This window comes from Thamnophis sirtalis, unplaced genomic scaffold (genome assembly GCF_051295495.1).
Source record: "Thamnophis sirtalis isolate CommonGarterSnake01/CBP01778 unplaced genomic scaffold, rThaSir2_p1.2 scaffold_2, whole genome shotgun sequence".
Lineage (NCBI taxonomy): Eukaryota > Metazoa > Chordata > Lepidosauria > Squamata > Natricidae > Thamnophis > Thamnophis sirtalis.
The window spans coordinates 67,891,567-68,101,889 of record NW_028261382.1 but is presented as its reverse complement, the minus strand read 5'-3'; the positions used below and the strand labels follow the sequence as shown (position 1 = coordinate 68,101,889).

At 46.0% G+C, this 210,323-nt stretch overlaps 4 protein-coding genes and 1 pseudogene across 19 annotated transcripts; 3 read left to right on the top strand and 2 right to left on the bottom strand.

Moving 5' to 3' along the window:
* Positions 1-16,577: 16,577 nt before the first annotated feature.
* LOC106552074 (lactotransferrin) lies at positions 16,578-50,940 on the bottom strand. The gene is made up of 16 exons (XM_087705905.1): positions 49,472-50,940; positions 47,565-47,728; positions 45,658-45,757; positions 43,789-43,965; positions 31,086-31,248; positions 30,927-30,991; positions 29,754-29,911; positions 27,797-28,216; positions 26,071-26,161; positions 25,486-25,539; positions 24,553-24,735; positions 22,946-23,096; positions 22,710-22,792; positions 21,751-21,935; positions 19,842-20,016; positions 16,578-18,776 (listed from the first exon to the last, which is right to left on the bottom strand). Exons 1-16 carry the CDS (start codon positions 49,530-49,532, stop codon positions 18,724-18,726), a joined length of 2,283 nt encoding a protein of 760 aa, XP_087562031.1. The 5' UTR covers positions 49,533-50,940; the 3' UTR covers positions 16,578-18,723.
* Positions 50,941-51,273: 333 nt separating this feature from the next.
* PISD (phosphatidylserine decarboxylase) lies at positions 51,274-120,850 on the top strand. Of its 5 annotated transcripts, XM_087705903.1 has the most exons (8): positions 51,274-51,488; positions 57,232-57,311; positions 78,813-78,988; positions 116,590-116,826; positions 117,083-117,221; positions 118,258-118,404; positions 119,951-120,111; positions 120,501-120,850. In XM_087705903.1, the coding sequence occupies exons 1-8, from the start codon at positions 51,442-51,444 to the stop codon at positions 120,723-120,725; spliced, it is 1,212 nt and encodes a 403-aa protein (XP_087562029.1). In that variant the 5' UTR covers positions 51,274-51,441; the 3' UTR covers positions 120,726-120,850. The 5 variants fall into 5 exon arrangements, with proteins under 5 accessions (XP_087562029.1, XP_087562030.1, XP_013923789.1 ...); XM_087705904.1 differs by lacking the exons at positions 51,274-51,488; positions 57,232-57,311 and adding an exon at positions 100,655-100,820 and having other exon boundaries at positions 78,866-78,988; XM_014068314.2 differs by lacking the exons at positions 51,274-51,488; positions 57,232-57,311; positions 78,813-78,988 and adding exons at positions 92,478-94,022; positions 100,655-100,820 and having other exon boundaries at positions 120,501-120,849.
* SFI1 (SFI1 centrin binding protein) lies at positions 108,797-164,322 on the bottom strand. 8 transcript variants are annotated; one of them, XM_087705897.1, is made up of 33 exons: positions 164,091-164,317; positions 163,809-163,867; positions 161,927-162,091; positions 155,711-155,782; positions 154,233-154,343; positions 152,236-152,330; positions 149,957-150,074; positions 148,908-149,010; positions 148,618-148,774; positions 147,692-147,841; positions 146,736-146,806; positions 146,293-146,385; positions 145,348-145,445; positions 144,568-144,634; positions 143,257-143,387; positions 141,762-141,843; positions 141,236-141,414; positions 140,211-140,286; positions 139,741-139,836; positions 138,846-138,922; positions 138,572-138,674; positions 136,908-137,004; positions 135,385-135,545; positions 135,055-135,129; positions 134,777-134,851; positions 131,501-131,677; positions 131,087-131,316; positions 130,049-130,141; positions 128,981-129,221; positions 128,646-128,772; positions 125,146-125,245; positions 124,165-124,264; positions 122,158-122,688 (listed from the first exon to the last, which is right to left on the bottom strand). In XM_087705897.1, the coding sequence occupies exons 2-33, from the start codon at positions 163,829-163,831 to the stop codon at positions 122,581-122,583; spliced, it is 3,651 nt and encodes a 1,216-aa protein (XP_087562023.1). In that variant the 5' UTR covers positions 163,832-163,867; positions 164,091-164,317; the 3' UTR covers positions 122,158-122,580. The 8 variants fall into 8 exon arrangements, 6 of the variants coding, with proteins under 6 accessions (XP_087562024.1, XP_087562023.1, XP_087562022.1 ...); XM_087705898.1 differs by lacking the exon at positions 122,158-122,688 and adding an exon at positions 108,797-109,148 and having other exon boundaries at positions 163,809-164,320; XM_087705896.1 differs by having other exon boundaries at positions 163,809-164,317.
* A 253-nt stretch (positions 164,323-164,575) lies between these two features.
* On the top strand, positions 164,576-191,365 carry EIF4ENIF1 (eukaryotic translation initiation factor 4E nuclear import factor 1). 5 transcript variants are annotated; one of them, XM_014055678.2, is made up of 19 exons: positions 164,580-164,997; positions 166,185-166,290; positions 167,723-167,796; positions 170,191-170,318; positions 170,626-170,912; positions 171,569-171,770; positions 172,685-172,854; positions 176,655-176,790; positions 177,019-177,198; positions 179,459-179,685; positions 184,960-185,031; positions 185,457-185,652; positions 186,267-186,355; positions 187,225-187,364; positions 187,564-187,654; positions 187,958-188,087; positions 188,665-189,009; positions 189,626-189,790; positions 189,908-191,365. In XM_014055678.2, exons 2-19 carry the CDS (start codon positions 166,192-166,194, stop codon positions 190,135-190,137), a joined length of 2,961 nt encoding a protein of 986 aa, XP_013911153.2. In that variant the 5' UTR covers positions 164,580-164,997; positions 166,185-166,191; the 3' UTR covers positions 190,138-191,365. The 5 variants fall into 5 exon arrangements, with proteins under 5 accessions (XP_087562021.1, XP_013911153.2, XP_013911154.2 ...); XM_014055675.2 differs by having other exon boundaries at positions 164,581-164,819; positions 172,679-172,854; XM_014055674.2 differs by having other exon boundaries at positions 164,582-164,997; positions 172,679-172,854.
* A 1,525-nt stretch (positions 191,366-192,890) lies between these two features.
* Positions 192,891-194,039, top strand: LOC148048905 (uncharacterized; annotated as a pseudogene).
* The last annotated feature ends 16,284 nt before the right edge of the window (positions 194,040-210,323 follow it).

Genomic DNA, 210,323 nt, shown 5'->3' with positions numbered 1-210,323 from the left:
GGGATTTGACCTTGGTTCTCAGGGCCCTAACAGCTGCCCCCTTTGAGCCTCTCCATTCCATCAGCCTCCGCTTATTGACACTCAAGACAGCTTTCCTGGTGGCCATAACATCGGCCAGGAGGGTGTCGGAGCTAGCAGCCCTTTCTGTTCGTGCGGATCTTTGCATCTTCCACCCGAACAAGGTAGTGCTTCGTTTGGATCCGACCTTTCTTCCAAAGATAAACTCATTGTTTCACAGAACTCAAGAACTTGTCCTGCCGGACTTTTGTCCTCACCCGTCTCATCCGCAGGAACGCCAGTGGCACCATCTGGATGTTCGCAGAGCTCTTCGTCGCTATGTGAAGCGCACTGCGTCGTTCCGAAGATCGGAGGCTCTATTTGTCTCCTTCCAGCCGTCTTCAATGGGACAGAAGGTGTCCTCCCACACCATCGGCCGATGGTTGAAAGCTTGCATTGCATTGGCGTATGACACCCACTCCAGACCGGTTCCAAGACGAATCACTCCTCATTCCACCAGGAGTGCGGCCACCACAGCGGCCTGGGCGACGCAAGCGTCTGTAGAAGAGATTTGCAGGGCGGCCACCTGGGCGTCCCCCTCACCTTTTATTCGCCACTACAAGATTGATGTCTTTGCCTCGGCTGAGGCGTCCTTTGGGCGGAGAGTGTTGCAAAGGGTCCTTCCATCTGCGGAGGAGCCTGACCAGCCTAGCTCCCGCCCTGGGACTTAATTGCTTTGGCATATCCCATGATTGGATTCCCGGAGCAGCACACAGGAGAATGACCGTTGTCTTACCTGAACGGTCCTTCTATGGGTGCTGCGTAGGGAATCCAAACCCGCCCGCAGTTTCGGCTGGTCAGGGCTCCGTTTTGATCGTGACTCTGTGACTTGTTGCTGACTGGACTTGACTATGTAGTGCCGGATGACTTGCGGCTTGATTGATGATTGACATAATTCTCCTTCGGTGGACTTTGTAAAGAACTGAAGGGAAACGGAAGTCCAGTCAGAGGAGGCGTGACTTTGAAATTTGCATACTCAGTCTCAAGGCTAGAAGGCTAAGTTAACCCCATGATTGGATTCCCTACGCAGCACACATAGAAGGACCGTTCAGGTAAGACAACGGTCAATTGTGAAAAAGTACAATATTCTAGGCTCAAAGTGTCCCACTCTAATCAGCTAATTAAGCCATAACACCTGCAAAGGGTTCCTGAGTCTTTAAATGGTCTCTCAGTCTGGATCAATAGAAATCAATCATGGAAAAGACTGCTGACCTGACAGTTGTGCAGAAAACCATCATTGACACCCTCCATAAGGAAGGAAAGCCTCAAAAGGTAATTGCAAAAGAAGTTGGATGTTCCCAAAGTTCTGCATCAAAGCACATTAACAGAAAGTGATGTGGAAGGGAAAAGTGTGGAAGAAAAAAGTGCACAAGCAGCAGGGATGACCACAGCCTGGAGAGGATTGTCAGGAAAAGGCCATTCAAAAGCGTTAGGGACTTTCACAAGGAGTGGACCTGGCTATCACACACAGACGGATCCTGGACTTGGGCTTCAAATGTCGTGTTCCTCTTGTCAAGCCACTCCTGAACAACAAATGTCAGAAGCGTCTTACCTGAGCTAAAGAAAAACAGACCTGGTCTGTTGCTCAGTGGTCCAAAGTCCTCTTTTCTAATGAGAGCAACTTTTGCATCTCATTTGGAAACCAAGGACCCAGAGTATGGAGGAAGAATGGAGAGGCACACACTGCAAGATGCTTGAAGTCCAGTGTGAAGTTTCCACAGTCTGTTGATTTGGGGAACCATGTCATCTGCTGGTGTTGGTCCACTGTGCGTCTCCGAGGTGGGGTGTGGGAGGAGTCAATGGGTATTGTTACGGCCCAATTGCCTGGACACTGAGGTAAATCTGAGGACATTCCCTCCTGGTGACTTTCCAGATTAACCTCAGTCTTCGGCCTAATGGGAGCTATTCAGTGACTCCGGATTTTTTATTTTTTTATTTTACTTTTGCGATTTTTCATTTTTGCCTTAATTTTACATTCGTCGTACATCCTGCCTCCTCCTGCTGTGCTCCCTTTTCCTGCCGAAGCGCGAGCTACACTCGTCGCTGCCTTGCGGGCCCCGAGCCACCAGCACCTAGTGGAGGGGGAGTCATCCAGACCTCGAGCGCCGCAGCCATTTTAAATGGCAAGGAGAAACGGCTCCAAGAGGACTGCAGAGCATCGAGGCGAGGGAAGGAGCGGTTCCGCTGGAATCTCCCCAGGCGATCGGACCGTGTGATCGGTGGTCGCCATTTTGAACACGTGGGCGCATGCGCAAGGCGTAGAGGCATACTGCTATCAGTCGCCGCATTGCCTCAGCACCGAGCAGCAGCAGAAGAAGGAGTCTTCGGGCCTAAACTCCGCCGGTTATCTGGGGAGAGCCAAATCGGTGCCCAGGTCTCTTTCGGCCCGCGGATCAGCGGGTAGCGAAGAGGATTGCGGAACTGAAGGAGCGCCGGATCCGCAACTACAGAGAGACCTCATCATTGAGAGAGGAGGTAGAGAAAGTGAGCAAACACCTAACCGTGAGTACTGCGATGGCGGAGGCCACCAGGAGCAAGGGAGTGGCTGCCCCAGGCTCACCAGGGGGTTCAGACCTAGGCGAGGGAACCTCTTGGGAGGTAGGCCCTGGGTCCAGGGGGAGATCGCTTCCCAGGAAGTACTCCTCTAAGTCATCCAGGAGGGAGAGGCCTAGGCAGGAGGCCCCCCTCACTAGAGCGGCTGGCAGGACTAGGGATACCATCAGCCCCTCTCCAGCCAGATCGCGTTCCCCCCGCAGGCCCTCTCCCCTAGCTGAGGAACCTGGCACTCCAGGCCCAGGGAGAAATTCTAGGGAGGGTAGCCCTTTGTCTCCTCCCTTATCACCTTCCCACTCTCCTAGGGCGAGAGGGGATCCCTTTGGACGCAGGGCAGAGCCCCCCAGGCAACGTTTGCCCCCCCCATCCCCTGGCTTCAGACACGGCAGGGAGCCCCCTAGCCTCTCCCCTGCCTATCCAGAGCTCCCTGAGAGTTTCCAGGCTGTGTTAGCCAAGGCCAATGCGGATGGCATTGCCTCAGGCATGCAGCACCAATTCCAGGGAGCCAGGCACCGGTCTACTCGTGTGGCCCCACGAGAGCACAATGTCCAACCTGAGGCCTTAGCCTCCAGGGACACCAGGGCCTCTTCAGCCTCCACTGCCAGTGAGGGCTCAGAGTCTGAAGGGGAGGAGCAGAAGGATTTGGGGTTCTCAGAGGATGAGGATGCTTCAGTCCCAGAGTCACCTACCATCACAGGGTTATTTCTTCCTGCCCTATTCAGTTCCTTGCTGCGCAAGGCCAAAGCCACTGCAGACCTGGACCCCCCACCGACTGAAAATCAGAGCTCAGCTACTCCTAGCACTAGTGGGGGGAAGAGGAAGCAGGGCCCCTTCCACAGGCCCCAGGTAGAGAAGGAGGAGATTCCCACACCAGACCTCTTCTTGGAGGTCCTTAAGTCCTAGTGGTCCAAGCCAGGTTCTTTCCCCACCCCAGGGAGTAATGATCACAGGTTTTATAACCTCAATGCCGCTTTCTCCCAAGACTTGCAGGTCCCTCCCATGGATGCCACAGTAGCAGCCTTAGCTTCCGCCTCTACCATGGTAACAGGAGATATCTCCAACTGCCTGAAAGCAGAGGACAGGAGAGCGGAGCTGGTCATGCGAAAGACCTTCCAGGCTGTTTCATGGGCAATCAAGGTGGCTGCAGCCGCCTCTTTCTTCAAAAGGTCCACCCTTTTATGGCTGGAGCAGATCCGGGACAGGACACCAGCATCAGACATGAGGCTGCAGCAGGACATCATCAAGCTGATGGCGGCTACCCAGTTCTCCATAGTGAGGGAGGAGGATTATCCAGAATGGGTTGACCTTGTCCTCTCATGATTGGATGAGTCAAATAAGCTCTTTGGGCAATGCCCCCTGGCCACCAGTTATTCCTCAGTTATTGACTCATCTACTCACTGGAAGGTCACCATTCTGGATCTCCAGTAATTTACAAAGGATTAAGGAAAATAAGCATGGACCTGGCGAATCTTGCCTCCCTACATCGCGCACAGCCTCCTGCAAGGACTGGACTGCTCATTGCAGAGGCATTAGCCAAGGGCGGGGGAGGCAGGCAAAGGCCAAAAGGAGGCATATCTCCATCAAGGGGGTTAAAGAGGCAGGCGGTGGATCAATCCCCCCCCTCCAAGCCTACCTCCAAGATGAATCACAGAGGCAGCTGCCACAAGGCCTGCCGCAGGAAGAACCCCCCCCCCCAACCTGAGGAAAGATTACTACTCTGGCAGGGCGGCAGAAAGGAACCCCTCCCTCCAGGGGAGGATTCCCTTCGGCTTTGTCATCCAGTGTTCCAGCAACCTTGCTATCACGATTTATGCAAGCCCTATTCTGTCCTTTCTGATTGCCTGAGTAGCAGGAGAATCCCAGAGGCTTCTCCTTTAAGAACACTTCCCCGTTAAGGAAGAGAAAGAGGGTGGGGGAGAAGGCTCTCAGCTATCGGCAGTTAACAGCAGGACACCACGGGAGAGCAGCAGCTCTTAGTAGCACAAGCTGTTTTTTGGTTTTTTGTTGCTAAGTCCTGAGGGCAGGGCTATGGAATTTGCCCCGCAGAGCCATTTAGGAAGAAGGGGGAGGAGAGGCCCCACATGGCCCAAGATGGCAGCCCCCTGTAGCTGGGAGGACACAAGCAGGAATCAAGTCCTTGCTGCTAAAGTCTGCAGCTCCACTGGAGGGACAGAAGAGCCTCCAATCAGGTTAGAGATTACCCCTGAAGGCCTTCCAAGGGTGGGGGCAACTAGGCAAAGAGCAAAATACAATGCAATACAATACAATAGCAGAGTTGGTAGGGACCGTAGAGGTCTTCTAGCCCAACCCCCTGCCAGTCAGGAAATCTTATACCATTTCAGACAAATGGCTATCCAACATCTTAAAGACTCCAGTGTTGGGGCATTCACAACTTCTGGAGGCAAGTTGTTCCACTGATTAATTGTTCTGTCAGGAAATTTCTCCTCAGTTCTAGGTTGCTTCTCTCCTTGATTAGTTTCCACCCATTGCTTCTTGTTCTACACTCAGGTGCCTTGGAGAATAGTTGGACTGCCTCTTCTTTGTGGCAACTGAGATATTGGAACACTGCTATCACGTCTCCCCTAGTCCTTCCTTTCATTAAACTAGACATACCCAGTTCCTGCAACCGTTCTTCATAGGCTTTAGCCTCCAGTCCCCTGATCCTCTTTGTTGCTCTTCTTTGCACTATTTCTAGAGCAGTGATGGGCAACCTTTTTGGCGTGGTGTGTCAAAAATCGGCAAAAAATCGAGCATAACTCGCGTTGTGTGTCACTTCGACAAAAACATAATTTTGCGCAATTTATAGTTTAAACTACAAAAATATATAATTGCAATATAATTGTATTTAATAAACCAAAAACAAATTATTTAACATACCTGTTTAGTAACTTCTTTGTTCATCAGTCGATTTCGTATGTTGCCCTTGACATTATTGAACTTGTTTGGGGTGCCGTGAACCAGGGCTGTGGAGTTGGCTGCCGTGAACTGAGATAAGTGAGGGGGAGGGCGAATTCTTTAACTAACCTGCCTATTAGTGACTTTTTTGTTGCTGAATTTCATTGGCTAAATCTTCAATTGAAGGTTGGTATTTTGTACACTTCAGGCCCAAGAAAGCGCTACTAACCTCATCTGTCAATCTGTTTCTTTTGTTGGTTTTGATATTATTTAATGCTGAGAATAAGGTCTCACAAAAGTACGTAGAAGGAAAAATTGTGAGTAAAGCTGTTGCTATATTTGTCAGGGTGCTAAAAGTATTTGGTAGTCTGTTCCAGGCACTCCAAATTTCCTGTTCGTAGTGGCATTCATCTTTATTCTCCAAGCGGCCCCTTTCCAGATTCTCAAGCTTTGACCTCAAGTCGACAAACACCTGAGCCCAGATGCTGTCTTGAAATTCTGCAAGCTGCATCTCCAAATCATCTATTTGCATCCACTGGAAACCATTTAATTCCAAACTATTGTAGACTACTACATCAGGATACTTAATTATTTTCATGGTCTGTTCTAGGCTTCTAAATTGACTAAATCTATCAGTTTATCCTCGTCGAGGATAAAAATAAGAGGAAGGTGAGGGCTTCCAGTTTGGCGTCACGCCAGTGCGAGCTGCCGACAGATCCTCTGCTCGGTTCGCCCGGCCTTTTGCGTGAGCGTGGCCCTAGCAGGCAAGGTCTTTTCGAGGTATGAGGACCAGTGGAGAGGGGAAGCATCGGAGCAGTGGAGGGAGAAAGGCGATCCCCCCCATGAAGCAAGAGGCTCCCTCAGATCGAGTGCAAAGGAGGTCGGCTGATTAATGGCCGACCAGAAGACGTGACTGCCAGCCTTTAATAAGGAAGGGAAAGACAACTGCGGGAAACATATCGGATTGTGGAAGACGGTAAACAAAAGACCTTGATTTAAGAGACTAAATTTGAAGAAACTAAATAATCTGAGCATGGATACGTAAGTGGGTGCATTGAGTTGAAGCGGCGAATAAAGACTGACAGGGAAATATTTAAGAGAGCTGATCGGCAGATCGGACAGAGAAGGACTGAGTTTTTGAATATTTAAGTTTGGAGGATTAACAGTGGGTGAGACGGTGAAGAGAAAGAAAGACGGTGGATTTGCCCTCCTCGTGGAAAAAAAGGGGAAGAAGATTTTCGAGTCATGAGGGTTTGAATTATCTTTAAAACTCTGGTGAGGTGGATGCCGAGACATACTGATAGAGACAACAGAGAGGCGACATCTTGAAAGCGAAAACTGAGCAGTGGGGGGAAAAAAGTGATCTCTCTCCCTGCCTCTTTCTTTATCTCACTGGCAACAAGAAGTGATTGATGGGTGAGCTTTGAAACGACTATCTTGAGCTCTGACCTCTCCCATCTTTTGACTCTCCACATTGAAATGTACTCTCCCTCCATAGTGGACTCCTCTTAGATACTATAGAACTGTTCTACTGTATAGTACTGCTCTAATTTAACTATCTTTTTTTCTTGGGTGTTCATCATAGTGGATCAATTAGATCAATGGATTAATAACTGATTACTCTCTGGTAGATCAAATTTCAACTTATTGCTTGATTAATTGTTGAACAATATATTGAGATTTGGGTAACTGATATACTATTAACACTATTGACTAGATATTTAACTTATTGATTAATTAATTAAGTATAAGTTATTTAAAAAGATTATAGATTAACGTAATAGAATTGTATAAATACTTTAGCAGCAATTAAAAGGTACTGGAACTACAGATCAAAGGGGGATAGCTGAATTAAATTAACACTAATGGCAACAAGAATAGCAACCTTAACTAAAGGAAGCAAAAAACAAACGTTTCTATCCACTCCGGTGAGGGAAAAGTCGCCTGAGGGCAGGCTGACAGAAGATAAGACAGCCTCAACCTCACAAGGCCAGGAGGTAACAATGGACTCTCTACAGGAAGCAATTTTGGAGATGAATGAAAACATCACCAAAGGCCTGGAAGGAGTAAAAAACGAAATGAGTGAAGTCAAAAACAATATGGGGAGGAATGAAGAGCGAGTAGAGGCTATCCAAGCAGCTTTGTCAAGAAATGAACAGGAAATAAAAGAAGTTAAGGGGAGAACGGAAATAACAGAAAAAAGAATAGATAAGACAGAGGACAGACTGGAATCCATAAATAAAAATCTGGAGGAGGTTATCATCCACCTAGAATTAGAGAGATCAGCGTTTTATTTGAGACTACAAAATGTAGAAGAAGCGAGAGATGAAAATCTACGGGAACTGATTGCAGAAATCTTGGGACTAGTATTTGACAGACCCAAAAACGAGATCATTAATGAATTGGACGAAGTTTATAGAATTAACACAAGTTTCGCGAGACGTCATCGACTCCCAAGGGAGATCCATGTGAGGGTTCTAAGAAGACAATTGAGAGAGGATATCTTAAACACAATAAGAGGGGATTCATTAACATATAAAGGCAAAGAAGTTTTTAGTTTAGTTTTTAGTTTTCCCTTTATTTGTATGCCGCCCTTTTCCCTGGGGGACTCAGGGCGGCTCACAGTTCAAAAAAGGGGGGGGGGGGAAAGACAAACAATATTCCAACATGGAGACAATACAACATATTAAAAGAGAGCACAACAGTCACACAATTCGGGTGGGGTTAGAATCCTAATCCCAGGCCAGCCGGGACAGCCAGATCTTTAAAGCGGCGCGGAAGGACTGGAGGGTGGTGAGGGTCCGAATCTCCACGGGGAGTTTGTTCCAGAGGGTCGGAGCAGCCACCGAGAAGGCTCTCCTCCGGGTAGTTGCCAGTCTGCACTGGCTGGAAGATGGAATTCGGAGGAGGCCTAATCGATGCGATCGTATCGGTCTAGTGGAGGTAATTGGCAGTAGGCGGTCTCTCAAGTACCCAGGCCCACTACCATGAAGGGCTTTGTAGGTGATAAGTAGCACCTTGAAGCGCACCCGGAGATCAACAGGCAGCCAGTGCAGCTCGCGGAGGATAGGTGTTACGTGGGTGAAGCGAGGTGCATCCACAATCGCTCGCGCGGCCGCATTCTGGACTAGCTGAAGTCGCCGAATGCTCTTCAAGGGCAGCCCCATGTAGAGCACATTGCAGTATTCCAGCCTAGAGGTCACAAGGGCCCGAGTGACTGTTGTGAGGGCCTCCCGGTTCAGGTAGGGACGCAACTGGTGTACCAGGCGAACCTGGGCAAATGCCCCCCTGGTCACAGCTGACAAATGATGTTCGAAGGTCAGCTGTGGGTCCAGGAGGACTCCCAAGTTGCGAACCCTGTCTGAGGGGCGTAAAATTTGACCCCCCCAGCCTGAGAAATTCTTATTCTGAAGCAGATCCCCCAGAGAGTTAGAGAGAAAAGAAGAAAATATAACTTCCTCTCTTCACAATCAAATAGACATAGAATCCCGTTTCGATGGCTCCTTCCGGAAGGAATGCTAGTAACATGGAGGGAAAAGAAATACCGGATAGATACTTTGGAGAAATCTCAAGAATTTCAGGAACTCTTAACTGCAGAGGAAGAGAGGTTTAGTAAAGAAGGAACCTCACGAAGAGGACAAGAAGACATTATAACTGAATCCCAACTGGAGGAGCGAGAGATGAGAGAGGTCAGAGAACGAGAGAGATATGGCAGAGAAGAATCAAGATCAAGGTCGCCAATTGAGACAAGATCTAAAGGTGCCCTCAAAGCAAACAACATGTAAAGAATTTGAGGAATGGGAAATGAATATACTATCAGCAAATATAAATGGTGTTAACATTAAAAAGAAAACGTGTACTGTTGGACTTATTAAAACAAAAGTTAGATGTAATCTGTCTTCAGGAAACCCACATAAAAGAGAAATACAATAATCTGTTGAAATGCCCAAAATTAGGAAAAGTATTTTGTTTGTCAGCACAAACTAGAAAAAGAGGAATTGTGATGTATATAAAAGAATGGTTAAACCCAAAATTAAAATATGTAGATAAAGAGGGTAGAATATTAATGGTGGAGATAACGAATGGTGGGGAAAAAATCTTACTAGTTGGAATTTATGCCCCAAACCAAAAACAAGAAAGATTTTATGTAAATTTACATAAGAGGATAAATGAAATAAATTGGCAAAATATATGTATTTTAGGGGACTTTAACGCAGTAGTAGACAGTAAAATTGACTATAAGGGTACACACAAGAAAAGCACCAGAAGGAAATTACCGACCGCCTATACAAATATGGTGAAGGAATTAGACCTCTATGATGTCTGGCGAACAATGAATGATAAGATACAACAGTACACATTCTACTCTCAACCACATAATTCTTGGTCATGTATTGATATGGTTTGGTCAAACCCGGTACTACTTATGGATACAGTAAATTTTGAAATATTAACAAACAAGTGGGCCGACCATCATCCAGTTCTATGGCAATGGAAAGGAAAGACAAAGATAAAATCTAGGTGGACGTTAAACCAGAACATATTACAAGAGAAACAATGTGTACAATCAATAGAAAAAGAATTGGGATACTTCTTCCAAGAAAACTGTAAAGAGCAGACATCAACACAAAACGTCTGGGATACGAGGAAGGCAGTCGTGAGGGGAACATCAATAGCTTATATAGCAAGAAGAAACAAAATGCATAAAGAAAAACTCAACACATTGAACAAAGAATTGAGAGAGATAGAACTGTTGATTCAGAAAGAGCCAGACAATATCAAATACAGGGAAAAAGGAGATTTAATTAAACATCAAATAAATCTGATTTTTCAAGAGGAAGTAGCACGAAACATTAAGAGAATGAAGCAGAACTACTTTGAACATGCAAATAAAACTGGGAGATGGTTGGCTCACAAAATAAGAAAAGACCATGCAAAAAAAACTATTAAACAACTGAGGGACGAGGAGGGGAATTTGAAACAAGAAATAGGGGAAAAGAAAAAGATCGTACAGAACTACTATAAGAAACTATATGAACCGGATGAAATTAGTGAACAAGACATCAGAAAATACTTAATAGAACAGAAACTTCCAGCCTTGCCGGAGGAGATGAGAGAGATGCTTGATAAGGAAATTTCACAAGAGGAATTGAAAAAGGCCATTCAAAAAAAAAAAAAAAAAAAAAACACCTGGTCCGGATGGGCTTCCGTCGGAAATCTATAAAAAATTCCAAAACACTCCAGAAGACAAACTATTAGAATTATTTAATGAGGCACTACAAAAAGGTAAGGTCCCAAAATCCTGGGGGGAAGCTTTCATTACCCTAATACCAAAAGAAGAGGTGGATAGCAGTAAAATTCAAAACTATAGACCTATATCCTTGCTAAACGTGGATTACAAAATTTTTATATCAATTTTGGCGGAAAGATTAATAATAATATTAAATCAAAACATTCATTCGGACCATAACGGTTTTCTCCCTAAAAGACACATTCGGAATAACACAAGAATAATACTTAACACTCTGGAATTCTATGAAACAAGATCTGAGAAACAATTAGCATTAATTTTTGTCGATGCGCAGAAAGCATTCGATAATTTAGACTGGAATTTTTAATCACACAACTAAAAATGATGAAATTCGGTGACAAATTTATTAAGATTATAGAAACCATATACTCACAGCAATCAGCAAATATTATAATTAATGGAGAATTAACAGAGAGGGTACAAATCGGAAAGGGTGTCAGACAAGGTTGTCCGCTTTCCCCATTATTATTTATTATGTCATTAGAGGTACTCCTAAACCAGATAAGATTAAATCAGGAAATTAGGGGTTTGACCATAAAAAAAGAACAATATAAAACACAGGCCTTCGCAGACGACATGGTCTTTATTGTTGAAGACCCTCTAACCTCAGGACCGAAATTAATGAAGGACATTGAGGACTTTGGGCGTGTGGCCGGATTAAAAATAAATAAGGAAAAAACGAAAATGATTATAAAAAACTTTCCCAAAAAACAGATAGAAGAACTAGAGAAAGCAATGGAAATTAAGGTAACCAAAAAGGTCAAATACTTAGGGATTTGGCTATCTGCGAAATGTTCTTCTATAAAAGAAGATAACTATAATAAATTATTACGAAACATCCAAAAAGATTTAAAAAATTGGTCGAAGCTACAAATATCGTTGATGGGAAGAATCTCAGTAATTAAGATGAATGTCTTGCCAAAAATACTTTATTTATTTCAAACGGCACCTGTCAAATTAGGAGAAAAATTTTATAATGATTTGGATAAAACGGTACGAAACTTTGTGTGGAACGGCAAAAAGCCTAGAATTAAATATAAACATCTTCAAGATAAAAGAACGCAAGGTGGAATGGGCCTACCAGAATGGAAAACATACCACCAAGCAGCAACAACAATGTGGATAAAGGAGTGGGTAATGTTAACCAATAAAAGAATCCTAACTATAGAAGGTTACGACTTGCAATGGGGGTGGCACAATTACTTATGGTGTGAGGGAAACAAAGTCCACAACTACTTTAAAAGACACCATCTAAGAGGGGTACTGATAAATGATTGGCTTGAAATTAGAAGGAAATTCTATATCCAACTACCCAAATGGATATCCCCGACGGAAGCCCTGATATACCCAAATCTGATAAACTTCGACAAAAATGTTATTTATAAACAATTGTTAGACAACCAAAATAGACTAAACTCTGGGGAAAACTTGGCTGAAATGGGAATAAATATTGATTGGTGACCACACTTTCAAATACAAAATAAGTATAAATCAGATCTAGCACAATTTGGCTTTCAGGACAAGGACCAGGAATTGGATAAAATTTTAATAGGACCAGACGAGAAATTAATCTCGAAAATATATAACTGTTTGCTAATTCGAAAAATGGAAACAAAGTGAAAGAAGTTATGGTACCCTGGGCCCAGAATATCAGCCACACAATTGAGTTAGATGACTGGGAAAGGGTATGGGAGTGGAACCTGAAATTAACGAAGTCGACGGCCTACAAAGAAAATGTATATAAAATGTTCTACCGCTGGCATCTTTCTCCGACAAGCCTGGCAAAAATTTCCACAAAATCATCAGCCAAATGCTGGAAATGCAAAATAACACTGGGCACTTACTACCACATGTGGTGGACGTGTCCGGTGGCTAAGACATATTGGAAGCGAATACGAAGGTGGCTAAATGAAATTATGTCAACTAAATTAAACCTCAATCCGGAAATGTTTCTATTAGGGATAATAGATCCAAAAATAATTAAAACTAATCAATATTTACTCATCCATATCTTGACGGCGGCAAGGATCGCATATGCGCAGTGCTGGAAGAAAGAAAATGCCCCCACTAGTACAATGGTTATGAACAAAATTTTAGAAATAGCGGAAATGAATAGATTGACAATGCTGATTAACGAAAAAGAAGACACAGACTTCTACAAAGTCTGGGAGAAATTATACAAATGGTTTGATAAGAAAGACAATGAGAATTAAGATATAAAATGAGATAGCTGATTAACTTAAAATGTCCTGAGCAACAATTTAAATATACAATACAAAAAGACTAAGTGACAAATGAGAGAAGAAATGTATTAGAGGTGAGAATTCACCTACAAGTAATATCAATAGACTACAGTGTTGGAAAAACTTTGATGATCTGATAGGAAAAATCCGTTATAAAAACCTGCATGGAATTAGTAACCTAGTCTTATACTAGGCAAGGTGAGATGAACTATGTGAGATGAACAGTGCCATCTGCACTGTAAATATGTAAAGAGTTTTATTTCTTTTTCTTTTTTTTGTATTTTGTAAATCTTGCCTTTTTTTATAACCTTCAATAAAAAATGTAAAAATAATAATAAGAGGAAGGTCTTTCCCTCCGCGTCCAGACGTGCACACCACTGGGCGGCACCTTACCCCAGGAGAGCCTCCTACCGACCACCGGAGCAGGACACCCAACAACACAGGTACTCTGCTCCCAGATATTCCAGACAGGGGGACAGGCAGTTCTCCAGGGACAGGTATAGGCCCCAGCAGGCCGGCAAGCGGCCCTTTTGAGGGGGGGGGGCGTTCCTTTTGCAGGGGTAAGTGATTCAGGATCGGATCACCCCATCAGCGGTCGCCTCTCTTTCTTCGCAGACCGCTGGGAGGGCATCACCACGGATGCCTGGGACCTCCAAACCATCAGATCGGGACTCCATCTGGAGTTCCGTTCCCAACCCCCCAGTAGATTCCGCACCTTTCCCTCCTCCAAGAACCCAGTCAAGCGTGCCCTCATGCGCAAAGCAATTCTCCACCTTCTGGAGATTAGTGCCATCGAGCAAGTTCCGGAGAGGAAGAAGTGGTCAGGGTTCTACTCTCACCTTTTCCAAGTCCCTAAGAGTTCAGGGGGGTAGAGGGCCATCCTAGATCTCAAACTCTTGAACTCTAGAATTGTCTACCGGAAATTTAAGATGGCTTCCCTCAAGTCCATCTTAGAAGGGGTCAGGCAGGGGGACTTCCTAGCCTCCATTGATCTCACGGAGGCCTATCTCCACATTATGATCGCCCCTGACCACCGCAAATTCCGCAGGTTCTCATACCGGGGTGCTCACTACAGGTACAGAGCCCTTCCCTTTGGGTTGGCCTCTGCCCCCAGAACCTTCACTAAGGTGATGGCCGCGGCTGCGGCCCACCTCCGTTCCTTCCCAGTTTGCCTCCACTGCTACCTTGATGACATCCTTGTGCTAGCCCCCTCGGCTCTCCACGCAGAGAGCAACCTCAGTACCACCATTAGTACCTTGACTTCCCTTGGGTTCTCGATTAACTTCGAGAAGAGCCACCTTGCCCCCTCCACTAGGCTTGAACATCTGGGTACCATCATTGATTCAGTGGAGGGTAAGGTCTTTCTATCCCAGGAGTGCAGGGACAGCATCGTTGAATTGGTTTAGGAGATTCGCAGGCTTTGATCTGTTCCCGTAGCTCTCCTCTCCAGGCTCCTCAGGAAGTTCATATCCTGCATCGGGATCGTCCCCTGGGCTCGCCTTTACACCAGAGACCTGCAGTGGTTCCTCCTCCCTCACCAGAGGAACAGGACAACCGACGCAAGCTTCAAGGTCTTAATGACCCCTCAGGTACTCCTCTCCCTTCGCTGGTGGAGGTCTCCCTCCCTGGCCAAGGGATCTCTTTTCAGGGAACCGGACAGACTGGTCCTCACCATGGATGCAAGTCTGTTTGGCTGGGGGGCTCACCTGCAGTCCCAGTTGGCCCAGGGCTGGTGGACGCCAACATCAACTGGCTGGAGCTCAGACCAATCCACCTAGCCCTTCGCTGGTTCAAACAGACGGTCTCTGGGAATCACATCTTGGTTCTGATGGACAACATGGCAGCAAAAGCCCACATATACAAGCAGGGAGGCACCCACTCTGTGGCTCTAAGCAATGAGACAAAGCACCTGGGGTGCTGGGCGGAGCGAAACCTCCTGTCGATTCGAGCGGAGCACATCTCCAGAGTGGAGAACCAGCAGGCGGACTGGCTCAGCAGGGAGACGGTAGACCACGGGGAGTGGCAACTTCATCCCAGCATCTTCACACAGATCTGCCAGAGGTTCAGCCATCTGATGGTGGACCTCTTCGCCTCTCTGTCGAACGCTCAGGTTCCAAGTTTCATATCGTGGTTCCCAACCCAGGGGGCTGCAGATGGCCGGCAGGCCTTCTGTACGCCTTCCCTCCACTCCCTCTCGTTCTCGGGGTCGTGAGAAAGTTAGTGGTAGAGAGGGCAGAGATCAGCCTTCGGTGGTTCACCGGTTCCCCTCCTGGGACCTGCCCACGGTTCTCCAGGCCCTCCTGGAGCTGCCCTTTGAACCCTTAGGGAGGTTAGCCTTCAACTCCTCACCCTCAAGGTGATCTTCCTCATGGCAATCACCTCTGCCAGAAGGGTGTCCGAGCTTAATGCTCTGTCCTCTAGGGCTGACCTCTGCACCTTTCACAGCAACAGGGTTGTTCTCAGGCTGGACCCGGCCTTCATGCCCAAGGTCAATTCCCCCTTCCACAGGGGTCAGGAGGTCATCCTCCCGGACTTCTGCCCTAATCCTTCCACTGAGAGGGAGAAGTCCTGGCACCTCCTGGATGTGAGAAGGGCTTTGTGCATCTATGTCAAGAGCACAGCCCCCTTCAGACCGTCGGAGGCCCTCTTTGTCTCCTTCCACCCCACTTCCAGGGGCGCCAAAGTCTCTCCTACCACCATCAGCAGGTGGATTAGGTTAGCCATTTCCAAGGCTTACGAGGCCCGAGGGCTGCCCGTCCCACAGGGCATCACAGCTCACTCCACTAGAAGCGCTGCCACTTCAATGGCCTGGGCCACCCAGGCCCCCATCGAGGACATCTGCAGGGCTGCCGCCTGGTCCTCTCCTTCACCCTTCATCAGACATTACCGTCTAGATTCGGATGCCTCGGCATCCTTCGGGAGATGGGTCCTTCAGGGTGTCCTGGACACTCGGGCTACTCAGGCCCAATAATCCCTCCCATGGACATCTAGCTTTGGTATGTCCCATTCAGTGACTCCTCCCACACCCCACCTCGGAGACTGTCAGTTGGTCCTACCTGAGCTGCATGTCTCGAGGGTGGTGTGGGAGCAGTCACTTCCCGTCCTTCAGGCGCCAGCGCTGGGCTTGAGTAGGCACCTCCAGACCATCCAGGGTCCAGGAAGGGAAGCTGCTGTTGTTTCTCTGTCTCTTCCCTTCCAAGTTCTTCTTTCGAATCATCGGTTAATCTGGGGAGTCACCAGGAGGAACAGAGGGAGTGTCCTCAGATTTATCTCAATCTCCAGGCAATTGGGCCGTAACAATACCCATTTAGTGACTCCTCCCACACCACCGAGACATGCAGTTCAAGTAGGAACAACTGACATTCATTAAGTCCAAGGTCAACGCAGCCGTCTATCAGGAGATTTTGGAGCACTTCATGCTTCCTTCCGCAGATGAGTTTTATGGGGATGCTGACTTCATTTTCCAGCAGGACTTGGCACCTGCCCGCACTTCCAAAAGCACCAAAACCTGGTTTAATGACTGTGGGATTACTGTGCTTGATTGGCCAGCAAACTTGCCTGACCTGAACCCCATAGAGAATCTATGGGGCATTGCCAAGAGAAAGATGAGAGACATGAGACTGAACAATGCAGAAGAGCTGAAGGCCGCTATTGAAGCATCCTGGACTTCCATAACACCTCAGCAGTGCCACAGGCTGATAGCTTCCATGCCACGCTGCATTGAGGCAGTAATTGCTGCAAAAGGGGCCCAAACCAAGTACTGAGTACATATGCATGCTTATACTTTTCAGAGGTCCGATATTGTTCTATGTACAATCCTTGTTTTATTGATCGCGTGTAATATTCTAATTTCCTGAGATTGTGGATTTGGGGTTTTCATGAGCTGTAAGCCATAATCATCACAATTATGACAAATCATGGCTTGAACTATCTTGCGTTGCATGTAATGAATCTATCTCATATATTAGTTTCACCTTTTAAGTTGCATTACTGAAATAAATGAACTTTTGCACGATATTCTAATTTTTCGAGTTTCACCTGTATATTTTTCAATTATTTTAATGTAAGCAAAACTGTTAAGTTCACTAAACTATGAGTGCAATCCTGTACATTGTTATGAAGTCTGAAGCCCTAAATTAACTTGAGCTGACATGCAAATGATGTTTCTATTAAAACTACCACCAATTCTGCTTCAGCATAAATGAAAATGTCCCCTGTGGAGGATATTCATGGCTCTGCTTATGAGATTTCTGGCTTTCTGGGAATAGATCCGCTTTAGTGAGTTTATGCATTTCTATGTATTCGTCAATTACGGTTTCTGTCCCACTCTTCATTCCCTTCGTTTGGAAAGACATGTTTGGGGATTTGTGGCTCACAGCCTTAATTCCACCTTTGAATGTTAAGGGATCATGCTGGCAGATTGCTTAGCTTCAAGACTACCTTCATGAGCATTGCTATCAACAGGATAGTTCTCTCTCCTTGTTGTAAAGTACAAGTACCATTTCTGCAAACTTTATTATGGAGCCCATTCACTATTGTAAGCTACCACAGAAATATCACCTCTCTAATACGCCAGGGACCTCTCAGAAAACCTTGGCTGTGCAGTGACCTGGAGATAGCCTTGTTTATTTAGCTGAACTGTTAACACCAGGTGCAGAATCTAGAAAGGGCTGGAAGCAAATGGGGAACTTCACAGAGTTCTTTTTTCAGGTGAGGGGGAACAGCACTATAAAATTAATACCCTGTGCAATTACTGGCTGGGTTATATTACCTTAACTGACCTCAGGAAGGGACACCTCCAAGAAATCCCACTGTTATCAACCGTCCTAGGAAGAAAGCAAAGGCAAGCGGTGCCCAAATGGTTGCTCAGCAGAGGACATGGCCATAATGTCTACCCCTAAAGCATCCTTGGCCTGCCTTGGGCATCGGTAGGAACCTGGACACATAAAGCTGCTAGTCACCTGGCTCGATTTGGAAGTGGGGGGCTCATCACTGATGCATTTGTGTTTAGAGTAGCTGGGCAACAAAAAGCTTCAGTGTGTCTTTGGAGTAAACTTTGGGCTGTTGCTTCAGTCAAGGGAAGGATTAAGAGGAGAGTCCCGGCTCTTCTTACATCCTGCTAAAGCCAGGGAAACAAAACTCCTGGGGTCCCAAGATAGCTTCTTGCCAGGGACTGGGGAAATTGGAGCTGTGCCATTGTCTCAACCAGTTCTTCTTCATTCAGATGGAACTTTGACTCAGAGAAAATGAACAGATCAATGCTGAATGCAGAAGTGATGGGAGGTAACCAGAGAGAGATGCAGATACAAGAGGAGAGTTCCCACATCAGCCTGCCTCCCTTCCTCCCTCCCTCCTCACGAAAGGCAGAAGACAGAGTGGAGCTGAAAAGGTGGCAGGTGCAGCCAAAATCTGGCTGGGATTGTGAATTCTAGAGATGGAGGGTGGGTGAGAGTTAATCCATTGCATGGATGCCTTCCATTGGCTAACATACCAGTAGGATAGATTCAAAGATGGATTTTCCAATAGATGCTGAAGGATAACTTGGATGTTGTATAAGAAAATTGGAAAATTGCCATAAACCAGAATTGGTGACAGAAAAAGCTTGTATAGGTGTCTCTCTCTTCTTTCAGCTGGCAGAGTTGAAGAGAGCTTCTCTGGATAACCTCAAGGCTGTGTGGAAGAGGTACAAGTATCCAGTTCGCAAAAGTCTAGGATACCTGAAAACCAAGAATGGCAGCGTTAAACATCTCCAAGGGAAATGTGCCCACTGTGGCATCCAAGACTGCCCCTAAACGTACACAAGGGCAGAATTCAGGTCCCCCACCAGAATGATTAAGCACCCAGCAGTTTAAGTAGACAGATACATTTGTGCATCATTTAAATTTATCTCAAAATCTCACCTACTTGAAAAAGCATTTTATCAGAGGGCAGAATTCACCTGGCATCTAATTTCAATGCAACCTCAATGCTTTAATTCAGGGCCTGAGATATCTTGGAGCACCAGCCGCACCATTCTCTGTCATGGGATTGGAAGACGGCAGGATCCTGCTGAGGCTATGGGACAGGTGGGCTCTTGACGAGTCCTGTGTGGTAGGAGCTCCAGCCTCAAAAAGCGGGTCAGGAGGAAGGCTCTTTTTCCTATTGCCTCCCACAATAGTATCCTTCAACAAAATTATTCAACCTTACCAGGTATGAACTAGGAGCTGTTAGGGATAGAACAGTTGGTTTCTGATTTTCCTGTCAGTCCTTGGAGGTTTTACATTCACGTCTGGCTCCAATTCCATTTAATCTAAGAACTCAAAGATCCTGTCAAGCTGTGTTTTACTGATAAAGGCAAATGTTTGTAGTTGAGGGTTAAACTGTGGGGTACTTGGTGCTCCCTGAGCTTGGTTGCTTTCTTGCAGATGCTTCATCACCCAAACCAGGTACTATAGCAGAACTCCTCAAGCTGTTTTTTTTTAACCCAGCTACTTTAGGGCTTAAAGCATAGAGTTAAGGTAAATGTTTTTATTTTCTATTTTTATATGGCTACTATAAATAACATAGGTATATAAACACTAGAATTTTGTTTTGGTGTGAATGGCTTTACTTTCTCTGGATGGAGCAAATCAGAGCTGGCTGAGGAATTCTGGGAGCTGAAGTCTTAAAGTTGCCAGGTTTGGAGACTCCTGAATGATTTGATTCTACTGGGCCAAGTCTTTCATTCTACAGGCAAGAGAGACCAGGGGAGTTTGAGAGGAAAGCCCAGCCTGGCCTCCGTCTCCTTCACAAGGACAGGTTACCTGCAGAGGTGCAGCTGAAGACGGATTGGGCAAGCTGAAAGAAAGACTGTCCAAGAATCGACTTGAAGTCCAACTGGCCTGTGAAGACGAGGCCTTGAGTAGCGTCTTTAAAGAGCAGGTCATTTCCTCCATATCTTAGCGACTCAAAGAGCTGAAAACTGTTCTTGCTTGATTCCTGAAAGGAAAGAGCCCAAACTGGAGAGCAGGGACTGCCAGCAAAGCCTGTTGATTGTGGGGGGGAGGCGAACAGGTGGCGTGACCCGACAAATGCGCGCACGACAAAAGCGCACCGACAAAACTGTGGCGAGAAAACCGCGATGTCATAAACGAACCCACAACGCGCTGACAAAACCAGGGCCCCAAAAGCGCGATTTAAGTTAAGGTAAGGGTTCAGGGTTAGGTTTAGGGTTAGGTTCAGAGTTAGGTTTAGGGTTAGGTTTAGGGTTAGGTTTAGGTTTGTTGAAGGCGTGCTTTTGTCGGCACGCTGTTGTTGGCGCGCTTCTGCGCTCATTCGTCGGCACGATTTCGACCTCGCGGTTTTCTCAACGCGGTTTCATTGGCGTGCTTTTGTCGAGCAGGCATTTGTCAGTGAACCACAGATGGGATATTGTCATAGCGGTTTCTGCTGCTTGCTTCACCTTGTATCTTTTGCCAGTTTGACATCAGCAACGGTGGGAGAGGGAGAGATGGGGGGGTTGGGGGTTGGGTTTGAAGCAGAGCCGGCCGTGATTGTGGGGAGCAAAGGAATGTGGAGATGAGAAAGGCAGGAAACAACAGTGGAGGGAGTAAGGGAGGGCAGCCAGGGGAAAAGGAGAAGTTAATTAGCCAACAGATTCTGCCTGTCTCCTCTGTGACCGCTTTGTTCTCAGCAGAGTCCACTCCTGGCAAAAGAAATGAGCCAGGAGTCTTTCTCCTTTGCTAATTAAACTAAGAGCTGGATGACACTAATGTCATACTAGTAACTCATCACACTAATATTGCAACTTGTGTACTCAAATCAGGATGCAAGTGCATAGTCACAACTTCTGCAATGAAATCACTGTGTGTGTGTGTTTGTGTATTGTCATTTCAACATCACTGAATTGTGAGCACTACAAGTAACTCTCGACTTAAAACCATTCGTTTAAGAACAGTTCAAAGTTAACGACAGCACTGAAAAAAGTGAATTTTGATCTGTCTTCAAACTTACAACTGCTGTATCACCCCACAGTCACACGGTTGCAATTTGGGCCTTTGGCAACCAACTTGAGCCAGGGAATCCTGCAGGCACCAGCTCAGCCCACATCAAAGCCTCCACCTCATCGGAAGCGGACTTTCTGGCTCTCCTCCAGTCCGTCACTGTAGCCAGGAACAGACTCCAAAGACTGGCTGCTTCTCATGGGGGTGATGAGAGAGAACTAAAACATACGATGAATGGTTGCAGAAGCTGGGCCTGGCTAGTCTAGTGAAGAGAAGGACCAGGGGAGACAAGAGAGCACTTCCAATATTTGAGGGGCTGCCAGAGAGAGGAAGGGGTCAACCTGTTTTCCAAAGCTCCCGAAGGCCAGACAAGGAATAATGGATGGAAACTTACCAAGGAGAGATTCAATCTCGAAATAAGGAGGGATTTTCTGACTGTGAGAACAATCAACCCATGGAACAGAAGTTGCCTTCAGAAGTTGTGGGAGCTTCATCACTGGAGGCTTTCAAGAAGAGACTGGACTGTCATCTGTCAGAAATGTGTATCTCGCTTGGGGGGTTGGACTATATCACCTACAAGGTCCCTTCCAACTCTGTTAATCTGTATCTATATACCCTGAATTAACTCTGTCCCCAGATGATGCAGTTGATGGAAATTGTTCTCTATGCTAAGCTTCCTGTTCTGATGAATGGTAATCCTGACATGCCTTCAGTCAGCTGTCAAACTTACCTGGGACTTTAATAAGAAATCCTGGACCTTAGTGACAGTCACTGGTCGAGTCACCACAATGCTGGGAGGAACACAGCCCAGGTTGCAGGTCCTCCAAGCTGTTATGGCTGCTCGGCTCCCGTCTGGGCAAAGGAGTTCAAAATCCCCGGGAGAGTAGCCGGTGGCCCATCCTGAGCTAGTCAGATCTGTAAGGAACAAAGTAACCAACTTGATCTATTCAGCATCACAACATTTTCTGGGAATCTCACCAAATAGTGATATGATCATCACTGATTTTCTGAGCACTGAACTTGAAGAGTGAAGGACAGAAAGGGCTCCTCGCCAAAAATCAATCGAGGTGTGAAAAGCAGGTGTGAAAGAAAAGCAGACATGGGGAATCCAGGAAGAACTTCAAACTGCAGAGCAGCTCCATTGAGGGAAATGCCACCCAGAGTCAAAGGCAGATTCTCTCTGTTTCTGCAGCTACTCTTGGTAGGATTCATTCTAAGCTGATGTCTCCCCATCCAACTCGATGCTTGCTGGCTTTGTGCTTGTTGTGCTTGTTGATTTGCAAGTGTTGCATCTTCTTGCGATGACTGTCCCTGGTGCTGTTACTGGCTATATGTCTGGGGGCCCCATAGTAAAAGCCCAGCCCCTCATCTCCTCTTCTTCTTCTTTTCTCTCCTGATAACAGGAATCTCCTGCCTGCTCCAACCTGCATGGCTTCTGCCATAGTGGATTACAATGAGCTCATTGGGAAGGGAGGAGACGGGCTGCAGCTTTCAGCTTCACCCCTGCCTTAATTCTTCCATTTGGGCACCTGTAATTAAGCATTTTGATAGAGCTGGCTGGGGAATTCTGGGAGTTGAAGCTCACAAGTCCTCAAGTTTCCAAGGTTTGACACCCTCGAGGAAATTTAATCTGAAAATTATCATGTGGCAACTTACCAAAATCTGAAAAGATAACACAAAATATCTTACATTCAATGTTCTGAAGTAGGTTATGATGTTCCAAAAGAGCAACATCACCAAAGCTTCTCCCAGTGGGATCACCCAAGAGGCATCTGGAAGATTAAAAAAGTGTGCCGAAGTGTCTCTCCTTGGGCTTGTATCCAAAGGAATTCTGAAAACCCCACACAAAATCACGTCCCAAAGTCAGGAAACCCCTAGCCCTTAAGGCCTGGCCCCATAGTCATATTTTCTCCAGGCTGACTCACCTGAGGGCCCCCAGATTGCCATAGTATCGTTCATGATGATTAGCTGCACACTTAGAGGATCCCTTGACTCTCCCCTCTTGTCCAATGCAGACTTTGCACAGATTTCCATTGGCTCCTGGCATGCAGCCTTTCCAAAAAAAATTCTGGTATGCTTTGAGAGAAGGGAAAAGGATGGTGGTTACTCAGAATTATGCAATGCTGGTTTTCCATTTACTGCACTCTGCACATAGACAAACCAGCCAGCCAGTAAAAAAAATGAACTTGGTTTCTTAGAATATTAGCAGAGGGGACTTTCTCCAGGTGTCTGGTTACAGTGCAAAATCAGGGAGGGTTAGGAGGCAGTCTACAGAAAAACATCATTTGCTACCATTGGGGTAACTGCTCAGCGCCTCCAGGTTTGCAGGCAGCATAACCTCTGCCGAGCAGCAGCTGGAGAACAAGAATGGAGGAACTGGAAGCTCCCCCCACCCCCCGTGTTCATGAACCTTTCAGATGTTGCTGCTGTGCCACTGACTAAATTACAGGGACCAGTGCCTTGCGATCTTTACTGTACAGGTAGTCCTTGCTTAGCAACTGGAGTTAGGACCAACAACTCAGATGCTAAGCACTGTGGTCACTAAGCAGAAAATCATATGAGTGCTCATGTCCTGACTTCCCCTTTAGTCCTTAAGTGAGGTGCTGGGGTTATCAATTTGACTTTCGCTGCTGTTTGTTGCAAACCAATTGCAAAGCACCGAATGGTCATCACATGGCTGCAGGATGTGGCAACAGTTATAAATGGGAGGATTGGTCACAAAGCTATTTTACACCGCTGTAACCTTGAACGGTCACTAAATGAGGTAATCAGTAAATGAACCATACCTGATGACACCTTCCCCCTTGACTGTTCACGAGAAGCATGAGAAAGGCCTGCTAAATTTTATTCCTCCCCTCCCACCCACAACCACTGAGCCAACTATTTTAAAATTTCAGCTCTTGGGCTTGATGGGTTTGACAGGCTGAAAAGGCTCATCTGACTGCTCCCTTTGAGCCTTAGGAACCAGAGTTGTCTGTAAAGTTGTTTTCCCATTAAATCCATAATTGGAAATCCATAATCAGGAACACAGGAAGAGCCTTTGCAAGATCTCCCCAGGTGGTTAAAGATGAAGTACAACACGAGCAAAACAGGCACCCAAGCTTGCAATACTCTTCTTAGGTTATTTTAAAAAGAGACAGGATGGAGGACAGGTCCATTCAGAGCTCCTGGTCCTGAAGACTCAATGGGTGGGACACCCAACCACCACTGCAGGGAAGACAGGTGAAAGAGGAACATCTCCATTTGCTCTTTATAGCCATCCTGGACATCTGTCTGGCCACTGGGAGAAACAAATTGGTGGACTAAGAGGGCTTTGCTGAAATCAAGCAGATCTGTTCATAGGAAGCTCATCCCAAAATCTGTCCTGTTTCTCATGTCCAACTGATGCTGCCACCTTGAGCTCCTGCTGTGCCTATTGTGGGTCATGAATCCTTGGACCCCAATCGTGACACCTTCAAAATATCTTATTCTTCCCCACAACGACGCTCTCTTCTTGACTCAAGCTCTTGGCTAGGCAGAAGGGAAGGCTTACCAGAGGTGAGGTTGCAGGTGCTGCTGCCTTTCTCCAGGGCCCCAGCCGTGAACTGGGAGAGCAGCAGCCACCCACCTGGGCTGTACACGTGGCTGTGGCAGGAGCGCTTTCCCCTCAGGGTGTATCGGCTTATTTGTTGGTTGGCCTTCCTCACCAGGGCTACGGAGTAGAGGGGAGGAAGACCTGCATTGCAAGAAGACACCGTTCCCTTAGTTAAAATAACTTTCATGTTACCTTCATCAACTCCTCAAGGAGTTGATTCTCTGTTTGGGTTTATCTAGTGCGGCCATTTTACACTCCTTAGCACTTACCTGATTTTACTGAAGTGATAAGCGAGGCTATTCACGTATTAGAATAGCGATAGTTTGGTAACTCTAGAAAATGCTTTCCGTTGCAACAACCATCGATGTCGCACAGGGCAGTTTTGCTAGTGGCAGAACTCTCTCAGAAAGAACTGCACTACTTTTCCATATATTCCACATTTACTGCTGTTTATTTTATTTCATTCAGGGAACATAAAGAAAACGTACCTTTGAAATCAGTAACAAGCAGTTAAAAGCAATACTTTAAAAAAAACTAGACTAGGATGTCTTTTAAAACTCCACAAAGTGCAAATGGACATGGATGCCACCATCTCAAGATGAAGAGGCTTTGTGGGAACAGAGACCCTGAGACTGGATCTTACATAGGAACATGTATCTCCTTCAAGGTGGCCTCCCGTGAAGCCTTCCTGGTGGCTCATATAAAGAACTATTTAACAGAGAGCAGATTTCCTGCTGCTGGCCATTAAGTGTCATTTTCCTTAATTCTGAAATACGTTAATCAGCCTCTAGCAAGAGAGCATTAGAGCAGGACAAACCATGTGCCAAAGCACCGCTCGAGGTACAGCACCCACAGCGGGCACTTCCTGTGTTTATGCTCACTCCCACTTACCCCCAACGTGGGTCAACAGGTCCAGTTCCTCCCTTGTGGGAGCACATTCTTCTCCTGTGAGAAGAGACAGAAGGATGAAGAGCCTCTCTCCGGGGCTCATCAGACAAAAGCAGCGGGTTAGAAAACCCACAAAATCACAAGTTTGCTCTCTGGGAGGAAATGGCCTTCTCCCTCACATATGAGAGCCGCACAGTGACAGGGGTGGGATCTTCTGGCCCAGGATTTGAGCAACCTGGCCTCACGGGAGACCTGTCAAGTGCAAAGAAATAGCCTGTGGCTGCATAGTTGTTTTGCATTACAGTTTGCATCCTTTCCAGCCAGCCTCCCCTTGCATGCCTCATCTTTTTAATTCACAAGCATGAAGGGCAGCCCCCCCCAACCCACACAGACGTTAAACTGACACTTTCTTTCTAACTGATGCTTTGAAAGACTAAACATTTTATGCGTCATCCAGATTGTTGTTCCTCAAGAGTTCCCCAGATGCTCCCATGGGCTTTTCCCCTGTCGCCTGGCCCATACTGCTTCAAAGGGCATTCCTGGTGTTTCATTTTTCTACTTATGGTTTCAATGAAAATCAAACCTTACCGTAACACTCTGCAGCCACAGGGGCGAGTGTGCAGGTCTCTGCAAAGTATGCATGGGTGGCATCCAGAGTAACAGCATCTGCCTCGTTTTTCTGCCATGTCAAGAACCACTTGGTTAGCCGCGAGACGCCCAAGCTTTTCAGAGGAAAAACTGCTTTTGCAAGACGTTGGCAAAGGCTGTGGTTCGGACCACAGCCTTTGCTAGCCAGATTCGAGTAGGAAAATAATGGATCTCCCAAAGTGAAATGGGAAGCCAAACTTCATTGCAGAATCTTAGAAAGTCATGTCATTTCTTGGACAGGATTGGTACATTATTTTAAGTCACAGTCTATCTAGGCATATTTAAGTAAACCACAATTGGCTGGGTTCACAAAACATGCAGAACCATAATTCACCGTTCACAAGTCGTAACTGTTGGGACTAATATTATGCAATGCCTCAAACAAATCCCCCAATGGCTTCCTGCAGATGGCCATTTTCCCCTAGCACCGCTTTTTCTGGCTCGCTGAGCTGCCCAAATATGGACTCTGAATAAAGAAGCTGTTTCTGCCATTTTGATGTGGAAGGTACAAGTTGTGTGAGCGATAAAATAAGTTTATCCAGTGAAAAACAAAAAGGGCCTCCAACTTCATTCTTCCCAAACCTCTGCCCGTATGTCTGATGTAGTTCCACCCAGTAGAGCCGAGGTGGCGCAGTGGTTAAATGCAGCACTGCAGGCTACTGCTAGATCAGCAGTTCAGCGGTTCAAATCCCACCGGCTCAGGGTTGACTCAGCCTTCCATCCTTCCGAGGTGGGTAAAATGAGGACCCAGATTGTTGGGGGCAATATGCTGACTCTCTGTAAACCACTTAGAGAGGGCTGAAAGCCCTATGAAGCGGTATATAAGTCTACTGCTATTGCTATTGCTATTGCTGACAGTGCCAGGCATGAATCAAAAGTTTCAGCTTCTCCCTCTGCTCCAAAGTCTCTGCCTGCCTCTGCTTGGCTATCGGGACCAGGTTTCTGCTTGTTAAAATGTAAAATGAAAGTGAACGCGGTGAGCAGGTGCTTATTTTTCCTCCCATCACTCAAAACCCACAATTCATTACACGCCTGCAGGGTCCCGTGAGCCAGTCTCCCAGGCACAGAGGTGGCGTCAGAGTTCCAATCCTATGAATAGGCATCTAGTCTGAGTCGAGGTAACCCTCACATCCCTCCTCCATGCAACTTTGAAGGACCGTCTTTTCCCAGGCATCTCTGCCCAACCCACTAGAGCAGGGAATGTTTGGGGTCCTCTTTCCATTTAGGAGGACCAAGAAGGGCCTTCTCTAGCGTGGCTCCCTCCCTGTTGAACATCATCTCTAAGACAGGATTGGCCCCCAATTTAACACTCTTTGCAAAGCCCTGAAGATGTGGTTCTGATAGTGGACCTGGAGACCACGGGATGATAGGGAGGCCATCAAGTTGCTCATCTGATTATTGTCGCCAGGGGAGTGGTGGGGTTATTGCTTTTTGTATTGGGGTTTTATTCTTTGTAAGCTGCCCAGAATCACTGAGAGTGAGTTGAGCCATATCAATTTTCTTAAATAAATAAACAAAAAAAAGAGGGGTGGGAGAAAGCCATCCAATTTCTTTAGGACATGTTAGGCCATAGTTCTGTTGGGGAACGGCTTGGATCTCTGCCTTCGGCTTCCATTTTAACTCATTTTTCTCACATGAAATTGTGTCTCTTGAAGAAACCACTCACCTTGATGAGCTCAATGCAGCCGATCATGGAGTCTGCTTGGACACAGACCAGGGGTTCAAACCTGACATTCAGAGCCCACTCCTCACATTTATGGAGTTCCAGGTCACTGATACAGCACCAGCGCACCAGGCTGTTGGACAGAGAGCTCCCTGGGGCAGCAGAAAAATGACAATCAGAGGTGGGAGAAGCTGCCTTGCCCAGTTGCCGGGGAATGGAGAATGAGCCTTCCTCACCTTCGTGTCCCAAACCCTGCAGGAGGGTGACATAGTCCAGGCCAAGAATCTGACTGATCTCGGTCTCTTCTCCCAGCAGCTGCAGATTCTGAGTGGCGTCGTGGAACAGCAGGTCCCTCCCTCTGAACGGTGCAGATGTGAAGAGCTCAAATCTGGCCTTTTCTTTTCCTCTGATTCCAAACAGGTGCTAAGAACCAAAGCCAGTGATCACAGGTCCTTGCACCCAGGCAGCAAACGAGCCCTGCCCAGGGCAGGGGATGGGGACACATCTGCCAAGAACCACACCATCTGCAAGCTCCCAGGACTGCCACACAATGCGGACTTAATGGAGGAGCTCACCTGATCGGTGGAATGAAAAGGGGATTTAATTTCACTGGGACAGGTTTCTGGGGTAGACTCATCCTCAGACAGGACATATGCCCAAACACTCTTCTGATGCTCTCAAAACTATGGTTTGTTTTTTTCCTGGCTACAGCTGGGACTTCTGTGTGCTACTAAGTGCTAGGTATTTCAAAAATCTGCTTCCAGGATGTTGGCTCTGGGGATGCTCCAGGAAGAAGCCCAGGAGCGAGGGAATGGTGATCTGCATGTGGGCAGGCAGGAAAGACTTTTGAAAACATCCTCACAGCAGCTGGAGCCTGCCACTGCCAGGCGACCAGTCAACCACAGTTACACCTTCTCTTTTCCTGCCAGTAGGAGAGTACATAGCAAAAGTTGTGTGATGTTCTTGGGGAACGCCATCACAACACCTCACTTGCATAAGAAGCTCCACAGAGCTTTTATTCTGGTTTCCAGTTATAATAACAGGCTAGCTAAATTAGGTCAGGGCATTTATCTGCATTTATGTCCTATTTGCTAAACATTGGAAGGATATGTGCCTCATTTTAGCTTAGTTTATTTTAAGCCGGAATTTCTGTCTAAGAACCGTCTAAAATAAAACTAAGTTGTAATGTATTTCTCCTTCTACCCAGCCATGACAAAGAATCCTTGAGCCCTCCTGCTCTCTGCAAGCTTCTGTCTCCTCAGTTATTTATTATTTATTAAATTTATTTGCTGTTTATCATGCTGTGGGGGTACTCTGGGGGACTTACAAATAAAGACGTGACAAGAAGTGCAAACATAACAGTAGTAAAATATTGAAATAGCAAAATAAACCATGAAATAAACAATGAAAATACGGTAAGCAGATTAAAAGATGGATGGGGGGAAGAAGGGAATGTGTGTGTGTGGGGGGAGTACGGTTTGCTATCAATTTAGTAGTCACCTCCCTGTTCTTAATTTGAATCATGCCTTAACATGCCCCTCCTGAAGAAAGCGCCCTTTCCCCAGGGGGCAGTGAGGCTGCTTGGAGGTATCTGGGATTGCACGAGGAGAAGAATCCTACAAAGCTTGCTAAGGATATAATCCATCCAGGGGTGATGCAATCCAAGAAGAAAGACCCAGCCAACCCTGAGATCTCCTGTAAAACCATTGAGGAAAACACCTGATTACTTGGCAGCCAGGGTAACGAAGAGTCACTTCCACCAGCTAAGCAACAGGAAACAATTTGCATCAAACCCTTGGAGGGGGAGATGATGCAAGCCAGTATTTCAACCTTAGCAACTTGAAGATGCCTGGACCAATGCCCAGAGTTCCCAGCTGGTATGCGAATGGACCTCAGGCACCAGCCCCAAATCAGATCCCTTTGTGAGAATCAGAATCTGCACCTGTTTACCAGCAAATACCTGGATGATCTTGAGAAATTTCTTCGCTGTCTTCTGCAAGTTGTGGCGTGTGACAATTGCGCGGCCCGGTCCGCTGCCCAGGTTGCAAGTAGAGTAGGCCGTCAAAGGCGCAGTGGATCCATCAGGACACAGCAGCTCATACTCTTCCTGTTCCAAGTCTTTGTAAGAGGAAAAAAAGGATTTTGGAAGCTGAAGCCGGAGCCCACAAACCCCCCCCCCTCCATCTCCGCCCCTCCACAGAACAGAAGGACCACAGCTTGCTCAGCTACTATGAGGGCAAATCAACTGGATGGTCCTGGGTGTAGGGAGGAGAAAGTGCCTGGCCTTCTCGACAGACAATGACTTCTGGGGCTCTTGACGTAAATAATATTTATAAATAATGTTTATAAATAATGTTTATAAATAATATTTATAAATAATATTTATAAATAATGTGTCAGCTTCTGCCTTGCTGTTGCTTCAGCTGCCATGAAACGGGAAGGGGGGGCTGGTATTTGGGAGGGGTTAATTGATGTGCTGGAGGAATGTTCTAGGATGTACCAGACGTTGGGATTGCGCATGCGTGTGTGTTTCCCGCCTGCATCAACGGCCTCGACATTCCATCTTCGGCCTGTCTTTTTGAAGTTATCTCACACCTGACACTTGAAGGACTTATGATTGGACTGGAGCTATGATCCTAAGGGGGGGGGGACCGGGCTATTCTATATATCAATTGCTTTCGCGCCTAATTAAGCAGACTTTGCTTCGCTACTGCTCGCTTACCATTTATAATTAGTAAAAGTACTTTTGATTTCCAATCCATGGAGTCTCTTAGTCTTCTTTCCTAATTATGTAATGGAGTGGTGCTGACATAATGTTTATAAATAATGTTTATAAATAATATTTATAAATAATATGTTTACAAGTATTTTTATAAATAATGTTTATAAATAATGTTTATAAATAATGTTTATAAATAATGTTTATAAATAATGTTTATAAATAATGTTTATAAATAATGTTTATAAATAATGTTTATAAATAATGTTTATAAATGTTTATAAATAATGTTTATAAACAAACAAACAAATAAATAAACAATACAATGGAAGAGAGTGAAGTTTGACCTCAACAGTGCAGGGTCCCTTTTAATCAACTGCAAAAGTGAGACACCATCCTGGGCCAAAAGCTTACCTGTCGCACTCATGACTGTGAAGTGATCTAGGAAAGCCACCTCCGCCAGTCCCATCTTCAGGCACCTGCATAGAGGAAAGGGAGGTCAGAGGAGGAGCTGCTCTGCCTGGCTTCTAAGGCCATCCCGAGGAAGCACATGATGAATGGACACAAGAGAACCTGAAGGCGCCCTCTGAGGCATAGAAGGGTTCACGGTGGTTGGTCTCGCAGAAATGGTTCTTGTCCCAGATGTACGACTTCGGCCCTTGGCAGAGAGCACAGAGCTTTGGATAGGTGGCTCCGATGCCAGGGATGCAACTGGCATTGAAATAACCATTGATTGCTGGCAACAGAAGAAGAGCGGAATGAAAAGCAGATATGCATGAAGGGCAAGTCTAGTATGGTGAGAGTCTGTTTTCATGGAGGGCAGCCTGAACTACTGGGGTTTGTGGACTTATTTCAACAAAGTGTACCTAAGGTCACATGTTAAGGACCAGGCTACATAAACAATTTATCCGACTAACTCACTGCGGTGCAATCCATCTTCCCGATGCTATGTTCTCTAAATAGCCCATCTGTTCAAAACCCAGGCTGTGTTACTTCAAAACAGTTTTCTTTATTGTTCCTCATCTACAGACAGAAATGTCGCCAAGTTAAACTAAACTACTTGTATCATTAACGATACATACACTGAGAATGGCCATTTTACTTCTGTTTTAATGGTTGTATAGTTTCTAATTTTTGTTAGCCATCTTGTCAGCCTCTGTTTTGCTGCTTGCTTTCGGCTGCCATTGAAACGGGGAGGGGGGGCATGGTATTTGAGTGGGGGAATTGTTCTGTGCAGGAGTGACTGTAAAAAGGGAGTTGTTCTCACCATCTACTGCACATGCTGCAGAGAGAGGAGTTGCCGCCAAGCCAACTGTCCAGCATACCAACCTGATGATGATTTTTGAAGATGTCTCCCACATGACACCTGTGGGGTGTTCGTATTGGACTATGGGATGGGGTTACCAAGGGGAGGGGGTTGGGTCACTTATTGATATCTATGATTACACATGCTTTTGCCTCAGATCTTGCTTTGCCTAGCTACTATCTACTCATAACCAGTAAAAGTACTCTTAATTCTGCAAAATGGAGTTGAGTGGTTTCTTTCCTGGTTACTGAAGGAAGCAGCCCTGACATTAAGCAAGATCACAGTTTCGCACTCATCCTGGAGCTAATACCTTCCGAGGAGAGCGCAACCAAATCCCAAAAACCCAAAAGTTGTCCCACCAAGGCAGCGATCAAGAAGAGGACATGGGAGCAGCTGCATCCTCATGCCCTTTAGAAATGGAGTGAACCAAACGGCATGCTGCATGTGATGATGGTTTTTTTTTCTTTTTTTTCTTTTTTCCCTTTTTTTTCTTCTAAACCCTAGGTTATTGTGGTGTCTATTAAATATACAACAGAGAGATATGGGATGTGTGTATGGGGGGAAACGTAGTAGGGATGCACCTGTGATCAAATGACATATTGTATGGGATGATGGGGTTTTTCCCCCCCTTTTTTTCCTTTTCCCTTTGTTTTTTTTCTATTGTTATGTGATTATGTTGTCTATGTAATAAAAAATAAAATTATATATATATATTAAAAAAAAGAAATGGAGTGAATGGCTGGTCTGCACTTGGAAGAACAGTCAATTTGTCCCAGATGGACGTGGGGAGTGGGACGGAAAGATAACCCTGAGGAACCTCTGGCTGGGGTTACCACGAGGAGAAAGAGACAACCAGCAGCTGATTGGTGTGAGGCAGATGAGGAGAACCTTATGATGTCCCAGGCGATGAAGCTCTTTGAAGGGGCTTGGGAGAGGCATCAGGCCCGTGAGAGTGGTCTTGAAAGGGAAGCAGATCTCCATGAAACGGAGGAGAGGTATGCAGAGGGCTTGTTTGACCCTAGAGGAGTGGGGGGGGGGCTGAAGGTGGAACTGATCAGGATGACCCAGCTCCGACCCCAGTTGCTGCAGCTAGAAACATTCCAAGAGGGGGAGCCCCCCCCCAGATGCCGGATGGCTAAAGTCCCCCCCTAGGTGTGAAGTTTGGGGGAGAATCAAAGGATCTAGGGTTCTTTATCGTTCAAGTATGGAATTACATGCAAATGTACAGAGACGATTTTCCAAATGAAGCAACCAAGGTAAGAATAATTACTATGGCATTGGAAAATAAGGCAGCTGCATGGATGGTGACCCTGCATAATGCTGATTCCCCCCGTTGAGAGACTATAATAGATTTATGGCCGTCCTGAGGAAGCGCTTTGATGATCCACTCACGGAGCGCAAAGCAAGAATTAAATTTAAAACTCTCACCCAGGGAAAGAGGTCAGTTGCTGAATATATACAAGAATTTCATGAATTATCTGTGTTTATGAGGGGGTGGTCCAAAGAGGCATTGATGGATCATTTCATGGATGGGTTAAATAAAGAGATATACCAGAACTGTGTAAACACCCCCCCCTCCGCAGACTGCAACCCTGGTATGAACTGGCTGCGGATGTGGAGATTGACTTAGCCAGAGATAATTACCAAGAGGATAGTGAAAGTGAAAAAGCTATGCTTACCAACCACCACCACCCCCCGGAACCCTTAAAGGAGGGAAAAGTCTGCAAGCAAATAGCAATAGCAATAGCAATAGCAGTAGACTTATATACCGCTTCATAGGCCTTTCAGGCCTCTCTAAGCGGTTTACAGAGAGTCAGCATATTGCCCCCAACAATCTGGGTCCTCATTTTACCCACCTCGGAAGGATGGAAGGCTGAGTCAACCCTGAGCCGGTGAGATTTGAACCGCTGACCTGCTGATCTAGCAGTAGCCTGCAGTGCTGCTTTTAACCACTGCGCCACCTTGGCTCTTAAATCTAAGCCATTCATCTGTTTCCACTGCGGGAAGGAGGGGCACCAAGCAACAAACTGCCGCACCAAGATGACCCCAAAGCCCCCTCTTCGGGGGGGGGGAGAAAAAGCTAAAGAAACCTCCCGGCAAGAGGAGGGAAACTGTCATGAAGGGGGAGGAACCTAATCTACAGTTCCGCCCTGCCCAGGGGGAAGAGGAATCACCCTCCTCGTCAGAGGAAAGTGAAACTGAATCTGACACCGAACGTCTGGTAAGTTCCCGATCGGGTCCCATGACTATCCCAGTTGAACTTAGGGTGCCCTCTACTGGAGCACAAGAGAAAATGCTGGCTCTTTTAGATTCAGGATGCACACGTTGCATTGTTAGCCCCGAAGTAGTGGAAAAATTGGGCTTGAAACTGAAAACTTTAAAAGTCCCGATTGCTTTTTGCCAGTTGGATGGCTCAATAGCTGGGGGGAGCCCTGCTCATTTTGTAACTAAGCCAATAGACATGTGGATGGGAACTCACCAACAGACAATAAACTTTATTGTGGCTCCAGGAATGGACTGGTCTCTTAGATTAGGCTTGCCCTGGCTACGTAAATGGAACCCACACATCAATTGGAGGAAGGGATGGTTACGCATCCAATCTGCTACACCCCCTGAGGGAGTGGGTGGCTCCCAAATGGAGTAATGCTGACCCCAACCTAGCAGCCAGGGGGCAAGAAAAAATTGAGGGGGAGGAGAAAATCCCAAAAGAGTATTGGGACCTAAAAGATGTTTTCAATGAAAAATCATCTGATAAATTACCCTCACACCGTGCCACTGATTGCAGCATTGATATTCTCCCTGGGGTAAAACTTCCAAAACCTCAGATTTATTCAATGACCCCCAGTAAAATGGATGAGTTAAGAAAGTTTATTGACAAAAATTTGCAAAGGGGATTCATTGAACCTGCTAGACCCCGAGTAGCTGCTCTAGTTTTGTTCAGAAAAAAGAAAGATGCCTCCTTTCGTCTATGTGTTAATTACAAGAACCTGAATGCGGTCTGTGTTCAGAACCTCTATTCATTACCTTTAATGAAAGATATGCTGGCCTAATTGGGTAAAGAAAAGATTTTCACGAAATTAGACCTGCGAGAGGCCTATTACAGAGTCAGAATTAAAGAGGGAGATGAATGGAAAACTGCTTTCAACTGCCCTCTTGGTTGTTTTCAATTCTGAGTACTCCCATTTGGCCTGCAGGGGACACCAGCTGTTTTCATGCAACTAATAAATGAGGTTTTGCATGACCACCTGTACAAAGGCGTGATGGTCTATCTTGATGACATCCTTATTTACACAGAAACACGTGAAGACCATGTGAAATTGGTCCGCTCAGCGCTCAAAAAACTCAGTGCAGTGGAACTGTATGCAAAATTGTCTAAGTGTGAATTTCATCAGGAGAAAATTGACTACCTCGGGTATCGCATCTCCCATGATGGCATCGAGATGGACCCAGCAAAGGTCCAAGCTATCATTGAATGGGTGCCCCCCTGCACCCGCAAACAATGGCAAAGTTTATTGGGATTTGCAAATTTTTATCGTCAATTTATTTCCTCGTTCGCCAGCATTGCCCTCCCTATTACGAACCTCCTAAAATCAAAAGGGGAGGCCAAGCCTAGGCCAGGGAAGCCATTAAATTGGACTATGGAGTGTCAAGCCGCATTTGAAAAACTAAAACGACTGTTTGCGGCTGAACCAGTTTTGAAATACCCAGACATGGATTTGCCATTTGTGGTCCAGGCAGATGCTAGTGATGTTGCAGTGGGGGCAGTATTACTACAAACAAATGCTGAAGGGAAACTGCAACCCTGGGCTTATACCTCTCGGAAGCTGACTGAGACAGAGAGACAATGGGCTATATGGGAAAAGGAGGCTTTTGCAGTCAGCTAGGCTTTGATGACCTGGCAACATTTCCTGGAGGGGGCTAAACACTCTTTTGAGGTATGGACTGATCACAAGAATTTGGAGGTGTTAAAGACCCCTCGAAAGTTATCTCCTAAACAGATGAGATGGGCACAACATTTCAACAGGTTCAATTTCACTTTAAAATATATCCCAGGGGGAAAGAACTTTATGGCGGATGCTCTATCCCGACTCCCACAATACAACAGCTCAAAGCTTAGCGTGGTTCACCCAGCATCCCAGCGAAGAGTCTCGCTGCTCCGGTGGTCACCAGAAGCCAGAACAACTCTAATTTTGAGGTCACAAAGGACCTCATCTTCAAACTCAGAAGGAGCTTGGAGGGATACCTGACTCCCTTGCCCACAATCCGACCGAGTCCTTGGTTGCGGCTTGGAATGTTGCAGCGGCTGAGGCACTACATCAGATTGTGCCTTTGCAGCCTCTCCGCAGCAGTGAATCCAGGAGGGCACCCTAGTTTACCGAGGAACTCGGGGAGATGAAGCACCAAAAGAGATGCCTAGAGCGACGCTGGAGGACTAGCAGCTCTGAATCTGACCGAACACTATTAAGAGCCTTTATTAGGACTTATTTAGTGGTGATACAGGTGGCAAAATGTGCACATTTTTCCGCTCTTATTGCATCCGCGGAATCTCGCCCAACCACCCTATTTAGGGTGACCCACTCCCTCCTGAAAGGTAAGGAAGCGGGGGAACCCCTGAAGAGAAGAGCTGATGAGTTTGTTCAGTTTCTGTTGGATAAAATCACTCAGATTCAGGCAGACCTGGACTCTACTTGGGCAGCACCAGCTGAGATGCCGAGGGAGAGTCTTAGTCAGATTTGCTGGGATGAGTTCGAGTTTGTCACCCCTGAGGAAGTGGACAAGGCCATGGGAGCGATGAGTGCCTCCACCTGCTTACTGGACCCATGCCCCTCCTGGCTGGTCTCGACCAGCAGGGAGGTAACCTGTGGCTGGCTCCCGATGATTACGAACGCATCTTTACAGGAGGGGTCTTTCCCGCAACCGTTAAAAGAAGCGGTGGTAAGGCCCCTCCTTAAGAAGCCTTCTCTGGACCCAGCTATTCTTAAGAACTATCGTCCTATCTCCAACCTTCCTTTTTTGGGAAAGGTTGTCGGGAAGGTGGTGGCGCTTCAACTCCGACGGACCTTGAATGAAGCAGATTATCTAGACTCCTTTCAGTCTGGTTTCAGGCCTGGGTACAGCACAGAAACCGCTTTGGTCGCACTGACCAATGATCTCTGGCGGGCCAGGGATAGAGGACATTCCTCTATCCTAGTGCTTCTTGACCTCTCAGCGGCCTTTGATACCATCGACCATGGTATCCTTCTGCGACGGTTGGAGGAGGTGGGAGTGAGAGGCACCGTTTTACGGTGGTTCTCCTCTTACCTCTCTGACAGGTTGCAGTCGGTGTTGGTCGGGGGACATAGGTCCACCCCTAGGCCCCTTAAATGTGGTGTGCCGCAGGGCTCGGTCTTGTCCCCCCTCCTATTTAACATCTACATGAAGCCGCTGGGCGAGATCATTCGACAGCACGGGGTTAAGTATCATCAGTATGCTGATGATACACAATTGTACCTCTCTGCCCCGTGCCAGCTCAGTGTAGCGGCGGATGTGATGTGCTGATGCCTGGAAGCTGTCAGGATCTGGATGGGGGTGAACAAACTTGTACTCAATCCCGACAAGACTGAGTGGCTGTGGATGTTGCCCCCGAAGGACAGTCCAGACAGTCCATCCTTGATCCTGGGGGGTGAAAACTTACACCCCTCAGAGAGGGCCCGCAATTTGGGAGTCCTCCTGGATTCACAGCTGACACTGGAACACCATTTGTCGGCTGTGACTAGGGGGGCCTTTGCCCAGGTTCGCCTGGTGCATCAATTGCGGCCCTACTTGGATCGGGAGGCACTCCAAATGGTCACTCACGCCCTAGTCACCTCAAGTCTGGATTATTGCAACGCGCTCTACATGGGGCTACCCTTGAAAAGTGTTCGGAGACTGCAACTAGTTCAGAATGCAGCCGCGGGAGTGATATTGGGTGTACCTAGGTACACCCACGTTACACCGATCCTCCGCGAGCTGCACTGGCTACCTATTGGTCTCCGGATGCAATTCAAGGTGTTGGTTATTACCTTTAAAGCCCTACATGGTGTAGGGCCAGCATACCTGCAAGACCGCCTACTGCCACATTCCTCCCAACGGCCGGTGAGATCCCTCCTTCAGATGCCATCAGCCAGACAATGCCGGCTGGCGGCTCCCCGGAGGAGAGCCTTCTCTGTGGCTGCTCCGACCCTTTGGAACGAGCTACCCCCAGAAATCCGGACCTTACCCACTCTTATGGCCTTCAGAAAAGCTGTTAAAACCTGGCTCTTCTGGCAGGCCTGGGGCTGTTGACCTCATTGTTGAGGTCCAGCCCTGATCGTAACAAATGCATGTGTGTTGATTTTAACCTGTTTTTATTTTTTATTTTCAGTTTTTATTATTTCTTTTTTTCTATCGTTGTAAGCCACCCGGAGTCCTCCGGGATTGGGTGGCCTATAAATCAATTAAATAAATAAATAAATAAATAAATAAATAAATAAATAAATAAATAAACAAACAAACAAACAAACAAACAAACAAACAAACTCAAGGAGGGCCTTGAGTCTGATGAATGGTTTAAGCAACATTCAAATGAGTGTACCATGAAAGATGGTCTGCCTTGGATAAGGGCTAAAGTGTATGTTCCTGCTACCATTAGAACTCTGTTCTATGGGCCCATGATTCACACATGGCAAGCCATTTCGGATTTGTGAAAACTCTACCTCTCATTAAAAGGCAATTTTGGTGGCCATCATTGAAGAAGGACATTGAGTCTTATGTGGCCAGTTGCCCCACATGTGCTCCTGCGAAACGGCTGCCAGGTAAACCCCAGGGTCTGCTCCAAGGTGTGGCCCATCCAGAGGCTCCATGGAAGGAAATATCTATGGATTTCATTGTTGAATTACCAGAGAGTCAAGAGAATACTGTGATTTGGGTCGTTACGGACTTGTTTTCCAAACAGGTTCATTTTGTTCCTTGTTCCAAAATCCCGTCGGCTAAATCCTTGGCTAAATTGTTCATTACTCATGTATATCATCTACATGGTGTACCGGACTGCATTATCTCTGATAGGGGGGTTCAATTCACTTCCTTATTTTGGAAAGAATTTTTGAAGTTGATTGGCTCCACCCAGGGGCTAAGCTCCGCCCACCATCCTCAAACTAACGGAGCTTGTGAAAGGACTAATTCTGTTTTGGAAAAGTACCTCCGATGTTTCATTAATTATCAGCAAGTTAATTGGGTTGAGTTGTTACCTCATGCTGAAGTGGCCTACAACAACTTGGTGCACAGCAGCACGGGCTTTACCCCGTTTAAAATAATGTTTGGCCATGATTTTGTACCTATCCCGGAGGTTCCACGAGGAAAGCCACAAGTCCTGTCACTCTCCAAATGAAGTGACCAACTCTGCAAAATCTGGCCTTTGGCATACCGGGCGCTGAATGCTGCTCATCGAGCGCATAAGAAACAGGCCGAGAAGAAGAGAACGAAACCAAGAGAATACAAGGTTGGAGATCGGGTGTTTTTGTCTACCAAATTTCTCCAAACCACCCAAAAGTCTAAGAAACTGGGTCCTAAATATGTCAGTCCGTTTCCTATTGTAAAGATTATTAACCCTGTGTTGGTGCGCCTGGAACTACCTAAGTACCTTAACCGTGTTTACCCAATATTTCATGTCAACCTTTTGAAGCCGGAACACACTTCCCCTCTGCAAGTTCCTCTACCTGCACCACCTGCCCCTCTTCTCATTGAGAGAGAGCAACATTTTGAGATTAAGGAGATTTTGGATTCTAGAAAACATAGAAATCGGATTCAATATCTAGTATCCTGGAAACATTTTTCCCCCTCCCAAGCTGAATGGGTCGAAAGGTCCCACGTGAGGGCTCCTCGACTTTTACATAAATTCTACTCTACCTACCTCGACAAGCCATGACCTGGATTGACTTTGACATTTCCACCTTTTTCTTGTTCCTGTTTTGTGTTGTCTGTCTGTCTGTCTGTTTTTTTTTTCTGCAGGGATGATTTCCTTTCCTGACGGAGGGCTGGATGTCAGGCTGTGTTTTGCTGCTTGCTTTTGGCTGCCATTGAAACGGGGACGGGGGGCATGGTATTTGGGTGGGGGAATTGTTCTGTGCAGGAGTGACTGTAAAAATGGAGTTGTTCTCACCATCTACTGCACATGCTGCAGAGAGAGGAGTTGCCGCCAAGGCCAACTGTCTGGCATACCAACCTGATGATGATTTTTGAAGATGTCTCCCACATGATACCTGTGGGGTGTTTGGATTGGACTATGGGATGGGGTTACCAAGGGGAGGGGGTTGGGTCACTTATTGATATCTATGATTACGCATGCTTTTGCCTCAGATCTTGCTTTGCCTAGCTACTATCTACTCATAACCAGTAAAAGTACTCTTAATTCTGCAAAATGGAGTTGAGTGGTTTCTTTCTTGGTTACTGAGGGAAGCAGCCCTGACACATCTAGAATAATGCATGATTTTTCTGTAGAAACTGAAATTATGAATAAATGAAAAATTTATTTCAGCCGTAAGATAAGAGCATTCACCTAGTAAGGACATCCCGTTCTAGTCCAACAAGCCCAGATCCAATGTACCAGCCAAAGAGAGGCAAAGGCCTGGGTGAGTCCAGGAGTCCCAGATGGGCTCTTCTGGGCAAGTGCAATCCTATCTAGACCTAAAGTCAGTACTGGAGGTGAACCAGATTGGTTGTCTAGAACAGCATCTCCCTGTTGCTGAGATTCAACACGAGGCTGTTTTATCCCATCTCAGCCTTCTAGATACCTGAAAAGGACGTCCCACAGCCCCTCCACCTGGGACAGCAGTGCACATCACAGGGCTTTCTCACCTCAGATTGACAAGGGTTTAGATGTAGAGCTAAGTCAATACAGGTAATCCTAGAGCAGTTCATTTAGTGACTGTTCAAAGTTACAACAGCACTGAAAAAAATGACATGACCATTTTTCACACTTATGATCGTTGCAACATCCCCATGGTCACAGGATCAAAATTTAAAAGTTCAGCAACTGATTCATATTTATGACAGTTGCGATGTTTAGAGGTCATGTGATCGCATTTTGCAACTTGTGTACAAGCAAAGTCTATGAGGAAGCCATTCACTTAACAACCTTTTTAGTAACTTAACAACTACAGTGTTTCACTTAACAACTGTGGAAAAAAAGGTTGTAAAATGGAGCAAAATTTACTTAACAACTGTTTCACCTAGCAACCTACATTTTGGGCTGGATTGTGGTTGCAAGTAGAGGACTACCTGTAGTACTCCACATTGGTGGCACAGTGGTTAAATGCAGCACTGCAGGCTACTTCAGCTGACTGCAGTTCTGCAGTTCGGCTGTTCAAATCTCACCGGCTCAAGGTTGACTCAGCCTTCCATCCTTCCGAGGTGGGTAAAATGAGGACCCGGATTGTTGGGGGCAGTATGCTGACTCTGTAAACCGCTTAGAGAGGGCTGAAAGCCCTATGAAGCGGTATATAAGTCTAACTGAAAATATTCAAATGCGAGCAAAACTAGTCCTTTTTCGACATGATAGATGATTTTGAACTGAGAGATATTTGGCGAGAAAGAAATGCAGAAGACTTTACCTTCTTTTCTGATAGACACCAATCCTTTTCTAGGATTGACTTCATACTAACTACCAATGATTTGCTTTCTAGGGTAAAGAAGACAAAGATATGTTCCAGAGTTTTATCAGATCATAATCCGGTTTGGATGGAGTTGGGAGTTGGGACGCAAGCAAGAAGGTCTTGGAGATTGAATAAAAATTTATTTAGATATGAGAAATATATTAATGAATGTAAACAATTGTTAACAGAATACTTTGTTTTTAATATGAATAAGGGTACATCTATGGAAATAGTATGGGATGCAAGTAAAGCGTATATGAGGAGCTTTGATAAATCTAAATAGATTACATAGACATAAACAGGGGGGAAAGCGAATCGAACTGAAAGATGAAATTAGGAAGAAAAAGCTGGAGTTAATTTTAAAACCAAGATTTTACTCAATCAAAAAAATTATAGACCTATATCATTACTTAATGTAGACCAAAATACTAATGAATAGGTTAATGTTGGTTATCCAGCAATTGAGTCATAATGATCAAACAGGTTTTATTCAAGGGAGACAAATGAGAAGTAATGTAAGACTAATTGTTAATGCACTAGAGTATTTGGGAAAGAATAACCAAATCCCTGCTGCGCTCATATTTCTAGATGCTGAGAAAGCCTTTGATCGAGTTAATTGGCAATTCTTGCTGAAAATATTGCAAAAAATGCAAATAGGATAACACTTCTTACAATCAATCAAAGCAATATATCAGCAACAAACAGCTCAAATTATAGTTAATGGAAGTTTAACAGATTCCTTTCAAATTGAAAAAGGTACAAGGCAGGGTTGTCCCTTGTCCCAATTATTGTTTATCATAACTTTGGAATTATTGTTGAATAAAATACGGAGTTCGGAGGACTTACAGGGAATTAAGATTAGGCAGCAAGAATATAGAGTACGTGCTTTTGCGGATGATTTGGTTATAACATTAACCCAACCGCAGAAATCTAGTAAGGTCTTAATGAACATGATTAATCAATATGGTCAAGTGACAGGATTTAAAATGAATTTAGGGAAAACAAAGATATTACCTACAAATATGAATACTAAACAAAGGGAAGGACTAGAAGGATTGACAGGATGTGAAATAGTTAAAAAGGTCAAATATTTAGGAGTTTATATCTCAACCTCAAATAGGAAGCTATACAAGTATAATTATGAACCACTTTGGCATAGTATACAGACAGAGATGAAAAATGGGAGAAATTACAGTTATCTTTGCTGGGAGGGGGGAGGGAGGGAAGTATATTAGGCTTGAGGAGGGGTGTTGGGTTTTAAAGTAATATGATTGTACATGTATACTGTCTTGTCTTATTTTTTTAAACAAAGATATGTTATGTATATTGAAATGGAATTATAAATACCATCAATACAAAATGGAACTTGCTCAGAAGCTGAAATACACCAAGTGAATGAGAGGAAGAGTGGGAAGCAGAGGAGAGAAGAAAGATAGGAAGAGAGGGATAGGAGAGAGGGCAAGGGGGGGAAGATGAGGAGGATAAGGAGGAGTTGAAAGGGGAGAGAGGAGAAGGAGAAAGGAAGGGGAAGTAGAGTAGAAAAGGATGATGGAGGGAAGAAAGGAGATAGGGAGGGGGAGGAGAGAGGCAGAAGAAAGTGTTGGATAAGGCATAAATATGGTGTATGGAGAGCATAAGAGCCAATAATTGGTTTTTCTTTTTCTTTTTTCGGGAGTTGATGGCAAGATGAATTGATGTAATTATTTAATAACACAACATGATATTGGCTATGTAATAGTATACATGTGATTATATGTTATGAAAATGGAAAATAAAAAGTTTTTATGATAAAAAAAAATAGCGAGGCCTTCTTATGGCATTATGGAATGACCCAGTATGCTCAGGCAATGGTCATTTACAATGGTCAGACACAATTACAATATGCTACTGTATATGATACTATATATCAAGGGTGTCAAACTCAAGGCCCCGCGCGGTGCTTAGATCTGGCCCTCGCTGCCCTGTTAATAGTGAAGGACCAGCCCGCAGTGTTTCTACCAGAGGAAATGGAGCTCGCGAGGGCTGTGTGAGCTGGCAGAGCACTCGGGACACCACAGGCGCCCCCTGACACAAGTGATGTCATGCTGGCCATGCCCCCTGGCCCCCATCAAGGTCAAACACAACCCTAATGCAGCCCTCAATGAAATTGAGTTTAATATGATATATGATATGATTCAGTTATTGTGAGGAGCCCTACATAGTAGAGCATCAAGTTTAAAAATATATGTTTCTATCTTACAGCTCACCGTTCACCTATTAGGATCAAGTACTTATGGAGAGGTAATTCCAGATTCAGACAAAGTGTCAACTCTTGTCCACTCACCTTCGCTGAGGGGCCGGCCTGAGAACCACATCAGATCACTCCTAGCTAAGAGGAAGCCCATGGGAATGTTCCAGCCCGAAGTCCACCTAGCTCCATTATGGCAACTTCGGACTCCTTTGAGCCTTTGGATATCCAGCGTTCCACACTTGGCCACAGCCACTGCAAACACACAGCTACCTAAGATAGGAAAAGTTAAGAGTGGAAACAACATTCACTTGTAGAGAACAAAACTTCCTGTGATGAGGAATCTTTTGCATCAAATATGGTACTTCTGATTGATAAGGAACCTAACCCAAAAGCATTTTGAAACATTCTGTTCTGCAGTATTTTATTTTCTTAGTTTAAATTCAATCCGAAAGAAGTCATTTCAAGTCATGGGATACATCTCCAGCAGAATGACTAATGCCATGGTTTTGTCCAATGAATTTTGTGGACAATATTTGGTGAAAGTATAAGTAAAGTAATACATCTTGACCTTACTGAAATAGTTCTTTATTTACAATGGATGGAGGGATTTAAATATACTTCTCCTTCTGTTAGCTCCAGAGGCCAAACACTCTTTCCTTATACAAGAGTCTCTCTTTCCCAATTCTTCAAAATAAAGCACTGGTACAGCTCTGCTCAATTACCTTCTTAGCTTTCTTCACATTTGCAGAGACTCATAATCTCCATATTTGCTCGGATGAGAGGAAAAGACCTCTGTGGACTTTTAAGCAGAGACGATGGTGTGGCCAAGATCAAGATTCAAGAACCTCTCTGGTTAAAGAGAGGACAAGTAATTACCCACTGGTGCTCCAGATGGCTGCTCCTCATGAAGAGACCACATGACAGTAGTCAACTCATGGATTTGAGTGGCAGGAGATGAGGGAAGCCATTAAGCTCTCAACTGCAGCAGAACATCTGTAGTTACGAGGTTCATCAAGCTGCATTTTCTAAGCACTTTTGGATTATAACTATTTTAAAGTTAAAAGATGTCTTCCCAACCACAAACCTGAAACACTATGTGTTGAGTGATCCTTTATTCCAGAAAGCAGGGAAAAATTAAGCAATACTTTAAGTAAATGGCAAAAAAAAAACCTAGATAGGAATTTAATCCAAGAACATTTGAAACAAACTAAGGGTGATTTATGTAATGGAATTATTAATGGTGGTTAAGAAATGCAAAGTTTTCTTGTTATGAAGATTGGAAGCAAGTTCTTTAAACAATTTTTTTTAGACCTCTTTTTCTTTCTGCACTTTCCATTTTTCTTTTCTCTATTCTTTTCTTTTTTTAATATCAATTTGTCTTATCTATTGCTTTTATTAACATTTATAATCCTTTTTTGAAATAGTTATAGCCCTGGGTATAGCGTCTAGGTCTAAATTTCACTGGCATCAGTGAGCTTTCCTTGTAAGGAGACCTGCCAGGGTGGGGCAGGTGGCCCAAAGCAATTTTCCTCCCTGGCTTCTTTTCTGAAGAAACTCTGCAGCCTGATCTTTTCCTCCAGCACCAGGACTGGTCAGAACATCCAACCCACAATAGCTTTTTGTCCTAGAAATCCCTCCTCTGTCAACAGCCTTGGACTGGGAGATTCCCTGACTTTCTCTGGACCCTGGTCACTGGTTCTGAAACACCTTGAATAAATGGACATACTGGATTACTTCTGTGGATACTTGCCCCCTGTGCCCTGTCCAATGAACTCTTGAGGAACTTAAGACCATGCAACAGAATGCAATCAATGTTGCTCGCTTCTGGCAAGCACCGCCTAAATTAGGCTTTTGTATATTTTACCTTTTATGTTATGTTTGTACATGCCCACACATAAAATCTTAGCAATGATGCTTCAGATACGAATAAAGAAGATTGGCTCTGGGAAGAAGGTAACTGACCTCCCAAATAGATCTCCTTGGCCACCACAGTCAAGCCATAAAGCTTCACAGCAGAGTAAACATCTCCGGCATCCAAGGAAACTGCATCAGCTTTATTGTCCTGGGAGAGATTTAAAGCAACATTTTTAGTTTCTTGTCTCCCAGCTCTTCTGGTCCATCTGGTTGCTTTTAATTACAGAAAAATATCATTTGCATGATGCAATAGTTCAATGTTTCTCAACCTCGGTGGTGTGGACTTCAATACCCAGAATTTCCCAACCACCCAGGCAGTGGATGTCTTGTGCTTGGTGACCAGGGGATGCAGTGAATGATGGCTGTCTTTTCCTCAGGACCGTTTAGCATCAGGAATCCAGGAAAAAAACACCCAGGAAAAAACCACACACACTTTATTTTTTTTAGGTGCTCAATGCTGATTTTTTAAAATCTGAGTATTACATCTCAGATAACAATGTATTGCAATGGTTAACTAGTAGCCAACAATATCTGGACATTAATCTTTTGCAAATGAAGCAGGTACGCTTATTACAGGTAACATGTTTTCCAGTGATCCCACCACTTCACCATTATGGAGTGCTGAGGGAAGGTCTATTTCTTCCATTTTTGACTACCTTGAGCACCTATGTAAATGAAGACTCAATCAACCAGGCCAAAAAAATGGTTAAATCATGGGCTGTTGGTCTGGTTAGATCATGGCAACTGGACCAAAGTTTATTAAACTAAGATGTTTAATTACTTGTTCATTACTTCAGTCCCAATGAAAAATTTATGTTAGGCAGAGAGTCGTTGGAATGCACCAACTTTTGCCGTGATAACTGCAGGGGTTTTCCCCCCAAAATGTATTGTAAAAATTAAAATGTTTAATAAACTTTGGTCCAGTTGCCCTGATTTAACCTTTTTAGAAGCACCTAGGTTACCTAGCTGAGGTTCTTGGAAGATGTTATGCTCACATAGCAAAACACCAGCCTTGAGCACCTGAAAAAGCTGAAGTGCTTGTGCTTCTTTCCTGGATTCTCGATGCCAACAGCCCTGAGGGAAAACCCAGAGGGAGAGACAGCAATCGTTCACTACATCCCAGGGTCACAAAGCACAAGACATCCACCCTGTCATCCCAGCGTAATGAGAGATGCTGTCATGATTAAATAACATGTTCAAAAGGGTGGCATCCTCAACTAAATGAGTTACACCTCAGAGGATCTGTGTCATCTACTCGGTAATTCAGCAGCTCAGGGATGATCTGATAAAGTTGTTTCTCCAAAGAAGTAAATAGTAATTTGTGCTATTCATTCATTCATTTATTTATTTATTTAAATTATTTATTTATTTACAAAGGCAAAATTCTCCTTACTGCTCTTGGGAGCTCTTCTGCTTTTGAAATTATTCTGCCAGTAACACCCCCTCCCCCCCCCCCACAAAAAACCCCAACAACTTGTGTGTTCAGCACATCAGCAGAGCACTCACTCTGCCTCTTCATCCAAGTGTTCAATGAAAATTGTGAAGAATAAAGGACCTGGTCTCATCCTACCAGAATCTTTCCAACGTGATGAGGAACTGTCCTAGAATGGTTTTCACACCAATTTCATATCCCCTTTATTGGTTCTCCTAGCCAGTTGAGGCTTAAATAGTTCACATACAAAGAGAAAGGTGGGTTATAAATGTAATATACATTCCAAATTTAAAAACCGATCAGAATGTCTTGAGATGTACAGATTGTCTCAGTGGCCAAGAGGACCAAGTTTGGCTTCTCTGCCTGAACAGAGGCATCCCAGGCTCACGATTCCAGGTTCCTCCAGGAATATGGGCTTCTTAGTGAGAATGCCCCAATTGCAGTCTGGAGCTCTGCCATGTCCACTGGGCACCAAAAGCTGAACTGGTGACTTCAGTGACTCCTGGAATTTTGAGACACTCACCCGAATTTTGTTGATACAGTCATAAGTGTTGTGGGCTAGGATGCAAGAAACCCTCTTAAAAGGACTGCTGGAGACAGGTGATAAAGCAGACAGAAGCGCTCTGGAGAGCTCAGAGCATTTCTTCTGCTCCAGGGGGGAAAGCGTGCACCAGCGGAGCTTCTTCCCTGCAAGCACATAAAGGTTAAAAACCACCGTCCTTTCAAGCTAAATAGCTTATAGCAACAGACCAACCCAGGTCACCTCCAAATGGCCTAAATGAAAAACCCAGGGTCATGTCCACTTAAGTGTGCTGCACCTTCTTAGTCCTGTCCGCTTTGAGTTGGGGAACCCACAACTGTAGTTAGTCCTATTTGGAAGTCAATAGACCCTTTTCATTCAAAGTCTATTTGTCAGATGACATGTTCTTCATAAGTACTCTCCAACTGTACGAAGCCTAAAATCTTTTACTCAAGAATCAACCCCACTTATGCTTATGCTCTGGGTTATTCAATCACACTCGAGATCTCTCCTTCCATACCCATTCCTCCGCTCTCACTATATTCCTGGCTTATGCCTTCACAATTCTGAAACAAGGGGTGCTCAACACGAGATAAATAGCAGAATGGCTAAGATCCAACTCTATGTCCTTGGAACAATAATAAGACATAGAATAATAGGGCTGGAAGGGTCCTTGGAAGTCTTCTAGTCGTTGGACTGTGGCAGGAGATCAGTGGTGGGTTTCTGCCGGTTCGCACTGGATCGGGAGAACCGGATGGTGAAATTTACAGAACTGGTGAGAGGAGGTTCGACCGGTGGACCCGGAAGTAACTTCTGGAACGCCTGCCCGGGCCCTGTTGCTCCTCGCTCACCCCTGCCCATCCGGAAGCCGCTCCATCGCTCACTCCCCCCACCCGTCCGCACTATCCTAGGCCAATTCAGTGTCAAGTCCCATACCCGGGAGTGGAGGTGGTGAACGGAGCAGCATGGAGAGGTCCAGCGGCACAATCCACCAGACAGCAGTGGCAAGCTCAGGGGTTTTCTCCTGGATTCCTCTCTGTCATGCCTCCTCCGATCTCCCAAAGTTCTTTCCACAGCATGTGGTAGCTTTCTAATTGATTCCCTTCTGTCTTGCCTCCTCCGATCCCCCAAAGTTCTTTCCACAGCGTGATAGCTTTCTACTGGATTCCCGTGTCGTGTCTCCTCCGTTCTCCCAAAGTTGTTTTCCCAGCATGTGATAGCTTTCTACTGGATTCCACTCTGTCATGCCTCTTCCGTTCTCCCAAAGTTCTTTCCCCAGCATGTGATAGCTTTCTACTGGATTCTTCCATCCTGCCTTCTCCGATCTTCCTAATTTCAGCCCTTAATCCTCCAGTTGTCTATTTTTGGGAGGTTTCCCCCTCTCTTCCCCCCCCCCGCAACTTCATAGGAGTCCCAATTTTTTTTGCCACATGGCTTGGGGGTGGTGGTCATGTGACTGAGTGTGCATGAGTGATGTCAAGTTGGCCATACCTGCCCGGTCACATGACTGCCAAACCACACCCACAAAATAGGCCACACCCATAGAATAGGTTCTAAAAAAAATTGAAACCCTCCCCTGAAGGAGATTCTATACCATTCCTGATTTTCTTTGGACTTGATAGGATACATGTGATTACAGAAAGAATAGCAGAATAATGGAAGGGATCCTGGAGGTCCTTCAGTCCAACCCTTCACCTAGCAAGAGACTCCATATCATTTCAGACAAATGGCTGTCCAGTCTCTTCTTAAAAGCCTCCAGTGATGGAGCACCCACAACATCTGGGCTGGATTTTGCTCACTCCATGAGATCCCCTCGACAGAGCTTCAGGGTTGGAGATGGGTCTAATGTTCAAAAATTAGATAGTATGACCAAGGAGAGCAAAAGGAAAATGCCCTTCTATCACCCCTACCTGAGGTCAGATGAGCAACAACAGATAAGACAAGGAAAACAGCCACAAGAAACAACTTCATGACGGCAGAGGCACAAATCGTCTTCCCCTTTCCTCATTCCAAAGATTCCAAAGCAGTGACAGGAATTTGGAAGGGGAGGGGGGAGACAGAAAATGTGTGGTGCAGAAGCCATGTAGGCTGGAAGTGAAAGCGATGGGATGGGCAGGAAAGGAGGCCAATCCTTTACAATGCAAAACCTCAGCCAGGCAAAATAAAGGATTAGAAATCTTTTGCTTAGCTTTTCCAACTCTTCTGGAGTACTTAAAAAGCATGTGCTACATTTAAAAGAAGACACTGCCCAGGATTAGATTTATAGTAGCCTGCTGAGACATCACACACATCAACATTTTGACAAAGACATTGTAGAAGACATTCACAGTAGTGAAAAATCAGGAATCCAATAGCATCTTTTTCAACTATGATGTGTAGATCTGTATCTTCTACTTATTACCATATCAACATTGTTTATTATGAGTCATCAAATTGTTATCAACTCTTTAGCAACCAGAGTTAGATTTTCACCAGGAGAACCTAGGTGACCTCATGGCCACTGTAACCACCAAGCCCATCCTCCTTGCTACCGGTTGTTGTCTTCTTCTTTTTCACCTTTCCCAGCATCAGATCTTTTCCAGAGAGCTGGGTCTTCACATAAGGGATCTAGTCATTTGTTCTTTGAAGGAAAACACTGGATCCATTTTGTATGATGATCCGTCCATTTGTTTTCTTGTCTGTTGTATTCTCAGGAGTCTTCTCGAACATGAAAAGGTTCAATATTCTATTCTTCTTGCTTATTCAAAGTCCATCTTTCACTTTTACATGGTGTCACAGGGAATACCTCAGCATCTGTGATTCTGTAGGTAGAGGCATCTGAACATTTGAATATCTTTTCCAAGACTTTCATAACTGCTTTATGGCATCTTTTGACCCTTGGTTATTTGTCTGATGATGGTGGACCCTAAAAGACAAAAGCTCTCTACCGCTTCAAGATCTCCCTGAACAGCTCCAAGTGTCCACCCCAACTCTAGACCACCACAGGCATTAGGTCTCTGCCCAAATGGCCACCACCAAGATTTTGGCCACCCAGGGCCCGCAGAGGCACTCAATCAGGTCATCTTCTCCAGTGGTGGCCACGGCTTCTCTGGCCAACAAAGAGATCTTCCTTTTTTTCTTTCCTACAGCAGCAAGCCCTGAAGTCTTTGAGTAATTTATAAAAACAATAAAGATGGGATATACGTGCATAAAATAATAAGTAACAAATAAATTGGGTTCCACCAGCATCCCATTTGCAGGTGAATCTCTTATGAAAAAACACTAAAATATATTCAGTGTTTTTTTTCTTTTTAGTGCTATGTGTGGGGTATATGCATAATTTGGTATTTATTTATTTAGTCATGCTTATGTAGTGTATATATTGGAGGCGGAGACCCTTTAAGAGCTTTACGCAATGAAATTTCACTTTAATGTACGCTGATTAGTGTACATTCAAAGTGACAATAAAGTTATTCTAAGTCTAAGTCAAATTATGAAAAAATCCTAATTGATATGGTTATCGATCCGCAGAGGTCCTCACGTATATATTAGATAGTTATAACGATGTCATAAACAATTGTATGTCATAAGTGTGTGTATGTGCGTGTGTATAGCCATAACCATATAAAATATAACTCTCTCTCTCTCTCGCTTTATAGCGACGGGCAGGAACGGGCCACTTCCACAGCGCAGCCCCCCAGGCTGAAGAAGGTGGGCGTTGTGATCCGGCGGAGAGAGGCGTGGCTCCAGCCGCGGCGGCCCTCTTCGGAGCGGCCTACCTCACGGGGCGGGCGTGAGGAGGAGGAGGAGGAGGAGGACGGAGCGCGGCCACCCTGAGGCTCGCACTGTCGTCGTGGTCGGTGGCGGCGCGGGAGAACGCGGGCTCCTCAGCAGCGGCAAGATGGCGGCGGCGGTGGCGAGGGCGGCCCAGCGGGTGGGCGGCAGCAGGTATCGGGGGCTGCTCGGGGCGGAGGGCTCGGCGTGAGGAAGCCCCGCTCCCCGCGGAGCTCTGGGCGCCGGTCGTGAGAAGCCGGCCTTGGGGTGGGAAAAACGGAACCGGCGTCTCGGGCACCTCCGAGGGCGCGTCATGTCGCCAGAGGGGCTGATCTCGCCCGCCTGGCCCCGGGAAGACCCGCGCTTGGCCCTCAGAGAGCCAGGCCGCGTGTGGCGGCGGGTTCTCGTCCGGTGGGGGACTCGCTAGACACCCCCCTCCGGCTCCGGACGGGGCCCTGCCTTTCGACCTCCCCGTGAGGACCGGCAGGCACCTGAGGGACATGCCGGAGCGGAGCGGCGGCCTCGCTTCCTTCCCGGCTCGGGTGGTCCGTACGCGGGATGTTGGGAAGTTCAACCTTGGCGAGATCCGTTCGCCTTGGACTTCAACTCCCAGAATCCTCTTGCCAGCATAACGTCAGGATAGCCGGCTGAAGAATCCTGGGAGTTGAAGTCCACCCGCTTGAAAGTACCCGAGGTTTTTCAAGAAATCGGTCCAGTATCCCCAGGCCTTAAAAGAGCGAAAACTGAACAAAGCTCGATTATTCTTTGTAGCGAGTGGCAGGGATGTCAGAAGAAGGCAGGGGCTCGGTTCCGTGGAGGGGCTCCCCTCTTTTCCGCGGACGCACCTGGCCAAGGTGCCCCTTTATGCAAATGAAGCTTTTTATCAGCTGGTCTTGCCTGTTGGAGAGGTTACCTTGAGACTTGGCAAATGGCCCCTGATTCATTTGTTTCTTTAGTCTTCACAACTCCTGATTTTCTGACTCCTGGCAGAGGGAGGATTGAAAACAAGGCTGGTATTTTGCTGTGCTGAGGATGAAACCCCCTTTTAATTAAATGTCTGGCTTTGCTTGATCCCGTTCTATATATAGGTAGCTGCTGGTCAGTTGCCAAATGTGACTCAGTTTCTCTGAATGAGGTCAAATTCTGTTTTGTTATTTTTGGTGCCTTCAAGTCACTGTTGATTCCTGGCTACTGCTTGAGCTTCTGTAATTCTGGTGGTTTTCTTGGGCAAGTTTTCAGAAGTGGGTTGCCATTGCTTCCTTCCTAGGGCTGAGAGTGAGTGGCTGGCTCAAGGTTACCCAGCTGGCTATCATGTCTAAAGAAGGACTAGAACTGATAGTCTCCCTGTTGCCTGATCGGTGCCTTAATCACTAGGTTAAACTGGCCAATTTCTGATCTATTTTGTATTATATACTCTGTAAGTGTCCTTGTTTAAAAGATGGCAGCTGATATTTTAAAACAATAAAAACCTTTAAAACCACACTAAAATCAAAAGTCTTCAAAAGAAATGAGTTTTTGTAATGTCTAAACACTGGGGTTGGGATAGAGGCAAAGGGAACTTGCCAGACAGCACAGCAGCAGAAGATTCTCTCCCTGAGAAAGAGCTGCTTCTGGAGAGTTGGATCTTCAAAGCAGCATTTCCTGTAGGTTTTCCTGGCTAGACAGACCATTACGGGAGATATGCCTGCTATGCCCTCAGATAATCAGGTTCCTCAGCAGGGAAGGCTTTAACAAGCAATGTTGGCACTTTAAGGGGTACCTGGAAAGTAATTGGCAAATGGGGCAGATCTTTCTGGACGGGCATCATGCAAGCCCCCCTATCTGCTCCATTGGCATCAACCCCCATTTCTGGACTCTCTTTCAAGACAGTTCCATTTGGAGCGCATTGGATTGCGAATGCCTGTTGCCAAATCCAAATAGTTCAGCCATGGTCACATTTGACACAGGTGATGTAACTGTGCAAGTCTTCTGCTGCAACTAAATTCAGCAAGAGCAGAAAGCAAGGAGTGTTCATTTGGGAAGAAGCTATATTGTTTGGATAGAATGCAGCCTCACCTTAAATAAAGTTAATGAACTACTGCCTCGGAGTCTAGTTTTTTGCTGACCAGAAAAACCTCAGTCAAGTGATTCAATTCAATTTAAATGCAATTAAACCTAATTGCAATTTATCTTCATTTATTCACCCATTTCCAAAAAATAGATGTCTTCAAGGATACTCAAGAATCTACAGTTTGGGCCCTATTGGAATTTCATGGCAGAGCTCAAAATTATATCCATTACCAGTTTCATCTGCAATTAGCAATTAGCAATTTAATGGGTTTATATGCCGCCCAATCCCGGGGGACTCAGGGCGGCTTACAAGTACGAATGAAATAAAATAACATACAGGGGGAGGACATAAAACAATACAAACAGTTTAAAAACACAACATACATCCGGTTTAATTGGGGGTTGACCTGATTTGAGTCAGCAACCCCAGGCCTGCCGGAACAGCCAGGTTTTGGTGGCTTTTTGGAAGGCCGCAAGGGTGGGAAGGGTCCGGATCTCTGCTGGTAACTCGTTCCACAGAGCCGGAGCAGCTACAGAAAAGGCTCTCCCCCGAGTGGTCGCCAGCCGGCATTGACCGGCTGACGGCACCCGGAGGAGGCCTAACCTGTGAGTTCTTATTGGACGTTGGGAGGTGTGTAGCAGGAGACGGTCTCTCAGATATCCAGGTCCAGTGCCATCTGGTTTGCTAAATAGCGTGATGGAGCTGTGCAACATGCCAGATGGGTGTAAAAAAGTCTCTGAGAAGTCCAGGAGAACTAAGTTGGACTTTTCATCTCTGATCCAGAGTCTGATATAGGCCAGGCGTAAAGATTTTACCGGTATTATCATTCCCCAGACTAAATCCATTGACATGATAAAGATTTTGAAGAGAGAATTTGAGAGAAATTTGGGCTGGCAGGAAAAATACTGTGTCTAAGGTAGGAATAGTCTGAATTAGAGGAACTGGTGTGTGAATCACCTTTGAACGTCAGTGCCCTGAGTTGTGATTGTACTGGTAGAACAGTCTCTTGGGCAGAGCTCTCTGGAAACCTTGTGCCTCTGATGGATTCATATGGCTAAGTCAAAATATGTGCCACAAATGAGTGAATGCAGACTGATCAGCCCCATGCCACAATCACTCATATCTCTTCTGCCAAAATCTTAGGCTTCTGGAATGTGAACCAGGTTTATAGGCTTTTTGTAAGCTTTAGGTTTGGAAGACATGGACAGTCCAAAACTTTGTTGTAAGGACACCTGTGGCACATGAGAAGAGGGTATTCATTGACCTGCCTTTGTTGTTTTGAGTATGAGAGAAAGGGCTGAAGTATCAATAAAGGAGAATATTTGTAGCTCAGGGTTGACATGAGGTCAGGTCCTTGGCACTCTCTGAACTTGCTTGTTTTCTTGTGGATGCTTCGTAACCCAAACTGGATAACATCAGTGCTAATCACCTACAGAGCCTCTGTGCTTCCCCAACTGGACTACCATTGAAGCTATTTTATTCCAGCATGTTATACTTCTGTTTTAACACACACACAAACATGAATGTTATTGTGTACATATATTATCTGTGGTCCTAATGTGGGTTTTGATCTGGGTGTCCAAGGTGTCCTCTATTGCCTCATCCCCTCCCAGATGAGCAGGGTCGCACGGAGTGGAGGGTCATTCATCAGGACAGGAGGATTAGATATCGTGACATTCTGAACATCTTGTGCTGACAGTTGGTGTGGTGAGATACCAAAAGGGAAAATGACACACACTTCTGGTCATCTTTGCAAGGGAAATCATCTATGTGAATAGGCGACAGGACTTCCTAATAATTTATTGAAAAGCCAAAGCTGATCGGGTTCATGCAATTTGCTAAGTCTTAAAGCAGATTTCACCAAGAACAGTGAAGGCCTTTTGAGGGCTAGGTCAACTCAAACATTCCCATCTGTTGGGGTTCCACTGAGCAGACTCCGTTGCTCCTTCTGACACTAGGATTGGATAATATTATGGTTAGGAGAGTGTAGAGACCAAGTATAAGAATGTGGCAAGGTGGAAGCTCCTATGGCAGCGTTTCTTAACTTGGCTGTCGGGAATTCTGGGAATTGAAGTTCACACATCTTCAAGTTCCAAGATGGAGAAATGCTGCTCTACAGTATACGCATTGGGATTAGAATCAGTTCTTCAACTGTTGCCTGCCCTTCACCCAGTCCTTAGAACAATAGGTTCGGCCTACTTCATGAGAAACATTTTAATCTGAAAAAAATTGGTTTCCCAGAATTGAGGCCAAAATTTACATTGCTAAGTGAAATATTTGTTAAGTGAGTTTGCCCCATTTTACAACTTTTCTTGCCACATTTATTATGTGAATCATTGCTTTTATTAAGTTAGTAACTACATTCCCCACTGACTTCGCTTGTCAGAAAGTCTCAAAAGCTGACCACCTGACCCCAGGACACTGCAACTGTCATAAATATGAACCACTTGCCAAGCAGCTGAATTTTGATCATGTGACCACGAGGATGCTACAGTGGTCATAATGGCGGTTTGCCATAAGTCACTTTTTTCAGTGCCATTGTAACTTGGAATGGTCACTAAATGAATGTAGGTCGAGGACTACTTGTATATGATTAAATGGAGAAAAATGTGACTGCTTGTTTTTATAAACCAGAGTGACAGGTGAGTTGATGTTTTTAGATATAGAGCAATATTCACTTGTATTTTTGGATTACAAAGGAGGTGATTTGCTGTTTGAAAAAGAGACTGCAACTTTCTTGGGAACCAGGATGGTGTAGTGCAGTGGTCTCCAATCTTTCCGGCTTGGAGAACTGGTGGAGGTGGTGATAGCATTGGTGAGGTGCGGATTGGAAGGGATGGTTTTGGGCATGCATGCCACTTTCACTAATACATCTTCCTGTGCATCCTTACCCATCACTTCCACGGCCCAGTTCCAAGTGGACTGTGGCCCGGCACTGGCTGCAGAACGGGTTGGGGAACCCTGGTGTAGTGACTAAATAAGTAGGTCAGGAACAAGGAGATTCCTCCTGCTGATGTTGATTAAATGTATAGGCTGCTGAACTCCCAGTGACTGTTTTTTGTTTTTTTACAAAATTCATCCACAGAGACTCCCTGGTTGAGTTTGGGCTAGTCACAGTGTTTTATATTATATTATATTATATTAATTATATTATATTAATTATATTATATTAATTATATTATATTAATTATATTATATTAATTATATTATATTATATTATATTATATTATATTATATTATATTATATTATATTATATTATATTATATTATTATATTATATTATATTATATTATATTATATTATATTATATTATATTATATTATATTATATTATATTATATTATATTATATTATATTATATTATATTATATTATATTATATTATTATTAATATAATATTATTATTTTATTTATGCAATATATGGTATCTTGAGTGTTTCACCCCTAAAATAGATTGTAATTTCAGAGACTATTTTCTGAATAGTTTATTTGAATTACCTTCCCACAAATTAGAATTGGGCAAAATTACTTCATGTAATTCAGGTTTCAGATGTAATTAGATTTAGGCCAAATTTTAAATTCACTTGATGTTTATATATCTTTGAAATATTTTATTTCCATGTGGCTCTTTTATTTTTTCATAAACATCTCATTGCAGGGAACAATTTTCCTAATATGATAGAATTAATCATAATATAATCAACTGATTTTGGGTGGAATGACGTGGATGATTATAGCTTTAGATAACTTAAACCTCAAAGTTTTAGTTAGTTGATTTAGGGAACGTCAGTACAGTACAATACAAATATTGTATCAATATTTCAAGTACATGTAATTTGATGTGTATCTGATGTTTTTCTATTCAACAGATTTGTCCTGTGGCATGGGAACCTCCCCGTGAAGAAAAGATTATTTTCGAAGCAGCTGGTTTCCCCAGCCTTCTTTGCAGGTAAAGCTCCTTCAAACTTTTCTTTGATCTGGAAAACCTGGAGGATTCAGAGACCATAGCTAGCGCTTGCTAAAAAAAACCCCCATACAATGAAGAAGAAGAAGCTGAAAAGCCCAACCCACCACAACAGAGTCCTTGATGTGGTTGGAAGAACATCCCCACCCCAAAGTTCAGCCCTTTTCCCCATTTACTGACTTGAGTGCCCTCATTATGCTAAGCTATAGTTTGTTTATGCAAGGTTTATCCAGTAAGCCAGAATAACTGGGTTTGCCCAACACAGTAAACAAACCAGGTAATTCACATTATGACTAACTCATTTGACTCATTATTTATATTTGCATGTGCACACACGCATGTGTGATGTATGCAACAGTGAGGCACGTTTAAGGAAAATAGGAACAAGGAAACATTCTCCTTGACTTTACATTCTTGTACATTTATATGTGTACACTTCCAATTTCTCTGAAAATACATGTTTAAATTAACCCCTTTCCACACTTCTTGCTTTTATTATTAGTTGTATCAGACTTCTTTTGTATTAGATATTTAAACCATGGCTACATTTTAAACCTTTCTCCAGTGTGTCTGAAAACAAACCGTCCTTCTTTCATATACTTATTTTGAATTGTTCTGAAGAGAGGATGCCACAGGCGATGTGAGAATGTGTCATGGCCAGACTTAGTTCATCAATCAATAATTCCCCACCCTTGCTTAAAACATCAGGTTCATGATATTTGATCTTGGGCAAGAAAGCAGGTTCCTGTTTTGATTTTCAGCAGGAATACAGGACCTGTTTCCCAAGACCGAGCAGTCTAGAAAGAAGACCGACATGTGTCTGTGGGTAAAGAACCAGTGCCCTGGAACTGGGAGCCAGCAGTGAAGGAAACAGGTGTTCCACTGACTCCCAGGTTCAGTGGCATTGGATTGTGCAGCCAAAAACACACAGCAGCTAGTGCAGCCCCCGAAATAGGTATGGTAGTACATTTTGCAGCAGCTAAAAATTTCCCTCTAGTATCTAAGTGCTGCTTTCATATCAAGTTGTTTCGCTGTTGTTCAGTCGCTAAGTTGTGTCCGACTCTTTATAGCATGCCATCCCCTCCCATCCCCCCCCCATTTTCCACCATCTCCCAATGAACAAAAGTTCACAGTGTTGATGACACTATCTTATCATCTCATCCTCTGCTGTCCCCTTCTCCTTTTGCCCTCCATTGCCCCCAACATTTGGGTCTTTTCCAGGGAGTCCTCTCTTCTCATTTGGTGGCCAAGTATTTAAGCTTCAGCTTCAGGACAGTCAGGGCTGATTTCCTTTAGAATTGACTGATTTGATCTCCTTGTAGTCCAGGGACTCTCCAGGGTCTTCTGCAACACCACAATTACAATTACCACATGTGATGAATTACAGTAATTCAAATGAGGGATGACAGAGCGGTGTCTCTTGACTCCCAACCCTCCCAAGTGGTCCAACAAGATGCACCATCAACAGTGTTGAACGCAGTGGAGAGAACCAGCAGGACAAGTCAGCCAGGAGTTTATATTCCCCACCCAGGCCTCCATCCCAGCTGCCATGGCTCAGACCTCCAATTCTCATACAGCCATCTACCTGGCTCAGTCTCGTGAAAAGGCATGGGAGGTGAAGGAAGGCCTGGTTTTCCTGTACGTTGCTTGGAGAGTCCAAGCATGGGTTAAATTCTGTCTGACTGCTCTGGACTGAATTGAAAGATCTTTAGCCACACCTCCTCTTCCAGCTCCTCAGATTTTTCAATTCAGTTCTAGCCCAATGGACACGTTTTCAGTGGTTCCAGCATATTAACAGAAATTTAACCTTAACTTGGAATTTCCAACCAGAGAATTTTTCCATCCTAGCAAGAAAATAAGGTCTGTTTAAAGTTGCTTTTGATTCCCTGGCTTCTGCTTGTTGCCGGTGCTTGTTCCGGGCTTCTCCGGGCGTGCGCGGCTTCTCCGACTCACTGGGAGACACGAGCTGGCTTGGGAACCGCCGCGTTCGCCTTTCGTATTGGCGCAGTGGTCAGCGGCGAGGGGGCCCAGCTGCTCGCGCTCGTTTCAGTGTTTTGGCGCGACGGTCAGTGGTGCGAGGACCCAGCTGTCGCGCCATTGCCTTTACTAAATGAAGTGTTTGGCCCGATGGCCAGTGGTGCGAGAACCAACTGTTCGCGCCATTGCTTTTACAGTTTTGAATTGTGTGCTTTTTTTCCCCAGCAGTAGTCATCGCGGTGGCCATTTTGAGTGAGGGAAAACTTCCAGCGGCCATTTTGTTTACAATTTTGCCGCGTTTTTCCCTGCACTTTGGAACGAGCCTTGGAGAGTGGTGGCAGCGTGACCTCTCTGTCCCGCAATCCAGCATCCAGTCACCTCCCAGCCCCCCCACTAAATGGCAATTGCTAAACAACAGCGAGGTGTTGGTCCTTGCCTTAGGCCTCCCTCCAGCTGTCCAATTTGCAGGCACTGGGAGGATCGGATCTTGTGCCAGAGATTTCCTCGTGGAGGTGCCCTTAAGACTCATCTCAGCCAGCGGCCTCTCTGCGTCTGATCCAGCAGCTGCAGCTACTCCAACTGTGTTCCATCTGGTGAGTGGTGCCCAGAATACACCTGCTCACAACACAATGGCAGACAACCCCCATCAGGAGGCAATGCAGCCAGGGCCCTCTAGCAGCAGGAGCCTTACCAGGCAGGCTAGCAAAGCAGCCTCAGAGGCCCTCAGCAGACAGAGCCAGGCGGGGCAGGGGGGAGAAAAGATCAAAGTCCCAAGATCCAGTTGCCCCCATGGAGCCAAAGAGCACCAGAGAAACACCCTGAACAAGCCCAGCAACAACCGCTGGCTTCCTGCAGTGGAATTACCAGAGGCCCCACCTCCTACTAGTCAGGACCCACCACGGTCGGATAGTGAGGATGAGGGCCAGGAATTTTCATCAGGTGATTACTCTGAGTCAGCCAACTCCCCTGGACCATCCATGGGCGAGAATGCTGATTTGTTTCAGTGCTCCTTGGAAGCAGAGGATTCTCCTCCAGTTCTATCACTGGCTCCACAACATCCTCTGCCCCACCGGGCCACTGCGCGTAGGCGGCCTGCAGAAGACCAAGGGCCGGCCCTCTGGGAAATGCAGGAGGTTATCACCAAGGCCATATCCCAGAGTATTGCAGAGGGTCTCAAGCAATGTGCCAAGCGACGTTGCAGGGCCAGGTCTTCTTCCTCTAAGGCTGTTCCTTCAGAGGCTCCCCAGGGATCCGCCTCTCTCCATTCCTTGCTGGACAGCGAGATTCAGCTGTAGATGAGGAAATCCTTCCAGAGCAGGAGTTCTCAGGGGACGAGGAAGTGGTCAAAGAGGTTTGTTTAAACATGTTTCATTCAAGACAATCTTGAATAAGGCCAAAACAGCCACCCGTATGGGAGTAACTGCCACCGATCAGCCGACAGGAGACCCGACAGTAGACCCTAGCGAAGGACTCTTTGTGGAACCGGTAGTTCCCCAGGAGATTGTGCCAGTTCCTAAATTATTTTTGAACGTCGTGCAGCGCCAGTAGGTTCAACCGGGCACTCTAGCCACGCCTGGTAGCAATGATAAGCTCTATACGGTGGATGCTTCCCTGGAGGATTTATTAAAATTGCCTCAGGTGAATCCTCCGGTACAAGCCCTTACATCCTCCTCAGTCTTACCTCCTGACCTATTAGAGGGCTTGAAAGCGGAGGATAAGAGATCTGAAAGGGCTTGTCACAAGACCCATCAGGCAGCTGCCTGGGCCATCAAGACAGCCACTTCAGCGTCCTTTATGTCCAGGGCCTCTCTCCTCTGGGTCAGACAGATTTCTGCTAAGCTTTCGGCAGGGCACCAAATTGAGGCAGGAGTTTAATAAGGTTTTAGCGGCAGCAGAATACACTGTGGATGCCACCCTCAACTCTGCCAAGTTCGCTTCCAGGGCTCTGGCTTCTAATGTCACCACCAGGCGGCTCTTGTGGCTTTGTTACTGGAACGCAGACATGAGGTCCAAGTGAAAGATGGCCTCTGCCCTCTTTAAGGGAGGGAAAGTTTTGGGGAAGCCCTAAAACCTGTCCTAGTCAACAACAAAGACAAAAACAAAGTTATGCCATCTGTCACTAAGAAGACAAAGCGCAAAGGTTTTGGTTATTTCAGAAAGCAATCCTTTCATTCCACAGAACCGTCCACTTGCACTGGTCAGTACCACCATCCGTACAATCAGGGACAGGACCAGTCACAGGACCATCAGCCCTTTCGGGACAGGGACAGACAACAACCCTTCTCCAAGCAGCCCTTTCGTGGCAGATCAGGCTCTAAGCCTTTCCGTCGCTATAAGTGACAGCCAGCTGATGGCTCCCATCGGAGGGCACCGGCAACTATTTCAGGCTCGATGGGAGCAAACAACGTCAGACCAATGGGTTCTTCAGACAATCCGTCTGGGTCTGACCCTAGACTTCATTTCCCCTCCCCTCCTGCCACTTTATCTACTGCCCCATTCCCTCTTCCCCAGCCAAGAGATCCCTAATAGAGCAAGAGACCCAACATTTTCAGGAGATAAGGGCAATAGAACCAGTACCAGCAGGTCAAGAAGGGTCAGGTTTTTACTCAATCCTGTTTCTAGTCCCAAAGAACTCAGGAGGGTGGAGGGGGATATTAGATCTAAGAGATTGAATTACCACCTAGCATACAAACGCTTCAAAATGCAGTCTCTCCAATCAATCTTGAACTGCATCAGGCCAGGGGATCTACTAACATCAATAGATCTCAGAGAAGGGTATCTTCACATCCCTGTCTGCAAGGCCCATTGCAGGTCCTGAGATTCTACTATGCAGGAACGCACTATCAATACAGGGCCCTGCCGTTTGGCCTGTCATCGGCCCCCAGAACATTTACAAAGATCCTGGCAGGTGTGGTAGTGTCCCTGATGTCGCGTCCCGTGAGACTTCAAGCATACCTGGATGACATCATCATACAATCGCCGTCCCGCCAGCAAGCAGTCAGAGACCTCCAGATAACCATGAGAGCCCTTCAAGTCCACAGGTTCTCAGTCAACATGGACAAAAGCCACCTCACCCCCACCACCAGGTTGCTGCATCTCGCTGCTATCATAGACACTGTAAGTTGCCAAGTCTTTCTGTCGCAGGAGTGAATCTCCAGCCTCAGACAACTGATTCTTCAGATGAGAGCCTCATGGACCGCGCCCATAATCCTGCTGTCGAAGTTCCTAGGCAAGATGATATCTTGCCTCTGATAGTACCGTGGGCGAGATTGCCCTCACGACAGTTGCAATGGTGCCTTCTACTCCACCAAAGGCCAAGAAGAGCAACTCCCCATCTCTGATCCCAATTCCCTTCAAGGTCCAACAGTCCCTGCGGTGGTGGGATTCACCTGTGCTGGCCAAGGGCAGCCTCTCCTGCGAGCTACATCGCCTAACCATCACTACGGACGCCAGCCTATTTGGATAGGGGCACATCTGGACACTCAGGTCGCCCAGGGCAGGTGGTCCGAAGGCAATATCAAACACAGCATAAATTGGCTAGAATTAAAAGCTAGCGAGCATAGCTCTCCTTCACTTTCAACTGACCATCCAGGGCCAACACGTGATGCTGTTGATGAACAATGTGGCACCAAGGCACATATCAACCGCCGGGGGGCACTCCAAGTCCCTGATGGCGGAGGCGGAACACCTGGGGAAGTGGGCAGAGAAACATCTGGTGTCCCTTCGAGCGGAGCATATTTCCAGGGTGAGCAATATCCAGGCAAATTGGTTGAGCAGGGCCATGATCGATCATTTGGAGTGGCGCCTGCACCCGGACCTCTTCCTCAAGATCACACCGAGGTTGGGCCTTCCCTTTGTCGATCTGTTTGCCACTCCAGAGAATACACACCTCCCTCACTTCTTCTCCAGGTACAAGTCCCCGAGGGCAGAGGGGGTCAACGCTCTGCTTTGCCACTGGCCACCAGGCCTCCTCTACGCCTTCCCACCGCTGCCTCTCCTTCCGAGTGTCATCCGAAAGATCCTCACAGAACAGGCGGGAGTTCTTCTCGTAGCACCATTTTGGCCCAGACGGGCCTGATTTGCCGACCTCATGAGCCTCTCCATCACCAAGCCGTGGAGGATTCCTTCAGAGGAGGTCTTTCTCAGCCAGCGGGCCCTATCACATCCAGAGCCCCAATGGCTGCAATTGGCCATTTGGCACTTGAGAGAGACCTCCTAGAGAGGGATAGGCTCTCCTCAAAGGTCATCTAAACCATCCAGGCAGCGCGTCGACCACCTACTGCCAAAATTTACGAGGCCACCTGGTCAGCCTTCGCAAAATGGTACGTACCTAAGCAGATAAACCCCGCTTCAGCCTCTATTCCACAAGTTTTGGACTTTTTGCAAGAAGGATTGGACTAGGGATTGGTGGCCAACACGTTACATCGCCAAGTTGCGGCACTGTCCACCGTCCTCGCTCCCAGTGACCACCTATCCCTAGCACGTTATTCCTTTTTTTTAAATATAATTTTTATTTTATTTTTGTTACATAGACAACATATACACACAACAAAGGAGAAACAAAAACAAAAAAGAAAGAGAAAAAAAAAAGAAAAAAGAAAAAAAAACCATCATCACATACAGCATGTCGTTTGTTACAGGTGTTTTAACATTTATCATTCTTATACATTTATTATTTCATTTAATAAGTTATAATTTAGTATCATTTCTTATTCCCCTACCTGTGGCAATCCATCCCAAATACATTTCCCCCCCACACACACACACCCCGTATCTCTCTGTTATATATTTAATACACACAACAATAAAAAAAAACCACACACACACAGACAAAAAAGAAAAGAAAAAAAACACAAAAAGGAAAAAAAAACATCATTACATATAGCATGTCGTTTGGTTACAGGTGTTTTAACATCCACATCTTCAAATAATATTTACCATATCAGACTTTTCATCTAGTATAACTGAATACCTCACTTTCATTCTACAATATATATTCAGTTACCATTAGTATTATTTTTTCCCAGAAAATATACTTATGTTCATTATTATCCTTGTACTTCATACTTTCAAACAGAGATCTTATTCCTTCATTTTTCAACAAAACGTCACTACATATATATACCAGTTTTCAATTATTCCCTTATTAAAATTATTTATCAACAACAGAATATCATTATACTACGTTCTTAACGTTATACATTATATCACCAGACCTCTATTGAATATACATAAAATCATTATTATCCTTATCCTTTTTAAAGCAAAAAATTCTAAAATGAATAATTCATTGATATATTAATTTTTCATTGTATCATTATTAGTTTATTTTACAGCATAGTTGTATCATCATTTAACTTCTTCAATTAAAGCATAAGTATATCATTTTTCATTTCCAAGTTTTTTTTCCCCCTAGCCATCGATAAAACAAATCCCATATCTTATAAAATTGCTCAACCTCTTGTTCTCTAATTTCAAGTGTCAATTTACTCATTTCAGCACAATCCATTATTTTTCGGATAACTTCTTCCTGTTTTGGTATTGTTTCATTTTTCCAGTTTTTTGCAAATACAATTCTGGCTGCTGTTAACACATTTACAATCAAATATTTTAAGTCTTTGTTGTAGATTTCTGGTATGATCCCCAATAAAAAGACCTCTGGTTTAAAGTCTATTTGTTTGTGTGTCATTTTCTCCAACCACATGTGGATTTTAGTCCAGTATCTTTTAGCTTCAGTGCAAGTCCACCACATGTGGTAGTATGAACCCGGTATCTGATGACATTTCCAACACTTTTCTGATTTATTCTTGAACATTCTTGCAATTCTAGTTGGGGGTAGATGCCACCTGTAAAACATCTTATACAAGTTTTCTCTATATGCAGTAGACATTGTCATTTTATAATGACCATAATTTCTGCCAATTCTCTAAGTCAATCCCATACCTAAATTTCCCCCCCCAAGCTATCATAGTTTCTTTAACTTGTTCTTGCAATTTAACCTCCAATAAATATCCATATAGGTTTTTAATTACTTTTTCATCAGTACCTGTCATAATTTTGTCTAACTCAGTCATTTTATTGTAGAAACCTTTGGTTTTTCTATCTTCATTCTATCTAGATTGTATCTGTACATATGAATACCAGTTCATTTCTATCCCTTCTTGTTTCAACTCTTGAATAGATTTGAGTTCACCCTCTGCATTCAATAATTCAATATATCTAACTGTTTGTTCCTTTTTATATATTATTGGATATGAAAATGCTTCAATTGTTGATATCCAGACTGGAATTTTTAAGTAGTGTAATCTTTTTACCTTTTCCCAGTTTAATAGCAACGCCTCCCTTATATAATGTCTTCTAAAATAACCATGTGCTTTAGTTCCCTTATACCATAAGAAAGCATGCCATCCCAACAATAAATCATGACCTTCTACATTCAATAATCTAGAGTTTAATGATATCCACTCCTTAATCCACATCAAGTTTGTTGCTTGATAGTATAGCTCCCAATCAGGTAGGCCAAATCCTCCTCTAGATCTAGCATCTTGTAGCAATTTAAGTTTTATTCTAGCTTTTTTCCCTTGCCAAATAAATTTCAGAACTATTTTATTTAAATCTTGAAAAAAATCCTTACCCAATCTGATTGGGACTGTCTGAAACAGGTATAGAATTCTAGGTAAAATGTTCATTTTAATTGTAGAAATTCTTCCCATCATTGATAAGTGCAGATTTTCCCATTTCTTCAAATCAATCGCTATTTGTTGTTTTAGTCTGGTATAGTTGTCCTCCTTAAGAGCGCTACATCTAGGTGATAAGTATATCCCCAAATATTTAACCTTACTTGTAGTTTGAATCTGCAAAGTTTCTGACAGCTCTTCCTTTTGTGTTGCTGGGATATTCTTTGTCATAATCTTTATCTTTGTTTATTTTCAAGCCTGCTACTTTTCCATATTCCTCTATTCTTTCTAGCAGTTTGGGTGCTGTTTCTAGTGGATCTTCAAGGATAAAAACTAGGCCATCTGCAAACGCTTGTAGCTTATACTCTTCTTTCTTAATTTTCATTCCTCTTATTTCTTCTTCTTCTCTGATCTTTCTGTTTAGGACCTCTAATGTTAAGACAAAGAGTAGTGGTGATAATGGGCAACCTTTTCTCGTACCTCTCTTTATTTCAATAGGATCTGTTAATTCTCCATTTACCATTATCTTTGCTGCTTGTTTCTGATATATCATTCGTATAATTTGGGTAAATTTCTTGCCAAAATTCATCTGCTCCAGTTGTAAAAATATAAATTGCCAATTCACATTGTCAAAAGCCTTCTGCGCATCGAGAAACATCCAAGGTCTTCAGCTTCCTGAAGGGAGCTTCCAACTTGCGGCCCCCGGTTATTCATCGATACCCGACCTGGGAGTTGAATGTTGTGCTTCGAGCTGTAGTCGAGGCTCCCTTTGAGCCGATTCATACCTGTGATCTGAAGCACCTAACCTTCAAAACAGTATTCCTGACTGGGATCACCTCTGCACGTAGGATTTCGGAGATGGCGGCCTTGTCAGTGAGGGAGGACTTGTGCGTCATACATCCAGACAGGGTCGTTCTCCGCTTGGATCTTTCCTTTCTTCCAAAGGTCAACTCTTGGTTTCATCAGGGTCAGGAAGTCATCCTTCCAGACTTTTGTCCTCACCCAAGACATCCTACAGAACGCAGATTCGAACCATTTGCAAATACATCAAGCGCACTGCAGCGTTCAGGCAATCGGAATCGCTTTTCATTTCCTTTCAACCTGCTACCATGGGGCGCAAAGTCATCTCCGCCACGATCAGTCAATGGTTGCATGCTTGCATCGCCCTTGCCTATCAGCTCCAGTCTAAACAGGTACCACGACGTATCACGGCCCACTCTACAAGGAGCGCCGCGTCCACAGCAGCCTGGGCGATACAAGAGCCCATAGAAGATATCTGCAGAGCGGCTATGTGGGCTTCATCATCCCAGGCTTACAAATTGGACAAGTTTGGACACACACAAAAAACCATCCTTTGTTACATCTTGTAGAAAGTGTATCGATTGGTTACAAATACATTCCGTGCGTTTCTTCCACAATCCTTACATATACTTCATTCAAATTGAATTGTACATTTTAAATCAAAAAAGAAAATTTATGTATTTTACTGTCCCTGTACCACAATTCTCATTTAATTACAGTTATTTAAACATGTTTTTATCTAGAATCATTTGTATTTAAAGACACAACCACCACTGGCATTCATTTGCAGTTTCAATAAACCTCCAATAACATTACATCTTTATGACATATTCTGAAACAAATTCAATTAAGTAAGATATCTAAGCATTACCCCCCCCCCTATAACACAGCTGTATATATCATTAAATATTATCCATCAACATTTCTTTGTTATTGTAGTTGACTGTTTATCACCCCTCTCGTCTCCTAAAGGCACCCAATACTACTCAGCCCACAGCTACCCTCGACTACGCAAATTTATCCGACCCCGACAGCCAAGCCAAATTTCAACTTTTGCTACAGAACAGATTTTCTCCTCTGTTAGCGGACAACATTGACGAAAACTGGAACTCAACAAAAAACTCCATCATTGATTCACTTAATGAAATCTGCCCAAAAAAACGACGGAAAATAAAACCTTGGATTTCGACTAATACCCTAAATCTTGTCGAACAACGCGCAAAAATAAAGAACATTAACCACAAACTATACCTTTACCTTAACAGGCAAATTAAAAGGCAGCTTAAGGCGGATAAGGAGGCCTGGTGGAACGCAAAAGCCCAAGAAATGGAACTGGCCAGCAAAAACCACGACTCACGCTTACTCTACAGCATCCTGCGAAGCTGCAATGGAAAATTTAAAGCAACGAGCTCAAACCTCAAAGATCATCTCGGAAACCCCATAAAATCACTAATGGGTAAACTGGATAGGTGGAAAGAACACTTTAGCCAATTACTGAATCGCCCCCACCCCACCAGCCTAGACCAACGTCTGATGGAGAATGTGGACTTACAATTACCAAGCGCAATTAACGACCACCCTCCGACAGAGGAGGAAATCCGTGCTGCAATTAAAAGACTTAAGAACCGGAAGGCACCTGGGGTAGACAATATCCCTGCTGAAGCTTTGAAAGCGGGAGGAGAACCAATAGTAAAACAATTGAAATGTATATACTCTGCCATCTGGGACCAAAGAGTCGTGCCTCAAGACTTCAAAGACTCGATTATTGTACCAATCCACAAAAAGGGAGACCCAGCCGATTGCAAAAACTATAGAGGAATAAGTTTGCTATCAACATCCGGCAAGCTCTTAACCTCTATAATCCGATCCAGACTACTGAAAGTCAGAGAAATTAATTGCAGGGAAGAGCAAGCCGGTTTCAGACCAGGAAGAGGTTGCACAGACCAAATATTTACCCTGAACTAGCCGAATCACGCCTGCGTTACAAAAAGGACACTTTTTTAGTATTTGTGGATTTTTCATGCGCCTTCAATAGCATAGATCATTCATCGTTGTGGTGCGCCCTTAAAGCTGAATCAATCCCCTATGCTACACTCAACGTGCTTAAAGCTTTTTACGAAGGTGGAATGAGCCGGACAAAATACCTGGGAAATATGTCCCCACCATTCTCAATAACTACCGGCGTCAAACAAGGCTGTATTATTTCACCAATGCTCTTCAATATAACCATGGATTGGATCCTCAGACAAACTTTTAAAGAGACACCAGGCGTTCAAATCGGGGCTCAGCTGTCTCTCACGGACTTGGTGTATGCTGATGACATCGTCTTCTTTGCTGAAACAGCCCAAACCGCCCAAAATACCCTGGATGCATTACAAGCAAATGCTAACAAGCTCGGCCTGGTGATAAATGGTGCAAAAACCAAATTCATTTTCACGGGCACTCAACCAGCTCAACTGCACCTCGAAGGCAACCCTATCGAAAGAGTAGACACGTTTAAATATTTGGGGTCGTGTAGTGGCTACAAATGACATCAAAAGCCGCATTGGCAATGCTACAGCCGCATTCGCCTCTTTAAGGAAGTGCCTGTGGAGCCAAAATGACGTGACGATTGCGACTAAGATGAGGATATTTAATGCTTCCATCCGCACAATCTTACTGTACGGCTCGGAATCGTGGACTTTACTTAAAAGTGACCTGAACCTATTAGAACGATTCCAGCTAAGATGCCTGCGCAACATTCTGCACATAACTCTACGGGACCGATGGAAAAATGAAACAGTATTGCAGCTGTGTAAAAACCAAACTACAATCGAACTTTACCTAAGAAGACAACGACTTAGATGGTTTGGACACGTTTGCCGTATGGACAATAGCCGATTACCTTACCGATCGATTAACTCGCTGCAACCGGATGGGTGGAAAATCGCACGATATGCCCCAAAGAAAACGTGGATATCCCAAGTGGCTCACGATCTTCAAACACTCCATTTCTCGATAACCGATGCCCAACAAGCCGCCCTAAATCGGAATCAATAGCGTGCTGTAATCCGTGACGTCCTGCCCCTGGCCTTCACAATGCAACGTTCACTGCCTTATGGACGTTGACATTTACGAAGATTAAGTCCAAGTAAGTCCAAGTCCTCTCGTCTCCATAGGCCCACACGAGATTATACCGTTATAACCATCTTTAAACAAAAATTTATTAATAAGATTTATAGGTCTTTTTCCTCAGTACCAAATTGGTTAGTTACGTGTTAACAAGATAGACATTAAAAATCAAAGACAATCTAAGAGATGTTAACATTTCTACTTAATAATCACCAGAGTATACAGTAGCATTTCCTTATTTATATCACATCTCCTCTCTTCTGACTCAAATTATTTATATCTTCATAACAAGATCTAAACAAGAATTTGTAAGATTTGTACATTTTTTCGCCAGATCCCAAATTACAATTTATGTCCTGGTTATTTATCCTAATTAAGGTTATCATTTCACTATTAGTATCATAGTAAATTATATGTTAACGAATAAATATTCAATGATAATCTAGAAAAGTATACAAAGTACTAAGATCTCTACTTGTTAATCATCAATAATTAGCTAGCTTTTTTTTCCCATCAACTAGCATTATTAACCAGTGTCTTTCCAGTAACAAAATGGTCTTTTCTCTCTCGTCAGCTGTTGTGTCAATTCTCTTTTCACGACCTTTCCAGGTTTTAAGGCTTCTCTCCGCACTTTGTAGCTTGAAAGATCTCTCATGTAGATTCGTTGCCCTTGAATTGTTATTGATGTAAGCTTAACTTTGGTTGTCAGACTTATTTCTGGATAGATTTGTCTTATTAACTCCATCTTTTTCGCTCTTTCTCCTGCATCTTGGAATTTGGAATGAAGCACCAAATTATCAAAGTCACTTTTCCAGCTTCCCTTCTTTCCACCTTCACTCACATTTACTCCATTAATAAGTTCATCTAACGTCTTATTTTGGTTTTCTGTATTTTCATTCGCTTTTTTAATTTCTGGGGCTCCAACCCCATCATCTTTTTCTGTGATACCCCACAGTCTGTTCATTTTCTTATCAAATCTCTCAAGTCCTTCTGAGATGTTTTGAAGTCCAGCCAAAATATTTTGGATTATCATGTTTTCTTCAGCTGAGTATTGATCCATTTTTCAGAGTAAAAAAGAGATATAAAGAAAAAGAAAAGGAGGAATTTGATAGTTACTGCCACCCTAGCTTGTCAAAAAAATTTGAAGAATATATCTATATATTTATTTTATTTTAAATCTTAAACACAAGTTCTTTTATGGTTTTCAAAGTAGAAGGGTTTTTATCTTTTTCTTTCCTTTTCCTAATCTTGCCAAAATATTTCCACAAGCACCAGCAGTACACTGATCGTGACCTTGAGTCTTTATCAGGTTTTAAAAACAAGTTCCAAACCCTTCTGCTGCAAAGTCAGTGTAGTCAAATAGGAATGAACAAAGGATATATTGTTTCAACAAAAAAGGAAACTTCAACCTTAGGCTTCCAAGTGGCAGATTCAACTATTTTTATTACTTTATCCTTAAATATCTTTAATTTTGTAACAAGTAGAAGGAGAAGTTTATTAGAATAAAAAAAAAGTTTTAGTTTAAGCCAAAAAAATTAAAATACTAAAAAGAAATAGAGGAAAAAAGATCAGTCCATTCACCTCAAGCAGAGAAACAGGAAACGTTGCAGTCACTTCAATCCACAAAACATCGTTACAAGCAAGAGCAAAAAACTTTCTAAGGCAGTCCAATAGGGATTAAATTCGCCGCTTTGTTCTTACTTAAAGGACTAATTTGACTTTAAAAAAAAGTTTCTTAGGGCAATCTTCTAAAAGTAAAGAAAAAAAAAAGAACCTCACCAGATGGAACACTTTCACTTCTTCTTTCTTTCCGGAGCTGTCTCCGACTATGTCAGCCTGGGGGCTGCCTGTTTGCCGCCGGTTGGAAGCTCTTCCCTTGGGTCGATCAGGGACTTTGCGGTGTCCCTGCGACCAGCAAGGTCTTGTCCTCCCAGTCACCATCTCTTTGGGACGGTTTACGTCCTGCCGGATCGTCCAGGGGCAAAAGTGTCATCTGCGGACTCAGACTGTCAAGGCCGCACGATGTAATGTTGCGACGTTGGCTCCTCCTCTCTTATACAATCTATCTTGACTTGAACTAAGATCAGACTCAATCGAACCACATTTGAACAGTGTTACAGGTCCATGCCTTCATTGAAAAATCTGAAGAGCCGGAAGAGGAGGCATGGCTAAAGATCTTTCAATTCAGTCCAGGGCAGTCAGACAGAATTTAACCCATGCTTGGACTCTCCTCGCAGCGTACAGAAAAGGACCCTTCAGGTAAGCCAATGGTCATTCTCCCATTTCAGACTATTGTGATATCATAACCAAACAATCTGATAAAGGAGGAGCAGTTGTCATTTTCAAATAGGTGGATTTTGTCATTTACACAATCTGACAAAACTTATCTTCCATCTTTCCCTCACAACAACATATAAGTCCACAATCCGACAAAAGAATTTCCTGAAAGCATATAGGTAGACCTCGCTTATCGAGTGCCTGGAGCAGCAACTGTTCAAAGTTACAACGGGCTGAAAAAAATAGCTTTGCAACAAGGATACACATTTACAAACTTTACAGTTTCTTTCAGTAGTTATGGGATTGCCATTAGAACAGGGGTCCCCAACTCCTAGGCTGTGGCCTAGTACAGGGCTATAACCCATTCAGAATTGGGCTGAGGACATGGCTGGTGAGCGCACCCATCTCCATGTGTGTGAACAGCGAGAGAGTGCATACACAAAGCTCCATTTGTGCGGACCCCCCCCCCCCCCGGGCTGGTTCATAAAGCCAGAAAGGTTTGGGACCATTGCATTAGAGTCAGTACATGTTAGTTATTCTCTCCCTGATCCTGTTTTCTCTCCCCCACCCCTACCCCCATTGTGGAGAGATTTCTTAAGCAAGCAATCCCTTTAGACAATCTCTCTTCCTGACTGACTCTTTACTCCCTTCCCTTTATGCTTAAGAGCCAAGGTGGCGCAGTGGTTAAAATGCAGCACTGCAGGCTACTGCTAGATCAGCAGGTCAGCGGTTCAAATCTCACCGGCTCAGGGTTGACTCAGCCTTCCATCCTTCCGAGGTGGGTAAAATGAGGACCCAGATTGTTGGGGGCAATATGCTGACTCTCTGTAAACCGCTTAGAGAGGCCTGAAAGGCCTATGAAGCGGTATATAAGTCTACTGCTATTGCTATTGCTATTGCTATGCTCTCTTATCACCTCGACCCCCAGGGAGAGATCGGAGAGAAAGGGATTACAAAACATAGGGGTCCTCCTTCTTCTTTTCTAATTTCTTCTCCTCCTCCTCTCCACTGGATGTAAATACAAACAGTGTTCCCTTGCTAATTATTCTACCACCAGGTGAACATTCCAAAAGGTGATGGAAAAGGGAAGCATAGTCACTCTCACTTAGTAACGGCATCACTTAGTGGCTAAATTGCCAATCCCAATAGTAGTTGCTAAACTAGGATTACTTGTACAAGACCGTATATATATATGGAAATATCCCAGGGGACTCAATCAGATTAACAGATTAACAGTTGGAAGGGACCTTGTAGGTCATCTAGTCCAACCCCCTGCTCAAGCAGGAGACCCTTCCCCTTTTTCTGACTGATGGCAGTCCAGTCTCTTCTTGAAAGCTTCCAATGATGAAGCTCCACAACCTCTGAAGGCTTGTGTTCCATTGATTGATTGTTCTCACAGGTTGAATCTCTCCTTGATCAGTTTGCATCCATTATTTCTTGTCTGGCCTTTGTGGGTTTGGAAAATAGCCTGACCCTCTCCTCTCTGTGGCCGCCCCTCAAACACTGCTTAGGGGCTTCTATCAGACAATATAGAATCGAGCTGTCTCACTGTCTCCAAGCATTAGCACTATCACAACTGCAGAATCAAATTTCATGGACTTCATATTACCAGCTAGAGAAGACATCCTAAGAAATTCCTAATTTTACCATTTTGGCCACCATGGATTTTGAGGCACTATATAAATGAAGCAAACATGGACCTCAAGGCATCATCCACTGGAGGTGATTGGCCAATAAATTTAAAGAAAAGAAAAAAGCATAATAACTGGTGCCAAAACAGCACTTCTTACCACCAGAAATTATAATTTACCCATATTATTTCATCTTTGGCATTTACATGTACCCACAAATATGTGGCAAAGACATGGGCAAAAATTATGACAGGCTCTCCAGAGCTGGTTCTGCAGTTGGATGGCCACATTTCTTTCCCTCCAGTCATGTGTTTGGCAACTAGCTTTTATTTACTGCCATTTGCAACATCCTGCATCCATGGAACTGCAATTTTTGCCATTTCATGTCAGTTTCTGGCATTTCTGGTGTCCATCAAAAGATCTCTATTGAAGAAAACTGGTTTGCTTAATGATCACATTGGTCACTTAATAATCAATAAAAAACAGTCATAAAATCGTGCATGGCAATGTGTGGACCCTCCTAATGACTGCCAGAATTTACGATCATAATTCCAGGCTCAATTATGGCTGTAATCTGAGGATTACCTGTATGGCAACAGATTTGTGGCTGATTTAGAATGGTTTTCCCCCTCTGAAGCTCCTCCTTTAGTAGTAGTTTTAACCATTCAGTTGTGTCCGACTCTTTGTGACTTTACAGGAAAGTGCTCCCCATGCTACCTTGCCAAGCACAGCTGTTGGATGTTCATCTCTGTATCAGCTTTGATGGCATCAGGCCAGCGAGCTCTTTGCATGGCGCTTCTCCTTGATCCACTAACCAATCCCAGCATTGTTGACTTTTCCCATGAATTTGTTCCTTGACATGGCCAAAGTAAATCAGACACAGTCTTGTGGTTTTGGCTTCTGGTAATGTTTTATAGGATTCAGCACCTCTCTGTGAGTAGTTCTGACTGTCCAATAATTTATACCAGTACCACAGTTCAAAGGCCTCAATTCTTCTTTGATCATCTGTTCTTTGTGTCCAACTCTCACACCTGCACATCATTATAGGGAAGACTATTGTTTTAAGCAGCCTGTTTTTGGTATCTCTATCAATATCTCTGCTTTTCCAGATCTTATTCACGTTAACTATTGCAGTGCAGCCTAAGGTTATCCTGTGTTTCCTTTCAGATGTAGAACTGCCATCGTGAACATTTCTTGATCCAAGGAAGATAAATTCTTGAATTAATTCCATTTCCTCCTTGTTGATTTTAAACATTGCATGTTTATCTGCAGCTGCTGTCATCTTTATTTTCCTGAAGTTGAGAATTAATTCTACTTTTTAACTTTCATCCTTGAGTTTATAGATCATTTTTTTCCCAGGTCTTCCTTATTTTCAGGCAATAGTGTTGTATTATCTGCATACGTCACATTATTTATGGTTCTTCCCCCAATCTTTACTTCAACAATAGGCAGTTCCAGATCTAATTTACCTATGATTACTTCAGCATACAGATTGAACAAAAATGGTGATAAAATTCCTGCCTGTCTATCACCATTTCTCCCACTTGTTTGTTTTCTTTGGTTTCTGGCATGGACGTACTTTCCAGCAATTTCCATGATGTTACCTTGGATCTATTCAATTCTAGTTTTGGTGGTTCTTAACTTCTGTGGCATGCATAGGTGAGATGCTGTTCACATTGAAGCTACACTTTTACTTGATTAATTGATAACATTTTCATCATCTGTACTAATAATCCAGTTCCATAAGGACTTCAAAAACTCCCCCCCTCCCAAATCATCATCATCCTCAGCCTAGACCAGTGGTCGGCAAATTGCGGCTCATGAACCACATGCGGCTCTTTGGCCCCTTGAGTGTGGCTCTTCCACCACCGCTGCGTTACCTCAAGTTCCTTATCTTCTAGCCGTGGCCCCACTCTGCGGAAAACAGGTGCGCGCACGCCCCACGCAATTACAGCCCGGAGCAGGACCAAAGCCCCTCTCTCAACTGGCCCTTCCTCCCTTGGAGGGCTTCGGAGGGAAGCTTCTGCAGAATCCCGGGCGAGTGAGAACAAGCTGCACGCGCGTGCTTATGTTTTCCACGGCGTGGAGCAGCAGCAAGGCTCTGCGTGGCCAGCGATGATTCCGGAGGCCATTCGCGGGGGGCGGGCTCACGTTTCTCGTCTTCCCGGATGGCCTCCAGAGTCATCGCCGGCCACACACAGCCTCGCTGCTGCTGCACGCCATGAAAAACATAGGCCCGCGTGCACAGCCCATACAATTACAGTGTCGGAGACTTCGTAACGGCTGGAACTTGTTCTCACTCGCTCGGGCTTCTGCAGAAGCTTCCCTCCGAAGTCCTCCAAGGGAGGAAGGGCCAGTTGGAAGAGGGGCTTTGGTCCTGCTCTGGGCTGTAATTGCGTGGGGCATGCGCACACTTATATTTTCCATGGCGTGGAGCAGCGGCGAGGCTCTGCGCAGCTGGCGATGACTCCAGAGGCCATCTGGGAAGACGAACGTGAGGGGACCCCGCCCCCCCACGGATGGCCTCCGGAGTCATCACCAGCTGCGCAGAGCCTCGCCGCTGCTCTACGCAGTATTTTGTGGACAGAGACAAATAGACAGACAGACAGGCAGGCAGACAGACAGAGGCACAGAGAGAGAGAGAGACAGAGAGAGGGAGGGAAGAAATCCGAGAGAGACTGACAGACACACAGAGACAGTGAGAGACAGAGTGGGAGGGAGGGAGAGAGAGACAGAGACACAGAGAGAGACACACAGAGTGAGTGATTAGGTGAGTGAGTGAGAGACAGACAGACAGACACGCACAGAATGACAGAGATGATGGGAGTGGGGAGAGAGACAGATAGACAGACAGACACAGAGGGACAGAGAGACAAAGAAAAAGAGAGAAAGAGAAAGTGGGAGAGAGAGATGAAAGAAAGAAAAAGAAGGAAGGAAAGAAAGAAAGAAAGAATGACCACAATTGAGCCCAAAATTTTGGTTGCTAAGCAAGAGCGTTGTTAAGGGAGTTTCACCACATTTTCCAAGTTGGCCATGCCCACCCAGTCATATAACCACCGAGCCACTCCCACAAAACAGGCCACACTTTCTTTTGGCTCTTGAAAGAAATTTCAATCATTGTCCTGTTGATATTTGGCTGTGTTGACGAATGAGTTGGCCGACCTCTGGCCTAGAGCAAAGTACAGAACATCCTTTTCCTTGATGTCCCTCTACAAGTACATCATGTACACATTAGCTCCATCTCACGCAGGAGAACTGCCGAATGCCATGTATACTGAATGCTTCCAGCTTTCGCCCAGCACACACCATCTGTAGCCAAGATCTCCGCCACAAGGACATTTGTTCTGGCCTGCTCGGCAGAGATGGAAGCAGACCTTCAGGAAACTAAACTGCAGAAATCTACAGATGAATCCATGGAGCCCTCTCAGGGAGGGTCTGGTAAGAACAGAGTAAAAGTGTTCAGGCAATCTTAAAAGACCTCAACAAACACAAGGCGCTTTTAAGACAGTTGTAGTGTTTAATTGATCAATCTCACACATAACCTGCTTCTGCATAACCAAGCAATTTTCCCTGTGCTTCCTCCCACCTTCACGCAGTTTAAATCCTACTCCAGACTACTCATTTCACGCATCTGATAGCTTCAGTTGCAGCTCAAGAAAACTGATGCCTTTTAAATAAAAATGGTTACTCAGAAAAAGGACTACTGGATTCCTGATTTTTATTTTTTTTGCCATTGTGGACTAACATGGCTCTCCTCCTACACCATCTCAGTGAGGAAGCGATGGGATATTTATTAGATTTGTGTCTTAGCTGCTTACGGGAATCTGCCTCCTTGTGATGGAGCTGGACTGAGAGCAATGAATGGCTCAGACTGACCCAGGGAGCTTCAGAGGCCCTCAACCAGCTCCATTGTCTTTTGTTACCATTGGCCAATCAGTCAGACTGTGCTTCTCTTCAGCTCAGTCAGTGCATCTCAACTGTGGTCTGGATGCTGAAACAAATTTGCGCTCAACTGTACATTCATCTCCAAATTCTGAAATTCTGATAGCCAGTAGTTCCATAGCAGGCAGTGTCCAGCAGGAGGCAGCAGAACCATAGAAGGTCATTCTGAAGCCTCAGTGAGGGAGATCCGTACCTCCCCTTTGCAAAGAGCAGAAGGCAGATTGGGCTTTTAGGTTAGATATTTGGACGGTTTGCAGTGAATCTGCCCGGGTTGGCAATTTCTGTGGTAGCCAAATTGCACAAAAGATTTAAGGGGCTAAGATTTAAGGGCACCTTAAAGACTAACACATTTACTAGAGATCAGGACTGAGGCACTTGAACCTAGTACCTGTTTTATACCAGTGAATTGATTTTATGCTCAGTCTGCATTCCTTCATTTGTCATTCATTCCTGACGAAGGAGAATGTTTGTAACTCAGGGTTGAAATGAGGGCTCCTTGGTGCTTCTTGAATTTGGTGGTTTTCTTGCAGATGTTTCATTACCAACCTAGGTAACTTCATCATTCGTTACTTTTAAATAAAAAAACTGAACCAGGCAAATTCAATCAGATTTTGGTGTTCCCACTTTAAATCTTGCTAGATCTGGCAACCTCCTGGCCTCTGATAAATTTTAAATATATTTAGATATCCCACACACCATGGACCAGTAGACTATCATAGTTCTCAGATATGAAAAAAGGATGTACTACTAAATTAATTTCATTTGGAAGAAGCGAAGTAGATGTCTTATTAGAGTTAACTATTTTTCAGTGTTCTGGTTGACCAATAGTTTAGGGTTGTGGTTTTTCTGAAGTGCCTCATGTCTGAAAAAATTGAGTTGCAAGCCAATTTAGCTAGTGACAAGCCACAAACCTGTATGACAGGCAGCCAGCTAGTCTTTTGTCCATTTGGATACAAATTTTGCCTTTGTCCCTGAAGCCCTGTTGTCTTAGGCCTTTGGCTTGAACCACCAGCTGGGCTCCAACCTCTTGCCTACTTTGATTTCTAAAGTGTGGACCCCTTTTGTTCCAGGGCAGAGACCCCTGCACACCGGACCTCTGAATGTGGTGCTGCGCATCCGTCCACTGCATCTTTTTGTGGCTACAGGCACAGGATATGTGGGATACAAGCAATATGAGAAGCACAAGGACAAGGATCTTGAAAAGTTGGGTGTGGAGGTGGCCCCCCAAATTGCAAGTGAATGGGAAGTAAGTGATTAAACATTCTGTAACTTGTTCTAAAATGCCAAAACCTTCCAAGGAAACATGAGAAGAAACGGATTGTAGTGCATTGTTTAAAAAGCTGAATTTGGCATATGAGAATCTATCTTAGAATTTCTGCTGCTTTACTAGTGTTTCCTCTGCTCAGCCAATTAAAGCCATGCTTCCACAGGCGATCTGGATCAAAATTGTGGTTTTTCTCTGCACTGTAAATTTATAGGGAAGTATTTAAGATTCCCATATATCAGCATCTTGCTGGTATGAGCAGAGGTCATGAGCAGAGGCTACAGAATCCTACAATTGTCTTTTGTTATACAAACACTAAAAATACTGTCAATGAAAAAGACCTTACATTTCTTGGATTTTTTTTTCTGATTTCCTGGTAATGTTAAGTAAAATAATGGATTTTTCTATTCCTGGTTTGTATTGGTTCATTTCTCTCATTCCTACATTAATCAATAGCTGTTTTGGGGGAAAAAAAGAGTGTTACCTTAAAACAATTCACTTTGAACCTTTTTAAATCTAAACATGCAATGTATACATTTTAACATCCAATTTGATTTTAACATTTTAATTCAGAGAAATGTGAAATCTAGAGACTAATTACATTTTGATTCACATGTTAGAATGGGAATCGTGTAAGGTGGTTAAAAATGTGGATTGAACAAAATTCTTGGGCTTTGCTAAACATAAGAGCCAATGAGAATAATCGGTGGTAGAAAGTTTTTCTTTTTTCTTTTAAATCACTACTGCCTTAACAAATCTTGTAGTGGTGAAAGTTAATGCTTACAGGTCTCATCCTGTTGGCAAACAGTCCCAGTGCAATGTTGGCTAAATGCATCAGTTTGTTTCGGAAAAGGAAAAGGTTTGTTTTGATCGCCATACTTAGTGTGGCGCTATTTCTGTATTTTTTGCTGAGGGTGAATTTCCAGTAACCGGATCTGGAAGTGCTCTGTGGGGAATCCTGTCCATTAATTCATTAGAGGTGAGTGAGTGGCTGGATTGCCTTATAGACCTCTTGGGCAGCCAGCACAATCTGAGGCATCCCGGAGCACTTCAGCTGCCCCGGCTGAGTCCAAGGCTTTAAGATTAGGGGAGGATGCTTTTGATATCAATACCGTGCATATTGACTATGGCTAGATGTGTTTCACTCTGTCCTGCACAAGGGCGGGGTACAGATTCTCTTCTTCATTAAGAGGCTTGATATCCATTAGCTCACTGCCTGTTATGATAACAAAGCAATAAAGCAATAAAAATGAAGGTATACAGGTATACAAATACCAAAAATAAAGACAACAGGAGCATAATTAGTTCCCCAAAGAGGTGTGGCTGAATAAGCAAGCCCGAGAGTTTAATGTCTTTGGACTTGTGGGGGATAAAACTGCTCCAATGCCCCCCCCCAGCTTTTCTTCCAGTTTCTCTTGGTTTGCCAAAGGCCAGAAGAGGAGCCACAGCAATCCATGATTTATTGACCTTCCCCTACAACCCTGATTGCACAATATACAATTAACTGCCTTGAAGAAAAGTGGAAGCTCATTCTGGGAATTCCATTTGGTTTTTCAGTTGGGCGTTCGTGGATGGGGTGGTAGCATCTCAATACCATTAGAACAGGGGTCTCCAACCATGGTGACTTTAAGACCTGTGGACTTTAACTCTCAGAATTCCTCAGTTGGCAGTGTGATTCTGAGAGTTAAAGTCCACAAAACTTGCTAAGTTTGGAGACCCCTGCACTAGAAGGAGGGGGCCGCAAGTTTTTTACTCTCATTTCTGCCATTGTTAGGGTGTACCAGTTGTCATTGCACATGGCTAGGTATGGCATAGCCTGCCTAATATTCCACATTCAGTTTTCAATTCCAGGGGCTTGGTCAGCTGGGGGACAGGCCTTTTGGGAGGGATTCAAGAAAGAGGGTTGAGCCCTGAGGTTACTCACCCCCAAACAGTGTAGGAGACTCTCAGAATATCTGCTATTTGTTTTGAGATGATGTGCTTCCTCCCATGTGTCATGCCCTGTCCCTCATCTACCCCTAAATTTCCGAAGCAGCTTTCTTCCCCTGTGCCAAAGGATCTCTCTATGCCAGGGGTGTCAAACTTGATTTCATTGTGGGCCGGATCAGCATGGAGTTTGACACCCCTGATCTATGCAGATAATTTCCTTTTTTTCAAAAGAGTTTGTTTGATTCGTACAAGGGAGAGGACTCCATGGTAGTGTCTTGATTTTGGAATGCCCCCCTGTATTTTATTATTTTGGCGTCGTTGAAACCTTTCTTTTAAAGGCATAATATAAATGAGGAGTTCCATTTTTGCATTTAAGCGTGCATTTTTAACCCTTGTCAGAGCAGCCTCCGTTTTTGTTTCATGGGGTAGCTTGCATCTTACAATACAATAGCAGAGTTGGAAAGGACCTTGGAGATCTTCTAGTCCAACCCCCCTGCCTAGGCAGGAAACCTATACGTTTCAGACAAATGGCTATCCAACATCTTAAAGACTTCCAGTGTTGGGGCATTCACAACTTCTGGAGGCAAGCTGTTCCACTGATTGTTCTCACTGTCAGGAAATTTCTCCTCAGTTCTAAGTTGCTTCTCTGCTTGATTAGTTTCCACCCATTGCTTCTTGTTCTACACTCAGGTGCCTTGGAGAATAGTTTGACTCCCTCTTCTTTGTGGCAATCCCTGAGATATTGGAAGACTGCTATCATGTCTCCCCTAGTCCTTCTTTTCATTAAACTAGACATACCCAGTTCCTGCAACGGTTCTTCATATGTTTTCGTCTCCAATCCCCTAATCATCTTTGTTGCTCTTCTCTGCACTCTTTCTAGAGTCTCCACATCTTTTCTGCATCGTGGTGACCAAAACTGAATGCAGTATTCCAAGTGTGGCCTTACCAAGGCATTATAAAGTGGTATTAACACTTCACATGATCTTGATTCTATCCCTCTGTTTATGCAGCCTAGAACTGTGTTGGCTTTTTTGGCAGCTGCTGCACACAGCTGGGTCATATTTAAACTGTTGTCCACTAGGACTCCAAGATCCCTCTCATAGTTACTACTATTTAGCAAGGTACCACCTATACTGTACCTGTGCATTTCATTTTTCTTGCCTAAATGTAGAACCTTACTCTTTTCACCATTGAATGTCATGTTATTAGATATTGCCCAATGTTCAAGTTTGTCAAGATCCTTCTGTATCTTTAGCCTGTCTTCTGGAGTGTTGGCTATTCCTGCCAGCTTGGTGTCATCTGCAAATTTGATGAGTTCCCCATTTATTCCCTCATCCAAATCATTGATGAAGATGTGAAGAGTACTGAGCCTAAAACAGAGCCTTGGGGTACTCCACTGCATACTTTCCTCCATGAAGATGCAGTTCCATTGAGGACTAAACGTGCGGTTTGAGTGCGGTTGGTCAGCCAGTTACGAATCCATCTGGTGGTGATGCTGTCCAACCCACATTCTTCTACTTTATCTAGTAGTAGGTTATGGTCTACCTTATCAAATGCCTTGTACTGTATCTTGTACTGAATGGTGCTGTTGTCTCATGGCCTGGCCTGCCTGGTCTTTGCGTTCTGCCTGGGACTTGCAGTTGCAGAGCTGCTGATGCTGTGGTGTCAGTGCGGTAGAAGAGGGGGTATGCTTTCAGTCTGGTGTTGCACATTTGTGGGTGCTTGTTAAGCAGCAAAATGATGCCTTAAAGCCTTAAACCAGCGGTGTCAAACTCATTTTCGTTGAGGGCCGCATCATAGTTGTGTTTGACCTTGGGGGGGGCAGGGTCGGTGGGTGTGGCCAGCTTGACGTCACTCATGTGAGGGGCGCCTGTGGTGGCCCGAGTGTCCTTCCAGCAAAAACAGGCTCCCAAACTCCGTTTCCGGCTGCAATGGCCTCCTGCAAACCGCTGCCCATAAAAACGGAACTTAGGAGGGCCCTGTGCGACCCTCCCGAATTCCATTTTCACTGGCAGAGGCACCATGGGCTGGTCCTTTTGCTGTTTCCAGGACAGCCCCTTGGGTCAGATCTAAGCATCCCGTGGGTTGGAACTGGTCCGCAGGCCTTGAGTTTGACCTCCCTTAAACCTTGTTAAAATAGGAGAATATGCTTAATTTGTCAAGAGGGGCTCTGCAAAGTATACGGCATCCATTCATATCCTCAAACTGCCCAGAGTCTCCCCAAAGAGCAAGATGGAGTAAATAATAAATAAATATCATTAATAAATAATTAAACACACATTGAAGAAGCATCTAAAATATGGGACATAGTGTTTAGGGAGTAAACGTACTTAAGAATAGGTTGTTTTGGAGGGGATAAGGGCACCATTGGAATATATTGTATATCTTTTAGTTGTTATAGACAAAGAAATATAAGGGGGGGAAGGTCTCCGTGGGGGTGGGGGTGCACTATAATATTTGTTTTTTTCTTTTTCTTTCTTTTTTTATTTACTATGTTTGTTTTATTTGTATTAAAAAAGGTGTAAATATTCACTCCTGCCCATTCCAGGGGGAGGAGGGTTGGAGCTACTGCTGAGCATTCTCTCCCTCACCCCTTCATAACATTTCCAGATATCTTGAAGTGGGTAGCTGTGAAAAGGTCCTATTGTGCCTGACACTCCCCCTCCCAAGAGCAGGGAGACAGAGATTGCCTCCCCTCTTAAGGAGTGGGACCATCTAGTGCAGTGTTTCTCAACCTTAGCAACTTGAAGATGTCTGGACTTCAACTCCCAGAATTCCTCAGCCAGCGAATACTGGCTGGGGAATTCTGGGAGTTGAAGTCCGGACATCTTCAAGTTGTCAAGGTTGAGAAACACTGATCTAGTGGGACCATGAAGAAGGGCCTTCTCTGTGACAACTCCTTTCCTGGGGAATATCACCTCTGTGTAGGTAAGAGTGGCCTTGATATTCTTTTGAAAATCTCTGAAGAGGTGGTCTTGCTCTAGGGACCCCAGGCTGATACGAAGCTGGATTTTTGTAACAAAGGGAGTGGGGTGGGGGGTGGGGGGTTATTCAGTTTTGTATTGGGGTTTTTATTTCTGTAAGCTGCCCAGAAGCACCGTGAGTGAGTTGGTCAGCCATTTAAATGTTCTTAATAAATAATCACGGAATGAAAAACCATCAGAAGTGTTCCCGCATGGGTTTCTTCAGAAGCCTCCCTTGAATGAAGGCCAGCAGATTTTTCTCCCATGTCCTGGACACAATCGGACTATAAAGGCCAGGGTGAGTCACTGGTGCTTTTTCCGCCCTCTACTCCGTTGTTTGTTTTCCTTTAAAAATAGATTGCAGATTATGTTGTCGAAAGATACGGAGTAGCTGGCAGGAAGGCTGTCTAAAGTCTGGCACAGGAGCAGCACACGTCTCCTGAACCCAGTGCCCTTTGGCCCCAGCTCATGGTAACATCTTCTCCCAGGGAGGCTGGTGCAGCATGGCATTCCAGCTGAGCTCTGTCCCTCCACCCCTGTCTGGATCAGGTGGACCCCGACGTCTGGCAGCCTTCCTCCGGGCCCTGGATTGGCTCAGCAGAGGGGTGGGGCCGGGGTTGGCAAGCAGCCCCTGGGAGATGGCCCAAAGGGCAGCGGGTTTGCAGCAGCAGAGAGTGCAAGAGCCGTTGCCCAATGGGAGATCCTGGCTCCCAAAAAAGATCAAGCGTGAATCTCTTGTCCAGAGGGAAGCCTTCCAGGGGGAAGATGTAACCCCTGACCCTCTGTCCAGAGGAGAGGCCATAGTATTCGGTATGACACAAAGGGCTGTTACAAAGACTATGGAATTTGATCCCTTGGGAACACTGGAATGTTCAGTACTATTATTAAATAGGGAAATGGGTTTTAATCCAAAAATCTCCCATAAATCAGCATTTCTATGGGAATGATAAGCTTTTTGTATACATGCCGTATTAATTTGGATTGAATCTGATCTGAAGGTCGTTAGGGGCTACCATTTCCCACCAATCAGCTTTTTTCTCGCTAGCTGTGTCCAGAGGCTTCCTGGGTTGAGAATACATAAAGATCTCTCTTGGATGGTTAAGTGGTTTTGAGTGTTGTATATCATGGTAAATCAGTACTTAGAGAATGAGAGTTTGGTTTATGTGTCCCTCATATGTAGATTCAAGGTGTGGCAGTTTAAGGCTCCAGGCTAGAAACTGGGAGCCACCCTGGCACAAAACCAGCTGGGAGACTTTGGGCCCCTCCTGCTCTCTTAGCCTTGGGAAGAAGCAATGGCAAAGGACTTCCCAAAATCTCACCAAGGAAACCGTATAGACTTGTCACGGCAGTTGCCAGGAATCAATCATGTCTTACCGAAACAAACCAAAATGTTCTTTTAGATGTTATGAAAATGATTCATCTTTTTTTAAACTCTGGAAGTCAGAGAAGGTAGCTTTAATGTTTTAGTTTATTTAATTCCATGAGATGTCTGGATTTCTTGGATTAACTAAAGTTGTTATGCTTACTATTCCCTTTCCATGAAAAACATCTCTAGATCAGTATTATTGGTACCCCTTACTCACTGGAGGATTTGGAGGTCCAAAAACTTTTGGAAGTGTGAAATTCTCTTGCAGGTTAAAGACCTTGAGTGGAATTAATACTGCAGATCCCTTAACAGGATATCCTGAAGAATTACTATATTCTTCAGAGTATAAAACACCTTAGTTTTTCGGAAGGAAAATAGGGGGGAAAATTCTGCCTACCAGGTGTTCATCTGGATAGCATCCTTAGTCTGGTCAGCTTCAGCACATAAGTTTGCTGGTTTTGAGCCCTTGCGCACGCATGCTTTTTATCACCTAGGTGGGGATAAAAAACAGCTTCTAAACTACAGCTGATTGTTGGAGAGAGAAGCAATGCAAAAAGCAGGCCAAGCAGGAAAGATGGCTTCACTCGATAGTCCCCCATTAGGGCTGAAAAAAGCTCCAAAAAAGCTACATTTGGAGTATAAGACCCATCCAAATTTTCAGCCTCTTGAGGGCCGGGGGCGTGGAGTGCGTCTTATAGTCTGAAAAATATGGTAATACTTCTGATTAAAATGCTTTTCTGCCATCCAGATATAAACCTGTAGCCTTGACTGCTCTAGAATCCCTTCTACTATGACTGCATTAATCTTATAGTAACTGTTACAACATATATTCAGTTAACATTAGCATTGTTTTCCCCCAGAGAGTATACTTCTATTCATTGTTAACCTTGCATTTCATACCTTCAAACAGAGATCTTATTCCTTCATTGTTCAACAAGGCATCGCTGCCTATATATACCAGTTTTCATTATGTTGTAGAAGGAAAATGAGGCCTTTAGTTACATTAGAGGAAATATCTGAGATGGTAAATATTATTTGAAGATGTAGATGTTAAAACAACCGTAACCAAACGACATGCTGCATGTGATGATGGGTTTCCCCCCCCCCTTTTTTTGGACTTTTTTTTGTCCTTTTTGGCCTCCCCCCCTCCCCCCACCCTTTTTTTTCTCTTGTTTTATTTTGTTTTATTTTGTTTTTTAAACCCTAGCTTATTGTGGTGTTTATTAAATATACAACAGAGAGATACGGGATGTATAAACTTAGTAGGGATGCACCTGTGATCAAACGACATATTATATGTGAAGATGGGTTTCCCCTCCCCCCCTTTTTCCCCCCCATCTTCTCCCTTTCCCATTGTTGTCTGTGTAATAAAAAAATAAAAAATAAAAAAAATCTTATAGTAACTGTTAGAAATTGTTGTTAAATGACAATAAGTTGTATACTCAAAAGTATAGGGAGGCATGAAAGAAAAGCTTTGAGTCTCTGATCTGTGAATGTCACTAGATCATTTTGGTACCATTAAATCACTTTTCTTTGGATTAAAAGTTACACTTAATACAAAACAAATTATTACTTTCTATATTATTGGACAGTGGTAGGTTGTTTGGGAATAAAATTGATGAGTTCAGTTCATTGGAACATGATGCTCAATAACATGATACAATATGCTCATGTACCATGTTTTTGGAAATTATCTCACAGTTTTGAATGCATCTCTTTTTAGGGATTAAACTGTTTTGAATAAACTGATGGGAGACGATTGCTGTTGTTTTCTTTTATGAGAGTAAACATACAGATCCTGTGCCTCCAGTATAAGACTGGAAGGATGCCTTTCCCTATTCAGGGGTCTGAAGAACTCCCTTGGTTTTCACAAGGAATTTATGAAGTTCCATTTGGAGAACTCTGCAATCCGTAGAATGCACGTTTAGGTTTTTAATTTCCTGCATTTTCTCATTATTAATTAAATATTACATTGCATACTCTTACTTGACTTTATGTATAAGACTAGATTTGTTTAGTTCATAAGAGGGGTTGCTTTTCTTGTCTTTGTTTCTTTTCCCTTTTATTGGCAATATATTTTGAAATTCAGCTTTTATCATTTATAATAGTTTTCCTTTCTAACCAATATGTCACCCACGTGTGCACAGCATAATGGATTGCTAATCCATTAGATATTATAAAGAGCTGTTTGTAATTTGCTCTGCTTGATATTAATTGGTGTATCTCTTTTGTTACCATCCTTGTCATTACTTGTTAGATGTTTGTGGGGCAGGCGAACAGATTCTCAATGTGCAATAATGGAATTCCAATTTGGGAAGCCTGATATGACTTCATGAGAAACTAAGTGGCACCAAAGTCTGTTGGTGAGCATTTGATGGATTGCACATGAGAAAAAGATCAACTTCTCAGAAACTTGGAAACCAGAGGCTGTTTGTTGGGAGAATTGGAAGCACAAATGCTGTATACACTGCGTGGAGCTTCTGGAAGAATGATGGGATATAAATTTAATAAATAAGTAGAAAACTTCAGGATGCTTCAAAATAAATTGAGTCTAGATGCTGTTGGGAAATTACGGGGACACAATCCTTGCTCTTTTTTATTGTTGTGATGAAGAGTTCTGGGATCAGATATAGAGAAGGAGATGGGGAAGGTTGCTGCTGAAGGAAACGGGGTGTTGGCATAGGCCTATTCCCAAACATTTGTTGAGAAGATGGAGAGCAGGGAACATTTACTAAGGAAAAATTAGTGGGTGAACAAGTGAAAAAAAAACTCATTGGAATGAGATAAAATGCATTTAGCCCTTGCCACAAGTTCTTTCTCCTCTCCTTCCCTTTTTCGAATAGTCATTGAGGAGAGGCTTTGCAAGCTCCAGGTCTGGCTTCATGGCTCAAGTGCTTGCACTCTAATGTACTAGCTGAGAGCCCAGGGCAGGGGGGGGGGCGTTTATTAGGGAAAGTCACTGTGCCTCAGATAGGTGGGTAGGAGTCCCTTTTTGTGAAATGGGGCCTTGGAGTTCAGGTGGACCTTTTTGTTACATACCTGTCTCCCTGCTACATTTCATCGGCCCTGCCGAAACTGCTGGATGTGTTAGCCACATCGGCGGTTGATTTCCCCAGGCTTATGATCCTGGGGGATTTCAATTTGCTTTCCATTGGCGAGACATCCGAGTCAGCTCGGGAGTTCATGGCTTCCATGATGGCTATGAACCTAACTCAGTTAATTCAAGAACCCACCCATAACAGAGGACACATGCTCGACCTGATTTTTGTCTCTCAGCAGTGGATGAATGATCTAGATTTAGGGGACATTTCTATCCAACCCTTGTCATGGTCGGATCATTTCCTCATCAGGCTTGACTTCCGTACTGCTACCCCTCACCGCAGGGAGGCGGAACTGACTAGATGGTTCTGCCCAGGTGCCTGATGGACCCTGAAAGGTTCCTGATGGAGCTTCGGACTTTTCCTGAATCCCTTGCTCACCGCTCGACCAAAGCCCTAGTGGAAGCCTGGGATAGGGCAGCCACTGGGGCCTTGGATCGCATTGTGCCTTTGTGTCCTCTGACCCGGTGTCGATCCCGGGTAGCTTCCTGGTTTACCAAGGAGCTCCGGGAGATGAAACGCCGGAAAAGACGCCTAGAGAGTGGTTAGAGGGCCAGCCGGTCTGAATCAGATTGAACACTAGTAAGAATTCATATTAAATCCTACTTAATGGCGATAAAAGCAGCAAAACGGCAACATTTTTCCGCGCTTATCGCGTCCGCAGATAACTGCCCGGCCGCCCTGTTTAGGGTGACCCACTCCTTACTTAACCAAGGAACTTGGAAAGACCCCTTGCAGGGTAAGGCTGAAGAATTTGTTCAGTATCTGCAGGATAAAATCGCTCAAATTCGGACAGGCTTGGATTCTGACTGGGTAGATTCGGGCAAGTCGACGGGGATGAATCTTGTGGAGACTATCTGGGATGAGTTTGACCCTGTGGCCCCCGAGGGCATGGACAGGATTATGGGGAGACTCAGTGCTGCCACTTGTGTGCTGGATCCGTGTCCCTCTTGGTTAGTTTCGGCTTCCCAGGAGGTGACATGAGGCTGGCTCCAGGCGATTAGCAACGCTTCATTGAGAGAGGGGTTCTTTCCCACCGCCTTGAAGGAGACGGTGGTGAGGCCCCTCCTTAAGATGCCTTCCCTGGACCCAGCTTCTTTAGCCAACTATCGCCGGTCTCCAACCTTGGCTTTGTAGCGAAAGTTGTCGAGAGTGTGGTAGCACGTCAGCTTCCCCAGTACCTGAATGAGGCTGCCTATCTGGATCCGTTTCAGTTAGGTTTCAGGCCCGGGTACAGCACGGAGACGGCATTGGTTGCGTTGGTTGATGATCTCTGGTGGGCCCAGGACAGGGGCCGCTCCTCTGTCCTGGTCTTATTAGACCTCTCGGCAGCTTTCGATACCATCGACCATGGTGTCCTACTGCGACGACTCGGGGGGTTGGGAGTGGAGGGGCACCGTTTTACGGTGGCTCTCCTCCGACCTGTCGGATAGGTCGAAGTTCGTATTGACTTGAGGACAGGGATTGACCCCGAGGCGCATCATTTGTGGGGTGCCCCAGGGGTCGGTTCTCTCACCCCTCCTTTTCAACATATATATGAAACCGCTGAGCGAGATCATCCGTGGTTTTGGGGTATGGTATCATCAATATGCTGATGATACCCAACTTTTCATCTCTACCTCAAACTACCCAAACGATGCCCTCGACGTGGTGTTCCGATGCCTCGAGGCTGTGCGGATCTGGATGGGGAGGAACAGGCTCAAGCTCAATCCCTCCAAGACTGAGTGGCTGTGGTTTCTGTCATCCCAATTTGTGCGTCTTGTTCCATCTTTGATGATAGGGGGAGAAATTTTAGCCCCCTCAGAGAGGGCCCGCAATCTGGGAGTCCCCCTGGAAATGCAGCTTAGTTTAGAAGAACACCTGATGGCTGTGACCAGGGGGGCCTTTTACCAGGTTCGCCTGGTACGTCAGTTGCGCCCCTTCCTGGATTGGGATGCTCTGTGCACAGTCAGTCATGCCCTTGTCCTTTCTCGCCTGGACTACTGCAACGCTCTCTACATGGGGCTGCCCTTGAAGAGCACCTGGAGGCTTCAGCTGGTCCAGAATGTGGCCGCATGGGTTATCATAGGGGTACCTAGCTGCTCCCATGTTACACCCCTTTTAGGCGGCGTGCACTGGTTGCCGGTTGTTTTCCGGGTGCGATTCAAGGTACTAATTATGACCTTTAAAGCGCTCCATGGCTTAGGCCCAGGGTACCTGCGAGACTACTACCTGCCACCAGTAGCCTCCCACTGTCCAGTGCGATACCACAGAGTTAGCCTCCTCAGGGTGCTGTCGGCCAGTGTCAGCTAGCGACCCCCAGGGGAAGAGCCTTCTCTGTGGGAGCGCCTTTCCTCTGGAATAAGCTGCCCCTGGAGTTTTGCATAATCCCTGACCTCCGGTCCTTACGACGCACCCTAAAAAGTTGGCTTTTCTAGCAAGCCGGCCTGGCCTGAACAGAATAAAATAAATGATTAATTTAATTGTTAATTTTAATCTAATTTTTAAATTTTTATTGTTAATATTAGTTGGGTTTGTTTTTGGATACTTTATTTAATTTCCTTTTTAACTTTTGTAATATGTGTTTTTTTAATGTTGTAGGCCGCCCTGAATCCTTTGGGAGAAGGGCGGCATATAAATCCAATAAACTAAACTAAACTAAACTAAACTAAACTAAACTAAACTAAACTAAACTAAACTAAACTAAACTAAACTAAACTAAACTAAACTAAACTAAACTAAGGGTCTACTACTTCCAGCAGCTGAAACTTACGTTGCACAATTCTCAGGAGACGAAGCTGACATTCTTCACCAGTTTTAGCTCTAATTCTAGCCAGGTCTGAACATACTGAGGCTTGTGGCCTGCAAGTGGGCACCATGTTGAAGCAGGTCTTCCTTGTGGTGGCACCTGTCTTGGGGAATGGTTTGCTCAAGGCAAGGATGTTTTGACAGATATACAGTACTTGACAAATGGCATCCAGCAAAGAAGAGTCCGCCCTCTCCCAAGACAATAAAAGCCTGTGACTGCAGGAGGTTTTTCCTTCCGCTCATCTGAAGTCAGCTTCTTTATCACAAGAAGTCCTGACTTCTCTCGACACCAAACATTTCTCTCATCTCTTCTCTAAGCTAAACGTGCCCATGTCTCCAACTGTTCCTTAAACGGTATTCCTTCAAGACCCTTTGTCACGTGGGTTGCTCTCTTCTGGGCACTCTATATTTTGTCAACCAGCTTCCTAAAATGGGATGTGCAGGCCTGGCGCAATATTTTAAGTCTGATTGGACCAGTTCGGAATTGAAAGGAAGGAGGGCTTGCCTTGAGCTTGACATTTGATGGTGACCATAACTGCATTTCCTTTTTTTCCCCAACTTAATCTTATGTTTTGTTTGTGATCCATCAAGACAATTTTATATTTTTTGATGCTCTGCTACCCAGTGTGATTTCAACCATCTCATACTCGTTCTTAATTTTTCATACTCAAAAACAGAACTTTGTTTTTGTCCCTAACAATTTTGCTGACTTTGCCTGTTGTATCAGATTTTCCCTGAATTTTGATACTGTCCCTTAAGCTGTTTGCTATCTTTCCTATCTTCATATGCCACCCATGGTTTGACATTCACATTGTCTAATCTTCAACCAAGTTATTTGTAAATACATTGAACAGCATAAGGTGGAAATGGGGAATCTCATCTGGCATTGCCCCTCCTTACAACTTAATGTGGCATGATTGAGATGCGATATTTGTTCAACCAACTCTGTGACCCGCTAATGGCAGTGTCATCCAGTCCATATGTTGCTTGGTTTCAGGGGGAAAGGCGTGCTGTGTCCATCATGGCCAATTTTATTTCAGCCATTTTTATATTACTGTTGTAAATTGCTTCATAATACTCATAAATGTCTAGTAGTTTTTTTAATTTGTTTGTGTGTATGCATGCATGTGTGCATTGTCATTTAAAGTTAAATGGATTTTATCTCAAGCAAGCAGATGTGGAATTGTAACCACAGCCCTAGGGGATAAAAAGTACAATGTGTGAAACAGTGGGGTAGATTATTCTGCACATTTCAATTGGGCATACTAAACATTCAGTTATTTACTTTAGCCATTCGTTTACACATTTTGCTTCTTTTACACTTTCAGTTACAAAACAGCAGGCGCAAGAAGGCTTGCAGCAAAACAAAAGAAAGCATTGTTGCTGTGGAATCCATTTAAATGCAATAAATGCTTACAGGACAGACAAAGTGATGCAAACTTCATGTCTCTTTAGACACCCTTCCAAAGCAGCCCTTCTAGGACAAAGTCCTCCTCCTCCTCCTCTCCCCAGGACTTTCTCTGTAGGTCAGGACAAACAAGTTCATGTGAACCGTCAGTGGGGCTCCTGCGTCTTAACTGTCTTGCCAAGGAGAAGGTGTGGATGGAGGATCTGGAGTCCTGTTCCCGTCAGTAATGCTCGGGAGTCACAAAGAACATGAGAGAATTCCTTGGAAAGAAGGAGGGGCTTCACCCCCTTCCCACTCTTCCGTGACTTATAAAGGAGTTGGCTGCTTTTTCCGGTAGGAAAGCAAACGCCTGAAGACGAGAAGCCCGGGGACAGGTGAAGTCCCTGGGGCTTGGATTGGATTGTCCCACCTTCTCGCCTGGGGAAGGAGCTTGGCTTCTCTGGAGATCCATCGATAGGGAACCTAAACGGAGGGGAACATAGACGGCTCTCCTTCCCCCATCACTCAGTAAGACAATGGATGCCATACTTTTCTTTGAGAATAAAGCCTTGTTTAGATGCCCTGCACTTCACCTGTTTCCTAGCCATCAGTTAGCTCAGGGCCTTTCCAAAGGGGCTTACAGCAGTGATGCTCAATCTACGTTCTGCGGACCCCAGAGAGGCCTGCGATGATGTCCTCACAGGGAGTCTGCGAAGGCTAGAAGAAATGGTATGATTTAAATGTTGAGCCTTGGGGGTCCGTGGCCACAAAAGGTGTTTCAAGGGAATCCATGGCAAAGGAAAAGTTGAGAGCCACTGGCTTACAGCATCCAAACAAAAGAGTCGATGCGATTCGGCAGCTTCTGCTGAAGGGGTTTTTCGATGCCTAATATTTTCTAATGCTTTTTTCTCCAACCTCCATTAATATTTTTCTCTGTTCAGGAAGATGATCTGCTGTTTCAACCTTTTGTGGGAGTTAATTGGTTTATAAATCAGTGCCAGGCTTTTGTCTGCCGTCTTGGAGGCTCTCAGACAGTTGCAAAGAGAGGCTTCTCCCATGACCCTCCAGGCCCCCTCCTCAGAGGCTGCCGCTTGCTGCTTTTGGCACATGCTGTCGGCAGTGGCCGGCCGGCTCTGGAGCTGGCAGGAAGCCTGGGGGAAGTGAGCAAGCCTTGTCATGCGGCCGGTGGCTCCTCCTGCTCCCTCGCCTGCCGGGCCTCTCTTAAAGGAGCCCAACTCCTGCTCTGGTATCCGCTGAAAGGCCACCCCTCCGTCTCAGGTGGTGGAGCGTCCTTAAGAGGGAACTATTGAAATCTGAGCCAGCTTTTCCACTCCACTGAGCTGCTTCCTTAAAGAAAAAGTCTGCTGAGGCTGCACTTCCTCAGAACGGGGGATCGCAGGAGGGACCTGGAGTTTTGAGGCCTCTCTGGGTCTCCCAAACTCCCGTCCTTCTTCTTCTTCTCCTCCATCCTCATGATGAGTAAAGGGTATGGCAAAATTATTCTCCTGCTGACTTACTTTTTCTCTCAATTATAAATACAAATTTTACCTCTTAGGGTTTGAATAGGGAAGCCGATGATTGCAGGTCCATTAGGCAATGTTATGGCTCCAGTTATAGGATGATGAGAGTTTGGGTCTGCCTTGAAAAGTATAGGATGAAACGGGGGGGGGGGGGGGTTAAAACTGAATTTGTATTTGTATGTTTTATCCTTAAAAAATGTATAACTAATAAAGACTATTTTAAAAAAAAAAGAAACAGGGTTCTTTTAACTGTGATCCAGTGGCTCTCCTCAGCATGGACCAGCCTTACCTACCTGGCCTTGATAAGGGCATGGAGGTTGATCTCAAGCCAAAATAACCAGGAGAATGCCTGTGCAGGCTGGGATTGGCAACAGACCGTTTTCCTGCCCACAAAAAGTTCATAAATTGACGTTCTTGTTGAGGGCTGCTTAGTAGGCATCATATCAAGGGCTTCTGGACCCAGGGAGCTGTGTCTTTGGAAGGAGGATCCGTGGTCTGGTTCTGAAACTGAGTAAGTGGGGCAGCTTGGAAGGAGAATACAGCCATCCTCATTCTGCCCCATTTTTAAATTATGGAAGCAGAGGGTGCAAAGCATATGAAAGATGGGCATAGCTTCAGTAGCACCATCCTGACTGCCAACTTGCCTTTTTTGAGCACCCCAGGCAGATACCCCCAAAGGGGGTTATTGTTATGGCAATGAAACCTGAAATGGCATTTCTTTGGGCAGCTGTTCAGGAAGAGGCTTCCTTCCCAGGGTGAGCAGTCTCAGCCTTGCCCAGCTCCTGCTCTCCGGTCAGGATGAGGGGCTTTCATTTTATTTTATTTTATCTTATTTATTTTATTTTATTATTATTTTTTATTTTATTATTTTATTTTATTATTTTATTTTTTTGTTTTGTTTTATTTTATTATTTTATGTTTTGTTTTACTTTGTTTTATTTTATTATTTTATGTTTTGTTTTACTTTGTTTTATTATCTTTTATTATTTTCTGGTGAGCCGTTGCAAAATACTAAAGAGAAGTAGTTGAGAAACGCCTCCTTCCATTGATTCTTGCAGGGCACGAGGCCTTCTCCCCGGCTGAGGAAGGAAAGGGCTGTTTCTTGAAAATGGCGTGAGCCGAGTAGCAGCCAGTCAGAGAGAGGCTTTCGCTCTCTATTGTTAGACTAGGGTTAGTAGCGTGCAAAAGTTTATAGAGAAGGCAGCGAAGAGGATTTAAAGAGAAGTAGCCAGTTGTGAAAGGAAAGTGGTAAAGATAGAAGTATCCTGCCTCACGAGAGGCTTTTATACAGCACCAAGAAATGCTCTGCCAGTACAAAGGTGGCACGGACCTCCTTCCTGAGGTGCCAAGTTTATTTGATAATTTCTTTGTTTCAGTAGGAAGGGGAACCTTTAATTCTGAGCCGCCTTCCATCTGCTGTCTGGACCTGGGTGACATAACATGGCCACAGGGCACCCGTCTGTCTCAGGCCTGATGGGCCTCAGGTTGAGGATGCAGATTTGTCTGAGTTAGGATTTACCAACCAAGACTCTGCAAACTGAATCCCAAAAGAAGCCCATAATTCTTGGGAGAATAATTCTCCTTATAATCTACCTATTAAGAACTCTTCAGCCTTTCTCTTCCTGCAGATCTCTTACTTGGATAATTAAAATCTGTTCAGTTAATTGATTATCCTGATTTATCAACCCCGTAATCAAATGCTCATGATCAGAAAGTGAGAAAATCCTCTTGTGTGCCTATCAGTTTATTTTAGAAGGACAGACACAGGGCTCAGAGAATCAGAGTCCGAGTCTTGCCCAACGTTAAAATAAGTTTAAGAGACACAGGATGTAATAATGAGCCTGGGCAGCAGAGGGATTTTTCTCTGTCTTCTCTCCGACTCCAATTCTGGAATCACTCTCAGAAGGAAAGACAAAAAAAAATTTGGTGATTAAAAAAAATAAAAAATTGCAGCATCTGATTGCTAAGTCCCTGAGACCTTGTAGTCCCTATGGAACCATTCAGTTGGTGGTGATACTATAGTTTTATTAGGATGAATATAAGGTGAAATGGGGAAATTGCCAGAAGTAATCTGAATGACAGGAAGAATGTGGACCTCATTAACTGTGGAGAACAAAACAACCATCAAAATGAAATGTGTTCAGTCAGTCTCCAGGTGCAAGCAGCTATTCAAGTGGAGGATCTGAGTCTCATTCAAGCTGGGAGTGGAACGGAACAGGCCATCTCACCATGGGATGCTGTCTGTAGGGTCCAGTGGAGAAAAGCAGAACCTGGGTGCCTCAGTTGCCACCCTGAACCATAAACTAGCCAGTCCTATTTTAGGTTGTTCTGGTTGTATGAACTCTGTGCTTTATTTGAGGTTGAGTCTGTTTGAAAGCTCAGAAATAAACTGAATAAACTCTATTTAATTAACCACAAGTAAGCACATTATGTAACCATAACCAATGAAGCCTCAGGAAGATAAAGTGAAGGTTTTTCCCCCTGTTCAGCTCTTTCTGACTCCAGGGCACGGTGCTCCTCTCCATTTCTTAGCCGAGGGAGACAGCGTTGTCAGAAGACATTTCCGTGGTCATATGGACAGCATGACTTATTAGTCAGAAATGCCAAGGCACACATAATGCTGTTACCTTCCACCAAAGTGGTACCTATTTAGCTACTCGCATTTACGTGCTGTCGAACTGCTAGATAGACAGAAGCTGGGGCAAGAACAAGAACTCACTCTGTCACACCCTGTTTGGGTCTCAAAATGACAAGCCCAGGATGCTAACCACTGAGCTCTTTTGTGCCTTTGATCAGGAGGAAAAAAAACTGCAGTTATCTCTTTCCTGTTCTGGAAGAAAGGCAAAGTAACAACATTTACCCCGACCAAAGGTGATTCAGGAGCCAGTTTGGCCTAGTGGTTAAGGTACCAGGCTAGAAAGCGGGAGATTGTGAGTTCTAGTTCCACCTTAGCTATGAATGTCAGCTGGGTTGACTTTGGGCCAGTCCTCCTCTCAGGCCAATCCACCTCAAAGGGTTGTTGTAGGGGAAATAGGAAGAAAATGTGTTGGATATGTTCACCACTTTGAGTCATTTGTAAAAATAATAAAGACAGGATACAAAGAAATAAATACATTCTCACATGATTAAAATGTGAACCAGGGGATGATGAGACCTGAATGTATATATACTGTATATTTCAATACTACCTACCTGTCCTGGAGGGAGGGAACGCTCAAATCCCCAGTGCCAACAAAATCCCAACTCTATGTATTCCTTTTTCTTAAAAAAAATGTTTCTTGGTGGAGCTGCTGTCCACTTCCCATAAGGATACCGATAGAAGCAGGAGATTGGCTGAAATTTGTGTTTGGATCTGGAAGGAATATTCTGGAATAGATACAGGTAGTCCTTGACTTACAACCATTCGTTTAGTGACGGTTTGATGTTACAATGGCACTGAAATAAGTGACTTATGACCATTTCTCCTACTTGCGACTGCTGCAGCCTACCTGTGGGATCAAAGTGCAGATGCTCCACAGGTGTTTAGTGTGGCTGCAACACCTCGGACTCCTGTGCTCCCTTTTGCGACTTTCTGACAAGCGCTCAATAGGGAAACCGTGTTCAGTTAACAGCCATATTACTCACTTAACAACTGCAGTGAGTCCCTTGAAAATTGTGGCAAGAAAGGTTATAAAATGGGGCAAAACTCACTGAACAACTGTCTCGCTGAGCAACAGAAAGTTTGGGCCGTAAGTCGAGGACTCCCTGTATCTGCCCAGTTGAAGGAGGAAGGCCTGCTTATTCTCTCTGGGCCTCCCTGGAACAAGCATCTCCTTCCTTGAACGCTGCTGGCAATATTTGGCCACCAGAAAGCAACTGGCTCTTTTCAACGCCCAGACTCAGCCTTGGCTCTTTGGAGAGCAATAAAGGCAGCCCTTCATCATCAGGCTTCTGGTGTGGCTTCTGGTCCCCCCTTCGGCACCAGCTCAGATACCTGGCATGGCTTAGACAGTCTTTGGCAGACGATGGGCCCCTCTATAAAGCTTTTGAATTGTTGCCTGCACTGCTCGGTTATCAATAGGCTGCCGATTCTCCTTCATTCTGTTGCTGGGAAATGTTCGCGGAGAGGAGGATTCTCTGGGCCAGGGCCAGGGGGGCTTCCCAGTGCCCCTCCTGCTGCCTGCCTGGCGTGACAGTGCCCCCCCCTCCAGCCGGCCTTGCCTGGACAAGGAGAGCTTCTTTGGCCCTGGGAGTGCTGCATGCATTGCTGGGTCTGCACGCCTGCCCAGAACCATCCAGGCTGTCATTACTGCAGTGCAGAGTTGAGGCGAGAACCATCTCTCCTCCTCCCGGCCAGCCTCAGTTGCCTTCAGCCCGGCTTTGGGGAGAGATGCCTGCAGCTGGCTGGCCGAGCTCCTGACCGTGGTGTCCAGACTCTTCCAAGAAGCAGCCCGGCTCCCATGGCAGCCCCTGGCTGAAGCGGGGCCTCTGCAGGTGTGTGGGGGAGAGGAGCCTTTACTTTGTCTCTGCAGAAGGATGTGATACGGTGCCTGTTTGTTTGCACTAGCTGAGGCCATCCTAAGAGCTGAGAGGCAGGGCCAGTCGGAGGACATACCTGCAGGAAAAGTTGGAAGCCGTGACTGCGCCTTCTCCTTGCCTCCTCCTCCTTTTCTGCTGCCGGAGCCAGGGGGGGAAAGAAGCAAGAGAAAGAGAGAGAGAGACAGAGAGAGAGAGAGACAGAGAGAGAGAGAGAGAGAGAGAGAGAGGAACTGAGTCTCAGCCTGACAGCCCAGGATGTGTCAGTCAAGCGCCCTGCAGGGACCAGAGCTGCACTCAGGGAAATGGTGAGATGCTGCAAAGCTTTACCTAACCCTCCTCCCTCTTGCTGCAACCTCCACAAAGTTAAAATCCATGTCTGGAGGCTGCGCTCGGGAAACGGTGGCGGTGGCGGTGGAGGCAGCGGTGCCAGGGAGCAGCACCCACAGCTGGAAAGCCCAGTCCCAGCGGGGAGCACCCCAAATAGGAAAGCCCGTTTCAGGTACTGTCTGGCGTTTCTGGCTTTGCGAGGCAGAAGGAGGGGGGGAGAGGAGACCGGCAGGTGTCCCCCAAGCCTTTGTTTGGCCTAACTGCGGTGACAAACCTCTGGATTCTCTTGATTGGCAGAGTGAGGAGGGGCCCTTTGTGGGGGGGGGGGGGGACAAGAGAGGCTGGGCCTCACCTGGGGATCCAGGGGGATCTGTGGGGAAGGAGGCCCTGCCGGGAGAGCCTGGCTCGTCCTTTTTCAGGCAGCTCTCAAGCCGCCACTCGGCAGGGATTGGCTGGGATTGTCTGCAGTGAAAGAGGGAGCCAGGAAGCGAGCTAATGCCCTGCCTCCCCTCCGCAATTGCCATTGTCTCCTGTCAGGCTAGCTTTGGGGGAGGGGGGACTAAAAAAGCGCAGGGGGGAGGAATGAGCAGCATTCAGGAGGCCCCTTTAGCCTCCTTTCACTTTTTTGGCTGAAAGACAGCAGCCCCCTCTGGGGCTAGGGGCTGCTGGGCGGAGGGGCTGCTGCTTGAGTCCCCAGGGATCCAAACTCATGGATTCTAGTCCAGGTTTTATTCTTGGGACAGACCCTGCTGCGCTTTCCAGAAGTTCTTCCTCTGTTGAGGCTTCAAATACATGGCCAGTTTTGCTTCTAATTTGTAACTGATATTTGCTAGAATAGAGTGAACTCTGTCTTTCCTGTTAAAATTAAAATGAATAACTGGGTGGAATTTGCTAGTGGCTCTCTTTCTTTTGGCCAGTTTAAGGTTCATCCAGTCTTTGTCCCTTTTGGTTATGAAGAGTTTGATCCGGAGATCCGACATTTGAGGAGCCCTGTGGGAATTAGGGTTTTCAACTCCTTTCCTGGTTGAAAGCAGTGCAGTTGGCAGTCTCTACGGGATGAGATGACTTCATACTCCTTTCCTTTTTTTCTGTTGGAACCTGTTGCCTGCTGAGAGGAAGTGGATACCTGGACCTGGCAGATTTCCTTGTGGGTTTTAAGGGAGGATTTTTTGTAATGTTAGCCACTTGCAGGATATCCCAGTGCAGTTTTCAGCTCTTCAGGTGAAAGGAGATGAACTCTCAGATCTGTATCCATACTCTTGTTCTACAGAAGATCTCCCCCCACCCCCATTATTTCCTGCAAAGGCAGGAGACCTGGCCTTTGGAGCCTGACAGGAGACAATGACCAGCAGGAATGTCAGTTCTTACAAAACGACAAGGAAAGAGGCCTTGACTTCATCCTGTAGCTAAGGAGGCGAAATGCCCCAGGAAGCAGGATCTGCCGCTTCCTGCACCGTCTTGCAGCTCTGCTTTTGCTGTAGACAGTGATGAAACTGTCTTTGTGGGAGACATTTTCAGGGGCTTCTATTCTCTTTCTCTCAGCCAGTGCTGTTTCCTGCTTCTGGACCGGGGGGGGGGGGGGGGCTTCCCTGAGGGCCAGACGCCTGGATCATGGCGAAGTGGGCTGCTCTGCTTTGCTGGGGTTAGGCCAGCTTTGTTTCTGATGGGAGGGGGCCCTCTTTTGGGGGAAAGCCTCAGGAAGCAAAAGAGACACCAGGTTGGCTGACAGTCTTGTGTCTCTGTAATCCCACAGGTTGCAATTTCCCCAGCTGGCCCTGAGGCGGAGGTTGGGCCAGCTGAGCTGTATGTCTAGGCCTGCTCTGAAACTCCGTTCTTGGCCTTTGACTATTCTCTATTATCTCCTGCCTTTCGGTGCTCTTAAACCTTTGACCAGAGTGAGATGGAGGCCTGTGAGCCGGGTAAGTGCTTGTGAGTTTGTCTTGTGCTTGTGGTGCCCGGTTGTTGTGAGGGGGGAGGGCGGGGGGCTCTTGGTAGGCCACAGAAGCTGAACCCCCTATGGCCGCTGAAGGGTGAGGAACCCCGAGGAGTCTGTCCTTTCCTTTCCTCTTGCACCTCGCCTGCCTCCACAATGTCTCTGCAGAAGGGACCTCCAGGGAATGCTTCTGCCTGAAAACTGCTGACACGGTGGGAGAGAAAGTCATGCCAGGTTCTGCTCATCTGGTAAGCTAGAGGAGGGTTGGCACCTGTCTTGGGCTGCTCAGAATTGTACCATGAAGAAGTAAAACTTCTTGGCTTTGGGAGCTGCAGGACATGCCTGCAAAGGGGTCCAGAGCCCCCGCCTTCCTTTCCCGGCACCCTTGGGGCTTTCTGGGTGTGGTTTTGGACACATGGGTGTTATTTGAGAGGAAGCAGCTCTGCATCCTTGTGGAGAATGATCCTTCTGAAGGCATCTCTGTAGGGCCAAGGGGTTTTTCTGCAAGAGGTTATGGTCACAGCTATTCAGTTGTTCCATTTAATTACGAAGGGACATTGGCATGAAGTAAATAATTAGCATGAAAAGCGGGTGTGGTGGCTAGCGGTTGCTTTTGTTTCGGACTTCCCAAAGCTCCTGCTCTTTCCTTCTTTGTTTTCTATCTATCTTGGGATGCTGCTGTTTCAACTGTGAAATAGAAATTAGGACAAAGGCTTAACAAAAAGAGTCTGAAGTACTCCCAAGAAAGTAAAATGAGGAAATGATGCCTAATATATCAGTTAGCAAACTCTAATGCCACATACCAGTTTATACATTCTAAACTTTACGTTTCATATAATTTCACATCAATGTATGTGTAGTCTTACCTGTTTTAGAATACAGTGGGCTGGGGGAAGAGGTTGAGGAAAGTATTACACTTTCTACATTTGTCTCTTGTTTTGGAATTGATGTAATTCATGTGTGAACTCTTGGCACACCTGTGCATACCTGTCTATTATTATTATGTCTATACTATTATGTCTGCATGGAGAGATCTGTAAAGAGTATCTTCAAAGTGTTCCTGTTAGAGATCCGTGCAATGTACTTTCCATCTTTTGAACTTTTGGCTTGAGCCCAAATGAGGGTTTTACCCATTGACTGTTATCAACAACCTGCAGAGCAGCTGGGATCCTTTGGCCTTCACTTCTTGGACTGGCTGGCTGATGAATGCTCTGGTTGGAGATGGTCTACTGAGGGGTTAAGAAGCTGAGAGGCTCTCTTGCCCTTCTGCAGTTCCACACACTTTGCAGCCCTGGGGTTTGGCCCCTGTTTTTCTTGCTGCTATTTGAGGGTACATTTTATTGTACTTGACATTCTTGGGCCCCTTTCCCAGTGGTGGGATGTCAAATAATTTAACAACTGGTTCTCTGCCCTGATGATTTCTTCCAACAACCCGTTCACCAAACTGCTCCACTTCGGGAGAACAACCGGTTCTCCTGATGGGGTACAAACTGGCTGAATCCCACCACTGCCCTTTCCCACAAAAGCCAATTACGGGAGGGGGGAGTTGTGTCAACTTTGGGTAGAGGATGATGCATGTTGAGATTTCCATGAGGCACCCGTTCTCCCAGCCCATGTGCCACGGTTGCCATATTTGAATTTAAGGGTCTTTAAAGCAAGCCCGAGTCCACAGAGACTTCAGAGAGGAGGACAGTTTGCATGCAGCTCTTGAATGAATGTTGGGTTTCCTGTAGTGAGAGATTAGCTGCTGCTTCCATCCAATGCACCTGGAACTTGGCAGAGAAAAAGGTCATTTTGGTAAGCACTTAAAATAAACTGGAATCACCCAGTGGACTGAGCCTGATAAATAATGGAGGCTGGTATGTCTCTACTGTTCTTGCTACTTTTATCCCCCCGCGGCCCTCAAAGTGTTTTCTTATAAATGATTTTTAAAAGGGACCATGTTTTCAAAGGCCAAAATTTTTCCTGTTTTGTGTTAGGGAGCTCCTAGTGAGGGGCCCTGGAATTCTCTAGAATCAGGAGGCTCATTAGGAAATAATAGAGGCTGACTGGATGTATTGTTCTCAGGGCAGCTGTTGTGATGGCAATAGACTGGAATTTGGGTCATGTGGCAGTTCCTGGCACCTCTCTTGGGCAAATGAAGCTACACACACACACACACACACACACACACACACACACACACACACACACACCCCTGGGGCACAGAGGCATTGCTCTGACCCTGGCATTGCCGCACCAATAAATCCTTGAAGAACTGCACAAGCAGGAATGATGTGGGATGCAATGATAGCAAACCACCAATCATGTTAGTTTCTTCTTTAGAAACGCTCCATTCCCAGGAAAACAGACACTTGGAAAACAGGACTTTTTTTATCTCCTTGGCCTGCAAGAAAAGTCCCTCATTCTAGCCTGCCTGATGAATTGCAGCTCAGCCATGTCTGGAAAAACATTGTTTGTCACTCCTGTTTTCGCACTCCTGCCTGGTTGCATGGAGGAGGAGGAGGAGGAGGAGGAGGAGGAGGAGGAGGAGGAGGAGGAGGAGGAGGAGGAGGAGGAGGAGGAGGAGGAGGAGGAGGAAGGTGCACTTGAAGCCAGAGTTGGAGCGGTTAGAAATATTACTCAGCTTCAGATGATTCTCACCAGGCTTAAGGAGGAACATTGTGGTCTCTTTCAGCACTTCCAGTCTTGAGGCCAGAGCTAAACTATTGACCTGGCCCTGAATATACTTACGCAAGTACCTCAAATCCTCTACTGACCCAGTCTTCCTCAACCTTGGCAACTTCAAGATGTGTGGATTTCAGTTCCCAGAATTCCTCAGTTGGTTTTGTCCACACACATTGCTCTACTGGGGAGGGGGGTATGAAGCTAGATCTCCCGTTCCTTTAAAATTCTGGAGTGGCAGTAGGCCAGAAGTAAAAGATGATTCAACAAGAGATCTGAGGGTATGTGAGGCACATTTTTTTAAAAAAATCTAAATTTTGATTTTGTTTACAACTTTTATAGGTACATAAACTACCTTTTAAAGGCCTAACACACTTTTATTTGAGGTCGAAAATGCTATTTTCTTGGTCATTCTGCAGATGTGTTGTTGAATGAACACCTTTGTCAGGTGCACCGCTGGGCCAAAGAAAACAGAGAGGACAGTCAGAGTTGTGTCTCTTCCTCCTCATGGGTCACTAACTACCTGGTAGATCTGAACTACTGTATCTTTCTGCTTTGTCCTTGGTCCTCTCCTATGACTTGTATACCAGGTGAAGTGGAGCCAGTGCCTGTAATTTTAGAGATGGCCAAATTGTTATTTTCCAGACACTCCAAGATCTCTTTATTAAACTTAAGCTAAGCTACCTACAATGTTCAGTCTCTTGTGATATTAACCATCGCCATCACAGTTCCTTTCAATGGAGCCTGGTTTGTTAATACTCAGTCCTCAACTTCTGACATTCTCATGCTTGTAATTTGGCTGTGCAGAGAGATTTTGAAATTGTCATTCTGCAGTCACCAATAGGGTTCTACAATGAGTGTCTAGCAAGCTCATGTGTCGTAGAATGAGGATCTCTGCCCCTGAAGTTATTTAGTTATTTAGAACAGATGTATGGGAATCCATTCCTTAAGGGGTATGCACCAGTCAGACTTCTAGAATCAAATGCTACCGCCAAATAAGCCGGCTGTGCAATACAATCATCCTTAAAGTGCCTTGGGAACAATGGGATGGACAGCTAGGATAATCCTTGTGATTAATAAACTGACTTGGTAGTTGCCTGTGCTGTAGAATTGTACCATTTGCTTGTTTCAAAGAGTAGCCCCCAAGGACTTTTAAGAACCTACAGCCACAGAGGATTAGGGGTTAAACTACTGCTCACTATCCAGAGTCAATATTAATCATCCCCTGGCAGCACCTCCTAGCAGCCAGACCCTGTCAAAAGAACAATCGGTGCTATGACAGAAAAATACAGGCAGTCCTTGGATTACAAGGCGTTCAAAGTTGTGACTGCGCTGAATCAGGAGGATCTTCAACCAGTCCTCTAAGATTGGAAGATCTGCAAGAAATACCATTTGCTTGCAAGCGAGAACTGGTGTTACCACAAACTAGACAATAATAGAAAATAAAGAAGCTAAAATGCTTTGTGACTTTAAAGTTCAAACAAATATCTTCCAGACAACATCCCAGGTTTAACAACTGTTGGTAAGAAAGACAAAAAAGTGTTCCTTCTTGAAGTATCCAGAAAAGTCAGAATAGAAGAGAAAGAACTGGAGAAAATCACAAAATATAAAATCCTGCAAATGAAAGTGAAACAACAATGGCAAAAGAAAGTGAAGGCAATACTAGTAGTAATTGGTGTCTTGGGTGCAACCTCAAAACATCTCAAACACCATCAGCATTGACAAAATGCCCATCAGTCAATTGCAAAAGGCAGCTTTATGTGTGAGAATACATTGAACACCATTAAACAACTTCTGCCCATCCCAGCTCTTTGGAAAAAGACCTGATAGGTGGACAAAAATGCCAAACTCAGTCTAACCATCTGGCTGTGTGACCAACCATAATTTCCTAACTTTGTATGCCGTCCAATTTGTGCGCACATTGTTAAGCATGTCTCTTCTTCTGATTAATTGCAACAGGCAGGAAAGTTGAAGAGAACAATTGCAGCCAGTGTGATTGCATAAAAGGCGCAGTGAAAATGGGAGCGTCAAAATGGATCAGTACAGAAAACAAAAGAAAAAGAGAGCAAGAAAAAAATGGTTCAGCCTGGTGCCATTAACGTTTGGAATGGCTGAAATTTACAAACGATGCTAAAGCCAACAAAAAGTGTTTCCAAAAATAAAAAGAAGGGGAAAGAAACTGTGTCCAGAAAAGGCTAAAGGATAACGGAAGAAAGCAGGAGGAGGGGCATCTCTCTGAGTCCTATGTTGACTTCTTCCCGAGCCAAAGAGGACGTATTCCACTGACTAATAGCGAAAGCAGAATGAAAAGGCAGGACTGAAACTTGAGCCAGACAGAGCTACAGATGCGTAGAGCTGCAGAGAATGAGTTTAAAGTTGCAGAGAGGTCAGATGTCTTGCATCCTTGGCTACAGAGGGAAACTCTGGCTGTTACTTTGGAGAAATCCTAGACTCTGGGTTGTTTAAGTGTCTCTATTTGAAACAAAAAATAAAGTAAAAGGAGGATGCAGGAATTCTAGATCAGTCAGTCTGGCAGCAACATCTGGGAAGATTCAAGAGCAGATCATAGAGAGGTCAAGAGTTTTGAAAATAATGCAGGAATTACATGAAGTTGTCTCTTCTCAAAAAACAAATAATCTTCAAAATTATAACAAACTTCTTTTGTAAATCTAATGTAACAATAGCAATAGCACCTAGACTTATATATCGCCCCATAGTGCTTTAGGTTTTCACGGGCACTCAACCAGCTCAACTGCACCTCGAAGGCAACCCTATCGAAAGAGTAGACACGTTTAAATATTTGGGGTCGATCATCGACAGCCAACGTGTAGTGGCTACAAATGACATCAAAAGCCGCATTGGCAATGCTACAGCCGCATTCGCCTCTTTAAGGAAGTGCCTGTGGAGCCAAAATGACGTGACGATTGCGACTAAGATGAGGATATTTAATGCTTCCATCCGCACAATCTTACTGTATGGCTCGGAATCGTGGACTTTACTTAAAAGTGACCTGAACCTATTAGAACGATTCCAGCTAAGATGCCTGCGCAACATTCTGCACATAACTCTACGGGACCGATGGAAAAACGAAACGGTATTGCAGCTGTGTAAAAACCAAACTACAATCGAACTTTACCTAAGAAGACAACGACTTAGATGGTTTGGACACGTTTGCCGTATGGACAATAGCCGATTACCTTACCGATCGATTAACTCGCTGCGACCGGATGGGTGGAAAATCGCACGATATGCCCCAAAGAAAACGTGGATATCCCAAGTGGCTCACGATCTTCAACCACTCCATTTCTCGATAACCGATGCCCAACAAGCCGCCCTAAATCGGAATCAATGGCGTGCTGTAATCCGTGACGTCCTGCCCCTGGCCTTCACAATGCAACGTTCACTGCCTTATGGACGTTGACATTTACGAAGATTAAGTCCAAGTAAGTCCAAGTCCCATAGTGCTTTACAGCCTTCTCTAAGTGGTTTACAGAGGCAGCCTATAGACTCAAAAAATCTGGGTCCTCATTTTACCGATCTCGGAAGGATGGAAGGCTGACTCAACCTGAACCTGAGCCTGGTGAGAATCAAACTGCTGGCAGTCGGCAGAGTTAACCTGCAATAACTACTGCATGACCACAGTTCCTCATTAATATAATATAGGAACATTATCCAGGCCATTCCCTTTTTAAAATTTTTTATATCCCCTTTAATTATTAAGTCATCAGCCAGGTTTTTTTTGTAAGTCTACACCATTCTTTTAACTTACTATTTTTAAATTCATTTTCAAATTTGTCTTAATCTTCTCCAGTAAAACTTGTTCTTCTCCCATAACATCTTTTAAACACATTTTCTATACTCTTAACATTAATTTCTGGATCCTTTGTTCAAAAATCACTTTCAGTGTATCAAATATTACCATATATGCTCTATTCTGTATTAGTTAAATTTGTGTTTCTCTCCTTTAATTGTAAAGTTTAGTTCCTTCTAGTCCCCTCTTGTGTTCAACTTTCAAAGTTCATCCTATCATTAAAAAAACAACAACAAATTTTCTCATGGGAAGAATTTTTATACTTAATTCCAAAATCTTATCCCAATTTTTTAGAGTCTTAGTTCATTTGTAACATTTTTTGAAATAAAAGGTAAAGGTTCCCCTCACACATATATGCTAATTGCTCCTGACTCTAGGGGGCAGTGCTCATCTCTGTTTCAAAGCCGAAGAGCTAGCGCTGTCCGAAGACGTTCTTTGTGGTCATGTGGCCGGCATGACTCAACGCCAAAGGCGCACGGAGAGCTGTTCCCTTCCCACCAAAGGTGGTTCCTGTTTTTCTTCTTGAATTTTTTTATGTACTTTCAAACTGCTAGTTTGGCAGAAGCTGGGACAAGTCACAGGAGCTCACTCCATTATATGGCGCTAGGGATTCAAACCGTCGAACTGCCGCCTTTCTGATCAGCAAGCTCAGTGTCTTAGCCACCGCGTCCCTCTTTTTTGAAATAATTTTTATTTATTTCAAAGATAAAATATTAAGCATCTCTGTGGAGCACTTGTGATCAATATCAAGTCTTCTGCGTGTCTGGAGAGGAATTGCAAAGAGCCGGCCTGCTTGCTGGCCCTTCATTATGCCACGATCAGCAGTTCTGCTTTTAGGGAAGCCATCTGCAGTTGTCCATTGGTTCCCCAGAAGTCCTGAGCAAGAGCCAGTCCTTCTTTTTTTATATATATACTTTTTTTATTTTCCATTTTCATAACATATATAATCACATGTATACTATTACATAGCCAATATCCTATTGTATTAAGTAGTAATTACATCAGTTTCTCTTGTCATCAACGCCCAGAAAGATAAAAACCCATTATTGGCTCTTCTGCTCTCCATACACCTCGTTCTTCTACCTCTCTCCTACCTCCTTTCTTCCCTCCATCATCCTTTTCTACTCTACTTCCCCTTCCTTTCTCCTTCTCCTCTCTCTTCATTCCACTCCTCCTTATCCTCCTCATCTTCCCCCCTTACCCTCTCTCCTATCCCTCTCTTCCTATCTTTCTTCTCTCCTCTGTTTCCCACTCTTCCTCTCATTCACTTGGTGTATTTCAGCTTCTCAGCAAACTCCATTCTATGTTGATGGTATTTATGCTTCCATATCAATATACTTAACATATCTTAGTTTTAAAGAAACAAGAGAAGACAGTATACATGTGCAATCATATTACTTTAAAATCTAACACCCCTCGTCAAGCCTAATATACATCCCTCCCTCCCACCCTCCCCCCAACCCCCCCCCCCCAGCCTTCCCTCCCCCGACTTCCCAGAACCCATACACGGTATAAATCTTTAACAAAAACAGTCTAAAATATATTTGAAAAAAAGAATAGAAAATTGATAACATCTTTACATTGAACTTAGCCCCTCCTTGCTAGGCTAACTTTAAACAATTTATATCATTCCTGATCTTAATGATAAGCTATCTGGAATTTCTTAGTCCCATCTTTATTTTGTATATAATCGATCCATTTTTTCATTTATATCTCTTGTTTGAATGGTCCTTAAGATATGCAGATATTTTAACCATCTCGGCTAAATTTGTGACTTTCAATGTCCATTCTTGAATTGTAGGCAAATCTTCCTTCTTCCAGTATTGTGCCACCAACAATCTAGGTGCAGTTATTAAGTGCAAAATCAAATTAATCTCTATAGCTGTACAATCAGTAATTATACCTAACAAAAATAACTGAGGGGTAAACTTTATCCTTTTTTTAAGAACATTTTGCATAATCCGCCATATTTTAATCCAAAATGCCTTAACCTTTTTGCAAGTCCACCATATATGAAAATATGTAGCGTCGAGAGAATCACATCTCCAGCATTTGGGTTGTAAGTTCGGATACATAGAAGCCAACTTTTTAGGATCTAAATGCCATCTATAAAACATCTTATAAAAGTTTTCTCTCAAGTTTTGGGCTTGTGTAAATTTTACATTTCTTACCCAGATCCTTTCCCATGTATCCAACATTATTGGTTCTTCAATATTTTGAGCCCATTTTATATACAGTCTTTAACTAATTCTGTTTCAGAATCCATCTGTATAGTCTCTTTATATGCATTAAGCTTTGATCTCTTATTTGTTTAAATAAATTATGCTCGACTTGCATAAAACCAATTTATTGATCTGTTTTCCACCTGGCCTATAGCTGTCCATACTGGAACCATGTTTGAATTACCTTTTCCTCTTTTAATTCATCCAAGGATTTTAGTTGTAATACACCCCTTTCTAGGGTAAGAAGCTGTCTGTAAGTAATTATATCCTGTTTTTGAACTATGTTCATATTTTCTATTGCATGTCTAGGAATTGCCCACATGGGTATCTTATCATTTAATTTGTATTGATATTTTTTCCAGACCCGCAGTAAAGCATTCCTTAAAATATGACTTTTAAAATTCTTGTCCACTTTTTTGTTACATAGCAGGTAAGCATGCCAGACATATACCAGATCATACCCCTCAATATTAAATATCCTATCATTCGTTAAATTAATCCAATCACTAATTACAGATAAAGCTACTGCGTCGTAGTATAGTTTTAAATTGGGTAATTTCAAACCTTCCCTCTCACGCACATCTTGCATTATTTTTAGTTTTACTCTCGGCTTCTTCCCTGCCCATACAAATTTATTAATACCCTTCTGCCATTCTAACAGGTTCACATCTTTTTTAACAATAGGTAGCATTTGGAAAAGAAATAAAAATTTAGGTAAAATATTCATTTTCACTGCTGCTATTCTTCCCAGCAAGGATAACTGTAACTTTTCCCATTTTTTCATCTCCATCTGTATACTATTCCAAAGTGGTTCATAATTATACTTATATAACTCCCCGTTTGAGGTTGAAATATGAACTCCTAAATATTTGACCTTTTTAACTATTTCGCATCCTATCATTCCTTCTAGTTCTTCCTTTTGTTTAGTATTCATATTTGTAGCTAATATTTTTGTTTTCCCTAGATTTATTTTAAATCCTGACACTTGACCATATTGATTAATCATATTCATTAAGATCATACTAGATTCCTGCGGTTGGGTTAATATTATAACCAGATCATCCACAAAAGCACGTACTCTATATTCTTGCTGCCTAATCTTAATTCCCTTTAGGCCCTCCAAGCCTAAATATTCAACAATATTTCCAAAGTTATAATAAACAGTAATGGGGACAAGGGACAACCCTGCCTTGTACCTTTTTCAATTTGAAAAGAATCTGTTAAACTTCCATTAACTATAATTTGAGCTGTTTGCTGTTGATATATTGCTTTAATTGATTGTAAGAAACGTTCTCCTATTTGCATTTTTCGCAGTGTTTTCAACAGGAATTGCCAGTTAACTCGATCAAAGGCTTTCTCAGCATCCAGAAATATGAGTGCAGCAGGAATTTGGTTATTCTTTCCCAAATATTCTAGTGCATTAACAATTAATCTTACGTTACTTCTCATTTGTCTCCCTTGAATAAAACCTTTTTGATAATTATGAATCAATTGTTGAATAACCAACATTAACCTATTTGCTAGTATTTTAGTAAAGATTTTATAATCTACATTAAGTAGTGATATAGGTCTGTAGTTTTTTGGTTGGGTAATATCTTGGTCTTCTTTGGGTATCAGGGATATAAAAGCTGTCTTCCAAGGTGGAGGTACCTTACCTTCCGTTTGAATCTTATTAAATAATTCCTTAAGAGGTTCTACCATTTCTAATTGTAGATTTTTATAATAAGCCACTGTCAAACCATCTGTACCAGGTGCCTTCCCTGCCTTTAACTGCTTAATTACCTGTAAAATTTCCCCCGAAGTTATTGGTTGATTCAATCTTTGCCTCTGCAATATCATATTCCTCAAGTCTCTTGTGGTAAAGTAAATCACAATGTCCCTTGGAAGTTGCTTCTGTCCAGCCAGCCAGGAGTTAACACGATAAACCTTATCAATTTGCCAATCAAAATTCCCCCCGGCCTTCCCATCAGAATATCGAAAGCTTCTGAGAGAATCTGTTTCAGATTTTCCTGGTTATTTTCACGCAAACCTCTTATTCTTAGTGCAAGCTCCATTTGTCTATACTGTAACATAATAATTTCTTTTTCAGCATCTCCGACTTTTTGTTGAACCACGTCCATTTTGGGTACCAAATTAATATTAGAGTCATTAAGATCTTCTAATCTGCTTTCAATTCTGGACACATAATCTGAAAACGAATTAAGAACCCCCAACATATCGTCCCTGATCTTCTGAACCCGGGTCTCAAGTTTATCAGACAGTTCTTTATGAGCAACGGATATCTCCTCCTTAATTTTTGTTTCCATCGTAACTACATGATTTTTAAATGCTTCAGCCAGTTCCTTCTGAAAAGTTTCTTTAGTTAACAGCTCCCCTATTGGGGGTGAAGTAATGTAGTTTTGTGCCGGGGGCAGGCGAACTGCCCGCACTTTTTGAAACCGGGGGGGGGGGGGGGGGCGCAACCTTTTGGATAGGGTTTTGCTTAGAAGCCATTCCAAGTTTTAATCTTCTTCAGCCAATTAATAAGTCTCTGCTGGTCAATTGTGCAGCTGTTGCTGTTTAATTTAGTATTAAAACACTCCTTTTCTTTGAAGTTTTAAACTCCGTAGAAGTTCAAAGCCCGATCAGTGTTACGAAGCTGCTCGGCGCCATTTTGAATATCTCTTTAGCAAGTAAGATATCAGAAGGAATTCTTGTAAAAATGAAGCTAAGGATTAATACAAACAATTAAAAGTTCACGTGTATAGGGTCTGCTTGTCTTGAATTCAATAAATCAAATTTTTGTTCTGAGGATGGGTGGTTTGCTTTGTGCTGCTAAAAAACAACAGGAATTCCTGGCACAGAGACAATTCTGCTACCGGGTGCCCTTCCTCCCCTCCCAGAGTCAATCTGAGAGAGTTAGTTGGCGCATTGCCCAGCACAATTAGCTCACCTTATCTCCTCAGCCCGAAGAAAAGGTAAACAAGCTGTCAGACGGCTGATGGATTGCTGATCAGACTGTTTAACGCGACCAGGATTCCGGAGCTGTAATGACCAGCTCCCACCGGCAAACCCCTCCCCCACCGAAGCCAAGAGCCAGTCCTTCTATGGGACTTGGTTCTTTTGCCCCATCTTGCCTGCTAGTGTAGGTCACCCTGCGTGGGGACAGGAAGGCTAGGAGATAGCCCCCATCTCTTCTCTCCCACTTGCAGTTGCTGCCCAAGGAAGCTCTTTAGCCGCTCTCCCTGGATATGAAAGCCCCTCCGTGTCCAGCCTCGGTTCCCCATGGCACATAATCAGGAGTGCAGTAAAGGTGGGGAGAAGGGAGACCATGGTCCTTAGGTTGAGAACTGGATTTGAACTGAGCTCAGTAATCTTAAGGGGGCTTAAAGAGCGAGAGAAGGAAAATCCCATCCCAAGAGCAGCTGCAGGATGGCAACCTTCTAGTTAAATTGGGAGATGAATCACCAGAAAGAGGAGAATGTCGTTATTCAGCCTTCGAGGCAATTGGATAGAGATTATTGAATCTGTGTTCCAGGCTGCATGCAATGGGCAAGGCCCTGGTAAAGGCATCATTGGCTATTTGGTCTGCTGGCAGAGACTAAGGACACTCGCCTTGAGAGGTTGGTGTATCTCCCTTCCATAAACAGAGAGCAAAGCATTACATGCGGCCCAAGAAGACGCTCTCCAATGAAACAGACAATTGGCAAGGGGTGCAGCCCCTGCCACTGCCTGAGCTCAGGTCTTTCCTGGGGTACCTCTGGCTTCCGTGGCATTTGGTTCTCTCAAAGTCCAGTGCAATCTAATCCTGGACTGAGAGTCCACAAGATCCCAATTCCTATCCTGGCTTGTGGCTTTGTTGCCTGTGGCTGACTCTAAACATCCGACATGTCCTTCCCACCTGTAGCATGGTTGTAACCAACCCAGTTTAAATCTTGATTATCTGAGCCTTGGAGTCCTTGATCTTGGGAGGTTCCAGAGGGCCTTACTGGGATCCCCCTTTGTCGAAATGAGATCATCAGGATCAACAGCCATCTGTGCCAACTAAGCCACCCACTTGTTTTGCCCCTCCTACTCACCTTTTCACCAGTCTGCTGATCTTACAAAGAAATGTGACTCTCATTTGCATCAGTGGAATGTTTTCAGATGCACTTGCTTATTTTGGAACCTCTGGCATCATGAAAGCGAATGGTCCCTAAATAGCAAGAGTCTGGATTTCAGATCTCTATTCCCATGAGGTCAGAATAGTAAACAAGATTATTAAAAACTTGACACTGACTTCAAAATAACAGAAGTAAGTGATTCCTGCTTGAAAGAATATATCTGGACTCTCCTCTAAAGGAATTCTTTTCAGAGAGCAAAGCATAGAAGAGGCAAAAGAGACACTGGCGTAAATCAGTTTTAGCTGGGTTTTAAATGTTGGAGCTGCCCCTAGAGAAGGCAATCCCCATTAGAGGTCCACGTGCAACAATGAATTTTAAAAATCTGAATTATAATGGTATCTGATTATCTTGTCTTTAAAAAAAATCAGCCTCATGAACTTCGTCTATATATGTGTTAGGAAAATGTAGGCTAGCCTTCACGATCTTAGCAGCCCAGGCAGTAAACAGCTGCTACTTGTTCTTTTCAGCAGCAGAAGATTGAAAAATGGCTCCCGCTTAGAAGACTTAATTTGCTGTTTGTAGATGCCATTGAGCCTCCAGCAACAAGCTTCTTAATGGCACCACCAATACCTTTATCTTCAGTAACTGATGACCAGTTTCTCCTTAGTGTGGAATGAGGGCTTGAAGGTTCTGCTTTAGACTTTAGACACAGGAGGTGGGGCTGCTGTGCCATCAGTGCAGAGCAGGGATCTCCAGCATTGGCAACTTTAAGACTTGTGGGTTTCAACTCCCAGAATTCCTCAGCCAGCTATGTAGAAGACTGGCTGGAGCTCTGCTATGGTTAAAGGTAGAAATGAGGGTGGAATCACCCTACAACAGGTGCATGAGAAATTGACTCTGTCATCATCTCCAGACAAGGGCAGAGATGAAGGTGAAGGAATGTTAGATCTCCCTTCAAAAACCATGGAGGGTGAAGCATTGAATCTTACTGGGAAGAAGGTTCTTCTGTTGAGAACAACAGGATATGTACAACAATTGGCAAAAGTGAAGGGACTTGTAAACAAACCAACTTTGTAATTGTAAGGGGAAAATATTCCAGCTTCTTTGGAAGTCGTAAACAAGTATCTCTTATTTTAGCTCCACATTGGTTCTCTCAAAGCCTAATGAATCTTAATACTGGGCACAGAAGCTACAATTTTTACAATCTTCCGTAAGGACCCGAAATGATCTCTAAAGATAAGGGATGCCAAAGATCTCTGCATAAAGGAGGGTTTTAATTAGAATTTAAGGTGTCGTGGTCTCACATGAGTCATCAGACACTGGACTCCACTGAAGTGCACAGCCGTGTTGATAACACACTGCAGAATCTTATAAGTGACTTTGGAAATAGTGAAATGGTTGCCTCCCATCTAGATCAGATAATACAGTTGAGCCTTTCCATGAGAATCTTGGCCAGGCAGGTTTGCCCTGGACAACATACTGCAGGCTACTTTCACGGTCTAAGAGAAGCAATCACTACTAGTTAGGATATCCTTTTTAAAGATATTTTATCAGTTTTGGAGACACAAGAAGTAACCTGCAATTCTGGCACATCTGCCCCATCCCTTTTGATGATCCCTTTCTATGGACCCAAGATGGTTGACTGATCATTTGGGCCAGCTGCCGGTCCCTGTGATCTTTTATTCTTGGAGTGACAAACCGAAGATGGATTAAGCCGTTAGTTGAAGGGAAGAGGCACATTAAAGAGCTTGGCTCAAGTCCAGCCATAAAATCAACAGCAAGAACTACAGTAGAACCATGATACGTTAATATCAAGATATAATTTTCAAGCTTATCTTTGCCATTAATTTCTGACAGTAACTGCTGAAGAGGATGGGAATTATTAAATAACAGTAAGCTGTTCAATTGCTTTGAAATTTATAACCAAAGCCATAAATGGACACTTGTCTGAAATGGTTTAGGATCTCCTGCTTGAGCAGGGGGTTAGACTAGAAGACCTCCAAGGTCCCTTCCAGCTCTATTCTATTCCGAGAGCCTGAGATGTTTGGGGTCGAAGGCCTTCATGACTGGCCTTCCTTTTGTTCATGGTCTCAAGGTGAACTTGCAGTAGGCAGGTGCTATATCTTGACTATACCTTATAGGGGTAGAATGTGCACTTTTAGATGCTTCCTCCCGTCTCTCCTTTTAAAGTTTCATTATTTGTACTATGGCTTGCTAACCCTTTTCATTTTCTACCAAAACCAAACCCAAAGCTATGGAGTTTTTGCAGCATAATTTCATAAGGCTTGTGGGTTGTAAATCTATTGGAGAGCAACCATCCCAGTTTGCAGGAGAGCTCAAGCAGGGAATTAGTCTGGACTCACTTTGTAAATACAAGAGGGCAAATTGTGCCCCCCCCCTTTGAGCCTTATTTAGTATTTCCCAGGCATTAAATAGTCTGGGGAAGATTCCTGTATTATTGGCAGCGAACAATAAAGTTGTTCTGACCCAAGCCTTAGCGGAAACCAGAAACAGACCCCTTCTCCCGAAAAACCCCTCTTTATTTATCTCCTGTGAATTAATGGCATTCACACACCCAAAAGTCCAGGCAAAAGTCCTTCAAAAAGTTAACCAGAGCAACAGATCTTATCAGTTGAGATAGTTGCCCATGCCATCCCTCCTCAGAGCTCCAAGTGGAAGGGTTTCAATAGTGGCTCCCTGCTCTGTTTGGGGTTTTTTGTCTTTCATCCTTCGGTCGTTCCTGATTCTCAGAGACCACTTGGATAGAGTTCCAGTTAAAGGAAAAGCAGATTGTGTTGATACAAGAGACTCCCATGGAGGGTCTATAGCAGCCTTCCGAGTGCCAGTATCCCAGGGGGGAGGCAGGTCCTTTCTTCTGATCTCCAGGGGGATTTTTCTCTTTCTTCCCTCAAACTGCAGACGACCCTTGTGGCCACACCGTGGCCCACCTGAACCCCTGCCTCTCCCTCTCTCTAGGTCTCTTTGTACAAGTCAGTTCCAACCCGCCTGCTCTCCCGTGCGTGGGGCCGGCTGAACAACGTGGAGCTGCCCACCTGGCTGCGGAAGCCCGTCCTCAGCCTCTACATCTGGACCTTTGGGGTGAACATGAAGGAGGCGGCCGTGGAGGACCTCCATCACTACCGGAACCTGAGTGAATTTTTCCGACGGAAGCTGAAACCCCAAGCACGGCCTGTCTGCGACCGGCACAGCGTGGTGAGTTTCTGGGTCAAAAGGCAGCTGCTCTGCTTCCTCCTTTTCCGTTTTTGGATAGGGAGGCTCTAGGAAACCTTTTCAGTTAAAGTTGTTTTAATGCTGCTTGTTTGGGTAAGTTAATCACATCCATATTATTCTTATTGCATTTAATGAAAGTAGAACAAAGTTCTGTAAATTTGAGTAGCCATTGATATTGGTTAGTAGAAGTGGAAGAGAAAATAGCATTCAGCTTCTTTTTACTCTTCCTTCTCTACAGATCAGTCCTTCGGATGGAAAGATCCTCAGTTTTGGACAGGTGAAGAACTGTGAAGTGGAACAAGTCAAAGGCATCACTTATTCTCTCGAGTCCTTCCTGGGTCCCCATGCCAGTCACGAGAACTGCCAAAATAATCCAAGTAAGTCTCCCCTTTGAGCTCCAGGATCCTTCTCTCCAGAGTTTGCTAGTGGGGCAGAGGCAGCCCTGTCTTTGAAGCATATTTAGAAGGATGAATTGCACCAAGGCCAGGCAGCCACCCCACTCACCCGCTAGAAGCATCAGGAGGAGTTAAGGCGCCAGGGACACTTCGCATCTGCATCACCTCCCCCCTTTTGCTCAGCGGAAGAGGCAGCAGTGGGGTGAAGAGACAAAGGCTGGCAACCCATGGAAGGCAGCCATGTCTGTGCCGTGGGAGGAGGCCAGGCTTTCACTTCACTTCTCTTTGTTGCTCACTTGCTCTGCTTGTCCTCCAAGGAGGCAAACTCCTTCCCATCTTTCCCCCGGGGTAGGTAGGATTGAGAGAAGGTCTTGGGCAGACATTCAGGCATTGCATTGCCCTTGCGGTCTGCTCTTTGGCCAAGGATGACCAGATCTCTAGTGGTCTCCGGGGTAGTTTTTTCAGAAGCCACGTTTGCAGGGCTTGGTGACCCGATTGCTGTTCAGCTCCTACCCCTCACACACAAGCAGGAAGCGGTGCTCTGTAATTCAGTCTGATGGCTCTAGATTTAATATAAATTTGCAGGGGGAAGGTGCATGTTGGTGCACCACCACTGTTCTTGTGTTCACTTCTGGATTTTAATCCGGAATGAAAGCTCAAGATCGGCATTCCAGCTTCGCTTCTGAGCTTCTCTGTGTCCTGAATAAGGCCATATGCAGCAGTAGATGTTTTGCAAAACCAAATTGTTACAAGAAAACGCTAGTTCCCGTCTCCAAGGCTCAAGGGACAGTTAGACTTACCTTGTTAAAGCTATGGCCGTTCATGCTCCCCCCCATCCAGTTGCCTCTTGGTCTTCTCGCTCTGGGCTGGGCCCTCCTTTACATGCAGGTAATGCCAGGATCAGCCCTTAGCTTTTGTCCGGAGCAGGTGAAGGAGTGAAGGATTTGAGTTGCTGGATCAACTCTGGGCAGCTTTGCAGTTCTTTCTCAGAAAACCTTCCTTTGCTGCTCTTTTCCAGCTTCCTGTTGCGAGTCCTTCCAAAAACAGCTGGTCACAAAAGACAGCAACGAGCTCTTCCATTGTGTGATATACCTGTCCCCCGGAGACTACCACTGCTTCCACTCACCCACCGACTGGAAGGTCTCTCATCGGCGTCACTTCCCAGGTAGGCCTCTTTCGCAGGTGGGAGGGCCAGAGGCAGCTCTTCACACACTTGACATTTGCCCATGAAACAAGGGGAACATTAGTCCTTCTCCAAGGAGCGCTTAGGAGCAGCCTTTCATCACAGTGGCCTGGAAACGGCTTCTGTGTTTCCTTATTTATTTAGATTTATATGGCCGCCCACTCCCTCCCAGTGATTCTGGGCAGTTTACAAACAATAAAAACCCAATATAAAAGAATAAAACCACCACAACCCGTGACAAGACAAAATCAAATGAGCCACTTGATGGGCCCCATCTCACTCTGGGTCTCCCAGAACCATTGCAGGCTCTTCCCGGCTGGATTGATGCCAACATCCATTGGGGGAGGGCAGTTTGAACTCCCTAAGCTCATGCTGCAAGAGGCTCTTCTCCCCACTTCAGAAGAATCTGGAGTTGGTGATTCTCCCCACAGTCCTCTGCAGGTAGACAAGAAAACCTGACAAAGAGGAAGCCTTGAATTAGAAATCATTTTGGGATCCAAAGTCTTTGTCCCAGGGACCGATCAAAGGTGGCTATTCTTAAAGGAGATTGGCCCGCAGCCCTCAGGCCGGAACTTTATTTGCTTAGCAAATGCTGGGCTCTTTCAGCCACGGCCCAGTCCTTGCTCCCTTGAACAACTGGGAGGTGCTGGAAGGCATTCTAGCAAGAAAGGGGGCTGGGTGGAGTCTTGAGAAGCCCCATCTCTGGCAGCTGAGTAGGGTCAGGAAACCAAAAGGGAGGGGGAGGCCTTAAGCCCTTTCCCATCACTTCCGGCCCCCTCAGAGGTCCAGGAGAACAGCACCCGCTTCAGCTAACTTGAGCCGTAGTGGCACAGTGGCTAAAGTGCAGTATTGCAAGCTAACTGATCTCGCTGCCAAGCGTTCGATCTTGACCTGCTCAAGGTTGACTCGTCCTTCCGTGGTGGGTCAAATGAGGACCCAGATGGTTGGGGGCAAGAGGCTGACTCTGTCAACCGCATAGAGAGGGCTGGAAAGCACTGTGAAGTGGGATGGAAGCTATTGCTAGTGCTATCCCCACAGTAGCTCAAACAGCAGCAGTCCAGAGCTATATGTAACCTTGCGGGAATTCCCTTCCTGGGGGAACGAATCAAGTCCCCACCTCTAGTTTTTCTCCCTCAGTCTGCCCTGGCAAGCCCTCTCCCCCTTCCTCTCTCTTCACTAGCACTTAAACTTACAACATTACCACCCCATAGTGCTTTACAGCCTTCTCTGTACGGGTTACAGATTTGCCCTCAACAATCTGGGTCCTCATTTTAGCGACCTCAGAAGGTCAGGGTCAAACTCCAGATAGTGGGTAGAGTTTGCCTGCAATCCTACATTCTAACCACCAGGACAGCAGGTTCAGTGAATGCCTGGGACCATCCTTCTCTTCTGGACATTGTCTTCAAACATTGGAGTGCCTCAAAGGGCCCCCGAGATGGTCTTCTGGCATCTCCCCTCCCACAACCTCTCTTCTCTTCCCAGCTTTTGGATAAGCCAAAGCAACAGCAGAGACTTGCTCTCTCCTCAGGTGCCCTGATGTCTGTGAACCCCGGCGTAGCCCGTTGGATCAAGGAACTCTTCTGCCATAACGAGCGGGTTGTCCTGTCGGGCTATTGGAAACACGGCTTCTTTTCCTTGACAGCCGTGGGAGCTCAGAACGTGGGCTCCATCCGCATTTACTGCGATCAGGTGAGGAAATTTCAAAGGGAAGCATTTGTAGGTGGTGTGGATGAGCCCCGGCATTCCTGCCTACTGGCCCCTGCTCAGAGGCACAAGGACACCAGGCTTTAGAATAGCTGGGGGGCCACCAGGTGATTGAGTTGGCAGGGGGGCAGCTTAGATGGCTTGTGGACCCTGGAAGCTGCTGCTCCTGCCACTTTGAGGACACCCGAGTTGGGTCAAGGCTGGCAGGGTTTCCCCAGGATCAGGCAGGGCCACCAGCCTTGGGTTCCCCCATCAGCCTCACCCATCTTTAACGCATGGAGGTTGGACAACGGATGAAGCGTGAAAGTGGCCACCTGCGCCTTCCTCACCTGCCATGTCAACCCCCTTTCCCCCTCCCCCCTCTCTCTTGGCAGAAGCTGCAGACCAACAGCCCTCGCTACAGCAAAGGCTCATTCAACGACTTCAGCTTTGTAACCCACAAGGACCATGAAGGCATTCCCATGAGGAAAGGAGAACATTTAGGCGAATTTAATTTAGGCTCAACAATTGTTCTGATCTTTGAGGCGCCCAAAGATTTCAACTTCTACTTGAAGCCTGGCCAGAAAATCCGCTTTGGGGAGGCTCTGGGGTCCCTCTGAGGTCTGGGTGGTCAGAGGGGAGGGGCTTTTCTATGGACAGGGACTCCGTTCATACAAGGAAGCCGTTCGGTGTGGTGGAGTATTGCTCAGCAGGACCTGAGTGAAGAGAATGAGTCCTTAGTCTCAACCGGGGGGGGGGGGGAGCGGGGGGGGGCTAGCCTCATCAGGAGGGTTGCGGATTGATGGGGGACCGTGGCCCTTAAGAGCATGGATCAGGTGGCTTTTCTTCCCTCGGGGATCCGGAACGACGGCAGCTTCTCCCTCTTGCTCAATACGCAGCCTGCCTTTGTGCCGCTTCTCAAGCTCTGCACAGAGATGCTGTAAGCTCTGCAGCCAAGAGGAAGAGGAAAGGCAGAAGGAAGCTCTCTCCTTTAAAGGGACAGGATCCAACTGGCCTCATTACATTTAAGTTTACATACACCCATTTTTCAGTCCAATCCTAGAGAAGAGGGAGGGCTAAACAAAAAAAATGCAGCTTGAATTTCGATTAAGAAACCGGCTAAAATCTAGTTCTCTCCCTTTAAAGCAGAGGTTTATGATGTCCAACATCAAGTCTGTGTTCAGCGTTTCACTTGTTCAGCATTTGGATTGGAGGAGCCCAGCTGGTCTCTTCCTCCAACTTCTAAAATGGTCTTGCGGTGCTGGGCCTTCACCTTTTCTGTGTTGCACGGGGGAGATCATTCTCCTTTCTTGAACCTGGCTTGCCGAAACGCACCCCAGTCCCACTGCAAGGCACGAGTTTCCTTCTCTTCCCTCTGTGCAGGGAAGTGGCCGGTGGACTCTGCCCAGCACTACTAAAAAAACACCTTTAGGAATATTAAATAATTCTCATCTCTTCTCCTATGAACTAATGTCTAATTCTCTGCTGGAGCTAGTCAAGGAGGCGGCTGAGAAGGAAGCAGAATTGATCACGATAAATTCTCCCCATTGCCCTAAAATATCATTTATAGGCTTTAGACTTTGGGGTGATGCCACATCACCCCAAATCTGCCTCTCTTTTTTAATGGCCAGTAGTTTTAGGAGACACCCAGGATGTAGCTAAATATAGGACAGGACTTGATCAGAGCAGTGTCCTATTTTCTCTATGACGAGGGCCTTTTTCTGTGGCTGTGAGGGATGAAAGGCCAGAAAGTGGGTCCTTTGTGATGGCTGGTCCCTTCCTTCCTTCCTTAATGCAGAAGTGAAGTCCTTAACCAGAAAACAGCTCTTCCATCCTCCAACATTATCCTGTACTCTGCTGCCATTGGGAGACAAAATGACAGATAGCTGTGCCTTGCTCTATCAGTGGAGAGGAATCACTTGCTTCTCTTTGCTTGCATTGCAGTACAATTCTGGGCTTTCTGTTTTCTGGTTGCTCTGACTCTGCTGTAGAGGAGCCCCTTCAGTTGGTCTCCGTCGTCAGAAAGCAGTTCAGGGCCAGGTCCTGTGAAGCGGTGGGCTTGGGGGGGGGGTGTCACCCAAACCCTAAACAAACGGGAGTGGGTTTCTTGGTGACGCTGTGAATTTCTCCAACATGGAGAATCCTTTTATTTTTCAACTGTATCAGTAGCACAGTATTTTTGTATGTCAAAATGTACAACTTAAGACATTAACTCATTAATGGCAAATGTTTTAAAGTAAAAATAAGAACTGACTCTGCTTTGACTTTTAAAGTGTTTTAATTCTGAGAAATCCTCCAGAGGGGTTCTCAAAAGCAAGTCCCCTCTTTCTTTCCTGGGGTGGCTCAGTTTGAGGGTCCTCTGAGGAATGCGTGGGAACTATCCAAACCGGTGGGAGCAGCTTCTCCGGCCAGGCAGAAGGAAAGGCAGAGTCCTCCATGCGCAACCACCCCAGCAGGAGGTGGAGGTGCCGTTGCCTACGTCTTCAGAGCCGCTCGGATGGCCTGGACGCGGCTCATGTATTTCTGCATCAGCTGCCGCTCTCCTTCCAACGTGCTTACAAGTGAGGCAATCTGCACCTTCAGCTGCAAAAAACAAACCACCCCAGGAACATGAAGAGCCCCGTGGGTGAGGGACAGCCCAATTCAGCTACGGAGAGCATGGCAGGCTGTACCTTTCTGAAACGATGGCTAGCCTCCATTTTTCCCTGAGCTACCACCAACTTCTGCTTACCCTTGGTCCTCAATCCCCTGAACTGCCAGTTTCATTCTAAGTTTATTTCTCAGGGGGATTTGGGGGAAGCAAGAGCAGCTTCATTTACCCCAAGCAGATTTCCAAGCAAAATGTGGGGTTAGCCATAAAATGTCTCCCCTAAAAGACAAGAAGCCTTATTTTGGAGTGTGTTAACAGGAGTCAGGAGAAGTCCTTGTACCTCTCCTTTGCCTTAATCGAGACCTGTTGGGAATATTCCTCTAGTTCTGGGCACCACAGGTCAAAAAGGAGAGAGAGAGAGAGAGAGAGAGAAATGGGGGGGGGGAAGGGAGAGAGGCAAACTGGGGAAGGGCCCACAACCCAGGACCTGCACAGTTGGAGAAGTTGAAGAATGTGTGTGTGTCTCATCTACAGATGACCAGATATGACAGCAATCTTTAGGTATCTGAAGATATCACCCAGAGGTGGCAATGGGCTTTTTTTCTCACCCTCTGCCACCTCTGGTAGGACAAGAGCAAGGAAGGTGGTCCAGGCTACACATCAGGAGAAACCTCTGGACTATATGAGCTGAGAAGGAGTCGGAAGAAGGGAGCCTGGCCTCTCTTGCTGGAAGCTTTGAAACGGGCTGAATGGTCATTTGCCCGAGCGTCCAATGAATCCCTGAGCGCTTGGACCAGATGACTTGTTATGTTCCTCCCAATTTCATGAGTCTGAGCCAATGGATCTCAACATTGGTACTTTTGAGATAAGCCAATTTCAACTCTTACACTTGCTGGGAATTCTGGGAGTTGAAGTCCACATGTCTTCAAGCTGCCAGAGAAACACTGGTCTCAACTTTAGGCTTGTGTCTAAGATCAACCATAATTTCTCTTGTTTGCAAATACCATGGAAAGGTATGCGGAGGGTGCTAAGCAACCTGTGAATTACGATGCAGCTGCCAATTTTCTGGATTCTGAAACTGGTTAACAGGTTCAGCATAGCAATTTCTGCTAGAAAATCCAGACCTTGGGGATACATTATATGGACACTTAAGAAAATCAGGATATTCTGTTGTGATAGAAAAAGGCACAAAACAATTTTGTCTAGTAACAGCTCCTGCAATTCCTACAATGTTCCAGTTTTCACCTGTGCTATTTTTGCTGACTTGCCTTTAAAATCTTTGAAGGTAAAAGTGAGTCTCCATGCTCAGTGCTAGAACTACAAGAAAGAAACCAGGAGCCTGCCAAAGGCAGAAGGTATCTTGGGGGTGGGGTAGTTGCAAGGCTCATTTCCACTCCTCTTGAAGCTGAAACATTGCAGCACTTGCTCTGGCCTGCCTGTCAGTGACCCCACAGACCTCCAGTTGATACCTGGCCCAGCTTCTCACGGATTTCCTGCGCATCGGAGGGTTCCCCAACTCCTCTCAGTTCCAGCCACTTGCTAAGAAGCCGTTCCTGTCGCTGGCAGAACCTAAAAGCCAAGTGAAAACGGTTCATTGTTCTTGCAGAGAAGCAGCCGGTGCGACAGGCAAAGTGCCTAAAGCTCCCATCAACAGCTGATGTGATTGTTTTGTGTTTTTAAATGAAAGTAACAACAGAAAACAAGCCCTTGATTAGAAACAGTAAAAGAAAGAAATAGGAAACAGAAGAAAGCTAGATGGCAAAACCCGTTCCGAGATAAACACTGGCTATCCAGGACAGAACAGGCCCAGCCGCCTTCAATAGGGCCTTGGTTTCCAATCTGCTCTGACTGCTAGGCAGCCCCTCCACACACAGAGCCACTGCCTTTCATGATATCCCCCTGGAGCATGACTTCCACCCAACACCAACTTGGCTTCACAAGGAAACTGGTTGACAACCAGCCCCACTTCAGTGCCCCCTCGGAGGGAAGAGGGGATGACTCTTCATGGCAGGTCAGGCTGGGTTGGATCCTTCCTTGGTGGGAGAACCATAGCCCCTCTCCCCCCCCCACTCCATCAAAGAGCCCCAGCTTGCCCCCACCCAGGCCCTTCCTCCTCCCCAGAGCCCTGCTTCCCAACATGCCCACAGCACCTCTGAAGGGGCAAGGAGAAGGCAGTGGGTCGCGCAAGGCAGGGCAGAGGAGGCCATGCTCTGCAGCATCCATCCAGCCTCCCAGCTCCACAGGAGGAGGCCTGAGGGGCTCTCTGAGATTGGCTGTATTTATGCAGGTGTTTCATTACCCAAATCAGGTAACTTCACCAGTGCTAGGGAGGAGGAGGAGGAGGCCTTCATGACCATCCTCCACAGCCGAGGGGTCCTCCCGGTTCAGACTCTTCTGCAAAGCAGAAACCGGCCCCTGAATTGGGACCGAAAGGCGTTTTTGGGACCCACTTCAGTTCCTGCTGCTGGCTGTAGTAATCCTGCATCTTTTGCCCAATACATTGGAGCTCATCCTCCAGCGGCTGAATTTCAGTCTTTCCTCGCTTGGTTTCTAAAACAAAAAGAAGTCACTGGCTTAGCCTTTGGAACAATTTTCCCATCCCACTTTCCTTCTAGAAATTGCCTCGAACTTGGCAAAATTTGGGGAGATTGATCTCTTTCCCAGTCTCCTTCCTCAGGTATGAAAGAGCTGCCAGGATGAAACCTGATCCAATTGTTCCACCTATCAAGACCAACCCAATCTTTGACTTGGAAGGCTAAATGGCTGATACCCTCAAATTCACAGGTTTTCCTCTGCAAAAGTCAAGTTCCTGCCATGCTTATGAAGCATCAAATGCCTATTTCAGAATTCTGCTGCTTTCTTTCTTAAATATATTGGATTGGGTTGAGATTCCCTGATACATGAAATGACACTTTTCTAAAAGGGGGGATGAAAAGCATATTTGGGAAAGGAGCTAATCGTAAGACTTGCATTCTGCTGATTCCACATGGACTCTAGTGGTTTACACACAATCCAACAATACTCCCGCCCCCCAAATGCAATGGTCTATCCAGTAAAAACAGCCATCATCCAGATGCTCTCCAGAACAATCTCCTCTTGACTACCCCACCTCAAAACCACCAGTGACGCTTCAATTCTGGGTCAAGAAACTCCATAGGATGGACACGTCAGAGACACGGTCTGTTCTACTCCCATCCCTTCCCTTCTACCCCCTGTTCTTCCTCAGCCTCTCACGTGGTCTCGGCTCCCTAAGCAGAAAAGGCAGATCTGGTGCCAAGCCATCTATGGATCTTGGAAACTTACTGGCAACTAACTCAGCTCTTGCAAGCTTGGTGCCACGCTCAATAGTTCGCATTCACAAATTCTGTCCTGTTCTGACTGCAGCTTCCAAATGGCCCCCCCATGCAGCACACTGCAGCAGCCCACACTGGAAGTGCTAAGGCCCTGGGAAACTACTGCCAGGTAGAGTTGAGGTTGGTGCTGTCCCCTGGCTGTGGCGGCCACGTGGCTCTCAAGGGTAGCCACGAGGCCAGGATGATCTCTGGGTCACAGGCCTCCTTTCTCTGGGGGAGCACAGTTCCATCCAGAACTACAAGGGGAGAAAAGACCAGACAATTTTGGGACAAGCACTACCTCTGCCTTGCCAGGATTCATTCAGTTGTTCCCATCCATTCCCACACACCTCCCTCGCACCGGGTCAAGATTCCCAAGCATTTCTGGCTAACTGGGCATGACAAATATTTCACTCCAAATGGGCTAATGACTCCAATGCCTCCATGTTTTCCTGGAGAGGCCCTCTGGCACCAACCACTGAAACTGCCCTTTTAAGCGCTGACAATTTTTCTGAATTTTCCTTCACACAACCTCACGTAGAAGCCAGGTTGGGCACAGATCCAGCCCACAGGTGACTTGCCCCATTCTGCACACTGCTTGCTCCTAATCACCAAACCACAAAGAATCCCAAGGAAGCTTCCCCATTTCATCAGGCATTGTCCAGAGTCCAAGCCTGAGAACATTTGTGCAGTTTTTTTTATAGACAACCCATTGCACAAACATGTGAAGGCAGCCCTGCAGTAACTGTCAAGGTTCACCTCCCAGAAGAGAGCAGCTAATGGCTAATCAGGTCAGTGGTGAAATCTAAAACTTCTTTGCTACCAGTTCTGTGGCCATGGCTTGGAGAGGGGGGGGATGTGACTGGGTGGGTGTGGCTATGTAGTCATGTGACTGGGGTGGTCAAAAGACAGAAACTCACTTTAACAATCTCCTGCTGGAGTAGGGGGTTGGACTAGATGACCTCCAGATCCCTTCCAGCCCTGGATTGCTGTGCTCTTTCAAGGTATCCTCTGAAGCTGCGTCTAGTGCCAGGTTTGTGGTCCTCCCTCCCTCTCCTTTGCCCTCCCTCCCTCTCTCTCTATTTTGCAGCACCTTCACCCCCACCCCCCACCCCCATTTTTGGCCTAGCAGGCTTCAGGGAAGCCTCCTGGGAGCAAAAACAGATCACAAATGACCCCTGAATCAGGTATTCTTTGCTCAATGTAGTAAGAGTGGGAAAAGGAAAAAGCTCCATCATGGCATATTACTTTTCTGTGGCGTATGTACTTTATGTGGTCAAGAAGGTCTCCAGCCCCTTCTGCTGCTCCATCTCCTGGGGTTCCTCAACCAAGGAACTCTCCGGAACCTGCAGATGAGACCAGCCACTTGGGTGCCAAGCAGTCTGGCCTCCAGGCACCAGAGACCAACCAGTTCCTCCTCTGGGCCATTCATGCAAATCGGAGGAGGACTGTGGCCCAATGGACTAACCATCACATCCTCCACATTCAGATCACTTAAGGTTGTGCTGATATCAAGGTCAGACCAATGGCTGATGGGCCAACGGATGCCATTGGCACCATGATGACCAGACATGGCTAAGCCTTCCTGGAATTCTCTCCCAGACCGACAAAGTTGAAGTTGCCCAGCACCACCTGCCAGCGCCACTCCCAACACCAGTGCAGAAGTCCGTTTGCAGGTTAACAGAGTTGGAAGGGACCTTGTAGGTCATCTAGCCCAAGCAGGAGACCATGCACCATTTCTGACAGTCCCCTCTTGAAAGCTTCCAGGGATGAAGCTCCCACAACTTATGAACTTTTCTGAACAGTTTGGGCATCCCAAAAAGTGATCCTGCCATGCAGCCCCTTAGGTGGCATATGAGAGAACACTCAACTTGCCTCTACAGCCCAACCTCAAAGAGAGGAGCTCAAAGCCTGTCCCATCAGAGCCATCGGAGGGTCCCTGAGAATCACCTCCCCTTCTCCTATCTTAGGACCACGGCTGGTGGAAGATCAAGAACCCAGAGAGGAATTTCCAAGAAGGTGACATCCCACCCTTGCCCAGTCGGTCTTCAGCCGGGCCTCTTCCTTTGCTAAGCTCAAATCCTATGAATTCAGGCAAGAGTTGCTCATCCAGAGGCGGCAGAGGCTACTCCTGCTAGGTAGTCTCCTGCAGCAGGCCCTGCTCACAGCTTTGGGGGTGTGGATCCTTAGACTGTCCTATGAGGCTGATCACAAGCACCGCTCAGCCAGAGGGACACCCCCCACCCCCCCACCCCGAAGCGAAGGTGGCTCCAACCCAATTCAAATGCCCCTCCAATTATGGCCTCCCAAGGAGCAGCCCCATCCTAGGCCAGATCAGAAACTCAAATCTGCAGGAAGACTCAAACTCGGCTCTGTTGAGATTGGCTCTGGTGATGGTATCTTGCCAGCCTGACTGGCTTTAGCGCCCCCTCCTGGTGAATCAGGAAGTCTCTTCCAAACACCATCCTGCCTCTCAGGACTGAATAAATGTTTCTTTGCTTATTTAAGGATTCCTGCCTCTCTGTCCAGAATCTCCCCCGTATTTGTCGCACATCCCTTTGATGAAGCCAGCATGGAAAACGTTTCTTTTGAAAAGTGTAGCAGAATTCCAGCCTTACCTGCTTTTCCGCAAAGAGGTGGGCTCCTTCTTCCTCTTGTAAAATCTTTGGGTGCCAGCAAAGGCCCCCTTGAGACCACCATTGGCCTCTCCTTGCCAGGGGCTGCAGCCGGAGGGCTGAGGGAGGGCTGGGGAAGGGCAAAAGAGACTATCACACCTGTGGCTCTAAACTGGGCTCACTGGTCCACATGAAGCCCCCACGAGGGCCCTGGATTGAGTTCCTTGGCCATCAGTCACTGGATCACTGAATGCCACAATCCAGACTCCGAGCCACCCCCCCCCCAAACAAAAGGCCAGGGGGAGCAGCAGAGCAGATGCTGCTTTCCAGATGCTCACCGTCTCAACACTTGCCCTTTTTGTCCCCAGCGTGAAGGAGGAGGGGGGCTGCAGCTCTGGGGCAGCACTGGTGGGGCTGTGAAGCCAAGGACTCCTGGGGGGAGGGGGTCCAGGTTTGGGAAAGGAACCAGAAGAGTCACCGCAGCCGCTAAAAGGGGACGGTGAAGGGCCGATGCTGGGGGGGACAGGCAGGAGGGGCCCTGCTGCCATTGGCTGAGCAAAGCCAGCGGAGCTTTCCAGCCTGTGGAGGGGGAGAAAGATTTGCTAGTTTTTGTATAAATACTCAGTGTTTTTCCTAAACTTCTATTCATATATGCTTATGCCTTTCCCAGGTCTTTTTACCACAGCTGGAAGCAAAGCCATCACATCCAAAACACTGCACGCACGCACACACAGGTCTCTGCTGATAACTGTCCCCTTCCCTTGGGCACATCTAGTGCTGGCCGGGGGCTTCCTGTCCAGTGACAAACCTTCCTTGGAAATCGGCCAGGGATGCTGGTCCCTGAATGGAGTGATGCAGCCCAATTGATCGTGATTTGTTCGTGGGTTATTATTTAGCAAGTTCTAATTTAAACATCATAAAGTGGCTTATCTAATGAGGAAGCTGGGATTCTGCCACTTGAAAGGTTGGAACAAATTTATTCACATGGCTGAATTTGGCTACGATATGGATCCTGATCAGAGCTCCAATTGGGAGGCTGGTCTTGGGGTGGTGAGTCAGAGTCACTCTGGCCACCCTGACAGCACCTCAAGAGGAAGCCCATTCTGGCATTTGCAAAAAGATGTCCCTTTCTCCACCCATTAGGCAGGTGTGGGCAGTGTCTTCCCTTATCTGACTGCTCACATTTCTTCACCCCGTCCTCCAAGGTCTTTCCCACATACAATTACGATATCTTTGCAGTTCCCTGGAACATACATTTTGACTGGGATGCCCGAATGTTTGCCTGCACCTGAACTTTGGACCCAAATCAATGTGTTGGCAGGCCCAAAAGAATTACAGAAAAGAGACTAACTATGAGGGCCAGAAACCTGATCCGACGCTTGCTGCTGTTCTTGTTGTCCACTTACCACTTCCCTGCATGTGGCAGCCCCCTTTTCTCAGGAAATGGTACCAGGAAATCGGGTCTACGAGGCTGCAGCCTCACCTGGCGAGCCGTGTATCTGTGGGCAGGAGTAAAGTACTGCTTGCTTGGCATCCCAGTGGCAGCTGCCACCAGCAGGACGCATGCAAAGGGGCTTTGCACAATGCTGGGTTGCCCAAGCTCTCCTCCTCCATCCCCCAAGCCTTTATCCAGGACTATTGCGGGGGTGGGGGGCAAAGAGGCTAGGAGAAAAGGCAATGGCCAGCCCAGGTTAAGGAAAAGGCTGTGGAGGAAACTAACTCCCAAAGGCCACCTTATTGCCAAACAGCCCTTCTGCCTCCTCTGAGCTGCAGTCTTGAGGCCCACCGACAGCCTAGCGATTCATGGCAGATGATCCAAGCAGGACACCCAGGAGGCCTCGAGATGGGGCATCCCTCCCCGCTCAGAGTGAAAGCTGGAGAAAGGGGCTCCGAGGCTCTGGGCACAGGGGAAGTGTTCTGTTGCAGTATCAGCTCTTCTCTTGCTCCTCCTTCGCAGGGGAAACTCACCCCTTGTAGTATGTACGTTGCAAGCCAAATTGGAGCAAACTGAGTGATGCAGCTGCAGAAAAATCCAGTCCTTGGCAGCCTGAACCAAAGTACAGGATCCCAACTAAGGGAAGTCACAGCTCCTCTCCTGTCTACAAGAGGGAAATTTAGGAAGGAGCTGGCAAACCAGAGCTGGGATGAGAAGGGCCCTGAGGGTCTCCAGCTTGGGAGAAAGGAGATGGGGGGAAGATGGGGGAGCATGTCCATCCACACGACCGCACCTGCCATGTGGAAGTGGGGGCAGAACTGTACAAGGTAAGGCAATAGCTTTAAATGAGAAGTTTCCAGGGCTTTCCTGCAGGAGCTTCTCCTTAACGGATCTGAGGCAGTGGACTCTCCTTTGCAGCAAATGTGGAGGCTCTAAGAGTGGAATTCTACACTGGACTAGATGGTCTGAGAACCCATCCAACTCTTCCATTCTCTGATTTCTGACTCACAAATCTGAGAGGATGGAATCTCCAGCAGCCTGACAGTCCCTTGGCACACCGGGAAGGTTGGCCTGTCCCCTGGGAACACCAGGAGGGACGTGGCCCAGTCTTGGCACTTCGAAAGTCACATGCTTCTTGGCGGGAATGCCTGAAAGTGCCAGGCTGGGCTTTCGGGAAAGAGCCTTCTGCTTCCATATCATGGCGCAGCGGTAGACCAAGTGGTGACGCTGACAGGCGGCCTGCAAGCAGAGAGCAGGAAGGGCTGGTCCCAGGCCCCGAATCCCACCCAGGAACGAAAAGCCTGCCCCAAGCAGAAGCCCCCTCCCCTCCACCCCTAATCAGCCTGGGGAGGGACTACACCCAAATCCACTGGCACTGTGGTGGGAGTGAGAGATGTGCTTGCCAGCCGGGCTCCGGCTTCACCTGCAGATGATGCTGGGCTTGCAAGCATTCTCGGTGCTGCTTCACGGCAACCACGTATCTCAGGATGCGGCAGGCGCCCTCGCGCAGCAGCTCCGCCTGGTAGCTCTCGGCCGCCCATGCCATCCGTCCCTTCTTCCGCAGCTGCTCCTGCATGAAGCCTCGCCAGGCGTTCAGCACCTGCAGGCGAGACAGAGCGGGGCAGCCTGGAGACTGGCATTTCCCTTTTCAGTGCCCCAAAGAGGGGCCGAGAGGAAGAGCTCACAGAGTACCACGCTGGCTGGGGAAAAAAACCCTGGCCCACCTGTGCAAAGAAGCTCTCCTAGTGGAGTGGGAGTTGTACTACTTGCAACCAAGGGAAACCAGGGCTTTGCTCTGGGAGCCCTCAAGGGCAGTCATTCCAAGGGCATTCCTCTTCTTTTCTGAATCTCATCCTAAGAGAGAGAGAGGCAGCTAGTGGGCAGGGAGAGGCTTTTCCAAGTGGGATGCACTATCAGACAGCTTGACTGAGCCCTGAGAGCAGAAATTGATGGCCATGAGGAAACCAGATGGACCAACTCTAGAAATGAAGAACCAGGCAGTTCCTACACTGGGCAGAATTTGGTTCTGAAGAACAGCTACACCCTGCTAGCTTCCCATCCCTCTAATTTTGAAGCCTCTGGAGGGAGAAAAGCAGAGAAGTCACATATAGGGGGAAACGCAAGTCAAGATGTTTGAGGCAGAGGGATGCAATCAAGATCATGCAAAGTATGAGTGCTACTTTGTGTTGCCTTGGTAAGGCCACACCTAGAATTCTGCATCCAGCTTTGGCCTCCACGATGTAAAAAGAAGTTGAGACTCTATAAAAAGTGCAGAGAAGAGCAACCAGGATGGATGATGAGGGGACTGGAGGCTAAAACATACAATGAACGGTTTCAGGAACCGGCCACGGCTAGTCTAGTGAAGAGAAGGACCAGGGGAGACAGGATAGCAGCCTTCCAATATTTGAGGGACTGCCCCAGAGATGAGGGGGGCAGGCTATTTTCCAAAGCACCTGAAGGCCAGGCGAGGAATCATGGATGGAAACTGAACTAGAATGAATTTTCTGACTGTGAGAACAATTAACCCATGGAGTACAAGTTGCACTCAGAAGTTGTGGGAGCTTCATCACTTGAGACTTTCAAGAAGAAACTGGACTGTCCTCTGTGAGAAATGGTGTAGTGACTCCTGTTTGGGCGGGGGGTTGGACTAGATGACCTACAAAGTCCCTTTCAACTCTGTGAATCTCTTCAGAGGCTAAAGAAGAGAGCAGCCTGTGTTTCCAAAGCCCTTCCAGGGAGCCCAAGGCGTTTGTATATGCAAGACCACAGGCTTAAATCCCGGAGAAACAGAGTCTAGTTCTAGGCTGCCTGGGCAGGCCCTGCCTGTCTTGGCAGATCCAACATCTGTTGCTGCGTAAACTCTTCTCTTTACCCTTGGCCTCCTTTACTCATTGGCTGCAGAATTGCTACTCCACAACACTAGACAGGATATGACCTTTGTACGTGTTTCTATCACCTGTTGAACACCGATGCTCAAGGTACACGGATGAGAAGATTACGGAGGCTGCTTCCTGGGGTTTCATAGCAGAGTATTGCAAGATTCTTATCTGTTTGGCAGGTTGATAATATCTGCATGCAATGTTAACCTTGTTGGAGGTAGGAAAAGCTCTCAATGAAGAGCTTGCTACATTAAAAGTTTAAAAACCTAACACCACACAACTTGAAAGAAATTTTGCAACATTCTCAATAGATGGTCATCAACAAGATGGAAACTGACCAAATAGTTACATCATTTCAATATCCTGCTTTTTTCTTTTACATTCAGAACTGGGTAGAATGTAGATGCTTTAACTTTTGTTTAGTTGCTTTTTTTAAAAAGGTTTGTCTTCTGTTTCCTGTTCCATTTCTTTTTGCCATGTTCTTTCTTTATCTGGATTTCTTCTTTGATGTAGACAGCATAGCATAATTGTACAGCTTTACAACCATTCAGTGTTGATGAGGGGACTGGAGGCTAAAATATACGATGAACGGGTGCAGGAACTAGGCCTGGCTAGTCTAGGGAAGAGAAGGACCAGGGGAGACATGATAGCAGTCTTCCAATATTTGAGGGGCTGCCCAGAGAGAAGGGGTGTCAAGCTATTTTCCAAAGCACCTGAAGGCCAGACAAGGAACAATGGATGGAAACTGAATAAGGAGAGATTCAACCTGGAAATAAGGAGGAATTTTGGGCAGTGAGAACAATCAATGCGTGGAACAGAAGTTGCCTTCAGAAGTTGTGGGAGCTTCATCACTGGAGGCTTTCAAGAAGAGACTGGACTGCCATCTGTCAGAAATGGGGTAGGGTCTCCTGCTTGGATGACCTACAAAGTCCCTTCCAATTCTGTAATTCTGTATTCAATGGAATGAGTTGCCTTCAGAAGTTGTGGGAGTTTCATCCCTGGAGACTTTCAAGAAGAGACTGGACTGCCATCTGTCAAAACTGGTGCAGTCTCCTGCTTTGGGGGGGGGGGGGGGGTTGGACTAGATGACCCACAAGGTCCTTTCCCTCTCTATTCTATTCTATGGTGTTCTATAGTATTCTCTATTGTACTCTACTCTACTGATACCTATTTTTTAAAGAAACATTAACAGTGAAAAACTTCATCAAACTGAAAAAGGACTTCTGTGGCTCTCTGGTGGGTTTGGGGGTGCTTCCTCTCCTCCCTCTAAGGGTGAAACAGACTCAAGATTCCCTGCCTCATGAAATGTAGCTTTTGAGAAAACCAAAAGGGAGGTGGCCATGGGCAGAGCTGCTTGACCCTCTGTTGATGCGTTAGCAGGAGGAGAAAGTTGCTTCTCCTTTCCATTCTAGCTGGAATTCGGGCTGGTTCTGAGTCCAGAATCTACAGAGATTCCCAACCATCCAGGTGGTCCCTAAGGTGTTTATTTTTTTTAAAATGCAACTGGACTTTCTTCTTTTTTTTCCTTGAAAACATTTCGCTTCTCATCCAAGAAGCTTCTTCAGATCTGGTGAAGCTTCTTGCATGAGGAGGGAAACATTTTCAAAGAAAAACACCAAGAAAGTCCAGTAGCCTTTTGGAAAAGCAACACAGAGATGCCTGAAACCCAATGCCCGACGCACAGCCGCTTCCTCTGCCCAGCCTCTCAGGACCACACAGGGGGCTGAAAGGGGAGATGGGGGTGGGAGCTGAGGGGCACCACAGTCAGCGGTTCTGAGCTAAGTGGGTTGCGGATGGGGACTTACAGGGCGAAGACTGACCTTCTGCTGGAGGCTCTGGGACCAGTGCCAGAGGGCTCGTGTGGTCTGGTGCTGCTCTTGCCGCCTGTCCGCCAGCTGTAGGCCCAGAAAGAAAGAGGTCCGAATGGCCACGTTGACCGCCAGCATCCACCAAAGCAGCCCTCGGGTGGCTGCAAGGCCAAAGGGGAAGGGGCCCTCCCTCCACACCCCAGGACACCTCCTCCACTTCTGGCCAGCCTCAGCCTCTTCCTGCCCTGGGTGGAAGGGAGCCAAAGTAGGGGGCCCACCTCCAAGCTCACCTGCACCTTCCACCAAGCAAAGGCGGCTGCAGAAAGTCTCCGGGCCAGCAGCTGCTCCCCTTGTCTCTGCAGGAGCTACAGAGGGGGGGGGAGCACAATCTGAAACCCCCTCTCCACCTGGAGAGGGGTGAGGGCTGCTACGGCTGCTTTTCCCAAATGCAGATGGTAATCTCAGCTTCATTCCCTCCCAGCCCCCAAATGGATCCCCCGGTGGAAGCCGAAACCCTAAGCCAGTGAAAAGGCCAGCTTTGACCTCTCCCCTACACTCCCCTCCCCAAAAGAGGGGATCTCCTCCTCCTGGGAGGGGAACCGGCATCACGGGGTGCTCACCATGACCCTCAGGCGGCTGAGATGATCTTGCTTCCAGCTCTCCAGGCACCGGCTGAGCAGCTGCCTCCGGTGATGCTCGGCTGCCACAGTGAGCTGCCCCCTCTGATGGGCACTGCCAGCAGAAGCCCCCCTCCAGCGGAGAAACAGCCCCCGCAGCCTCCCTGCAGGGAGGAATGACGACTCATCTGCTGTGACAGCCCCCCACCCCTCCTCCCTCCTTAGCTAGGAAGGCTGTTAGAGCAGGGATGCTCAACCTTAGCAGTTTTAAGACTTGTGGCTTTCAGCTCCCAGAATTCCCCAGTCAGTCCTGTGGGGATTCTGGGAGTTGAAGTCTAAAAAGTCTTAAAGTTGTCAGGTTGGAAACCCCTGCACTAGAAACAGTATGGGAAGCCCCTGGTGGCCACTTCCAGGACTCTGCCCTGTGCCCAACTGGTGTCACCCCGCTGCCAGCTTAGCTATGGGGGGAAAGGAAAAGCAAGTGGGGGCTGGTGATCCAGTCCTTCCCTCCAGAAGCTTCATCAGTGCACAAGCCAAGCCCCAGAGCAGCCTCCGCTCATTGGGATGGGCTTGCCAAGGATTTCTGGGCCTGAGCATCAAGCATCACTTGAGCTGCCTCATGGATTCTGCCTCATGTCATCCAGCCCACTTAGTTTAATTAGCAAAGGAGGAAAACCCCTGGCTCATTTCTTCTGCCAAGAGTGGACTCTGCTGAGAACAAAGCGGCCACAGAGGAGACAGGCAGAATATGTTGCCTTGGCCCCAAAATCGATGCAATTAACTCCCCCTGTTTCCTATTGTCCAATTACAAGTTCTCAGGTTGTTTTGGGAAGGGACCGATGCCTTTCCCATCTCCCCATTCCTTTGGCTGCCCTTGTGCTCCCCTCAGTCAGAGCCGGCTCTGCTTCAAACACCCCCCCCCCCCCAGGCCCCTCTATTCCAATCTCTCCCCCTCCCACCGTTGCTGATGTCAAGCTGGCAAAAGATGCAATGCGAAGCTATGGCGACCATCATTGAAGGCAGATGTTTTTCTCCTGGGGTGTCTCCTATTAGGCCAACACAGCAGCTGTGAACCAGATGTTCCAGAGGTGCTTTCCCAAAAGGCAACTGGACTTTCTTGATTTTTTTCCTTAAAAAATGTTTCGCTTCTCATCCAAGAAGCTTCTTCAGTTCTACTGAAGTTCTACAGCTCCCTGGATGACAAGCAAAATATTTCCAGGGAAGCAAACTAAAAAAGTCCAGATGTCTTTTGGAAAAGCCCTTTGGGGCAACCATGACCCAGACGATGGAGACTCCTGACCCAGCTCCAAATTCCAGCTGGACTGAAATGGAGAAGCGACTCTCATTCTGCAAAGCCTTCAGCCACCACATCCTCCCCCCTCCCCCCCCACACACAGAGGAGAAAACCTGTAATAAAGATAGACTTTAAGCTCCTTGCTGGGCACTGGTGTCCCTCTACCCCTAGTAAGTGGGAGAGAGGGCACAACTGCCAAAAAGGTGCCACGGCTGAAAGAATTCCCCCTCACCTGTCTGCAAGTGCCTCTGGGCTTCCTTCACAGCCACTGCCACCTTTTCCCGGCTATTGGCCCGCAGCGCAGCCGCCTCCCTCCACTGGAAGACCACCTGCGCTGAGAAAACGGGGGGCTTGAATATTCCCAGGGCCACATTTTATCTTGTGGAGAGAAAGCATCCCAAGACCCTCACAACAGCTGCTGACTGAGCTTCCCTTCCTCTGGACTTCACCAAAACCCACCCCAAGTGGGGAGGGGGGGGGCAGATGGCCAGAAAGCCAAAGTTTCCCTTGCCTGGGATGCACTGTTCCCTCTAAGGTGCGCGGCCGCGCATGTGGCAAGAAAACCCCGTGCAGCAGTTTCTAACTGCCGCGCAGGGGCCTCACAAAATCTAGGGTTAGCACAGGCGCGGGGACGGCGGCAGGAGCTTACGCAGCACAGCTGGTCTCCTAGGACCTCCTAGGTGCCTGCTGCGCCGCACAAACTACCGTCAGTCGCCCTGTGTTCAGCAAAGCAAACGTGGGGAAGTCCTTTGCAGGCAGCTAGAACTGGCCGCCCGCAAAGGACCTCCCCAGACTTGTTTTGATGAGCACAGAGCGACTGACGGTAGTTTGTGCCGGCCGCGGCCGCTCAAACTAGCGTCAGTCGCCCCCGTGTTCAGCAAAGCAAGCCCGGGGAGGTCCTTTGTGGGCGGCCAATCCTAGCCGCTTGCGCCCAGCGCTGTGGCTGAAATAAGCCCCCAAAGCCCCTGCTGCCACTGGAATATCTGCTGCCTCCTCCCTCCTCCAACAGCACTGCCGGATTTGCCGCCCGACGCTGCGGCTGAGGTGAAGCCACCAAAGCTCCCGCCAGCACCCCTGCCCAGTTGAGGTGTTCCGAGCAGAGGGGGAGGCACCGCCGCTGCTGCCATGGGCAGGGGCGCCAGCGGGAGCTTTGGCGGCTTCACCTCAGCTGCAGCGCTGGACAGCAAATGTGGTGGTGCTGTTGGGGGAGGAGGAGGAGGCGGCAGCAGTTATTCGAGTGGCGGCGGGGGCTCGTTGGCATCTTCAGCGGCAGCCCTGCCCGCAGTGAAAAAAACGAAGATGGAGCAGATCCACACAGATGACGTCGCCGCAACATGACTGGAGGAGGAATTCTGGGAGTTGAAGTCCACAAGTCTTAAAGCTGTCAGGTTTGAAGACCCCTGGGGTTTTTTCCCCTAAAGGGTTATGGGTGCAAGGATCTTGTAACTTGACAGCTTTAACACCTGCATGCTTCAATGCCAGAGTTTCTGAGCCAACATGACTTGAGGAGGAATTCTGGGAGTTGAAGTCCACAAGTCTTAAAGCTGTCAGGTTTGAAGACCCCTGGGGTTTTTTTCCCTAAAGGGTTAGGGGTGCAAGGATCTTGTAACAACAGCTTTAAGACTTGCGTGCTTCAAATGCCAGACTTTCTGAGCCAACATTTTGGTTGCTAAGCAGGAGCGTTGTTAAGTGATACTGATATTATATAACACTTTTAATTAAGCGGGTACCTTGAATAAACATAACTTTGAGTTTCAAATAATACTGATTTCGTTGTTGTCTTAGGTGACATCTGTGAAAAAAATTCAGGTGCTCAGGCATGAAAATGTGCCGCTCAAACACTATACTTTTCTGCTCACACTGAAAAAAAAATAGAGGGAACATTGCTGGGCTGACCTTGGAGAGAAGGAGCCGCCTGTAAAGATGCCCAGCCAGCCTGGCCGCCTCTGCCTCCTGCCTGAGCTCAGACGTCTTTCCCTTCCAGGATCGCAGCACCTGCCTGGGAAGCAGAGAGGTCCTGGAGCTTTATCCCCCCCCCCCCCCAGCCCGGCCTGATCTTCGGGGAGACTGGACCCAGGGCCCCCTTCACACTACCACAGGGGGGCCCAGCCGGCTGAGGAAGGGGAATGCCCAGCACTGTCAGACCGAGTCGGGGGGAGAGGGGGATTACCGCAGCAGCTGCCGTCTGTAGTCCCTCTCCTTCTGGGCCACCTGGTGAAGGACCCCCTGGACGCTTGTCTGGTAGGCCTGGAAGGAGAGAAGGCCCCGATTCTTCTCTGTGAAAACTTCCCCTACAAAGCCTCTTCTCTGCCTGGGAAGGGCCTGAATGTCTCACACTGTTGGGGCAGAGACTCCCCCCTCCCCCACTTGAGCACCAAGAAAAGAGAAACCTCCCTTTAGTTGCTGCAACTCAATGGCCTCAGAGGGCACAAACGTCCCTCTTCTCCAGGACTTTTCATCCAAACAGTTTAGGGTCCTGACAAACCCTGTGACCGCACCACTAAATGACAGCTGTTCCAGCAGTCCTGGCTGCCGTTGTTAAGCGAGGACCTGACAGGATCGTGACCTCCCGCTGGCTTCCTCACTGACTTTGCTCTGTGTGTGAGGCTGGCAGGGGTGGTCACAGATGGCGACTGAGCAACCACGGGATGCTGTGACAACCGAAGGACAAGGCCTGGTCATAACTACCACCCGCTCAGCATCGTTATAAGTCTGGAGAGGCATTAACTGAGAACCCCTGGTGAGCCCCCTCCATTGTTTGATGAAAATGTTTTTTCTTTTTCTCTTTTAAGTAACTACATCAGTGATATTTTTTCTTCTGCCGTTTCTATTCTGCCTCGTTCCTTTTTTTCACTTTGTCACAACTTCTAAGCTTCCTTTGGTTGGAGCAATTTCCAAGCCACTTAGACACACAAACACACAAACACACACACACACGAGTCTGCTCAGCCTTCCAGTCTCCAAATCAGGGTTTGCAGAGACGGGACAGGCCCTCCTTCTCTCCACAAGGGGGAAAAACCCCTCCCTCAGTTCAATTGCAGCCGGCAGATGCTCTGGCATCCTACCTTCCAAGCCCTCATGACTCTGCCCAGCAAGACCTGCTGGTAGTGGCCCTCGGCTCGGGCCATCTTCTTCCACTTCTCAGACTTCTGCATCTGGTACTGGAAGGAAAAAGGAGCCTGGAGAGGACTTGCAGGGACGGTCCAGAAACCAGATAACATCCAGGGACAGACAGGCAGGCAGACACACAGAGAGACAGACAGAGCGCTTTCTGCAAAGCAGCGATTGGGGGTTGAAAACTAAGTCGCACTTCTTCCCACAGGAGGTGCACAAAGACATAGGAACTTCTGCCAGCATCTCTTGCTCTCCTGGGCCCCCTCTTTTGAGACTACCATCTGCATTTGGGAAAAGCAGCCATAGCAGCAGGGAAAAGTTCAGGATCCCAGCAGCCGGCTTCTGCCTTCATTCCTGCCCCCCCTAGGCCCCTCCTGTGCTCCTGCTGGTTTCCACGGGGAGCCTCCGTGGGCACTCTCACCTGTCGCCACTTCCTCCACGAATGCCACAGGAGCTTCTCTGAACGGAAGTGCAAGGCCGCTGCCTCCTTTGCCCGCCTGGAAGAAGCAGAGGGGACCCCAGTTTGGGTGACAGGAGGTCCTTGGCTGAGGACGGGCATGTCACAAGGGAAGGAACCCAGATTTTAGCCTGGGGATGGGCTTCTGAAGCTCAGCAAAAGCCGAGCTCCGCTCAGTTGAAGGGCATCTCTTGCTTGAGCAGGGGGTCAGACTAGAAGACCTCCAAGGTCTCTTCTGACTCTGCTATTCTGAATGATTCACCCCTGGAAACGCAGCCAATCCCTCCGTCTTCCAGTAGACGCTGCTGGGAGCCTTGGGAAGATAAAGATGGACCTGCCCAGCCCTACCTTAGAGGAGAACCTCAGCTGGAGCAAAACTGGTGTTGCCACCTTCTCTATTCTTGGCTCCCTTTCATTGTGGAAGATCAGCCATGCATCCAGGAGGGAGCATCACCGCCTCTCCCCCGCCCATTCAAGCAGTGATCACGTCAGGCCTGTCCTGTTTGGCTGAAAAGATCCAGCCCTCAGGGAGCTCCAGGAACATCCGCCAGGAGCCTCTGCCATTAGGCCTTGAGCAACGGAGGAACCCAAACCCCCTCTGAAGTCCCAGGCAGCTCCAGGCGGGAGACCTGCCATCCCAGCTCCTTTGCACCGCTTCCTCATTCCAAGCCAGCTCCCTCTTTTGCCAAGAATGTCCCTGGGCTCCAAAGGGCCCCTGCAACCTTTCCCTCTGCCCCCCAAGCAGGACCCACAGGGAGAAATCTGGGAGAGGACGGGACGATGGGGGGAGCCTCTTTGTCCCGTATCACCCCAGCCACAGGCATTTGGTGAGAGCGCCCGTGACACTGCCCTGCAGCCAAAGAAAAGCCAGTGACCCCCACAGAGGCCATTTCGGGGCACAGCCGTCAGATCGAGGCCGCCAAAACCAGGGAGCCCACAGCCATTAGGGAACGCGGCGGTCGTTGGCACTGCCCTGCCTGGGTTCTTACCCTCTCTTCATTTCCCAGACATTCTCCCTCCAGAGGTGCAAAGTGGCCCAAAGGAGCCGATGCCGGTGATGCCCCTTGGCCAAGGAGACGCCCTCTCGCTCTTCCAGGCAGGCCAGAGTGGCCCTGTGCCACTGGCCCCAGAACTGGGACAAAAGTCGCTGTCCAGCATGCAACGTTGCCTGCAACGAGAGAGGCCAGAGGTGGGGACTGTGGCTGGGCTGCCCTGGGACCGTTTCCTTGGCAGCCTCTTGGCTTCAGGTGGCAAAAGCTGAGGGTGGGGGTGGAGGGTCAGGGCCGGCCCTGACCCAAGCAAGCAAGAGGAGAAAGCCTCTGGTGCTCAGCAGAAGGGGGGCCAAGCTCAGGACCAGAAGGGAGGCCATCTGCCCTGTGCCCAGAACAAGCCCCCCTTTGAGATCCGGGCCTACAACACAGAGACTGAGGAGCCGACAATGGGCGGAGAGGCCTGGCCGGACTCATCAGCGGGGCAGCCGTGCAGAGAAGCCACCCAACCAAAGGCCACCCTTACCATCTTCTCTGCCGCCCGTCCCTCCTGGTGTTCGCACTGCCTCAACAGCCACTGCACAAAGACTCGCCTGGTCCACGTCTCCCTGTGGAAGAGCACAGCGTGAGACACCCGAGAGCAACCAAGCCTCTGGGGGCCTCTGCAGCCCACAATCTGGAGCCCTGCAGGGCTGATCGTACAAAAGGCAAAGCAGCTGCCGGAGGGAAGCCAGAGCTGGACTGAATAAACAGCAACCTGCCAGGCGGAGCTGCAGCAACACTATCTCAGGGGCTCCTCCTCATTTTCTTTGCAGGATGTGGCCCCAAGTGGCTAACAAAGGAGAAGGGTAAGTAGAGGGGTTTTTTTTGAGGGGGGGGGGAGATACCTTCCAGTCAATTTTTGACTCTGGCAATTGTTGGGATGAATCCCTTGCAGTTTTCTTGGCATGTTTATCCAGAAATGGCTTGCTAGTGCCCTCTTCACAAGGCAGAGAAAGTGACTGGGTTAAGTTCCCCCAGCTGGCTTCCAAGCCCCACATGGGACTACTAGAACTCACATTCTCCCTGTTTCTCACACTGAAGTGGCTTTTCTAAACTTTGCAAGTTTCAAAATGACCCAAGACAACCTTGAATTGAGGACTGAAATGAGCAGGATAAACTAATGGGGGGGGGGATGGGGGACGACGATGGGACAAAGTCCTACATCAGGGGAGAAATAAAAAGCAAGGCAGAAATCTAGGATGGGCTTGGCAGCTCCAGAGGAAGAAAAGATTTGGAAGTTTTAGTAGACTGCAGGAGTCTCACACAGGGTCTAGTAAGGAAAAGGGTGTTGGGCTCTGGGTGAAAAGGCACACAGGGTGTAGGGTATGGGAAGCAAGGGTCCCCCCCCCTCCCCTGACTTGCTCAGCCTCCCCTCCTGGAATTTTGTGTCCAATTCTGGCCCCACCAACCAAGCAGGACGGTGACAAACTGCAGGGCGCTCAATGGCTATCAACGTGGGGAAGGCCTGGAAACCAAATCTGGAGAAGACTGGATGAAGGGAGAGGGTATATTTAGCGTGCAGCACAGGCGGCTGTGGAGAGCTATGCTAGAGCTCTTCAGGAGTCTCAGACCAGAACCAACAGACCGAAACTACAAGGAAACAGATTAGGGTTAGGGAAAAGAGGCAACAGAGGAAGAAGCTGCCTCATGAAATGGTGTGTTCCCTTCCGTGAAAAGAATTCAAACCGAGGCTGTGTTGAATCTGACTCAAACGCGATAGCAGATCCCACACGGACTTGGAGGGAGTTTGCAATCTCTGAGGTGCTTTCTAGAGCTTGTAACACCACGATCCTAGGAAGGGTCCCCTCCACAGCTTCTCTGACTCAGCATCCCTGAGATTCATAAGAGAGCTACAAACCTTTCCTAGCTTTGCTCCTGGCGCCTCAAGAGAAGACGAGGCCAAGATCCGCATCAGGCAAGCAAGAAATGGGGGCTCCCTCGCCCCTAAGCGAGAGGCTGCAGCCAGCCAGCCAGCCCACCTGTGGTACCCGGCGGCCACCCCGTTCATCTGCCTCCACCAGAGCTGGTGGTCCTTGAACAGCTCCCAGGCCTGGAAGGCAGCAGACAAGACCACGGCCCCTCGATGCTGCTCGGCTTTGGCCCACTGGAACTGAAGACAAAAAGAGGGTCTTAATGGGAACTTTTGATCCTCCACCAGGGTCTCCCGGCAGGAATCATCAGGCAACCAAACCACGTAACTCAAGTGGGAGATGCCCACCCAGACAACTTTTCCAGGCCTTGAACTTTGCCCCCTCGAAGGCTCTTAGCAGTTCCTTGCTTTGAAAAAGCTGCCTTGGGGACTCAGGATCAGTTGCTTAGCACAGTGGTGGGAAACCTAAGAAACAGGCAACACAGGTGACACATCATGTCATTTTGGGAGACATGTCAGGCCTTGGAAACCTCTGGAAACCGTGCAAGGGGCCCTGCTCTCAGGCAATCTCCAGGGCCTCCAAAAAGCAGGAGAGAATTGGACATGCTTCACTGCTCATTTTGGAGGCTGGGAGGCCATGCAAGAGCATTCCCTGAGGTTTTCAGGCCTCCTACGATCCTGAGCCACATTTTGAAAAATATTTATATTTATTCATTTAATTTAATTTAAATAACTTTTTGTTATCAATTGTTCCTCTTTTGTCTAGAGAGGAGTGTGTGTACTCTTGCGTGCATGTGACATGCAGCATGACCAATCAGGCATTTTCTGACTTTCTGAGCCACTGATCCCCAAAGGTTCTCCCTCACGGGCTGAACGTCTTCCAATCTAAGCTGTGGGAAGACTGTCCCTCCACCTCCTCCGTGGACTCAATCAGGCCACGTGTGGCGCTTGGGAGGGTCGGGCCTCTCCCTGCTGAACCCTCCCAAGCGCAGGGAGCAGAGGACGGCCTGGGGCTGGTGGTGTCCCTCTTCGGCCTTCCCAGGCCTTGCTGCTTGAGGCGGCAGAAGGAGACTGCAACTGCCCAGCCTCCCACGGAGACCCCAGGCCCTCGGAGCAACTCTTTGGGCCAATCAGAAAATGTGAAGAAGCGGAGTCAGGCAGTCCTGCTTCCAGCTCCCCTCCCCAAAACTCTCTCTTCCCCGGGGCTCCTTTTAACACCCGAGGACAGGGACCCCCTGGCTTTTAGCCCTCTACACACCCTCTTCTAGGAGCCTTTGAGAGTGAAGGGCCAAAAGAAAGGCAAGGGAGGGAGGGAAGGAGGGAGGGAGGAAGCAGTCAGTCTTGGACCCTGATTGAAGTTCAGGGCTCCTTCAGTCCCACGCGGTGACTGCCACTCAGGGCTTCTGTCTCTGTGCCTCACCTTCCACCATCTTTCCCCGCAGGCTCCCTCTCTCCAGGTCCACAGAGACTTCTGCAGCAGCCTCCGCCTGGAAGGCAAAATGGGCACTTCAGCTGAGGGTCGGCCGGCATTCAGGAGCCAGTTCTGGATGCTCAGCGCCAGGGAAAGTTTTCCCTGGGCCAAACTGAATGGCAGAGCAAAGCAGAGGATGAGTAAACCCCAACTTGCAAGGGTGGGGCCAATGTGATGCCTTTGGGCTTAGCTGGGCATCTCTGTTTTTTTGTTAGTGCCCCAGAAACTCAGCAGTTGGAGCTGCTGACCAAAGGCTTGCCGGCAAGCATTCAGGGTCAATCTAAGGCTGGCCGGAGCTGGGACCCAAATCCTTCCACAGCCCACACCTACGATTTTAAACAAGCCGGTTTACGGGAAGAACTAGTAACTATTCTAGCCCATCTACTACTCGTGCCCTGTTGCACGAGCATGAAAGGATGTCGGTGGCCTCACTGTGGAGAAAAGGCACACACAATTCGATGCCCTCAGGGGCGAACCCCACATGCCAGGCAAGAGTGACCTCCACGCAGGGGAGCCTCTCCAGCCCTGCCTTCCCCCTTCTCGGATGCTGTGCAGGATTTCCACAAAAAACTCGATTCTTTCTCACTGCCACGGTGCAACAGCAACAGCACGTAAGTAAACCAGGGGGAAACCGGCCCATCTCCAGCCATCCCCCCCTCCCCACACTTCATAAGCAGAGCCTCGCTGGCACTCGAGAGAGAGAGTGACCCATGGGCCGCTCGGCAGCACCTGTGGTGAGAAGCGGCTGCCAGGGTCAGGAGACGGTGCTGCTCATCCTCCTTCTGCTCCAGACGAGACGTCCAGCAATCCCAGAACCTGGATGTGAGCTGGAGAGGAGAGAAGCAGCAGCAGATAAATAGTTAACTCCATTCACAAGATGCAGAGAGGGGGTGTGTGTTTCCACAGCAGGCACCCACTTGCTCATCACCAAACATCTGCAGTTGCCACCTGGGATGGAATTTGGGCCCAGGGAAGAGCGGATCACCCTTACCTGTCATCCAGCTCTACCTTCCATATAATGAACATTTTGTTTTTCCTCATCCCCCTCCTGGGCCCTTCCCAATCAGAGTGGGGTACCCCAATTCTTGGAAAAGTCCCTCAGTCAGGTGCTATCAAGTTGGCCTCAACAATAGTCCCCTTCTCTAGCGATTCAGGCTCTCTAAGGGCTCTTGGATCCCATCTATCCATCTGCCTTCTCTCCTCTCTTCCCCCCGGCCTGCTTTCCTCCATGCTGGTAAGGATCCTCTTTTCCTAGAGCAGGATCTGCTTAGGGTCTGTGCCCAAGTTGTGTGTTTACTGATCTCTGCTTTCAGGGAAGCAATCCACCTATATTTGGTTTGGGACTGTTAACTGCTTCTTCTGGAAGCCCCTGGTGCCCTTCGTAACTACCTCCAGATTCAAGCCCACAAAGACAAAACTATCCACCATTTTCATTTCTTTGTCATCATCATCCATAATTTAATAATTATTGTTTACATTATTCAGGTTTTAAATTTGTACAGATGCATAAAAATTGATCTAAGAACAACCCAGTTGCAGTCTGTAATTTGTCGTGTGTCGTCCCATCCCCCCCAAAGTTTCCTGCATGGCAGAGAAACTCAACCACACAAAAGTGCCCCCTTCAGGGTGGGTGCTGAGGCCACCAGATGCAGCAGGGGAAGAAGGCGGGCTCACCATGACCCGGTGCTGCTGACAAGCCAGATTTCTTCTCACTTGCTTGAGGGAAGCCTCCCGGATGTTCCTTCGCAAGGCCTGAAAACCAAAACTCTGTGGAAAGTGGAAAAAACAAGCTGACCTCAGTTCCAGATGCAGGGAAGGTGCACTTCTGGAACAGCCCCTCCTGTGCGTCCTTTGTGAAAGCACAACTGGCGAGTCATTGCAGCGGTGTGCGTGTATGCGTGTGTCCTGAGCACAGAGCCTGGGGAATCTTCTCCATTTACTGGCGCTGCAAGTGCCCAAGATCACCAACCATGGCCTGCCAGAATGCAGAGTAGAACCCGCATCCTTCCAGCCTGGGCCTTCGGCTGGCTGGATGCAGCACGCCAATCAGCTCCTCCAGCCACTCACAAGATGTCGAAGCCTCCGGCCTTTTCCCCAAGAAACCACCAAGCTCTTACCAGCAGACGATGGTTATGGTGGCTTTGAGCCAGCCCGTAACGCTCCGCTTCTTCAGCACACAAGGTCACATCTGACGGATTGGTTAAGAAGTGCAACAGACTGGGCTAACCTGCAGCTCTTTTATCCCTCAAAGGAGGAATGCAACGTCTCAGAAGATGTGGCTCAAGCACGGTTTCCTCTTATCCTCATCTTCCAAACATGATGGACACCTCGATCACTGTCCGGGTTAGAAGACAGTGGTCCTTCTGTCCTGATGTAGTGGTCCCCAGCCTTCCTGGCTCCATGGGCCTGTGGCAGGGGGATGGTTCCACTTGTGCTACTTAGACCCTGCGCAAGCGCAAATGAAGTCTTATGCCCATCACTTGCGCAGCCTGGTTCCCAATAGGCTGCAGAGTGGGGGATGGGGACCCCTGTTCTAATGTGTTCTTTATATGGGACTCCAGGCAATTTGCACCAAAAATAAAAGCAGCATCGGTTAAGATCACACGATTTGTCTCCGAAGGTCCATCCCCCTAACAGCCCCAGGGCCTTTCAACCACCCTGAAAGGCCAACAGGGAAGGCGGCAGGTACACCTGGGGGAAAAGGCTTCTCAAACAGACCGGACCCTCCAATGGGCCTCCTGCACACCTGCACCAGCCCAACAGATTCTACAAAGGCTCCCTGGAGGGGCTTTGGGCTTGTCTTTGCCTATGGCTTTCCTTCATGTAAATTCCTACTTCATTATTACATTTATTTGCCCCTCATCTCGCCACGAGGATTTAAGGTTAACCCCTATCATAAATTGCCAATTTAAATAACTCAGATGAATCTCGCCTTTTCTACCCAACTGGAGGGTTGTTTTCTTCAGTGAACCCTCCATGCAGGCCTCCTTTCCAAAGGAAGCTCACACACAAACGTTGCGGGGCTTTGTGGGGATTCGGATCCCCAGCAGCTGGAGAGCCCAGGGGTAGATACAGAGCTTCCACTGGGCAAATGCCCTTCGCAGAATTGTGCCAGCCACTTGCTGGGCGAGGTGCTCTGACTGCTTCTTGTGCTTCCACGCCAGCTGCCAGGCTGAGAAGTGCCAACGGAGGAGCTGGGCATGATGGTGCTGCGATGCCAGCCCTGGGGAAAGAGAACAGCGGGATCTCAGGGGGGAGGGAGACCTTCTTCTGAGACAGAAGCTCCTCCAGCTGCCATCACAAGGGAGCCCAGAATTTATCTGGTTAAGCCAGAGAGTTCAGAGATTTTTGCTCCATTTTGTGACCTTCCTTGGTGCAGCTGTCAGGTGAATTCTTGCAGTTGTTAAGTTAGTCACACGGTTGTTAAGTGAATCTGGCTTCCCTATTGACTGCTTGTCAGAAGGTTGCAAAATGGGAACACGTGATTCAAGGACACTGCGACTGTCATAAATGCGAACCAGTCGCCAAGCAACCCAGGTTTCATCACGTGGCCATGGGGATGCTGCAATGGTCGTAAGTGTGACAAAGGGCCATTGTCACTTTCACCAAATGGACTGCTGTAATTTGAGGACCAGCTGCCCCAATCAGGAGAGAGACGTCTTCCTATATGAATCCTGGGGTGAAAAGCAGCTTTAATAGAATGGCAGCGGTTGAGAAGAATCCCCTGCCCTGCAAGAGTTACTTAGCCCTCAGGAGCTGAGCCAATTGTCTCCTCTGCTCTCAAGGCCACCTGTGGAGACAATCCACTTCCACAACCCCATTCATGGCCTTGAAGGGAGCTTCACCTCAGCCAATGGGCCTGGCCTGGAGAACCTCCTTGGCTAGGCTCACCTGCCCCGGCCCACTAGACCCTGCCTCGGGACCCTCCCGTCTGGGACACAGCCACACCCGCACCGCACTTGCCACACTGGCGAAAGAGCCTCCTTCCGGGACACTCACTGCTCCTGCGCTGCTTCTCCCTCCTCTGGTCCACGTACTGGAGCCAGGGCTTCAAGCCCTTCCACATTGTCCAGTGCTGCAGGCGCCTCGCTGCCCAGCCGGCCGTTGCTCTTTCCTGCTGGAGTTGTGTGTCGAGGGCCTTCCACTGCAGCCAGGCCTGAGGACAAGAGTGACCAGAGGCTAAGGGCCCGAGGCAGGCAGGGAAGACTGACCACCCAGGCCCCTGCCTTCATTCCACAAACCCCAGGACCAGAGGGCGTGGCCACAAGCCTTTGAAGTTCTGGACTCACACAAAGTTGCACGCTGTGCGCCCACTGCTGGAGGGCCTGGGACTCCATCCCACGGTAAGCCTGCCTCTGGCGCCATCGCCTCTGCCACAGTCCCCAAGAGAGCCTGCTTGGAACAGGAAGAGACGTGTGAATGCCAAGGGCTCTGCAAAGTTAGGGTGTCATCCCTTCCGTTCACAAATGGGGAGGGGGGCCATTAGACCATGAAGCCCCCTTTCCTTCCTGCCCAACTCCAGTAAACAACGGCCATCATCAACCCTGGAAGGTCCTAGGAAGGCCCTGACTTGCCCCTTTTCCTCCCAGCCGAGAGTCCTTGACTTACCACGGTTCCCGAGTTGACCATCTGAAGTTATGACGGCACTGACTTATGATTGTTTCCCACATCTATGACCACTGTAGGATTCCCATGGTCACCTGATCAACATTTGGATGCTGGGCAACTGGCATTGAGAGCCGGGCAACTACAGCCGAGGTGGCGCAGTGGTTAAATGCAGCACTGCAGGCTACTGCTAGATCAGCAGTTCAGCGGTTCAAATCTCACCGGCTCAGGGTTGACTCAGCCTTCCATCCTTCCGAGGTGGGTAAAATGAGGACCCAGATTGTTGGGGGCAATATGCTGACTCTCTGTAAACCGCTTAGAGAGGGCTGAAAGCCCTATGAAGCGGTATATAAGTCTACTGCTACTGCTATTGCTATTGCTATTGCTATTGCATGTCTTTATGACGGTTGCCGAGTCCCAGGATCCCTTTTTGTGACCCTCTGACAAGCAAAGCGAAGGAGGAAACCAGGTTCACTTCCCAGTTTTGTTACTAACTGAACAGCTGCAGTGATTCACTTAATAACTGTGTGGCAAGAAAGGACATGAAATGGGGCAAAACTCACTTAACTGTCTCTCACAGCAACAGAAATTTTGGGCTTAGCTGGGCTTATAAGTTCAGCAAAGTATCTGAACTTTGCTGCCTTTGATCCTCTGGAACGCAGCCCCTCCCTCCTGGGAATCCAGACTATATTCCACCACATTCAGCCTCCCCCCCCCCAGGGGGGTTTCTCACCGCAGGGTGCTCTGCTGCCAGAAGTGCAGTGCCTCCCAGTGCATCCGCTGCTTCATCCTGCGTAGCTGGATGTAGCTCAGCCAATGCTGCCAACTCCAGAGGGTTTTCTGCTTGGCTGCTGTGGACGATGGTTGGCGAGGTCATGAGGAGGAGGAATATTGGTGAGGTTCACATGTCATGCTAAACTACGCTTTAACCACACTTTGCTAATCAAATACTATATCATGGTTAAGTCAAGCCTGCCTTTATTTTGATAAAATGTGATTTTTCACTCCTTTGGGGAACATGTCTGTCCTAGGAGGAGCAAAACCCAGCTGGAGAACCGATGGCATAAAAGAGAGCAGGACCTCGGGCATCCCAAGAAACATTAGATGAAGCAAGCAAGGCAGCAGGCAAGGCAGCAGAGGACCAACGGGGGGGGGGGGGCTTTTCTGCAGCTGCTGCAGAGGGAAGAAGAGCAGAAGCATCAGGGAAGGACGAGGGTCAAACCCAACCCAAGAGGTGCATGGCAGATTTCCTGATCTACAAAGAGCTACTGGATCATGAGAGTCTTTTGAACCAACAAGTGGGGTTTGGTTAAGAATCTCAGCCTTGCAATCAATCAAGCAGGTGATGGGAGAAGAAGCCCCAGACAGGCCAGTGGCCATCCGCGACCCCTGTCCCTCCTTTGCAAAGAGCGCTGGAGGAAAAGGGATCCTCTGGTTCTTCTTCATACAGAATGGAAATGAAACAAAACCCCTGATTGGTCTTTCTGCTTTCACTGCTCTTTGCATCGACTGTTTCCAGAGATGCTTGAGCTGGGCTTCTGAAAGGGCAGAAGGAACTCCCTTGAACTTTGGGGGGAATTGAGCCATGGCAGAAGATGCCAAGTGGAAACTGCATCCCAGCTTTGCACCTAATTCCTACACTGCCCATCTCATCTAAGTGAGATGCCTTCTCCTGTGGACTCCTCCTCCTCCACTTCCTCCTCAGAGGCCCCTCGTTTCAGGAATTACTGGCCCTGAACTGCCAGCAGAAGAGGGGAGAGCTTGCAGGCCAGTGAGGAAGGGAGGAGCCGCCTGCCGTGGTGAATACACAGGGCAGAGAGGCGGAGGTCTGCCAGATTGCTGGGGAAAAGGCCCTCTTGATGGGCTGCACCGGGAGCTCTTTAGCACGGCAAGCAGAGCGAGGCGTTGCTGGAAATAGGGTGTGGGTTGAGGCCAAATGTTTGTTTGTGAGATGCTGCAGTTTGTGAGCTAGGTAGATTTAGACACAGTTGCCGGGAGGTTTGGGCTTTGGACCCTGTTTGAGCAGCTGGTCATCTGTCTGATGGACTAATTGGCCATTGCCTGGAAGTTTCCCCTGGGATTTATTTGTGGTTGGCTTTGCTTGGAAGCTACCCTCTGAACTCCTGTCCTGGGCTGTTCCTGTAAATTCTACTGGTAAACCCTGAAACTCTGACCAATGGACTGGCTGACGAACCTCATGAGAGGCTCCAAGGCTCAGGTCGGGCTTTGGGCTTCTCTTTGGAAACTACCCAGCCAAAGCCTGGATCTCCGAGACTGTTTTGCCTTTGCCATATGTTCACTTCCTTGTTTATTTTCTTGGTCTCCAGCCAAATTGCTGCTCTAATTTCTAAAAAAGTGAGCCACAGAACTGCTGGGGGAAGACGAAATAAAGTTATCTCTAAACCAAGACAGACGGGCGGGTGAGTGGGGCAGCACAATAAGTAATTCTGGGCAGTTTACAGCAATGTAATAAAACCAAAATGAAAGAGCAACGGGAAGGGTTTTTTCCCTGAAGCAGCAAAGACACATCCAGGAAAAGGGGAGCCCTGCGCCTTCCATGCTATCGCCCCCTCTCCAGCAGAGCAGCAGCAGCAGCACTTGTGAGCCAGGAGGAAAACTCTCCTGGCCCAGAAGCATTTCCAGAGGTTGGGGGAGAGACTGTGGGCACAAGCAGGGCACAAGCACTCTAGGTAGGCAGCCCATCGTCAGAGGTCTTCTCACCAGAAGACAATCTAGACTCTGGAAGAGCCTCTCTCAGCCTTTCTGCAGATGGAAGGCCAGATATGCACTTGGCTTTGCATGAGGCTACCTTTCCTTTTTTATGAAAGGAATTCTTTTTAAAAGTAGGCCAACAAGAGAAGGAACTGGGTAGGCACAAGAGTGAAGAATGAGTGGCCTTGAGCTCATCGGCCCCCAGGCTCCTTCTGAGAATCGAGCCCCAACCCTCGCTCCCTTGCCCAGCCCAGCCCAGCCCTAGCACCACCACCACCACCCCCGCCAGCCACTTCTCACCATGGGCCTCTGCAGTATGGTAGGCAAGCTTCTTCGCTCGTTGCTGGAGCAGGTAAGACCTCCAAGCCTGAAAGACCTTGTGGTAGAGAAAATACCTGAGCAATGGAGAACAGAACGCTTGGTCAGCAGCCGGGATGAAGTTGAGCTGTGGCACATCAAGACAATAGAGCATGTGCTGAAGGGATTTCTGCAAATGCTTTCATAGAAACGCTTCTTGCTAAAAGGACTATTTTATATAAGTCTCTCTCTCTCTCCTTTTCTCCCTCCCCCACTCTCTTTCCCCCTTCCCCCCTTCTCGGTGGATGGGTGTGTATTAAAGAGTTAATACCAGATTTTTCATTGCAGAATCCATCAGCAGGTTGGTATACAGGAAAACTCCCAGCTATCTCAGAGTATTTCTTTTTCTTCCTTTGTTTTAAAGATACTTCATGGGCAACCTTTGGGGTTGAAGGCCACCAAAATTAGCCATAGGGAGTGGATGACAGGCCGAGAATGCCAAGCAAGTGGAAGCCTTCATGGAAGGGGCTGAATTTCCATTTCTCCAGATATTTTTAATAAATGTCGTCCCCGCTACAGTTTAACAAATCATACTTTTCCTCTTTCCAAAGAACAGGAAACTGGGACTTCCAGGGAAGAAATGACAAAGTGGCTCCACTAAAAGAGGAACTGATGACTGGTGGGATGAAGAGCCAGCAAATACGCAGGCTCTTCGTAATTTCTCTCCAGACAAGGAGAGGCCTTGAGATCACTCACAAGTGCTCTAGACAACTCTTCCCCACAAGGAGACTGCAAGACAGTGGTCTCTTGTGGGTTTAGAACTCCGGGAGGTGAGGAAACAACTATCTTGCTCAAGTGGTCAGTGCCTCAAAAGGTTTACATGCTTCCTTTTTTCATCACTTCTGGGAATTGATTGTTAACTACTTTTCAGTTATTTGGAAACTTTAGATCAAAAAAATTTACAGCACCTGGTAAGCTTCCTTCAATCGCTAGCAAAAGAAATTTGAAATACAAGAACAATTTGTTTCTTGAATAAACAGCAAAAAAGTGATCAAATTTTTGATTTTAGAAAGTTACAAATACATACATTTGAAAAGATTTGAAAAGAATTAATAAGAATTCTTGCCATGAGAAAAGATCTTTGTTTTAAATTCTTTTTTTATATATGATAAGTACTTTGAAGATTGGCCATTAGGGGGAACCAAGAGGGAACTAAAACCATTCAGGGAGAGCTCTGACATTTGACTTACTAATGCAGGATGAAACAAAATATTTTAACATGGGAGACTAGACACCAAGTATGGCTTAGTTTAACATTTCAACATATTCCTTCATACTAGACAACCCCTGATCTCTTGTCCTTCTTTCAGAGATATTCCTTCCCAGATTCCTCAATGACAGGACTTCTAACCTCATGCCTTCCCTGGGGAAGTTGAGATGGATCTGCATTGAAAGCAGCCCCAGCACAAACCTCAGCACAGGAAATGTTGGATGATGTCATAAATTGTTTCATCATCATGTTTAATGTCATAAAGTGTTTTATAAAATTTGCCACATTTCAACTCCACTGGAGTCACTGCTCTCAGATTTTTGATACATTCTCTAAGTTAGCCCATTTGAGGCATCTTGGTTGAAAAATTGTTGCCCTACCACGCCATTTTGCCCTGTTAAGAGTTACGGGGACAAGAATATTAGTAGAATGTAGATTTTGTTTTATCATCAGAGACCCAGAAGAGAAATGTTGAATAAATGGAAACTAAACACATCAACAAACAACTCTTAAGCTGGTCTACCAGACTCAAAATAGTTTAGGATCTAAACTATGGTTAGCATGAAACATGGTTTAGTGCAATGTCTGAACCGAACCATTTTTATTTTTTATTTTGCTAGGGTGCAGGAAAGACAACATAAGCCTGGGAAATGAAAGCAATTTTCTAACAGGCTCAAATTGGTTCCTAGGCCAAAGAACAGGGTGGCATCAGAAGGTCTCTGGCACAGACCTGTGACGGCAGTCGGCTCTGACGGTAAGCTTCCATTCTCTGCAAAGAACCCACCATTCCTCCTTCCACTCTCCAAAGGTTTTCTGCAGCGTTTTCTGAACAAAATAAGCCCTACACAGATATGACAACAAAAACACACCAAATACCAATAGAGATAAATAAGTGTGTGCTCCGGGGCAGGCAGTCACACAAAGAACATCTGGAGCTAATCAGCCATTTGAGACAACTGCTCACATCCTCTCCCGGACCCTCAATCAGCTCATTTGCCCTATGAGAGCTCTGGGGGGCAGCCTAATTCCGCTGGCCTAGGAAGCTCCCTGGTCATGGCAAAGCCCTCCACATCCGGATCTCCAGCCCTCTGCTCCAAGGCAAACACAAGAGCTAACCTGTGTCCACCTACAGGAGCAAAAGTGGCAGAAATAGAGAAACGCAAATGTGAGCTTCAGGGCTGGCTGGAGGGAGGGAGCAGAGAAGCAGCACCAGAGCTGAGATCGAAGGTTGGGACTCTCTTCCACAGACTGCCCCGGATCTTTTGTGCTCAAGAGGGAAAGGGCTCCCTTCCAGGGAGCTGGACTGTTTGGGAAAAAGATCCCTAGAAGGACGCAGGGCTCTGCTGGTCTGTCCTTCAGCAGAAAAGCTCTCCCGAAACTGGACCAAATTTGGTGGGGGACAAACCAGCAGAAGAAAGACCAAATCTGAAAACAGGCTGGGCGGGACCAGGAAACTGAAGGGTAAAAAAAAGTCCAGGAAGCCCCCACACGTAGACGGGGGGGGGGGAGATGGGGACGGACATTTGGGCAGCATCTCAGACTATTGGCAGCCGCTGAATTCTAAGTGTCTCTCCCCCCCCCCTGCCCCCTGATTCCTTCTCAGTTACATGATCCAGAGTAGATCTCTTTTTCATCAGCTGGAAATATTTCCAGGCTTTTCCTAAAATTACATTCTGCAGATGTTGAAGGCACAACAGCCAACATCAGAAGGAAAAGAAACTTCAACTGAGGCCTTCAAGGCCAGAAACTTGTGCCCCATTTAGTCTTCCTTTCAGAGATATTCCTTCCCAAATTTCTCAAAGCCGTCAACAATGACAGGACTTCTAATGTCCTGCCATCCCTAGGGAAGATGGGAGGCCTTCAAAGATGGATCTGCATTGAAAGCAGCCCCGTCTGAACTGAACAGCGCAAACCTCGGCACAGGAAATGTTGGATGACGTGCTGCACTATGTCATAAACTGTTTTATCATCATGATTAACATCATGTTTTATGTTTGCTCAACTTCTATTCACGGGTCCTGAATTTTGGACACATTTTATGAGTTAGCCCAGATCTAAAATGGTTTGCCCCATGCTGCCATTTCACCCAGCTAAAGGTTATGGGAATGAGAGTTTGAGTAGCATTTAGATAAACCAGTACTGATGATTGATACCATATTTTTTGTATCTCACTGCAGAAATGCAAACATCTTTGAGCGAAAAGCTTACCTGGCCTTGGATGGCAGGACTCTTCCAAATGCCTTCCGCTTCCACAGGTAAAAAAATTTCCTTGCCAGGTGCCTAGGAAACAAATGGAGACAGCAATGCTGCTGGGCAGACTTTCCTTCCCCAAAAACCCTTGCCCGTGTCTTTCCTAAATAAACTGCAACCCTCAGCTCTCCATGCCAAGCCTATTTTTTAAGAGATTCCATTTTCTCTAACAGAGTCATGGGAGCTACGAGAAACAGCCGAAGTGGAGCTGGGAAATGGAGTTTCTATGAAAACCGGCTGAGAGGTGATGGATTCTTCACCTGTTCAAACCATTCAAAGTTTGGCATTCCCTGTCCAGATGCCCAAGGAGGTCAAACAAGCCTGTCAGATCACAGAAGCCAATAACCATCTTTTAAAAAGTCCCACCCATTTATAAAAATGGATTGAATGGAATCAGACTCCTCTGGGCCCTTAGATTCTAAACCTCCCTGAGATGGCCACTGGAGCTTTCTTCTGTGATGGCTTTAAGCATCCTTTGGAGAAAATCAGCAAAAGGGAGTGCAGCTTTACTTGTCTGTAAAACTCCTCTTGCTTCTTGAGGTGCAGGACAATATAACTCAGGGGTCTCCAACCTTGGCAACTTTAAGACTTGTGGACTTCAACTCCCAGAGTTCCTCAGCCAGCAAAGCTTGAGTTGAAGTCCAAAAGTCTTAAAGTTGCCAAAGTTGGAAACCCCTGATAGTAACTGATCCGGTGACCTGATCCGGTGATGCTGCACTAATTAATTCGCTTAGCATCTTATATGAAGCCACTTGCTGTGATTTGTAACCCTGCTTTATGGCTGAAAAGGCTTAAATTCAACTGTACCCAATTACACAAAACATGTTTGAACTTATGCTGGTTTTGAACTATAACATACATACAACTAGCTATAATTAAACCACTCTCAGTTGAAGGCAGTGTATTCCACCAGAGTGCATTAAATCAGCTCCTTATATCACCCAGACTGGCTTGGCAGCAGCAAGAAAAAAATGCTTACAGCAATGTATTAAAGGCTGGACACCCTCCATCTCCAGGATCCAGAGGAAGAAAAGAAGCAGGGGAGGCTAGACAGGAAGATATCCAGGTACAAGCGGGTGCTGCTCAAGCCCTGGATTTACTTGAGGAGACAGCAGGAATTATGGAACAAAGACAAACCCGAGCGGCTACCAAACGTAAAGAACAAGAATTAAAGATGCAACAAGCTCAGACAACAATCCAAGAAACTACAAACATAAATACAGAAGCTGTGGGGGGAGATAGACCAAAGAGGAAATTTCAGCAGGATTTCCAGGTGGCTCTTAAAAAGCTTCAGGGGGCTGAAGATGACAATTAAAATTTTAACCTGGAACGTTAATGGTTTAAACTCACCACAAAAAAGGAAAAGAATATTTCACTATTTGAAACAATTCAAAAACGATGTAATTTGTCTGCAAGAAACACATATTAGAACAAATGACCAGAAATATTTGATGAATGCAAGATTGGGACTACATTTTGTGGCATCTGCTCCGGAGAAGAAAAATGGTATAGTTATATACTTAAGGAAAAATTTAAAGGCTGAATTAATTGAAGCAGATCCTCAAGGAAGATATATTGCAATTGAACTATTAATAGAAGGAAAGAAAATACTTTTAACGGGAGTATATGCTCCCAATCAACAAGAAAAATTTTACAAGTTGCTCCATACCAAATTAATACAATGGGACTATAGATTGTGTATATTATTGGGTGATTGGAACGGAGTATTGGACACCATGAAAGACAAGAAGGGACTTTTGCAAAATACTCAAACACAAGCAAGATTACCTAAATCTTTCTTTGACATGATGGATGATGTAGAACTGAGAGATATTTGGCAAGAACGGAATGTTAAAGAACGAGACTTTACATTTTTTCCCGATAGGCACCAATCCTTTTCTAGAATTGATTTTATATTAATTACGAATGACTTTCTTTCTAGGTTGAAGAAGACGAAGATATGCCCGAGAACTTCAACAGATCATAACCCAGTTTGGATGGAACTGGAATATGGAGAGGGACCTAGGAGGTCTTGGAGGTTAAATGAAAATCTATTTAGATATGAGGGAAATGTCATAGGATGCAAAAAACTACTGAAAGGATATATTGCTTTTAACATGCATAAGGGAACATCTATGGAAATGGTTTGGGATGCAAATAAAGCATATATGAGAGGTGTTTTAATAAACTTGAATAACCTATATAGACGCAGACAGGGGGAAAAATGAAGGGAATTAGAAGAGGAGACAAAAAAGAAAGAGCAGTGGCTAATATCTAACCCAGGTGATAAGAAGACAAAAGAAGCAATTATTTTACTGCGAGGGCAATTTAACCTGTTGATGTCAGATCAAGGGGCAACTAATCTGCTATACGCTAAACATAATACTTTTTGCAATGCAAATAAACCAGGCAGATGGTTAGCATATATGTTAAGGAAAAAACAAAAGTCTCGTACTATAGAAAAAATTGAATATAAAGGTAAAGAAGTCTATCAACAGGACATGATTAAAAAAGCTTTTTTTAGAATTTTATACGAGACTGTACGCTGGTGATAAAATACAAGGTTTAGATATAGATAGATATTTGGAGAAAGAGAAGATCCCCATAGTTACAGATGAGCAAAAGGAAAGACTGAATCAACCGATAACCACGGAGGAAATTCTCCTGGTAATTAAGCAGTTAAAAGTTGGGAAGGCTCCTGGTACAGATGGATTGACAGTGGTTTATTATAAAAATTTACAATTAGAAATGGTAGAACCTAAGGAACTATTTAATAAAATTCAATTGGAAGGAAAGATACCACCATCTTGGAGAACAGCCTTTATTTCCCTGATTCCGAAAGAAGATCAAGATCACACTCAGCCAAAAAGCTATAGGCCTATATCACTACTTAATACAGATTATAATTTTTTTGCTAAAATACTAGCAAATAGGTTGATGTCAGTCACAACAAATGATTCACAATGATCAATCTGGTTTTATACATGGGAGACAAATGAAAAGTAATGTAAGACAAATTGTGTCAGCCTCTGCTTTGCTGTTGCTTCGACTGCCATGAAACGGGGAGGGAGGGCATGGTATTTGGGAGGGGTTACTCATTGTGCTGGAGGAAGGTTCTGGAGTTCAGCTGCCTGTCTGACTACGCATGCGTAGGAGATTCCCGCCAGGACTAACGGCACCGACATTCCATCTTCATGATGCCTTTTGAAGTTATCTCACACCTGACACTTGGGAGAATTATGATTGGACTGTAGCTGTGATGCCAAGGGGTGGGGAATGGGCTATTCTATATATCAATTGCTTTCGCGCCTAAATAATCAGACTTCGCTTCGCTATGCCTTTAATCATTTATAATTAGTAAAAGTACACTTGATTTCTACGCATGGAGTCTCGTGGTCTTCTTTCCTAATTATCTAATGGAGAGGTTCTGACAAATTGTTAATATATTGGAGTATTTGGGGAAGAATAACCAAGTCCCAACAGTGCTTATATTCTTGGATGCGGAGAAAGCATTTGATTGAGTGAATTGGCAATTTCTAATGAAAATAATACAAAAGATGCAGTTTGGAGAGTATTTCACACAATCTATCAAGGCAATATACCAGAAACAAACAGCACAAATTATAGTTAATGGTAGTCTAACAGAATCTTTTAAAATCAAAAAAGGAACATTATTGTTTATCTCAACTTTGGAGTTATTGCTGAATAGAATATGTGGGTCGGATGATCTACAGGGAATTAAGATTAGTCATTATGAATACAGTGTACAAGCATTCGCAGACGACTTGGTTGTAACTTTAACCCAACCGGGGAAATCAGCTATAGGTTTAAAGAACATAATTAATCAATATGGTCAAGTATCTGGGTTTAAAATAAATCTAGGGAAAACAAAGATAATAGTTAAAACTATGACTACAAATCAAAAAGAAGAATTAGAAAGAGTAACGGGATGCAAGATAGTAGAAAAGGTTAAATATTTAGGAGTTTATATTACAACCTCAAATGGGAAATTATATGTATAATTATGAACCATTATGGCACAAAATATATAGAGAGATGAACAAATGGGAAAAATTACAATTGTCTTTGCTGGGAAGGATAGCAGCAGTAAAAATGAATGTTTTGCCTAAGTTTCTATTTCTTTTTCAAATGATACCAATACTCAAAAAAGATGCAAATTTGGAAGAATGGCAGAAAGGTATTAATAACTTTGTTTGGGCAGGGAAGAAACCGAGAATAAAACTTAAAATAATGCAAGACATACGTGAAAGAGGAGGTTTGAAAATGCTCAACTTAAAATTATACTATGAAGCAGTAGTTTTATCAACAATTAGTATTGGATTAACTTAACAGAGGATAGAATATTGAATATTGAGTGATATGATTTGGTATATGGTTGGCATGCTTATTTAATATATGATAAGAAGGTGGACAAGATTTTTAAAAGCCATATTTTAAGGAATGCTCTACTGCGTGTCTGGAAAAAATACCAATATAAATTAAATGATAAGATACCCATGTGGGCAGTACCCAGACACGCGATAGAGAATATAAGTATAGAACAAAAACAGGATTTAATCACATATAGAGAGCTTCTTAACATAGAAAGAGGTGTACCACAGTTAAAGCCTTTGAATGTACTAAGAGAGGAAAGGGTAATTCAAACCTGGTTTCAGTATGGACAGCTACAGGCTAGATGGAAAAAAGACCAGAAAATTGGTATCATGCAAAATGAGAATAATTTGGTAAAACAAATTAGGGACCAGAGTCAAATGCATATAAAAAGGTTGTATAATATACTGATAGAAACAGATTCGGAAACAGAGTTGGTTAAAGACTGTATGATAAAATGGGCACAAAACTTTGAGGAACCAATAATGATGGAAACGTGGAAAAAGATTTGGGTAAGGTGTAAAATTTACGCAAGCTCAAAACTTGAGAGAGAATTTTCATAAGATGTTTTATAGATGGCATTTAGATCCCAAAAAGTTAGCTTGTATGTATCTGAATTTACAATCTAAATGCTGGAGATGTGATTGTACTGACGCTACGTATTATCATATATGGTGGACTTATAAAAAAGTTAAAGCATTTTGGATAAAAATATAGTGGATTATTCAAAATATTCTTAAAAAGAGGATAAAGTTCACTCCCCAGTTGTTCTTGTTAGGTATAATTACAGACTGTACAGTTATAGAGACTAATTTGATTTTGAACTTAACAACGGCAGCAAGATTGTTGGTGGCGCAGTACTGGAAGAAGGAAGATTTGCCTACTATTCAAGAATGGACATTAAAAGTAACAAACTTAGCAGAGATGGCTAAAATATCAGCATATCTCAAGGACCATTCAGATGAGAAATATAAGCTGGAGTGGAGAAGGTGAATTGACTATATTCAAAATAAATATCGGACTAAGAAATTTCAATTAGCTTATGAATGAATGAACAAGGAATGTTACAATTTATCTAAAGTTAGCTTAATAAAAGGGGAGTTAAAGTACAAGAGGAGGTAGGATGCTAAAGTTAGTTAGCTTATGTTAGTGTATGATTGTTAAATGTTTATACCCTGTATTTTGCTCTGGAAGGTTGGGGGGAGAGAGGGTTGGAGGGGGGTAGGGTTGGGGCGGAGAGAGGGAAGGGGAAACATTTGTAAAATCTATTAAAACTAATTTTAAAAAGATGCTTAAAGGTCTTTTTAAACAGCACTCTCTTCTTTTGAAACTGTCAAATGGAAAATAGCAGTCACCTCGGCTAAAACAATTTGTGGCACTTACTGGGAAATGCCTTCATAAGCAAGAAGTTGGTTTAGATCAGGGGTGTCCAACCTGGTTAACTTTAAGATTTGTGGACTTCAACTCCCATGGCCAGCCGGGGAATTCTGGGAGTCCATAAGTCCATAAGACTTAAAGTCAACAAGATCGCACACCCCTGGTTTAGATCCCTTCTAAGTCATATTTTCTCTGAACCTATATTATTGGGACATAACTTTCGATGTATTCCAGTTACTGTGATTTATGCTTCAAACATAAATCACTGAAAGATGCTTAGGTGGACAAAGCAGGAGACACATTTCAAAAGTTACATTTCAAGATCTAATTCTTACATACACCTGCCATTTCTAATGGGTCATTCAAAGTAACAGAAAATACACATAACCCAAATTTCATTCTTACCTAATACGAAGTTCTTTCAACCTCCCACCTCGGTTCCAGGTATACATCACACGATATAAGATCCGACAATTCCCACTTTGCCCTGAATTTCTGTTCGGGTGAGATGGTATTGGCTGACGGTCCACACATTCTTTATGTGGTTTCTGTGCCTTTTGAAACTTGGAACTTTAAAACAAAAACCATAATTGTTATCATTAGAAATATAATTTAACACTATTTTATATAGATACAGAAACACCAATTATTTCAGAAATGAGTCATATCATCAGAAATCCTGCATCTGAAGGTAGGCAGGAAGCAATGGATGAAAAGTAATCAAGGAGAGAAGCAACCTAGAACTAAGGAGAAATTTCCCGACAGAACAATTAATCAGTGGAACGACCTGCCTCCAGAAATTATGGGTGCTCCATCACTGGAAGTTTTTAAGAAGAGATTGGACAAGCTTTTGTCTGAAATGGTATAGGGTTTTCTGCTTGAGCAAGGGGTTGGACTAGAAGACCTCCAAAATCCCTTCCATCTCTGTTATTTCTTTGCAGCACCTTTTCTGCTACAATAGCTCAATTTTTCCAGTTCTATTGTTGACAGAATTTGCAGACAAGTCAGCTTCTTTAAAACAACCTGCCTGAAATTCAGGCTCCACATAATTTAATGCTAAGATAGACACTGAAGGAATTCCTCGACTTATAACTGCAATGGAGGCCTATTCATCATGGTCAGAGTTATGACAGTCATAAAACAGGTCAATCAAGTGACCGGCCTGTTTCACGACCTCTTTTGCTGAGGTCATTAGCAAATGCTATGAACATGAAACAAACCTGGTTTACTATGGGTATGGTTCTGCCAAACACTAGAAGTGTCAGGTTTTGGCAAAACCATCATAAAGTACAGTCATGTGACCAGAGGATACTGCAAATGGGTTAAATAAGGCCATGTTGCCAAGCACATGAAGTCTGGTGACGTGATTATGGGGAGGGTCAGAATTTCAAATTTGGGTCATAACTAGCCCCAGAGTAGGCCTGTCATAAATGACCAGTTGTAAACCAAGGACTACTTGCAGTTTAGAAGTAATGGCTCACTTGATATTAAAAAGTGCATTTGCAGTCCAAGGCAGATAGGAAGCAATAATTGGGTTCCCTAAATAGGTTAAATCAAAACCAAGCAAACCATACAATAGCTTAGTAAAATATGCAAATTGAGATAATATTTCTAAAGCAGGCTGGACAACTATGGGCCCCTAATGACCTGTGGACTTCAACTTCCAGAATTCCTGAGCCAGCATGAGAGTGAAACCAAAGGCTCACCCCTTAGTCAATAGAAAAACAATTATTACATAGACACAATGCATTCTCTACAATTCTGCAAAAACCACATTCAATATTCAGTTGAAGGGGGGGGGGGGGGCTTGGCAGACAAAATACGTAGAAGCCAAATGTAAAGGGTATTAGTCCCTCAACATTTCCTTTCAATGAAATCACAACAGGTGGTGCTCACTTACCAACTGTAATTTGGACATTAAGCCATGTGGTCATAAAATGAAACATCATGTGACTGCATCCTGCTAACGATTGGGGGGGGGGTGTTCCTAATAATGAAGGCAACATCCGACTTGCTACTTCCTGCATCCTTCTCCAGACCACCAGGAGGGAGCGCTGCAATGCCGCCACTTCAACCACCCTCTGTAAGTCTCGTTTTCATCTGAGTGCCTAATGCAGGACCCTGCTGCTCTTTCCCACCAGCCAGGCTTTATTTGCCGTTCACAGAGTCCTTATAAATTGTACCTTCCCAAGCATTGACACCCCCCCCCCAGCAGACGTCCCTCCGTTGCCCCTCAAAAGGCCTCCCTCTTCCCGCCACACAGGGGAACGCAGTCCGCCCTCCTCACCTGCCCCGGCCCTGCCTCTCCATCAGGCGCCCTTTCCGTCCAGGCAGAGCCCCGGTTTTCTGGCGGGTCGCAGGGGAAAAGAGGAGATCAGTTAGTCCCGAGTTCGCACATTCAAAGGACCGTTTAGGACCCGGTTTGGAGCGACGAGAGCTCTCTGGGCATACGCAGAGTGCCTCCAGGGAGCGTCTCTCCGCGCCCCCGCCAAGATGCCCGAGGAACCGCGTCGGCCAAGCCCCTCTCGCCCCTCCAGCCCGAAGAAGCCCAGCGGCTAAAGCGGCACACCGTCGCCCGAGCGTCCGCAGCCGGCCCGGGGGACGCGCCTGGATGCGCGGAAGAAAGGCTGTGCGGACCCGCTGGAAGCCTCCGCGGACGTCTTCGCGCCGGATGAGCGCGGTCCCAACACGGCCGCCGTCCGTTCGCGCGTGGCCCCGCCTCCTCGGGGGGTGTCAGCGGGCTTTCTTTTAGATTGCCTGAAGGACCCTTCCCGCGCCGACCCGACACGGCACCCACCCGCCGCCCGTTACGTACGCCCCAACGCCGACACAGTTGCCAAAGACTGCTTCTCGGGGTTGCGCTCCTCATTCTGAGCCTACATTCGCGGGAAAGCCGCGTTTTCCCGTCAGGCGAGCGCCAGGGGCAACTCTCGAGCAAGGCCATCGGAAAAAGGGCGCCGTTTGCGCGCGCGCGGCGGGAGGCGGAGAGGGAGAGGAAGGGGCGCGTGCCTGGCGCATGCGCCGTAGCTATAAAGGGGGAGGGGTGGGTAACGGAGGCCCCGGTTACAGTGGCTGAGGAGACGCGGAGCGGGAGCCGCGCACCGACGGACGGACGGAGCGGCGGGTCGAGTCCAGAGCGGCCAGGCAGGGGCGAGTGCGGCGGCGGCGAAAGAAGCAGCGGCGGCCGGTGCGGTGCCTGGGCCTGAGGGGGAGAAGGCCGGCGAACGGAGACGCCCCCCCCCCCGAGCGCGTGAAGGGAGCCCGGCGGCAGCGGGGGGCGCTAGGCGGCCGGGCCCAGGTGAGGCACCCGCTGAGTCACCTGCCGGTGCGGCGTTCCGTCTTCCGGGACGGCCTAGGCCTTGCTCGACAGCGCAGGAAAACCCCTCCCGTCGTGCGGGCCCTAGCCCCGCAGTCTCGTCTCGCCTGCCCGCGCGGTTTTCCGGCGCGCGGTGATAACTTCACAACGCCCCTGCCAGGTAGGCCGCCCGCCGCCGCGAGTTGAGCCTGGCCGTGCGCCCCCGAAGCCCCCGCGGACTGTCAGGCCGGGCGCCTCCGCGGCTGTCTCCGCTGCGGCGTCTCTTGCCGGGTGGGGGTCTCTGCCACGCGCCCCCCGACGAAGAAGCGGCTTCATTCCAGCCCCTCCGCGTGTCGCTCCGGGTCCAGGCGTCGCTACCGCTCCTGCCGCCCCCGCAGGAGTCCCGGCCTCGGCGCTGCCGGGGGGGTCCGTGCAAGTTCTGCCCCGGTGCCTTGCCTGCCCTACGCGAAACGGCTGCGGGTGGCGGGCCGGTCCGAGGCCGGGGCGGGAGGCTCAGCCCTCTGGAAGCCACTGGGGGGCCGTTGGGCGCTGCCTCCGAACATCCAAGGGGGCTGGGTGGGAGGCTGCCCGTCGGCCGTCCTGCCTGAGCAGCCAAGCCGTTTGAAAACCTCCGAGTTTTCATCCAGAGTTTCTCTCTCTCTCTGCCGCCAAACGCCCATCCGGGCCTTGCTAGGCGGGGGTCATTTGCAGTCTTCACTTTCGGTCTTTCGGAGCAGGATCGCAGGTCAAAGTGAGAAAAGGCCGTTGGGCTTCAATCAGCCGGAGGTTCAGTTGAAGGGGGGCTGCATTAGGGGGCTCACACGAAATCAGGAGGAGTCTGGAGGGGCTTGGCTTGGCAACTGGACAGAGGCATATTAGTGGGCCGCCTTGGCCAACAGGGCAAAAGGCATCTGGGCAACCTTATTAGCTGTCTTGTTTGATCTGGAGTGTGTGGTGAAGCGTTACACTTGAAGAAGGATTTGGAGAGGTTGCCTGGGTCTCATTCTGGCTGCTCTCCTCTGAAGCAAGCAGGCCCAGGAGGAGGACTGGGTGGGTCTTGAGGTTGCAGACTAAGAGGTTGTGGAAAGGCTGGCGTGCAGGAGGGTTGAGCCGAGGGCAGGAGAGCAGTAGGCCGAAATGAAAGGAGACTTGGAGCAGGAATTTTCTGACTATTAAGAGCAGCAGTAAAACAATCTGCAGATGCTCAGCTGGGGAAGTTGGTGGCCACCCAGGGAGGTTTCCTGCCCTGCACTAAAGAGCCTTTCAACTTGGGCACACTGTGATACTTGGAGTGAAACTTTGTTGCACTGTTTTTTTCAGACAAGCTGCAAGATGTGGTTTTTGTATCTGTTCTTTCCCCCCTCATAGTTCCACTATGGATAAACGAGGTGGATTGGCAGAAACTGTGAATGGAGATGCATTGCTTAATATGAACATAATCAGTACAATGAAGTTCCCTCATCGATACACAAAAGTAAGCAGCTAGAGCTTTAAAGTGTTGCTAAATAGACATCAAAGTGCCTCACCCGTTCTTTAAAACAAGGCTGTTTCTGCAAGTATAGGATTAAATTTGGAAACTGCTTTTCTTGTTTGGAATTTGATTTTCATATCCATTTCCTATAATAAGGCATTACCGAAATGCTACTTAAATTGATGCCCTGTAAACCACAGGAGTGTAAGATGTAAATATATGAATTGGCTTATAGTTGCAAAGCACTCTTGTAATTATTTTACTAAATGTTTTGAATAGTGAACAAAACCAACTATTTTATTGTTATCAATGTAAATTATGCTACTTATTTCCAAATGTTTAGAGTAAATGTATAATTGTTCAGATACATATATGTTGTATGGTACAAAATTACATGACAAATTTTGACATGGAACTATGTGCAATGCTGGCTAATCTGTAAAAGTACTATTTACACTATGACAATGTCACAAATCTGGATACTTTACTCTTTGGTTGCTATGCTTTTTTAAACCAGCATTTCCCAACCTCTGCAATTTTAAGATGTATAGATTTAGCTAACTGCTTCCATCATCTGTCAATCGGCTCGTCACAAGAGTCCATCACTACAGAAACCCAATATTTTTTACTGTTGCCTTTGTTATATTTGTGTTTTTTTATTTGTGCTGATTAATAAATAAAGGGAGACTAGTATAGATCTACTTCAAGCTATTTAGCTCTCATCAGCTAGCCATACCCTTACTGGGATTTGAACCTGGGCTATATTACATATTAGGCAGACATCTTAGCCATTAGGCCACAGGCTCTTATCCGTTATCAGCCAAGCCAGCGTGAAAGGTATCTATTAGATTTTACAACCCCCGGTATGCCCAAATATGGGAGGAAGATCACTACTTCCATTCTCTGTCCTTTGGCTCGTCACAAGAGACCATCCAGGCAGGAACCCAATATTTTTACTGTTGCCTTTTTGTTACATTTGTTGTATTTGTGCTGATATATATATACATACATACATACATACATATACATACATACATACACATATACATATACATACACATACACACACATACATATATATACATACATACACACACACACACACATACTTATATACACACATGTGTGTGTGTGTATATATATATATGTATGTATGTATGTATGTATGTATGTATGTATGTATGTATGTATAGAGTATATGCAGAGAGAATATATGGATAGATTAGATAGATGATACAGAGAGTAGAAATCAGAATTTCATTTTTAATGTGTGCCAGTGTTCTGTATTCACGGAAAAAAGTGACAATAAAGGTTATCTTATCTTTGAGAAACAATGCTTTGGATGATCCATGAAATTGTCTTAATTTCAAGAGTTAGAGGCTCTGAATAGGTGCTGTAAATACACTCTTGCATTCCTATTTTTTTCCTTTTTCAGGAAGAACTCCTGGACATTAAAGAACACCCCCAGTCTAAACAAAGGCCGTCATGTCTCTCTGAAAAATACGACAGGTACTTCTGTTAAGCCTACAATATGGGTCAGTTTGGATGTTGGCATGTTTACTAACTAGAATTGCATGCATTGCATACTATATTTTATATATCAGTAAATTTTGACTTTAGTTCAGCTGCCTAGAGGTCTGTACTTTTCATTTAGGAATAATAGCAAATGCAACTTGTTCATTTTTCTTGTGACATTTTATTGACTGTTAGTAAAAGGTGAAACAGTATAAAGATAATAACTATTAGGCAAGTCTGTAACAAAAGTATATGTAAGGACCATTAAACTGATAAGGATAATGGGCAAAACATTTTTTCTATTCTAAGGATCTCCAACTTGATTAGCATTGTTTGCCTAATTCACTGCAAATTATAAACTAATGAAATAGTTCAAATTCAGTATTTATCCTTAGGTTGCAATAGCAAGAGATCCTAATTTTGCATGTTTGTCATTGGAGAGCCTCTGGTGGTTGCCAAGGGGGTCTGCCAGATAGGAGTGCTATTGTGGTGCCTGTCACTCACAGAAGCAAAAGAAGCAGAAGCTTCAGGTGTGTGATGTCATCATATCCTCAGTAGAGGAAACAGTTTCTCATCCATAGTGATCATCTCATCACAAAGCAGATCATTTTAGGAGTCCTGCACATTTTGGCTAAATATTAAGCAGTAAAAATAGAGTACCAGTGTGATTTTTATTAAGATTGCTTTGAATGTCAGAGACTTAATGCAATGGTATCTATAAACCTGTCAAAATACTTTTGGAGGACTAACCTAGAAGTTATTATTTAGCAGATCATAACATCCAATTCAAACTCATTTAGAGTAATTAGACATTTCCTATTTCTATGCTCTTCAGTTCTTCACATTTTTTGATGAAATTCTGATTATTCTGATTATTTGAGGACCCGCTTCTCCCCAATGGTGTCTATTCATCCCATCAGATCCAGCAGAAGAGGCATGTTATGGGTCCCATCTATTAAAAAATGTGATCTGATGGAACCCAGGAAGAGAGCCATTCCTGTTGTGGTACCAGAGGTGGGCTGCTGCCGGGTCAGGTGAACCGGTAGTTCCGACCAGTGGCTGGGCCTGCCCGCCTGCCCACCTGCCCTGGCGCTATCCCATCCTATATAATCACCATTTTTTCATTGCCGCATGCATGCACATGCTTACCTTTTTGGTTCTGGGCAAAAGAACCAAAGAAGAATTACAGTATATGATGCCCACCTCTGTGTGGTACCCATTGTTTGTGAATATAATCCGCTTCAGAGATTAGATAGTCCTTGGCCTTTTGCATGTCTTTGAAGACCTGGTTATGCCTACAGGGATGGTGGTTAGAATATGCGGCAGAACCTGTGGAATGATTATGTTAATGGTTGGGATGGTTTTACCTTGGCTTCCAATTTGTTTTCATTGTGATACTGCTGTTATTTTATATTTTTAACTGCTGTTCCCCATCCAGAGTCATGAACAGGGCTCTCCAAATTTAGCAACTTTAAGACTTGTGGAGTTCAACTCCCAAAATTTCTCAGCCAGCAATGCTGAATTCTGGGAGTTGAAGTCCACAAGTCTTAAAGTTGCCAAGTTTGGAGAGCCCTGCTTTGGGAGTGCAAGATGGGTGGCTGCGTAAATTTAAATGAATAAATGTTGGAGAAGTAAAGGCCTAATAAAGTTCAGTACTAAATCTTTTTTGTTACTTTTGTTACTATTTTGCTATTTTTGTTGAGAAACTGGTACACTTTTTTATTATTTCATTTCAAACATTCTCAGCATTCTTAACTAGTCTGAGTTTATCCTTCATGACTCTTTCTACTTCTTGTGTTTATTTGTTTGTTTGTTTATGACATGCTTTCAGTACCTCTTCTTTGAATCCATTTTCTTTTCTAATTAGGTTTTCCTGCTATTGAATCTGTTATTGTTAGCCTGAGATTAATTCAGGTTTTTTTTTAAAAAAACCCAATGTACTTGTTCATGTACAACTCATTCAGTTTTAATTTCCGTTAAAATGCAGACTTCCAGCATTTCTCCCAATAGACTTGCTTCTTCTCCCTTGTCATCAATTAAGTCTTCTTGTTTTCAAGAAGCGGGGTTCTTTCTGAATCCATTTTGAATGTTCTGTTTTAAAACCGGTGTTTGATTATCTATGTACCTGCAGGAATTCATTGAGGAAATTTTGACAGATTCATGTTTATCACTGGGTTTTATTTATTTAATTTTATATATCGTCCATCACATATGCTGCCCTTGTGCTTGGTTTTGGGTTGGAAAGAGTAGCTTCTTTGACACTGAATGGTATTGATTATATAGCTTTGATGGAGTTTTTGGCAACACGACTTGGCTTCACATTTGTCTGTCACTGATTACCAAATGCCAGGTGAAATGTAATGTGATTCTGCTTTTGCAACATTGCAGTGATGGGGTATGGGACCCTGAAAAATGGCATGCATCATTGTACCCAAATTCTGGAAGGACTTCGCCGGTGGAAAGTCTAAAGAAGGAATTAGACTCAGATCGGCCTGCCCTGATACGGAGAATACCGGGTGAGTATTATATTCATTATGTGTTGCAGACTGAACAATAAATCTTCAGTGCCATGAAGTGCTATTTTGGATTCTGTTTTCAATTAGTAGACTGGATTAGCACTAAACCAGAGCAGGTCTTGTTTTTGTTGATAGTGGGTGGTGTTCATTTTGGATATTTTTAATGGGGATCTACTGTTTTGCAAACAGAAGACATTATTTGCATGCAACTGAATCGCTTAACAAGTAGGAATGATTCCTCTTTTTTCTTGTATTTATTACGTACGTCCGCCTTGGCCTGTGGCTAAAATCTCTTTCAAATCTGCAGATCCCAGAGAACGGGTAAAAGAAGATGAATTAGATATAGTGCTGAGTCCTCAGAGGCGAAGTTTTGGAGGGGGCTGTCATGTTACCGCAGCAGCTTGTACACGTCGATCCGGAAGTCCCCTGGAGAAAGAGAACGACTGTGTCCGTGTCATTGGGGGGCGCAGAATTGGGAGTGGAAGAATAATTTCTGCACGAAACTTTGACAAAGACCACCGAAGCGGTGAAAAGGACTCGAGAGATGTGAGAGAGAGAGACCGTGACAGGGAATACAAAGACAAGCGTTTCAGGGTTAGTGCAAAAGTGGAGGAAGTAGGAATGTGGCTTGGATTTGAATTTACATTTAGGCTTTTTTTAATGCAGGGATTGTAGATTCCTTGTACATCATCAAATGGTGGAAATATTTGTAGCCTGAACTTCTGCTAAGATAATGCTAGTGTTTTTTCAGACACAAGCCTTGAGATGCATCAAATTGTTGAACTTGGTAGAATACTACAATTCCTGTTTTCTGGTTGGAAACAGACAGTGCCCCAAACCGGGTTAAGCATTGGTGAACTTGCCTTTAAGCATAGGAATAAGTCATTTTTTTCTTAAAAACCTCTGAGGGGGATAAACTTTGCACTTTTCTATCCTTGTGAACCTCACAGGATCTTTGATGGCCTGAGACCAGGATGGAGATGTACCATTCAAACCAGCAGTCAGAGAGTCCCACCTTTCTCTGTTCGGTTGTCAGAGCAAGTCTGTTGGTTATGAAAAGGAAACCTATTCAAAATGTGAAAAAGGAAAATTAGTTGTAGCCTTGGCCTCTTTAAGAGAACATTCTCACCTCTCAATTTTTTCTGTTCATTTCTTTCTTGCTCAGTACCGAGCCAAAGACTGGATAAGAATGTAGTAATGGTGAAAACCTGATATTTCTTGTGACTCGATTTCCTTTTCTGTGCCCTCAGAGGGACTATGGGGACAGCAAGCGTCTCTTTGGGGAACGTCGAAGGAATGACTCCTACACCGAGGAAGAGCCCGAGTGGTTCTCGGCTGGCCCCACAAGTCAGTCAGAAACCATTGAGCTGACAGGGTTTGATGATAAAATCCTGGAAGAGGAACACAAAGGGCGGAAGCGAACCAGGCGCCGCACAGCCTCTTTAAAAGAAGGTACTTGATGCTGAAGGCCCCTCCCCCCTCTGGATCACAGGCAGAAGGGCTCCATATAAGCTAAACCAAACTCTCATTTGTGTTTGTTTCTCTTTGGTCATTTTTTTCCAAGATGTTATTTTACTGTTAGTCAGTAAAATTAGACTGAAATGCTTCTATTGTAAAATCAACTTTCTGCTTTTACTTATCATGTGTACTTTTCTTGCACTCTAGAATGAGGTCCAGAATAAGTAAGTTTTAATGCAAAGGGCAGACTAATGAGCAGGTTTGGGTACTTTAGATCACCAGGGTAGTAACACGATAGTAAGCCAAATAATAAGTGTAAACATACAGATGAATTCATAATAGTGACTATTTTGATCGTCATCAGAAAGAAATGAGTGGAAGAAAAATATCACAACATCTTAATTTGATCCTGGGGTGGGGTGGGGAATGGCTATAGGTGTGAATTTTCCCAAGCAAGGTCTTTGCTTACTTTGTATTTTTTATCTGTTGAAGTACATTCTCCTTAGTTGGCTCTTTCTAGGAACTCAGTGTTCATGAACCAATGGCTGAATGTGCTTAGCCTCAAGAGGTCTCAGGAGTTCCTACAAAAAAGTTTTTGAAGGAAGCCCTGAGACCTCTTGAGGCTAAGGACATACAAAAAAGTTTTTGAAATATGGAGTCACAAATATTTGAGACCACCAAAATTAGGACAGGGCCTTTAATTGGTACCTTTCTGGTTTCCCCCCTGAATGTTCAGCAGAGGGGCTCTAACATTTACCTCAACAATTATATGTAATTGAGAGAAGCTTTTAATGAACTGAACTGTAGCTGCCAAAGCCAGATAAGCCATTTAGTATCAAATATTTGATTTGAGATGATCTGGAAAATCTTTGGCCAGGCTGATTTGGAGTTTACTTTCCAAGGAATAGAATGCAATGGTGGAGTAACTGAGGAGGAAGAACTGCGTACGACTCGTGGCCAGGAGACTGCAGCTGACCAGGAAGTCCCCAAGGAAATTGTCCTGCCAGAGTCAGCCCCAGGAGAGTTTGATTTCAATGAGTTCTTCAACTTGGATAAGAGCGTTCCAGGCTTGGCCTCAGTGAGTATTAAAACAGCATCCATTGTAGTAGGGAACATCTTAAAGCCAGATGCTCCATCTCTGATGAATGAAAGTAACTTAGCTTGTTCCTTTGGCTGTGTAGAAGATTTGGGTAAGATTGATCAATGGAATAGGGAGTTTAAACACTCCAGAACGTTTGGGTGGATCAGTGGCATTTCCTCTCTAGATATTGGGGCAATTCACTTCCTTTCTTGGCCTCCTCATTTTGGTCATGGTTGCAAAGATAAAAACACTGTAAATTTAAACCATTTCAATAACATGTTTTGCTCTGATTTTTTCTATCAACATCCACTGAAGTTCTACAGAAGAGTTTTACTAAACTTCACTTCTATTCTTAGTGGTTGGAATTCCACAAATCCTTCCAAACAGTGGTGTTCCCTTGAAAGGCTATGGAAGGAAGCGACTCCACAGAGTATTAGTATCTGACTAGCAGATATAACCAAATATATTGGTTGCATAATTGGTTTTAGTTATATAATTATAACAACAATCAGGGCTCCTAGAAACAAGAGCGTGCTGAGATTTTCAGGAGAAACCTAATTAGGTATAGTGCTAACCTTACAGTGGCCTGCTTAGTACTCAGAGTGCAGGTTAATAATTGGGAAGCAGAAGAGAAGGTGGCAGGAGGAATGGAATAAAAAGCCCTGCTTGGAGGCACTGCCTGCCTGAGTCCCTGCACAAATATGTCTTCAATTCTTCATTGTAGATCCCACTTGGTAAAATTCACAGGAAATTCCCAGGGTCTCACATAGAGAGATTTTCCATTTGTGCATGCTTTTAATCCGCACGTCAGACATTTGATTAGCTTTCTCTATAAGTGGAGAGACATCAAAGGGAATCTTGTCTAATAGAAGAAGGAAACTGCTACGATATGTTGTACTTACAGGCTTTTTTCTCTCTCACAAGGACTGAATTTAATGCAAATCTCAGCTTTTACCCAGAAACTATTTTTATAGGGTAGATCACCATTAGTTCTTACAGGGCAAAAATTACAGATGGTAAATTCCTTTGTGATCATTTGTACTAAATTCCTTTCCTCCAAAATGATAATTGGCTTCTCCCACCAGAACAGGGCTGCTCTCTTGGCCTGGTTGGTAAGGGTAATGGGGTGAGGAATGGTGAGGTACAGATATTAGCATGGTGGACCCTTTACAAAAAGCCAATTTCACACAGCCTGGTGAAGTTGCTTCCTGCTCCCAGAGGCTACTTCTCTTTCTGTTTCCATGCCGACTGCGGTGCTGTGGCCACCACTGCCTTTAAGAAACCTAGTTTGTCCCTCAACCTCTCCTCACTTAGTGGCTAACTTATTTAGCAACTATTTACAAATAGGTCAGTAATTTTTTTAAAAAAATGATTTTTCAGCGACCAAATTTTGTGTGCTTCACAATAGAAACCTTTAGTGTGAAACTGATTAAGGTCTTGTGAGTTTCAGGTAGCAATTGTGAAAATTCCAATCTAATTATGGTCACAACTGAGCTTGTTAATTTGTGGTCTGCACTTTTCAGGGAAGGGCAAGCAGCTGAGGATGAGATGCCTAAGCAATCTCTCCCCTTTCTCTCCCCCACCCCCCAATGAGGGAGCAAAAAATAAAAGAAAAAAAATGATGAGGTATAGGACATTGTAAGGGAAAACTTTGTCAGAATGAGACAGCCAGAACGAGTGTTCGCTTAGGAACCATTTCACTTAAGATTTAAGCAACTGATTGCAGTCGCTAAGCAAGGAGAAGGTTTACCCCACCAGCCTCAATTAATCCTGCAAGATACCAAAAGTATGTTTCAATGAAGTTACAAAGCACTTTAAATGAAACATTTTCTTAGTTGCAAATCTAGAGGGAGCTGATTTGTGATAACGTGCTGTGGAAACCGAAGTTGACAGCCATCTGTCTAGGACCAGGAGTATGAATCTGGATTAGAATTGACACGAATGTAATAAAAAAAGAATCTTCTTAGTTTTGTTTTTGGTGGAAGAGCTTCAGATTCTTTCATGTATTACACTAAACCATAATGTGATTTAGTTTTCTTTCTGTATGAACTCAACCATTGTGGTTTATTAACTCTGATTTGGTGTGATTATCGTCAGTGAATTGGGATTAAGACTTAATAAATGGCCTCAATCTTGATACATGAGCCAAGCTGTTAACTTGATGTGACCAAAATGCTCCTCGTTGATTAATCAGTGCAGCTTTGAATTTAAAAGAACAAAAAAGGAGGGAGAGAAAAGTACAATATAATTAGTTTCCAGGAAGGAAATTACCACAAGGAGCCTTTAGACAGAATGGATTCTCAACTGGAACCAATTGATCATCCGTATCCAGTTTAAATAAGTTTCCTATCCGGGCTCTCTTGTCTTGGCCTAATTGCTTTTAAATAATGAACACATCGGAAAAGCTGACTTTAGACTAATCACTGCTGACTGGTTCCAGGCATGTCCAGAGCACTCGAGCCTTCCCTGAGCTCAGACTGAGCAATCCATTTCCCAGATGGCCCTGAACAGCTGTCGCCAGTTTTGTTTTGTAGAATTTCAAGTCAAAAGCTTTCCAGTACCTTGGTTGCTGCCTAACCAAGTCTTACGTGAGTCAGAATAGCAAAGCTAGAATTGGTTTCCTTAAAAAAAATCCTATATCTGCATTGATGAATACAATCCTGGCCTAAATGCAGGGTAGTGCTAAGAATTTAAGTAGTGGGAAGGGATCAAAAGTACAACAAAAAAAATTATAATAAAAATTGGTCTCCGAACCTTCTTTGCCCTCTGCCGAGTGAAGCTCTCTAGGATACTTCCTATCATTTTCTGTGTTGGTACATTTTTAAAAAGTAGCCACTCACATTCTAACTTTCTGAGAATCCCTTGGGTATCTTTGTGGAGCCAGAAGCTTTCTTTGAAATGGACATGACACGGGATATGAGAATGCCACTTGGCAGCCACATGCAGCCTCTCCAGTTAATTCTGCTGTCCCTCCCCTTCATTAAACAAACTGGCTTAAATGGGAACTTCAAATAATACAAACCCAAAGCTGAGATAATACTAGTTAAGTTTTACACATTGGGCTAACAGCTGCTTGTCGGTGTAGAAAAACAAGGTAGTTAAGAGGTAAGGATCATGTCTCCATGGTGCAAGCTTCTCTTTGTGAGTGGTTGGCAGGGATGTCTGTGTCCCTGTTAAAGGAAAATGGCTTCAGAAGAATGTGATCCAAACTTTGGTTAGATGTCCTATGTGGACTCAGAAATGCCTCTTGGTTGTGCTGTATTTTGGCAGGTCATTTTGGATAGTTGATCCAGATACGTAGAGAACAACAAACCATATTAACTGTTTGGCTCAACTATCATCTCAATAGCTCTGTAATAAGATATAATGGGAAGCAGAATGACTCCCATTTCTTTCCTCAACAAATATAGCTTTGGTGCATAGAATGCTTGATAGGGTGATAAAACATGGGATTGAAAATCCTGTTTTTACACCTTCATGGACTTCTAAAAAGTGTCCTGTTTCTGCAGCTGAAACATGAAATGCAAGCTGTTGAACCAAATGCCTTTGGAATCAAGCACATAAATGGAGGGAATTTTAGAAAAGAGACACGACTGGTATCCATCTTGTATGTCTGCTTAGACAAGGAAGAGAAAGTTGCTTAGGACAGTTGAGAGTCACAAATTCAGGAAGCAGCCATCTGGTACAGGGGAAAGGATTTTGCAGGGCTTAATAATAAGTGCTACCTCTTATTCACAATTCTCAGACTTTTGTTCGGTCACTGTCTGAAATAATATTCCTTTCCCCTCATGCTATAGATGATAGAAGATGTGCTGGGGGAAGGCTCTGTGTCTGCCAGTAGGTTCAGCCGCTGGTTTTCTAATCCTAGTCGATCTGGAAGCCGCTCAAGTAGTCTTAGATCTACACCCCATGAAGAGTTGGAGAGATTGGCAGGTAACTGTGTCTTGTCCTTTCAGCCACCATTCCATGCCTTGTAGAGAGCTGTAGGATTGTGAGTTTCTCATGTTGTTGGTTGCTTCTTCCTTTTAAAGCGGTCGCATTTCGCCCATGGAAAGGAATGTCTTGAAAATTGCTGTTGCAGCCTGTGAACGTCTTGCTGGGTTCCCATGGTGTTACTTAGCCGCAAAACTTACAAGGCAGTCCTGGTTTTTACTGTTTCAGGTCTAGAGCAAGGCATTCTGTCCCCTGGTCAGAACTCTGGAAACTACTTTGCTCCTATTCCTTTGGAAGATCATTCTGAAAACAAAGTGGACATCTTAGAGATGCTACAGAAAGCTAAAGTGGACTTAAAGCCTCTCCTCTCGAGTCTCTCAGCCAACAAGGAGAAGCTGAGAGAGAGCAGTAAGTCTTCCGTTCTGCTGTTGTACCTCTGCCTTCGGGCACCTCTGAACAAAACAGGCCTCAGGGCCAAGTTTTCCTTTCCATGCAGGAAGTGCTAAGGCTCACTTTAGGAGTCTTCCGGGGTATTTGTGGACTTGCACTTAACTGCCTGGCCTGGGCCTCTTGGTGTGGGTGAAGCTCCCCCCCCGGGCCGGAGTGGCATCTAAGGCTATGATGAAACCACTAAGCACTTGGATGCTTGTCTCTTGAGCAGCTCTTGCCAATACCATGGGCTAAATAAATAAATAAATAAATAAATAAATAATAAGCTGTTGCCAAAGTTGCTTCCAGCTTCAACTACCTCAGTGGCTTTAGTAAAGCTTCAGCAGCTACCTGAGGTTACTCTGGATCTGCTATAAAACAGGAACATTTACAAGGGGGGAGGGGATACTAGCACATGAAGTGGCAAGCCATGCTTACAAGACTTGCACAAGGAGGTGGTTTAGCTCTTAAGTCTTCCTGCTGGAATCCCATCCTGCTGATTATTGAGGTCCACCTTTACAAACTGAGCAACTGGCATGGAAGACCTGCATGTGGCATAAGGGCATCCAAACAGCCCGGCCAGCTTTCAGGGCACAGTCTGTTGGCCACTTGAAAGAGATACAGGCTTGTGCCCGGTGCTGAAGGCCTGTTACCATTTTTGCTTTGTGGCTTCCAAATCACGTGGAGAGCAAAACTTTTATTTTTGTTGTGCAGCTTGGCTAATGAATGTGCATGCTGGAAAATGGAGGGTTTGGTCCTGCAACAGGGGCACCTTGCTAAATAAACCCTGAGCCTTTTTTGCAGGCTCCAGGCTTCCCCTACTGAAGTATTGCTGAGTGTGTTTGAAAGATGGGGGCAACAAATGGGACTAGGCCTCTCCTTCCATGGATGCTGGTGCCCCTCAGTCACCAGGTTTATCTGTCCGAGGATTTCTGTGAGGAAACCCGGGCCAAAGGGACCTTCTGCTTCAGGGCTCCCTTATCTCCTTGTGCCTGGAATTGCTTGGCCAAGACGAGCTGCTCTTAGTGGGACTCTGGCTGGCCTTTGCCAGCCATTGCCGGGCCTCCAAACAGATGCCGTCTTTCTAGCAGACCTCATGACCAGCAGAGTCCTGTAAGCAAAACTCTTGACTGGCACACTTGTATGGCTGCTTTGAGGCTCCCTGTCCTCCATTGTTAGGCAGAGGACAATTCAAGGGCTGCTTCTGCAAGAGAAGAAATAGCTGTTTCTTAAATCTGATAGTTGCACATCCTACCAAAGTGAAATGAATAGAAAAGGCCTTTTTGGATGGAAGCGCTGTCTTTCAAAGCCAGACTGGGAAGTACCGTCCTGTAAGGGCGTACATCATTCTTCATTCCGAAGCAAGCCTATCTGGCCCATGGAAAGGAATGGATACTGTGAAGACCTCGTGGATTCCCGCTGTGTTCCTTAGCAGCAAAACATGCAAGGCACACGTATACCGCCCAGAATTGCTTGTTTGGTGAGATGGGCCGCTATAGAAATTGGATAAATAAGTACAGTTTAATTGCACCCTAGTTAGTGTTTGTGTAGCCCAAAGGATTGCAAAGTGCACAGCTGACTGTTTGCTTCCTAGTGTGAGCTTCTGCTCAGAAGTGGAAATGAGTGAGATGACGCAGGCTTCATTGGTGTCAGTGAGCCTTCTGTTTTTGCTTTAATCCCTCCCACGGCATCACACATTAGAAGCCCCAATAGTTCAAATACACCAGCACTAAATTTCCATTAAAAATTCTTGGAAGAAATTATTGTTCAAGAAGTGCATTGCTCCACTGGCAGACTTCACAATGTCTCTTATGTTTTGGGGTGTAAAATACACTTGAAAAGTGCCGTTGTAAAGCATTGCTTGTGTCAGTGAGGCTTGTGTACTGTGAGCATGTATAGCTGGTTGTTTTTTGTGCAAACCTGTTTGCTGTCCTAATTATTTTCACTTCAGATTCAGAAATGTTGGCATCCTGATGATTGAAAAATCCATTTATTTCCTCGGTCTGCATGATCCCCTCCCTTATTTGATTATTTCGTTATTTAGATGCCCTGGAAGATTTATTTCAGATTCAGTTGCGGCTTGAATGTTAGTTCCTAGCATGGCTTCGGAATCCCTACTATTTTAATAGTCCTCCCAAATAAAGGTGGAACCTGCTTATAAACTGTTCTAACAGCCTATGTAGAGTCTGCACCTAGTTCTTCATCATCCATCCTCCTCCCCCACCTTTTTTTTCTCCAGCACATTCAGGGGTTGTCCTTTCAGTGGAGGAAGTAGAAGCTGGCCTGAAAGGCCTGAAAATGGATCAGCAGGGGAAAACTGCAGCCCCCTTAATGGCAGAGCGGATGGAGGAGTCCCTAAATGTGGCTGATTCAAGGCACTTTAAAGACGGGGACATGTCTGCCTTCAACAAGTTGGTCAGTACCATGAAGGCAAGCGGAACTCTCCCTTCACAACCCAAAGTCAATGTAAGTAATGAGACCAAGGTTATCAAGTCCACCACTCCGGATCTTGGGCTACCTACTGAACGACCCGCGTACGGTACAGAGGTGTAACGTGCATAATTTATATAACAAACGTTCAATTTCCCTACACATAGCATTTTGTTTTAGCATATCAGCATTAAAGCACCCATTTTCGCAATTAAAAAAAATGCTCTGGCAATCTAATCGTTTGGGTGCAAAAGTATTTGCATCGAGTGTTCCCAAGTAGAAGCTTTTATTCTTTTTTAAAAAATTTATTTATTAGATAAATTTATATGACTGCCCAACTCAGAGGCTACTCCAGGCGGCTTTCAACGTTCATGGAAAAATGCTCTATAAAGGTAGCATTGCCACCAGGGATGATAGTTCCCTTTTGGTCTGTCATAATGCTTAAGCATTTGAGTAGACTCAGTGACTATACTTTTTTAAAAAAATTAAAAACTCACTAGCATCCACTTAGATAGAAAGCAATCCCTTCTCCAGCAAATCCTGTTTCTAGGATACAAGATCAGGTTTCCGATGTACTATGGGGAGGGTCCCAGGGCGAGAGGCACCCAGTCACAGGTAACTGCACCTGCATCTGAATTGGATGTTTGTTCTGGGGAAAATTTGTCCTGAAAATGTCACTTAGCAAGTGGCCCAGAGTGTATATTGCACTTTGGCTTGATCTAATGTGGAGCATTCTACTGCTAACTGTTTTGAATGAGAGGGGAAAAAACATCCTCGCCCATTTGCAGGTACAGTTAAATGTGTCCTGTCTGAGGAGACTCTGCTGCACTACTGTACCTCCCAAAGCTGTCTCTATTCTTTGCTTGGAGGGGGGGGGGGGCTTTGTGTGATAGATGAATCCAGTCATTGTGATTTGTAAACCATGGCTATAATGCTTTGGTATTGATACCAGGAAGCAGGCAGCTGTGTCGTATCAACAAACCACGTATAAAAAAAATAGCTGCCTATAATGCATAAACTGAACAAAATTCTCTAGTATCCTTCATGGTGCTCTTTTTAGGAGATCTGTCTACGATTACTAAGTCTGTTGATAAGAGCAGGTCTCATTCCATGCAATATTTTGTAAAGAAATGTTCTCAGTTGTAGCCCCTGCCAGGTTCTTCTGCAGAAACAGTGTTCTTGTTGTTTGGCTGGTAGATCTTCAAGAGGAGAAAACTCTCCTTTGAAAATAGTCTAGGGGCATAAATATCCTTTGAATTCAAGATAATTTTTATGAGAGGGTAGAGCACAGATCAGAGAGAATTTCAGGCTGAAAATGGTGAGAGAATATTGTCCTGATAGCTGCAATGGCTGCTGCCTTTTTGGACTGCCTTGATTATTCAGACATGCCAACTGGCACCTTGAATCATTAAGAAAAGCAAATCTTGCATCCCGGTAGAGGTTGGTGGATCTTTGTGGACTCCTTAGATGAAACGTTGGTGGCCTCCAAACTCCTAGTTCACCAGGAGTTCAACCTTAAGTCACAGAAACGTTGATTTGGAAGGGTCACTGAGGTCATCAAATCCAGCCTCCTATTAAAACCTCTCATCAGCTGTTCTGCTTTGGAACACATCCAGGGAAGGGGTACCCTCCACCCTACCCACCCCAGCAGCATGGGTAGAATCTCTGTTGGTTGGAGAATGAGGAAAAGGGTGTGCCCAACCACTGATCCATGGACTGGCACTGGGCTGTGGCATGCCAGAATCTGGGCCATACAAATAAGCGAAGCCCCATTTGCAGGATGCAGGCAGCAGATGAAACAAGGGTTTGAGGGGCATGAAGATCTTACCCCTGTCATGGTCAGATCACTTCCTGGTGAGGCTTGACTTTCGGAAACCAATCCCCCACTGTAGGGAGGTGGAACCGATCAGGAGGTTCCGCCCCAGGCGCCTGATGGACCCTATGGGATTTCAGACGGCACTTGGTGAGATACCTGACTCTCTGGCCCACAGTCCGGCGGAGTCCTTGGTCGCTGCTTGGAATATAGCGGCGGCGGAGGCTCTAAACCGGATTGCAGATTTACGGCCTCTCCGCGGCAGTGGATCCAGGAGGGCTCCTTGGTTTACCGAGGAATTCCGGGAGATGAAGCGCCGCCAAAAGAGATGCCTAGAGCTACGTTGGAGGCCTAGCAACTCTGAATCCGACCGAACACAATTAAGAGCCTTTGTTAGGACTTATCTAGTGGCTATATGGGCGGCAAAATGTGCACATTTTTCCGCTCTTATCGCATCCGCAGAATCGCGCCCAGCCACCCTGTTTAGGATAGCCCGCTCCCTCTTGAAAGGGAAGGATGCGGACGAATCTCTACAGGGTAGAGCTGAGGAATTTGTTCAGTTTCTGTCGGATAAAATCGCTCGGATTCGGACGGACCTGGACTCCACTTGGACGGTACCAGCCGAGGTGCCGGGGGAAGGTCCTGGTCGATTGGATTTTATGGAGCGAGTTTCAACTTGTCGCTCCTGAGGAAGTGGACAAGGCCATGGGAGCGGTGAGTGCCTCCACCTGTTTACTGGACCCGTGTCCCTCCTGGCTGGTCTCGGCCAGCAGGGAGGTGACATGTGGCTGGCTCCAGAGGATTGTTAACACCTCTCTTCGGGAGGGATCCTTCCCGCACCCCTTAAAGGATGCGGTGGTGAGACCCCTCCTTAAGAAACCTTCCCTGGATCCAGCCATTTTGAACAACTATCGCCCAGTCTCCAACCTCCCATTCGTGGGGAAGGTTGTCGAGAAGGTGGTGGCCTTTCAACTCCGACGGACCTTGGATGAAACAGATTATCTGGACCCCTTTCAGTCGGGTTTCAGGCCTGGTTACGGCACCGAAACTGCTTTGGTCGCGCTGACCGATGATCTCTGGCGGGCCAGGGATAGAGGCCATTCCTCTATCCTAGTGCTTCTTGACCTCTCAGCGGCCTTCGATACCATCGACCATGGTATCCTTCTGCGACGGTTACGGGAGGTGGGAGTGGGAGGCACCGTTCTAAGGTGGTTCTCCTCCTACCTCTTGGACAGGTCGCAGTCGGTGTTGGTTGGGGGACAGAGATTGACCCCTAGGCCCCTCATTTATTGGGTGCCGCAGGGTTCGGTCCTATCCCCCCTCCTGTTCAATATCTACATGAAGCCGCTGGGAGAGATCATACGGCGGCAGGGGATCAAATATCATCAATATGCGGATGATACCCAATTGTATCTGTCCGCCCCGTGCCAACTCAGTGAAGCAGTTGAAATGATGTGTCAGTGCCTGGAGGCTGTTAGGGTCTGGATGGGAGTGAACAAGCTTGCACTCAATCCAGACAAGACCAAGTGGCTATTGATGTTGCCTCCCAAGGATGGTCCCGATATACCACCTCTTAGCCTGGGGAGCGAAGTTATTCGCCCCTCGGAGAGGGCTCGCAATTTGGGTGTCCTTCTGGATCCACAGCTGACGTTAGAACACCATTTGTCGGCTGTGACCAGGGGGGCCTATGCCCAGGTTCGCCTGGTGCACCAGTTGCGGCCCTATCTGGACCGGGAGGCACTTCGAATGGTCACTCACGCCCTCGTCACCTCAAGATGGATTATTGTAACGCACTCCACATGGGGCTGCCCCTGAAGAGTGTCTGAACACTACAGCTGGTCCAGAATGCAGCTGCCCGAGCGATAATGGGTTACCTAGATACACCCATGTTACACCTATCCTCCACAAGCTGCACTGGCTTCCCATTGGTCTCCGGACCCACTTCAAGGTGCTAGTCGTTACTTTTAAAGCCCTACATGGTATTGGACCTGGCTGCCTGAGAGACCGCCTCCTGCCATTCACCTCCCAATGACCAATTAGATCACACAGGTTGGGCCGCCTCCGGGTGCCGTCGACCGGACAATGCCAGCCGGCGGCTCCCTGAGGGAGGGCCTTCTCTGTAGCTGCACTGGCCTTGTGGAACGAGCTACCTGCAGAGATCCGGACCCTCACCACTCTCCCAGCCTTCCGTAAAGCGACCAAGACCTGGCTGTTCCGGCAGGCCTGGGGCAGTTGATTAATCTCCAGCCCCACCTGATGGAATGGATGTTGTATTAATTTTAACATTGTATTTTTTATATATATTTAAATGTTTTTACTTTGTTGTGAGCCGCCCAGAGTCCCTAGGGAGTGGGCGGCATACAAATCTTATTAAAGTGCAAGGGCCCCTCCAGTCTGCGGAAAAATCTTTCTCCAGGAACTGGTTCCTGGTGCCCAAAAGGTTGGGGGTTGCTGCCCTAAAAGACAATGAAGGAACCTGGATGAGTGGATCATGTGTGGTGAAAAGTATAGTAAATTCAAATAAATGGCAGTCCCAACTCATGACCTGCCTTTGCCTTTTATTGAGATTCTTGAGCAAATTATTTCCACTCATTTGCTTTCCTGAGAAGTTGATCCTTGTCACTGCGCCCGCCACAGAAAATATATTACAATTGAAACTATTCTACTATTACAAAATTCCAAAGGTGCCATAAGCTGAAGTTGGAGACTCCCTAAATATTTCTTTACTAAAAATAGAGAGAAGAGGCAAAATTAAATTATTTTGTTAGTATGACATAAATTTGTTATCTTGCTCTGTTTGAAGGAATGAGGTCTGCCTGGTTTTGAAGGCTGCTGACACCTAGATCTAAGAGCCCGACTATAAAATGTGATGGGCAATAAACTTTAATTGTTTGGATTTTAAGTCTGCATCTTGACATAATTGAACAATCAATATTATAGAACGAAAGGATGACATCATTTGCTTTTGCATAGTTACAGGAAGACTTGGAGGAATATTAATGTTTTCTTTAAAAGATTAATTGAAAACCTAGAAGGGAAGGCTTCCCTTAATGTTTAATCTCGACTCTTGCTAGCAGGCAAATTCAGCTGCAAACACATTGCAGAAGTATTTCCTCTGTGGTTTGTTATCAATAGAATCTATTAAATTTATTAAATTAAAGACCTGATTAGTAATTTCACATATGCAAACCAAGTATTAAGATCCAAATCAGGCATATCAGCAACTACTAAATGTTGTCCAAACATTTGATAGTGCTGGTTTGTTACTTTGGATTAAATCAACCAAATATGTATTTGGGCTGCTAGGGAGCAACCCCTCCATTACCTTTGGATTGCCCGAGTCTGGTGGATACACACCTGGTGGTAAAATAGACACTTAGCACTTAATCGGTTGACGGGCGCTTCCGCTTGCATGTGGTGATGGACACTGGTTGAGTTTGGTTCAGACAGTGAATTTTAGCAAGAGAGAGATCACAGGCATGTTGTTTTCCTTTCAGCAAACTTCTGAAACCCCACTAATATCGCCTTCTGAGATGCCGGGCCAGGCAGCTACAAAGAATATCTTGCAGGTATTATAACAATCTCTTGTTTCGTTCAGACTCCTGTTGGAAACATTTCTGGCTATAGTGTTAGAGTATCAATAGAGCATTTTAATTATTCTAAAAACTTTTTATATGGTCCATAAGACATATAATAATCATGTAACATCTGTAAATTAAGAATGCAGCACTTGAAGACTGATTTAATTACTCTGACTGCATATGACTGAGTGGTGTTAGAACAGCTTTCTTCTCCACACTTCCCACTGTCATTCTTAGGAGTTTGAAATGTCGTCAGTGGACCCCAACACCTCGATACCTGTTTGTTTGGTGCATGTTTATTGGTAGGGGTTTCCAATGCCCTAAGCAGAGAGCTACAGTATGGGTGAGAATTGTAATTATACTGTCAGAAAAAGGCATAACTGGAGGTTTAAAAGAGCTGTGTTCTTCCCAAGGAGATCCTGGGGCCCTCCCCTTCTTGCAGGCAGACGTCCTCCAATGTCCTCAGCACCTTGATGGGGGGCTTGGAGCCTGTTCCCTCACTCCTTTCCCAGAGAGCCTCCTCTCCACCACAGCCTCCCATCTCACAGATGTTTCCCACTCGGGCTGCTTCAGCTGACTACTTGAGGCATCGCATCCCGTCTCCAGTTGGTGAGAAACGTTACTGCTCAGGTAGTTTCTGTAACTCAGATGGTAGCCAGTCCATGTCTGAAGCATGACCCTCCTGTCAGGCCAACTCACAGAATGGATGGGACCTGGGTGGAATTTACCTGAGCTAGTCCTTCGCCCAGAATCCTGCTGTAGCATCCCAATAGGCTGCAGGTCCAGAGTAGCTGAATATTTCTGATTGGAATAAGCCAGACTCAGGTTCTAAATAATGTTTAGATCAACATCCAGCACAAATACAGAAGAAACCTCTTGGCTGGTTTCACTATGTGTTGCTTTTGGGGGATTGGCGGAGACTGTGCCTTTCTGCCGACTGCTGTGTGTTTAACCATTTTAATGCATCAGAATTATAGTTTTAAAAAAATTTACTTGAGCAAATGGGTAATCCTTACCAGAATTAATTGCTAAAACGTCCTAGGTTTTCCACTTCTGTTTCCTGCAATCGATAGCTCTCATTCTGTTTCACTAAGCAGGCTGGCATTCTGATCTCCTCCAGTGAAAAATGCTTGTTTTCAAACAAAATCCTACAGAAACTGCATTTTCCACCCAAGGAAAGAGCTCTTGTCTTATTGGTGAAATTTCTCGTGATCTTATTCTAGGTTTTGGACCAGGGGCACAGCAGTTGCTTACTGATCCATTTCAGGGGATTCGAAAACCGGTGAGCCCAGCTGCTGCCACTGTTGCTCAGGTAAGGGAAGGAGCTGGCTCCTCTTCATCTCAGTTGACTTTGAGAGTGGAAGCACAATGCCAAAACCATTCATTGTGATCTAGAGCAGGTGTCTCCAACCTTGGGAAGACTTGTGGACTTCAACTTCCAGAACTCCTCAGCCAGCTTTGCATTGGGACTCTGGGAGTTGAAGTCCACAAGTCTTAAAGTTGCCACGGTTGGAGACCCCTGCTCTAGAGGAAACACTTCCATCCAACTGAGTAAAATGTTGTATTTTCAATGTGAAAACATTGCAGCTAAAATGTTCCTCCTGAATTTATATACAGAATAATTAGCCATGCATTTCCTAATTCTGGAGGTCAGAGCATTTTGCTCTGGGAGGCCAATGTTTTAGAAAATGCTAGGAGGAGTGGAATGTCAAAAAGTACACACCAATAACCATTTTTTCCTGATTATTTAAGAGGATGATGACAATGGGGAAAACCTCATTTAATGGGATCCAAAAAATGAGAAGCAATGGGAAAAAGATAACCTACTTTAGAGTAGAATATGTAATGACTTGTTTACATATTTAGAGACTGTATTTGATAGTATTCACAGTGCCACAGCTCTGAGAGGTAGCCTTGGTTTAATTTAACCTATACACATGGGGTCTCCCTTAAGTGGAGGTAAATCCTGCAATGCACCAGATGAAGTTATTGCAGGAGAAACAAGAATGTGGGGTAGCAAGACACTCTGCAGTGAGTGGTGTGCCTACTTTGTAATAGAAAATTGTGAAATAGCCAAAATCTGAAGGCATTAAAGACCAGTATCCACAGTCCCAATAGACAGTAGTAGTAAAATGCCACTTTGGTTCAGTTCTTGGCTGATTGAAGCCTCCTTGATTTCAGATGAATCCTCTTGAGTTGCAGCAAGCTGCCTTAGAAGGTCTCTCTCTCCCACATGACTTAGCTATGCAAGTGCCAAATTTCTACCAACCTGGTTTTGGCAAACTACAGATGGATAAAAACCGAGATGGCTTCAGGAACCGGTGAGTTTAAATTTCAGACTGGAAGTTGGAAATGCTAGACAAATGTCAAACTGCCTGCCCACCTGCCTCAGTTTCTCCACTTTCAAAGTAAAGGGAAGCAAGAGGAGAAATCTGCTATTCCTTGCTGGGAAACCTTCAGCCAAGATTTATTTCCTTGCAGGCCGAGAAAGATGTTCTAACATGAATTTCTGTTTGATAGGCAGCCGCGCATGACTCAGTCTCCTGCCTCTCTGGGGCTCCGAGGAAACACCTCTTCTCCTCCGACCACTGCTGCTTCCATCACTAGCATGGTCAGTGTCACACCGGCCATTGCAAAAATGTGGCAGCTTTTTGCTTTCAAGTTCTATATGATAGATGCAAGATTAAAAAAAGGATGTAATTTGAAAAGTTCAAACAAATAGAAGACAGATTTCCGTAGTGTGATTGAGGGGAGAGGGCTGGCAGCATTTTTCATTCTAATTCACCCTGATTATTTATGTTGTTTGTCTTAGATTATTATTATTATTGCATATATTGGGCCCATAAACATAACCAAAACTGGTTATTTGGGGACAAATATGTTAAATATTTATTGTTGGTTTATCCTTTTGCAGCTATCTCCTTCCTTTACTCCTACCTCAGTGATACGCAAGATGTATGAAAGCAAAGACAAGAGCAAAGATGAGCCCCATGCAGCCAAGTTGAAATCAAGTGAGAGAGAAGAAGGTCCGAGGACAACAGAAGGTAGGTTTGCTCAGATCTGTGTAAAGAGAAATGATTCCTAAAAGCCACTTCTAGAAAGGAAGAGCACATATGAAACTCTTGACCATTGGTCTTCCTAAAGTTAAGAAGTTTCTGAAGGGGACTTTTATCTAAGAGGAGAGCTCTTGGTAGCCTTGGCCATTGTCTCAAGATCTAGAGGGATTATGGGCACTAAGCAAATAACATCTCCAGACTTCCAGGAATGCTTTGATATATTGGTAAATTATTCCTGGACTTGGGAACAAGACTATCCCTCTGGCTCCTCCTCCAACAAGACAATTGTCCACACGCTAGATCTCCTTACAGCCAGAGAACCCAGCTGTTTTTCTTCCTACTGTTTCACCCAAAGAATGAAAAAATGGGACAGCACAAAACTGCAGTTCTAGGCAAGGGAGGGTTGCAAGCACGCCTGGAGTCCTTGTGCTCTTGGGCTGGCCTCCCTCCTTCCTGTTTTCCCTTGACTTCCAAGGGAAAAGAAGATTTCTTCACTCTGAGAAGAGGGTAGATCATGCCATTGCCCATGATGGTTGAGTTCGACTTCTTTTGTGTTCCTCTGCAGAGAGTCTTTTGCTATCCAGGTCCACTGATCATGTCGATCAAGAGAACTCGCCCTCTGTAGCTCCCAAACTAACATCCCTGCAGCGTTCCACGTGTCCCACCCCACTTTCTCAAGCCAACCGTTGCACCAAAGAGCAGGACTACAGGCCAAAGTCTTCTGGGAGGAAAACTCCTACAATGGCTTCTCCAGTTCCAGGGAACACTTTCCTCCGTCCAATCCACCAAGTTCCCCTGGTTCCTCACGTTCCAATGGTACGACCTGCTCATCAGTTGCCCCCAGGATTAGTCCAGAGGATGCTGGCACAAGGCATCCATCCACAGCACCTTCCTCCCCTGCTGCAAGCAGGTAAGCTCCAGCTGCACTCCTGGTTGAAGGGGCCTCGTTGACCCGTCAGCCCTGGTGCCCATCCTTTTTAGATGGGGCTGTTCGGGCATTGCTGGAAGGCAGAAAGATTAGCACACATTTACACACACTCACACGCACAGAATCTTTTGATCTTACTGCAAGTTAGGAGTATGTTTTCTCAAAAGGGTAGTTACTGCATTTAGCTTATATATTCTGTCATACCTGGAAATTGTGTGAGTGGTATAAAAGTTGAGCAGCTGCGTCCAGTAGGGAGCCCAGTGTTTTCTGTTGTTCTCTACTAGCGTGCCATGCTTTCTGATAGGGCTGTGATAGTGGAGGCAGACTGCTGATGTTCATAACCACCAGGGAGTAGCTAAAGCTCCTGAATTTGCCTTGTGATGCAACAGCTGTGGATGATTCATGTTTAACTTTCTGAAACTTGACAAGGCAGCAGTTAAGAACTTTGCCACTCTCAGCTCACAGAGGGTTGTTCCGGAGTGCTGCTTCCTTTCATCCTTGTCTTGTTGGGAGCCCCCCCCCCCCCCCCGAGGCACCAATGTGAAAGTGCTAAGTGTGGAAGGTCCTTGCTTAAAAACAATACGATTCCATTCAACAGGTATGATTCCTCCTGGGGTTGACCTGTCTCACTTGCAGGGAGTACCTGCTCCCCTCCTTGGTCAACCATGCTACCCGTTAACCACCGCTGGTCACCCCCTCTTGAATCCTCGCTCAGCGACACCTCTGCAGCTGGCAATGATGCAGCAGCAACTACAGCGCTCAGGTAATGGGCCTCCCTTTGAGGAGTTCTAAATGTTCTTTTTGCCAAGGCCAGTCATGCACCACCTTCATCCCAGATCTATAACACAAGGTGGTTGGCCTCTCTCTCTCTCTCTTTCAGGCGCCGGTACACAAGGATCTGCTGTCGGGGTGCAAACCACTCCTCCCCCTGTGTCCTCTCGAACTGGACTGCCTCATATGCACTCGCAGCTTGACCATCGTGCCACTGCCCAGCGAAGTAGCTCTCCCGTAGGTCTCGCGAAGTGGTTTGGTTCTGACGTCTTACAACAGCCTCTCCCATCCATGCCTTCCAAAGTGATCAGCGTGGATGAGCTGGAATACCGGCAGTGAACAGCCTCGTTTTGGAGAGCAGGATCTGTGCTGCTTCTGACAAGAGCCGTCTCTCCTCGGGCAGCTGGCCTCTGCCGTGCTTCTCTCCTGTTTCTTTTGGGGTGCTTTGGTTTCAGCACTTGGTGCAGAGTTCTTTTTGGGGTGACTAAAAGCACGTGCCGCCTGCCCTGCTTCCATGTCTACATCAAGATTGAAAGAATTTATTATAGACTGAATAGTGAACCCTGAAAAAACTTGGATGCGAGACAGTACCAGAAGAATTCTGGAAGCATCTACTTTTTTTGTTTGGCTTTTTTTTTTCTTTTTTTTTTTTTTGTAAAAATTTAGGAATGAAGTGCTGGTGACCTCTTGGGACAGAGGTGTCAGCCTTAAGGGTTCATCACTGGAAATTCTATGTACAGACCAATGTATGAACATCATTTTTGTATATATCCACGGGAGAGCTTTTTTGAACTTATACAGCTGTACATATAAGAGTAGCTAGTAAAAAGTTAAGCTTTAGTTTGTGTGCCTCTGGTTTGGATCTATTCACTGTACATGTGGGATGTGTATTAAAGGTGCCGCAGAAGTCAATTGTGCGTGAGCCAGGCTGACATGGCTTTGCCTCTTGTGTATCCCGGTCTTACTCCTCTGCATTCTGTTCTAGGCAAGTCACAAAAGTGGGGAAAGGCCACTAGGTACATACTGTATATTTTTGCAGAGCAGAGGAAAAGAAATTACTGTGATGAGATCTTAAAGCACCTGAAAAATGGGTTGCAAAATGATGATACCCTTCATAACGGCACACAAATTTAAGTACCATAGACCTTGCACCTGACTGTCATCTCTGCTGCAGCGTGGTGCATCGTCAGTGTTGCTGTTCACTAGAAAGTCAGACATAGCTACCCTTGAATGTCTACAACTGCTAGCAGTTATAGCAATTTGTTCTGCTGTGAAGTAACAGCCTTAAATCAGACACCTTCAGACCCAATCCAATCCAATCCTGAATTGTTCCACTTGGTGGCATGCTGTGTTAGCATTGATGACCCAGATCAGTTTCGATAAATGTCCTATAAATTGTGCCATGACCTCTCTGTGGGCCATCAGTGACTGAACACTTGAAGATTCTGTAACATGAACTTAGTCAGCAGAAGTGGTCACGGGTGTTGCCCCTGTAAGATTGTTACATCACTTTTTTAAAATGAAAACTTCCCCAGAATTCTTTCTGTAAATAAAGTAAATTCTATGAGCTTTCTGACTCTGTGTAAAGGGATGTAGGGGCATGTTTACGAAATTTGACTTCACCAAAACAAAAACAAAATTTTTGTGCGCTGCTTCAGTGCGCTGCTTAGAGAATTCAAAGGAATGGGTTAATTTCGGTCTGCTTGCCTAGAGACTGAATTGAAGAAATTTGGCCACCCCTCCATTTTCACTTGGCTGATCAGTTTTTTTCAATTCAGTTTGCCTAGCGAGACGTAATCACATTTCTCTCCTCATATTTACTTGATTTCCTCTTCCTTTGGATTTTCCTTTTGGGTAATTTTGTTGTGTGTTTATTAATCATTTCTTTCCAGGCTGTTTTTACTAAGTGTGCTGGTTTCCCCGGTCCGCCGGTTAGAACCGCCGCTACGAATTTCCTCTCTGGAGAGGAGGCGTTTTTCTGAGCACAGCTGTGCATTTTCAGGACAGCCCTCAAGGTTTCACTACTGTGCGGCTGTGAGTTTGGTGTGCCGTTCTCAGGCTCCGCTTTGGCATGCTCAGAGGCTGGATCTGCCATCCTCTAGTCATTTGCCATTTGAATTCTGTGGGCGCAGGCTATGCAAAAGCTGTTAAGCGCCCTCATTGGCTGATTGGCTAATTCCCGGCCGTTGACTGTTGTCGCCAAGCGCGCCCCTCTACTGCGCAGATATTGGCTGTTTCCTTTGGCGCTAAACGAGCTGATCTGTTGCATCGGCCATTTTGGTTGCAAGTTGATCTCATTGCGAGCAAACCGCCGAGCTGATCACAAGCGTGATTGAGATCTCACTCTGCACACTTGGTTCAAAACCTTTGCCGTGGATGCGGAAACCTTTGTTGGTACCTCACTTCAGCCTTCTTGAGCACTAGGATCGCAGGGGCCCCAGTCAGGTTTGCCTGTCCCTTTACCTGTTTTGCCACTTGTGCCTTGCTAGTTATGGCGGAGTGATCCACTGGCTTGCCCTCTGGGGAAGGTATCTCCCCTGGGAGTTCCCCTTTAGCTGCTTCCCCGTCGCCCAGGGTAGAGAGAGCTACCACCAGGGCCGCGACTAATAAATCCAGGGCCAAATCCAAATCGACAGCTGCTGATAAGGGCACGAAGGACAAACACCAGGCGTTGAACAAGCACTCCGCCAAAGGCCAGACAGCATGGGATGCAGCCTCTCCCACCCACCCCATCACCATTACAATTGGAGGGCCTACCCCCCTTGCCTACTCAAGGGTCCCCTTTGCGCATGACCAGGGATTGGTTCCCTGATAGCATCCATGTGCAGGGCCTTTTGGCTGAGGATGTAGCCTGCATCCGGGATCCACACCATGTGTTTCTGACTTGAGCATGGCACCAAGTTCCCAAGCCAGGCAATTCACCCCAGAAGGAAGGCATGCTCCTCCTGAGGCAACCATTACCCCCACTGCTGCGGGGCTCCGTGGGGAGGATGGTCAAATCATGAGCCTCCCCAGGGAATTTGGGGACCTCATTTCTGCAGCCATTTTCCAAGGGGTGGAATCCGAACTCCGCAGGAGGTTTAAAGGCATGAGACCTTCCTCCAGGTCTACTTCAGGACCTGCTAGGGACTCTCCTCCTCCTCCTTTTATCATCCATCCATAGCGAGGACTCACTTTTGGGTGATGAAGAACAAGGGGATCAAGAATTGTCTGATGATGAGAGTGGGCCCCAGGACACTCCCCTTCCCGGTGACCCATTCAGGCCGGCTGTTTAAATCCTTACTATTCAAAGCCAGAGCCACAGCTAACATGGACAACAAGGGAGCCCCAGTTGAACCCTCCTTGGGCCTTGATTCCATGGAATGTCTGTTCGCGGAACCGGTTCAGGAACAGGAAGTCAGTCCTTCACCTAAGTTGTTTTTAGATGTGATTCAGAGGCAGTGGGCTCAACCAGCGGCTGTTCCCCCACCAAATAACAATGACAAATGCCTGTGTGGTCCAGGTCCAGACCTGGAGGGGCTCCTTCAGTTGCCGTCTGTGGATCCGCCCGTAGCAACCTTGACTTCCCCTGCCATTGTCCCTTCAGATACTTCTGAAGGCTTGAAGTCTGAGGACCGCAAGGCAGAACAGACCTTCCGCAAGAAACATCAGGCGGCCTCATGGGCGATTAGGGCAGCCATGGCTGCGTCCTTTTTCAATGGGACATCGCTAGTTTGGCTTAGACAATTGCAGGCTAGATTGTCCCCTGAGGACGTCCGTCTCCACCAGGATGTCAACAAACTGGTGGCGGCCTTAGAATTCTCTGCTGATGCCACATTGGCCGCAGCCAAATTTGCATCCAGAGCTATGACTACTACTGCACCTCCCGTTGTTTGCTTTGGCTTTGCCACTGGCAAGCCGATCTGCGTTCAAAATGGCGTTTAGCTTCTTCCCCCTTTAAACAGGGGAAGCTCTTTGGTGAGGTGTTAGATTCCATTCTCATTGAGAATTGGGATAAGAAAAAGGTTCTTCCCTCAGTCCAACGCTGAGCAGATTGTAGGGCTCAACCTTATTTCTGTAGGCAGCCCTTTTTGGGGGACTCGGGGTCAGCTGGACCCAAGTACCCCAGAACCTACTATCAGGGTCCTGATAGAACCCAGGACAGGTCTGGGTTTAGAGATAGATCAAGACAACAACGACAGCCCCAGCAGCAACAGCAGCAGTCCCAATCCCGCCATGGAAACCGAGGAGCCGGTTACTGACCTTTCCATCGGTACCGCTGACTCCCAGGTTGGTATTCCCATTGGTGGGCATCTCAAACACTTCATCCACCGATGGGAACAGTCAACTTTGGACGCTTGGGTTCTTCAAACCGTGCAGATCGGCCTCACTCTAGAGTTTCTTTCCACTCCCCCAAGAAGGTTCGTCAGGTGCACAATTCCGAGGTACAGGCTCAGGAGGGCTCTCATGGATGCCGAGATTCAACATCTGCTGGACATTTGAGCCATCGAACTAGTCCCACCCAACCAGGAACGGAGGGGTTTCTACTCCATCCTGTTTCTAGTGCCCAAGAACTCGGGTGGGGGGGTGGAAGGCGATACTAGATCTCAAGAGGCTGAACGTGTACCTGGGGTACAAGCATTTCAAAATGCAGTCATTGCAAACCATCTTGGGTTGCATTTGCCAGGGAGACTACCTAACATCGGTAGAAATCAAAAAGGCATATCTTCATGTGCCCATTCGACACTCACACCGGAAGTTCCTTCGCTTCTCGTACACAGGGCGCCATTTTCAATATCTAGCCTTGCCATTCAGGCTTTCGTCAGCCCCAAGGACGTTTACCAAGCTGTTGGCCACGGTGATGGCGCATCTCAGATCCTGCCCCGTCAGACTTCAAGCCTATCTCGATGTCCTGATCCAATCCGCACCTCCAGAGCAGGGACGTTGGGATCTTCAAGCGACAATTCGGTTGCTGCAGCTCCATGGTAAATATGGACGAAAGTCAATTGATTCCAGCCACATCCCTGATATATCTCGGGATGCTAATAGACACTGTTCAATGTCAGGTGTCCCTGTCACCTGACCGTTGCACCAGTATTCGAGCTCTGGTGACCCAGGTATAGACCCAGAGATCAGTATACCTTTCATTGCTATACACATTACTTGGGAAGCTGATCTCATGCATAGGGATTGTTCCATGGTCCCCACTCCATGCCTGCCATCTCCAATGGTTCCTCCTCCCACATCAGAGGGGGCACAGGGGCATCCCGGACATCACAGTGTGACTGTCCTCCAAGGTGATCCGATCTCTCTACTGGTGGAACTCCTCTGCCTTGCTGAAGGGTTGTCTGTTCAGAGAGCCAGATCAGATCACAATCACAACCGATGCCAGCTTATACGGTTGGGGCGCTCACACTCAAGAGCGAGTAGCCCAGGGACATTGGAGCCCCCAAGACTTGACAAACAGCAAGGGGAGGGGCCGATGCTGTGACGAGACGATGCGTGATCTCAAAGCTCTGAGATCGCACTTGACACTTTTATTGCTGGGGGGGTTCCAATGGACCTAAATCATCCCGAAGAGATGGTGAACAGGAAGATTACATCTTGCTGATCTCGGGATATCGCAAAATCTCCGAGAAAAGCAGGGGAAAAGTCTTCGGCTGGCAATAAAAATTCCAGTCCATCAAGGCTGACAAAGTCAGGGCAATATGGAGGAGAAGTGTTAAGCTAGTGAGAAACCTTTATTGTTTTAAAAAAAACGGACTGCCTATAAAATTTAAAAACTAACTTAAATCAAAGAATAGAAGAACTTAACGGTGATTTTGATTTTTGTAATGGTTCTGGACAGTGGTTTATCTTACTTTCTAAATGTTATTTACATGGATTGATTCTAAGTAAATCTTTTCAAATGGATGGATTACCCTAACATTTCTTCTGACTCTCTGTAAGCTACAAATTGGCTGTTTACATCTCGACACTTTTATTGCTTGGCTGTTCTGGCTTAAGATCTGATAAGAGTGTACAGCTGTTCCTTTGTAGTTTGTTTTCACTTGCGAATGTTTCAATCTTGCTGAGCTTCTAAGAAAAACTGCGTATAAACATGGCGTCTCTTCAAGCATATCTTCAAGCGATACTTTTAGCTTTGAAGAGGGTGTTTGATACAGAGGAAAGAATTGAGAGAAAATTGGACTATTTGGTGCATTTGGCAACAAAATGTGATGAAAAAACTGAGGATGTTCATCAAATACAAAATAAGAAGATGGAAATTCAAAAAATTGAAATGGAAGAGTTTGATCCTGTTGATATTCGTGGCAATTGGTTTATTTCTGAGGGAAGAAAGAATGGAATATTCGAAGAGGAATTAAATGGAGAGAAAACTTATTTCAAAGGACAGGACATAGAAGGAGAAGAAAGCATTAAAGAACTTATGGACTATGAAATACTATTTGCAAAATATTTGATAATACTGCTGAGAATTAAAGATAAACTGACAAAAGAAACAGAAGGAGGGCGTCAACATTATATGAGAGATACTACAAACAAGAAGGTGCAAAGAGGACTTCGTACAGACTTGTTTAAAAAGATGTTTGGAGAATTGGATCCACAAATGGCAGTAGATATAAGATTGTTTTGTTATTGGAGAGATACAGGTTGATAGATGGAAGAGTATAATTCAAAATTAGCTAAATTTAGTTAAATCCAGTGATAATAGGTATAGTTAAATAAAAATTGATAATGATAATAATGTATACAATGTTGAGCTGTTATGATAAGTAATAATTGGATATGAGAAGGGAAGGTTAGAAATATTTTGGACTATATATAAAGATTATTAATAATAATAATAAAAAAACAAAATTAGACACAGTCAAGTTTTAACTAATCGGGGGGAAATGTTATGATATAGGATATAGTTAAATAAAGAAAGGATAATGATAATAAATTATATACATGGAGGATTAGAAAATTTTGGTATTAAATATTATGGATGTTTAGCTAAAACAGGATATAAGGATTTAATGTTAATGGAGGATTTTATAAATAAGTAAATGAAATGCCAGCATGTGGTTATGTATTAAATCTTGGTATATTTTAGGATGAAGGACGTTTAAATAACTATAGTCAAATAAAAGTGGAGGTATGATGATGGTAATATAATAAATATTTGAGTTAAGATATTTGAATTAATATGAATTATATTTGATGATGGTGGAAGAGATGCACAAAAGCCTTTTGTAACCAGCTGATACACTTTCTACTGTATGTAAAGAAGGAGGAGTTGTATGTTTGTTTTGAAAATAAAATAAAATAAAATAAAAAAAACATCAACTGGATAGAGCTTTGGGCCATTCAGGGACCTGCTGGCGAGGCGGCACATGTTGATCCTCACTGACAACATAGCCACCAAAGCACACATCAACTGCCAGGAAGGCATGCATTCCAAGAACCTGATGCTGGAGGCACAGGCACTGTGCCTGTGGGCGGAGTCCCATATGTTATCCATCAGGGCGGATCACATTTCTGGCTTGGCAAACGTACAGGCGGATTGGCTGAGTCGCAAGACTGTGAATCAGGCGGAGTGGAGACTACCCAGATTTGTTCCAGGAAATGACTCACTATGCCGATACTGGAACTCTTTGAATCCCCCACCAACACCCACCTACCTCATTTCTTCAGCTGATTCCAGACTCCCGGGGCAGAAGGGATCGATGCCCTCTGGTGCCCGTGGCCACGGGGACTGCTATATGTGTTCCAGCCCCTTCTGCTCATCCTGAGGGTAATTCGCAAGATCTTGATGAAACAGGTAGAGGTGCTGATGGTGGCACCACACTGGCCCCGCAGAACCTGGTTCGCCGATCTGACCAGTCTGTCCATCGCTCCGTCCTGGAGGATCCCGGACAACAGGGTAGTCTCACCCAAGGTGCCCTCCTACACCCGGACCCTCAGTGATTCCAATTGGCCGTTTGGCCATTGAAGGGGACATACTGAGATGGGACAACTTTTTAGAGCGGGTCATCCATACCATCCAAGCGGCCAGGCGGCCATCCACTACGCAGGTCTACAGCGCGACGTGGTCAGCCTTCTGTAGGCGGTGCCGTCCCCTGGGGATTGCCCCAAGATCGGCTTCGCTCCCTCAAGTCCTGGAATTCCTCCAGCTGGCCCTGAACACCCTATGAAGACAGATGACAGCACTTGCCACGGTGCTCCACGGAGGCGCAGGTCATTCACTGACACACCATCCCAGGGTTTGAGGCTTTCTGAGAGGTGCTGCCAACCTCAGACCTCCAACAGTTCATCGTTATCCGTCGTGCGAACTTCAGTTGTATTTGAAGCCCTGACATCTGCACCGTTTGAACCACTCTGTTCCATTAGTCTATGTCTACTGACTCTGAAAGTAGCCTTTCTTGTAGTGATAACCTCAGCTCGGAGAATCTCAGAACTAGCAGTCCTATCAATGCACAGCGACATCTGTATTTTCCACCCAAACAGAGTGGTCCTGCGCCTTGATCCTTCCTTCCTCACAAAGATCAACTCCTGGTTTCATCGGGCCCAGAAGTTGGTGTTACCTGACTTTTGCCCCCGTCCGACGCACTCCTGCGAATGGAAATGGCATCATCTCGACGTATGGCGAGCCCTTTGATGCTACATCAAGCACACGGCATCTTTCTGGCGATCAGAGGCGCTCTGTGGCCTTCCTTCCAGGTTCCATGGGCCAGGTTTCATCCATCACGATTGGAAGATGGCTGAAGGCCTGCATTGCCAAGGCCTATGAGGTACAGAGCCACCCACCACCCCGACACATCACGACCCATTCAACGCGCAGAGCAGCCACGACTACGGCCTGGGCCACACAAGACTCTGTCAAGGAAATTTGTAGGGCGGCATTGTGATAATCTCCGTAACCCTTCATCAGGCACTACAAGTTAGGCAGCTATGCTTCAGCTGAAGCTGCCTTCGGACGCCAGGTTTTGCAGTCAGTTCACTTGGACACTGGATCCCTGGACCGGACTTCTACTACCCTTAGGTCAGTATGCTTAGGCATATCCCATTCCTTTGGATTTTCTAAGCAGTGCACTGGAGAATAACAGTTGTACTTACCTGAACGGTCATTCTCAGTGCGCTGCGTGAGAATCCAACCCCACCCATACACGAGTCGGTCAAGGGCGGCTAATGGGTTTCGAGTTAGGAGGGCATTCCATGTGCTTTCATCTCTCCAAACGGCCATGCCTTCCATTGAAAAAAACTGATCAGCCGAGTGAAAAAGGAAGCATGGCCAAATTTCTTCAATTCAGTCTCTAGGCAAGCAGACCAAAATTAACCAATTCCTTTGGATTCTCACGCAGCGCACCAAGAACAACCGTCCAGGTAAGTACAATGGTCATTCCCAGGAGAAATTCCAAGATTCATTGTGAAATATCCAACTTTTATCAGGAAAAACTCAAAATTCTTGATTTCAGAACTCTGCAATAAGTATTGTTTAGAAAAAAAGGGTTTCTTAACATTTGTAAAAAAAAAAAAAAGAAGAAGAAGAAGAAGAAGAAGAAGAAGAAGAAGAAGAAGAAGAAGAAGAAGAAGAAGAAGAAAGTATGTATCTGATGGTGCCTTTCTAAGCCCAAATATGGAAATATGTGTTTGCTGCTTTTGGGAATTAATTCAATTCATTGATAGATTGAGGTTGTCTTGCTGATACTGAATCAAAAGCTTCATGGTTTTTCCCCTGCAATGAAGACAGTGAATGTTGAGTTTTATCTCTAGGAGTGTCAAACTCAAGGCCCATGGGCAGTGATGAAATTCAATTTTTTTTACTACCGGTTCTGTGGGTATGGCTTGGTGGGCATGGTGTGGCTTGGTGGGTGTGGCAAGAGATGTATACTTCAAATTCCCCATTCCCACCCCACTCTGGGGCCAGCCAGAGGTGGCATTTGCCAGTTCTCAGAACTACTCAAACTTTCCACTACCGGTTCTCCAGAGCCTGTCAGAACCTGCTGGATTTCACCCCCACTCGTGGGCCAGATGCGGCCCACGAGGTGCTTAGATATGGTCCGCAAGGCCGGCCTGGAAATAGCAAAGGAATGGCCAGTGGTGCCTCTGCCAGTGAAAACGGAGCTGGGGGGGGGAATGCACATTCCCCCCCCCCGGGCTCCATTTTTGCTGGCAGAGGGTTATCAAAACAAACTAAAAACAAAATGAGAAATGTTTCCCCTTTCGCATTTGAGCATGCAAAAAGAAGCAGGAAAGGAGAACGGGAAAGACAAAGAAAAAGAAAAGATGGGAAGAGAACAAGGAAGAAAAAATAAGGAAAGAGGGAAGGAAGGATATAATGAGAGTGAGGGTCTCAGGAAAGTCCTGCTTTAGCACTTGGCCACTACAGGTGCCCCCGACAGAAGTTCTGCGTCACACCCATCATGGCCACGCCCTCCCTGGCCCTCCAAGATCAAACAACCTTGATGGAGCCCTTAACAGCCCTCTGCTCTAGAACATTGTAATGTGAGAAAACACTCAAGAGCCCTAGAGATCAGAATCAAATTTAATCATAATTGAAAAGCAGCTTCTGTGGACCTCAGCCTTCCATTTCACCCCGAACCTCATAAATTTGGAAATCACAAGTTTCTTTCAAGAAGCATATCTTGAATAGGTAATTCTAGGAGAAGTCCATCTTGGAAGTACTCGGGCATCGGATTGTGGAGATTTTACATTGATTTGCCCTTAGAAATTTCACAAAACATGTGAAAGCCACTTTCAGCGCTGTATGATCTCCACTGCTGCATTCTGCACTAATGGGGATTTCTGAGCATGTGTCAATGGCATCCCTACATGGAGCACCTTACGCTAGATTGCAAGGAGGTTACTGCAGGGACATCTTGCTCTTTGTAAGCCTGCAGCTGCTCCACCCACCCATTCCGCAAAGCCTGAGTCCAGGAGGATCCTTCCTCAACCATAGAGCCGATTGGGAACTCTTTAAATGCCATTTTGCCACAGTTCGGTTTGTCTCATCCCATCCAAGCCGACGGCTTCCACTTGCCTTGGCAGCATCTCCAAAGTGGACACTTAGTGTATTGACAGTGATGATGAATAACAACTCCCAGCAGCCTTATGTAAGCATTAAACAGCTAGTGGGGAAAATCCAGAACTCCACAAAGGAGTGAGTGACCAGCTGTCCTTTCTCCTTTTCCTGCACTCAATTGGGACCACATGCTAAGGAGCAAGTATTGTTCGCAATCACAAACCCTCATAGGTGGTTCGAATGTTATCATAGTGGCCATTATCAAGGACTGGGAAGAGGTACAGTAGGGCCAGGAGATGTGTCACACACTCTTGCATCCCCCAATGGTTGTTGGCCAGATTGATCTTACCATCCCATCTCTGGGTCCAGGTAATCCCCTTTTTCTTAGCTGCTCTCTCTACAGCCTTCTCCTGAAAGACCAGGCAAGTTGGAGACCAGGCAAGTCATGAAGTATGGGTATCCTTCAAGGTTTCTGGCATCAGCCCATCTCACAATGTGGTGGTTGGTATGGGATGAGGGATGAAATGGGTTAGTTAAGTGCTTTGGTCAGATTGATGGAATAAGTTGAGCATGTGATTGCACCCGCAAGGCATGTAATGGGCTGGTTACTTAAGCTCTTCCAATACAATCCCTACTGTTGCATCTTCCCAAGAAAGGAAAAAAGGTCAGCCCCTCTTATGTAGACCAGGAAACCAATTCCATAGGAATGCTACAGCTACTTAATATCCCCCCCAACATCAATATTCATGAGAGATTCATGGGAAGGGTTTGCCTGAGCCATTTTCACATTTCTTGATTCTACTCTTAATCAGGGAGCTATCAGGAATTTTGCAGGGTCATTCATTTGAGAATGCATCCAGATACCAATATTGATAGGATTAAGAGTGCAAGGAAACAATTAAAAGGTAATCTGCAAATTTCAACATATCCTAAATTGCACCTAGCTCTCTCATTTCTTTAGCTAGCCATTCCATCTGATTCTTTACCCCCCTCCAAGTTGGGATGTGTTCCCAAGTGGTGGGAGTGAGACTGCGAAGCCATATTGCAGGGTTAAAGAACCAAGACCTAACGCAGCAACCACTTCTTGAATTCCTTGCTTCAAAGCCAGGAAAACCTTCCCCCTGACTGCTGCCCAAACTACCTTCTGGGCTGGTCTCTGACCACTTACCTTGTTTGACGGGCTTAAATTTGATTCTGATCTCTGAGGTTCTTGAGTGTTTTCTCACATTACAATGTTAATTACAATTGCAAGAAGTATCCTCTCTCCTGAAATTAGCCCAAACTTTCTTTTTTTAGCTGTCTTAAAGTTTTTTGCAATTCTATTGGATTACAAAAATGTTTTTAATCTATAATTTTAAAATAGATCTAACAATCTTAAAATGTTTAGATTTCTAAGTATATGTCTCAGGCATCTTTCTATTTTCTGAGAACTGAATATTTGGATCAAGATTGGTCTCCGAGGTGGGGTGTGGGAGGAGTCACTGAATGGGTATTGTTACGACCCAATTGCCTGGAGACTGAGGTAAATCTGAGGACACTCCCTCTGTTCCTCCTGGTGATTCCCCAGATTAATCTCAGTCTTCAGCCTAACAGGAGCTATTCAATGACTCACCAGTAGTTAGTATTTAGTTTGTTATTTTTCTAGTATTTTTCCCTATTTCTAGATTTTACAGGAATTTGTTTGCAGCTTTTTATTTTTTTGACTCTCCTACCTCGGTTTCGTGCCCTTTTCCTGCCTGCCTAGGCGCAATCTGCGCTCATGCAGCCTTGCAGGCCCCACAACACTGGCACCCTGTGGAGGGGGTGGGCAAAAGCCGAGCCTCGCAGCCAGCTGCCGTCCAGAGAAGAGGAAGCCATTGGATCCACGAAGACTCCGGAGGCAGCGAGAAGAGGAAGGAGCGGTTCAGTGGAACCGTTCTAGGCATCGGACCGCGTGGTTGGCGGTTGCCATCTTGGAAGCAAAAGGAGCACCGGATCCGCGAAACGGAGACCAGGCCTTATGGAGGTAGAGAGAGGGAGAGAAGGATTCACAACCGTGAGTACTGCGATGGCGGATGCCACGAGGAGCAAGGGAGCGGTGGCTCCCAGCTCTCCAGGGCCTGCTGACCCAGGTGAGGGAACCTGGGAGAGATCACTTCCTAGGAAGTGTTCCTCCAAATCTTCTAGAAGGGGGAGGCCTAGGCAGGAGGCCCCTTCTACCAGGACGACCAGCAGGAGGGCTAGGGATTGCATCAACTCCTCCCCAGCTAGGTCACGCTCTCCCTGCAAGCCCCCTTCTCTATTTCAGGAACCTGGCTCTTCAGGTCCAGAGAGGCTTTCGAGAGAACGCAGTCCCCTGTCCCCTCCTCTATCTCCCTCTCACTCACCGGTGGTGAGGAGGGACCCCTTTGGATGTAGGGCAGTGGGTTCTCGGAGGCAGCGTTTGGCCCCTCAGGCCCCAGATCTCAAGGGCAACAGGGGACCTCCTATCCTTTCCCTTGCCTACCCAGAACTGCCTGAAGGTTTCCAGAATGTGCTGGCCAGGGCCATTGTAGATGGCATCGCCTCGGGCATGCAGCACCAGTTTCAGGGAGCCAGGCCCCGGTCTACCCGTGGGGCTCCACGGGATCACACAGCCAGGCCAGAGTCTCCACCCCCAGGGACTCCTGAGCCTTATCACCTTCCACTGCCAGCGAGAGATCAGAGTCGGGGGGGGGGGAGGAGCAGAAGGATTTGGGGTTTTCAGAGGATGAGGACCCCTCAGCTCCAGAGACCCCTTCCATTGCAGGGTTGTTCCCGCCCTCGTTATTCAGTTCCCTTCTGCGCAAGGCCAAAGCCACAGCAGATCTGGATCCTCCTCCAGCTACTAGCCAGAACCCCACCCCTAGCACTAGCGGTGGGAAGAAGCAGCAGGGTCCATTTCACAGGCCCCAGGTTGAGAAGGAGGAGATCCCCACCCCAGACCTCTTCCCGGAGGTGCTTAAGCCCCAGTGGACCAAGCTAGGTTCCTTCCCCACTCCTGGGAGTAATTATCATAGATTCTACAACCTAAATGCATCTTTTACCCAAACATTGCAGGTGCCTTCCGTGGACACTCCAGTGGCAGCCTTGGCCTCCGCTTCCTCTGTAGTAACAGGAGACATCTCCACCTGTCTTAAGGCAGAGGACAGGAGAGCGGAACTGGTCATGCGTAAGACCTTCCAGGCCGTCTCGTGGGCCATCAAGGCGGTGGCAACCGCATCCTTCTTTAATAGGTCCACCATCTTGTGGCTGGAGCAGATCCGGGACAGGACGCCCGCTTCAGATGTAAGGCTCCAACAGGACATCACAAAGCTGCTGGCGGCAACCCAGTTCTCAGCTGATGCAACCCTGGATGTGGTAAAGTATTCCTCCAGGGCCCTATCATCTTCGGTGGCGTCCAGATGCCTTTTATGGCTTCGTCATTGGCAGGCCGACTTCCAGGCAAAGTGGCCCCTGGCGGAGGCGGAATACACAGGAGACAAGCTCTTTGGACCCGCTTTGGACCCCATCCTTGTTGAGGATAAAAATAAAAGGTCTTCCCGTCCACCACCAGACGTGCAGACCACCGAGCGGCGCCATACGCCAGGAGAGCCTCATACCGACCACCGGAGCAGGACAACCATACACAAAGGTACTGTGCTCCCAGGTACTCCAGGCAGGGGGACAGGCAGTTCTCCAGGGAGAGGTTTAGACTCCAGCAGGCCGGCAAGCAGCCCTTTCGAGGGGGGTGGCCGCTCCTTCCGTAGGGGTAAGTGATTTGGGACTGCCTCTCTTTTTTCACAGACTGCTGGGAAGGCATCACCTCGGATGCCTGAGTCCTCCAAACCATCAGATCGGGACTCCATCTGGAGTTCCATTCCCTTCCACCTAGTAGATTTCGCAACTTTCCCTCCTCCAAGAACCCGGCTAAGCGCGCCCTCATACGCGAAGCTATCTGCCATCTTCTGGACATTAGTGCCATAGAACCAGTTCCGGAGAAGGAGAAGGGATCAGGGTTCTACTCACACCTTTTCCTAGTTCCCAAGACTTCACCGGGGGGGGGGGGGGCATCCTAGATCTTAAACTCTTGAACTCCAGAATAGTTTACCGGAAGTTCAAGATGGCCTCCCTCAAGTGATCTTGGAAGGGGTCAGGCAGGGGGATTTCCTAGCCTCCATCGACCTCACGGAGGCCTACCTTCACATTATGATCGCCCCTGACCATCACACGTTTCTCGGGTTCTCATACCAGGGAGACCATTACCAGTACAGGGCCCTTCCCTTCGGTCTGGCCTCTGCCCCCAGAACCTTCACCAAGGTAATGGCTGCGGCCTACCTCCGTTCCTTTCCGGTTTGCCTCCACTGTTATTTAGATGACATCCTAGTCCTAGCCCCCTCAGCTTCCCGCGCAGAGAGGGATCTCACTATCACCATCAGTAACCTTGTCATCCCTGGGGTTCTCAATTAACTTCGAGAAGAGCCACCTGACTCCCTCCACCAGGCTCCAACATCTGGGAACCATTATCAATTCAGTGGAGGGTAGGGTCTTCCTATCCCAGGAGCGCAGGGACAGCATAGTGGAATTGATCCAGGAGATTCGCAGGCTTCAATCTGTTCCCGTAGCTCTTCTCTCCAGGCTTCTTGGGAAGCTCATATCCTGCATTGGGATCGTCCCCTGGGCTTGCCTCCACACCAGATACCTGCAGTGGTTCCTTCTTCCCCACCAGAGGAACGGAGCAACCGACACAAGCTTCAAGGTCCTAGTGACCTCAGGTACTGCTCTCCCTCCGCTGGTGGAGGTCCTCCTCCCTGACAAAGGGGTCTCTTTTCAGGGAACCTGACAGGTTGGTCCTCACCACGGATGCAAGTCTGTTCGGCTGGGGGGCCCATTTGCAGTCCCATTTGGCCCAGGGTCAGTGGACAACAACGGACCTGCGGAAGAACATCAACCGGCTGGAGCTCAGGGCAATCCACCTAGCCCTTTGCCGGTTCAAATAGACGGTCGCCGGGAATCACATCCTGGTTCTGACGGACAACGTGGCAGCAAAGGCGCACATAAACAAACAGGAAGGCACTCACTCCATGGCTCTTCGCGACGAAGCAAAGCGCCTGGGGTGCTGGGCAGAGCGGAACCTCCTGTCGATCTGAGCGAAGAACATCTCCGGAGTGGAGAACCAATAGGCGGACTGGCTCAGCAGGGAGACGGTGGACCACGGGGAGTGGCAACTTCATCCCAGCATCTTCGCACAGATCAGCCAGAGGTTCGGTCATCCGATGGTGGTCCTCTTCGCCTCTCCATCGAACACTCAGGTTCTGAATTTCATATCCCGGTTTCCCACCCGGGGGGCGGTGGACACCAACTCACTATGTTGCAGGTGGCTGGCAGGCCTTCTGTACGCCTTCCCTCCGCTCCCTCTCATCCCAGGGGTCGTGAGGAAGCTAGTGGCAGAGAAGGCAGAGATCATCCTAGTAGCCCCTCACTGGCCACAATGACCCTGGTTCATGGATCAGGTGGAATTGTCTGTCCTTCCTCCTTGGCATATTCCACAGGAGAGGGTAGAGCTGCGCCAGGGGAGTCTGATCCACCCAAACCCGGAGTGGCTCAATCTGACCGCCTGGCGCTTGAGCGGGAGCAATTGAGGGTGTCCCAGATCTCTTCTAGAGTCATCAGCACCCTGGAGGCTTCCAGAAGGAGATCCACGACCCGCATTTATGACGCAACATGGACTGCCTTCGCCAACTGGTGCCAACCCAGGCAGGTAGAGCCTTCATCAGCTTCCGCCCCTCAGGTACTGGACTTCCTCCAGGACGGCCTGGATAAAGGTTTGGCTCACAACCCTACGCAGACAGGTATTGGCTTTAGTCACTATCCTCCAGGGGAGGGCTTCCAGTCCCTCTCCTAGGTCCCAGTCATCAAAAGATTCCTTAAGGGGGCGGCCAACCTCTGGCCTCCAGTGATCCACCGGTTCCCCTCCTGGGATCTACCCACGATCCTCCAGGCACTCCTGGAGCCGCTCTTTGAACCCCTTGGGGTTAGCCTTCGACTCCTCACCCTCAAGGTGATCTTCCTCGTGGCAATCACCTTGGTCAGGACGGTTTCCGAGCTTAACACTCTGTCCTCTAGAGCCAACCTCTGCACCTTTCACAACAACAGAGTCGTTCTCAGGCTCGACCCAGCCTTCATGCCCAAGGTCAATTTCCCCTTTCACAGAGGGGAAGAGGTCATTCTTTTTTTAAAAAAAAATTATTTTTATTTTTTATTACACAGACACCAATGGGAAAGGGAGAGGATGGAAAAAAAAAAGAAAAGAAAAAAGGGGGGGGAGGGAAAACCCATCTTCACATATAATATGTCGTTTAATCACAGGTGCATCCCTACTAAGTTTATACATCCCGTATCTCTCTATTGTATATTTGATAAGCACCACAATAAGCTAGGGTTTAAGAAACAAAAAACAACAAAATAAAACAAGGGAGAGAGAGAAGAAAAAAAAAAGGAAAAAAGGGGTAGGGGGAGGAGGGGGAGGCCAAAAAGGGCAAAAAAAGTCCAAAAAGGAATGGAAAAGAAAAAAAGGGGGGGGGGGAAAACAACCATCATCACATGCAACATGTCGTTTGATTACGGTTGTTTTAACATCTACATCTTCAAATAATGTTTACCATCTCAGATATTTCCTCTAATGTAACTAAAGGTCTCATTTTCCTTCTACAATATATATTCAGTTAACATTAGCATTATTTTCCCCCAGAGAATATACTTCTATTCATTGTTAATCTTGCATTTCATACCTTCAAACAGAGATCTTATTCCTTCATTATTCAACAAGGCATCGCTGCCTATATATACCAGTTTTCATTTGTTCCCCTATTAGAATTGCCTTCAGCAGCGAAATATCATTATAGTAAGTTCTTAACCTTATACATTATATCACCAGACCTTATATTAGTACTTCCTTATATCATTGTTGAATTATTTCACAGCATAATTATATCATCATTTACTTTTTCCAATTAAGACATAAGTGTATCATTTTTCATTTCCAAAATTTTGTTTTTTTTCCCTTAGCCATTGATAAAACAAGTCCCATATCTTATAAAATTGTTCATCCTCTTGTTCTCTAATTTCAAATGTCAATTTACTCATTTCGGCACAGTCCATTATTTTTCGAATGATTTCTTCCTCTTTTGGTATTGTTTCATTTTTCCAGTTTTTTGCAAATACAATTCTGGCTGCTGTTAACACATTTACAATCAAATATTTTAAGTCTTTGTTGTAGATTTCTGGTAAGATTCCCAATAAAAAGACCTCTGGTTTAAAGTCTATTTGTTTGTGTATCATTTTCTCCAACCATATGTGGATTTTAGTCCAGTATCTTTTGGCTTCAGTGCAAGTCCACCACATGTGGTAGTATGAGCCAGGTATCTGGTGACATTTCCAACACTTTTCTGATTTATTCTTGAACATTCTTGCGATTCTGGTCGGGGGTAGGTGCCACCTGTAAAACATCTTATACAAGTTTTCTCTATATGCAGTAGACATTGTCATTTTGTAATTTTGAGACAATTTCTGCCAATTCTCTAAATCAATCCCATACTTAAAATTTTCCCCCCAAGCAATCATAGTTTCTTTAACTTGTTCTTCATGCAATTTAAACTCCAATAAATATCCATATAGTTTTTAAATTACTTTTTCATCGGTACCTGTTAGAATTTTGTCTAGCTCAGTCATTTTATTATAGAGACCTTTAGTTTTTCTATCTTCATTATATCTAGATTGTATCTGTACATATGAATACCAGTTCATTTCCATCCCTTCTTGCTTCAACTCTTGACTAGATTTGAGCTCACCCGCTGTATTCAGTAATTCTATATATCTAACTGTTTGTTCCTTTTTATGTATTATCGGATACGAGAATGCTTCAATTGTTGATGTCCAGACTGGAATTTTTAAATAATGTAATTTTTTAATCTTTTCCCAATTTAACAACAACGCCTCCCTTATATGTCTTCTAAAATAACCATGTGGTTTAGTTCCCTTATACCATAAGAAAGCATGCCATCCCAACAGCAAATCGTGACCTTCTACGTTCAATAATCTAGAGTTTTTTAATGATATCCACTCCTTAATCCACATCAGGTTTGCTGCCTGATAGTATAGCTCCCAATCGGGTAAGCCAAAACCTCCTCTTGATCTAACATCTTGTAGTAAATTTAAGCTTTATTCTAGCTTTTTTCCCTTGCCAAATAAATTTCAAAACTATTTTATTTAAGTCTAGAAAAAAATCCTTACCCAGTCTAATTGGGATTGTCTGAAACAGATATAGAATTCTAGGTAGAATGTTCATTTTAATTGTGGAAATTCTTCCCATCATTGATAAATGCAAGTTTTCCCATTTCTCCAAATCGATTGCTATTTGTCGTTTTAATCTGGTATAATTATCCTCTTTAAGAGTGCTACATCTAGGTGATAAATGTATCCCCAAATATTTAATCTTACTTGTGTTTTGAATCTGCAACATTTCTGACAACTGTTCCTTTTGTGTAGCTGGGATATTCTTTGTCATGATCTTTGTTTTATCTTTGTTTATTTTCAAGCCTGCTACTTCTCCATATTCCTCTATTCTTTCTAACAATTTGGGTGCGGTTTCTAATGGATCTTCAAGAATGAAAACTAAGTCGTCTGCGAACGCTTGCAGTTTATACTCTTCTCTCTTAATTTTCATTCCTCTTATTTCTTCTTCTTCTCTAATCTTTCTATTTAAGACCTCTAGTGTTAGGACAAAAAGTAGCGGTGATGGGAAGAGGTCATTCTTCCGGACTTCTGCCCTCACCCTTCTTCCGAGAGGGAAAAGTCCTGGCACCGCCTAGACATAAGAAGGGCCCTGCGCATTTATCTCAAGCGCACAGCCCCCTTCAGACGCTCGGAGGCCCTCTTTGTCTCCTTCCACACCGCTTCCAAGGGCGCCAAGGTCTCGCCTACCACCATCAGCAGGTGGATTAGGTTGGCCATCTCCAAGGCCTACGAGGCCCGAGGGCTACCCGTGCCACAGGGCATTACTGCACACTCCATAAGGAGTGCGGCCACCTTAGCCTCTCCTTCAGCCTTCATCAGGCATTACTGGCTAGATACATATGCCTCGGCATCCATCGAGAGGCCGGTTCTGCAGGGTGTCCTGAACACTCAGGAAACTCAGGCCCAATAATCCCTCCCATGGACATCTAACTTTGGTATGTCCCATTCAGTGACTCCTCCCACACCCCACCTCAGAGACTGTCAGTTGGTCCTACCTGAACTGCATGTCTCGAGGGTGGTGTGGGAGCAGTCACTTCACGCCCTTCAGGCGCCAGCACCGGGCCTGAGTAGGCAACCACAGACCATCCACGGTTCAGGAAGGGAAGCTGCCGTTGGTTTTTTCTTCTCTTCCCTTCCAGGTCCTTCTTCCGAATCATCGGTTAATCTGGGGAGTCACCAGGAGGAAGAGGGAGTGTCCTCTGATTTACCTCAGTCTCCAGGCAATTGGTCCGTAACAATACCCATTCAGTGACTGCTCCCACACCACCCT

Bases quoted from the DNA above. Each gene is read 5' to 3' on its own strand.
- LOC106552074 (XM_087705905.1), bottom strand. From the start codon at position 49,532: ATGAAGTTGTTTCTTGTGGCTGTTTTCCTTGTCTTATCTGTTGTTGCT. The intron at 28,217-29,753 runs GTATTTGCTGGT...TTTGGTTCTTAG, and splicing joins AATTTCTCAAGATCATCCAG to CACCTGTTTGGAATCAGAGG. The intron at 25,540-26,070 runs GTAAGGTTTGAT...CTCTTCTCACAG, and splicing joins TGTGGCTGCAGAGTGTTACG to GAGAAGAATGTGCTCCCACA.
- PISD (XM_014068312.2), top strand. From the start codon at position 98,877: ATGGTGAGATGCTGCAAAGCTTTACCTAACCCTCCTCCCTCTTGCTGC. The intron at 99,074-100,654 runs GTACTGTCTGGC...GTAATCCCACAG, and splicing joins AATAGGAAAGCCCGTTTCAG to GTTGCAATTTCCCCAGCTGG. The intron at 118,405-119,950 runs GTAGGCCTCTTT...CTCTCTCCTCAG, and splicing joins TCATCGGCGTCACTTCCCAG to GTGCCCTGATGTCTGTGAAC.
- SFI1 (XM_087705896.1), bottom strand. From the start codon at position 163,831: ATGGAGAGGCAGGGCCGGGGCAG. The intron at 143,388-144,567 runs GTGAGGCACAGA...TTTTGTCTTCAG, and splicing joins GCGGGGAAAGATGGTGGAAG to TTCCAGTGGGCCAAAGCCGA. The intron at 135,130-135,384 runs GTGAGCACCCCG...CCCCCTCTGTAG, and splicing joins TCAGCCGCCTGAGGGTCATG to CTCCTGCAGAGACAAGGGGA.
- EIF4ENIF1 (XM_014055675.2), top strand. From the start codon at position 166,192: ATGGATAAACGAGGTGGATTGGCAGAAACTGTGAATGGAGATGCATTG. The intron at 166,291-167,722 runs GTAAGCAGCTAG...TTCCTTTTTCAG, and splicing joins TCCCTCATCGATACACAAAA to GAAGAACTCCTGGACATTAA. The intron at 171,771-172,678 runs GTACTTGATGCT...TTACTTTCCAAG, and splicing joins CACAGCCTCTTTAAAAGAAG to GAATAGAATGCAATGGTGGA.